At 48.6% G+C, this 222,660-nt stretch overlaps 8 protein-coding genes and 2 long non-coding RNA genes across 18 annotated transcripts; 5 read left to right on the top strand and 5 right to left on the bottom strand.

The window, feature by feature from the left end:
- Positions 1-10,226: 10,226 nt before the first annotated feature.
- Positions 10,227-14,282, bottom strand: LOC147203183 (uncharacterized). 2 transcript variants are annotated; one of them, XR_015101488.1, is made up of 3 exons: positions 14,164-14,282; positions 12,435-13,456; positions 10,227-12,348 (listed from the first exon to the last, which is right to left on the bottom strand). It is a non-coding gene; the product is annotated as an uncharacterized LOC147203183 (long non-coding RNA). The 2 variants fall into 2 exon arrangements; XR_015101487.1 differs by having other exon boundaries at positions 10,227-13,456.
- Positions 14,283-14,380: 98 nt separating this feature from the next.
- On the top strand, positions 14,381-21,380 carry b3galt2 (UDP-Gal:betaGlcNAc beta 1,3-galactosyltransferase, polypeptide 2). 2 transcript variants are annotated; one of them, XM_086115575.1, is made up of 3 exons: positions 15,904-15,987; positions 16,137-16,238; positions 19,294-21,380. In XM_086115575.1, exon 3 carries the CDS (start codon positions 19,576-19,578, stop codon positions 20,875-20,877), a length of 1,302 nt encoding a protein of 433 aa, XP_085971701.1. In that variant the 5' UTR covers positions 15,904-15,987; positions 16,137-16,238; positions 19,294-19,575; the 3' UTR covers positions 20,878-21,380. The 2 variants fall into 2 exon arrangements, with proteins under 2 accessions (XP_085971700.1, XP_085971701.1); XM_086115574.1 differs by lacking the exon at positions 16,137-16,238 and having other exon boundaries at positions 14,381-15,987.
- A 1,911-nt stretch (positions 21,381-23,291) lies between these two features.
- On the top strand, positions 23,292-29,180 carry glrx2 (glutaredoxin 2). Of its 5 annotated transcripts, none has more exons than XM_086115580.1 (4): positions 23,292-23,528; positions 26,879-26,945; positions 27,794-27,970; positions 28,253-29,180. In XM_086115580.1, exons 2-4 carry the CDS (start codon positions 26,880-26,882, stop codon positions 28,412-28,414), a joined length of 405 nt encoding a protein of 134 aa, XP_085971706.1. In that variant the 5' UTR covers positions 23,292-23,528; position 26,879; the 3' UTR covers positions 28,415-29,180. The 5 variants fall into 5 exon arrangements, with proteins under 5 accessions (XP_085971706.1, XP_085971705.1, XP_085971703.1 ...); XM_086115579.1 differs by lacking the exon at positions 23,292-23,528 and adding an exon at positions 26,105-26,180; XM_086115577.1 differs by lacking the exon at positions 23,292-23,528 and adding an exon at positions 26,146-26,377.
- Positions 29,181-29,633: 453 nt separating this feature from the next.
- On the top strand, positions 29,634-33,643 carry uchl5 (ubiquitin carboxyl-terminal hydrolase L5). Its single transcript, XM_086116508.1, has 11 exons — positions 29,634-29,935; positions 30,333-30,396; positions 30,466-30,571; positions 30,692-30,817; positions 31,002-31,063; positions 31,166-31,296; positions 31,392-31,455; positions 31,614-31,716; positions 32,787-32,900; positions 33,122-33,220; positions 33,315-33,643. The coding sequence occupies exons 1-11, from the start codon at positions 29,860-29,862 to the stop codon at positions 33,357-33,359; spliced, it is 990 nt and encodes a 329-aa protein (XP_085972634.1). The 5' UTR covers positions 29,634-29,859; the 3' UTR covers positions 33,360-33,643.
- A 2,841-nt stretch (positions 33,644-36,484) lies between these two features.
- Positions 36,485-38,360, bottom strand: LOC147203179 (regulator of G protein signaling 2-like). The gene is made up of 5 exons (XM_086116682.1): positions 38,231-38,360; positions 38,053-38,142; positions 37,471-37,532; positions 37,131-37,297; positions 36,485-37,059 (listed from the first exon to the last, which is right to left on the bottom strand). Exons 1-5 carry the CDS (start codon positions 38,293-38,295, stop codon positions 36,877-36,879), a joined length of 567 nt encoding a protein of 188 aa, XP_085972808.1. The 5' UTR covers positions 38,296-38,360; the 3' UTR covers positions 36,485-36,876.
- Positions 38,361-43,014: 4,654 nt separating this feature from the next.
- LOC147203178 (regulator of G protein signaling 21-like) lies at positions 43,015-45,874 on the bottom strand. 2 transcript variants are annotated; one of them, XM_086116479.1, is made up of 5 exons: positions 45,565-45,874; positions 45,245-45,304; positions 44,513-44,577; positions 44,226-44,392; positions 43,015-44,021 (listed from the first exon to the last, which is right to left on the bottom strand). In XM_086116479.1, exons 1-5 carry the CDS (start codon positions 45,630-45,632, stop codon positions 43,833-43,835), a joined length of 549 nt encoding a protein of 182 aa, XP_085972605.1. In that variant the 5' UTR covers positions 45,633-45,874; the 3' UTR covers positions 43,015-43,832. The 2 variants fall into 2 exon arrangements, with proteins under 2 accessions (XP_085972605.1, XP_085972604.1); XM_086116478.1 differs by having other exon boundaries at positions 45,245-45,874.
- A 7,425-nt stretch (positions 45,875-53,299) lies between these two features.
- LOC147203177 (regulator of G protein signaling 21-like) lies at positions 53,300-96,287 on the bottom strand. The gene is made up of 7 exons (XM_086115219.1): positions 96,266-96,287; positions 74,480-74,595; positions 64,942-64,973; positions 64,311-64,383; positions 53,963-54,063; positions 53,697-53,863; positions 53,300-53,584 (listed from the first exon to the last, which is right to left on the bottom strand). Exons 5-7 carry the CDS (start codon positions 54,045-54,047, stop codon positions 53,399-53,401), a joined length of 438 nt encoding a protein of 145 aa, XP_085971345.1. The 5' UTR covers positions 54,048-54,063; positions 64,311-64,383; positions 64,942-64,973; positions 74,480-74,595; positions 96,266-96,287; the 3' UTR covers positions 53,300-53,398.
- A 9,727-nt stretch (positions 96,288-106,014) lies between these two features.
- On the top strand, positions 106,015-130,303 carry LOC147203176 (BMP/retinoic acid-inducible neural-specific protein 3-like). 2 transcript variants are annotated; one of them, XM_086115217.1, is made up of 9 exons: positions 106,015-106,153; positions 114,348-114,724; positions 117,210-117,400; positions 119,784-119,974; positions 124,299-124,404; positions 125,069-125,305; positions 126,568-126,790; positions 127,987-128,329; positions 129,051-130,303. In XM_086115217.1, the coding sequence occupies exons 2-9, from the start codon at positions 114,510-114,512 to the stop codon at positions 129,819-129,821; spliced, it is 2,277 nt and encodes a 758-aa protein (XP_085971343.1). In that variant the 5' UTR covers positions 106,015-106,153; positions 114,348-114,509; the 3' UTR covers positions 129,822-130,303. The 2 variants fall into 2 exon arrangements, with proteins under 2 accessions (XP_085971343.1, XP_085971344.1); XM_086115218.1 differs by lacking the exon at positions 106,015-106,153 and adding an exon at positions 113,594-114,006.
- On the bottom strand, positions 128,730-155,905 carry LOC147203175 (uncharacterized). Its single transcript, XR_015101345.1, has 9 exons — positions 155,859-155,905; positions 154,363-154,499; positions 148,455-148,668; positions 146,455-146,516; positions 145,952-146,079; positions 134,751-134,828; positions 131,980-132,101; positions 129,233-130,753; positions 128,730-129,131 (listed from the first exon to the last, which is right to left on the bottom strand). It is a non-coding gene; the product is annotated as an uncharacterized LOC147203175 (long non-coding RNA).
- A 41,004-nt stretch (positions 155,906-196,909) lies between these two features.
- Positions 196,910-222,251, top strand: LOC147203174 (BMP/retinoic acid-inducible neural-specific protein 3-like). Its single transcript, XM_086116189.1, has 8 exons — positions 196,910-197,648; positions 198,108-198,415; positions 205,376-205,566; positions 208,286-208,470; positions 216,323-216,428; positions 216,800-217,036; positions 218,214-218,436; positions 220,526-222,251. The coding sequence occupies exons 2-8, from the start codon at positions 198,162-198,164 to the stop codon at positions 221,640-221,642; spliced, it is 2,313 nt and encodes a 770-aa protein (XP_085972315.1). The 5' UTR covers positions 196,910-197,648; positions 198,108-198,161; the 3' UTR covers positions 221,643-222,251.
- Positions 222,252-222,660: the final 409 nt, after the last annotated feature.

The raw sequence follows: 222,660 nt of genomic DNA, 5'->3' as shown, positions 1-222,660 counted from the left end.
TGCCGAGACGCTCCTCGTCTCGATTTTTCATTTTTGCACACCAGCAACTCACACAGACGACATCTCGTTTCTGTCCTTGCAAAAGCCTTTGTCCTGCATCCCCTCTCCTTGGTTGAGACATTAGCTCTCCTCCTACCAGATGCGTGACTCAAACTAAAAGAAAATGTACACTTTTACTCTGCAAAACGGTAAACATTGATTGGACTTCACTGGAGATGAAGCGACCTATCAAGCAGATCGTCATCATTTCCAGCCTCTCCATATTTCTGCATCGGTGATCACATGATCTCATATTTCTACTTTTGACTACGAGCAGGACTCCAAAATGATCTTTGATGGACTTACAAACAGAACTGTTGAAGCCGGATGAAGATCCTCGCAGCGAATTTGAATCCCGACATGCGGCAGCTTTCAAAATCGGGCAGCATCCTGCAAACCGCGCGCCAATGTGACGTTCCGGGCCGACAGTTGATGACTCGCCGATGAAACGTCTTACCTGGCGAGGCCAATCTCATTTGCCGAACGTCAAGTCGATCTGTTTGGGAATCGACGGACCGATGCCCGCGCTCTGCGCGATATGACAGCTTTAGTCTTGCGCTTTGTGAAAGTCGAGCTAATTGGACAGGAAAAAAAAAGGAACATGGGAATTGTAAATGGGAGGCATTTGGCAGCGAGCGAAACACTGGATGACATTGAAGGGAAAATGATGAGCCAACTCCCAACAGAAAGAAAGAAAACATTCGTATTCTATTCGTATGAGTCTGCAAAGAACGGAGCATCCCTGATTTTTTTTTTTATAGATGTATGTCATTTGGAAAGGGTGGCTCCCACAAATGATGAAGTAAAAAATGGTCCCCAGAAAACATAAAAACGCGAATGTGTGTGTGTGTGTGTGTGTGTGTGTGTGTGTGTGTGTGTGTGTGTGTGAGAGAGAGAGAGAGAGAGAGAGAGAGATAAGTCTGCAAAGAACAGAGATCAGGAAGGGGGCAAATCCTTTTTTTTCCACAACACTGTATATGGGTCATGATTGGGATTTTCGCAAGCCACGACATGGCAGCTACACCGTGCATCGAAGCCCACTCCTTTTGTCCCCTTCATGTTGGACATTGCTTTATCTTTGACAAGTCAGCTTTGATTTGCATAGCCTCCGAATCCTGGCCTTTCCGGCAAGCAAAGGCCAGCGTCGGCTGACAGCTCCTTCATATCACTCCGCCACCGGAAGCAAGAACATCAACGGCCGGTCAACCAATCGGAGCTTGGCGGCGGCAGCGACACTGATTTCTGCCTGTGAACAAAGCACCGGCGCACGGACTGGTAGCGCGATTGAGTCGAAACGGAAAAGCGTGCGGCTGAGGGAGCGCTGTCTGCGGCTTGAAAAAAACCAAAGTCATCCTGACTCGGAAGGTGACAAAAACACTCCTTGGGCGCTCCGACGTCAGGCAGCCTTGATTCTTTGATTGCACTTGATACTATGAGTGGAGTGAAGGCGGCGCTTCCAGAGCGTTAGAAGTCGACCCGAGCGCTTCCCTCAGCGTGACGGGCTCCCCGATAGCGCTCTAATGATGAGAAATGTGTTTACTCGGACCGGCTCGATACCCCCAGCTGTCTTGCGTACATCGTCGTTTGGCAATCATTCAATATTCGCACAGCTCGTACGCAGACGGAGAAATAAGTCCCGAGTGTCCACGTTCCGCAAGTTACACACACACACACACTGTATCTCTATTCCTCGTGTATTTCGTTCCCTCTTTGACTGCCACTAGCACAGAAATCAATTGGGTCCACTTGAAAAGGCTCGTTGGTGTTCGGTCCAAATGATGAGCCACCCCGAACTCCGTTTCCCCCTCGACGCAGTTTCCATCTTATTGACGGATGGATTTCAAGGGCTCACGCAGAAAGTGAGGGCGGGATCAAGCTTATCTTCGCGAGTCCTCAACAGCTTGTAAAACGATGGCGGAACAAGTGCAATCTCGGCCGTGATGGATTACGGCCGCGGTGTTAGATCAGCATTCGCGCCAGCCGGGCCGGCCCGTGAGATTCCTCTCGGGCGCATCAAAGATACCTCACGCGGAGAGCAACAAATTCCAAAACCTGCAGAAATTGGAGCGGGACGATTGACTAAAATGCCAACTAGCGGGCGGAAGCGGGCGATTGGGTGCGAAGGTTGCGGATGGAGAGCGCAAGCGAGCGCACCGCGAGGGTGGAAGTGATGGAATGGAAAAGTGGACGCGGGAGCCGGAAAGCGGCGCTTGGGCGCTGGTCAAAAGCCAGGCGTCCGCTCGCCCTGTCATCCCCTGGCTCCAAGGAGGCCCATGTTAGCACCGGCACGGCCAAACTGAGTTATCCATCTGCGCCTGTACCAGCAATTATGATTGGATGAGTCAGATGGGGGGTAGAAACGAACCAAATGGCAAATAAGGTGCGGTAGCAACTCCTCGATTTGAACTGCTAACCCCCCCCCCCCCGGGTGGAGCTCCGTAACAATGTCAACATTTTCCCTTTCGTCAACCTGTTTGTTTTTCACTTTCCTCGGGGTCGATCGGTTGGCTTGTGCCATATCCAGTTGCATGAATTCATTTGGGGGGTGGGGGGCGGGGGGGGGGGGGGGGCGGGCAGCATTAAACGATTTGAGCTGCCTGAGAGGATCAGATAAATCCCCGTGTTCAATAAAGCAAAGCGCCTTTCCTCAACGCAATCATTCTTAACGGGCGTACGAGCGCGGATCCTAAGCCGGAATATTTGCCGTGCCTAAAGCTCCAAACTCCAAAGCCAGCCAGGCGGGATGGTTTTGAAAAAGAAATAAAAATGGGCCCGCAACCTTTGAATTTCAACGACGGATTCAGCGCACGGCCCGTTCCGTCACACAACTTCCGTATTTGTGTATTCTCACGTGCCTGCCTAGTCGGACTAGACCTCACCGTGCTGGGGACTCTTTCACCAAGTGTTGAATTTTCTGAATTGCGGGCGTTCCCTCACGAGTCGCACCTGTCTGAAATCTGGCCTTGTTATCTCTCGACATGAAAAGCCAGGCCACGCCGACAACTGGTCACGACTCGGTCAGCAAGTGTTCGTTTCGACGGCTCTTGCTCTTGTTACGTATACTCTCGCCACGTTTTTGCATTTAGCTTTGGAAGTAGTCTTTTGTTGTCTCATCATGGTCTCGGTTTGTATTGTACACCTTTTGGGTTTTCTTGTCTTTTCACAGCAAGCAAGTTCCGTTGATATTGTTTTGGTTTGCCTGGTTTACCTGGTTAATGGAACAAGCGCCATTTGTCGTATTTAGGGGCTCTTGTGCATTTTTTTTTTTGTATTTAAAAAAAAATCAATTTGTCAAATTCTGATCCGAGTCCAACATTTGGCGAGTCCTATTCTGTTTCGGATCCGTTATCCATTTGATGAAGAATATGCCACCGTAACTATCAGATGCTGTCGAAAATTATCTGATGAGATCCCACAAATTACCGTCAATGCGTTAAAGTCGACCGAATCACTCACCAGCGTATCGACGGGGTGACATCTGATGATTCAGATAGCTCTTGGAGCTAAGAAATTGGGTGATACATGCAGTCAAACATCGATAATATAATGAGACAGACGCCCCCCCCCCCCCAAAAAAAATTTCATTTGGGAGTGACTGAAAATTGGCCGCATTTTTAGGAGTGAATGAGCGAAAAGAGCCTTCTTCAGCTTTGTGTCTTGCCATTGCTTTCACTCTCTCAAAGGGGGCCCACAATCCGCTTTTGGGAAGATGAGCAACATGCACTGGGCCTTTTCCTTCGGTAAGAACATTTTCAAATTGAATTTTAAATCCGATTATCCATATTTGCACTCCAGATAAAGTGCATTTGAGCATGAGGGGTGGGGGGGAACATGCCATTCATAAAAAACCCCACACCAAACCCCCCCCCCCATGAGCTAATGAAGCGTTCAATCATGAAGCAATTCACATCTGCCCTAGTAATTACCTCCAAGAGGAGTCTTACCATCATGTTGTAGTGGAAAGGGAGTTTACAGTATAATTACTTATCTGGTTGAATGTAATTACTACATCTCATCTCCTCCACAATAAGCCCAATTTCCCCTTTCCAAGTATAGCACGGACCGAATTTTGAATGAATGGATGCTATTACAAAAGTCCGTCATCATTTTGTGTGGTGTGTGCAATTTTTAGCCTGCAAACTCCATCAGGGGCGTCACGCCGCTTTAGTGTCTCATCCTCGCTCTCTCTCCTGAGCCCTTGAAAACGGCCACTGCCGGGTCCCAAAATCTTTTGAAATCGGCGTTGTGGAGAAGCCACTAAAAGCCGAATAAAATGAAAAAAAACCAAAAACAAAACGTCTTGCACGACAACGGCGGTATTTAACTTTCGAGGTAGGTAACGTCGTCGCCGGCTGCGGAAGAAATCCGAAATTCAGAATGTGAACGTGGATCCAAAGAGAGATGAAGAGCCCACACGCTCATCTTGCGAGTAGCCTTCTTTCTCCCTCAACTGCACGACAACAAGTGTGCTCCCTTTTTTTACCTTTTTCAAGTCACTCTCCAGGTCAGATTTGACTTATTGTACAGCCTCGGCATCGCTTCAAGTCGAATCAGATTTTCCTTTTTCCTTTTGTGAGAAAATGGGATCTTTGCCATGATGCGCACGCCAAGGAACTCCGAAGAAGGAGCGCGCAGGTGAACTGTAATGGTGGCCGTGCCAAAAGAAAAACCAAGCAAAGGACACGCAGCGCAGCAATCGCGGTGCGGCCGGGGGCGGCAAAGTGCAAATCTGATTACGTCCCGATGGCAGTGCATCAAATTGACGCGCGAGCCTTTCATAATGGGAAATGCCCTGCAGGGGAGTGATTAGATGATGCTCTTTTGGACATTTAGCAGGCACACTCTTGTCCCTTGATGAAATGGACTGCGGGGGATTGGGGGGGGGGGGGCGTGATCGCGGGGCGGTGGGGATGTTGTGTGTTGGTGCCTGGATATACGGGCACTTTCCCACCGCGCTTGCGCTCGTTCCGGGCCAGTGCCCGGGTTGGCGCCCGTTCATTCTTTTGCCACCGCCAAAATGAGCTCCAGCTCTGGTGCTTAAACTGGCTCCAATTATTTTTTGGGGGCCAACTCCGGTTCTGATGATGTCGAGGAATGAGGATACGCGGAGCTTTTGCGGAAACTGTCGAGCGGTGAGCGATTGCGTCGCACCGGCAAAGCCATGGCAGGCGTGCCCGGCTAGCGTGAGATCTCCGACTCGCGGCTAGCGTGAGATCTCCGACTCGCGGCTAGCGTGAGATCTCCGACTCGCGGCTAGTGTGAGATCTCCGACTCGCGGCTAGCGTGAGATCTCCGAGTCGCGGCTAGCGTGAGATCTCCGAGTCGCGGCTAGCGTGAGATCTCCGACTCGCGGCTAGCGTGAGATCTCCGAGTCGCGGCTAGCGTGAGATCTCCGAGTCGCGGCTAGCGTGAGATCTCCGACTCGCGGCTAGCGTGAGATCTCCGAGTCGCGGCTAGCGTGAGATCTCCGAGTCGCGGCTAGCGTGAGATCTCCGACTCGCGGCTAGCGTGAGATCTCCGACTCGCGGCTAGCGTGAGATCTCCGAGTCGCGGCTAGCGTGAGATCTCCGAGTCGCGGCTAGCGTGAGATCTCCGACTCGCGGCTAGCGTGAGATCTCCGAGTCGCGGCTATCGTGAGATCTCTGAGTCGCGGCTAGTGTGAGATCTCCGACTCGCGGCTAGCGTGAGATCTCCGAGTGGCGGCTAGCGTGAGATCTCCGACTCGCGGCTAGCGTGAGATCTCCGAGTGGCGGCCAGCCTCGGGATCACCTTTGATGATTAAGAAAGATCGCAAGCGGTTGCCGATTGCGTGTCCCTGACTGTAATGGACTCCGTCCAAGTATCATGGATGCTATGCTAAATTGCCCCAGCGGATGCTAACGGCGCATTGTTATATGAATAGCGCAGGCGCGAGCTAGGCCGTTTACGTTTGGAGCTCCTACGTCAAGCCGTTCTTCGTCACAACTTGTTCAGCAGCAACTGAGCACAGCGCTCTTGCGTGGCGCCCAACGAGCACCAAGTTTTTGGAGCGGCGGTTTTCATCAGCTAAGTTTGCGCAAAGGCAAACCGTACGTGTCCGTTTCCCTCCGTTGAAGCAAGCGTCGCCCAGAGTCACAATTGCATTCGAGAGCCCTGAAAGGACGCTCACGTTATTTCGTGATGCGCTTCTATTTATTGCATTCCCAAATGAAAGGCAATCGAAGCAAGCGTCTGACCGAGTACTCGAAGGTTTCGTCGCCGTCAACCTCTTTCCTCATTAATTTGGGATTTATAAAAAAAAAAAAGGGACATCCCGCTTGGTGCTCGGAGCAGGGCCGGGGGCGCGTCGGCGAGCTTCATCATCTTGACAGCGAGTGACAACACAGGCCCGCACCAAGCCACCAGCTTGACGGAAGCCTCCCCGGGTGCGCAATTATGTGGGAATAGCCGGCGTTGTGTCATTCCTTTCGGTTTTTATTCATACCCCTCTTCCTATTCGCCGAACGTTCGGGGAGGGGGAGGGGGGGGCACCAGAGCAATTGCGTCCGTCATCCACTGCCCGAGCATGCAATTTTAATTGGCCGAGTCTTCCAAGAAAAAGGATGAGTTGCCTTCGGTGCTTCCCATTTCCTATTTTGGTTTGGACAGAATAGGACTCTTCCAACATTGGACTAAGATAAGAATTTGACAAAAAGATGCACAGGAACAACAACGTACGGCAAATGACGCTTGTTACAAGAACCGGGAAATGGAGACAAACCAAGATCATACATAGAAACGCAAATTGCTTGTCGTGAAAAGACAAGAAAACCAACAGCGGATAATCCGAACCGAAAGTGCGATGGGGCAACAAAAGGCTCCTTCCAAAGAAGGTGGCACCGTTTTATTGATTTTTTTTTTCACTCGTGAAGGGTTTGGTGAATGCGCATATTAACTGGTTGCGTTCGGTCCCTCGAAGAGCGGGGGGGGGGGGGGGGTCGGGGGTCAAAATCATTTCCTGAATCAGGTGCGTTGCAACGGGGAGACTCGGAAAACAGCGGCCCTCCAGGACCCGAGTCTGGACCCCCCCCTGCTCTCAGAAGGTTAAGAAGCGCTGGTATAACACCTACGGGAGGGGTGTCCAAACTTTTTCGTTGGAGCGCCGCATCCGTAAAAAGGCAAGGACGAAAGGGGAGCTTTGAAATTCGGCAATCTTTGGAAAATCGCTCGAGTCGGTCGAGAAAGCAATTCCGGATTTGTTTGGATCGGATTCTAAAAGGTGGAGAGTATATCAACAGACGTACGAGTCGTTAAGTGCAAGTGAGCCTTTGGCACGCGATACTCAAATGTTGAAAAATGATTGCTGCGATCCTCCAAGGCAAATGAATGCAGGGGTGGGGGTCTGGAAAAAGCAAACTTCACTTGCCCAATGTCAGTCAAAACGCGCTCGGCGGGCTTGCGCGCGTCTCGCTTTGAGAGGATCTCGTCGGCCTGACGGAGATGAAGATGGAAACGAGACCCCTTTTGCTTTTGTTCCCTTCTCTCTTCCGGAAGCTAAGTGCGCTTTGGTCTGTTCCGAGCTCAAGTCTATTTTCAGCCCTCTTTGACTCCGTCTACTCAATCGATGACATGGCCGATAAGAATGCAGATTGACTTGCATGAGGGATTTTTTTTTCTTTTTTGCCTTGCGCTGTCTTTTGACGAAATCTTCACAAAGGATCACAAATGGCCAATTCCTCCAACTCAATCGGGGCGCCGCGTAACGTTGGCGTGTCCAAACGTTTTTGTTTGAGGGCCGCATACGTGAAAATGGAAGGACGCCAAAGTCAGTCAAGAAAGCGATTCGAGATGGTTTGGATGGTCGATTGGCTTTCTGCGCAAGGTGTGAAAGCAAAAAGTGGAGCCGTAGTTTGGACACCCCTCGTGTCAGCCATCATCAATCACTGCGTTTGATCAGAAACAAACATCCAACTACTAATCTGTTTTCAGGGCCCTGCATTTCGGGTTTCTGGCTTTTGTTAGTTTTCCAGAACCAAATTGATCATCTCCTTTTTTTTTTTTTTCAATGAATTCCCTCGGTCTGTCGCCTCAGCGAGATGGTTTTAATGACGCCACAAACGGAAACCAAACTTGTTCCGTCACGTTGCATTAAGTTCACGTTGTTTTGCGAAGGTCTTCAGCGGAATAATTGAAAGTGTTGCCCCGGCTCGGCTCTCTCATTCATCTTGCCGCGCAATTACAATGAATGGACTAAAGACGCCAATTTAACTTGCGAAGGAACCCCCCCGTCCCCCCACCCCCTTCTGATTAGCAAAAATGGAAGTCTGATTTTTTTTTTTTCTCTCTTGTCTATCTGGAAGAAAATGGACATCATCAGTTCACCTAACCAGAAACGGGGGAGGCGTTCAGCCTTTGACCTGAGAAGGTTGGGAAGCCTCGCGTCAAGTCGCCAACGTGGATCGCGGTCGGGAGCCGAAGGTCGGCGTCGCTTCCGCTCCCTTTTGGCGAGGCTCCCCAAGCACGGTGTTGAAACGCGAGCGCATCAATTTCGAAGCAGATGCCGAGAGCTCCATTTGCAGCCGGAGAAGTGGAGAAAATGTCTGGCGCGTCCGTGCCGGCGAGGAGGCCGAGGGAGGGAGGGAGGGAGGCGGAGCAGCGGAAAGAAGGCATCTGCTCCATCCATCAGCCCAGCCCCCCCGATGGCCCCCGCCTTCCGCGGCATGGGCTCAAGTGCTCGGCTACGGCGCTCTTTCTCGACGGGCCGCTCGAAGAAATGACGGCTCATTTATGCAACGGAACGAACGCCCGTGAAAGCTCGACCACCGACGGCCGCCGGACGCTCGAATCCTATCGGGCTGATTTCGGCGCGGCCTCCGGATCCTTTTTATGGCTCGCCGCGAGCCGCGGCGCTCTTCGCAAGATCGCCGCTTTTAGCTAATGCGGAGAAGACACGCCCCCCCCGTATTTATTTCATCTTTTTCCTTCAGACCGACACATCATTGTTATTCACACTTGCGCAAAGCCAACAGCGATTTCGGTTTGGGACGTGGCCCTCGTTCAGGTTGTTTTTTTTTTTTTTGGACTCTATTGCTGGTACCCGACGGCCTCTTCTTGGTCCCCTCCCGTTTCAGTCCAGAGATGTGAAACCTTTCATGGCCGCGCCTCCCTCAAATCTTTTGTCAGACGTATCAAATTTCAGAGCGCCGATGGACTCCCCCCCCTCCCCTTTTATCTTTAATACTTTTGGCATCGTCGGTGACGCTGGCTTGAAGTGGAGCTGAAAAGCCCCCCCGCCGCTTTCAGGAGGGAAAGCGCTCGTTGATTGCGCGCGTTGTGGCCTGCCGATAAGAGAGGAGCCCGCTTTTTTTTCCCCCTCCGTCAGCATCATTTCCTTCCCGATGTGTTTTCCATCAGGATTAAAGGCCGCGCAAACGTGAACCATCCTTGAGGAAGCAGAAATGCTCCGATTCCTTTATGCGCCCCTTTAAGCGGGCAATCGGCGTTGAAAAAGAGCCGAGGAACAACGGCGCCGTTGGCTTTTATGAGCCAATGAAAGTTAAATTTCATCCCTACTTTGGGGGCGGGGGGGGGGGGGGGGGGAGCAGCCGACGCAGTTTAATAGGCGAGCGGGCGTCTGTCTCTGTGCTGTGGGGGCTCGTAGAGGGAAACGATGAGGCCGTTGTATACTTTCAACGGTCTCGCCGTCCCTGGAGTCCTTTCGCCGAAGCTGCTCGGCGTCCCCCCCCCCGAGTCGTCGGAGGTCAAGCACAGCGGCGGGACGCGAGCCGACGGCGACAGGTGGGACGCGCAAATGAGCGTCTTCTGGTCCTGCCGGGGTGCTGCCGAGCCCCCCCCCCCGAGATCAGAGGGCGTCGCTCTGATGAGGCCTTGTCATTTCCTCAACCTGAGCTGCATAGCCTTTAAAAAAAAAAATACATAAATAACTTGCGGCATTCAGTGAAGCCGCCAGGTCGGAATTCATCCCCTCCCCAGTGACAAAAATGCTTTGAAGGAAGTCACAGAACGTTAGCGAGAGGTTGGACAAGCGGGTACGGTGTACGGCGACGCCCCGCGCCGTCATTCTCTCGGTGACGCCTCGGGCCCGATGTTCCCGAAATGTTGGATTGCGAAGCAACGGGGATGACGAACGGTTGATTTGAAACGGCAAAGCCTGCCCGCGGGCTACTTTGGCAGGATCGCATTGGAGGAAAAAAAACAAAAACAAAAACCAGATTTATCCTTTTCTGCGTCAGTCAGAGAAAGCAAGACACGCACATGCCGCGCCGTCTCTTTTGTCTCTTTTGAGTTCGACGAGGCCAAGCGGGGAAATCAAATGAACAAATGTTTGATTCTCCTCCCGACGGCGTTGACGGGTTGGAGCCAAGCTCAGTCGTCGGAACGACAAAAAGCGGAGGGCAAAAGATGCTCGTGGAGGCGCGACCGCTGGTTGAAGTGTCATCCTTGTGGTCTGGGGCGGGGCACGGGGTGGGGGGGGGGGCAGCAGTCCGTTGAAGAGAAAAAGCCCGGCCGGCTTTGCGTTGATTCATGACTCGATTCGACGTTGCGATGGGGATAAGGACCAGCGTGCTTGAAAGTAATCGCTGACCTCTGCGTTTTAGCCATCGCGGTGCCGCGCGGGCCGTGCGGCGTTCACGCTTCATTTCCTGCTTCCTCATACACCTCGACGCGCGTGAAAAGCCCGGAGAAGAACACGGACGGAGAGCGGGCGGGCGCCCTCGGAACTGCTGACCCAATCTCGCTGCGAGACGCGCGCGTGGCTGGTCAATTTTTCGACCGCCGGAACAAAGCATTCCGGTCAAACGGAATTCAGTAAAGCATGATTTCGTTCAATAAAATTTGTTCGGTTGACAACGGAGTCGAGGTCGGGCAGCGCGACGGGAGCGCGCGTCACCTTTTTGTGCTGCCCACAGACTCAAACGGCTCGAGACGGATCGCCTTTCCCTCGCGCGCGCATATGAGCGGGTTCGCTCCGAAATATTCAACGCGTTTCAGATTTCAGATTGCCGGCCCAACAGACAATAAAATGAATAAAATACATACCTGTCAACTCATACGGTTTAGCCACAGTTCACACGGATTTCGTGGTGAATCTTGCGTATATGGCCGTATCGCACAAATCATACGGATTCTGAAAATTTCTGGGTTTTTTTTCCCCCCCTAACAGGTAGTTCCGTTTGCTTTTGCCCAGAATGGTGCTCGTCTACTCGAATGCTTTCATTTCCGGTAACTTTCCAGTAAATCACGTGGTTCCTAGTTGAAAACAGCAAAGTATTCATCGCATACTTCGGTAGGGTACAAGCAAGTTCAAGGTTTTTTTTCTGCCGTTATTTTGACATATAAAATGCTTCGGTATGTTATAAGGATTTTTTTTGGTAGTTTATGCAGGTTGGCGCTCCCAGAAGTTGACGGGTATGAAAAAAAGACATCGGAAAGCATAAAAACAGTCCAACGATACAAGCCAAGTCTCATGCGGAGTCAAAAGGCAAAGAATCAAAATGCCGAGTTTGAAAGGTGGGCAGCGAGGGGGGGGGGGCTTGCCGAATGTCCAGCGGGAGGTCAGTCCAAAGAGGGGGGGGGGAGCGGCGACGGAAAAGGCTCCATCCCCTCGGAGCCTCCGCTTAGTTCTCGGTGCCCCAAACAGCGTCTGGGCCGCAGACGTGGAGAGGCGGACTCGCTCGCAGAGATCAGGTGGGGCCAGGCCGTTGCAAGAAAATCAATCATAGAATTTTCCAAATGTAGCCAGTGAAGAGAAGCCAGAGTAGGAGTCACGCGCCCCCTCTTACGAGTAGCAGTCGAGAGGCCAGCGGCAGCGTTCGGGACCAACTGGAGACGCTTGATGGAGGATCGGCGGACCCCAAAGTCAAGTGCGTTCGGGTCCTTCGAAGGCAAGCAGGACTGTAACTCCAAGTGTTGGGAGAAAAAAAAAAAGGAAAGGAGAGGCTTGACTCGAGCCAGCTGCCTCACACACCTCAGACGTAAAGATCATCTCCAAATAGTGCGGCATTTAACGTCCTCGGTAGGGAAAGTTGCAAAACGGGGCACAAAAACAGACGATTGTCTTGACGCGTAGTTTTTAATGCAGTCGGACATGCCGGGTGAGATGCGGATTTGTGGAGAAACTCGGCTAAAACGAAACAACGCTTGAGCCCAACAAAGTAGCGAGAGTGCTTGTCTTGACTTTGGCCTCTCGCGTGATCGAATGAAACGTTTGAGATGTGATGCGAGGGGGGGTTCAGGAAATGTTTTGTCTTCCCCTCATTGTGCGCAGTCGGCAGCGTACGGGCGGTTCGCCGTCACCGCAGGAAGACGGCTCGGCTCGCAGTCGGTTTGCTGGGGAAATCAAATCGTATTTCACTCCGGAGAACGGGGAAGGTAGATTTGCTTGTTGTTGTTGTTGCGGCGGCGGCGTCACTCACGCGTGTCATCGAAGCAGGGCTGAACGCTCGGCAACCGGTGTTTATTTTGACCCAACCGGACAATCTAAACACAATGAGGACTGGCGAGTGGCCGGAAAGGAACACGCTTTTGTTGAAATGATATTTGACGAAAGGAAGGTGGAAGACGGAGGGCAGACTTCTTGTTTTTCTCCCCCCGCGAGATGAGAGGATGGGGAAGGGCGAGAGGGAAGGGCCTCGCGAAAACGGCACACGCGTGACGTCCGTTCTCTCCTTCACCAGTGAGTTGCCATAGCAACGTAAGGAGCACAGGCTGCACTCCTCGTGCACTCCGGATGCGGCCGCAAACACGGGACCGGCGCTCGCTACTTTTATGGCTAGAGGAAGCGTCATCTCTTTTCCCGCGCTGTCAAGAGAAAGTCGCGCTCTCGGTTGCTATGACGGCCTGACTTTTGCGCTTTTAGTCTTCAAGTGATGATGTAACGTCACATATTCAAACGCGCTTGACCGTGTTCGATTTGGAAGAGAAAACGGGCCCGTCTTCGACTCGTCTTATATTCGGGGTCTAGACGTTGTACCCATTCGCGACGCTAGATGGCGCCAGATATCATTGAAGCGAATGCTGAACTTTCTGATTCCCCAGGCCAGAGTGAACCCCCGTCACCAAGAATAAAAATAAAAAGCTGCGGAGAAGTTATGATGTAAAAAAAAACAGAAGCCATTCGTTTACGAATGTGATTGCACTTTGTTTACATATTTAAATGTTCAGATATTAAGATTCGAATGAGGCCAAATAACATGCTTTTCTCTCCAATATATCGATATAATCATTTGTTTCAGATGTACTGTCATTATTTTCTGTATAAAAATTAATTTGGTGTCCAAAAAATCTCTTTTTTCCAAACTTGAGTCTTGAAAAAGAGGGAGTCGTCTTATAATCACGGCCGTCTTATATTCGAGCCAATACGGTACCGCCAACAAACGCGTCCAGCCCAACCGCGTCGCCGACATGGGGGAGGTGCCGCTCACTTTCGACGTCCGCACTGTCGAGAAGAAGGCAAAAAAATGGCAAAAAAAAAAAATAATAATAATAATAATGTGAGTACATTGACAAACACTTCAATAAAGTACCACCGAACTGAGTTTTGCTCCCGTTGCCTTTTTCAAAACATGCGGCCGTATTTTTGGAAGGCAGCATACAGTACGTTTGGCCAATAATACAATGCGCCTTGTGTACGTGTTCAATACGGACGGCGCGCCTTTTAATATGCTGGGCCGTATGGCCGGGAAAATACGCTACGCTATTTCCAAAGAACTTCTTGATTTCAGAAATAAGTAGGAAGCTTTTCCTCGATTAAAGAGGGCGATTTTCAATTTGTATACTCATGGGAGGCCCGGGATGACAAGATGAGGAAGTCGCGGATGCCGTATGATATTAATGTCGAGGCACGCTGCTTTTAACCCGGCAGCCACGGGGTATCAATCACTCGCCCGACAGTCCTTTGGTCTGACAAATACGCTCTCATTGGCGAGCTCACGGCCTCCAAAGTCTACCTGTCAAAGATGCACTTCCTATTAATTATTCAGTCCCGTGCGCGCCTATGATACCTGCCGCTATTCTCACTGCCGCTCAAGGCCCAAAGTCCGTCTCCGACCGCTTACACGAGCTTCGCGTGAGAGGGGCTTTGCGTGCATTCTCGACGGACATGAATTTCTCGAAATGAACGAGCGCCAACATCATCAAAGTTACCATTTGGCACGCTCGTCGAAGCAATGGCGTCCGCCTTTAATTGTCCAATTGTCTCAGCGGTGTGGAACAAAGAGCGCAGAGCCGCTTAATCCGCTGTTACCAGACAACCGCTGGCCACCGTGCTTTCACACAGTTAATTCCTCTTTTTTTCAATCCCATGACAGGGGAGGGAGGAGGAGGGGGGGGGGTCGAGTGACTTGGGAGGAAACAGGCAGGAAAGGAAAAGGGGAAGGATACACGATGCATTTAATGGATGTGGGAAAAATGGTAGTTGTGAAACTAGTTGGGGGAAAAAAAATAAAAAAAATCAGTTTCCAGCATCAGAATGGAAATATCAAATATCAAGTAGCAAGTACAACTTGCTTGTCAAATGTGCTTTATGTGCAACATACAGCACAGATGAAATTTTCAACATGGCGTCGGTTCAAACTTGCCACAAAATGTGTCATTCTCGAGCCAACCGCACAGACCAGTTAGCTCCCAACGCGCCAGACATCTGGAGGACGGTTTTGATGGAAATACCGTCGCGTCCAATTATGGAATACAAATTTGCATTTGGGAATTGATTTACGTTTCGGGTCTACATGAAGTCAAGGAAGCTTTGATGTAAAACTCGACTGTTTCATGTTTTCAATTATGCGTGCTGTTGTGTGATTTGATGAGATTTTTTTCCCCTCGGTGTTAGAATACTAAGCATGACGCAGCAGATATATTTGTTGATGCTTTAGACTGCGTCGTCAGGATTGTTACTTGTATCCCTTCAATTTTTTGTAGGTGTTTTTTTTATAAGTCCTGAACGTGCTTCTACTTCACCTGCTCCTGTGATGTATTTTTGTCTGTTTTTTTTTTTATCTGGGGTGAACTTTTGTTGAAGAACGTATTAACCGCGAACCTCCTAATTTTATATGAACTAGTAATTCCTACTTTGAATGGCCTTAACAGCAAGACGAGGGGGAACGGATCAAATTTGTGGCGGCGCGTTCGTGACTCGGCTATCAGCGCAGATGGTAAAAGAACGTCGACTGCAAAATGGCAGCGGCGTCAAGTGGAAATTGGCGCAATCGGGCAATTGCAAGCTTTCGGCTTGTGGCGACCGCAACGTCAACCATTTGAAGGTTTGACGGCGTTTCGTTTGTCCCACCCTCCTTGAATACAGCACGAGCGGCCCGCGAGGTCACGTGAGATGCCGGCCTCAAAAACGCGGTGACGCGCTCGAGTTCCGTCACCGCGGCCGTGTCTGACATCCAGCCCGGTCTCGGACTCCCGTCAGCTGCGAGTAAAGCCCACCGCGGTCGCTGCGAGGCGGACAAGATGAACGGAACGCGGCGCGAGGGCGGGGGGGGCGGAGGTTTTGGGATGAGACCCGCTGGATTCCATTGTTAAGGGGGACCGTTCAAGCCTTTTCGCCCCCGTCGCTCTCTCTGCGCGCGGCTGCCGGGCGAGAGCCTTCTCGCCGCTCATCCCGCTACGTCTCTCGTCTACGTTTTGGCAAAAGCAACTCGGTAAACAAGGGCGAGCGTCCGAGCGGCTCGCTTCGGGAGGCGGCGGTGTTTTGCCGGAGACCAGGAGAGGGAGGCGTTGCAGCAGGGGGGAGGGGTGTCGGGGAGGGGTGGGGGGGTGGTGCTTGAAAACCCCGCAGGCTTGAAGACTGTTGAGATGGCCGTGAACGAGGACCTGACGCGCCGGTGCGGCTAGCGGTGGAAAGAACGCCTTTTCGGACCCCCCCCCCCCCCCCCCCCCCCCCCGAGATGTGGTCGACTCGAGGCTCGCGGCGGGGCCGATTGCAGCCGTCGACAGAAGCGGCAACGACGCGAGGAACAGCAGGTACGCTGCGCCGCACATCTCCAAGAGTCCTTCCACATCCTCATCATTTATTTAGCCGTCCCCACCCACTTTCTCTCCCCGCTGACTGTCGCGCTCGGCCATCGCGCCTGCCCGCCTGTCCGCCTGTCCGCTTGCTTGCCCGCCTGTAGGCGCTTGAGCTGTGGGAGTCGTTCGCCCGTTTGACGTGCATCCGATTCCTCCCAGCGAGCGTTGACTGCTTGCAAAGGTTGCCCGGGCAGGTGTTCAAGCAGGTGAGCGCAGCGGCCGGCCGGCCGGCCGGCTCTTTCTTCGGCCGCGCAACTTCTGCAGTACCCGAGACAAAAGCGCAGAATTGTTTGAGTTCGGGCCGAATTGGGAAGTGCCTTTGTGTATTCGCTATTCATTTGCAAATGATCAAGTTAAAAATTTTTTTTTAAAAAAAGGAAACGGGCTTGCCCCTGCCAAGAGGGAAGGCCGGGGAGTTTCCGATGCTCTCCGAGGCATTTGGCAACAAATCCGGGAATCGCTGCCAACAGCCGAGCCAGACTATAAAAAATACATTAAAAAAAGACTTCAATGGATTCGACACACCAAAAAACAAAAAAACAAAACGGGCCTTTCAAATGTCTCTCCGCCCGTCAAGAGTCAAATTACAGCAGAGTAATTATCAGCGATGCCAGAAAAATCTGTCGTTGAGCTGTTCGACTGATCGTGACGTCACGGTCAAAGTCATTTAGGGTGGTGCCGCCATCTGACCTTTCAAGGTTACAAAAGCCCTTCGCGTCACGCGAAGGAACGCTGGATGACAGCCGGTCTTGTTCAGCTTTAGGGCCTAGGGCTGTTTTTCATACTTTTGGTCCCGTGTAAGCGTAGCTTGGTGTTCACGCGAAGAATAGAGCCCCCCCCCCCCCCCGCCCCCCTCATGAGAAATGAAGCCAGGTTAAGCCATAAAGTCGGAGCTAAGTGTGGACGGGATTTTTTTTGGTTCCTTTCCCTCGTCTTTTGGTAATATCGCCTCACTTCATTTTTTGTAATTAATTTTTTTTGGGGGGGGGGGGGGGAGTCACTTTATGACCTTTAAAAATTCAGAAAATGTCAATATGCCATCTTTTTGAGCTCCCCAAAATGTCAAAGGCACTTCCAGTGTAGGATGTTTTTCCTCCCTTGGCAAGCCAGCGCGCAGCTCCTTGCTTTTCCAAGTATTGATCTGGAAACGGTGCCGGTGGCATCAATTGTCTCCACTCTGAGGCCAACTTCAGAGTCGTCACCTTATCCAATTTATTGAGACTCACGCTCCTCGTTTTTGTTCTTGCCATGGTAACAGGGGCCAAGGTACTGTATGTCTAGGGGTGGGGGCCCAAGTCCGGTCCTCGAGGGGGGGGGCCCTCCTCCGACACGCCGAATTCAAATGATCAGCTTGGCAGCAAGCTGGGAATGGTCCCGATCATTTCGATCGGGTGTCTCGGAGGTGGGGGGGGGGGGGGGGACGGAGAGAGGGGGGGGGGCATCTAAATCAGGCTGGATAGGGGCTCCCCAAGACCTCACGCTCCTGGCCTGTATTTTTATCTTTCAACACGCAAGTGCAAACATTTGCATGTCTTTTTGGGAGGGAAGCGTTTCAATTTACACCGAAAGGATCAAAATGTGATGTCAAAGTTATCATCTGGTCAAATTTCTCATGACAGAGAAGGAATGCTGTCAGGAGAAAGTGCCAAGATCACCCTCACCTTGACTTTATTCTCTTTTTTTTTTTTTTTTGTGGGGGGGAGTACTACCTGTCCAAAAGTTGTTTACTTTAAGAGCCCAGTGAGGGGAGCCTTGGGAGATTTGTTTTATGACAAGCCCAATCAGGATGCCCTTGAGCTAAAAAAAAAAAAAAAAAAAAAAGGCCATTCTTAAAAGCCTTCTCGAGCCGTGGCTCAGCGCAAGGATAAGCAACTCATTGCTCTCGCCAGATTCCGTGTAGAACGCGGGGTGGGGTGGGGTGGGGGGGGGGCGAGCGAGCCCGGTCCTTGAGAGCTCCCTGCTCAGCGCGCTCAAATGCTCTGACCGGCAACCATTTGGTCATGATGCGCGTTGGAGGAGGGAGACGTCCAAAAAAACGGGCTCGGGCACCCCCCCGCCACGTCGTCCGTGTCTTGACAACAACTCGTCGCTCCCCGTCGCTTCGATTGAGTTTGCTTCCCTTTTGCACACGTTTCCTTGAGTCATCCCATGACTAGAATTGCTCAAGCCTCCTTCGGTTACAAAGCGCCAAAGACGGCGAACGGCAAATTTCTAAACGTGCGTATCGGGCCCACGTGGCCGAGCCCTCGCTCGCAAATGGAAAAAATGTGCGGGTGCGAGATAGCGAGACGACAAACGTCATTATACCGCCCCTCTCCGCTTCATTTTTCCATGAATTCCAAAAACGAGGGCCACAACTTGACCGACGCGTCGGAGTAAAGAGCGGCGTTCTTGCGAGGCGGCCTATTTCAAGTGATCCCGTTACAGTCTCGCGTTGTGAGCATATTCCTTTCGCACACTCGCATGCTGTCGGAGTGTCGGTATTCGCGAACCGATTCATCTTGAACCCGTTTACTTTTTTCTTATTTTGATTCGGGAAAAAAAGAAAATGGTTCCGTTTCCCGATTTCGGCTGGTGTGAAATCCACTTTTCAGCCAAAGTGGATTTCACCTTAATGCCTTGCGTGTCACTCACGCTGTTACATGTATTAGCTAGTGGCCGATCGGTGCTTTTTATTCCTGCTGCTGGAAGTACTTGAGGTCACCATTCCCGTCCCGTGTCTTTTCTTGACCTTTGTAGATTTTTGTTTTCATGAGCAGGATGCACCCAATGCACAAGTTTGTCCTCATGAAAGTGCGACGAGCGTTCCGCTTCCCTCGTGACCAAAGATGCGATCTCCGATGTCTCTCGTCAGTACGGGCGTATCTACGTGTGGGGTTTGTGCCGGGGATGATACATTCCTGCCCGCGCTGGCGATCCGGGCGGTCTCATTTCGACGGCGACGCGGCGTTGATGAGCTTAAGGTGACTGCCGGGAAAAGATCGTCATCGCCGCGGGCCATTTTTACCAATTTGTAATCGGGCTTCTTTCGAGTTCTTCTCCGATTTGGTCTGAAAACGCCGCGCGCGCCTTTCTGCCTCCCCACCGCAGTGCAGAAATCTCTCCCTTGGCGTTTTTCGGCCCCCTCTCCAATAGCCCCGCTTCCTCTCCGCGAGCACAATTCCACAATTTACATGCAAGTTGATGCGAGCGAAAAGAACGCGAGTCCGATGCGCTGATCTCTCCTTTTTTTTTTTTTTTTTTCTCTTTCTTTCTTTTCAGATTTCAGCTCGGAGGAAGCGAAGCCGGTCATATCCTGACGGAGGCGAGGCGCGCGACGTGACTTTGTCATCACCGGTTTCAAAGAGAAATCCCGAAGGTCTCCAGGAGAAATCGTTGCCTCGCCGGTGCCGCCGGGCCCACGTTTGAGCTTCGCCGCGCCAACGTCCAAAGACTTTGTACCCGATCCCGCGACTCCGAGCGCACTGACTTTTTTGGCAAGCACATGTTGGAGGCCACCCCGCGCGACCGTCGCCGGCCATTCTCGCGCAGCGGCCCCGCAGCATGCAGTGGAGACGGCGCCATTGCTGTCCCGTCAAGATGACGTGGAGCGCCAAGCGCTCGCTATTTCGGACCCACGTGGCGGGCCTCCTCTCGCTGGCGCTGCTCTTTACCCTCTTTTCGTTTTTGGGCCGCCAGGACTGGCTGGCCGGCCGCGCCGGGCCGCGGGAAAACCCGCTGGCCTACACCGTCGGGGGTTTCCGCGGTCCCGGGGGGGCGGAGGCCAACCGGAGCGGCTCCCTTCGGGGCCTTTGGCGGGAGGCGGCTTTCGCGGCGGCGAGGCCTCCGCTCGATCTTAGCTCCCGGCCGGCCGGAGAGGCGCTCGGCGGCGTCCGAACGGCCGCGACGGGACCGGGAGACTCGGCGAGCGCCAACAAGACTTTGCAGAAGGAGATGGACGCGGGAGGGAAGCTCAGCGCTCAGCCCTACCGCTACATCCTCAACCAACCCTTCAAGTGCGGCGACGGCGCGCCCTTCCTCGTCCTGCTCATCGCCGCCGAGCCGGGCCAGGCCGACGCCCGTCGCGCCATCCGCCGCACGTGGGGCAACGACAGCGTGGCCGCCGGCCTGGGCTTCGTACGGCTCTTCCTGCTCGGCGTCGGAAAGAATTCCGACGCCTCCCTCCAGAGCGCCATCGAGGAGGAGAGCCGCGTTTACCGAGACATCATCCAGCAGGACTATCGGGACACGTATCGCAACCTGACCATCAAAACTTTAATGGCCATGAACTGGGTGGCCACGTATTGCCCGCGCGCCTCCTACGTGATGAAGACGGACAGCGACATGTTTGTCAATACGGAGTATCTCATTCAGAAGCTGCTGAAGCCCGAGCTGCCTCCCAAGCGGAGGTACTTCACGGGCTATCTGATGAGAGGCTACGCGCCCAACCGAAATAAGGACAGCAAGTGGTACATGCCGCCGGAGCTGTACCCCAGCGAGCGCTACCCCACCTTCTGCTCCGGCACGGGGTACGTCTTCTCGGGGGACATGGCGCAACTCATCTACCAGGCCTCCCTGGGCATACGCAGGCTTCACCTGGAGGACGTGTACGTGGGAATATGCCTGGCAAAGTTGCGCGTGGACCCCACTCCGCCCCCCAACGAATTCCTCTTCAACCACTGGCGGGTGTCTTATTCCAGTTGCAAGTACAGCCACCTCATCACCTCGCATCAGTTCCACCCAAACGAACTGATCAAGTACTGGAACCACTTGCAGAGTAACAAGCACAACGCCTGCATCAACACGGCAAAGGAAAAGAACGGCAGGTACAGGCAACGGAGGTTCCACGGCGAGCGGCCCCCGTGATCGCGCGGCCGACGGAGGACGGGGTTTTTTTGACCTCGGCACGAGTCGCCGCGTAGGAAAAGCACATTTGTTTCATTGGTATTGTGTACAGTCGATGCCTCGAACCGTTTCGCTTTCATTTTGGGAGAGAAATGTCAAGTCTTGTATCCGTACGTACGTCCGCGAGGCGCGAGGACCGACGGACGCATCGGTGACGTGGAGCGTGGGCCCCCGACGGTGCTCGCTGAAAGTTGACGGAGTATTCCGCACGGATGCGTCGAAAAAAAAAAAAAGCTTCAAAAGTCACCGCCGACGTGTTTACACAGACAAAGGGAAATGTATATGTCTTTTGTTGAAAGTTATACTACCTAAATAGCCATGAAAATATCTTTGGTGTTGACCACTTTTCCTGACCTCTTTCTGTGTTTCTGTCAGTTTACGTTCCGGTTCCGATTCCAAAGCTTTATCTGCCATATCCTGTATTTTATCCAAAAAAAAAAAGAAATAAACGTGAAAGCACACAACGATGATTGTGCTTGCGTTTCTGCCCAGCTAACGATAAAATGGACCGAGTTCATCCATCCATCCGTTGACATTCTGTGAAACGCAGCACGGGGGAGCTTGAGCTCATTCCAGCTGATTTTGGGTGAGAGGCGGGCTCCGCTCTGGGACCGGGTGCCGGTGAGTCGCAGGGCACGTATCGAGACGGGCAACCGTTTGGTGGCAACTGCACCCCCCCCCCACAGCAGAGGTGAACAGAGCAGCCGGCATCGATGTTAATTCCATGATCACATCGCACGAGCTTCATTTGAATGCTTCAATCCGGTTCTAGAATGCATAATGGGGGGGGGGGGGGATACAAACTCAAGGCAATGAATTAAGCATGAAGGTCATTGCTCTGGGGCATATATGACATTCTGCTGAAAAACATATTTTTGGATTTCTAATTAAAGGATGAAAGGCTGTCAGTGGGACTTGTGCAACAAAACAAAAGAACCGGCACACAGTGACTGGAATAGCCCGATTGATGGCATTGACTTTCGTCTTGTTTTGAAAATGCGCTCTTGATGTGCGGGCTGGCGACAGAAATAACACACGAAACGCAAGCAGTGGCACCTCTTCAGCAAGTCCAGTAGCGTAGGCCGTCTTCTTCACGGAGTTTCTACCTAGCTATCTTGCTATCTAGCTAGCTAGCTTGTTTATCGATCTCGTTAGCTAGCCTGTCTATCTTCCTAGCTATCTTGTATAGCTATCTAGCTAGCTAGCCATGTAGAGTTAGTTAGCTAGCCATCGGTAATGTATTCTGGGATCTGACAATACCTGTGAAAATAACATTGGTTTGGATTTTTTTTTAAAGTTTTTCTAGATATGACCCACCCATCCCCACCCCCACCCAAGAGATTGCCGTGGATATGAACCATTCTGCAATTCAAGTGAGTTTTGAATATCCAAAGTATTTGTGATTACCGTATATCCAAGAATCTATGTCGAGGCCACTGAAATTCTCAAGTTGGAGGAGACTCGCAAACAGACTTCATGATTTCAGAGGCACATCGGGCGTCTTTACAAAAGAAAGAGGAAGTGGAAACAGATGAGTCTGAGATGCATGTCATCCTATCGCCAGATATCATCGGAAGCGCAAAATATTGCATAAAAACAGTGTGAAAGATTTGTGCCGAGCGGGAACCCGACCGTCACTCCGATATCAAGTCCACTCAAGTTAGCGCTGAATTTTCAAATGCTACTTTGAGTGTTTCCGAAAGTCCTCGATAGCCTTTCAAAGAACAGAGCAATTGTCAAGGGAATAACAACTACCGGTACCTTTCTCCAATCTGATTGGATTCTGAATGGTACAATTCTGGCGTACTCGACCCCGCCGCCATTTGTAATGATTCAAGTCATGGCTAAAAATGAGAGGCGATGGGGAACGAGACTAGGTCTCATTCATGCGTGTCCTCTTGCAATCAGACCGCTCGATGACTTGCATCCGGCTGCACTCCGCCTTTCTGCGAATAATGAAAATGGGTGAGGCAAAAAAAAAAAAAGTGAATAAGAAAGGAGAGAAACTGAAGTAAAATCACAAATTACAATCAAAACAAAATCTTTGGAGTTTCGATGCATTCGTGTGGAACTCTGCAAAAAATGGTGAGGTGGAGGTCTCCACAGAGGCCAGATGGTCAACTCGTATTTTCCCCGGGATGCGTCATTGTCATAATCCTCCTTTATTGAAGCCTTGCAAAGAGGCTTCGCTTGTTTTGTTTTTCTCAAATCAAGTCTGATGATGCGTCACTCCGTTGCCGTCCAGGTTTTATTATCTCTGTGACGGATCCTCTTGGATCCCGGCGCTCTGTTTATCTCACGCATGCTTGCATGGAGCTTCTGAATTTTGGACGCTCCAGCCTCCTCCTCCTCCTCTCTTCTTCTCATTGTCATGCAAAGAAACCTGCCCGCCATGTACGACGTGGGCTGCGGTTCGCCAGGGCCGCCCCGCAGAGCAAATCGAGTCGGCTGCGCGGAAAACGGGAGCGCTTGTCACTCGCAGGAGAGACACAGTGCGGCGTCTGAAAAGTATCCGCAGCAGCTCGCGCTTTTCCTCTGTTGTCGTTGTTCCAAAAAGGGAATACCACCCCCATCCACCTCTTCTCACACAGCAACGCTGCAGCTCTGACAAGGTGAGATCCCTTCGCCAAGATCATTTCATTGAGATGGGCGGCCATTTTTTTTTTAATCTGGATGTACAGCAGCGGTGTCACTATTTGGCAGGGCAAAAGCCCCCTGAGAATATTGGGAGCCCCCGCCCCTCCCAAAAAAAGTTGCACATGATTAAAATGTGTTAGGACAGGGGTGTCCAAACTGCGGGACCGGGAACTGTTCTGTCACTACACGTCGCCGGCGTGGATAGATCAACAAGGATTTATTTCTAAAGGACAGCTGAAATCAGTCGTCGGCATGCCGTGAAGATGTTTTCTCTTTGCGTGGCCTCGAATATTTACCGAGTGTCGTAGCTTTGTTCAATTTGTGGAAGAGCAAATTCTTCCTCTTTTATTTTGCCGTTGGTGACATTGGTGCTCGCGTGCCACATTCACTCATATCCTGCGCATCTCCAGGGGACCGGCCCGCCCCCGTCCATAAAACCCGCCGACGCCCCTGATGCACAGTCTGAGATGAATCCGTGCAAACGGGAGGGGGGGGGGGGGGGAACGGTGCGGCGGTTGACGGCATTTCAACAGGGCGGCCGTCAAAGTCGCACTGAATAGATTTGCGGTCTTTTTCAGCATGTGAACTGCTGCACAGTCCATGCGCAGGAGAAGCCATAGCAACGCACGTTACGGTACCTGCATGGCTGATTTCATTTCCATGGCAACCGGGGATTGATCCCTCGAGTTATGCGGCGAGAGAAACAATATTAATGACTGAGAGGCAGCAGTGGAGGATGCCAAGCGACGACATGGTCGGGGGGCTACGTGCGCGGGTGGAGTCGCACCCGCGCCGATAACGGCGCGCTCAATCATTTGTGGCGTCGCCCGCATGTCTACCGCTAGTTTTTAAATGACCGTTCCCCTGATCTCCGCTCATCGCCGGCCGCTGAAAAAATGGATGGTGGACACCCTCCATTTAGCTCAAGCACATGTCGTTCAAGAGTCCGGAAATTCCTCACGTGCAAAAATAAGCGGCGAGCTGATGCGGCAACTTGAAAGTATTTCTTTTCCAATCGTCACGTTGCTGAAGTCACAATCCGTCCACCCTCTGCATTCTTTTACCTGAGCGGAAATGCGCTTGACATCATTTGTCACTCGCGTTTCTTTCTTTGGAAGCGGTTTTGAATGCAACCGTTTGTTCTAATCCAGAGCGAGTGTATCTCTCCGAGATCCGTTATTGCGTCAACATCATTATCTGCCTTTGGGCCAAAAAGCAAGCAATTAAACTTATTGTGGTGTGCCGGTCGGCGTGCGCTCCCCAAAAGATGATCGGGCCTCTGATAAAATGTTTACTGGAGCACGGGTTCCTGCTGTAGTTTTAAAAAATAAATCCCATTGAACACTTTGCAGTTTGCTCCGGGGCCTCCGAGGAGCTGATAAAATGACACTGGGGGAATGAATTGCTCAAGAAAAACGAGTTGGGTGCAAGGCGGATGGGGGACTTCCTCAGCCAACAGGGCAGCATCAACGATTGCTGCAGGCCTTCCACACACCAACGGCGGCAGTTTGCTTATTTACCTTGGCCCGCGACGCCTCGAGGGTGGGGACGCGCACCACGCGCAGCTGCGCCAGACATAAACCGTCTTTTTTTTCCCCTTTCCCCTATTTTGAACGCAAATTCAGACGGACTAGCGCTCGTGATTCGCTGAATTAAATTGAATGCCACGCTGAAAAAGACACGTACAATTTATAGACTTTTGGCACAGCAGATTCATTACAGTAGTTTTTTATAAATGATCCTCTATTGCGATATGCTGTGGCTGCATCTTAATTGGGGCACAGCACAACGAAGCAACCGTGCCCTCTTGTGGATAAAAGGGATATAGCACACATCATCAGACTTGCTTTGACTCACGACTGTTGAATGAGATGGCTAAGTTAATGTCATCTCCGGAGGGGAGGGAGGGCAAAATGAACGACTATTTTCGTGGTCCCGAGTTTTTCCTATAATAAACGATGCGCGCTTTCACATCGGAATCTCCAATAATCTTAGATTTGTCGATAATCGCTAGGGGCGTCTGAAAACTCGCTAAATATAGCTAGAAAGTCGCTAAATTGGCAACATTGCTCGCGTCTGTAACAATACGTAATACATATTGTAATCAAGTCTTCAGATAACAACCGCCGCTAGGGGACAATCTAGGGATTCTGTGTGTGTTTGTGACAGAGAATGCTTCGCTTCTTTTGTTTATAATTTTATCTGTGGTTTTATTATTTGCTCTTGGTTGTAAAGTGTCCTTGAGTGTTGTGAAAGGCGTTTACAAATAAAATGTATTATTATTATTATTGTTATTGTGTATAATAATATGGATTGATGATTAATTAATAATAAAATGAAAGTTTAAATAAAATAATAAAATTAATAATAAATGAATTATTATTATGTTTTTATCTTTCTTGTTATCGACAAATTTGAGAAATTCAATGCAACAACCCATATAAATCCCAAAACACCTTAAAACATGGCGTAAACTTCAAATATTTGGCTGTGCGATTATGACATTTCCAAAACAAAATAAAAAAGTGCGACAATATTGCAATCCCCATCACCGTCACGTGGGAGTTGTGACGTAAATTAGCTGCGTCAAGAAGACGTTCGGTTACTACTTCCGGTGTTGGTGAAAGGTAGGATCAAGTGAACGAAAACAAACATGTGACGACATGTACCAGTGCTATACAATCAGGGAGTATCTTTTTACACTAGCCGCATGTTTAACCCGTTGAAGTTATAAGACTTTTTGGGGCCTTTTGTAGTTTTTTTTTTCGTCGATGTTTTCTCGAGCTGGATGGTGTTTTCGAGCGGCATGGACCCGATGTCGCAGGTTATTCATTGCCAAATTCACTCATTTGCTGTATCATACATTACACGCGTTACATTTCTCCCCTTGAGACAGCCGGGATTGAATTACACAGCGCCGAACATTCGATTTGGAACAGATTAGCTCCTCTGCGGCGCCCTATCAAATGAGTCGGCGCTCCATCGTGAGGTGCTACTCAAAAATGTGAAGGCGTTCCCTACATCACCCACTTCGGTTTCTAATCCTGGATTAACCACATGCATGACGCTTGTGCAAAGCAGTTGCTCACGACATCGAAACGAGTGAAGCAAAGCATCACCCAAACGCGTCAGCTACATGACCACTCGCCATGGACCTATGGAAGTTACGATCAACAACTCCGTACTTGTATTTCATACTTACTTTCACCCATTCTTGTGATCTAGTGCCATGTTCAAGGTTATAAGAAGCACTTTCTATGCGAGTCGTAATCGTCAGTGTTGTGAACCCTTTTGTTTCAAGTTCCCGCTTTTCGTCTCCTTTCAGAATGGGGAATTTTGCATCTTCCACAACCGGAGGATCAACCAGTACAGCTTGTATGAAGTTTGTTCATGTAAGTAGACCCTAATGCCTTACTACACGTATTAAGAAGTCGTCTATGTATACACACAGTACGCACAAAAAGTTTGGGATATTTGGCTTTCGGGTGAAATTTCAGGACGAGCCTAAAATGCATTCAAACCTTTACAGGTGAACTTCATGTGATCTTCTCCAAGCTTTTGGGTTCCCATGTCCATTGTCCAACTGTCCAGTGTTTCTGTACTTTTTGCACAATTGCTGTTCTCTAACAAGCAGCTCAACAGCAAAGCTCACAACAGGCGTTTGTTTGATCCGACCTATAATTGTTCCGGTTCAATTGTCATTGTGGCCCTTCACTAAAAACACGGGCCTAATTTCATCTTCACGGACAACAACGCTCCATCTTAACGAGGTCGCAATATCAGGCAACGGCTGTGGGAAACTGGAGTACCTCCAATGGAGTGGCCTGCACTTTCTCCGGACCCGAATCCTGTTGAAAACCCGTGGGATCAGCCGAGGCTCGAAATTCTGCACCCAGGAACCTCCGTGACCCGAGGGCTGCTGTCAATAGACAATACGGCGACCCGAGAGCAGCATGAGACGTCGTCGTCGTCAGGCCGGAATGGAGGCTCAGGGGCACATGACGAGTGATTGAGACATCGGGGGCACTTTTGGTTGTGGCGTACCCACCATCGTTGCTAACTTTTCTTTCAGTGAATGGTTTGAGATGAGGAAATCAGCAGTGCACCCTTCTACTTAAATGTCCCACTTTCATCATCATATGATAGCGTGAAGTTTTTCTGTAAATGTAAGCCAAATATCCCAAACCTTTGTGTATGTATGGAAAAGTAATGCAGTCCACATTTTTTTCAAACCTTTCAGGAATTGGTGTCACAGAATTGCGTTGTGATATTTTCCAAGACCACATGTCCATACTGCAAAATGGCAAAAAACGTGTTCAATGAAATAGGCGCCACGTACAAAGTCATTGAACTTGATGAACACGATGATGGGAGGAGATTACAGGAGGCCTTAGCTCAGATGACCGGTGCCAGAACGGTAAGAACCTCATTAGCTTTTGTTTGTGGATTTCTTTCCTTAAAAAAAAAAGGAATAAAATCCCGTTTGTCACCTTAATCGTGCAATATCATGGATCTGTATACTTCATTATGTCGTACGTTTTTCTGTATGACGCATAACTTTGTTTTACTCTACATGGAGATGTAGTATGATTCGGTCAGGATAAAGGTTGAGAGCGGGCGGTCAAAGACAACAAAAAGAGCTGAGAAAAAAATGACTGATATCTATCAACACACCTGCGGGCAAAATGTGTGTGTTCAGGTGCCAAGAGTCTTCATTAACGGAAACTGTATAGGGGGCGGCTCCGATACCAAACAGCTCCACCAGCAGGGCAAGTTAGTGCCCCTGATCAATCAGTGCGCTCCCTGCTGCGCTCCAGACTCCGAAGGCTCAGGAAGCGGACAGTTCGGATCTGCAAAATGACTAACCGTTCTTTGGATCTCTTTCAATGCTCTATTTATAAACGCCGGCTAAATCTTGCGCTACAAGCTGTATGTTGTTGTTCTTATTTATCCGAGTACACTTAAGACTTAATCATGCAACACATTTTTCCTCCAAGAGTTGACAATATTCAGCTTTCACACGTTTGTTGAAGCGTCCAGCAATGTCGCAGTTGTTGTTTTAGTCGTCACCCAAAACTCCTCGGTGATCGCGTTTTACTTTCGGACGCGGTCTGTATCATGTAACAAATGAAACGATGCCTCTCCTATGTGATATTTCGCGGGGATCATCTTCACAAATAAAATGGGATTGCAAAACGCAATGACTGCGTGGCGATGTGGTTTACTTTTGACTGGCGTTCGACGGCGGCGTCGAAGGACTTGAAGCAGCTCTTTTGGCTCCGAACGCATTCACGTCAAGTGGGACATGTTTGACAGTTGCAGCTCCGACGTCCAATAACTCCTGTTCTAATGATGCATCTTTCTTGTTTATGAAAGCCTTTCTTTTCTGCACCAACTGCGCAACTGTTCTTGTCTTGTATTCTACCACTGATCACTTTAACTCTGCTTGATACTTTGCACATTGTCCACAGTTGTCATTGGGTGGTACCACCGCACAACGGGTCACTTACATTATGGAATGTCCTTGTTTATGATGATACTCGTGCAAGCGTGTACTACCGGAGACAAATTCCTGTGTGTTCTACATACTTGGTCAATAAAGATGATTCTGATTCTAACATTTGAAACTGTCGTAGAGTCCTGCACATCTCTCTCTCTCTCTGCCATCATATGATGTATCGGTGGACTTTTGTATGAAGTAGGATAAGTACGGCATTATTTCCAAAAACTATTCTAGTTATTTGTTGAAAACGTTTTGTTTGTTTGTTTTTTGTAAGTGGGCCTGAAAAAGGTTTTGGGTTATATATATATATAGTTAAGTATTGTATAATAACTGTACTTCACAGTGCAGAGGTACCGGATGGATGGATAATAACTGTAAAAACAAAAATAAAGTTCACTACTTCACGGATTTCATTTATCACTGGTTCTTTTCGGAACGTAACCCCCGCGATAAACGAGGGATTACTGTAATTAAAAAAAAGGTTTATCAAATGGAACAACCGTGATTGGCATGAATGACTTACGCTTGTTGGCGACACGAAACGTCCCGAGTGAGAAGAAGGGCACCGAAAATTTCGTGATTCCGAACGCGCACGAAACCCGGCGAAGAGGAAGACGAGTCAAGCGCCGTTGGAATTCGCCGCCGCCGCGCGACAAAACGAGCGCACCCCTGCCTCCCGGTGAACGCACGGTGGCGGTCTCCATCCTGCGGGGCAGCCCGAGTGACATTAGCTTGACTGCGAGCAGTTAGCTTTGCATCCAGTCCATGTGCCCTGTTATCTTGAGCCAATAACGCCGTCGATCATGGCCGCGAGCGCGGGTGAGTGGTGCCTCATGGAGAGCGACCCCGGGGTGTTCACGGAGCTGATCAAGGGTTTCGGTGAGTCGATTTTCCGCTCGAGCCGCGCGTTCGGCGCCGCCGATCGGCGCGGCTAACCATTGTAGCCCGCCGCGCTCGAGCTACGGCGCCGCCGCGCTCTTCGTTTTGGCAACGCGTCTGCGCAAATGAAATAAAGCAAGGCCGTCTCCGAAGCAGCGCCGTCCGGTCACGTCGCATGCCGGCGGCGTGGCGTATTTTGCTCCCGCGCGGAAGGTTTTTCCGCGCGACGCCACTGACGACGATCCAGCAGCGACGCTAATTGGTTAGCATTACTCAGCGTTCAAACGTACGGCGCGTGGAAATCAGCCCTCGCCGGACGTTCATCAAATGCTGCGGCCGCGTCTCAATGGCGACTGTACCGAGAGGAGTTCTTCGAATTGCTTTTGTGTCACTCTAGGCTGCAAAGGTGCACAGGTCGAAGAGATCTGGAGTATGGATCCGGAGAACTTTGACAACTTGAAGTAAGGATCGGTCACGGCGCCGAGCTCGCTCGCATGCCAAAGACGTGCGTTTTTCATTTCTCTTGGCAGGCCCGTCCATGGATTGATCTTCCTCTTTAAGTGGCAAGCGGGCGAAGAGCCGGCGGGATCCATCGTACAGGATTCAAGACTCGACCGTATCTTCTTTGCCAAACAGGTGCGCCGGTGTACGCCTCGACCCTCTCCTCGCTTTCTCGATTTGTCATCAGCTCAACGACGATGATGGATCAATCCAGTCTCACTTTGGTCGCCATCTGCCTGACGCGTGTGGTTTCAGGTCATCAACAACGCTTGCGCCACGCAGGCCATCGTCAGCGTCCTGCTCAACTGCTCCCACCCCGACATGCTGCTCGGAGAGACGCTCACCGAGTTCCGAGAGTTTTCGCAGAGTTTTGATGCCGCGGTATGCTCATTTGCATTTTCGATTTCGTGATAAAATGGCAGGCGAAATTTCTCTTCTTTGGTCAGCGCTTTAGGACTCCGACTTGGATATTTTTTTTTTTGGCTGCGGCCCTCCACGACGACGCTTTAAATGTAAATGTCGGGAACTGTCAGTGGGATAACTCCGCTTCCGCTTTGGTCCTCAGATGAAAGGTTTGGCTCTGAGCAACTCTGAAGTTATCCGACAGGTGCACAACGGCTTTGCCAGGTAACCGCGTCGCTTGCGTTTTAGCCGCGACGGATTCTTTGGCGTTGATTAAAATCGGCGGTTGTCATCTTATGTGGAACGCGTCGTCGTCGTCATTTCCAGGCAGCAAATGTTTGAGTTTGACGCCAAATCATCGGCCAAGGACGAGGACGCCTTTCACTTTGTGAGTTATGTTCCCGTCAACGGTCGACTTTACGAGTTGGATGGACTTCGAGAAGGACCCATCGACCTCGGTGAGCGTGCGCGGGAGGACGATCCAAGTCGTCAACGGCGAAAGGCTGTCGCCGGAGAGGGCCGCCGAAACGACACCTTTGTGTTTTTCTACCAGGTGCCTGCAACCAGGACGACTGGATCGGCGCCGTCCGTCCGGTCATCGAAAAAAGGATCCAAAAGTGAGCATCTCCACAAACGCACGCTTTCACGTTACGCGCACGTTGTCGCGGAAACGCACCCGGCAATGAGATCCGCCGCGGCAAGCGCTCGAACGATTCCCGTCACTTTTTTTGTCGTCTTTGTGCTTTTCACGCGACACAATTTCATTTGGTCTCAGGTACAGCGAAGGCGAAATCCGTTTCAATCTGATGGCCATCGTGTCCGACCGCAAGATGATATACGAGAGGAAGATTGCCGAGCTTCAGACTCAGCTTACTGAGGTGAGGAGAAAAAAAGTTGGTGTTGGCTCCCGCGCCGCTCGCAACTTCGCTTTGACTCGGCCGCAAACGTTTTTTTTTTTGGGGGGGGGGGCTTCAAATCACAATTCCCGTCCGTTACCGTGGCAACCAAGCCACGCTGCCATTTTGGGGACGTTGTTTTGCACGATGCAGCGACCGGGCGGGGGGGGGGGCCTGGGGGGGGTTCCTCGAGCGCGCCCTCTTCCCACCCATCAGTCCGTCATGCGGACGCCTCACCCAAGTGACGGGGCAACAGATTTTGGAACGCGGTCCACAGATCAGGCGCCGCGTCCATTTTGGAGAACATCGAAGAGTTTGAAGTGCGCCTTTTTTGGGACGTGAAAATCCGATTAACGCGGCATGCTCACCAAACAACCGCAGTCGTCAGGGATGGCAATTTTCCGTGCATACGCGGAAATCCGCCGTTTTATTTCTTAAATTGATCTTTTTTGTGAATCGTCTAAATCCGTTGAGAAAATTTTAGGGGGTGGGGTCAGGTACCTTATCGTCGAGTTTTCACGAGCTCTCCCGATCAGTCTTTCCATCTTCCGATTGTAAACAGCCCTGCGATTGGACGTGTATGATGTCTTACTTGTTGTGATTGGTCGCCCCGTCCAGGCCACGCCCCTTTCCGCTTTTTTTTTTCCATCACCAGCCATTGCCATCCCCGGGTCATGAATATTGACCGTTGTTGTTGCTCACCCCAAGCCTCAATTTGTCGTCTCGTGGACTTTGTCCTCGTCTTGGTCTCGGATTAGGCAATTCATCGCGGCGCCAGTCGCGCGCGCGCTTTTTTTTTTTTCCCCATGCCAAACGTCATCTTGCACAGTCATTCTGACAACGCGCGCGGGGTCGAAAGCCCAAAGCACCGAAGGGCAGCGGCGACGCTTCCGTCGTTGCTTCGCGCGGACGCTTCCGAGACGACGGCGCCGCCCGCGGAAATGACGGCCCCTCCGCCATTTCATTTTCGACGAGGGGTCCGATCGCGCAAGCCGTCAAAGCGGATGGCGCCGCCGCCCGAGCCAATGCCCTCTTCTGTGGCTCGTTTCCAGGATGAGCCCATGGACACGGACCAGAGCAGCACCTTTCTCAGCTCCATTCAGTCCGAGATTGCAAAGTATCACCTCCTTATCGACGAGGAAAATCAGAAACTGAAAAGATACAAGGTCGGTGCCGACTCGGCGCTTTTGCCGGAATGTCTTTTTCTTTATTGTCATTCGTCACGCTCGACGCCGGCATTTGATTTTGGCACGCACGTGTCTCTGGAATGGTCATAAACGCCGGCTGCCGATTGTCTTTGTTTTTTGTTTTTTTTCCCCTCCGAGACTATTTTTGGCCACGTCTTTCTTTTCCATTCCTCTCCTTTGTGTTTACCGAATTGTTCCAGGTTGAAAATATCCGACGGAAGCACAACTACCTTCCATTCATTATGGAGTTATTGAAGACATTGGCCGAGCACCAGCAGTTGATACCTTTGGTGGAGAAGGTGACTTGCGTTTGTTTTTCGTTTTTGTGGTTCGAGTCACACTCGATGAAAGACGGATTGTTTTGTTGACTTGCTGCCGTTTCTCCTTCACCAGGCAAAAGAGAAACAGAGTGCCAAAAAAGCCCAGGAGGCCAAGTAATCGTACTCGTCGCCATCGCCGCGCACGCATGCAGGCCTCCCTCCAGTCTTTTTTTTTTTGCCTGTGAGCCACCGACGGATTCTCCGCATCCGCCGCATTCGCGCCCGTGGCCACGGGTGTCCCGTAGCATGTTCTTCCTGCCATTTGTCTGCGTCCAGACTTCAGAAATGCGGTGCGGGAGAAGAGACTCTCCGTGTGTTCATCAGATGATGTGCGCGATCGAAGGAAACGTGCGCAAATTGTCTTATTTTCATAATAAAAATGTCAAGAAGTTTGTAAACTGGTGCGGTCGTGTCACGGCAGCTCTCTCGTAAACTGGATCTTCATTTTCATCTTGGGCCTTGTTTACAAACACGTCTGTGAAGAGCGTCGGTTGAATGTCACCTACTGGTAAAGGACAGGAATTACAATGAATGGAAACCGTCTCGCTCCGAGCCCCCCCCCCCCCCCCCTTACATGAATCGCCCTCATTTGTGCTCAATGCAACCGTTTGGTTTCAATTGGATCTATTTCGCAGATGGCTAATTCAGTCAAAAAGAAACATCGCAGGTGAGAGACGTCCACAATTGTCATTTCAGGCATCCGGAATGTCATTTTTGCCTCCATCAGATGATGTCACTTCCTGTTCATGTGTTTGCTTGGAAATCTTCAACTTCCTTTGCGATTATCAAAACTTTTTGAGACATTTCAAGACGCCTGCGAGGAGCCACAAGTCGCGAATAACTCGACGCTCGTGTTGAAGGCCAATTCATCATTCGAACGTTGCCGTCGGATGGGGGGGGGGGGGGTGCGAAAACGGAGTCCTAAAACGGGCAATTTAAAAGGGAACCGAGTTTGACACCTATGAGTCTCAAACCGGTCCGTGACAGCTGGCGCAGTTCATCGGATCTAATGACGATGGTTGGCCGCCGGTGTAACGAGGCAGGGACACTCCGTCTGTTGGGCAGTCGCGGGGTGAGGGGGGGGGGGGGGTGCGCGAGCGCCACTAGCCAGGTGTGTGTGCCGCAACTCGAGCGCGAGTGGCTCGTTAACGCGCAACGTGATGATTCACCTTCACGGTCCACCGGACCCTCTGCGGCCTCTGGAGCGCGCCGGATGAAAAGTGCTCCGATCCACGGGAGAATGCGCCGCAGCAAACTTTAGACTCGCCCCCCCCACCCCGGAGTTGCACCAGGGTGCATAAATGACAGATCGGAGTGGACGGGAGAATGCTCACAGCCAGGATCCGTCACGCAAATGAATGGAAGAATGGAGTCAAGACGCATGAACGGTGCGCATGGAACCCTCCGACTCATTGTAGAAATCGTATTTGTTGCATTTATTTATCCAAACGCGGCGTACGTGTTTGGAGTCTGTGACACGGCTGCGTAGTAGAACGTGTCCTGAGGCTATTTGTGGCACAAGTGTTTCCGTCCCCGCACGTGCACCGCAACGCCCCCTCGGACGCGCCGGTCCAACGTCAAGATAACTCGCGGCGAAAAATGAAAACCTGCAGGTTTTGCGACAAGCTGTCTTGACAGGCCACTCGGTTCCATTATCACTTTTGACGTCAGTCACGCTGACAGCAAAAAAAAAAAAAAAAAAAAATGCAGTCATGGTGACTGTTTCAGCATTCCGCAGGCCTTATTTTTACAACAAGGCGTTGTGAAATCGCGCATCCCAAAAGCATTCCTCAATGCTTCACACTTTCTACGTTGTGACTTCAAACCTTATTCCACAATGGAATACATGAATCGTGCTGAGTGGGCAGAGCAGTGAAAGCCAACGTACCTTATGGAGTTGTTGTTTAAAAAAAAAAAAAAAAAAAATAGCAGAGGTTTGGATGTTGTCATTTTGGTGTATCGTTTGTTCCATTTTAGAAGGAAAGGTGTTACATGGCCTCGTTGGCAATTCTACTTGTCAAGAACAGACACGGAGAGCCCCGGCCTCAAATCTGTTGAATTGACTTGAGCAGCGTGCATCAAGGCCAGCCCACATTTTCAGATTGTTATCACTGATGAGCATTGAAAACTTGCAAAGAACCTTGAAATGAACTCCAAAGTGTGAATTGGGGTGGTGCGCTCCCTCTTCTGGGAGGTGAGCAGCAGAACTTTGGACAAGGGAGGACTGACTGGCTGTCATGATTGGGTTTGGGACCACCAGGTGGCACTGTAGGGCTCCCCCCCTGCAGTTGCACACCTGTTGGTCATTAGGTAATTATTAGTTGTATAAAAGGACTCCTGCCCCAACACTCGGTGTCGGGGTCATTGTTGCTGTTTGCTCTTGGCTTCTGTCATGTTTGTTTGTCACTTTGGATTCGTTTTTGTTTTCATGACTTTGTTTTAGATTTAGTTTTCGGTGTTTTCTCAATAGACTTCTTCAAGCCCCTCCCTCGTGCCTGCTTTTTGGGGTCCACCACCACCACCACGCAACGTGACACTGGCTGACTCCAAAATGAAGCGCCTGACATTCATCCATCGGAGATGCAACCAAGGTACAGAATACCCTTTCGAAATGCTGTTGTGAAAGGGGAGAATCCAGTAACTTGAGCCATCTGATTGTGATAAAAATAAACGGAACCGTAAACCCCGAACCCTAACCCCAACCCTAGCCTTAACCCCCGAACCCAAACCCATTCAATAAAAGACGATTTGTATCGCAATATTTTCTGTTTTCAAGCGGAACAATTTGGTTCAATTTGATGCGTATTTTAAAGAAAAAAAAGAAACATTTTTAGATTCAGACTTTTTGTGAAACCCCATCTAGCTATCCATCGGTGTGTGTGTGTCAAAAATCCAACCCAAATCCCTGCTGCAGTGTGTGCAAACCTGGTGAAGAACCAGCCAAAACGTCTGTTGTCAAATTGCAAACAAAGCTTTTGGTAGCAAATATTGAGCGCTGTTTGTCTGATGTATCAAAGGCTTGCAATTGCATGCAAACGAATTTTTGTTTGACATTAGCTTCCGTCCCTCATAGTTGAAGAGTACATTTGATGCAAATGACATCCCTCGACCTACTTTGGAAAGTCAGCAGGGGATCAAATACTTGTTCTCCCCCCCACTGTGTGTTTGGAGGGATTTATATACATCTCTCGCCGCCCCCCCGTAAAAAAGTTACATTCAGAAACATTGCAACACTGAAAAAACTCAATTGGAAAAAGAGATTTTAGTTGTACAGCGCTTTCGCCATTGTAGTGCAATATCAAAGAACAAAATCCATACAACAATTCCAAGTAGAAATACAAGTACTCCTTGCATCTGCAATGCTGCTAACGAATGCAGCGAGTACACCCAAAAAAATAAATAATCATAAAAATCACATTGTCTGTTGTCATAGTATCGGAGTGAAGTGAATAGAAACAGGAAATCAACGTGAATCGTATCCGGTCGTAACATCATGATATGAATGTCATTTGTTTAAAAAAAAAAAAAAAAAAGAATGAAGGGAAGCTTAAAACGGCTTCGGTTGTGTTTTCCACTCTTGTCGCGAGTGTTGATTTCAGTTTGGTGGGTCCGTTCACCAAGTTTCGAGTCGACTTTCAGCGCCGTCGCCGTCTCGCAGCCGCCAACAGTTGACCGTAGAGCTCCGAGCGGATGAACCTCGGGTAGGAGTTGTTCTCCATCAGGCTGTAGACTTTTCGCTGGGCCGCTAGAAAGCTGGCCACGTTGGGCTCCTTGAGATTTTGGCTGATTTTGTTTTTGGTGTAAAAGTCCAGGTTGACCTGCGACGGAAGAGAAATTCCAGTTTTGCCAAGCTCGCCCGAGAGAAAAGGGACTCCGTGAAGCCCGTTACCTCTTTGGGAGCTTCGTTTTTAATGAACTCCTCGTAAATGCTGTTGGCCTTGGACGTCAGCTCTTGATGCGACGAGAGCGTCCTGAGGTCCTCGCAGGCGTTCCAAAACTCGATGTTCTCCTCGCAGAACTCGCTCTTCATGAAGACGCAAAAGGCCGTCTTTCCGTCTGCGGCGGGCCCACAAACGCAAGAGACGTCATCCTCCCGCGCTAGCCGACGACGGCGCGGGCTCGAAGTAGCGGCCATGAAAGCCGTCTGCGCCGAGCCCGCGCGAACCGTCTGACCTTTGAGACTCGCCCATGCAACGGCGGGCCGCGTGCGCGTGTCCAGCGATGCTTACATTTATGAGCGAGGAGGTTGTCGAGCGACTGCGCCCACTGCGTCACGTCATCCGCGGTCGGCCTGAGGGCAAAGAAAGCGCCGTTTGGTGGGCGGGTCGCAAGCGACGAGAAGTGCCGCGGAGGTGACGGATATGCGCGACCAAGCTGCTAAAGTGACGTGAAGGGACCGCTAGCGCTAGCTTCTTCACTTGCGCAAGCTAGCTCCTTGCCAACTGGAGTTTCTTTTCAAGCTGCTTCCGGTCCCGTGAGACAACCGCAGCAGAAGAGGCCGTCCCCGATTGCCCCCCCCCCCCCCCCCCCATCCGGCCCGTTTTCGACATCTCCCTCCTCCGACACCCGCGTTTTAAACCATCGGCTCCGCAGCAGCCTGCTAACCGTCCCGACCTTTTGAATCGGGCGCGTTGGAGACGTTGAAAACGGGCTGGAAAGCGGCGCTCCAGGAATAGATTTGGGCACGCAGCCCTTCTATGTGCTATGTCCCCCCGCCCCCCGCCCCCCACCCCCCATCCTTAAATTAGATTCCAATTCAGTCGGTTGGTTATCGTGTTGCAAATTGCGCAGATTTGAATGAAAGAAGGTACCTGTGCGATTTGGTCTTCATTCGGTTTGAGATTGAAGGGGCTGGGTTTGTCTTCAAGAGTAGTCCGATTCTGTTTTTCCAGTTTCTCCCCCTGGGAAAAAAAAAATCAAAAATCAAAGGAAATCTTGAGTTTGATGTCAGCGCAGGTCAGGCGTGACGGTATCGCGGCTTTGACTTACATGTTTTTTTCCTCTTTGGACGGATGAGCGGCTTTGGCGCTCCAGTTGGCTAAGTCGTCCTTCATGCTTGTGCGTCTCCTTCTGCCTCTGCTTTGACTGGAGGCCTCGCGCCTGCCTTTATAGTTTCCCCTGCGGCAGCTGACGACGAGGAGGAGGCGGGCCCGGCTCGACAGGTCTTCCACACGTTTGGCTGTCGTGTTTAGACATCGAGATGAGCCGGCGTTCCCAGGGAGTGACGCTTATTGCACAATACGTTCCAACCTTGCAGGGAGCTTCATTGCGCTTGTGATTGTTTTTTTTTTTTTTTTTTTTTGGGTGCTGCTGTCTATTGTTGGCGCACAGGTGCTGCTCGCGAACGGAGCGGCGCCACGCCCTTTGCCACCTAACAACCGGCGGCGCGCTCCGGTAACTGAGGAGTTGCCCTCCTAGCCGACAGTGGCCTGAAGCACAAACGATGACTCAGTGACTTCTTGGAGCACAATGTGCACTCTTCCCCCCCCCCCCCCCCTCGCCAATTCACACCTCACGCACGCGTCGCCAAGAATGATGAATCACGTCGAGGTTTGACGTTTGGTCGGATGTCACACGTCCTCGCAGATGTTCCTTGGCATCGTGCCGCAATAAACGTCGTCCGATGATTTCGTCGCGCGGCAAAATGTTGCCAAGCGCCTTTTGCGCTGCGACGTTTTTTTGTGTTGCGTACGGCGCGGCGGTCACCGAGGGTTGCGGGGACGCACGGAAGGCGACATTCGCCGGGCACGCTCGAACAGTTGCTTTTCGCCTCTGATGAGCTCGAGTCAATCGAACAAAGAGCCGGCGTTCCAATTTCACGTCCGATGTTTGACAGCATCTTACTGATGTGGCGGCGCGGCGCGGCCGTATTCGAAGCCGCTTTGACCCCGAAACCACCCGGCTCCTCCCCAGGCGCTCGCACCTCTCGACACACTTAAGCAGGGGTGGGCAATTATTTTTTGCATAGGGCCACATGAGAACCAGAAAATATTATGGAGGGCCGGATCAAAAGGGTGAACTAAATTCGACATAATATTAATTGGATTTCTTTATTTAAAAAGCAGTATTTTGCATTTTTTGGCACGTTTTTCAGACTTTAAGAGTACATTATTCCGTCGTATCGAACGGGATTTGCTTGACTTGGCGCTACCGCGGGCTTCCGTATCGTCTCCCCCTTCCTCCCTATGCTCTGCAACTTCAAGTAACTGTGCCACCTGGCGTTGAAATGCCTGTCATTACAAGTCCAAATGAAATGAATGCAGTCGTTGACATCGAACCTTAATTGTGTACCAAACTTCGGCGGGCCGGATTAAAAAGACCAACGGGCCGGATTTGGCCCGCGGGCCGTAGTTTGCACACCTCTGGCTTGGGGGATGTCCGAACCAAATCAGTGAGGCTTCAAATGTGAAAGTTCTTTGAGGAAGCGAGCCGACTGATGAGTCATCAGAGTTCACCCCCCCCCCCCCCCCCCCACCCCCCGACCAACACACACAAACACGCTTGTTGAAGTCAAAACGCTTCCAAAGCCGATGAGGATATGAAGTTTTATTTATTTTTTTTTTTTTTTGGGAGGGGGTTGTGGGTTGGGGAGGAATTTTCAGATCATCTTGTGTCAAAATGTAACATGAAAGCCATCGAGCCAGTGGAATATCTCCCCGCCGTCATATCTCGGAGGGGGTCAAAGGGAGAGCAAAGTGCTCTGGTCACCATCCCGCACCATGTGAAGGTGCGCATCTCCTGCGGCGTCGCACCGCTTGCGGCTCCCCAGAGGGAAAAGGCGGCGCCGACCTCGTCTGTTTATTATGATGTGCCGGACTCGGCGTAAACGCCGGTATGTTTAGAAGTGGATGCTGAGCAGAGCCAAGTTTCCACCGAGGGACGAGCGGCGAGGTCTGACGAAGAAGGAAAGGTGATTCCCAGCAACGGCCGCTCGAGACTGCGAACGATGCGTTCGGACGCGCTTTTTGTTTTCGTTCCTTCGGAAAAGTCGATTTCAAGGCCGCGTGCGTAAAAGACTGAACAGGAATGACGTGAAGCAGAGATGCACGCTGTGATTCCACACGGCACACGCCAGCGCGCTCTGTAAATAGGCTCATTCAAAACCAGAACCGAAAGTCGTTAAGCTGCGGTAAAAAGTTGAACAACCTCTTTTTGAGAGCGAAACACAAGCTCGGGTGGAATTGAGCAGCGACGCAAAGTGCCAAAGGAGTGTGCCCTTGCGCTTGGCCGAGCTCTCCCGACGAGGTCCATTCTCAAGGCTGCCTTGAGAATGGATTTTGAGCAAGGGCCGACGTCACGAGGTGCTCAGCCAATCGGAGGACGGGAAAATGCCGCCGTAGCTCTCGATCCGAGTCGCGTCGTCAAGGGCCCTTCGTTTATCGCGGGTTCAGTGCATCGCGGATTTTTTCAAACATACAAAAAAATATGTACTGTATATATATAATTTTTAAATTTTAAAAAAATATATGCATGGAGTACAGTAGTGTATATGTTGCTCTATGTGACTCGCTGTTGTTTTGCAGCTTCTCGCGGACCGTTTGCGGACTTAAAAAAAAATATATATATATATAGTATATTTTTTACCCGTTTATGTTAATTGGACGCCACTTTGCAGATTTTCGTTTATCGCGGGTGGTTTTGCAGCAAAGACCTCGCCGGCCCGGCCTCGCACCGGCGCCGCGACACGATTTTCCAGTGCTTTTGCGCGTCTGCAAAATGGGTTGGGACCGTGCGGCAAAAATCCAAAAGGGAGACGTTGAAGCCCTCGCTTCCAGAGTCATCGTTTCTGATGAGCTTTGCGTTCGTTAGTCGTCGGTTGCCGCCAAACAAGATTATGTCACGTAGTGGAATGCCACCACTGCTCTACTTTCAGTGCGATGACTGTCAGCGTGACCTCAACACACTGTGGCCCAAATGAGTCATGATCAGTATGTCCTGTTTTGGTTCAGCGTCCAAAATAGGCAAAGCCATTCAAAAGCAAACATCCTTTTTTGGTCACCGGCATTTATTGCTCCCATTTTGGCGGCGCAGGATTTATTCTTTTGGGGCAGCATTTATTTCTTGATTTTTGGGGCTGCAAAATGAGTCACACATGCACATTGGTGAAACGTGAAGGCAGCTTCACACGTTCCCTACGCGGCGAATGTCGGCACCGTGCATTTTTCTTCCCGTTATTTTATGCGTGAGAGAGTCGGCACGTTGACGTGTGACGATGATTAATCTAAAATTTTTTTCGGCAGTAGGACCAAATGCTCAAGAGTTCGCCTAGCTTGCCCAACATATCTTGCAGGGGTCGTCGTGACACATTTAGGCGCCTGCCATGTCACTGTCCGCCCCCCCCCCCCCCCCCCCCACACGAACACACACGGCACGAGCCAAATGAAAACCGCACCCATTTGAAAGCATCTGGCTAAAAGATTGAACGCGACTGTCGCACGACTGGTTTGTCTACCCCATCAAAGCACGAAGCGTCCAACCTTGCCGCCTCGCAAGTACGAGTGAATGAGAGAACTGAATGTGCGCAATCTTATTGAAGACACTCATCAAAAACAAATGTTGAAATTGATACTCGCATCATGCATGCACGCCTCACATTGCTTATTGATGATCAAGATTTTTTTTTCTCCCCTTGACTGTGACCAGCAGATTATTTGTAGGGGTGTGCATCTGTCCCCTGCGCCCCCCCCCCCACCCCTCCTCCTCCAAAACAGGACAATGAAACGTATACGTACAGGTAATCATGCTCATCTGTTTATTACTTTTGACAATTTTTTGTTTTCTACCGTTAAAATCCAATTCTTGCCATGCTTTATTTTTATATTGTGTTTTTTTTTCCCGCTACGTGCTTTTATTTTGGCGGTAGTTTAGGAAGTGCCGATCCACACGCGATCGAGGAAAAAAAAAGTGGACGAGTTAATGTGGTTTTGATTGAAAGGTACGTCGTCGCTGCAAGGGAGAGCTTTTTGTAGTGCCTGTGTGTGGGGGGGGGGGGGGGGGGACAAAAAAAAAAAAAAAAGATGGCCTACCGAGTGTCGCTAGCAACTGTTCCACAACAGTTGATGTGGCGTTAATTGAGATCACTACTCATGAGAAGGGTGTCTCCACCCTTTGCGGGGCGTGGGAAAGTCGCAGCTCACGCACACGCGCACGCTCCTGGCAACAATCAATGACAACAGACAAACAACAAAAGGTTTTTTTGTATGATGGACTTCATTCGGATGGATTGAAATTACGCAATCTACTTTGGACTCGTAATCACCAACACTTACAAAAAAAGGCACTTCAACAACAGCAACACGCTAAATGACGGTGAGGGTTCCAAATAAATAATACCACGTTGAACTTAAAATGACCTTATACATTTCCATCAACGGCATGCTTTGAAGTCTGTGTGCGCGTGCGTGCAGATTTGGAGTGGAGCAATGAAACATGTGACACGGTATCAAGCATTGACGTTTGCGTGCTTCAAAGAGGAATCGTACACTTCTAGTCTGGCCAGTAGTCAGCATTTAGGATCGACGCTATTAAAAATAAAAATAAAAAGAAGTCTCTGTCTCGGTTGCTGCAGTGCAACATTTCAATCCGATTCTACTCAAAAGCGAGCTCAGGTTTCACCTCGATGGCACAGTTTGGCCTCGGTTTTCAGGAGTGCAAAATGACCAACTGGCTCGACTTGGACCAAAGTTCCAAAGTGGAACGGTTACCATAGACCGGGAACTAAAACACCTCGATTTAGTTTTCGTAGAGCGCTTGCGCGATGACGACTTACGAACCGGCACGTTCGCCAGCCCCGGCCGCTCTCGCCGCGGCGCGGCCGAGGTCGCTTCGCGGAACTCGCTCTCCCCTCGGTCGCCGCGCCGATCGGAGGCGGGAAACTCGGCGCTGCGGTCACCAACGCTTTTGTTGGAAGACGGCCCGAGCCGTTTGTTGTCGCCAGGTGACGTTTGGAGCCGCCGTCCGGCGACGGATCAAAGCTAATGTTGCTAACGTCGGTGAGCGCGCAACCTATTTCGAGTGGTTCTCGCTCTCGGGCCCTGGACGGTTTGGTGAATTGGAACGGCGGCAAAACAACCCCCCCCCCCCCCCCAATTGTCAAGAAAGGGGGGATTTGTCTCTTCAAACATTTTACGGAGCAAAAGCATTTTGCCAAACACACGTCATCACATGAGTGTGATTCCTACCTTGCACACTTTTGCCTTCGCGCCAAAAGAAAAGAAAAAAAAGATGGCGGAGGTGCGCAAGTGCGTTATTCACTGATCAGTGTCCGTCACTCAGAGGTTCTGTTTTTTTGTCTTTAAACCAAAAGCAACGATGACTCATTTTCTTTGGGACTGGCGGGCACGCCGTGGTCGTTTTGCTCGTCTGCTTTCATATTAGGCGGGTGGGCAGTGTGGGAATCCTTGTCACGGGGGAACATCAAGTCCAGGGCGGAGTCGAGGGTCCGGTGAGGACTTTGAGCGAGGCTTTTCCCGCTTTAGTCTCGGCGGCGTGCTTTCGGAACCCTCTTCCCTCGAACAAGACCGACACTCCCCGCCGAATGGAATCCCGCATTCCAGTCACGAGTCGTACGTCCGCCGGCGTCCTCTCGCTCTCAACCCTTGGTGGCGTCGGCCGAAAGGTTTTCCAGGAGAGTTCTGTAAACGTCCGAGCGTAGGAAGCGCGGGTACGAGTCTCGTTCCATCAGCCCGTAAACCATTTTCTGAGCGTCGTCGAAACAGTGGACGGTGGGACTCTTGACGCTTCTTTTGATCTGCTCTCGAGTGTGATAGTCGATGTTGATCTGGAATGAGGCAGACGGGGGGGGGGGGGGGGGGGCGGGTGACGACACGCGTGTCGACACACGTGTCGACGCGAACAAGCGTAAGTTCCAGGAGCGGCGTCACAAAAGTTTGAAATGGCAACTTCTGTGACACGGCAACTGTGAGCACGCGTGTCGGCCTTGCGTTCGGAGATCAAAGCCACGTTTGCGCTTCGACCAACGTACCTCTTTCGGAGATTCAGCTTTGACAAATTGCTCGTAGATTTTCTTGGCTTTGGACGCCATTCGGAACGAAGACTTGATCTTCTTGTAGTCCTCGCAGGTGAGCCAAAACTCGATGTTCTCGTCGCTGTATTCGGATTTCAGAAAGTTGCGAAATGCCGCTAATCCGTCTGAGGGTGACCACAATCAACTCAGAGCCGACCCCAACGACATTTGGCTTCATGGTGCTAACACACACACACACACACACACAAATCCCTGCGACGGTTTTGGAATTTCCCCCAACGTACATTTTGAATCCAGCAGCCGCTCCAAAGACTGCGACCATTGTTGGGTATCTTCTAGAGTGAGCCTGCTGAGAGACGACGCACATCGTATAAGGCACCCACAATAAGTATTGCACGGGATACCACGGGTGTCAAACTCAAGGCCCGGGGGCCAGATCCGGCCCTCCACGTCATTTTATGTGGCCCGCGAAAGCGAATCCTGCGTGTCAAACGTCCACGATCGTTGCTCGAATCCGGACCGAAATGTCAAATTGTCACGTGTGATCAATAACGTTGAGACTTACACCGGTTTACACTCGATTGGACAATAATTGCGCAAAGGTCAAACAGACAGTTGACTGATTTCAAAAACTAGTAACCCATCAATCTGATTTGTTGTGCCCAAGTAATAATCCGATGTGATGATTCAACATGGATTCAGTTTCACCGTCGTAGTGGCCCTCCGATGGAAGGCGGAAGTCCAAAGTGGCCCGCGACATCAACGAGTTTGACACCCCTGCCGTAAGACAAAGTCATGTCGCATTTTGGATTGATTTCCGTTTTTTTGTTGTTGTCTCATCTCAACACGTTGTGGGCGCGCATCGTGCGCCAAAGCAAGCAAGCAAGCAAGCATGCCGTGCCGCGTCGTGCGTTTGTATCCTTTCCTAACGACCATAGATGGGAAGGAAAGGAGCAAGCCAGCTAGTGTATTTTCAAAAGCGAAATCCCCGCAAAACACCCCATCGCTCTCCTTACCTCTCAGAACTCGACGAGTGTGAGAACATGCACTGCAGTCGGCACATGAAGTTCTTTCCGCTGCGCAGATAGAAGGCAAAAGCATCGGTTATCAATCTATCCCTGGATTTCTGGTGAACCTGTCCAAGAATGTCGGGCATGTTATGATAAGCGCGCGGCATCCAGTCCAGACTGGAAAGCGCGACCGACTCGACTTCTTTTCAGGCGCGGGGCTGGCCTGGAGACTCCAGCGGGTGGATGGCGGCGGACGCCGGAAGGCCGGACGAGGGCGAGCGAATGGCGGACGGCGCGACGGCTGCGCGACGGCGCTCTCGACTCACATGTTCTTGTTTCGCTTCCTGTCATCTCGGTCCATGATGAAGTGCGGTCGGACGATGAGCCTTGGCATTGTTTTGTCAAGCGGGCGCTCCGGGCTTCCCGGTCGGGGTCATGCCGCGGCCGAGAAAGCCTTTGGAGGCTCCCCCCCCCCCGAGCCGGTCGCTTTTTATACCGAGGTCTGCCGATACTGTCGGCGGGGGCCGCTGGCTGGGAGACATCAGCGGCTCAGCCCAGACTGAAGAGGAAGCACCCCTTCCCTTCCTCCTCCTCCCACCTCACGCTTGGAAAGAAGCCAACACTGGCACCGTACTCTCTTCCTTCCTCGTCTTGATGTCGGACTCCCTGGTACAGGATGTCTTTTTGTCCTTTCGCGAGCCGAGTGCTGCGCTGGCATGATTTGCGCTCCGCCGAACGGATTCAAACGAGGGAAACGCTGACCGCGATGGGCAAACGGTGACTTTCATCGGGGTTGAGCTATGACGGCTCGTTTTGAAGGGAAGCGGCGCCTCTCTTCTCGCCGCGTCCCTTCCCCTCAAAGTAGTTGACCGCCCAGTCAGCAAAAATCGGTCTGGCCCAGCTCTGGGGCAGACACGGCACGTACACTCGGCCCACATACCTCAATGAATGACGGTCCTGCAGTGGCCCACGTCTGGCATCCATGATGTGGGCCGCATTCGGCCCAGATCTGAGCCGCGTTGTAAAACCATATCTGGCCCTACTCGGGTTCCTGATATCAGCCTGAATTCAACCTCAACTAAGCCACATCTTTCATGAGCCATATTTGACCCACATTAAAAAAAAAGTCTCAAAAACGACTGTTATAAAAATATGTTTATTGTCATAATTTGTGAACCTCACATATAACTCCACATACACTGGAAAAATGCACTTTTCTTGATTTAACAGTGAACACAAAGTCCAAATTGGGATGCAGCTTACTCTTGAACAGTATTTTTCTGTCCATCAAATTGTTGCGCTCTCCATGTCCTCTTTTCTTCTCATGCTCTCCTTCCTGTCACCATCCCGATCGGGAGCCAGATGTAGCCATCTTTTGATTGTGACATCAATTTCCTGGTCTGAGGCCCAAGATGTTAAGCTGTTAGGTCTCACAGCGGCTGTAAGACCTGTTTTAACAAAAAACAAAAACAAAAAAACAACCATGTATAGTAAGACGTTTTTCGACGAAAAAAATGACCATGTATAGAAAGGCGTTTTTAGCAGAAAAAAAAGACCATGTCTAGTAAGGCGTTTTTAACCGAAAAAAACGACCATGTATAGTAAGGCGTTTTTAGCCGAAAAAAACGACCATGTAGAGTAAGGCGTTTTTAGCCGGAAAAAACGACCATGTATAGTTAGGCGTTTTTAGCTGCGAAAAAAACGACCATGTATAGTAAGGCATTTTTGGACAAAATTTTTAGCCGAAAAAAACGACCATGTATAGTAAGCCGTTTTTTGACGAAAAAAATGACCATGTATAGAAAGGCGTTTTTAGCTGGAAAAAAACGACCATGTATAGTAAGGCGCTTTTAGCCGAAAAAAAAACGACCATGTATAGTAAGGCGTTTTTAGCAGAAAAAAACGACCATGTATAGTAAGGCGCTTTTAGCCGAAAAAAAAACGACCATGTATAGTAAGGCGTTTTTAGCAGAAAAAAACGACCATGTATAGTAAGGCGTTTTTAGCTGGAAAAAAACGACCATTTATAGAAGGCGTTTTTAGACGAAAAAAGACGACCATGTATAGTCAGGCGTTTTTAGCCGACAAAAAACGACCATGAATAGTAAGGCGTTTTTAGCCCAAAAAACGACCATGTATAGTAAGGCGTTTTTGGATGAAAAAAACGACCATGTATAGTAAGGCGTTTTTGGCCGAAAGTTTTAGCCGAAAAAAAACGACCATGTATAGTAAGGAATTTTTGAATGAAAAAAACGACCATGTATAGTAAGAGATTTTTGGACGAAATTTTTAGCCGAAAAAAACGACCATATATAGGAAGGCATTTTTAGCTGCGAAAAAAACGACCATGTATAGTAAGCCGTTTTTGGACAAAAGTTTTAGCCGAAAAAAACGACCATGTATAGTAAGCCGTTTTTGGACGAACGTTTTAGCCGAAAAAAAACCGACCATGTATAGTAAGGCGTTTTTTGACGAAAAAAATGACCATGTATAGAAAGGTGTTTTTAGCTGGAAAAAAACGACCATGTATAGTAAGGCGCTTTTAGCCGAAAAAAAACGACCATGTATAGTCAGGTGTTTTTAGCAGAAAAAAACGACCATGAATAGTAAGGCGTTTTTAGCCGAAAAAAACGACCATGTATTATAGTAAGGCGTTTTTAGCCCCAAAAAAACGACCATGTATAGTAGAGCATTTTTGGATAAATATTTTACCCGAAAAAAACGACCATGTATAGTAAGGCGTTTTTTGCTAAAAAAAAAAAGACCATGTATCGTAAGGTGTTTTTTGCTGAAAAAAAAACGACCATGTAAAGTAAGGCGTTTTTGGACAAATATTTTAGCCGAAAAAAACGACCATGTATAGTAAAGCGTTTTTAGCCGAAAAAAACGACCATGTATATATAGTAAGGCGTTTTTTGCAAAAAAAAAAAAAGACCATGTATCGTAAGATGTTTTTTGCTGAAAAAAAAAAAACGACCATGTAAGGCGTTTTTGGATGAAAAAAACATCCATGTATAGTAAAGCATTTTTGGACAAATATTTTAGCCGAAAAAAAACGACCATGTATAGTAAGGCGTTTTTAGCCGAAAAAAACGACCATGTATAGTAAGGCGTTTTTGGACGAAATTTTTAGCCGAAAAAAACGACCATATATAGTAAGGCGTTTTTCGCCGAAAAAAACGACCATGTATAAGTAAGGCATTTTTTTGACGAAATTTTTAGCCGAAAAAGACCGACCATATACAGTAAGGCAGTTTTAGCCGAAAAAAACGACCATGTTTTAGTAAGGCGCTTTTGGACGAAATTTTTAGCCGAAAAAAAAATTTTTTCAGCTAAAAACGCCTTACTATACATGGTCGTTTTTTTTGGGCTAAAAAAGCCTTACTATACATGGTCGGTTTTTTTTCAGAAAAAAACGCCTTACTATACATGGTCGTTTATTTCAGCAAAAAACGCCTTACTATACATGGTCATTTTCTTCGGCAAAAAACGCCTTACTATACATGGTCATTTTTTTCGGCTAAAAACGCCTTACTATACATGGTCGTTTTTTTCGGCTAAAAAGCCTTACTATACATGGTCGTTTTTTTTCCAGCAAAAAACGCCTTACTATACATGGTCGTTTTTTTTCCAGAAAAAACGCCTTACTATACATGGTCGTTTATTTCAGCAAAAAACGCCTTACTATACATGGTCATTTTTTTCGGCAAAAAACGCCTTACTATACATGGTCGTTTTTTTCGGTTAAAAACGCCATACTATACATGGTAATTCTTTTCGGCAAAAAACGCCTTACTATACATGGTCGTTTTTTTTCGGCTAAAAACGCCTTACTATATATACATGGTCGTTTTTTTCGGCTAAAAACGCCTTACTATTCATGGTCGTTTTTTTCCAGCAAAAAACACCTTACTATACATGGTCGTTTTTTTCGGCTAAAAGCGCCTTACTATACATGGTCGTTTTTTTCCAGCTAAAAACGCCTTACTATACATGGTCGTTTTTTGGGCTAAAAACGCCTTACTATTCATGGTCGTTTTTTGTCGGCTAAAAACGCCTGACTATACATGGTCGTCTTTTTTCGTCTAAAAACGCCTTCTATAAATGGTCGTTTTTTTTCAGCTAAAAACGCCTTACTATACATGGTCGGTTTTTTTTCAGAAAAAAACGCCTTACTATACATGGTCGTTTATTTCAGCAAAAAACGCCTTACTATACATGGTCATTTTCTTCGGCAAAAAACGCCTTACTATACATGGTCATTTTTTTCGGCTAAAAACGCCTTACTATACATGGTCGTTTTTTTCGGCTAAAAAGCCTTACTATACATGGTCGTTTTTTTTCCAGCAAAAAACGCCTTACTATACATGGTCGTTTTTTTTCCAGAAAAAACGCCTTACTATACATGGTCGTTTATTTCAGCAAAAAACGCCTTACTATGCATGGTCGTTTTTTTCGGTTAAAAACGCCTTACTATACATGGTCGTTTTTTTTTCGGCTAAAAACGCCTTACTATATATACATGGTCGTTTTTTTCGGCTAAAAACGCCTTACTATTCATGGTCGTTTTTTTCCAGCAAAAAACACCTTACTATACATGGTCGTTTTTTTCGGCTAAAAGCGCCTTACTATACATGGTCGTTTTTTTCCAGCTAAAAACGCCTTACTATACATGGTCGTTTTTTGGGCTAAAAACGCCTTACTATTCATGGTCGTTTTTTGTCGGCTAAAAACGCCTGACTATACATGGTCGTCTTTTTTCGTCTAAAAACGCCTTCTATAAATGGTCGTTTTTTTTCAGCTAAAAACGCCTTACTATACATGGTCGTTTTTTTCGGCTAAAAACGCCTTACTGTACATGGTCGTTTTTTTTCGGCTAAAACGCCTTACTATACATGGTCTTTTTTTTCGGCTAAAAAGGCCTTACTATACATGGTCGTTTTTTTTCGGCTAAAAACGCCTTACTATACATGGTCGTTTTTTTCGGCTAAAAACGGCTTACTATACATGGTCGTTTTTTTCGGCTAAAAACGCCTTACTATGCATGGTCGTTTTTTTTGGCTAAAAACGGCTTACTATACATGGTCGTTTTTTTAGGCTGAAAACGCCTTCCTATACATGGTCGTTTTTTTTCAGCAAAAAAAGCCTTACTATACATGGTCGTTTTTTTTTTTCTCAGAAAAAAACCCTTACTATACATGGTCATTTTTTTCGGCTAAAAACGCCTTACTATATATACATGGTCGTTTTTTTTCGGTTAAAAACGCCTTTCTATACATGGTCATTTTTTTCGTCAAAAAACGCTTTACTATACATGGTCGTTTTTTGGGCTAAAAACGCCTTACTATTCATGTTCGTTTTTTTCGGCAAAAAACGCCTTACTATACATGGTCGTTTTTTTCAGCTAAAAACGCCTTACTATATACATGGTCGTTTTTTTCGGCTAAAAACGCCTTACTATAAATGGTCGTTTTTTTTCGGCTAAAAACGCCTTACTATAAATGGTCGTTTTTTCGGCTGAAAACGCCTTACTATACATGGTCATTTTTTTCAGCTAAAAACGCACTACTATCAATGGTTGTTTTTTTCGGCTAAAAACGGCTTACTGTACATGGTCGTTTTTTTCGGCTAAAAACGCCTTACTATACATGGTCGTTTTCCAGCTAAAAACTTGAATAAGCCTTATTTATCATGTTGGTCAAAGAAAGAAGGGATATGGTTGCAACCTCTGGGGATTGAACACCCAACCGCTAGTTTGGGACATGTTTTTCTACCCCTGAGCCACATCACCACATTACTTCTTGTTTGTTTTGTGTTGTCTTCAATAAAGCTGCAAATGGTGTTTAAAGAAAGATGTGACCTTGGTGCAAACACTGGGAATCGAACACCCAACTGCTGGATTTGGGACTTCAGCTTTCTACCACTGAGCTAACCCACCACAATGAACCCTTGGGGTTTTTTGTGTTTTTCCTGAAAAAGTTGTACATGGTGGTTAAAGAGTAGACATTGTTGCAACAACCAGGGATTGAACACTCAACCTCTGGTGTGGCACTCCATCACGCTACCACTGAGCCAAAGCACCACATAGAGCAGTGGAGTTGTGTCTTTTGATTAATCATGGTCGTTTCTTCTAAAAACGGCTTACTATATACATGGTCGTTTTCTTTCTCGGCTAAAAACACCTTACTATCCATGGTCGTTTTTTTCGGCTAAAAACGCCTTACTATACATCACTGGTGTCAAACTCGTTTCACATGGTGGGCCACATACGGCCTCGGTAGATGTCAAGTGGGCCGGACCATTAAAATGATACCATACTTTGCTATAAACAACCAAAACGTCTCCTGCGTTCCTTTTCTGATGGACATGAGAATAGAAGGACTTGGAGTTGCCTTCAACTGTCCATTTAGGACTGGGCAAGACAGAGGAAACTGGAAATGGCCAAGCGGGGTTCACTGCCCCGCCCGCAGGTACAACAGACAGTAAGTAACAATGCTAAATTTGACGTTAGCCATTTCTTAGCGCCAGTATGGGTGGTCCCCCTGTGCCCCATTTTGTTTGATGACATCATTTCTTCGGGTGGCCGGTGGTGATGCGCTACACTTGCCCGACTCGCGTGGGATCGGTTCGCACGCGGTGACGATGCCGGCCGTGAATGGTCGTTTGTCTTATACGTGCCCCGCGACCGACCGGCGACCCGTTCGGGGCGTCGTCCGCCTTTCGGCCGACGTCGGCCGCCCCGCTCGAGAAAAGCGGCCTTGGAAAACGGATGGCCGTTATTTCTGAGGACATCTTTCACAAGCCGACCTGACTGGAGAATCCTCAATCGGTCCAAACCTTTCCACAAAAACAAACTTTGACTCGGTCGACGATACAATTCTTCACTTCCAATGAAAAAGGAGCGTTTGATCGATTCAACTCCGCTATAATTCTTAAACGGGGTCTTCTCATCTTTACAAATAAGTCAAGCACGTTAAGATTTGATCCGACTGCAGACTTAACACGATGTAGCATTAGCGCAATGAACTCTCACACGGGGAGGTACGCAGATTTGCGAGGTGACAACACGGAAAAGATTTGGCCGCTCCGCGAGAGCTCCCGGCGGCACGCGGCGGAAAAAAAAGAGCCGTGAAATCCGTCCTGGTTGGAGCCCGGCCGCCATTGCCCCCCGCGCCCAAATCTGACCTATGGCTCGGCCTCGCTCCTTTTGCCCAAACACGGTCAGAGGAGCTCAGGCGTGACCGACAGACAGCCAACATTCAAGCTGATCTGTTCCGCATCAGGTTGTCCGATGGCTGCGGCGCTGTCGTTTAAGCCCCCCCCCCCCCCCCCCCGAGTTATTCTTAGCTTGCCTCGCTACTCCTTTTTAAGGCACATTTTTTCGGAATAAGGCCGTTTGCAGAGCAGAGGAGGATCAAGGGTTGCCGAGGGGGTCACCTTTTTCCACTTTGCTCAACGCTCTTGCCGGTGTGCTTTGTCCAATTGGAGCATTTATCAGACACGCGACTAAAAACAGAATCTCCTTGGCCGCCGAGCGGTGGAAACTTGCTCTCTTCTGACTCATGCCCGTCAGCGTGCCTCCACTTAGTCAGTCAGGAAGATAAAATATTCTGGATTGTCTCAAAGCTGGCACGACACCAAACGCCCGAGTCGTCCTTCGTGCGGACGGAGCGCGTCAAGTCCGCACCGGCCTGTTCAAACGACTTTGTTTTGAGGCCATGAAAAATGTGGACTTTCCAAACTTTTCCCACCGTCAGCGCGACCGACAATACGATACGAGTCCGGCGTTTTATGTTGTACTTTTTCGGTGGCGTCACCCTATTTTGAAAATCAACACATTTTTTTTATATCTCGGACTTCTTTTGGTCTGCGTTCGTGGAATCCGCTCCAGTTCGGGACTAGTCCGCAAGCCAAACAGGACCAGGATTTAGCTCAGGTCTGGTGTTCAGCATTACTCTCCGTTCCACACCAACGGTCGTGTCTCCCATTCCTATTTGACAAACAAAACATAGTATGGCATATTTTTTTTTCGGTCCCACAGACAACCAAGCGATGAACGAATGAATGCTGGCTCGCTCTTTTTTATTTCTTCTTCTTTTCAAGCAGCTCACAAGAAGAGGCCACAAAATCTTGGCTTTTCTTTCCTTTGTCCCCCCCAGTCTAAAAGTACCACAAGGTCCTGGATTTCTGCTTGAGGCTCAGGTAAGCATCTGACTGCAGGAATCGCGGACAGGAGTCTCTTTCCATGAGCAGATAAACATGTTTCTGGGCCTCGTCGAAGCATCGCGGATCGGGTTGATCCAAGGATTTCTTGATCTCTTCTCGAATGCGTTGGTCCACATTGATCTGTGGGGGAGAAAAAGATACTTTCATGCGGTCTTTTCCCCAATCGGTGACCGAGTAAAGCCCCCTAGACCCCCCCCCGTTCACATCAGCGCAACGACGGTAACGAGCGCACCTCTTTGGAGGCCGCGGGCCGGACGAACTCCTCGTAGATCCCTCTGGCTTTCCACGAAAGGTTCTCCCGTGAGGCGCTTGCCCGGAACTTCTCGCAGGTGAGCCAGAACTCAATGTTTTCTTCGCTGAACTCGGATCGCAGATGGGAGCGGAAAGCCGCCAAATACGCTGTCGCCAAAGAAAGAACCGTTTGGCGACGACGAACCAAACATCGGAAGGCAAATGTCTCATTTTTGGGGAAGGGGGAGGCGGCGAGCCGCGCCGTACCTCCATCCTGCAGTAAGTCTCCGAGCCTCGGCTGGAGTTTGCGGTCATCGGGCGGGCTGGCAAAAAAAGGTCGTTCCCGAGACATGTTGGGGATAGGCCCGCTGAAAAATAGGAGTCAGACATGTCATTCTTCTACTGCCCCGCGACTGACGGAGCCATTGCTAAACAGTGAAGAAGAAAAGCGATTCCATTTCAACGAGAAGCAACCGGGAAGGGCGAGCCATCTCGGATGTGCCGTCCAGTCAGGAAGCGAAACCGCTCGCCGGTCACAAGGCATTCAGTCTCCATCGCGCTCGTGACATTTTCCCGACTTACCTTCTGGACCGTTTCGGGAGCTCTTTTATCCGGTAGAGACCAAATGTGGGGGAAAAAGGATTTGGCAATTGTCGCAGCATTCCCGCCTTATCCGCGGCCGTCGCCGTGTTCAAGAAGCGCCGAGGACTCCCGTGCTTGCCTTTAAGCTCACAGAAAAGCTACGGCGCCGGCGGGAAGGTGCGGCACCGCTGACGCGAAGGGCGCAAGCCTCAACGTGCCTTACGATCGGCAGCGGCTGAACGGACGACGCTCGCTCGCTCGCGGTTGTAAAAATTCCAGTGCGCTCAATGTGCGGCGGTCATTTCGCCTGCACGCACCCGGTCTTGGCCCAACGGGGATCAAAAAGTATCCATCCATGGGGTTGTGTGGAGCCCTAACTCGAATCCTAAACCCTTATCCTGAAGGCGAACCCAAAGCCGACCCCAAGCCAAACCCAAACTCAGCCGAGCCTTTACTCGAAGCCGAGCGCTACCCGGAACCCTGAACCTACCCTAGCACAAACCCGAATCTCACCTAACCCTAAATTTGAGCCCGAACCCCAAACCCAGTCCTTCTCAAATAGTATTAGCTCGATGGCGTAGGTTTTTTTTGCACCTAGCGGGCGATATGAAGTGCAGTAAACAAAGCCTCAGGGACAACATGAGTTTAACTTAACCCTAATTTGACCTAAAGCTTGAGTTCAAAACCCGAATCCTGCCTCGAAACCTTAAGCCAAGTTTAATTTTAAATCGCTCGTATCTGAAAAGACTAAGCGCCCTAAGATAAGACAAGCTAAGAAATCCTTAATGAGTCTCACAATGGAGAAAACTAAACTTAACCCTGGGTGAAAACACAATTTTCAATCGGTTTAACACCCAACTTTGCCACCGATGAAGGTTCAATGTGGTTTTCTGCCCCTCTAGTCTGGAGACGTTGTTTTTCCAGCCATGTTTCGAAGCGCTCACTTCAAGGTTGGTTTGAGAACACAACTTTTGGCGCCATCTCTTGGCCGCCATTGCACACTGAAGCACATTCGGCCTATGATCTTGTCACCCGTTCCATCTCGAGAGACGGCGGCGGCCAGCCCGAAGCGCTGGCGGCCTGTGCCGGCGCCGCTCGGCCGCCTCCGAGCGCTCCCTCGGTTGGCCGCCGTCCATCTCTGCTTCGCTCGCTTCTCTCCTTCTCCCGCCTCAATTTCCAATCTGGCTTCATTTACGTCTTGCCATGCCTCTCTCCCATAATATCGTCACCTTCCTCACCCATCATCGCTTGCCATCTCACTGTGCCCCCCCCCCCCCCCCCCGAGCCCTTCCAACGACCGTTTCCTTGCATTCCGCATCTGCTTCCCGCTTTTGGACCTTCTTCTTATGAAAGCGGCCTGTCCACATCGCCTCCACGGAAGCCAATGGCCACGACGCCTCCAGCGGGCAGACTTCATTTTCTGCAGGGACCTTTTTACATCATCATTCTGTGCGGCAACACGCACACACGCGCACACGCACGCACACTATCTGCACTGCCAAAGACAAGTTGAATTTTGACAACTAATTGAATTACTTGCAGAAACATGTTATCGTTTGAGATTGCCCAACTTGTCTATTATTTTATCTGTGTTTTACTATTGCTCTTGGTTGTACAGTGTCCTTGAGTGTTCTGAAAGGCGCTTGCAAATGTGATGTATTATTATTATTATCAACTTGATATTTGCATGCATTTTACGCAGGAATCGATTGAAAACACAACGGGCCAGACATTTTATGATCCTATTACAAAAAAAATTAAATAAATGTCAACGGAAACACACGAGCTTGTAGCCACTGGCAACAAATAAACAACAACAACAAAAGAATTGGCGAGTGAGACAAAGAGCAAGATTAAGAGGCGGCCCGCTGCCCCGTGGACCCGTGGCCCATATATGACTGTCAGAACGGCGTTGACGCTTTATCATCCCGCGAGATGTCCACGCATATTTTGAATGTCATCAAAATGCCACGACGCGAGACAATTCATCATTTAGAGGACGCGCCACGTCGGTCAGGGGCAACAGACTGAAATATTACAGCGCCACTAAATTGATTTAAGGCCTGTAATGAGAAATGGGGACGAGTGCAGAGAGGAAAAAAAAACAAAAAAAAAAACCGAATATGGAGCCAAGCGCTCCCGTCAGTCGCCGTCAAACGCGGGGCCCGCAATACGCTCAGGTGGAAGCCGTCAGCTTTTCAAGTGAAGAAGAGCCGGATGGAATCGTCCTACCGCATCTTTGCCGGGGCGACTCAGATTAGAACTCTCACGGCTGCCGCCGTCACACCGCTCGACTATCTCCTCCAAATGGATTTGATAAAGCAGACGGCAAAATGGATCCCAAATCCTCCCCCGAGCGTTGTCCGGGAGAACAAGTGACTGAAATCGCAAGTGCGCTTACAATAGGAGAAAAGAATTCAAGTGAAATTAAGACAAATGATCATTAACCGGAGAGTGGGGGGGGGGGGGGGGGGTGAGTCAAAATGGTCACAAATGGCTGCCAGCGGGCGCTCCAAATTTGAGAAAAAAAAAACAAAAAACAAAAACATTTGGCCTGAAATCAGAAGTTTGATGTTTGTCATTCAAACGAACGCAGAAAATGATTCAAGAAAACATGAAAGCGCTTACGAGTTGACACGGCTACGAGGCACACGAGGCTACGCCGTAATGGGGGAGCTCTGGCGTTGTTGGTTTTTTTTTTTTGGTATTGCGTCATGTTGAAAGAAAACACAGCTCAAAGGAGTCTCTCACATCTATTTGATCTTTTTTTTTTTTTGCGTCTATTGTCGCGGAGGGGGCGATGAAGGAAGGGAAATACAGCTGGAGGCAAACGCAGAACGCAGAGGGAGAAACTTTCAAGAACAACTTCACAGATCAGAGCAGAAGCGCTCAAAGAGACAACCATCCACAAAACACACCCTACTTTTTTTTTTAGCGACGGACATTCCAGTTGGGCAAAAAGTCAGCGCCATTCCAAACAAGGAGCCAGACCGGTGGAGAAGTCTGACATTTCAATCAGATAGCTAAACGGGATTGACGCTGCAGCTTTCAGTGGGAGTATTAAAAAATAAAATAAAATAAAAAATAAAAATGCCCGTTTTAAAGCACCTGTATGAAGAATAAAGATCGCTATTGCGTAATTCCACATTTTCTTATTATCCAGCAAGGCCGTATTGTGTGTCGGACACGACGGCACATCGCCTTTTTGATTACGATCCCTATTTTGTCATCGTGACGGTTGGCTTGAGTTCAACCTTTGTCGCGCCGTCCGATTGCGATCCGTGTTTCGACACATTCTGGACATGAGTGACGGAGCGGGGGGGACCACGTGACGCACTTCGTGAATAACCGGCGGCGTCCAAGTCTCCGTAGGCAGACCAGATGCTCAATTAGCAGTCAGAGGTGTGTGTGTGGGGGGGGGGGGGGGGCTGCGTCGGCATCCGACAAACAGAGAAAAGGCAAAGAGGGAGGAGGCCATGACAATGAGTGATGGGCGCGCAAATGGCGGCTCTGCGAGGGGAAGGGGCGAGCAAAAGGAAGCCAGGGACGGGACGGGGGGGGGGGGGCGCTTACCTCCCTCCCCAGCTATCTCTCCGGTTCTGGCTTGTCTGGGCCGCCGGGGAAAAAACAAAAACAAAACAAGAGCAGGTGTCGACAAGCGCTGCCGCGATGGGGATTTGCTGGTGTGACGACCCCGACTGGACGTCAGCCTGTCGGCCGAATGCAAGCTCGGAGCGCCGTTCAACCGCAGCGCGACATTGCAAACTTCCGATGGAACGTGACCTTGATGTCTGCCGACGATGGCGGCAGACCCCCCCATTCTTTGTAATTGGGACACCGAGGCTTGGTGAAGCTCTTTCCATGAAAGTCTTGATCCAAATAAATCCTGATCCCAATCCATCCCTTGCGGGTGATTTTATGAGCTTCAACTTGGCCGAGGCAAATGCGAAGGGATGAGCGGCGTCCACCCCCCCCGACATGCGCTTGGCATGAAAGGTTGAAAACTTCCCGGGCACTCTGGTCAACGAAGCCTCCGTTGACTCGCCCCCCCCCCATGAAGATTTGGAGATCAGCTTTTGTACTTTGCGATGGCTCTTCAAGTACATTCCACCCCCCCGCCCCCCTAATTAGTAGGAAGCAGGAAGCATGGAATTGGTCTATAAAAGCAACCAATCGAGGTCTTCAATAATTGACGAGACGCCGCCTGGACAACATCAATTGCAACCGTTGCATCACGAACGACCCCAGGCTCCAAAATAGCGCTCCCGCGAGGCTGCTTCCGACTGTTCCAATACTTTTGAAGGGGAGCGCGTTTGAATATGCTGCTGAACATTTACTATTGAGGAAGGCAGAGCGCGGGGTGGGGGGGGGCGTGGGGGTGGGGGCATGAGAATTCAATGAAAAATGTCAATCTAATGACTGGAAAGAGCGTAATTAACTTGGATTAGAAAGACAGTAATTGATTTGGAATCTTAAACTTATTCTTAATCAATTCAAGTCCCCCCCCCCCCCCGCGTCCTGCCCGCCACCGGATACTTTCAAAGGCTGTCTGCTGTCTTATTTTTCTCTCATTTTGTTTTGCGTCTGAGGGCACACGGGGCGGGCGTGCCCGCTTCGATGCTGACTTTGAATGCGCCGCCCTCGGCCTGAAGGGATTTGCTTTGACAAGCCGAGTCTGAAAAACATCAAGTTCAAGAAGCACGCAAAAACGCTCTTTTGCTCGATCATAGCGAGCATGAGAACGGGTTCAATATTCAAACGGAGGAACGGCCCACATTTGCAGTGAAAAACAGCGATAAAATATTGTGCCGTAAATTGAGATGTGAGAATGCCCCCCCCCCCCCCCCCCCCCCCCCACTACATTGTGTTGGCTGTGCAAGGCAACTCCACTGTGGGGAGCTGTGCCTCTGCGACTGCCTGCTCCTTGTTGTCATCCTTCTTGCCCGTTTTTACCTTTCGTTCTGTCTGCCCCTTTTTTTTTTTTTTGCTTTCTTTCCTTCACATGCCGCGGCCGTGCTTCGTTTGTGCTAAAAGCTCCAGAATGCTCCGTGACCTTCGCGTTCGTTTTACAGCTCCGGAGCCGAGACGCGGCTAATAAGTGGAGAGGGAGCGACCGGGAAGGCGCGCGGGCGGCCGCGCGCTTGCGCTTTTGTTCATTTGGAACATTCAATCCCGCCACATGCAGCCATCGTCTCATTGAAGCGAGGACGTATGAGCCGGAGAGCGACACGCGGAAAGTACCTTTCAAAAAAAAAAATAAAATCAAAAAAAAAACAGGACACGCGCACGCGTGTAACGGAGTGCTAAGTGAGCTTCATTCAATGGCGGCACGCGGTGCGGTACCCGCTTCCCGCCGTAGCGTCAGTCAGCGCAAAGAGGAAGGCGCATTCATACGGAGCCATCGCGCGCCGCCATTTGCTTTTCTTGCAAAGGTAAGAAAAAACATTTTGTTGGTCTTCAGAGAGACGAGAAAAAATGCACATTGATAGTCGTCCGGGACTGAATGCAGCTTCAGCATTGCATCTGCCATACCTGATATAAAATAGAAATAATCTGCCATTTGGCTGGCAACCGGTTCAGGGTGTCCCAAAACGGCTGGGATAGGCTCCAGCACCGCCCCCCCCCCCTAATTTATTTCCCTAGTTGTTGAAAAAGTGACATTCATCAGGATTTCGCAAGGGGAACGACTTCAAGACTTGACTTCTTGGAAAATGGCCGATGCGAATACAGCAGGAGAGCAGCCTGAGACACGTTTGGGCCGGAGCAGACTCCAGCCCGCCCGTTTCGAAAGGGCTCAGGTTTGGTGAGTTTGCTGTCCGATCGGGCCTCATTGTTATGCAAGCGCTTTTTTTGGTTTTGTTTTTTGGCAGTGGGGGGGGGGGGGGGCGCTTCATGAAATGAAAAAGTCAGAAATAAGACAACTTTTTTTTTTTCCTGCTTCATTCTGATATGCCAGTTCTGGCGTCTTTAGCTCCGGAGCGTCTCGACACACAACTCGATTCCATGGCTACATCTACGCCGCCAAAAGGGCCGAATGTGTTTTGCTTGGCAATCTTGCGTTTTTCTTTTTTCCATGTCGATTCTACTCTTTTTCGACCGCGCTTCTCTTTCACTCAACTTTGTACGGTGCCCTAAGAGTGCGGCCGGCGTCTTTTGTTGTGCTCGCCTTCCTTGTGGAGGCTGCCAACGAGTGTCTTCTGGCCAACAGTCAAGTCAGCAGCCTCGCGCACGATCGCGCCGCTCTTCCTCTCGACTTCGAGGCCGTTTAAAGGCTCAGGAAGGCTTTGCAGGTGTTTCAACTAATTAAGTGATTAGTGTGCTGTACCAGCAGATTACAAGATGGAGCCCCCCCCCCCCCCCCCCCCGCCCCCCTCACATTATGAGTGTTTTTCTTTTTTGCCCCACCTCACTGTAGTCATTAACACTGCAGGCTTTTGTGCATCTGGCTTGAGATACGGCATATTCCCAATTAATGTGCCATAATAATATCCGGGGTGTAAATCCACCTTCTACGTGGCTGGAAAAATTCACATAAAATGGTTGCATAGTTGTGCACACTCGGGCAAACAAATACTTTGTTGAACTGCACTTTACTCCTTTGTTGGAAACATGACATGAAAAAAAAAAAAAAAAAGAAGGCGAAGGTGGGCAGAGTGAAATGAATTGTAGATCTTTTTCTCAATTCAAAGATACAAATGAACCATTCGTGATTCAAAGAATACATTTTTTCTTCAATATATTGCGGTGAATAAATATAATTCAATTTTAGAGGCACAAAGAGTTTCTGCCACGGATTTATGAAGACGCCACATGAATGATCCTCAAGTAACCGTTGAAGAAACGCTCACCTTACGACAGTTTGTTCTTTTTTTTTTTGGGAGATCTGGCTGCTGCTCAGTGCAGAGCCGGATCTATTCTGCGAGACGGAGGGCTCTTGGCCACCCCGAAACACTTGAACTGAAAGCTGATGAACAATACAAACAATCTCGAATTGCCCTCTTGACTGACTTTAGCGTGTTTCAAAAAGTTGCCCAATTTTCAAGTGGCCCTTTCACCCTTCCATTTTTCGGTACCCCCCCAACGAAAACGTTTGGACACCCCTGGTTCAAAAGCATTCCTATTGCGTGACAGTGTCAAGGCATCTTCAAGTCTACCCATCGAATTTTTCATTTGACCTTCATTTGCACGTGGACCTCATGTGAATTTAGGTCGCAGCGGTCCGCATTGATTTGTGAATGACACGTCAGCGGCGAGGGTCCGATGAGACATCGAACTCTCGGAAAGGTCGATCTGCTTTTCAAGAACGAATGCTCTCTTAATTCTCGATGTTTGACGGATTGCCTATTTGCAACCCCCGCCGGATGTTCTGGAGGCGTTAAGAACGCGCTCTCCATCCGGCTGCCTCTTCTCCTCAGAGCCGTCGCAATGGAGTCGCATTTATCTCAAATTGCCGGCGTGTCCTTCCCGGAGCGCAGGACTCCAGGTTAGACCTTATTTCTACTTTTTACTTTTGGAACCGAGCCACACGCTCACGGCGGAATGTGGCAAATAGAACCTTAATGGCACGGCGGCAACACACCGGCAGACTTAATTGCCTTCTACCGAGCTTCGCTATCAAGTTGGCTGTCTCGCCTGACACGACAGACCGCAATCGTTCTTAAGGATCGGTGTGGTATGGGGACAACCCCCAAACAATTCCGTTTTGTGAGATCGAACGTGGACTGGCTGGTTTTGCTTGACAGCGCAAACAAAAGACACACACACACAATGCAAGCCTTATCCTGGTCGTGAGCTTGCTGCACACATCAGGGGGAAAAAACCCCACCGAGATGTCGGCTGAGGCAGGGACTCTCGTTCACGAGTAGGCTGGCTTGATGTGCGCTCATTGTTTTCTTGGCGGAAATTGCTGTGAAAATACCCGCATGTATTCAGCAACATCTGTCATTTTGGTCATAACACAGAAGAAAAAAAAAAAGGAAAGGCTCAGCATATATAATCGCTTCGGAGAACGGTGCGCGCGTGATTGACAGAGCTTGTCGGGGGGGCTCTTATTTTTCCAATCAGCAAAGTAATTAAAAATGGGCCTCATGGGCTCCCCCGTGTAATCTGGTCGCAGCGGTGAGATTTGTTGAACCCCCCCCCCCCCCCCTCCCAAGAAACGTTGGCCGTTTCTGTCTGCGTTCATAAAAATATCCCACCTGGGTTACGGTTCAACTATTTCTCCAGTTGCTCGGTTTTCAAAAATCGGCAACGCAAATCAATTGGCAATAGTGTGTCAGAATACAGTCTTTATTATCTTGGGGGGGGGGGGGGTCCTAAAGGGACTGTTGCTGTCAGATTTGAGAGGGTGGAGGGGTGTCAAGGTGGCATAGGGGGACAGACCGCTGCAATTTGACGATGCTCAGAGACTGATTGAAAGAAAAGAGGGATCGAAATAAATACAAAAAAAAAAAAAGAGGAGCAGGGCTGGCAAAAAAAAAAAACCAAAACAGTTGGAGGCAAAGCACACAGGGGAGTCAATGACTTAGGGAAACACATCGAGTCAAAATAAATCTAAGAAACTAAAATTGTCCGGACCAAAGTCATTCTGGACTTCGACAAGAAAGACAGGAGCCCAATTGGGGTCAGTCCGGTGGGGGCGGGGGGTGGGGGGTGTCTACGACCTCGGACAAAGTGGCTCGGCCAAGCCGGGCAGCGAGACGGTCGGGATGCCAAGCGTACCGGAAGCGTCGAGGCAGTTCAGGCGGACGGCTCCGAGGCCGGGCCCCAGGAAGTCGGGCCGGATGTCAAGTTTTAGCCGGCCACGGCTGTGCACTGCCAGAGCAGGGAGGGGGTTGACCCCTTTGCAGCAGCCGGTACCTCATCCTGCAGAGGAGATGCTAGGCGGCCGTGGCCTCCAGCTGTATCAGTCTGATCGGCCTGCCGCCCCAGAAATGGCAAGAGGACAGAAACAGGGACTGGGGGGGGGGGGGGGGGGGGTTGGCAGAGGCTAAAGGAGGAAAGACTGGCAGACGGACTTGCTCCGTCGGAGGCTTAAGTGACGGCCACGCAGCGATGTCAAGAAACAGATGCAGCGATGTGATTTCCACACTGATGGAGGATGAAGTGACAAGAGGGAGATACAATCTCTGAGCGACATGCGCTGAAAAACTGGCCCAGAATGAGGAGAGGAAGAGACGAGGAGATGACAAAACGGGGTCAACGGAACGACAAATGCCATACGGTACAAATGGCCTAGTCGGGGGAGACAGAGGAGGCAACTGGCAGCGTCCCCGTGGATGGCCCCTTATTAGCCCTTACGGACTCGTAGGGGGCGGCCCCGGCGTATGTCTGATATCGGTCCATATCAACGACAATCGCACCCCCCCCGGAGTCACATCATGGCACATCCGGATTGGTCAATCTCCCTCTTAGCACTTCTTTGCTGAGGGTCGCTTAAAAAAACTGTCCTTGGGTAGTTACTGCTTTTGATCATTTGTTGAAGCCCCCCCCCCGTAGCTAACATGAGCAGACCAAACAAGCGTGTGCCTTCCAATTTTCTATTGTTGGCTGTTCTATTTAAGTGTCAACAAAAAGCCACGTTTTGTTGACGCCATCTAGAACAGCGGAGAACCAACCGCGGAGATCTGTCACGGGCTAAGACGCCTTCCAACATTCCTCTCCCCCGTATCTTTCGTGGAAACAACAAATCACCATAAAAGAAGCCCACAAAGCAAAAAGACGTTTTTGGTCCCGCCCCACTTGGTGCGTGTTTTACACCGAGCCTATCAATATGGGCTTTTTTTTTTTTTTCTTCCCAGGTGTGGAGCGGGGATGGCAAACACGTTTTCATCTCGGTCCGCACTCAGATGATGAAACGACATCCGATGCGCAATGGCTCGGAGTACAAGAGGACACCAAAAATCTCGGTTTGGTACAGTAAGGGAACAAACTTGCTTCTCTTTCGAATTTTCTGTTTAGTGAGAGAGTACTGCTACTGGATAAGGATTGTTCGCTCAAATGTTACAATGCGCTCTGGAATTATTGTCAGTACCTTGAATGTGGCAATGTGGGTTGCAGTGGACACGCGTTGCGCCGCCGAGTTCTGCGGAAAGCTGAAGCAAAGTCTGCATAGAAATGCACGAAAAGGCAAAAAAAAAATTAAACATCAGACTCATCAGATTATTGTTTGCAGTTTGATGAAAGTCACACGATAATGACGTGACGGCAAGCTGCTTAATGTGAATTAAAATGCTCGACCGAGGGACGGCACGGTGGCGCATTAATTAGCAGAGCCGCCTCACAGCGAGACTGCTCGCGTTGGTATTTGCAGCGGGTTGACTCGGGCTTCTCCCACAGCGAGGTTAATTGGACATTGGAAATTGCCCATAGGTGTGAATGCCAGGACATTGTAAATGTGAACGGTTTTCTGTCTTCGGTGCCACCCCTGTGATTAATCGCTCACCGGGCTGGCGTGGATTTCGCTTCCTGCCCGAAGGGCATCTTCAATTTTTCAAAAGGTTCACACAGGCGTCGTCAAAACAACATTTGCGGACCGGAAAACGTCTGACATTATTTTGGGAATGGCTTTATGCGTTGTCATCCCCCCCGGTAGCAGTCCGGGGGGAGGCAAAGTATATATATATATATATATACTGTATATATATGTGTGTGTGTGTGTGTACCTGTAAAGTCAGCAGGCGTGGGGTACGAGTTTCTGTGAGAGAAAGCAGGCAGAGCACACAGAGAATTATTTGTTGTTCTTCACGAAACGTTCAGCTAACTGCCATCAAATGTTCCTATCAGTGTCCATGGCTGCGGTTTTACGCTTCAAACACATTCCTGTCCGCCAAAACGTAATCATCTCGCTTGGTTGAACACATTTCAATGTAAAATGAAGCCGACATGTTGACCTTTTTAAAACATCGACCTTTATCATCAAATGAATTCGTTTCAAATCTCTTCTACACGAACATTGGTCCTAACCTGTTTAAATATTCAACTTTTTAACAATAGAGAAAGGAGACAGGCAAAAAAAAAAAAAAAAAGAAAAAGCCCCCAACAAATAACGCAAAAGCAAGTTACGCCGATAGTTGTTTGTTGCCAAACGTGAAACACGAACGTCGTGTGGAGATTTCCACTGACAGCTTTTGGCAGCGTGAATAGAAGCGGTTCTATCTGACAATGCAAATCTTCAAACGGCCGCAGCCCACACACAGCTATCTGTCGAAACAGCATTCGGCTTGAAAAGTCGCTGGCAAGAACAAGCGAGCCGGGCGGCGCCTTCCGTATTTGAAGAAGACGATGGCCCCGAGCTACTTTTTAATGATCAAATGATCATGCGGGATCTACATTGCAAGGGTGGCACCCTAACGAGTCCCTTTTACTTTTACCAACTGCAGTTATTATCTCCGTGTTGCTTTGCGATCCTCAACTTTCTATAAAACTATTACAAATCGAAGCTGTTCAATGACATCCTTCAGGAGTGGAAAAGGTCAAATGAATGATCGCCACGAGAGTTGCGATCGCTCTTTGGCAAATGTACGTGTCGGGCGACTTTCCACCGTCACGGCACCCAAAGCGGCACTCCAAGGTTGCCTCGTCCACTCTGGAGTGAACGGCGGATGCGGCAAAGTGGAAACCATTTGACGAAAACGGCATGTGAAAGCCATCCGACCGCAGTTCGCTATTCAGCCTGCGTTTGAGATCATTCGTGCCCCAAACGACTCGGTACCCGGCGACGGCTTTTCGTTATTTTTGTTGGTTTAATCGGGTGAAGGTCAAGCAATATGTTGGGCAAACAACGAATGGGCATTGAACAACTGCGCCTTCACATCAGTCAGTTGGCCTCTCTCACAGCCATCCAGTGATGATTCCACAAGTGACATTCCGCATGATCCAGGAGCTTCATGTCCCTTGGTAACTGCCCTCGGGTCATCATGTTTACAACCACATTGCTATCCGTTGAGACAGATAGCATATGCTTGCTTTGCTGATTAAAAACAAAACATCTCAGTGACAAGAGCCATCTGCCTTCATTTGGTAGCAGTTGTCAGCTCTCTTAAAATACCGAGTGAAATGAAAAACAAATCTCTCCAGCGTCTGTTACCATGGCGTTACCTCTTCCGCTGGAATTGTTCATTCCCACTACGAGCAAGATTGTCAATGACCGCAGTGAAAAATGAATCTGTCAATGTTTCAACTGCAAGGCCGGCCGTCGGGAAGCGCCACGGGCCAGGCGTGTCGCCATCGGCGCGAGTCTTGCTGTCGCTGATCAATCGGCGGGCATTTCGATGTGATCAAAGCGCGCATTGTGACGTTCCACCTTCATGGGGCGCCGAACTGACAACAGCTTCCGGAGGGCAAAAGAAGAAAAGTGCTTCAGTCCACGGGGAGAATGCACGACACTCATATTTTCGGGTTGACAAAGGGGCCGGAAGGATGCGCACAAACGGGAGGTTGCGCCCGGAAGTACCTTCAAAGCACCGCCGTACTCAGTTTTGCTCCTGGTGGCCATGCATGTGCCGTTTAAGCTAGCGTACCTTTTACCGCAGCCGTGTCCGATAATACAATGCTCCTTGTGTATGCCTTCAATACAAAAATAGCAGCTGCGACTGACAAGACGCCGCATGGTCGTGAAAATACGGTCGCCGTTCACGGTTGTGAGACTAAATCTGAACCTAAAGCCATATCGCAGATTCAAAGGATATTTACATGATCGTTTCAAGTCGTCTCTTTTGCTGCTATAATGGAACCATCTGTTTTGGAGAGGGCTAACATGTAGCGTAAACTTTCTTGCCTGCCCCCCTGGAACTTTAATGAGGTCCTCCGGTGACTATTTTGCACCCTATTAACCAGAATGACCCAGAAACCACGCGGGGGAGCGCGTATTCATCTCACTGTTTTCACTCTGAGCTCGCTGAAAACTCGGAGAGAAAAACAAACAAACAAACAGACCCCCCCCCCCCCTCCTGTTATTAAAGATCCTCCCCGGGACATACAGTTTGTAAATTCCTATTGGCCATCAGCGTGGAGGATAAAACATTTTGTCATTTTATTTCTGCAGAGTAGCAAAGCAAAAGGCAATTTTAGGACCCGAGTAATTGTTACAAAAACCGATGAACCTTTTCAATCTTCGTGCATCCTGAAGAGATATAAACTGGAGTCCAAGGGGAAGAGACCAGAGTCCCATGCAGAGGTTCGAGGCCGTCCGGTTGGTAAAGCCCCGCCGTTGCCGGCCCTCCATCACGCAAACACAGGCCTGTGGGAATTGCTGAACGCCGAGACGTCTTGGATGAAATACGATCTGAATGCCTTTGCCGAAATGGGAAATATCACATTATGGCTGTACGGGTGCCCTGAAGACAGAAGGGGTTCATTACGCAGCAGCTTTGATGTATCCGAAAGAATTTCAATGTTTAGCATGTTTTCAGTCTCTTCCTTCATCATGACATGTGCATTAACGTCGCACAATTTTATTATTCCCGCTCTGCACTCGATGACATAAAAGCGGATGTCAAGACGAGAGGACGACTGGCTATGGTCATGGTAAACCGGGAAGTCTCTTTCCTGGGTTTGTTGGGTTATGGGGCCAATTTAAATACATTAAAATAGAAAAGAATCACAAGGAATTTATTCAATGTTGTTGTCGAGGTCATTAGCCGATGAGAAGGAGGTGTTACTTTGAACACAGAGCAGATTCGGAACATAGGAGCACGCAACTCCCTCAAAAGACATTCAACTGCCGAGTGAGTTACATGACAATAGCATTCCATCTGGAATCCCAACGACTTATCTCATCGTGATTATTTGCGGCAAGGCAGCAACCTTCAGACACGCAAGGACTTACGGGAAGCCCGTTTTAAAGTAATAAGACCGATTCCACCGTTCACCTTCGAAAAGCGCCTTGGAGATATTGCACACTCCCAACAGCTGTGGAATCTGAAACGCACACCGTTGGATATGAAACCCAACAGTTGGCCACTGCGTCCATTTTCCAGTTATAACTGACATAAAATGGGGAAAGTCCTTCCGAAAGATTTTTCTTGGCAGGCACGGTAGAACCGATGCTCAGTCCGATAGTTTGTGCAGCTATGCTTTACAAAAGCATCCTGAAGCAATCTCACATTCATAACTCAAGACCCGGATGACACTGAATTTCTTGAATTTCACCGAAATGATGGCGTTTGGTCCCAGTGGCCCTCGTACCTCCCATCCTGTGGACTTGGGACCCCTGGCTCCTTATTTTAAGCCAACAGTCTCCAACTTGGATCTTAAACTCAACTGTATTTATAAAGCCCTTTAAACTGGACAGTGATTTGAAACGGCACCGGCAAATCGCTTCTTTCACCTTATGCGGCCTCTCCTTTCTACCGGCGAGCACTTTGAAACAGTCATCCATGCCTTCGTCACATCTTCACCGGAACGCACTTAACCCTGGAGTCAGCCAATCCTCCATCAAGCGTCTCCAGTTGGTCCAGAATGCTGCTGCTCGCCTCTTGACGGGTACTCGCAAAGAGGTGCACGTGACTCCTACTCTGGCATCCCTTCACTGGCTCCTGACACGTGTTGAGATTCTGCTTATTTGTTTTCAAATCTTGAAATGGCCTCGCCCCACCGGACTTCTCCGAGTTCCTCCACACCTGCCCGCTGCCTGAGATCTGCGATCCAGACACAATTAGAGGTAGCGAGAACTAAGCGGAGGCTCCGAGGGGATGGAACCTTTTCCGTTGCCGCTCCCTCACTTTGGAATGACCTCCCGCAGTTCATTCTGTCATGATCCTGTTTTGCTTTGTTTCCTAAGTCCCCAGCTGGAGAGCGGGCGTTCCCCTCACGAGCGTCCGCGGACACCCGCGTTTTATACATCAACATTTTTGTTCACAATCTTATCGTTGTCTGCGTTTGTGGGATCCACTCCGAACCAGATTACTCCGGAGACTTTACTCCCACGACGACAACTTACAGGGTATGGAAAAGACTGACCGATGAATAGAATATGCAAGACTTTCCAGAGGCAGTCGAAGAGAGCACACCGGGCGTGTCGACAAGCCCGGTGGCTGTGATGAAGTCTGCCGGTGGAGCGATAACTCAGACTGCCCCGCAGTCTACTGATCCACTGCCCGCATTAGCCATTTGTCAGAGCCGACTGGAAACTCCCAGCAGCCGTCGCAGGCTGCCATGCAACACTTTCCACATGAAATCATTACGGATATGCTAGCGGCAGTCTACGGCATCGTATGGTAATGTGTTGGTAACTCTCCCTGGACCCGGGGAGAGTCTTTTCATAAACCCCGAGACCGTTTGGATGCAGAAAGGGAGAGTAACAAAAGATTAGCGAGCGTTCAGCTCGACATCTTTTGAACGGCATACGAAACCGTCCTGTTGTCTTCGGGTCGCAGGAAACCCTTGCTTGTTTCAATTGGAAAGTTACTAAAGTCACTCCAAGGTATTAAAAAAATAGCAATAATAATAATAATAATAATAACAATAATAATCAGTGAGAGACCACAACAAGCAAAAACAACACAGACACACATCTTCGGATGGAAGAAAACATCCCTGTGCCGATGTAATTACTTTTCAGTGACCCCCAAAGACAAGTTTCAGTAGACAAAGTTGAAATCATTTCGAACCCAACTAATTAAAAGATTGCTTTCCAGCACTGCGACGTTGAGCGTCTCTAAACACGTTGCAGACAGACAGCGCCCTCGGTTCTCTCTGAGGCCGTTGGCGCACGATTCCCAACCGAACAGACTGAAGAGCAGATTATTATCAGATAGATTGGAGTGGATGGGTGAGCGCGTCTCTGAAGAAGATGTGGTGCAAGCCAAAGCAGGATGCGGCTTGTTCCGTAACCTTTCAGCTGTTTTCGCAGCTAACGCCAACTGCAAACAAAACGCTGCGGAGATGACAAATTTGGAGGGTGTCCAAAACCCCGAAGACGGTCGGAAAGCCGTGGACAGCATAAAACAAAAAACGGTCGCATCTTCATTTTCGTGCCGGCGCAGTTGTCTAGTTCAGCATGTTTGTAAATTTGGAAGACGCCTCACTGGGCGGTACTGCCGCGCCCCCGGCGCATCTTGCAATTTGGTGACAAAAAGTCAGGTATTTTTGCATCGGGCTCGTCTGGAAAGGACCTTCGACTGGCCACGGAAATGTTTCATTCGGGATCAGCTGTGTCCGTCATGCAGTCAAAAGCCCCGGCCAGGATCATCCCTCTTTGTGCTTCCAATAGTTCCCTGAGAGTGTGAGAAAAGCAGGGAATTCTCTTGTCGTGAACACAAATCTTCCAAGTATACCTTTTGATGTTTTCACATTTGAAACAAAGATATCATTTATGTAGGTGGGGGGGAGGAAGGGGCAAATGTCATGAGCACACATGGTTTCAAACATTGTCCTTCACTTCCAAGAAGTACTCTTCGCCATAATTATACTGGAAGCAAAATGATTTTGAATGACGTGGCGCTTTTGTCTTCCACCTAACCTCAGAGTTGACCCTGTAATTGCGATGACAACAGCCGGGAGCAGCAGACAGCACAGACCAAAAAGCTAATTGCTTTTTTTTTTTTGCTTCACCATTATCTTTTAAATAGCAATGGCGATTGCATGTTGTTGTTTTTTTTTTTAAATCCGGGATCCAATGTCCCTCCATCGGTACTGTTAACCCCGGGAGAAGTCATTGAGAAATCTACTAGGCTCGGGTCAATTTGATTGCTCTATCTCGAGGACACATCTGAACAACTTCAACGTGTTGAGTTTGCTTAATTTCCCGCTTTGTGCAAACACTTCGGAGAGAGCAACTGGCTTCAAGCGTTTTATAAATTGACTGTTAAATGAGTGCAGCCGGAGCAGCCAAAAACAATATTATCTAACAGCGCTAATGATAATTTTATTTCAATTCCTACTTTGTCGAAAATAACTCCCACAATTCACTCCTCAGCACTGCAAATGCGAGGTGAGAGGCCACGGCTGCACACAAACCTCAAACATGGTGGAGAGTGACTCGGACAAGAAAAATCCAGCACGTTTGACTTTTGAGAAGATGCCATATATAATAACTAGTGCTGTCAAATGATTGAAATATTTAATCGCGATCAAATTTCATAGTTAACTCAGAATGTGCCGTAATTAATCACCGATTTTTATCTATTCTGAATTTCCTTTGATTTCCTTTTCTCCTATTTTCCCCATTTTTATGCTCCCATCAACATGGAATCGTGGATCAGTTTTGTTTGTTGAAAATGCAAATATTTACTGAAACAACAAGTGCGATTTTCAATTTTACATGAACCTTTTCACTTGCAGCAGTTATTCAAACTTGGAGCCCATTTTATTATTTTAGAGCCAAGTAACATCCGCTGTGATGTGGTGCCGCATTAATCTCACGATAAAAAAAATTAATCGAGTAAAATTGTTTCAAATTAATGCCGATAATAATGCGTTAAACTGACAGCACTAATAATCAGAATCAGCACTAATTATGGCGTCGTTAGCTATCGACGCCATAAAATCACCTTCATGTCCTGAGAATGAATCGTGACTCCGTGTACCAATAGTCAAAGGATGGCAACTCTGTGAGCTCTAAGAACAAAAAAACGTGCCTGCCTGCTATTGCACTTTCCACTTCAATAAGTGCGGTTTGGCAAAAAGTGATTGTGCAGTTTCAAGCTCTTTTTGGTACCCACCATATGATGTCGATACAGTGCTGTACTCCCTTTACATGTAATCAAATTCAATTTGTCATCTGTTGGACTATCACAGCCCCCCCACCCGTCCCTGTAAAATCGATTTGAAGATCACTCGCTGACAACACGAACGGTGAGTGGAGATTTGCCGTGGGAGCTCTAATAGATTGTTTCCTACCCATGGACGGCCATAGCATCCAATTGCGCAATGTTTATTGTGCGAGATGTTCCAAGTCGTGCTTCATTTGAGCATGATGATTTCGAGCACAGTTAACTATCGACACCATAAAACCACAATTTCTTCACACAGAGGTCAAGGAAGAAGAAATTGACGGGCGGTCTGCCCGCTGAAGTATCAGAAGCCGACGGAATCAAGATTTGCACAAATCGATGTTTGCAACCATATTTGGGGATCTCAGTTCAGTTTGAGTTGTTCGCGGTGTGCCATACACGCGTCGTACGACACACTTTCCTTTCACCACCATGACCCAATGGCACACCTCTCTCTGTTTTCTGTTGATTTTCCCCTGCATTCTTTTGTATTCTTTCTTTGGCAACTTTTTCCAAATTAATTTTTCGACTTTTTTCCAACAAAAGTACAAGTAAAAGCCTCTAGGAATACTTTTATTTATTTTATTTTTTTCGAGCCGGTAGTCCCTTCAAAGTCAAACCGTAATCATGACAACGGTAAACGACAGACGCAACGATTGGGATCCATCAACCTAAACTCTCGGCACGTGATCAATTTAGGACACGACTCAAAGCAGGTTTGCTTGGCTCATAAAATGTTGAAAGTGCCTCTAAATTAAACACAAGCAAAGGGAGCAAGACTGTATAATTACAATGCAGCCTCTTGCAGAGGTGCCTTCCTCTTCGCTTTAGGCCATTCATGAGCCGACTTGTGCAAAAAACAAAACAAAACAAAACACATTTGAGTTTTCTCCAAATAGCTTATTGAACCTGCAGGGCAAACATGCATAATCGGAATGTAATTCCAACCAACGTGAAGCCTGACAATATTCGGAGTCATAATGGCATTTATTATTTGTACTTTCGCAGCATATTCATTGACAAGGCCAGCGAAGAAGAAACGGGTCAAATCGAGGTATGCGGAATTGAAAAGACCCCTGAATGTAGGACGTATTGACTGGCTCATCTTAATCCCGGGCTTGGAGAGAACGCCCATCACAGCGTTGTGAATAGCTGCATCATAAGCGGGCTACGCGCACATTTCTCAAGCTGCATTACTCATCGGGGCGAAACACGGAATCGTCCTTGAATTGGCAATTCAAGGACACGATTTGTGCCGAGTTTTCCTCATTGTCCCGTGCGTCAGTCACACACAAACGCCAACGCCGAATGTAACAATAATGAAGAAAATAAAAGGCTGGAAACACGCAAGACGGCAACGCGGGGGACCCGCCGGCGCGTCTGTCCGCCCGCGTGCGTTTCATGAAATCACCCGTTGACACCTCCCCTTTTGCGAGCCGCAATCATGGCTCCGAGCACATTTTATTTTGGGAGGAGGAATTTATTGTTTTGCACCACTTGCAGTTCCAAAAGAAGGATGAGTCGCGGCTGGAAAAACAAACTGCGGTCAGAGAAGAAATGGAGTTTCTAAGTACGGCGGTAACTCAGCGTGCCTCCCAGCGCCACGGGAGAACATATTTCGGCGTCAGGTAAAACGAGGCCAAATGCGAGCCATGCGACCCCGCCTCAAGTTGAAAGATCGCGAAGCAAGTCAGGCTGTTCAAGGACATGCCCGGCCGGCCGTCTCTCTGGAGCAGTTTGAGAGTTGACTGACAGCGCTGACGCTATCCTTGCCTAAGCTTTAAATAAGATGTCCCGGTAACGTTTTTTTTTTTTTTTTTTTAAGGTCGCTTTCCTGTTCTTGCCCAGCAGCCATTTACCAATGGCCGAGCTTAAGTCATCCGAGTGAAATCGGGCCTGCGAGGTCTGAACATTTCCTTATACTGTAATCTTAATCAATATTTTAGACTTGAAGGAATTTGTGACACACAATCATTCTGATCAAGTCGACTTTTGGAGCCGCGGCGTTCCTCAAACAACATATTTACTTCTTGTCTTGTCAGAATGTAGCATGTAGCCGGTGGCTCCGATCGTCGTGTACCACCGTGAGGACCCCGGTTGAAACCGTCCGCCCCCAACGCCCACCCGGACACGCGGCTCCGGTGTCTTCAAACAAGACACCGATACTTTGTGTGCGTGTTTGGAGAGGACACCTAAAAATGAGTCCACGCCATAACAGCAACGCAACTTCTGATGGACGATGTCGAAAGGTGATTTATGGCTCATACTGCAAGATTTATTTCACCGCTAGCAGACAAAGCCACGTCAGAGCGCAACACCGCGCTTCACGGCTTGAGCTTGTAACCCTGTTTTGAAGGCCACCGGAGCCCCCCACCGATGACCTCGATTGATTGTTGAATGTTCTTCACTGAATAGCATTCGCTAAAGTGTCAACTAAGAAAATGGAAGGCAACCAATTGCATCAAATGATGAAGGAGATGCATCTCACATTTTCCGCGGGAGAGGTCTGGACTGCGGGGGCCGCCTTGAGCGCGAAGCAACACTGATGTAACAAGTGCAGAATGTGGCTTGGACATTGTCTTGCTGAAATCGGCAGGGGTGTGCCTGGAAAAAAAAAAGAAGAGAAATATCGTCTGAATAGCAGCATATGTCGGCCATCATGGTGCCAGATATGCGAGTTCCCTCTGTCACCGCCATGAACCCCCCCCCCCCCCCCCCCCCCAGCATCACGGACTCATGCGGACTCATCAGACCACAGCACTTTTTTTTTTCACTTTCTGTCAGTCCGGCTTGGGTGAGGATGAGCTATTCAAAGAGAAAGCAGACGTACGCACTTTCACACATACGAACCAAATTATATTCTCAACTCAAGTGGATTTCTGGAGCACTTTAAAACAACCCCCGCTGTACATAGAGCAAAAATAATTCATACAGCAAACACTAAATTCATGACGCAGACAGAAGAAAGCACAAAATACCGTGCAACTTAAGTCTCAAGTCTCAGGCGGCGTCAAAGCCAAAGAATAAAAATGACATGCGGAGGGGGGCTGCAGCATTGTGGACCAACTGGAGACGCTCGATGGAGGATTGGCATGACAGTAATCCAGCTAGGACAACGTCGCTTCTCACCAGAGCAGAGCAAAGCTTTTCTTTGACCGCTAGTAAGCTGTGCGGACTTTGCGGGGATCGTAATCATGCCCGTGTCGTAACTTCCCGACTATCGCAACGTGAGTTGATTGATATTGAGCGAGACCGGAGATATTTGTAAAATGTCAATGCGCTCACGCTTCTAATGAGAGTAACGACCGGAAATACGAGGATGCTAAATCTCCGCGCACGTCAAACAGCGCTATTTATTATCGGCCGCGCTCGGATGACGGATGCGGCTCGGCAAAGTGACACCTCTGTCGAGTAAAAGAAGAGCTGAGAATGTGAAATGCGGATGGAGTCGAATAGAAGAAGGTCAATGTCAATCATTAGAGCCTTGGAGATTTGCCCGATCAAATCCCGACGATCTACGCTGCGGCACATTCTGTCCGTGATGAAAATAAGATTGTAAAGAGAGGAGGAAAAGAAAATGCGCTCGGGCGCCGTGACTGGAAAAAAAAATGCAAATGTGAATTTCAAATACTGTAAGGAAAGGCGCAACATAATGATGTGGGCTGACGGGGGGGGGGGGGAAGTGCGATTGGCTGTCTTTGAGCGGCCCGAGCTACTTTGCATTCAGTGACAAACAGATGACTGAAGTCTCCTTGAACCCGGACTGACTCGCTTATGCGCTGATAAATGCTCAGATTGATCTTGAGTTCATTTCCTTGCAGTCATCAACCTTCTATAGATGGCTGTAATTGCTCCAGGTATATGGATTCATATTTGGACAGCCTCCAGCCAGTGTGTGTGTGTGTGTGTGTGTCTGTATTTGTTGAACTTTCGCACGAGGCGCGTTTGTTTTTAATCGATGAACAGATTGCATTCATCGATTCAGGAGAAAGTCATGATGGAATGTCAGATGGCATTTCGAAAAGACTTTGGTGCTAATTATGCGGTCGTCGACACAAATAGCAGATGATTCAAATCGACGCGATCCACCATTGAAAGTTTCCATCGCCGCTCATCGCTAAGCGGACGGACTCGACGTTACTCGGCGCTCTGTTTGCCGTGCCGCGTGAAGCTTTGAGCGAGAGAAAGCGTTCAAAAGGACAAACCGGGTGACAAGAAGGCCTGCCTTTCTCCCAACCTGTTAAGACGAGGCACAGCCAGTCAACTTGATTTCTATCACGCGTTTCATACGCAAGGGACCTCAACGTGCCTGACACAGTTCAAAGTACAACACTGAAAAGCACTTACAGACAGATGAGCGGAAGACTTTTCAAAGCAAAATCACGTCATAAAAAGTAGCAGACGCTCATCGTAGGTACTGGGAAGGGAGCGCGGTTTTGAACGCGTGTTGAAAAGCGGTGACTCTTGGGGCCCGACTTCACTTCTGTCGCCAACTTATTCCGGGGGCTGCGCAGCAACACGGCTAAATGCCGCTTCACCGTGTTTGCTTTGAACTGCGGCTCCACGAATGGACTGACGTCCGCAGACCTCGGAGCCCGACTCGCTTTATCTTCCGCCCCAGTTATAGGCGAGTAACGGAATTTAAAATTCCATTCCATTCTTACTACTACTACTAATAATACAATCCAACGGCGCTTGTGCGAAACATTTGAAATTGGAGCGCCTGCTCCTAAAATGACTTCAGGTCGGGTGAGCGGCCTCTCGCAGCAGAAAACGTTGACTAGCGCTCCATTGTATCGCTTCACCGAAAGCGTAAATCCGGATCGCCACCGGGGACCCGTAATGATTGCTCCGCTAAGTATCATAAAGCACGAATGAGAGCGTCTTCATGCATTTGACATTACCCGTTCGGGTCCTGACTGAATTATCAGCTTCCCCACGGGTACAATAAAATACAAAATCAAATATAAGGAAATGAAACGCACGTTGTTTCCTCGCGAAAACGGGCAGAAAAACTGAGACGCCCACACGACGGGAACTCCTAAATGCTGCATAATAGAAATCATTGATTGCCATAATATCAATTAAAAAAAAAAAAAATCAGCGCTTAAGACACGCTGCCAAAGTGCGTCTCATGCCACCTTAGTTCTCGACTAAGGTGGGCGGTGATTTCCTTTTCTCCAGCTCACAAACTCTTTTATCGACTTGATTTTTCTCTTTCGTTCGCGTACGAGGCCGTTGTGGCTGTCGCCCATCGTGGCGTGCCTGCGTGTGTGTATATGCGCGCACGTGCGGTGACGGGTCGATTGCGGGCGCTTGCTTGCTTGAAAAGTAGATCTTCGGTCAAAAGAAAAGAAAAACAAAATAGAGGTTGGGCACCGCTGGTCTTAAAATTGACTAGGAATTGGATTGTAAGCAGAATACATTGATTTCTTGAAAACGGCATTTAAAACCGGCAAGGGTGCGCGTTCTGTCTGCAGACAGTCCTTCGCACATTTCGATGCGACGGATGAAATCCCGACAAATGCGGAGAGCCATTTGCATACAATACATCATATCGAAAAGCTCGGGGACAAAAACGCCAAAGTGTCGCTTGAGAAAGGAACAGCGCTGGCTGTTCCGGTGCTCTTTCAAAACACCATCGATCCAATAGAAATATCGATTTTCACCCGCGTTCTGAATGTCATGTACATGCATTCTGATATTTTTGACAGAGTCATTTTTCTCTTCCCGCGCTTCTTATGAATCTCAAAAATGAATCGGATGTCACGTGAGCGACACCGTATCACGGACTTGACGAAGAGCTCGGACTTGATTTTGCAATCTCCCAGCCAGATCCCCCCCACGGCCGCCGCGCAATGTCGGTCGAACGGAGCCCGCGTCTCGAAGGGATTTGGATGTTAATGAGCGCCTGCGTCTCTTTTGGTCCAAATGAAGGCGCGCACTGAAAAGAGAAGCATATTGCTTGAATGGCCGTGACGCGTCTGGGGGGGGGGCTTCAGATCACCCACAAAGCTCATGAGGATGAGGCGCCATCGACATAAAATGCCGGTGTGCCTTTTTTGAAGCATTTGCATTGAGCGACATGAGTTCATCTGTTGCGGCTTTGGCGCCGCGTGGTGACTGTTCACGTCCCGCTATGCGAAAATGAAAACAACAACAAAAAAAAAATGGCGACCGTTTCTCGCCTCTTGACTAGGTACTCGTGAGAGGCAGCGCATAACTCGGAAAACTAAAACTGATCAACCATTTTCATGAGTGGATTGAAATCATAAACGCTTTTCAGAAAATGAAAAGTAACCTAAACTAAAGCTTACATTTATCAAATCAGCCAAAATGAAGAAGAGTTCCAGTGAGAATGTCTTGTTTTCATCTCTAGCAATTAAGATCAAACATGAGCTTTCGGGTGGGGGGGGGGGGGGGGTGGTCAATGTTTATATTTGGATATCGCTGTACGGGCGAGATGTGTAATTTGCTTCACTACATATTACGCAATACTTTGCGTAATAATAATAAATGTAAAATAATACGTAAAATAATACTCATGCGCTCGACAAATGCTCCAACGACTCACAGAAAACAAACTCATTCAAAAAGGAATAAAAATGAAACGATGACCAAGCTTCCTGAAAAAAAAAAAAAGCTGCTCTAAAAGCAAACTGACTAAAAAAAAAAAAAGTCAAAGCAAAATAAAAAGCAAGCTATGATGAAGGCCCCCAAACTATTGGCGGCAAAAATGTTGCCGCGCTTCGTATTTGCGCACGCGACTCCAAACTGGTGCATGCATTTGTGCGCATTTCTTTTCCCTCTTCAACGGCAGCGATGATTATTCATTCATTCAAAACAGAAAGGTACTTACGTACCGCAAATGATGAAAGAACAAAAGAGGAACACGGATAAAAGAATGACCTTTGAAAAAAAAAAAGAGAAGAAAAGAAAATCAAGGTAACCTTAGAAGTCGCGATCAAAGCGTCCCTTGTTCCCTGACTTAGGAGGCAACAAAATGACTGCCTTTGGCATAATTACCATAGCGCCCCCCCCCAAGTGAGATTCACACGGAAAATGTGTCTGGCGCCTTGTCAAGCAACGCGGCCTCCCACGCTGAAATAATCAAACAATTGATAAAGGTCATTTGGGAGTGTTTAGTCAGTCGTGAGCAGCTCGAGGGGAGCCGGGATAGAGAGCTGTCTCGCGGGGGCACGCCAGTGTGGGGGGGGGAGCGCGCCGGCACTCGAGGGGAGCTCGGCCGAGACGAGCCCCGAGTGGATCCTCCACCTGATGTCCGCATCCCTTTCGTTCGACTGATTTCCGGACCCGCCGGTCTGCGTTGACGGAAGAAGAAAAAAAAGGGCTTCCACTTGCGCAATCGGAGCCAAATGGCAATGGCGTGCGGGACTTATCGCCAGAGTCAACGTTTGTGCCTTTTACTGGCGTCGCGATTGGCCACAAAAACGCTGCGGCTGCAATGACAACGGCAGATGAGGCGCAGCCGCAAAACAAATTGGAGGGCCTCCTGGGTGGAAACTAGGAAAGCTTGGCCAATTGTTGTGCACCCGCTCAAGCCGACGTTCCATTTCTCACCTCGTGACAGATTGCGTTCCTATTGCTAAATGTCACATGGCTTGTCACCTCAAAACAAACCAAAAAAAAAAAAAGAAGAAATGTCAGGAATATGGTTTCACCGGCGAGAGAGTGAATGTAAATTCGAAATTGTCCCCCCCTCCAGCAATTCAGCCAGCTGCGACGCGTTTCCATCGGCGACAGCATTTGCTAAAACAATGGGAAGAAAAAGCCGAGATTGCCGCAAAGTGGGTGCGGGGAAGCGCAGCGCCGGCCGTGTTGAGGTTTTGTTAATTCCTCCTCGTCGGAGCCGATTGGCCTTCAATGGAGTCGCGCGCCAAGACGGCAAACACCAACGGAATCACGAAAAGCGTCCACGATGTCACGTTTGGACTTCGTCCGAGGCGGCGGAAGGCCAACCATGACTGACGTCCAAAAGTTCCTTCACAGCAATGTTTTAGTCCCGTTTGTTTGGTCCTTTCGTATGGAGCACAAGTCAGAGAATACAAAAAAAAAAAAAGGTTGAAAATGATGCTTGTTTACTGTTTATCATTGCTAAATATAAACGGACGTCATGGCAACAGTGGTCTGATGACATTTCTTGGCTCGTCTGACGGACGGAGTGTGAACTTTTGGCGGATTCGACACCGCGGATCAAAGTGCAACGTCATCGGTGCTGTCGTAAATTTCACAGGTCCACGTGAGCAGGAAGTCTTGACGTCAACATCCATTTCGGCGAGCCTCCGTGGCGGTTTCGTTTGGATTCCGAGGCGACGGCTTATAAGACCGTCGTGTCGCATCGCCGCGGGGGGGCGGGGGGGGGGCAGTTAAATGTGACGTGCCGTTGAGTGGGCCGAGAGACGGACGGAGTGACTTCTGCCGATGAACTCTGAGCGCGCAGACGCTCTTGCGGATGACTCCGTTGAAATATTCCAAACGGGAGAGCGACTCCGTTCGGTTGAATGACAGCATACGTCTGTGTCACATTTACCGGCAATGCCCCCCCGCTTGCCCCATATCCTCAACTAACGAGCGCTATTTTCACGTCAGACTGATCTGCACCGACTTGGGGCATCTCAACCCACTGGTGACATTTTGGCCTCGTCTTTTGAAGCAAAGGACGCTTCAGGACAACATGTCAAAGCCCCGAGAGCGATGAAGACACGTTGGCTCAATCTTGCTTCCTCCTTCTTATTCATCAGAATAGCGCGTGGAGTCGACGGGGGCCGCTCGGCATCTATTTTGAGCAAAGGCGCCTTTCCGCCTCGAGTTCCCGATTGAAAGGACCCGGTCACAACAGTTTGGATTGTGACGCGCAAAGGTCGGCGAGAGGCGCTTTTCCCGAGTGAAAGTGATGGGGTAGGGCGGGGGGGCGGATTTGGAGCAAACGGCTTTTTGCAAATTGGTCGCGTCCCTACAAAGGCGAATTGCCGCTTCCGCCGCAATCCGTCAATTAAAAACACATTCCGCTCTAACGACCTAAAGTGACCGATTGCTTGTTTTGCGGCCGATTCCCCCCCCCCCCCCCCCGTTCTTCTTCTTGCGACGCAGTAAGCCGGAGGCCGACAGAACCGAAAGCCCCGTTAGCAAAGCGTGCAAATTCACGAGTCGGGGCTCCCGCAAGCGCTGACGGACGTGACGGCTTTTCTTCCTCTTCATCTTATTTGTTTGGCGCGTATGCTGTCCTCATTCATATCCGGCGCGTGACAGCTTGTCGAGCGCGTGCGATAAGTTCTCTGACGTAAAAAGCGAAGCGGGCCGACGTGACAGCTTGTCGCAAGGATACATTTTAGGAAGAGCGAGTCTCTCTTCGGGGGGGGGGGGGGCGGCCCGCTTGGCTCGCTGATAGCCAATGTCATAAGGGGGGGGGGGGGGGAAGCAACATTCAGGAGACTCGGAAAAGAGATTGCGATTTGATCTCCAACGTACACGACAGTATTGATTGAGCGATTACGTTTTCGGTTCACATCAGGTGTGCCCGCGTTTGTGAGGTTGCTTTCCTCGCTTCGATTTTGTCGAAACCGTCTCCCTGCTTCGGGCCACGTGGACAACGCGCGCGTCAGCAGGGGGGGCGCACGCGGACGCGGCACCGGGCCGACGGAACGAAGCGGCCAATTTGCACTCGGCGCGATGGGCTTTGCTCTTGCGCGGGACATGATTTATTCCCCTTTGAAATGGATTCATTCACATTTCTGGGACTAAATATAATTGCGGCGCTGCCCATATTTCACGTTTGTGTTGGGTGTGTATAAAAGTAATTTCATTTGGTCACTGAGTGTTCTATTGAATGGGGAAATCATTCATCCTGAGGGTGCTTGAGAATTGAATTAGAGTGGAGGGGGCGGGGGTGGATAAATATTTGTCCGAGGATCATTTGCATGCCATTTTGGGGAGGCGACATTTAGTTGACTAATTAGGCTTCAACCTCTGATGGATATCGACATTGGAAAAGCAAAACATCAAATTCCACCGACCCAAAGTCACCGAAACAGTCGGAGCACATCAAGCGCAGCGCTTCATCGATTCGGCTCTGTCGTCAAATGTCAATAAGGTACTGTAGAAGCCGAGCGTCTCTTCCCGCTCGGGCGTTGTTATGACAATGTTTCAATGCCTTCCTCTCCCTTCGGGCTGAGCGGAAAAAAAAAGAAACGCGATTCCATAATATTCGAAACGGACGGAGAGCGGGGACGACGAAACTTGGACTGTCCTCGTTGTAATTATCAGGCCCTAAAAAATATGAGCGAGCGCAAGTGAAGAGAGTGAATCGGAGAGGAAGGAGAGAGGCGCGCACGACGAGCGGGGAAACATAACACAGAGGGAAGGGGGGCGGGGGCGGGGGGGCGTTGTGGATTTGGAAGAGGAATAAAAAGTGTGCTTATTCATTTGAGAAAGATTGATGGGCTGATGCAGATGTGGCTGTGAAGCTTTTAGTGCGCCGTCTCGCTCAGAATGCGCCCGTTGCGACATTCGCTCACTCTGCAGTCCCGCAATCAACATCCTGTCTCCATGTAAACGGGCCTAATAGCTCCCAAAACAACACAATCGATGGCCCGGCACGCACACCCTCACGTTGAGGTTCAAATATGCTCGCCGCGTGCCACTAAATCGGCAACGCGCGTGACTGCCGAGCCGGTGACGGACGTTTCAATAACGACACGATCAGTCCAAAATTGCAGTCGATTCTTTTTCCTTTTTCCCCCGAGCACATCAACGCTCCGGTTAAGCTAAATCCACCGATTGGCGGTCGCGAGAAGAGCTGATTAGGACCGCACTCTCCTACAGCTACGCGGCGACGTGCCTGTGCCGTCGCTACTGAGGGGCGAGGGCGGCTCCCGATCGCTCGCCGCGATCGACAGCTGCGAACAGAAAGCGAGCGGAGTAGGAAGGGAGACCAGACATGCCGGCTTATCATAAATTCATCTTTGTCTTTTGTTGACATACGATCGTATTTATTTCAGACTTTTGATTTTTTAAGAGAGCAAAAACTTGGACGCGGCAGAGACGAAGCGAGGTCAAGTTTTGGATTTCGCGCCCATCAATGGGTTCAAAACAACCGTCGGACGTAAATCGACACAAATTGCGTTCTCTGTCGAATACTAATTTGACTACAAACGGGAACGGCGAGCCACGTCTTCTCCGTAGATTGGCCCGTCTTTGCCGACGAAGGCAAACGCAAGGTCTACGCGACGTCGACAGCGAAACACTTTGGCTTTGAGACCAAGTAAGCGCGAGAGGCCTTCCCCCGGAATCAGCGCAATGTTAGCAGGCAGGCTCGGGAATGAGCGTTTGTATTCATTCGGGCTCTTGACAGAACAGGGCCGGTGTTATTTTGCACGGAGTCAGCTTTACGTATGAAGGCGCCGGTGCGGATATATTGATGAAGAGCAACCTCACAAAAAGCCGGACAAAAATCACTCCCTGACAGTTGCTTCCAACTTGTCCCAATGACGATTTGTCGAAGCAGAATAAACAAACGAACGATTCTTCAAATGACACGACGGTGACTCGACTTAACTCATTCACTCCCAAAGACGTTTTTAAACGTCTTTTCAGACTTGGTCTAGAATTGGCTGGTACTGAATGAGTTAATAATGATGATTTTTAAGAAGGGCGGTACGGCGGTCGACTGGTTAGCAGGTGGGCGACCGGGCAGCGAAGAGGTGCGGCTTTCGGTTCTGGCTCCCTGGCCTTCCCGTGTGGAGTTTGCATGTCCTCCCCCGTGCCTGCGTGGCTTTTCGCCGGGCACTCCGCTTTCCTCCCACGTTCCAAAAACATGCGCGGCAGGCTGACTGAACACCCCAAATTGTCCCGAGGTGCGAGTGTGAGCGCGGATGGTCGCCCTGCGATTGGCTGGCAACGGGTCCGGGGTGTCCCCCGCCTACTGCCCGAGGGCGACTGGGAGAGGCTCGGGCACGCCCGCGACCCTCCTGGCGATAAAGCGGATTAGAAAATGGATGGCTGGATGATTACGGTGAACTTTGACAGGTGGCTTCACCCCCATTTGTCGACAATGCTGACCAACGTTTTTCTGAATTCAATAGCGGTGTCTGCTGCGCAGACCTGAGGCGCCGGCCAGGTGTGTCTCCGAGCGGAGAAGCTCAGAGAGGTAAGGTGGCGCGAGGCCATTTCAAGATTTGAAAACAAATCACAGGATCCTCCAAAGAACTCTAAAGTGTAAAGGGATGCCAGAATAGGAGTGACGTACTCCCTCTTTACGAGTGTACCTGTCAAGAGGCGAGCAGCAGCATTCTGGACCAACTGGAGACGCTTCATGGAGGATCGGCTGACTCCAAAGTCAAGTGCATTACAGCAATCCAGCCGGGATGTGACGAAGGCGTGAAGAACTGTATCTCCGGGAGAGGCTCGACTTTCGCCAGCTGCCTAAGATGAAAGAAGCCGGATTTAACAATGGCACCAATTTGCCGGTCCAGTTTAAAATCACTGTCCACTTTAAGACCCAAGTTCGACACTGTTGACTTAAGATAAGGAGCCAGGGGGCCCCAAGTCTACAGGATGGGATGCACAAGGGCCACTGGCACCAAACACTGGCACTTCTGTCTTCTTTTCATTGGAATTCAATGTTCTGCTGGAGCGGGACTGTCCGGCACTTTGTGTGCAGCCGCGGTTGTTTTCAAAGTGCTTTAGAAATCAACGGGAGTTGATTTTTCAGTTGAAAAACAGAACAGCGGCGTTTTGCGTCCCTCTAAAAATGTTGACATCTCAGCCCAAAGGACCCGCACTTGAATATCTTACAAGAGGCCGTCGAATAAAACCAGCCGCTGAGCCGCAGCGTGCGAATGCAAAGTGCCGTTTGTCCGGCGAAATCGGACTGAGTTGGATCTTTCGGTGCGTCACTTTAAAAAGAGTTGCGCTCCGGTTGTACTCTCGCCACTTCTGTGCCTGATCCGAGTTGCCCGTTCTTGGAAAAAAAAATGTCCATTTCTCTCTCTGCCCGCTGCATGAAATGCATGAAGCAAATGTTATGTACATCTGGCGGGACTCCAGGGTGTTTGGCTTCAACTCGAGCGCCACACGCTCTCCGCCGAGCACAAATGAGGCAGGCAAACTGAGAGGACGGATCACCCGCACGCGCCAGATCACGGTCCGCGAACAACCCGCATCGATTATAGCCGCAACATCTGTTTGATGTAAGGTGGACTGCGGGAAAGAAGACAGACTGTTGTCAAGACTCCCGACCTTCTCCCAAGATGGGTTGGTCTAGAAAATCACGTCACCGAATCCAAATTCGATTGTCATAAAAAGACGAGGGAATCCAATTGCGGGGAGGATGCGAAAGAGCACGATGAGTCGAGTCCCAAAAAACACAACTTACACACCGAGGCAAACTACGGCGAGAAATCGAATGGACAAAATGTGAGCGTCTCAAGAATTGGCACTTGAGACGAGAGTCGTGAGCAAGGCGAATAATCCGACAGCGCCGACGACGAGGCCGATTAGCGACGGGTGCGGCTCGGGCGGGAACGCCCTCCACTCCCACCAGACACTGAACAAAACAAACAAGACGGGATCATGACAGACGAGGGGCGGCAAGCTGCGTGCAAGCAGGGCAGATCCTCAGGTTAAAACAAGCGAATTTTCTTGCGGAATGGCTGGCTTCCTCCTGCGTTCCAAAAAGATTTTATTTTTTTTTGCCACATAACGATGTATGGATGCCGATTAGACATCCGGGCTCTCGCAAGGTGGAGCGTATTCGTCTGTTTGAGCTGACCCAGGAGTATCCGCTACTTTGCACTTAAGTGTCAGTGGTGGCCCCTCAAATTGTCAAGTATCATCTTGAAATGTGCAAATTCACTCTCATGTCCGCTTTCAAAGGTTTCAAGGAGGAAAGGGAGAATGCTATTAGCATCCCCGTCTCGGGAAAAGTGCCAATGGTTGACCCGCGGTTTGGTGCAGTTCATGAATAATGATGTAATTGCGGATCTCAACGCAATCTGATGCAGGAAAGGGTTGAGGATGCTCACCGGGAGACGACCTTGCTTGAGTTCCAGACAGAATCGGGGGCTATGTACGGCAAGAGAGTTTGAATCTGTGGGTGTGGACTTTGGCTGGTGTCCATTTCTGTGGCTGGTTGGGATTGTCCAGGCGAGGTCAAACCGAGCGGTGCCCGCAATCCAACTGTCCGGGGTCTTCTCCGCCGCAGCTCTGTGAATTTACGAGTAGAGGCGAAATGTTACATCGAGCAAAATGTGAACATGAAGCGCTGGGGTTGGGACTGCAAGTGGTCGTTCATCAATAATTCCATCCAGATCTTCGTCTTGTAACTGGAACGCACACTTGCTCGCTGTCATCGACATATGAAAGCAAGCGAACCAAAGATTGCGCTCTCCTCTTAGTTCTTCCTTATTTCTGTATTTTCCATTCTCAACGCCACGTTGGAAACGGTACGTGACGTCAGGTTGTCGACTGGGCCGTTCCTTGGACCCACCAGTCGCTACTCAGTGATTGCCCCCTTGTCGATGTCAATCGGTCTTTGATATTCTTTTTCCTCGCTGGGTGACCCAATAAGCCATCGGAGGCCATTTTGAAGTCAAAATAACAAAATAACGGATGAAACGCGATCAGCGTCAGAGATAAGCTCCCGCCCTCGCACGCGGCGGCTGAATATTTATGATGCGCTGCCACACCAAGCCTGTTCGTACACAGAGTCAGCAAAACAGACGTCGTCGTCCGGTTGACGGACCCTCTGCCAGTATGGACTGCGGCGTTTGTGAGAGTCATCAGGATATGACCAAGAAAAATGCCGCATCGATTTGGGGAGACGGCCCGCCCGAAATGGCTTTCAAAGTCGCTCCGTTATGGATCGGCGTCTTGCCGGCGAGTATGGCTGCCGTTTCCACAAACGGGTCCCGTCGGCTATTATAAGCTTGCTTGAATCCAACTTGGAGAACCAACCATGCCTCTCTCTCTCTCTCTCTCTCTCTCTCTCGATCTTTCCCTCTGACCACCACAGGTACACTTGCACAGTGTTTTGGACAACGTAAACGGCATCCCTCTTCAAGTCAGGTCCCTCAAGACATCGTTCAGAGTCAAACGAGACCCGATAAAATCCGGCCTCAGAACGTGGGGGTGAGAATAAGCAGTGAAGAGGGTGAGCGGTCACGCTGCACCGATACTCTGCGCCGAGACCCTTCTCTGGTCGAAGCAATCAGCAGCAGTGTTGCTTTAGAAGAAAAAACACCACCAACTACCAGAGATGGGATGGGACGGACGCCCATTTTTGGAACGGAGGACAACCTTTTTTTTTTTTTTTTTTGAAGGACGTATTAAGCACGGCCGGAAGTGGGTTTTCGCCTGTCCCTTTATTCCCCTCTCAGGTGTCGAGAGAGGCAAAATAATAAGGCCAGAATGTAGCCACAAACGGTCTTTTCATCTCAACAGCATTTTTATAGCAACACTGCCGCCTCACTAAAGTGCCCGCCCGCTCGCCCGTCTCCGCTAATCACTTTGAACGCGAAATATTTGAAAAGACGCGTTGGGCGAAGGAAATTTGAATTTGGATTCTTAGAAAGTGCAGTAAATATGATGTTGAGCAACAAACACGTTTGGCTCCTGTTTTATTTCCATTCCAGACAATCACAGGTGGGGGGGGGGGGGGGAACATGACCTCCGCGCTTTCAATATAATGAAATGCAAAATGTTCTTCTGTACTTCCACAACGGTCACATTTATTTATAAATTTTTTTGGAGTTCCTTTTATGACATTCATCGCGGGAGCCCTGAATTCATTAGAGCTCCATTTTGCATAACTGCCACAGCCTCCAGTCACTCCATCTGTGAAACTTGCGCAGAACAAAAGAAGCAAAGGGCGTCGGGTAGGGAGAAGAGAAAGCGATTTGAAATCAACTGGAAGAGAGGACGGCGAGCGACAAAAAAAAAATAGAGAAGAGCGATGGGGGGCGGGGGGGAATGAAGGCAAAGGGCGCATTTCAGCACGATAACCTTGGACTCAAACGCAATCATTTAGCGCCGCTATTTGTTTACAAAAGAGCACTCGAGCGGAACTGCGTTTTTGGCCCGCCGCGTTAACTGGGCTGGCTGTTGTACGTAACCGGGAGTGTGTCAGAGCGCGCGCACGCCTGGCTGGTCACATGTAATTGAATTCGCCTTGAAATCTCTGCCAACAAATCGTCACTGACAGTGCACTGCTGAAAGTTGAGAGTGACCTCGTTCCATTCCTGTGATGCCTCACGACTGTCAATGCTCCGGCGGCGTCGGGGGCAGCACCGCTGATGGCGGTTCGCGCCTTTAATCATCTTTTAATGAGAGTGCGGACGATGTGCGGCGGGGATCGTTGCCTGGCACGCACGGGGGGGGGGGGGGGGGGGGGGGGGAAGGCCGCTATGGCAGACCGCAGGGGGAAATACACGGAAACGTACCAGACGAGCGCAACGGCACCTCAACCAAATAAAGGGGGTTTGAATAATTAACCGTGCCTGTATTATTTACTTGAAATATCTGTCCTAATTATGCCCCCCTCCGGGCGATCTATAACTTCCTTGATTGTACCTTTGGGCTACATGCCTCTGCACCAGGTCTAATATAAAGAGAGCTTTGTGAGAGCTCTTTGCCAACCACATTATTATCTTTCTTTCGCTGCAACCCGTCAAAAAAAAAAAAAAAAGAAAGAACGATGAAAACACACAATTCAGGTCATGGGAAGAAGTGTCTCCTGTCTGCATTGGTTGAACGAAATTTAGATTTGAAGTCATTACAGTATTGACAACTACATCTCAGTGAGAAGACGAAGCTGATTAGCTCAAGAAATGATTTGGTAGAGCCTATTTTTATGAGTGGGGTGTCTAGACTGGCAGTACTGCACCTGTAAAATGACTGACGATGTGGTCCGTTTCCACGTAAAATGTCATGTTTTCTATCGAGCTATCCAGATAGACAATTAGATACACACACAATCTATCGATGTGTCACGGAACTAACTCGACACAGAGTTAGTTACACAATCGATAGCTATCGATCTTGTTAGCGAGCTAAATACAACACCATATGGAGCTAGCCAGCAAGCTAGATAGCTAGCAAAAAACGATTTTCCTCTTCAAACCATGTTTTGTTTCACTCGAGCGAGCAAGATCAATCGGAATATGTTTTGAAGAGAAACATTGATTTCAAAGATGCACGGGCGTGAAACGGAACCGGACCACTTTGAAATATATCGAGATACGCATCAAATCGTCTTTTATTATGCTAGAAGGAAACGGGCATCTCATGGTACGTAGTTACTTAGTTCCGATTTGTTTAAAATGACAACAAACCCCCCCCCCCCGCATTTGTATACTCTGTCGAATGGAGTCGTGCAGCATCGAATCGAATCGTAATCCTTCTTAGTCGAACCGAATCATTTTCCAATCCTTCGATTCAAACAGAATGAATCGTTTCGCATCGTACGTCCGAAAAACCGTATCGAACCTTCTTGTGCCGAGAGATGCGCACCCCAATATAAACAAACATACACAGCGACTCAATTCCAGCTGATGATTCTATTGAGGAGCGTCAATCGAGTGGAACGGATGCGAAATTCCGTTTGGGTTTCGCATTGAATGCGGCAGCGGTTGCCGCATGATCCGCAAGTCGGAATGGGAACGGCGATGCCCAGCAAGCGCATCGGCGTCCGCATCCATCACTCGCCACCCGAGACTTGGAAGCCAAAGCCGAGGCCGGCGCGATATGGTCCTCTTTAATGGCAAAATGCTTCCCTTTGAATTTGGCTGATAAATCATCCTACGGCCACTAATCGCGCGGCTCTCCGCGAGAAGGAGTCCCCTCTGCCTCTTTCAAGTGAATCGGCATGTTTTCGCTCTGCTTATCGCTGATGAAGGAGGTGCAGTCTTTTTTGCCAGGAATCGCCAGAAATGTGCTTCGGCCATATTTGGGGGATGATCGCATTTGCATTTTCCGAACAAGTGCGTCACATTCCGTTCCGATGCAACGTTGTGAAAATTGCTTTCAGGCAATCTGGATCTATTTGTGTCGCACCATTCTTTATTTTTGATTTTTTTAAGCCGAGGCGTCTCTGATTCTTTCCTCAGCGAGATCACCTTGCTTTGTCTTGACTTTCTTGAGACGAGGCCTCAATTTATCCGACGGACACGTGAAATCTTTCTCCATTGCCGAGACCACCTGCAATTGTGGGAATCATTTCAAGGTTGTGTGCCTAATTTCACAGCACAGCGAACTCGAGTCAGAGCCAAGTGGACCCATAGGTCTAGTTAGGTGGAACCAAATGTCACCTGAAGAGGCAGGAGGGCCTCCATCCGGCATTCCTTTCATATTTGGGGGGGGGGGAGGGGGGGAATGCGCAGTCCACTCTGGTCAAACATGTTATTTCACCGAAGCTCCATTTTTTTCTCTGTCTTTTTTGGTTACTTCACACAAATTCTTCTTAAATATCAGTAACATTTGCGAAACGGAATTTTCGGCGCTCATCAAATCGAGTGAATTTATGCGAAAGCGCTAATCACTTCATTTAGCTGCGAAGATGTGAGCTCGCAAGATGACCACCGCCACGACAAAGAAACCGTCAACCTATTTCAACTTTGAAGAAGACAAGGCGAGCGTCACAGCGCTACGCCGTCAGCACCTGCGGCGGAAGAGTCTCGAGTGAACCGAAAGCCGACGATTCAAGTGAGAGCCGCCTTCCATGCCCCCCCCCCCCCCCCAACGCGAGCCTCTCCTCCTCCAATCTTGAGGAATGTTAAAGATTGAAAGACACGTGCTGTTGTCATCTTTGTCTCATATATGTAAGGTATAAATCCTCTTTGCATATTTTCACCATGCTGGTCCTCACGTACACATGCACAAAAATTCCCTGGGGGGGGGGGGGGGCGGCAAATCCTACCTCGCGGTTTTCACCTTTTGCGGGGGTTTCTGGTCCCCAGTAACTGCAAAAAACAAGGCATGACTGTGCTTCTAAGGACCAAAAGACATATCTGAGTCTAACCTTGGCAACGAATGGAAAACTCTCAGCTCGCGGAGAGTTGCACGGCGAGGCGGGGTGCCGATGCGCCCCTTGTGTTCTTCACTCTTGGAACGGCGGGAAAGGGCCGAGCATATGGCGGCGGGCCTCGGGCTTCAACTGGTGATTTATGTCGACAGCGTGGGGGGGGGGGGGGGGGGGGCGGAGCCTGGGAATCGCGCTGTTTTCCACCACCGCTTAGATTTTCTTCCCGTGAAAGAACTTTGTCAGTGGTGGTTCGGAAAGGGCTGAGTCCCGTGAGCCAGATGACACGAACAACGTGTTTTGCGCGCTCGCAACCGCCAGTAACACCCAAAGAGGACGAGGCCGATAAGTCTGCACCGAGCAGCTTTCGGCCCGGATCGCCGCAAGTATCCGTTTGTTCAGATCTTCAGCGGCTCTCTGGAAGTATCCTGTTTGTTAAGCGGAACGTGTCGCCAAAAGGAAAAGGCAAAGCGCGAGATCTGCGCGAACGTCGCCCGACAACAGACGGCAACGAGGCTTATTGATTGCGACAATAAACGACGCGAGTGTTGCTCCGGAAGCCTTCTCCGTTTTCTGTCTCTCCGGCGTCAAAGGTTTTTATGACGGTCGGAGTTTGGGCCTCAAGCATCCTATGTTATTGCAAAATCAATAGCTTCAAAACTGCGTTTGCACTTTGAGTTGCGATCGCGCCGCATGTCAAACAGGGACGGTGTGCAAAGCGTGCGCGGGAGCTTTGCGCTCGTCACGAGCTTTCTTGCGGTCAACGAGTCAATCGCCGTCGTCGTGACGTCATCACAACCGGATGATGTGCGAACGGAGTTGGAAAAGAGTTCCATTCGGTCACGTTTTCATCACAGTCTACTTGAGAGGAAGAAGAGAAATAAGCTCCAGCCTTGTCACGCGGTCGCAGCCATCGCTTGCGTGACACGGCGTGCCCGGATAGTCATCGCGGTGCCATTTCCGCGGGCTCCTAACGCCAAACCAACAAATATTTTTTAGGATAGCACATCGATGCAAATAGTTACGTCGCGATGACGCTCGACCATTTCAGTTCCGATAAAGTGAAAATAAAACCGCCTCCAAATTTGGCACATCAAAGAGGAGCGCCGTTCAGCAACCGCGCCAAATTTGAACGCATGTAAAGAAAAAAAGTGCGCCGAATGAAACGAAGGCGCTTAATTGGCACACTTAAGCCGGTGGGGGAAATCAAAGTGCGCCTCTTGTGACGCAAGCGTCCGGGAGCGCACGGCCCTTCGTGTTTTGGAGCCCGACAACGAGTCTCGTTGAAGGCCACCGAAATCCCAGGGCCTGCCCTGCCGCTAGTCACCGGCTAGCCGGCCAGCTCAAGTGCTTGCGGGGCTCCTCTTGGCGGGCGGGTGGGGAGCCGGCTCGTGCGCGGCATCGCCTCCTTGCTTGGGAATTGGGGGTGGCGGGGGGATAATAATAATAACTGCTCTGTCAATTATGGCATCCGGAGAAGATCTACTTTGGTGGTGTCGGCATAGCGAGCTACCATGTGTAACTAACGACACGCCATCGTGGTCGATATGGGCCTCGTCATAATTCTAAGAACTAAAGAACTCCCCGGTCTTGCCGGAAAGGAATCTAGAATCTCCCCTTTGACTCCAAAGTTCATGGAGGAGAAGGTCAAATACTCAACGCGGATTCAAATTGTTGATGTACTGCACCGCACTGCGTTCTCATCGCCCAAAGTACAGGAAACGCTGAAGATTATTCACATATTTGCTCAAAGTACCGAGAACGGCGGTTGCCGCGACCTTTTGCGCTGCCGTGCTTAGTGCGCGCGCTAGATGAAAATCGGCCTATTTTGCTGACACTCCAAATTCTCACCCGCTTGGGTCGGCGGTGATCATAATGTGTTCTCTGAAAGGTACTTTATTGTGCCGACGTGCGCAGCGAGTCCATAAAAGCGCGCGGCCTTTTCCTGGGCCAAAACAAAAGCGCATTGTCACGCCAGCCCGTACCTGTACATTATTCAGAGGAACACCAAACGCCGCTGCGCATAACGTTCTTATCAAACCAGACGAGGTTCGTTATGTTCCGGATCAGAAACTACCCACGAGTGCAGAATATTTGATCCTCTGCACTTCCGCCCGCACAGATCAAACGAAGCAAAATAAAACAAAAGCGTCTCAGCACGTTTCACTTGCGCCCCGGGCATTAATATGCTAATAAAACAAACGGCACTCCACAATGGGACGTGTATCGCAACGTACCATTTCCAGTACAAAATTGAAGGAGTCCTTCAAGCCTTCGTCAAGTCTGGGCTGGATCGCCGTACTTGACTTTGGAGGCAGCCAATCCTCCATCAAGCGTCTCCGGTTGCTCCGGAGTTCTTTTGAAGACCCAATTCTTTGTTTTCAAATCTTGAAATGGCCCGGCCCCGCCTCGCATCGTTTTGGAACGTGGGAGGAAAGCAGAGTACCCGGAGAAAAGCCACCCAGGCACAGGGACAACATGCAAACTACGCACGGGAAGACCGGAGTCGGAACCGAACCCCGCGCGCCTCTGCGCTGTGGGGTCCACGTGCTAACCGGTCCACCGCCGTGCCGCCCGCCTTTCAATCCGACTGTCGGAATCGTCGCCGAGGGTGCATCTGAATCTGATGCGGTGCAACGCTTCAGCTTCACCCATTGAGGTTTCATTAATTCTGTTTTTGAAAAGGAAGATCAACTTAATTTGCCCCCAAAGGAATGACCTCTCTGTTCGTTAAAAGGAACATCAGAGAGACCAATTAATCAGCGTTCATTTAATCACACAGGTAATGGAAGGCTTGTCAGGTCTGCTTTTTTTTAATGATGCTTTGAATTGACCAAACGTTCTCAAATGAAAAATGCCATGAACCATTTGCAGATTCCTCCGTTGAACCTCTCTGGCCTCAAAAGGGGTTCAACCAGCTTTTTCTGGACAATAGTCATGAAAGTTCCCATCTGCTTTCGGGCATTCCTCCATTTTTTTATACGTCTCAGTCTGTTGTGAATAGTCTTCTTTTCTCAAACCTCAACAGATTAAGAGGATTGTGCACTTGCACGAGTCGGGTTAATCCTCGGGTGCCGCGTTCATCGGTGAAAACAATGATATGCAATTAAGCGTCAACACCACGGCAACGTCCAGCCGTCCGACCGCTCGGGAAGGAAGGGAGACGGCTTCTGCGCTACGGTCCGTCCATCCGTGCATTTTCTGACCGGCTTTTCCTCAGGAGGTTCGCGGGCATGCCGGGGCCTCTCCCGGCCGTCTGCGGGTAGGAGGCGGGGGAACACCCCGAACCGGTGGCCAGCCCATCGCCGGGAACACATCGAGGAAAAACCATTGCCGCTCACAATAACACCTCGGGACAATTTCGAGTGCATGTTTTTGGAATGTGGGAGGAAATCGGAGTACCCGGAGAAAAGCCACGCGGGCACGGGGGAGAACATGCAAACTCCACACAGGAAGGACAGAGCCCAGAATGAGCTGCGCCCTGTGAGGCGGACACGCTAACCAGTCAACCACCGGGTCGCACATCTCCACGGAGCAACGACGAGGGCGCCAGGATGCTGAAATCGTATTCTCGCCATCGTAGCGTGCACGATAGCTTTTGCGTTGGCTGCTTTGAACGCAAACACCAAAGTTAACCAACGCTCCATTCATCATGCCGACCAAAGCATCATTTCATGGAAATAAAATGTTAATGCGGTCATAAATGCAATTCGTAACGTTTATTTTTTGCAGATAACCACATTCATAGAAGTCCCCCCCCCGCCCCACCTCCCCCGACCGACGTCTGCAATTACTGGGTGTCTTGTATGTTTAATGCTCCAGGCGCTAACAGACTAAAGACATTTCTGAGCTACTCCTGATCAGAGGTGACTACATCGCATATTCCTTAATGGGCTACCAAAAGCTAATTATGCTAAACAAAAGGGGACGGGAAAATTCCTTGCTTTTAAGTGATCTTCTGTCGCTGTTTTAATAACCGAGCGGTGCATTGAACACATTTTTATGAAGATTTCCACTTGGACTTGAATCCCCAGAAAGTATCTTTGTGCCGGGTCGAGGTCAGATTGATCTGATTTCCATTCACTCCAGTCCAACCGCATTACAGATAGAACCAATCTGTCCGTTATAAAAGGTCGCTCGTTGGAACCGTTTCCAATCAAATGGCCACCGACTCCCATTTGTAATCCAGTAATACAGCGTGAACACGTCAATTCCAAATACGTCGATATGAGGGGAAAAAAAAGATTTTACAAGACATGAAACAAGCAAGTGGAGCGTTCCTACTTCATCTCTGAAAACCTTCAGTCAGCGACTGAAAAGGGCCTCTTTTCCAGTTCAGGTTGTGCTGCGCGCCGAAGCAGTTTACACAATTATCTTTCCATCGGTCGGCCTCAAACTCTGCCATGTTTTTGTCGCCATTACGGATGACGGTCAAAACGGTTGACGTGGCATATTCGTCTGAGCTCGGTCTCTAAAATTGCAGCCTTCGCGGACAGCTCGAGACTGACAAGTTGCGCCGATCTCGTATCTAAAACGGAGCATCGCTGCCATCTACTGGTGGTTGTGTGTCGGGAAAGTTGTTCCACATTCCGGAGCAGCATTTTTATGCTTTGGCTTTTTGAGCCAGCAAGAGACTTGAGACTTGAACTGGACTGTTTTTGTGCTTTCTACCGTCCTCATTATCAATTTCACGTTGGTTTGTATTTGTTTTCAAGTGCTGGAGAACTACGCTTGAGTTGAGTTGAAATGTTTTTGGACCGACTGCAATCGGTCAGGGATTAGCGCCACCCGCATAAGGCATCGGGTGACTTCCTGGCGAAATGAAGAGGGCCGGGGAATCTTCATTAGTTTCAAGCCGCGGGAGAGAACACGAGCTCGACTTCCGATACGCTTCACCGCCGTTGAGCGTCATACGGGAAGGTTCGCGAGTCTTTTCCGCCGAAGCGGCGATTGAATGACTCCTTTGAGTCAGGTTATCTCGGCGGCCGTGACACTAGCATAGCTCGCGTCATTGCCTTTGTGGCTTTTTGTCAACAAGGCATACCACGGGATGTTTTTATTTTCCATTAGGAAACAGCGCACGAAGGACGCGAAGGGAGGCGCAGCCCTCCTACATTGCCGGCAACTATTTTGATTAACCTCAAGAACCCCTCGGCTGATAAAATGGCCCTTAGGTGTTTCCCCCCCATCAGTGCGGCATTTTAAACCACGAAATCATGAAGAGAAAAACCACGGACTCACCGCCTGCCCGGTGATTTGGATGAAGATTCAGAAGAGAATTGCAGTCGTGCGTCGGCGGGAGGCCTCTGCCGTCATGTCCCGGCACTTGAAATTTCAAGCCGACGTCTCTTCCGTCACCTTAACCTCGCTCTTCTCAGCTGGAAGGCTGAATGCATTTCCCCTGAAAACATTGACCACAACTTTTCTTCAAGCTCAAACAATCTTCAATTTAAAAAAACAAAACAAAACAAAATCTGCGTCGACTAACCGTATGATACGTTCAAGTACATGAGGTGCAAAGGATGTAGTTACTTATTCAAATATTCTTGAGTTGACTTTTGACAAAAATAAATGAATAAATAAATCAATAAATCATGTGGTTGTTTTGTGATCTTAAGACGCTAACGGTCTCAAAGTAGGGTCCCTGTATTGGACAGTGATTTGAAATTGGACCGGCAAATCACTGCCATTGTCAAATTCAGCTTTTTTCGTCTTTGGCGCCGCCCCCTACTGGGTTAAAAAAAAAACACAGTTTTTTATAAAAACTGTGTGTTTTTTTTTTAACCCACCTTGGTGACTTCAAGCCAGAAAAAAAAATGTATTTGACTGACACATTTCTCAATTGGATCCTTTCATCCTCACGCAGCTGTGTATTATTTCCAAAGTGCAATCGGCCCGTGCGGTTTGCATTCACCTGTCCGGAAATCTTCCCGTCAAAGCAATTTTAAAATACGCCAAAGTTATTTGTTTTTCAATTTGCTTTCGACCAGAAAAAGATACGCGTTCATTAGGACATGACACATGACGGAAATATCAGTCAACTTGAGGAAATGAAATGGGAGTTCGACTCCCGTGTGATCTGATATACTGGAAAAAGTCATTTTCGTTTTAATGAAGCACGGATGGCGCCACTTTTGAGGGCGACACTTTGCACCGTTGCCTTGCACTCTGAGAGCGTGCGATGTAGGTCAACAAAAACGCTTGGCGTTTGTAAATCGATGACCCTGAAAGGGAAGCAAGACGGAGGCCAACTAAAAATGTTCGCACAAAACTCGTTCGGTCGGCGATTAAAAAGGATTGGACTGAAATATCACCTGTTTGGATTCCTTTTTTCAGGAGCAGCCGAGGCACCCGATTCGGGAGGCTTCCTCCGCCCGAATCGCCTCATTAAAGCGGCCGTAAAGCTGTTTGACACTCACGGGATGCCAATCTATCACGGCGAGGCTAACGTCTGATGGGGGCGCGCCTCCAGGGAAGGCGGGCTTGCGAGAGCGGCTCGCCGAGGCGGCGGCGGCGCCGCCGGGGGAAATCCGTGTCATACTGAGATGTCGTCTGCTAAAGCGAGATGCCGACACTCCTGGGGCGGCGGAGTTGGATCCCGATCCGGTCGCAGACTAAAATGTTCCACAGGCTCGTGCGCGAGGCAATTAGCAGGAGCCCCCGTGGATACACTGCTCCTTTCACAACGCTTAGCTCCACTCTGCCTCATTTCCTTCCTTCCTTTTTTTTTTTTTTTTTTGTCCAATTGAGGACGCAATTTGCAGCCTTCAAAACTTGGAACGAAAACATCGACGACGACTGAGATCAAATTTGAACAATTCACAGCCTGAAACTTGGTTTGCTAAAAGGTGGCTTCGGACGGAGGCTGTTGTTATGCTAGCCCAGTGGTGGGCAAACTATGGCCCGCGGGCCGAATCCGGCCCGTTGGTCTTTTTAATCCGGCCCGTCGAAGGTCGGTCCACAATTAAGGTTCGATGTGAATGATTGCATTCATTTCAATTGGACTTGTAATGACAGGCATTTCACCGCTAGGTGGCGCATTGACTTGAAGTTGCAGAACACGGGGGGGCGCGGCAATCTTTTCGACCACCTAGTACCTCTGTATCGCTCTACTTCTACTGGTCTGATCACAACCCATCTGCAGCGATGCACAGGCTAAAATAGGTCATCAACAACACTTTTGTCATTTAAAAAAAGTATATTAATACCGTACTTTCATGCTTTTGTTCTGTTGATGTTTGATATGGACTGTCAACAAATGCAGTTTTTTTTTTTTAATGTACCATAGCTCGTGCTGACCTGGCCCTTCTGTCAAATTTTAAAAGTCGATGCGGCCCCCCAGCCAAAACGTTTGCCCACCCCTGCGCTAGCCACTTGACAAAGGTTTGAGTTAACTCAAAGAGGCCCAATTCATGGCGAGAACGACGCGACACCCTGACGCCTGTCCACCAAAACGTGGCCCTCGCTCGCTCTTTGGCAACTTCCTTTGTTCAGCAAATGCAGTCGAGCGAGGGGGAGGCGGTTTGCTGCGATGCGCCGGTGGGGCAAAAAGACAACAACGGCACATGATCAACAGAGACGCGGCGTGTCACAAACGTAGCCAGCGGTCGCCTGCGGCGAGCTCTCTTTCCGACTCCCGCCGGCGGTTCTCGAGAGTTGTGTCGTTTGTCGTGAGTGACATTTGTCGATGATCGGGCTCTTAGCGGGAGACCATGTTAATGACGCCCCCCGACGAAGGAAGACGCCGCCGGCCTTAGACTCCTTCCCGGGCTGTGGAGTTCACCTCTTCGAATTTTAAGGCCGAGGCCTGTTTCGAATCTGTGGGACCGGCGTGCCCATGAGCAATGCTGCCGCGGCCGTCGTGAGCCTTTTGCTCATCGAATTCCTTCATTCAATACAGCGGCAGTCCCAACCCTTTCACTTGCTTCGTTGTAGATTCCGTCGCCATATTTCAACACGGAAGCGGGTGTGCTGATGTTTTCCAATGAATATTCGATGGCGGCCCCGCGGGAAGAGCCTCGACGTCTGCGGAGTAATCGGACAACGGCCGCATGTTGAGCCAACAACGCCTGTATGAAGACAAAGGGACCTTGGACATCAACGTCGGCATCCTTTTTAAATATTGGTTTTCCGCCGCCGTCGCCGCCGCGCGCTTTCTTTGAAGCGCAGCATTTGCGAGCGGCATTTGCTCAGGCCTGTGAGGAGAGTCCACTTGCAAATCAATCTTTGTTTTAATCTGTTTGCAGTACATGATGGCGGCGATTCACTGCACCCGAGCAATTAAGACGGCGTCGGCGATGCCCGGGGGCCGTCAGTCAACGAGAAATACGATGCATTGATTTTCAAATACACCCCCCCCCCCCCCGTCAAAAAATGAGCTGGCAGCTTTCAAAAATGAAGTGCGCAAATGGGCACGAAACGCGGGGGTATTGCTCATAAATGAGAGTTCCCGTCTGCGGTTGGTGAGGGGGGGGGGGGGGGCATCGAGGGAGACCCGAGCGTGGCGAATGTCGGCGAGGAGGTCGTAATAAAGCGTCAGGATTGATCATCTGGGCTCAAGGGCACTTGGGACGTGGATGCGATGGCCCCGCCCACTCGACCAAAAAGCGTCTCGAGGCAAGGCGGCTGATTTCCACGTTGCCTTTTCCAGTTCCTGCCCCAAGACGGCCGGGAGCGGCTCGAGTGCGCCCGCGACCCTCCCCAGGAGAAAGCGGCTCCGGTCACGCGCGGGCGGGATACGATTCGCGTCAGATGGCACGACGTGGAAAATGGCCGGGCTTGGAGGAGCGGCACATCGGCTCCTAACACGAAACGTACGCACGCGGGACAAACAAAAAGTGTGAGTAGAAAGAGCCGCTGGATTTTGATGCCGTCCCCGTTTTGCCTCTCTTGATTGATGGCTCTCGCTACTCGCCGTGACACTGAAGTTATCGTCGTAATTGATGTCACCTGAAAGGAATCAATAATGCGGAGAAAGCGCCTCCATATTTCAAGGTATTGAACGGAGCGCAGTGGACATAGCGCGGGCGCTGTTCAACTTGAGCCGTCTCTTCTTTTCGGGAGCGAGGCGAAACATCAAAAAAAGAAATAGTCGGCCGCGTAATCGCAGCGGCCGTAATTACCGCTTCTGCTCGACGCTGAAAGCGTGCGGCCGGAGCGGCGGGGCATAGCGCCGGGTTTTCTTTCGCTTTTGGACAAAAGAGCGTTGGGAATAACATGGGCTGAATGGCCGCCATCTTTGCCCAAATGAAAGCGTTGGCGCACGACTGACGTCACCTTGAGAGTTCAACAACGGGGATCAATTTGCAAGTCTCAAATCGCACATGCAAAGTCAAGTCAACGGCATGATTGGTTGACACTGTGTTTTTATGCGGGGGGGGGGGGGGGGTCCATTTGGGCTTGCATTCCCTCCACGCCAGTTACAAATACACAGAAGAACCATTTTTCTCCAGTTCCGATTTCAATCACAAAACGAATGATCGATCATAAAATACACAAAGCTACAATTTGGTTTGTTTCCTTCAAGATCTTGTCCGACCCCCACCTTTTAATTTCCGACACTTCCCATGAAAAAGACAAGACGCCAGCCTATCGCTACCTCCAAACAAACCGCGAAAATTGCCTCTCACCTCCAGCCGAGTGCGGCGACGAATCATTCGCAGCCTGCGCTCGGAGACATCGGCGGAAGGTGGCGCAGGCGGGGGGACGAAAGGCGTCGTCGTCATTAAAAAGGGATGGGACTGCCGTCCCATCTCAATCGCCGAAGTTGGAGTGCGCTCGTCAACGTTCGGCCAACTTTGGCAACGACGGTCCGTGGAGGGTCGGAGGTCACCAGCCTGCGGTAAGGAGCAAAAAAAAAATTTTTTTAAATGTCATCGACATCATTTCACATTGAGCGCATCCAGCGTGCGCCGAAAGTCATTCTTGAGTGAATTTGGCGAAATGACAAGCGCCCAATGCTGACCTTTGCGCCATCAAACGGCCTTTGAATGAGCGCCGGTCGAAATCGTGAGCCAGGCCCTCTCAACCAACATCACTCGGCGCCCGACCTCAAAAATGATCCTCGCCGGAAGACAAAAAATAAATAAAAATCCGTCGATGCTCTAGCGGAGAGACGGAGCAATTGTAGCAGCAAAGGGGAGGCCCCGGCGCCATTTTTCACTTCCTGTTGGGTTCAGTTGAATAACTTGTGACCAGTAGGTGTTACTCCGGAATCGCAAATGGTTCCGCTGCTACTTACGATTCTAAAAACAGTCCAACGGCAACAAAGCGCGACGCAATGAAGCTTAGCCGCGAAAAAAAAATAAAATGTTTCAACCGTCTTTTAAAAGAGTCGTGATTTTTATTGAAAGAGGAAGATGAAAAGCAGAGTCGAGGAAGAGACCAAGACGGCCGACCCGTGGCAATAAATGAACTGCGGGCAGCGCGGCGCCAAAAGCCATCGGCGCGTCGACGGCGTCGCGTCCAAGTAGCCGTATGAAAATGATTCAGCGCTCCCGAGACGTGGAGTGTCCATTTGTAATGTCCTCCAAACACAGAACCACCTCCACTCACAGCAGCCGAGCGTACAGAGTTGTCTGAAAGCGGCTGTAAATCTTCTTTTAATGGCGCCGCGCGTTTCGCTGACTCATGCGCCCCCCCCCCCCCCCCCGTTCCACACCGTTGTCACAAAACCTTCCTTCTCTCAGTCTCTTATTATCGCTGTCAGTTGGAGGGGCGGCGCATCTATCAGGCCCAGCTGAGAAATACAGCTTGTGACAGCGCTAATGTGGACCGGGTCACTTCACGTGCCTGGACTTGCCCCGCCACCCCCCCCCCAACCCCCATTTTCCGGCGCACAATCCTTGACAAAACCACGGCTGGAGAATTCACGCGGCTTTTCTTTCATTTGCAATACTTTCAATTCTGGCTTGTTTGGGTGGCTGTTTTCCACTTAAGGAATTTCTTCCAGAACCAATTTCGTAAGTCGAGGTGTATATACACATATATATATATATATATAAATATACAGTATATATATATAAAGAGAGAGAGAGAGAGAGAGAGAGAGATTTATATGCAAAGAAATTTCTTTGCATATAAATTCTTTACAAGAATCGGAAAAAAAAAATAGGATAGATCGCGTGTGACATCATAGGATAGGATTGATCGGAATGATGGCTAAAGAGCGAACTACATTTCCACGTTATTAATTGCGTGGAGGGGGGGGATGAGATGATGATTAAGGAGCGTAATGGCCCGCGAAACGAAACTCTTGTCAGCGTAGTGGCGCTCGACTGACGTGCTGCCCTGAGGGACGCCGTGTGAAGACAACGATCTGTTTTTGCGTGCATGGAACTGGCGGGCAGTCGCTCCGCTCCGACTCTGGAACAGTTGCAGAGGATTTTGGTTGGTCTAGTAAGCTTTCTTAGTTTTCTCACAAAGTCCCGCGCTGGCTCTGGAGAACTTATTGCGGTCAGCAGTTTTGAGAAAGGGGGAAAGTTTTCCAACCGGTCGCCCCCGTCTGATGTGCAGCCACGTGCGCGGCGTCCTTCTCTCCCTCGGACAGGTCGCGCCTCTCCGGGAAGACATCAGTCAGTTCAGATAAGCCTCTCCCGGGGATGGCGTCTGGGCCTGCCTGACGGACCGACCTCGGCTGACCCCCCCCCCCCGACCGTCGCTCGTCCTCCGTGGCCGGTGTGACCAAAAACGAGCATCGAGCTGAAGAAAATAGGGCGATGAATAGCATGCACTGACAGGGGTGGGGGGTGGTTGCGGCGCACTGGCGAAAGGAAGATGAGTAAACAAGGCAGCGCAGGAGAATCGTAGCAAATCTATTCTATAAAGTAAACACAAGTTACGGCATGCGGGATCAATCTGCAAAAAAAAAAAACGAAGCTACTAAATGAAGCCCACCTCCAGCGCCACCCGCTTAGTTTTCGGCTGCGCTGTCTCTGCGGCGGACAGAGCGGCTCTGGAAGCGGATGACGGAACCCGGCGGGTTGCTCTTGCGTCAAAATCAGAGCACGGCCCTCCCTGATGTGAGCTTAGAACACATCCTGCCTCCGATGATTTTCAGATGGGGGTTTTTTTTGGTTTTTATTTAATTTTTTTTTTAAGAGTTTGAAATGCTCTTGAAGTGTGAAGGGGATCAAGGTTCGTGGGTTCAACTAATCATTTCAGACTCTTAGGCGAGGGTTGGTGACGACTTGGAACATCCGAGGAAAGAAAGTGAAACTCTTTGTTCAGGACCACGGAGAGCGCACGAAGCACGACAAGCGCTCGCTCACAATTTAGGATGGATTGAAAATCAATTTCAGATTTCAATGCGTCGTTTTTTGTTTTTTTTTATGCTAAAAGAAGCCAAAATATATCATCGGCAATATTTGCTTCTCGCTATATAAAAAGGAAGGCAAGCACTTTGCTCAAATGTAGGTTGGGGCGGGAAAAGAAAAGCCGGAGGTTTGTCAGAGACAAGCGCGCTTTCATGGTTCCGTCCCAATCGGACACAAATTACGAGCGCCAAAGCGGCGGCGCAGCTGAGAGAAGCAAATGAATGGCTTCAATTGTGACGCCGACGCAAAGGCGGCATATTTTCCTCACTTAAAAGGACGAATTGGACCTTCATTACCGAAGCGCAACGGAATATTTTCCTCCACAGCAAGGGCAGTGGGGTTTTGTTGTTGTTGTTGTTTTGGGCTTTTTTTTGCCATCCAACTTCCAGCCGACATCCTCGGTCCGTCCGGCCCTTGTTCAGACGTCATTTGAATCAAGACAAAGTGCCGTTGAGGTGACGTGACTGTCACATCAATGATGTTGACGCTTGACCCGTCCGCGTTGCGAGTCTTGTCGGAAGGGTTCTGTTGGCTTCACCCAAAGAAAGAAAATAAAGAACTAATGACAGTTTTACGAATAAGCCGTTGCATTTTGCAAGACCTGAAATGAGTGACACAAAAAAAAAAACAAGCGCAAGATCAATAGGACTCATTAGTAGCAATATTTAGTAAACACGGAACTAAGAGAGCAAAAAACGACGATAAACGAGATCCCGAGGTGGAAGAAAACAACGCTTGAGCATCAACACCAAGCAAGGGCAATAATGGGACGGCACGCGAGTTCTTCGCCGCAACGCTCGATGACGACGGGTCAAAGGTGCGCCGGCCGGAGGGAAACGAAAAAACCAGCGGCCGTTTCACGTGGAATTTGACAGAAGCCCCGACGATTTCGTAGCCAGACAACCGCAGCACCAAGCGGCATACTAAATGGCCGCGGTTCAGCTAGGAGCGGGTTCATTAGCAAGCCATCCAGGCGGATGCGCCTGCAGAATTCACAAACGCCCTGCTCTTTTTTGACAGATTAAAAAAAACGGTGTCTTCGGGAGAAATTTGTTTGGACGCGGCGCATGATGTTTCCTCAGAGAGTCGAACTGAGGCGAGAGTATCAGCTACATGGCGGGCCACTGCGGCGGAAGCGTCATTCATCTCGAATGGGAGAAGGCCTCTTCCCGACCAATTCAAATGTACCTCACGCGGCATCGGCATTTGGATTCACGCATCCTGAAATAAAACGGGGCTCACGGCACGGTTTTGTCGCCGTGGTCTTGACCTGTTTGCGTTTTGTTTTCTGCACGGGCTGGAGTGGAGGGCGTTCCCTCCAGAGTCGCCGCTGTCACGCGCAGCCGTCTCTCGCGGTAACGCGGTTCGCCTTTTACGGCGCTGTTGTTTCACACATTTTGTTTGATGGGGATTACGGGATTGGAACCAACGTCAGTGACTACTTAACTCATTCAGTAGCAGCCAATTCTGGACCAAGTCTGAAAAGACGTTTAAAAACGTCTTTGGGATTGAACGAGTTAAGGATCGCCATGCCGACAACCCAATGTCAGATGAGTCGCCTTGCTCGCGACACACGTGCCAAGCGCAGTTCCCTCAACACTCGTGAGCTTGTTCTCCCTTTTTGTCAGTCTTAGTTTGTTTTTGTTGTCGCTGTAGTTCAGCTTCCTAGTCGTTGCGTTATTTAGTTTGTATTTTTCTCGCAACTGGATTTCCTTGTCCTTTTGTCAAGATAATGGCGCAATCCCTCGCTTTGTGCGTGCGCTTTTCAATATTCACGCTTATCCTGGCCCTGTGTACCAGTGATCTCATTTGTACTTTGTTGTTCTTGCGCCCTTTCTTTTTGTCCAAAAAGATTTGATCCTTGTATCGGTTTGTGGGATCCCACCCCCGTTCTGGATGATAAGAGCGGCGATATCGGGGGGGCATACATTGGATGACGAGCGAGTCATTTGACTTTTTTTGCGCGCCGGCGCTTCGATTATGGAGAAGGAAGGCGGCGTGGGAGACGACGGACAAAACGCCGGCTTGCTATCATTCGTGCCGCGTCGCCCGCATTCGAGTCCCCTCCGGCGCCTCTTTACAGAAGGCTACTTTGTGTGTGACAAACGTGTGACTTGAGTGAGCGAGCGAGAGAGAGAGATAGAGGGGCCAGCAGGGGGAGGGAGGTGGGGGGGGGGGCGATACAGGAGGCGAGCCTGCGATGTGCAACCCGGCCACTTTTCTGCACACTCTGCCCGGCTGGTGAGCCTTTTCCCACCGGCGTGCGTGGAGCAGGCGGATCATAGTTGCGAGAAACGACGGCGGCTTGGAATTGCATTGGAATTCGCTCGTGCACGGGAACGCGGCGGCGACGGCGCCGCCGTCGGATTCTACCACATCTGCGGGCGAACTGCGTCTCCCCCCTCCTCCTCCTCCTCTTTGCTGTGCTCTTGACGACGTCGCCTGGCGGATGATATCATTCCGTCAAGTCATTCTCGAAAAAGGTCAAGGCTTGTGCTTTTCGGAAGTGGGAACGAGACGACTTGCTCCCGTCGGGCGGCGGCTTTCTCAAAGTTTCTCACCGGTGTAGAACCGCGCGGCGGATTAGTCGGAGACGTCAGCGTTTGTGGTCTTCCCGCCACCTGGATTGCCGAGCGCTCACCAGTCAGATTTGGGAGTTCTTCAACACCCCCCGCCCCCCACCCCCATTCCTCTCCGCGGTCATAGCACTGAACCAAGGGCGGGTGAAATGAGTTTGCATGCTTGAAAGGGACCGACATCTGCCGCCGCCTCTTCCGATCGGAAGCATGAACTTTACCTGATGCTGCTGACTGCGGTGAGTATTGTGTAACCGGCACTTGTCGAATTGGCGTCTATCACGAATGCTAGAAACTAAGAACAACAACAAACAATCAAAAAAAAAAAAAAAAAAAAAAAGCTCCGGCATGCATTCAGAACGTCCGCTCGTGGATCGAAGTGAGAACACAGACGGCAAATACTTGAGCCGGTGCGGCGTGTCTGTTTTTCGAAGGTGCGCGTACGCGAGGTGGGCAGAATTTGTCACAGGGCCACCCCCAAGCCGCGGCCCACGCGCACGTTCCCGCACGAAACAACAACAACAACAAGATTCACAGCATTTCTCGACACCGCCGACACATTTCTCAGCATGCCAGCGTGTCTGCGGTGTTACGTTTCGGTTTCTCCTTCAAGTCCCATTTAGCTGCCATTTTTCCATTTTGCCCCGAGGCTCCTTTGTGAAAGGCGCCCCCGACTTGCGGAAAGGTTGAAGCATGACTCCGCTAATGAGCCGAGCCATCCCTATTTCAACGACGAGTCTCCTGGCTAGGCTGGAGCCTAATTGCAAATGGGCGCAATTGAACTTTGCGTGAAAGCAGCGTACGGAGGGCGAAGCGAGCCGTTGGAGAACGCGATTGTCCCATGGAAGACAGCTGTTCATTTTCACCGCCGCTTTCCCTGTTTTTGGCCCAAGTGCCCGAGCGTCGGACTGTTTTATTGGGCCACGGCGGTTGCCGCTGTTCAGCTGCGCCCTCATCTATCGCGGGAGACCGGTGAACCCGAGCGTGTCCGAGTCCGAGAGAGGCGCACTCTCTCGCCTTATGAAGTGATGGATTTCTCGCTTCCGGCCCCGCGCAAAGAGAAAACCTGTCCCGTCGTCATGTATCCGCGTCGCTGTTGATGTGACAACTAGCTTGTATGCGCGGATGTACTGCAGGGCTGGACAAACTTTTTCTTTGTGGGCGGGGGGGGGGGGGGGGGGGGGGGCGCATCACAGAAAAAATGGAAGGACGAAAGGGCCGCTTGACAATTCTTTTCACGTTGAAGCAATTCTATAGTGTTTGTATTGTCGCATTCGTTTCATCAGCTTTCCGTTAGACAAGTCACATTGATTTGCGTCGCCCTTCACCACAAAAAGAGTCTCGAAGGGCTCCACCTGCCCACAGTTGACAAATATGAACAAGATCCTCTGACCTGAACCCCCAGAAGGGCAATAAAAGACATTTGGGGAAGAATGAGGAAGGGGCCGCAGACTGTTGAATCCCCCTGACGGGATGACCAGGTTGCAATGGATGCCGAGTGACGCAATAATGGACGATGATATCAAAGTCCAATGAACCAGATGAAAACGCTGCATGAGAGACGCCTTCGGAGAGGTCTTCAAGGTGTTAATGAACTCCTTCATTCCATAAGACGTACTTGTACGTCTTTTTAGAATTAGGCCCCGCCTACCAAGGACGTACTTGTACGTCTCTTTTTTTTTTTTTGCGTCATAGAGAGGAGGAAGGTCTGATGCAATCCGTGAATGAGAATAAGACGTTTGCGTTGTAAATCATGTAAAAAAGCGACCAGTAGGTGGCAGTGGTGCCTCACGTGCTTGAAATGCATGCTTTTAAAAAAGCTCCTTTTCTTCGTTTTTTGCCCAGGAATCGCCATTTTCATGAAACTGAGCCATTTTGTAATGCCGATTGCTGAAGAATGAAAAAAGACAGAAACAATTTTTTTTCTGCTGGAAGAAGAGAGTCCAAATTTTATTTTGGGAGGCTCCATATTTATATAGCATTAAAACCAAATATTCTGCGGGCCTTGCAAGATCAATCAAAATCCAGTCAAACGCTGGGATGGAGGGGGGTGAGGGGGGTTGCTCCAGTGAAAATGGCTGGGATTGAATGAGTTGAGGCAAATAGTTGAGGATTAATTTTTCCGGGGTGGCCAACGGCCCTCGAGCTCACAGCTCGAGCCGGCTCTGCACTTCGCAGCAGCCGATTCCTTTCTGCACATTCAGAACCAAACAAAGAACAAGCTGTACTTAAGCGACCCTTTTTCAAACAGTTTACTTGAGGATCATCAACGTGATGTCTTTCGAAATCAGCCATCAAGTGCAAAGTGGTTGGAAGGATCTTGAAATTGATATTGAAACCGTGCAAACTGGGCCGATGGCATGCCGTAGAGGGCTCGCTCCTTCTCACCCTTTGCCGCTGCGTGTCTGGCGCATGGCCGAAGAGAGACGAACAAAAGCGGTCGGGAACAAAACAAATCGCTGCCACCCTCCACCCACAGCTCCTTGAATAACAGTGCCGGGAAAAAGCCAAGCGAGAACATATGTGGAGGTGTGTCTCCCCCGCCAGCCCGACCCCGGACATGATGCGTTGATCTCTTTTGAGGCTCATCGGTTGTCGAGGTGGCGGCGCACAGCGAGCGTTTGACGCCAATAGCGGCTCCAGGGCTGACGTCGCCAAACATCTTTGATTTCATCCAACCCCTCGGATCCAACAGTTGGACCTCAAGTAACGAATTCAGCAGGCGTGCGGAAGATCCCGCTCGGTGCCACCAAATTTGCAGCTTACTGAATTTCCACATATGCAGAGGAAAGATCCGTAAACAAACTTTGATGTGTAAAATGAAGCGCGCGCTGTGAGAGATAGCGACGCGCAAGACTGTAAAGTCATTTACCGAGGACGTGGGAGTTGTAATAAGCCTGACATGGGAAGATAAAGAAAGGCAAAAAAATAAATAAAATGTGCCGTTTCACTCTTCTGCTCATTATCCGCAGCCCAATATATGATGATCAGGAGCAAAAGGAAAAGTTTTGTCTCCAATCGATAAAAGGTTTGGGAGCGAAAAGACCGACAATGGGGGGGGGGGGGGTGTATGAGAAGAACGGAAATGTGGAAACTAAAATATGCCATTTGGGGATTTGCAATTTACTTGGCCATTCAAATGGCGTCTCTTAGATGAAGGCAGAGTGGGGAATTAAACTGAAATCTCTCTCTTTTGGGTGACTAGTAATTGAATGTTGGGTCTGACTGTAGTCGGTAAAAGCGCAGATGCTGAAGAAGCTGCTGTCACTCACCAAAATGGAGCACACTTCATTTTCAGCACTGCGAAAGAATGTCAGACCATCAGACAGAAAACATGCCTGAACACAACGCCCGGCGACAGCAATCGCAGCGACCAACCTGATTTGAGATCGACCTCATCTCACCGTTCCAAACTTGGGGCGCCACTCAAGGTCGCGGTGCTCATTTGAACTCGAGATTCAATCGAAAGCAACGGTGGCTAACGGGCATTTGATGACGAGCAAAAAACAAGTCTCGGCTTCATGTGAAGCACCGCCATGTAGACGGTGCTACGCCCACGTGCGACATCCCGGTTAAACCACACCGGAGAGAAGGCGACCGGCGATATGCACGGCGGGGCGCATCAAGTCGGCTCTTCCTGTTGTGCTTGGTTGCCATGGTAATAGACAGAAAGGGCCAAAGCCAAGTGGCGAGCGGCGTGCGAGCGATGGCGAACAACCGCTCCGCTAAGCGCCGGAGGCAGACGCTCGGGCTAACGCGTCCGCTTGCACCGTTGGTGGAGCTTTCGCAAAATCCGACGTCATTTCTGAGGTCCCCCCCCCCCCTTCCTTTTCCTTTTTTTTTGGAAAAAGTGAAAGAAATAAATGCATGAAAAAGAAAATGAGATCATGGGAAGGAGTTTCAGGCAGGATCCCCCATTGCATGCAAACAAAGCATGTTTGTCAGCTCAAAGCTCGATGATGAGTCGACACTGGCGAACGTCGATCACGCGGCTCAATCAAAAATGTTTCTTTTCCGCCAGGCGACGATGATAAACAAACACATCAGGAACATGGAGTCAAGCTGAATCTATTTTTAAGTGGCGATATTGACGAGGCCCTCGCTCGGCGCTCGTCAGGCATCGCCGCACTTCAGGGACCACCGCTCCCTCCAGCTAGCGCTAGCCCACCAAATAGCAGCATCATTAATCAACGGCAATATGCTGTCGAGTTGCAACGGTAGTGGAGGAGTACACGTTGCGAATTTTCATGAGAAAGATGGGAGTCGCGGGCAGTGCCGCAAGAGCGCATCAGCGAGCCCGGGCTCACCCCCCCCGGAAAAGCGTGCCGAACAAATCGTGCCGGCCACGTGTGATGGGAGAAGAAGGTAGAGTACAACTCGATGGATGAAACGCCAGTCGAGACAAAGCAACCGACTTTCCGAGCAACATTTGTTCTTGTTTGTTCAAGGCCACGCGGCACAAGGATTTTCCTCGGAGGAATTGGCGCACGGTTGCGCGTCTGCGGCATTCATTGCTATCGCACTTTCGCGTACATATTTGCTGCAATTCTTTTTGAGGATCGAAAATGATAAACCGAGTCCCCCCCCGACACGTACGTATGAAACCGCTGATAAAAGATCGGCGGCTGAGATCTTGGTTGAAACGCGCTCAATAATTCATCTGCAATTGGTGCCCTCATTGGGCGAGTATTATTTTATTGCTTGTTGTCGCGCGACTTCTTTTAGCTGCGCGTGCGGCACTTGCTATCCGGCGGTGGTTGTTTACAAGCGCTCGACAACGGGACTTGACTTGAGTATCTGCGGCATACAAAGGCTACGGCTTCCTCATCTACTGATGTTCAACCTTCAACGTAACGCACTTTGCTCCGGATGTGGCCGCTTTGTAAAGCGCTTGCATCGAGGAAGTTGTGCCAAGTCTACGTCTCCGCGCAGAACACGTTAGCCGCCTGCGAAATGGGAGAAGGAAGCTTTGTTGCTCCTTGGATAACCGGAGCCATCGGAAAGGGAGCGCGTCACGCACGGCAACTAGACGTCATTCCGGCAGACAGCGACTGTAAAATTTGCTGCTCGTCGCAAACTATGCGAGGTCTTTAGCTGGCAACCGCAAGTTAGCCTGAAGGCCAATGTGCCCACTGAGACAATTCGTTGTCCACTTTCAAGGATAAAATCCATGTCCCGCCACATCCAAATTGCTATCCACATCTTTGTTTGTTTGGTTGGGGGTTTTTTTTTTTTTTTTTTTTTTGGAATGCTATTTGTGGCTCATCTGATCTTTCCATGTTTATTCACGAACACGAAGACACAGTGACACAGTTATCTTTGATGTCTTCCTCCCCCGACACCGCCGGAGCACTCTCTTTGTATCTGTTTACGGGAGAGCCGGATGAATGCGAGCGGCAGCCGTATTGGAGCTCAACAAAGGCTGTTTTACCCCGGGCGCCGGTATTGAAGGGATCGTCAACGGTTGTTGCCGGAAAGATAACTGGGTTAATTAGGACCCCGACCAAAAAAAACTCTTTTGTCAGCACAGAGGGGAAGATGTAAAGTTTGTCAGTTTCTGTTTTCCTTTCTTTTTCTTTTTTTTTTTTAAACAATGCTTTTGGGGTTTGCTCGCAGTCATCTTACAAAGTGGATCCTGTTGAAAGAATGTGAATGAAATGTTTTGATCGTGTCTAATCTCCCAAAGGCTGTACAACTTTGATCGTTTTCTTCACATACATTGATGGTGGCGCTAAGTGAACTCTTAAGGCCGTAGAAAACAAGAAAGTGGCTGCGGTGACTTTTATTTGATGATGCAAACTGTCGGAACACACTCATCATCTCACTCGACCTGACCTGAGACGCACTGAGCTCGGTGCGTCTCGGAGTCGGTGACGTCATGCTAGCTTGCCCACGTTGGACGCGGTTTGCTGGGCATCTGCACAGGAAGTAGCCTGCTGCCCCTCCCTCGTTTGGAGGTAAAATAGGCCGCAGCCGGACAGCGTGTGTTTGTCTCTTAACTCATTCAGTACCAGCCAATTCTAGACCAAGTCTGAAAAGACGTTTAAAAACGTCTTTGGGAGTGAATGAGTTAACTGCTTGCAATAAGGACGAGGATGCGAGTGAAGCGTGTGCGGCGATGCTACGCGGCGGACCGCAGCATATATGCTCGCCGTTCGGCACCTTTTGATTGATTTTCTTTTCCTATTTTAGTTCTTTGGGGGGGAGCCAACCCCAATTTGCATGGAAAATACATCTTGGGGGTTTATCGGGCTTTGTGAAGCTTTGGCCACACGGCACTTTGAGCAGGAACAGACCCAATGAACGGTTTTGTCAACGCCACACGATAGTCCGAGATTTCTTTCGGCCTCTGACAATCATTGTCCATACATCCTCCGATGTATGGAACAGATGTCGACAAGATTGAATGTTTTGGTTTGTCATCGTCTGCAAACGAACGGCCGCCGTAATTCTGGAGAAAGATCAGGCCAGTGAATTCTTGTGTCTCATCAACGCGCGGTGTCCTCAAAGAGGCGAGAGTGGAGCTCTCAAAACAGCTGGCGACCAAACCGCTGCAGGAAACTTGACATTTGAGGAGTGAGACAACAACAAAATTCAGGAACCGCCGCAAGAAATGAAGAAAGTTTACGGTGCTCGATGGTTCGAATTCATCACAAGCCAACACATTTCATCAGCTGTTCATCTTCCCTTCTTGGTCCGCCGCTATTAATAGGCGAAAGGCGACTTTTGAGTGGATTCAATGGAGCCCCGGACCTGATTTTCTGACTTCTCGAATTGAAAATACTTCATTTGCTGTTTCAGAATGGCGTGAACGTTTGAGATACCGTTTGAGGCAAAGCGCTTTCGGCACGCAATTGGAATTGTGACATATTGCGCGGCCTCGCAAACGGAGACTGTTGCGCATCTGATATCATTCAGGCATCTGACGACAAAGGCTCCGCCGACGGCTTTTGTCGGGAGATAACGCGATTATGAAGCTGGCGCCGACCTGTCCGAGGATGATGAATGCTTGCAGACGGGGCCGCCGCAGAGATTGCATAGAAAACATGCAGGAGGGGATTTGGAGATATTCCCGAACGCCGAGGAGGAAGCAAGTGGGTGGTTTGACGAGGGATGAGCCGGGGAAAAAAAACAAAAAAAGGACGACGGAGGTGTCGGCAAGGGGGAAGGAAAGCGGAGCAACATCGAGCAACGATTGGTCTGCGTCCACAATCGCTGACATCGGACGGCTGCCTGCCGGATGAAAGGATAAACCCATGTTCCGTTCCGTCGTTAGCATACCACACGCCGCGCGCCAAAACGGCTTCCTCTTGACAGCGCACGAGCCACGCGCGGCCGCAATCCCATTCAAAGCCATCCCCCAAAGCTTCCATTCAAAGGAATTCATTGTCAACGGCGGGAGCCGCCACGTTTTCCAAAAGTGCCGAACGGAGCCGATAAGAAACGCGCGATGCTTGAGCTTAAGCCGTCTCCCGAGACTCCAGATGGGAGTCAACTCTTGAACGCTGACAAAATGAGCGCGGCGCTCGCCAAAAGACGTCCAGGCCGGCAAATGCGGAAACCGGTCGCGCTTGATTTTCAGGTTGCTCTTCTGTCTTTGATCACGTGCTATTCCCGTTCCTTTTTTCATTGCGATCAGCGTGAGCGGAAGGGACGGCTTGGGGCGGAAGCGCTGCGCAAGTCGTAGCGCGTCTCCGTTTCCAAAAGCTCGCCGCTGAGCCACCACCTCCCTCGTTTCCTGCCGACTTGGTTTCCTGCCACCAAAATGGCCGCCAGCTGCGATGTATGACAGGGGATGAACATTTACAGATGTTTCATGTTTTTCCGATCGCAATCCACTCGCATCGCGCGACTGCCACACGATTTGGCTGCTCTATCGACCCCGTGCCACAACTTTCCGCTGTCTTTCCACGTTGCCTGTTTTTGTTTTGTTTTGTTCCTTTTCTGAGGCGAGGGACGTTTGGCAGTCACATGCCTGAGTTCACTTGATAGATTGTGAGCGGAATGCGACAATATAATGGGACCGAACGTCTCACTGCAACTCGCACGTTGCGGCGCTGCCACGTGCCGGTGAAGGAGAAACGCCTCGAAGGTTGGTTAAGCTGGCGGGGTGGAATACACGGTCTGAAAATCGCGCATGAACATTCTCAAAATCACGGGCTCGCGCATGAACATTCTCAAGAAATCACAGGCTCGCGCATGAACGTTCTCAAAATCGCGGGCTCGCGCATGAACATTCTCAAAATCACAGGCTCGCGCATGAACATTCTCTCGCATTTTCTCTTGGCGAACGCATTTTCGACCCACCCTGACCAAACCCATCCGATAAATAGCGTTGACGCCCGAGTCAATGAAAGCACGGCGTCATGACATCTGCACGTCAGCGGTTCATCCCAATTCCTCAGAGTGGCGTATTTTTTTTTTTGTATTCAGGTGCTTGTGGGCTTTTGAGGCGATGCAGGACTTTCTGCTGGACCAGCGGAGGAGCCAACTCGCAAAAAGAGACTCTGGCCATTGAATGTTTCCCCCAGCGCCATCTCCTGGACTACCAGCAGCACCCCGGCCCCTCAGCGGCGGCAGCGCCTTTCATCTCCGATGGCTCGATGGCCCGCGTTCGGCCTCGGCTTCCTCTGCTGGCTTTGTTTACGGTCGGCGGGAGCAGCGGCGACGGCGACGTTGCCAAACGACAAGCCCGGCGGCCCTTTGGACTGGCTGTTATCCGACAAGGGGCCTTTCCACCACTCTCCCGAGTACGTCGACTTTGTGGAGAAGAACAGACAAGGCTTCTCGACCAGATACAAGATATACAGGTGAGTGCTTGTCAATATCGCACGTGTAAAACTAGCCGCCGCCTAATCTGGATTTTGCCCATCAGAAGGCACAAAAGTGTCGTTTCCGAAGGGCAGTGGTGCCTCGACTTCCAAAATTAATTGGTTCTGGAAGGAATTTCTGAACTAGAAAATGTAAGTAGAGACGCATTTTCCATGTAAATGCCCTAATCCGTTCCAAGCTGCCCCCTAACGCAGACATAAATGTTTTCTGAAGCATAAAAATGCATCCAAATATGTAACAAATACAGGTTACAATGAGATTATGGCGCAACAAGTGAGAGTTGTGCAAAATGTCAAAAACAAAGAATTGTCAATCAGGGGCCGCACTGGAGCTGCTTAACGTTTCCCTCGCCGGCAAAAGGTAGTTGTCGGCCAGAGCCGAGCGGCACGGGCGGCAAGATTAATCGTTTTATCATGTGGGCGAGTGATTAGAGATCTCTTCGTACTTATTACTTCACATTATCACGGAATCCCCTGAGAGGATTCTGTCAGCTGCAAGGTTGTGTTTGAGGCCCTGTAGATTACCTCAACGCGGCAGTGATTAATAGCGATGACGTTATGAAGAAAAATGGACTTCAAATGTAAATAGACTGCGATGGTTGCCAAATTAAAACGACTCACAATCTGTCCCGCTCCATTTCAGCGACGGCGCCGACAAAACAGGCTCGAGATGCGCTGTTGAAGCGAGACCCGCCTTGTGTATCAGAGGCTCTTAAGCGAAGTGAACGTTCTTACTTTAGGGAACGCAAAGGAAAAGTTGCAATGGCTCAGGAAGGGAACGAAATGGATAAGGAAGCCAGTGAGTCTACCTCTCAGCAGGGTGCACTCACACATTAGTGGACTAGTTTTAATTTTAATTTTAATGTTCGAATGAGGCGGCATGCCGGTCGACTGGTTTGTGCGTCGGCTTCGCAGTACAGAGGTGCTGCAGGGTTCGATTCTGCGTCTGGTCGCTCCCGCCCTGCGTGGAGTTTGCACGTTCTCCCCGAGCCCGCGTGGCTTTTCTCCGGGTACTCCGCTTTCCTCCCACATTCCAAAAAACCAACGCGGTGAGGATAAGCGGATGACAAATTGGACGGATGGATGGATATCTCAGACAATAGAGGGTAGCGTGTTACCGTGGCCTTTCAAAAACCGTTGAAGGGCCGTTCGAAAAATCGATTGCAGTATGTGAACGCGCCATCCGATTTGGCACAGTTCAAAGCGTGTCCGACAATTCGGGTTATATGTCTTCAATGTTGGTATGATCTGATTTCCTCAAGCAAAGCCCGAGGGACCCTCCCCGTCATGAAGTTGTTACGGAATCAACCCGAGGCTCTTTGCTCAATAAACCGGCTCGTAAAGTACGACGAGCGTCGGCGCGTTAGCGAAAGCGCAGGGGAGCACGCAGGTGCGCTGAAAAGGCTTTCATGAGCCCCGTTCCTCAGGTGCCGCTTCTCAAGTCTATGAATATTTTTATTGATGCTCGCCGTCGTTTGCGGCCTCTGAATCTTTCCGCAGAGCAACTCTAAGAAGCTCCACATCTTCAATAGCCTGCTGAGAGCAGTGTAATTAGTTTTTCAACAAGTGACATTTCAGGGCAGAAAAAAAAAAAAAAAAAAAAAAAAAAAAAAGAGCTGTATGCTAGAAAGTGATTGGATTCACTGCACATCCATTATGAAATATGAACATCACATTGGATGGCTGCCAACTTCTCTTGTTGGAGCCAGTCGGGAAGAGGAGGGAGAAAACATTCTTTCCTTTCAAAAAAATGAAATAAATAAAAAGCCATTGTTTACAAGCTCACATGCAAAGCTCATTTGTTGCCGTCACTTTGTTCTGCCCATTGGAACACCCGATCGTGTTCATCCAGATTGCAGACAAAATGCAAAAGTGCTTTTGATCAAATGGCTGTGGTTTTTTGTTGTTGTTGTTTTTTTTTCACACAAGTGGATTCATTGTGAGACTATGGGGAAAAAAAAGTTACCGTAATAGAAAGTTCATACGTATATTCCAACCCCTACAAAAGACGTTCACAAACAACGGCAAAGGAATATATATATATATATATATATACACACACACTCATACACACACACACACACACACACACACACACACACACACACATAAATAAATAAAGTGTGTTGCCATTGCAAACAAAGTTTGCCAAGTCAGAAGAATGCATTTCATTGAGGTGCTCATGGTGGGCCGCTGAAAAATGGATGGCGGGCGACAAATGGCCCCGGGTCGTAGTTCGGACACCTCTACTGGAGTGTCGAATAGGTGGACAGAATGCACGTCTCAACCTGACCAGACCGCTCAGTAAGACATGCTCACTCCTTTATAGTTATGGATTTTCTGTTGTTGTTGTTGTTGTCTGTTAACGGAGAAAAAAAAATGTGGCTAAAAAGTGACGCGCAAGCTTCTTCGGTGTCTCGACTTTGCGTTTTGATTTTTCTATTTAAAGTCTTCTGTCTTCCAGGGAGTTCGGAAGATGGAAGGTGAACAATTTGGCATCAGAAAGAAGAGAGCTCTCGCAATCGCCGTTACCTTTGACGCCCGAGTTCATCAGGAACACTCGCCTGCTTGGCCGCAGGCCCAGCACCCAGATGATCACCGAGAACCTGATCAAGAAATATGGCACTCACTTCCTGTTGTCCGCTACACTTGGAGGTAAACGGATCAACTGATTTGGAAAGTATGCTGGTCATTTTTTAATTGTTTTTTTTTTGTGGTACACGTCAAATACCCGAAGGCCGTTGCTCTTCAATGAAGCCGGCGGCGTAACCGCAGCTCGTGGGCTTGGCCAAGCCACACATTTGATTTTTTTTTCATGTTAGGGTGAGTTGATGCTAATGTATTATTTTTTTTGGAACATCAATTCAAAAATGTGAATTTGGCGAGCGCGACAGATCAGAACAATTTACGAGCATTTGGTTTTGCCAAGGCGCGTTCCATTTTGGGTGAGCATTCGTAGTCCTCCAGAATCAATCCAGTCATTCCGGTGAACATTTTACTCAAGTTTAAATGTGAAATCTAGTCGAAAAATCTCGACACAGAGGTTCGCAGGAAAGCTAATATTAGAATGCGGGGGTGTGGGGGAGGGACCCTAAGAGAAGTTCAAAAATGAGACCCGAGGCCAAATATTGAAATAAAACAAGACCTGATTCAGGCAAGGCACAAAGGAAGCGCAAAACGACCGAACGAACCCCGGGAACTAAATACGAGCAAACTGTGGAGACACGAGTGGCCGAGGGAGCGGATTGGACGAGCGCAGGTGGCAACAACTCGCAAGACGTGGCATGTTTTGACTAATGGAGTTCAAATGAGACATAAGATTGGCTGATGGCGAGATTGCTGGCGCGTGCACCACAGGCACTGATTGGCACACGAATGAACAATCTAAACAAAGCTTTTCCCGTCGAAGGGGGTTCTTGGCCGCACTTCCCATTCGTTCATTTTCGGAAGGAAAGAAATTGTCTTGTTTTTTCAATCATTTCTTTCTTTGAATAGAGCGAAAAGTTCTAAAGTCCAGCCTCCCTTCTCAATCTGCCCACCTTCACCTTTTTTGACTCGGCTTGCGGCCCCGCGTTATTTATTGATGAATTTGTATTCGGTCATGTCGAGGGCGCTGAAAAATGGATGACGGTCCGCAAACGGCCCCCGGGCCGTAGTCTGCGCAACCATTGCGATTTTGGGTCTGGACTTTGCCCGGGCCATTACATGAATATTCTTTTTGCATGGTAACGCCGAGTGACTTGTTGTTTCGGTCATTTGCTTGCATAAAAAATCCAGTGAGGTTTGTGAGGTGTCCAAAAAGGGTTTGAATACATTTTCAAGCCGCTGTGAATGAGGACAAAGGGTGCTTGTCCTGAGGCGAATGCTGGTAGAAGATGCCACAGAGTGCCAAAGAAAATGTGCAACGTCGCTTCGGTTTGCAGAGGAATAACTTTGGACATGACTCTTGGCTTTAAGGTGGTTACTATTGTTCGTGGACGTTTCTACAATGCCGCTCGACAGGCCGCCCGAGCTCCTTTGGATGGCGGCCAGTACTTTGTGCGATGAAAAGAGGATGCTTGCCAGATAGCTGCCTGCGTGGCTCCAAATGGGAAAACAAAAAAAAAAAAAATAAAGAAAGAGATGAAAAAAAAAACTGATGGACCAATGAAATTCATAAATAGACAAATTAAGAGGGTGCCCTTCAGCAGCTCAGACAGGAATGCTGAGGGAAGAAGCATAACACTTCAGCATGAACACTGCATTATGAAGAGAAAAAAACATGATGTGTGTGGGGGGGGGGGGGGGGGGGGGGGGTTGAAGGGCACTCAAAAATCAACCCAGTACGGCAAGTAGTGCATTCTGTGATCAGCACTTAGCGGATAAATGGCAACTCGAGGGATCTGAAACTAGGTTGAATATACCAACGGGGGACCTCGCACCCCATCGCTCTTGTCAACAAGCTTTGCTGTGCAATTACTGTCCTGCTAACGATAACAATGAAGCCGCTTTGATTTTTCATACCGGTGAACTCCTTTGGGCGAGGCACACGCTGTTCCAACAAATCCAATTGACTGCAGCGTCAACAAAATAATTCAGTATGAACGGTCAACGACTTCCTGACGAAACACATGCTGCAGCCCGCCGCGTGCATCGGCCCGTTATCCGAGCCGCTTTATCCTCAAACTGTTTGGGTCGGACATCAACATGAGACAAGAGCCGCACATTTTAGCTTTCAATGCTAGTGGGTCCTCGCGCGACACAAAACGCGGATTGGCCACCGCCGGAAAGTGAATTCCAAGGCCCTCAGTCGATAACATTTAAACGCTTCGGCGTGAATGCCAACATCGCTTGGGGTGTGGCTCCGGCCGATCGGAGCGCCCTTTGACGGGCAACTTGCCCCGCGCAATATGGCCAGCTGGACGGTTTGGCTTTTTTATTTCAATGTTGTTATTTTGACACTTTCAGAGGACTTTGAAAGCTTTGAGTTGCGTTGCGAGAGACGTTGTGCGCTGTGCTTTAAAAATGACAACAACAACAACTTCTTATTTTTGTGCAGGGGAGGAAGCCTTGACGATATTTGTGGACAAGCGGAAACTCAGTCGGAAAGGAGACGCGAGCGATTACGCGACGAATTCGTCGACGGTCAATCTGGAAGCTCTGCACCAGCTGGCCGCATCCTACTTCATTGACAGGGAGAGCACGCTGCGCAAGCTGCATCACATCCAGATCGCCTCCACTGCCATCAAGGTAAAATGAGCACCTCCTTTGCTTTTGGGGTTCTCCAACTTTTCTCACCACCAAGAAAAAAAAAAAAAGTACCACCATGATCATGTTAGTGTGAACCCTAACTTTACTCTCAATGTGTGGTTCTCAAACTTTTTCTAAGAATAAGTGTACTTAAAAATGATGACTAATATCGATTTTTTTTTTTAGCATTTCAATATGCCGAGTATGCTCCCTGGCTCGTTAGCTCGCAGGCTAACAGTTAAGTTTCCATTTCCATGTCCGGAGTGCGAAGCTAGTTGGCCCGGTACCGAAGCCGGCGTGCTAATGGCGGCGAAGAGCAACTTGCCACAGGCGGCCTAGCGGGGGCCGCGAGGGAGGGCCCCCAGAGACGCGCTCGCCCAAATCACGCAAAACACCTCGCAGTTCAGGGAAGGCGGATTATTTCAGGGTGAGCTTCATGCTAACCGAACGGTGCCAGGGCAGAAATGCAAGTGGGTGGCCACGGATGGAAAGCGAGGAGCAGTGAAGTCAAGATGCTGGCATGTGGAATTAGCTTTGCTCTTAACAATTCATTTGCTCGCCGCTGTAAAAAGAAAGACGGCAAGGAGATGACACTCTGTGGTCAGTGCGCTCGTGAAAGGATTTAATCTCCGGCGGCGCATTGAGTCAGCAGGAAACACTGACGAGCGCATCTGGTGAGGGGGAAGATAAATGAATCTTGTGAAGCCGCGCCAGTGACAGGTTGCTGCCACCGGTTGTCACCTTCAGGTAGCGCGCGGCAATTATGGTGACAGGGGGGAGGGCGAACCCTCTTCCTGTCTTTTTTTTTTTTTTTTGTACCACAGCTACAGCCGATGTGGAACCTGAATTAGCCCACCTACATGAGCCTTTCTCTGGGCGTCACAGAGCCGTGTCTGCGAAGAGATAAATGCTCGCTTCATTTTCGAAGCTACAGACGGGAAGCGCCGAAGAAAGAGTGTTTGCTTTGGTTTGGAGGGTTTTTTTTTTTCCAGTTATCTTGCGTAGCTGACAGGCGAGAAGTGCAAAGAGCCAGAGTGGGAGATTCACCTCCATCACTTTTAAAAAGGAGTCAAAGGAGAATAATTCCCCCCGCTCCGTGTATCATTTCCACGGGGCGGTGACCCACACGGGAGCGGAACGGATCCCTCTGGGCGCTCTCTGCATGATTTGAAATCAAACAAGTTGAGGAGGGGAAAAAAGGAAAGAGGCAAAGCCTGCCGTGGGCATGCAAAGGTGAAATGGAAGCTCGTTTTGAAGGAAAAGCGGCGGGCTCAAGAAGGAACGAATGGAAAGATCTCGGCTACTTACGAACGGCTCTTCGTACGAAACGTTCTCGCTACGAAACGCCTCAACAGGAAAATAGTGCCTCTTTGTTACGAAAGCTACGAAAGGTAAAAATAGGATATGGGCCGCTCCTCGCAGCTCCGACTTTCCTGAAGGCAACGTACTTCAAGCTGTTCTGCGAGTGGCTTTTACCTGGCACGCCATTGGCTAAGAGTGACCTCGACCGAATGCGTGTCGACAGATAGATACGTGTTGATGCAGCGTCCTCGGGGCATGGGGGCGAATGACGTTTGACGTAAATGTGAATCGGCCAAAAAAGGGTTTTCACCAGTCGGGCCATCGCTCACGATGCTCATGTTCGCCTTGGACATTGGAGTTTTCTTATCTTCGTAACACTGTCAGCAGGTTCCACCTCGGGCGTCTGCCGCGGGCTGAAACATCTTCAGCGGGCTAAAAATTAAACTTTGGTGATGTTTCGGCGAAGGGTAGCCATCATTAAACCCGCTCCCAAAAAAAGCTTTCGGTTGGCCCGTAATGGTCAGTCAATCGGCTGACCTTTAGTGCGCTAAACGTAACGGAGGTGCTCTTTTGGCTGGATCCATAGCCCTGGAACAAACTTTGCCTTCGTTTCAGCGAATCACCACCGCAACACGAAACGTGTGCAACCCCCCCAAAAAAACGGAACTTTGATTATTTGTGTTAAGATCGCATTTCGCTGGCGCACTGCTCCCACGGCTCACTTTTATTTTCGCGGAATGTGCCGACTCCTTTACGCACGTTGGCACTCGGGTAAGAACGGAGCACAGACTGAGGCAATTTCCCACAGCGCCGATCCCTCCAAGCAGCCCCGCGTTTCGATACATTGGGCCAATAATGTTCGAGTTAGTATTTCTGATATAATAAGCAGCTGCCATGAAAACCGGAAATTGAATGCTCTGCTCGTCACTCCAATTTTTTTTACCCCCTTTGGGGGAGGGGGACCATATGCTATATCACATGGCTTATCAAATAATACCTTATATCCTTTCAATAATTCATGGCCTCTGAATGCCAACGCTGTATCTCATTTCCTCACATTGATGTGAGCAATAAAATTCATCATGAAAGAAGCAGGCCATTTATGATACGATAGAAATAGTGGAGGAGAATTGAGTCAACTGACGTTTGTTCTTGTTTTTTTGGGATGCCTCCCCCTTTGCTTTCCCTCAAGAACGCCTTTCTGTGTACTGCACTTGCCTCTGATTGCGTGCGGCGTACCCGTCGTGCGGCCCGCGGTGACTCATTTGAGTTTGAAAGGTCCCTCTGCAATTTGGGATTGTGACCGATCGGCCCGACTCTCTTCGGCCGGACCTCCTCCATCGGTCATATTACGGCAAGTGGCAAATGACAAGCGTGATTAGGACAAGTGGCTCAACAAAGTGCGATGTCTCGGCGCGCAGAGAGAGAAAAATGGGGAGCACTTTGACGCGCTGCATCATGTAATATAAGTCATCAGCTATCCGCTCGCTAATGAAGCCAAAGAGGATGCCGCGCCCGAGCCGCTTTATTCCGAAAGGCCACGTGAAACATCCGCAATCAAACACGAGTACGAACAGGAATGTGGCCTCGCGTCTTTACCTCCGTTTTACAGAGTCTTCGACATACTTTTCCTTCCGCGCGTTCACGGGGCAAACTGACGAGACGCAGCCATGTCTAATACGCCGCCCGCCTCAAAACGAAGTTGTTTTTCCACACGAGCCGGGTATAATACGGGACCCTGATTTGCCGGTAGCCACAATTATCATCCGGACCGATTATGCGTGTTTTCAATGCTCCCGTAAATAGCGTCTCACGATGTAACCCGATGGCTGAAAGTTGCCCTCTTTTGAATTGCTTTCGCCAATCTTGGTGGCGACAGGTTGCCCTCGTTTTCACTGTTTTGGTCAAGCTCGCCCACTTGCACCTCTCCTATTTTGAAGAGAGCGCCGGGAGGGTGTGCGGGGACAGGAAAAAAAAAATTCCTTTGGATTTGAGCATATACGTCACTTGCGCCTGGTTAAACGGTGTTAAGCTAACATGTTGGCTGTAAAAAAAGTGTGACAAACTGCTTTGCATTTTATTGTTGCGTGTTGCCGTTGAGGGTTTGTTATAAGCGTGCCAAGCTAAGTACTGCAATGTACGAGCTCGTAAACGAGCTCGCACATCACGCTCACAGTAGCGATTTTGCCGGCGGAAACGGCACATTTGAGTAAGCTCGGGTAGTTAAAACACGATCGGTCGGAACGGCAAGTGTGTCAGGCTGTCGGTACGCAGTCATTTTCGTCTCATAAACGGCCATTGAAAAGTAACCTGACAACTCCGCCCCCCAGTGCCGGTGGCCCCTAGCGCGGCCGCTGCCAGACGACAGCAGCAGGTGCCGCAGAATCTTTTTTTTTTAAAGAACCTTACGTCGTTGGAAAGTAGCAACAGTTTGTGGCGACTGGAGTCTGGAAAACAAGTCGAGCCAGCCGCGACAATCCGCCGGAAACAACTTCAAAATAAAAGCTTGCCGAGGCATTGATCGGTTACGGTTTATTTTGAAGTTGGCCTACTCACGCTAAGCATGAACTATTGGAGGTACTGTCAAGGCATTGGTAATTGTCGAAACAAGGTAAAAATGTCTTGTGTCGCATTCACACACGTGTACAATACGCCCAATACGGGATTGTTTTGGGGGGGACAAAATGCGTATTACGCACGGGATTTTACGGTACGTCTTCACTTCGACGCGGCATGCGAGGTGAAACAACACAATACAATCCGTCCTCATTTAGATGGCGCTCGCACAGCTGCAGCTGTCACGAGGAGGTCAAAAAGGCCCAGGCGTCCCCATTTATTGCCGTTTGATGTTATTGATCTGTACTTGATGGAAGAGTGACAGTGGAACGTATTCGTGCAAGATTTGTGATGGAAAAAACCAAGTACCATTAATAGCCTACAAAATGACCCACATCATCAAACTAACTTGGTTGTTCAGAGAAGGCTGGGCTAATGTTTTTTCCTTCCCTTTCTTGTTGCCCAGGTGACCGAAACTCGCACTGGTCCCCTTGGATGCAGTAACTATGACAACCTTGACTCCGTTAGCTCAGTACTGGTCCAGAGCCCTGAAAACAAGGTCCAGCTGCAAGGTCTGTTTTCTTTCGACACATTTCTCATGATTATATTTGTAGATTCATTTTCTTCCCCTAGAGGAAATAATTGTTGTACTCCGCTGGATATTTTGTATGCGTGCGTGACGGAACACAAAGGAACACATCGGCTCCCGGGCGAGATGCAAGCACGGGAGAGATCTCACCGCCGCGACGCCACATTAGCATAGTGGAGCCTCCGAAGTTGAACGTCATTAACGTCGAGGACGCTCTTCAAACTTTGATGCGTTGTGATTTGCAAACCCTTTTCCCGTGGGAGCAACGGAAATAGAAACACAGTCCCCTCATGGAACGCATACTTTTTTGGGGTGGCCTCCAAAATGTTGATCACGTGAGGCCTTAATTGAGCCGCAGATTTTACTGCTTGAATGTACCTCTACTTACTTCATTTCACTTTCCGGTGTAAATAAATCAATCAATAAATAAATGGGGGAAAATAGAATAGACACAATGATCCTATCGTGCGCGCAGAAAAATCAAGCCGCATCCCGCACGTAAAGTTTAAGAGTCTGCCAAGTTGTTTATCGACGAGTGGCCCACCACTCCTGCACGAATCCATTCATCCGGCAATCAACCATCTCCGCGTCACACTGTAGCTCGCTAACTCGCAAAACCTCGAGCGACTTTCCGCTTGGCGGCGCAGGTTTGCAAATCCTCCTTCCCGACTACTTGCGAGAAGGCTTCGTGCGGGCGGCTCTCAGCTACATCGCCTGCGACGGGGAAGGCGACTTTGTCTGCAAGGACGACGACTGCCGGTGCGGCTGCGACGCCAAGTTCCCGCAATGCAACTGCCCGTACGCGGACATCCAAGCCACGGAGGAGAGCCTGGAGAGGATCACGCAGACCTGGGCGCGCCTTTACAAAGATTTTGAAGAATCAGGTGAGAAGGAGAATCAATTCATCGGTTCCACGCGCAACGGAGCCTCGGTATTCATGGACACGTTGCAGATATCAATGATTCAGATGGAAAAAGGGGACGGAATATGAATTGCTAAGTGTTGCACCGTCCGCGTCAGATTTCCCATCCTTTGTTAGAGTCCTTGATCCTGCAACTCAAAGGGGACCGACAAGGAATTGCTGCAATGTCTGCATGGGACGCATTCAAAACGCATCCCAGGCAAGCATTGAGACTTGGCTTTGCCTCGAGTAGCTCACCGTAGGTCAGGAGGAGATTAACTCATTCAGTACCAGCCAATTCTAGAGCAAGTCTGAAAAGACGTTTAAAAACGTCTTTGGGAGCGAATGAGTTAATCAGCAATACAAAGCCATTCATTTCGACTTTGGACTTTGAAATGACAGCAAAGAAATGCTCGAATGGAGGCTCTCAGCGTCACGTTCGGCGAGCATCGCCGCGCTCGGCAAAATCAAACGGATAGGCCGTTTTGGTTTTTGGTCACCTCTCACCGGAAATATCCCCGAGCGCAATCTCTTTCAAAGTTGATGCTTTCATAGCCAGATGGAAAGGGAGTGCGGGGCGCATGCCCGGAATCCAAACGTTCAAGGTGTCATTGTGTCCTTCGGCAGAGGATCTCGCTCATTTCCATAACGCCACAGCTTATCAGCACGAGGCCAGTCCGCAGCGATAGCGGGTATCGCCGCTAATATCAGCGGCAAAAATGTGAACGGGCAAATGCTGAACGATTGTTTTCGCAACTTCATGTTGTGAAAGATGAAGCGATATCGTCATCGTTCCTGTGAAGTGTCCCATGTGGAACTCCGATAAGGATCATTCCGCGTTTCTTTTTTCCTCTCTTCAGTCAGCAAGTGAAAAGTGCCTCCTCTCCTGTTCGGGATGCGCCGCGCGCCGAAGCCGTTGACGACCGTCTTAAATCGGTCAGCCTCAAACCCTGCCGTGATTTTCTTGCCATTACGGACGATTGTCGAAATCGTCAACTCGGCCAATTCGTAGTCTCGGCCGAGCTTCGTCTGGGAGGCGCGGGGGACCGCGACGCGAGGGCACAGTCTCGCGCCCCAAACGGTCGGAGAAATAGAAAACGGGATCGCCGAGTGCGGCGATGGAAGCGGGACGAAGCGGTCTTGACGCAAGGCTCGATGGGTTGCATTCAATTAGCCGAAGGGAGGCGTCTCCGTGAGGCCTTATCGCAACGGTGTGCCTCAATGTGCCCTTTTCTGTGGTTGCAGACGAATTCAAAGCCTTCCACGCTACGCTGCCCCAAAAGCATTTCCTGAACGTATCCGCCATCCGACACCTGTGGTCCCTCGACGCTTTGCTCCACGGGCGCTACGAGCAGTTGGAGAGCAGCGCGCGCGCCGTCGCCAAGCGTGCGGAGAGAGTCGTCTCCAAGCTTTTCGGTTTAAGTAAAAGATGTCGCCGGCAGCCGCAGGTTCGCTTGCCGAGAGAGAGGTGAGCAAAATTGTCAAAAGATGCCCCCCCCCCGATATCTTATACTGTACGTACAGCAGATAAAACGGGGCTCCAGACCAGCTTAGCCCAAGTTAAAATTCTTCGTCTGCATTATAGGAGGCATTTTTTTTTTGGTTCTCTTCATATTTTCACATTCACGTTCAATTCCCGCTGCTGCACAAGAGTGGCTTAGGAGGAGCGACGCCTCGCATCCCGCAAACATCTGAGGATTAACATACATTTTATTCCACAACAAAGTCCCATCTTATCTTCAAAGTGAAACAAATGTGAAAGGAAGAGATTTAAAAAAAAAAAAAACCAGCAGTTGCCATGCGTTTCCCCCCCTCTGTAGGAAGCAACGAGGATCCGAGGCACAAAGGAATCCGTCAAGCAAGACGTAATAAGCCAGAGACAGCGCGCGAAAGAGCACATGCCTGGAGCATTCTCCGGTCACAAATCCCCCCCCAGAAATGCTTTCATTCCCTTTCATTTTTGCGCACTAATTATTAAGCGCGTAGCAAACGGTATCATGAACCACCACAATCAATATGAGTAGAACAACACGATGATCGTTCCGCAGTTAGCAAAGGCCAACAACTGCAAATTCATTTCACTGAATAATGCAATTATTTGTTTGTTTGAAAGTACGTGCTTGACCTTCGAGCATTTGACCTTGTAAATCTTTTAAGATACGTTTGGGTGATTTTCATGTTGTACAATTATTTTTAGAAAAAATTTCAAAAACGGGCGTCACAGCGCTCAACTGGTTAGCACGTCGGCGTGCCGGTGCAGAGGTTGGATTCGAGCTGCGGCCTTCCCGTGTGGAGTTTGCATGTTGTCGCCGTGGTTTAAATGAGCGGGACTTGAAGGCTCCCTTGCTAACCTTTGGTCCACGTCCTCAAGCGGCCATGTCATATGGGTGGTATGGCAAAAAAAGACATGCCATGGGATCTTCGGGCTTGCTTGTTTTTCAACTGTCAAATGAAGCTGTTGAAATACGACGCGATCTGGGCCACGGGTCTTTGAAAAGGATCTTTGTTTTCCTTTTTCATCGATGGGGCTCGCCACGAAAGCGGTGCCATTCTGCGCTTTGGCTCCAAGCCGTCGAATACGTTCACGCGCCTCGCATGTCACGACGGCAAAAGCGGAAGGATAACGTGCGTCCTTTGTCTCTTTCCTTGCATTCCCTCCCGCAGGTCTCAGTCCTACTGGCTGAGCCATTTGCAGTCTCTCCTGTATTGTTCCGAGAACAACCAGCTGGGCGCGTTCTCCGAGGAGCTCCGCGGCTGCAGCTGTCGATACCGGCACGTCCCCTGTCAGCTCCCTCCGCCCTGCGTCGTCGGCGAAGGCTCCGCTTGCGCAGAGTGCGCGCCGGACAACAACACCCGATGCGGGGGCTGCAACCACGGCTTCGCCCTCGTACAGGGCGCCTGTAAGCCGGCGGTGGCAGATTCCACCGAAAACTACCTGGGCTTTGAGACGGACCTCCAAGATTTGGAACTGGGCTACCTTCTACAGAGAGCCGATCGTCGGCTGGAGGTATTTGGCCAAAATCCAAAACTGGGCCGCCCAACCTTCTTTCGACCGAAGATCTGTTTTGCCTCAAACAAAATGACACTTGACCTATTTTGATGATCTCATGCCTCCTTCTCCACACTTGTTTGGTGCAGCCATATCCAAGTGAAGGGAATTTGTCAGTTCGGCGCTGGAGCGCGACGCCCCCTCGAGATTTGTGCCTATCTAGACCCCGGTGTTTTTCAAACTTTTTTGAGCCAAGGCACACTTCTTTCATTGAAAAATCTCACGGCACACCACCACCTGAAAACGTGAAAAAGAACCCCCGCTTATTTGAACAATTCATGTGTTATATTGTTACTTTAACCGTTTTTTACATTGAAGAATGATGTTATGACAGCTTGAATTGGAATCAAATGAACACAAAGACAAAAGCATTTTATCATCATTCATATTTATCGTTTCGCCGTCGTCCCGCATTCATGCGGCACAAATTCGCTTGCCTCTGGTGGTCGAAGCAAAAGGCAACCGGCTAGCTGTTGCTGCTCCCTGGTGGTATGCGAGGGTACTGCATGATTACTTTCTGGGCGATAGACCGCACGGGCATACAAATTGGATATTTTCGTGTGCGGCGGCACAGGGTTTGGAAAAACGCTGATCTAGCCTCGGCCTCGGTAGACCATCCGCAAATGAACGTGAAAGCATTGGTGCGCCATTTTGCTCATGTGTTGATTTCCCTTCTCAGGTCCACGCGATTTTCATCAGCAACGACATGCGTCTTAATAGCTGGTTTGACCCGTCGTGGAGGAAGAGGATGCTGCTGACCCTGAAGAGTAACAAGTACAAATCCAACATGGTGCACATGCTGCTGGGAATCTCTCTTCAGGTTTGCCTGACCAAGAACAGCACCTTGGAGCCCGCTCTTACCCTCTACGTCAATCCCTTTGGCGGGAGCCATTCGGAGAGCTGGTCCGTTCCCGCCAACGAGAACCACTTTCCCGACTGGCGGGCCACAAAGCTGGACCTGCCCTTCGAGTGCTACAACTGGACTCTGACGCTTGGGAACAAGTGGAAGACGTTCTTCGAAACCATCCACGTCTACCTGCGGAGCAGAATAACCACGCCCAACGGAGCCAACGACACGGTGTATTACGAGCCGCCGGAGATGACGGATCCCGGACGCAATCTGGGCTACATGAAAATCAACAGCATCCAAGTCTTTGGTTACAGTATGCACTTTGACCCGGAGGCTATCCGGGACTTGATCCTGCAACTGGACTACCCTTACACCCAAGGTTCCCAGGACACGGCGACGCTGCAGCTCTTGGAAATACGCGATCGGGTCAACCGGCTCTCGCCGCGCGGTCAACCCAGGTTGGACTTGTTCGCCTGCCTTCTCCGACACCGACTGAAACTGACCGCCAGCGAGGTCGCTCGCATCCACGCCTCCTTGGAGGCCTTCGGCGCCCGTCTGCCCAATCCCGTGGACTACGAAACGGCGAAGCTTTGCAGTTAACAGCCGCTTGGAGCCTCGCTCTCACGTTGAAGCGTGACGATGAAGCCGACTTTCCCGCACGCACCGTCCGCGGTGTTGTTTCTTGACTGGCGTTGTCCTCTTTGAACAGATGATGACCATGTGGCGCGTGGCCTTCGAAAACTCCACTCTGGAGACTCCCGTCACGAAAATATCAAAGGAATCGTGTGAATTGGCGACAGGACGCATCGAGCACGGTACCGTACAACCGCAGTCGGAATTCTGATTGGAGAAATCAAGAGGCAAACCGAAGCGCTCTCTCAGAGACCGCTCAGTTTGACTGTCAGCACCAAGACCAGTGAATGGACAGAAACGGATTCCTGATAAAATGTCGCAATCTGTTTGTTTGTCATTTTTTTGATGTGTCCCTTTGCTTCGGTCACAGTGCCCTCGCCATGAACCCCAGAATGCAGAGGTGTCCATATTTTGGAGATCGATTGATATTAAAACACACGTAACAGAAAGCGGCCGGTGGACTGATTTTTCCCAAACTGCTTATCTCGTTGTCATCATCCGATTTTAAACGTCACTCAAAAACGCATGTGTACGGAGTTCTGTTTGTTTATCGGGACCGGTCGCAGCTGCGCTCAACGTTACTCTCGATATCATACCGCACGCACGGTTTTGAGAAAAGCACCGCATGACATATGCTCAGTTTTATCTTTGACAAAAATGGAATGAGGAACACACTAAATTGTCCCGAGATGTGTTTGTGAGCCCTGCGATTGGCCGGCAATCAGTTCAGGGTGCACCCCGCCCACTAACCCCAAGACAGCTGGGATAAGCTCCAGCACGCCCGCATACCTCATGACTCATGACATGACTTTAGGGACGAAGACACTCTCTTTGCAGGAGCAGCTAGCCGTGATTCATCGCTTTTTGAGGCGCCGCTCCACGCGGCATCCATTCTTGTTCTGTAAGTGAAAGGCAAAAAGCACCGTTTAATGAGAGGAGCTCTGCCCTTTAAAAGTCTGCCAATAAAAGGTTTTGAGGACTGAAAATAACACTCCATTTGCCACAAATCAACTTGATATTCTGCTTGGACTCTACCTGTAATGTGGCTTTGAATTTTTTCTTTGAATCATTTCAAGAGTTTTTTTTTGGGGGGGGGGGGGGGGGGACAGTAAGAGTGACACCGTTGTAGCATGTCGATAAAAACCAATGCAAATAATAACGTCCAGTGAATAACACTCAGTACGGAATCTTATACGGCCATTTGATCTGCAAGACATCCATAAAGAGACTGAACGATTGTGGCCCATTTCATTGGCTTGCCACCTCTGCCCCCCATTGTCAATTGCTATCTCCACGACGTCTTGCAGCCTAAGTTCTCGGATCTCGCGCCTCAATTGGAGCCGGGGTTCGTATCCCGTTTCTCCCGAGAACGGTTCACATTTGAAAAGTTTGGCTCCCCGTTCCGTTGCCCTCGGGGCAGCAGATTTACAATACATAGACATCTCTATTGAAATGGCGCTTTCACAACAGCCGCCGCCATAACAAAGCACTTTACAGAACAGTTAACATAAGACAGCAGAAATAATTGAACAGAATAAAGCATAAAACATGGCCAGCCATACAATCATAACCACTATTCCTGCACACGCCTCGCTGTTTCAAGCGGTTCTAGATGAAAGAGGAGAGAATAAAATTCTCCTTTCACCATGCTCAAAACGGAGAGATTGGTTCACTTTTCCTGGCCCATCTTGTTGAACACTTACTTCTTTGACGACACTTTCACCGCTCGAGCTTTCGGGAAAAGCGTCCACAGCTTCATTCAAAAATTGAGCATATGAAAATAAAACTGGCCGTGGCATTCAACAGTTTTCTGTGACAAAAAAAAAAAAAAAAAAAGACCAGAAAATAAGCGTGCCTGAAAACATCTTCTCACGGTCTTAGTGAATGAAGTTCAGCGGACATGGGCATTTTCTTCTGTTCCCACCTTCATACTCTCCTACTACTCGACGGGGGGGGGGTTGACTGCTAGCATTAGCCCGGTTAGCATCTACCTGACGCTCGTGTTCACACCCTTTCACCTAAAAACGACCTCGATCGCCATTCGTGCGAATATCACGTGCTCGGTACTCATTTTTCAACAACGTTGACGACAGATTTTGAGGACTTTGTTATGCATTTTACTCACGCGAGGCAAGAACAGGAGACACAGGTGGAGCCGTTGTCATCACAGAGGGAGAAGGTCTTCTTCCTCGGTGCTCAAACGCTATACTCGATGCCACCAGTGGCACTCCGCCTCCTTGTGGACAGCTGTGGAATAGGTACATGGAAATGGGGAAACTGCTGAGAAAATAAGCATAAATAAACGAAAAAAATGAGAAGGATCTCTCTTATTATCTGCTGTGTGCTCCGAATTCAGCTTGTTACTAAAACATTTTAAGAGATCCGACTTAAACTCTCTACACGATCAATACTTGATTGTAATGACACACGTCATCTGGATGTGCATCAAGCAATGGCATCGTCAAAAGCTTGCACGAAAGCAAACTTTTTTTTTCAAGGTGTCAGGGGTCCAGGTAGCAGAACAAAACAGACGAGGAGGAGGCAAAGGGGTACGCGTCGCCCACCAATAAATCAATAGGCTTCTTTATTACTTCAGGGAACAAAAGGACCTGCACTGAGATCAATATCAGCACTGAGGATCTCCGATTTTTTTTTTTAAAAAAGGGAAAAAAATCATTCTCCGAGCAAATCTTTGTGATCATAACTATTCCTAATAATTTTTGACTGCTGGTTATGTGCGCACAAATCAATCCTGATTTTATAAGCTGCTATGATGAACTATAAAGTAACAGAGATGGATTCCATTCAATGCAGCATCAGCTTGTCGATGTGTAAACTGAAAGACATATTGAACCAGTTTTTTAGCGTTGTCTTTTTTTTCTTTTCTTTTTTTTTTGCATCAACATCGATGTCTCCAAGACGACCTCCTCTTCTTTTTCTCGAATCTCCAGCATCACAGATCGCTTGATTGGCGCTGGCTCTCAGTCCCTCCAATAGCCTTCCTTTGCTACACTTCAAGTGCCTTGAAAGAGGATTCATCCTCTTGGCTTTTCTTTCTTTTCTTTTTTGACATATTATGTTTCATTAAAACCTCTAATTTAAATATTTTTAATCAGAATATTATTTGAATGATCTGCACAAAACAGCCCAAGTTTTTGAAGTGAACTAAGAAATATACCGCCGCAATAAAAGTTCACACTGCAATGCGGTGTTACAATCTGCAATAATAATAAACAAGAATACAATTGTTTGACAACAACAATAAAAAAGAATTCCAAAAAGGCGCCGAACAAATGAGATCGTTGGTACTCAGAGCCAGCAAAAAACGTGAATAACGAAAAAGCACTGGCAAACAGAACAACGTAAATAGCTTGTCGGACAACGGCGGTTGAAAATAAAAGTCTACCATACGTTGATCACGACTCTTGAAATTTGTTGCCAGAGACAAGAATGAACTTCTAATATAGGTCATAAGAACCGCCTGGACATTTACAAAGCGATGCGACAACGACGTGCCTGAGCACAAATCCGCGCGACAAGTAAATCGGTCACATGCATAAACATACGGTATATCCGCCGCATTTGCATCGAGCAAATCAGAAAACGGAGGGGGGGGGGGGGATGAGGAGAAAGAAATGTAATTACTTTTACATATTCATATCCTTTTAATTATAGATAGCATTCAATATTTAACAAGAGCAGGCAGGCAGACTTGACTCGCGTTTGATGTCGCACGGGCGCTAAATGCTAGTGACTGTCAATCATCACCACTCGAAGTGAGGCCAGTTCAAAGTGATCGAAACTTCTCGATGGGACGAGTATTGAGAGCGGAGAAACGTATGGAAGCCAAAGCGCACCCAAATCCAATCAGGCTTAATAGGATAACTGAATGTGAAACTGGCATTCCAACCGGATGAAGGTGAGGCTTTACAGCTACAATGGGAAAAAAACAACAACAAGAGCCACAAAAAAAAAACCTAATCAGCCGGGCCCTGGAGACTGGTTTTAGGCAGCAACATCAATTACCAAAGAATTGTGTTAAGGGGGTTGGGGGGTCCTCGAGCTCGGCGTTCCGATGTTCGCCGGCAATATTTTGCCGTGCGACACGAGGGGAAATAAAAGCAAACATTACTCATGAATTATTCGGTCGTCAAATCACAAATCACCTTTTCGTTATCAACGGTGAGTGTTTCTCGGCCAGGTTTGCATCAATTTAGCCATTCGGACACACGATTTGCACCCGCTAATGAATAAAGGGAATGGTTTAGTTGTTTGTAGGGTTAAAATAAAACAAACGGTCCTTAAATTAGCACAATTGTTCCTGAAGGCCATGTCGATGAATAGAAACATCCGTTCTGTGCAGATTGAATGAAATCAAGTTTGCGTGTTTCATTTGTGCGCTGTCGATTTCATGGAAAGAGCGTTTCCGGGAAAAGATTGGAAAGACAAATGACGACAGGACCTGCTGCGATCTTTTGGCGCAACCCCTCGATGAAAGAAAACGTAAAAGTAACGCGTGACTAATCACAATAACAATAATAATAAATAGAAATGATACATGACGTTTAGAAGTGCCTTCAAGAACATTTGATAACTTTTGTATGCCTTTGTGACGTAAAAGATGTTTCCAAATCAAACTTTGGATGCAGCGTCGGCCTGCTTTGCCCTGACGACGGGGCCTTCAAATGAAATATGTCGGAGCGCAGGCGGCGGCGTGTATATCAGTCGCCGCACTCCTACACGGGCGGGCCTTATCACGCACATGCACAGGAACAAACAATAAAAGGCAGCCCGTTGAATTGAAAGCTTTTAATGCTCTTGTAACACTGCATTTGTTTTTTTGAAGGGCTTTTTTTTCAGGGGGGGGGGGGGGTGCAAGGTCAATTTTTCACTTACGGATAATAACGAGGGCGGTTGACCGCTTCGCGCTTGCTGCCCGGAGACCGCTGGGATGGGCTTCAACATCCCTGCGACCTTTGTGAGATAAGATAAGATGAGATAAGGAAAGAAAACCTTTATTAGTCTCACAATGGAGAAATTCCCAATTCACAGCAGCAAAGTTACGAAAGGAAGAAGTAGCGGAACAAAATATCGCAGCTGCTATAAAAAGAGGAGAAGCCAATTGGAAAAATGGATGGATGATCGTGACGGGGGGGCCAAAATGCAAATTCCGCTGTCGGACAGCTGTCAAATGCAGAACGAGGCCATTTTGTCGGAGCTCGGACAATTCTTCGCTTTGATGATGAGAAAATACTCTTGATGGCAAAAAACATCCCATCTCACGTATCCGCCGCCTCACAAACTGTCGCGCGGGGGCAGCATTATCATTCGGGGCATCGGGGGGAGGGGGGGGGGGCACTCGAGACACGGCCGTCCAACTCGTCATGTACGGCATGCGGCGCTTCGCCAATCAAAGGGAGACGACGCATACCAAAAGAGCGTTCTTCATGAAGCGGAACCAACAAATTGGTCTGATTGGTGGTCGTCGGCTTCATCATCGTTCCGACCGCGCCTACCTAATACGAGCAAATAGGGAGCCCTTGAGGCAGTCATGTAGCCCCGCCCCCTTTCATCCAGATGATTTTGCATCATATTATTCTGCTGCGAGTTTCATGATGAATACATACACGAGACGGCGAGGCAACAATTGACCAAACAAGACATCCAATTTGCATTTTCCTGTTACTATTCATCTCTTTGCTTTGGAAGAATGATCACGCCTTCATATTGGAACGTGAGCGGTAAACAAGAGTCAAAATCCATCCGCGTTGCTTTTGGGGGGACGTTGGATGGATTGGAGGCAAAGATTAGAAACGAATGACCCGCACGTCCGAGATTAAATAATCCATTTGTGTTCTAATCGATTTCCCAATGCGGCTGCTGTGCGAGAGTTGCCGAGATCCGCGTTTGTGCTCTTCATTATTCAAGCTTTCGGGGCCATCGCTCCCAGTGAGGTCGTGCGGAGACCGCGCCGTCTCCAAAAGCTCATGTCTGTTCAAACTTGCAATTGTTTTGTGTTCATTCAAAGTCAAGAAGCCAAACGGATGGTTGAAGATTTCTTGTTTGCCAGACAATTAATTGGCTTTTATTTGGTGACGAGGAAAAACTCGAACATGGCTGACCGTTTCGGCGGTCGCTTCAGCCTTCATGGGAGCTGTCAGCACTCCCATGAAGGCTGAAGCCAAAACCGTCAGCCAGGTCAAGTCACGCTGATTTGTGTCACCCTTCACCACAAAAAGACTTTCCAAGGGGTTCGCACTTGCTCACAGTTGAGAAATATGAACCACATCCCCTGACCTGAGCCCCCGAGAGGGTGAGGAAAAACTCCAAAAACCTCATCTGGGTTGGGGGGGGGGGGGGGGGGGGGAAGAGAAACCTTGAGAAGGGGCCGCAGACGGGGGATCGCCGATGCCAGGATGAGCAGGCGGGCAAACATTTGACACAAGCTCGTACGCAACAATGTTCGAACGATATCAAAGTCCATTGAACAAGATGAAAACGCCCCCCCCCCCCCCCCCGCCCCCCGCCTGAACACCGGCCCGGTCGGTCGATGGAGAAATCCTCATTGCGGCGCCTCCGAGCGGGGCCGCCCAGTTCCTGTCCAGCTCGACCGGTGCAAATCATGACCACGTGTCCTCTGATTACATCGTCGAGCCCTCCCTCTCGACTCTTCTTTGCGGTGACAGTCGGAAGGTGTTTGTGAGTGGCAGCTTTGGCGCACGCAGCCATAACTTGCGTACCGTAGGGACGGAAACAACCTCCCGTGAGACGCACAAATGACATCGTGAAACCGAATGGAATGGACGGGCTTTATGCTAACATCTCAATAGGCGTGGAAATAGCAAAGCTGTTTTCATGACCACAATCGCACACACACACACACACACACACGAGTGACAAATGGTGACGAATGCTCCAAGGAACTGAACTGAAGACAAATCATTTGCATGTATTGCTATTCACATTTTTGGCAAATGGCTCCAAAACGAATCTCAAGTGTATGTCATGAAATTGCTCCTGGAACGCAGTCAATGAATTGGACAGAATGACATCGTTGGTATCCAGCAAAAAAAAAATTAAAAGAAGAAAAAAGTGTGTGTGTGTGTGTGTATATATCTCAAGAAATCCCCCAAATCAATCCTCAACGGTGACATTCATCAGAGACAGCAGTTTCTCTCGTGGAATTGGAAAATAAATGCACACGTCAAGTGAAAAAATGCCGTTCTCCTTTGAGATGTGAAATTGTATTTTTCCAAGATGCATTGCGGGGAACTTTGGAATGACGCGGTTGTAAAATGTATCGGGGGAGTTCCGTCATTTCAAAGAGGAGCGCTCTCTTGCTTACACTTCACTCGCGCCGGGTAAATTGTTCAATGGGCCGAATCCCATCACGCCAAGTACTCGGTGAGTAATCGTCTCACCCGCTCATTTGCCGCATCCGGCCCGCAACCGACGGTGACTTCGGCTTTGCTTTCAAGTCAAGGTCTCCCTCAAGTATTCAGTGTTTAACTTTTAAAGTGCACCAAGAAGCGATTTTTTTTGGACACGCGGGCGGCGTACTAGATGGCTACAAATTACCTGACAAATACCCCGTCGGCTGGAAAGGAAGCCGGGGGGGGGGGGGTGGCTATTGCGCAAGCAATGACGACCGACGGCAATCGAATCTAAACGGGGCCGTTATCAACATCGTTATTTACGCCGAGTCTCATCTTCGCCGGCACAATCGATGCGTCATCCGCAAGCATTAAATCGTGATCAAAGATTCTCTTTGACCCCCCCCCGAGCATCTGCGAGTCAGCTCGAGCACCTGGCTCCTGCTATTCATTTCATCAGCTATTCAGATCACAAATTCCTCTTGGCCTTTGTTGAAGAAATGTAGCCATTCAATTCATCTTCAAGAAAAATAATCTTCAACAACAAGCTATCGAGCTAATCACCGCAATTGCACTGTAAGTCCGAACGTTTTCGCGAACAGGACGTTGACATGAAAAGAATCGCCACCCTAAAGATCTTTTGATGTGCAGAAACAATGCAAAACTCGAGAGTCAATCTCATACGATCCGCAAATGCACTTTAGAGAACCCCAAATAATTCCGCCGAAGCTCAAATGAAGACGACGGGCAAAAGGTATTTAGGAAGGCAAGATTCAATCGTTTGAAAAGACAAATGCTCGTTTTCAAACAGCAATTCACAGAAGCAATCGAACGTGATTAGCACCATTAGACGACATGAAATACGCATTTGCCAGAGGAGCTGCCGGCGGCGTGTCGAGCCTCCTAAAACGTCGGAAAGCTTGGAGAATTGTGAGCGCTTTTGAAACGACCGACCCAAGTGAAGCCCGATCAAAGTTAATTGCCCCCCCCCATCGGGCGATGACCGAGCATGACAGATCGAATTGCGACATACATTCTCATTCCCGGCCGCAAAGCGGGAATGGATCTCCGCGGGTGAAAGAGGGCTTGCCGAGGAAGGCAACGCGATCCATCGCGTTAAGAACGCGATATTTTTGAGAGCCATTGATCAGGACTGATGATCAACTGCTGGGGTGTCACGTTGCGAGGTGGTGGTGGACCCCAAAAGGCAGGCAGGGAGGAGGAACGGGTTGTACTTGGCGAATTATATTGATAAAAACACAGAAAACGAAATCCAAAACAAAGTCCTGAAAACAAAACCGATCCAAATTAGCTGTAGCTAAAAACTAACAGTCACCTAAAACATGACCCGAGAACAAACCAACAATGACGCCACACTGAGTGGACGTGCCGCAGTCCTTTTAGAGCAATAATTACATCACGACCAACGGGTGTGCAGCTGCAGGGAGAGCCCAACAGTGCCACCTGTCGGTCACAAACCAAAACATGACATGAGGAAGAAAAAAAAATCGCAACAAACACAAACAAAACACAAAAATCACATCAGTCCTATTCCCTGGCACGGCTGGCGCTAATCCGAAATGTATATTAGCTTTTTTTCTGAATAATATTGTTCAGTGAGCGCGAGAGAAACCATAAGACCGCCTGTCACACGTCTGTGTTTCTAACAAAGCCCAGATATCACAAGATATCACATTCACACCTGTTGTGTCCAGACCGCATGCCTCCCCAGTTATTGTCGCATCGACAGAGTCAAGTAAATAGCAGAAGTGCGGCCGGGACCAGAAGAGGAAAAAGACAATGTGGGAGGGCGACAGCCCAGCAGCCGAAGAGGCGCAAGAAGGAACGGGATGTGATATGTCCTACTTTTTGAACGCAACTCACGTGTGAGAGGAACTGAGGCGGCTTTCCATCCGAAGCTTATTTAAAAAGTGAGCCTGACTGCGAATTATCGTTCCTGTTGAGGGCGAGTGTGCATATGTTTGGAATCATGCGTGTGTGAAGGTTTCAGTATTCAGCACCCAGCTTTTCGGTGTCTACATGTGAGAGAAAACGCCCGCCCGACATGCTCGGTGCGACTGAAGTGTCATGTCCCCCCCGCCTGATAACCCCCCCCCCCCCAACTTCCACATGCGCAAGTGTTTCAGTCATTATTTGTTGCGTCTTCTATTCATGTGGCCTTAAGGGAGCACAGTTTGCGGCGTTTGGTCCCCCCCCCCCCCCCCCCCCCCCCTCCCTGTTCCTTGTGTTTTTCCTTTTCATCTAGAAAATGGGGTCAGGCTTCCCTTTCTTTCTCCTTGGGTTGGTCATGCCGTGACCCGGATCAAACCAGTGAGCCTTCGCTCGTTTGATCCGGGTCAGGGCACCAACTGGATGAACTTACACCGGTCCTTTTATCTTGAACGCTTGCAACATTAAAGCGTCATTCACGGCCCGAAGACCCCGCGTTCTCAGTTGAACTATTTTATGGACGCCAGAAAAAAAAGATCAAGACGCCTCCGTGGAGCTCTTTTCTATCAGGTGCGGGAGAAGGTCTAATCCTGCACACGGGAGGGTGGCGCCGCGCCGCGCCGCCTCGCCCGCGCGACACCGCCTGACCCTGAACCGGATTCAACCGGTAAGGGTGCAGAGAGGAAGATGCCGAGCCGGACGAAAAAGGGTCACGGCGACACAACGGCCACGCTGAAGTCATCGAGCAACTTAATGTTTGGCCTAATCTAAATGTTCGGGTGTCTCTTGCTTAGGTCGCAACGATTACATTTGGCCGTGCTCGGGAGAGGCGCAATGGCAGCGAATTCGATTGCATTTCATTTCCCTAATCCTGCATTGACATAGAAGCTAATGAGAATTCTGTTGATCTTAGCACTGACTAATATCGCCCGCGATTGGACCTTAAAAGAAGAATCGAAATGTTTCTCCGAGGCAGCAGGGGTTCTTGCGCGCCACGCGTAACCTTGACGTGTCCCGCGGCTTTGAGATAGAATCACTATCCAAGCTCCTGGGAGTCTCCTCTGTTGATGACCCTGAGCTCTGAATAGGTTGACTTTCCCTCCAAGGAATGTGCGAGACTCCCTCGCTTACGCAGTCGCAATCGTTTTGCCTTCTAAATTGATTCGTGCGATTGTCAGGCAACTGAAGACAACGTTTGGCCCATGCGACTGTTTCTCTCCCGAGGACTCTGACCTTCCTCGGCAAACGAGGGAGTCGAGCGCACTCCTGTGTGGAGTTTGCATGCTGTCCCACCGTGCCCGCGTGGGTTTTCTCAGGGTATTCCGCTTTCCTCCCATGTTCCAAAAACACGGCATGGCAGGTTAATGGAACACAAAAAAAAAAAAAAAAAGATGTTTGCCCTGCGATGGGCTGGCACCCAGGTCAGGGTGTGTCCCCCGCCTACCGCCCGAAGACAGCCGGGATCGGCCTCGGCCGCCCGCGACTCTCCTGGGGTGAAAAAAGCGGTTTCACAAAACGGATGGATCTCCGCACGGTATTTATGAAGCACTCAGTTTTTTTTTTTTTAATCAATGCGACAAGACTTGAAGATGAGAATTCAATTTCAGTATAGACAATAAACAAATAAATAAAAGCGAGAGGGAGCTGCTGCGGCCACAGCAAAACAAGGAAGGTCGATCATTCGAGTGGAACAGCAATGAGCCACAAAGATGCGACTGGGCATCGCACTCATGTCAAATGGCGCAAATACTGCGAGAGGAAACAAAAAGGAACAAACTGAGAGGAGTCTTAATGTGCGCGGTGCACCGACGGCATCCGGTCGAACCGAGTCCGCACATGCAGCGTGGGCATTATGCGGGTGCACCTGCGAAAAGAAAAGGGGAAACAAAAAACCGGGAAGTGACCCGAGGGCCCACATGCGGTTGCAAGTAATGAGCGCAACAACATTCCTTGAGACGTCCTAATTGCCGGTTTGATGAGGCTTTTATTCAAGTGCTGCACCCGCTTATCAAAGCAGGCCTTATGTTACGGCAGCAGCGGTCATGTGGAAAAAGCCCATCTGGCTGCGTTTTCAACAACAGGAAAGGGAGGCGGATTCATTGACATGTCGAAAAACGGAAGGACCGGAACATTCAAATCAAAACAACTTGATTCACTTTAATGACTCCTTTTCCAAATATGCTCAACGGACAAAAGAAATGATCAATCTTCACACTCTAAAATTACGTTACATACGCATTGTTTCGAAATGCCGCGGCAAGCCAGAGCACCCGCAATTCCAATCCAAAAAAAAAAAAACCTGCTCACCACTTCAATAACTTCATCCTGTGAATAAAATGAGATTTGTTCGCATCAGAAAGTTTTTCAAACCTGACCATTTTTTTGGGGTGTGAAATTGGGTTTAGTGTGCTGATCTGCCTGTTGCTAGCATGCTACACGCCCCCCCCCCCCCCCCCCCCGGGCTCATGTGATACAACATTGTTGATCACCGACGATAGGACATTGTCACAAAGCCATCAATCGAAATGCGCAACCACATCGAAACTAGTTGCAGAATCGCACACACTTGCACGACAGACGGACACGGGTGGCGATCTTTGCCGTGTGACCTCGACAGCTTGCATCCAAAAATGACCTTGACGTCTACTGGCCGGCTTTCAGAAAGCTAATTAATCCCCGATGACCTGAAGTTCGTCGGTCCGTTTGAAAAGCATTGCGAGTCTGCGGGTAGGAAGCCGCTGCAGGTTGGCTCCCAATGTCCATTATTTTATTTTTTGGAATCTGCTATGAAATGTTTCAGAGGGCAGGCCAGTGTCCAGTGGTTAGCACATCGACCTCACAGTGCAGAGGTACCGGGTTCGATTCCGGCTCCGGCCTCCCTGTGTGGAGTTTGCATGTTCTTCCCGGGCCCGCGTGGGTTTTCTGCGGGTACTCCCGTTTCCTCTCACATTCCAAAAACATGCACGGCAGGCTTCTTGAGCACGCGAAATTGTCCCTAAGTGTGAGTGTGAGCACGAATGGTTGTTTGTGTCTGTGTGCCATGCGATGGGTTGGCAACCGGTTCAGGGTGTCCCCCGCCTACTCCCCGAAGACTGCTGGGAAAAGGCTCCAGCACCCCCCCCCCCCCCCCCGCGACCCTTGCGAGATCGGAAAATGGATGGATGGATGGATGGATCCAACGATCTGAGTGGTCTTATTTAGCTTTTTCCTGACATGTCCTTCGTAACATCCAAACATTTTTTTTTCTCTCCGTATTTTGAGCCCCTATCAGAGCAAGGTGTCATCAAAGTAACACGAGCATGTGTTTCGGTTCAATTGTTTCATTTGAAGAGCGACAGGAAGTGGAGATCAATCCCTGGCAGGTTGTTAATTTCCTTGGCAAGCTATGAAATGAAAATGTGAGTGTGTGAGCGTGAGAGAGACATTAAGGAAGGAGGCTCTCGCCTATAAATGCGTATGATAGATGTCCAGGTCCCGGGAAAAGACACGTATCATTCGCAGCATCCGACACATCAGCGGAGGCGTTGCGATGATCAGACTTGCACTTGACAGCAGACACAAGTGGCAACGAGTCCATCTTAATAGAATCTGGAAAATGTTGGCCGCCACTTCATTTTAGCCTCATGCATAAGCAACGCAAGAATAAACAGCTGCGGACTGTCCAAAAAAAAAAAAAAAAAAAGAGGCTGGTCTTTTATGTAACGCGGCCTGAAAAAACAGGAAGCTTGGGGGACTGGAAAGTGGCCCGTTGGAGCCCAATATTTGCTGAGAAACCCCCCCCCCCACCCCCCCCCCCCACCCGCAACAACAACACGGACCTAGCATGGAACAAGTCCTCAGCTCGCTGGAACAACCCAAACTCAGGTCAGTTCCGTTCATTGTTAGTGTCTAGCAAGAGCGATGGCGTCGGTGTCTTGCTCGCCTTTAGGTGAGCCGCCCGGCCGGCAAATTGAGATTGGGAAAAAAAAAATCTCACCTTTTTTTTTTTAAGTGTCATAAAAGCCGCCCAGGTGGATTCAAGCCTGAAATGAAAGACATTTATACTCGTCTCGATCCGAAATGCTAGCGGCGAATCGGTGGCGATGTCGAATTCGGCTTCTTTGGTCTTCGGCAGCTGGCTCGAGTCAAGAACGGAGAACGGAGAGGTCCGTTCTCAGGTCTGCACGGCGGACATCAATAGAGGTAGCGAGAACTGAGCGGCGTTGCCGCTGCCTCCGTTTGGAATGAACGTTGGTCAAACCCCCTCGTCGCCCATTTTTCAAACTCCTCATTTTTGGTCTTTGGCTTTGGACTCAGCATGAGACTTGATTTTTTTTTTTTTGTTGCGCGGTTTTGTTTTCTTTGTTGTTGTCTGAATCCTTTTCGCTCCATGCACAGCACTTTGGATACACGCAGCGGCAGTCCCCCAAACTCTGGCTTTCATGTTATTTTGGTTGTACTCCAACGTGCTCACGCCGTCCAAACGCAGTCGCTCGCATTGATGTCGATTTGAATAACGCAGACCATCAGGGCGTGGTTGCCGAGGGGGGTGTGGGCGGCGGCGGGGGGGGGGGGGGGGAGTGGTCCTTTGTGTCGGAACCTCAAGACCAAATATCGATCGGGATCAACTTGAGTGGTTCGGCCATCTGAAATCCACGTCGGCAAGCGTGCGGCTTGTCTCCCAGACAAGCCGCAGAAGTCTTGCGAATTGGACTCGCACAAAAGCGGCTGCGAACGATTGGCCAACAGTCACGTTATCTCGCCGCGCAAGGCTGCAAGTCCTCACAAAGAAGCGCAGTGAGTCCAAGCTCACTCGACTCGCGTTTTCCTTTCTTTCACCCTTGGAAAAAAATAAAAAATAAAAATGGTCTCAATGTTATCAGAAAATTATGCGCTACAGAATGTAAGCCCCTAATATCTCCATATGTTGAAAGCCACTTTTCTTCCCAAGTCCGGAGCATTTGACTGATTCCTCTTGGCCAATTAGCCATCCTTCAGCCTTTGTACATGTCGGACAAAAAGAAAAGATGAATGTTAAATGGACTGATTAGTTTGCAGTAATTATAGTATGTTAAAAAAAAAAAAGAATTAATTCCCTCTCAGCACATCACTGCTTTTTTTTTTTAACCCAAGTCGAATAACTGTATTTGGTTTAAATGGTCCCTGAACCAACATTTAGTCGGAACAAAATTATGATTGTTTTTTTTTTAATTCCAGGCCACCGATTGTACAACGTAGTCTTGAAAATATATGATCTGACGTTTCAACCTTCTCTTTTTTTCTGCTTGAACTTGCGACCTCAGACTTCCTTGCAGTTTGGAAAACGGCATCGATAAAGAGGCTTCAAGATGTTTAATACCACTCCCGCAACTGAATTGGACCGTCAAACTAAACATCAGACGAAGAGAATGAGACCTTTTGTTTTTGAAACTGCCTCAAGGAAGGCCCAGCTAGCTTAATGCCAATTTAAATTAGCATCCGCGTTGTGCTGTTTTTCCTCATTAACATTTATGTTCATTTCAAAGCACTTTGCGATCGCCCGACTATTTTATGAATGGTCGAAACACACACGCATATTCTCAAGGTCACTTTTTGCTGTCCTCTTACTCAGCGTGGATGGAGGCTAACGTGTGCAGAGGGGACCGCCTGGCTGAGCTGACTCGAACTGTCAGTGTGTGTGCGAGTGCGTGTGTGTTTTCTTTTCTTTTGTTTCTGTTGGAAACGGTGAAGTTTGACCAATAAAAAAACAAGCACAATACAATTAGACTAGAATTTATAGCTCGGACGTTTCTGAAGAAAAAAAAAATAATCCACCTGTTTGCCAAACTTAACCCTGAAGCTAATGCGGTAGAGGAAACTCGTGGGGTTCAGTGCCAAAAAAAACCAAAAAAGAAATAAATCCAGAAAAGTTGACTCGGATCTCTGATCCAAGACATTTTTAAAAGAGTGTCTGCTGAGCGGCGTTATTGAAGGTCAAAAGATGGAGGAGCCCCGAGTGCCCGGACCAAACTGCCAACAGAAAGTTGCATAATCCATCTCATAGAATACTTTTTCTGGGAGCTAAATTCATTTCACGGACGTGTAATGCGCAGAGGCGCCTTCCTAAAGACGCCGTTTCATCCATCAACTGACGGACAATCTTGGCAAGGTCACCGAGCGATGCCTGTCAGAATACGAGACGAAGAAAAAAAGTCATTACTTGCACAACGGAGCGCTCGTGATGGGGATCCATTTCGCTTCTGGCCTCTGACGGCAATTGCACGCCGGCCACATCGCGGCCGACGAGGACTCCGACAGGGGGGCCGAGGGGCTCCTTGCGCAGCTTCGACCGGCAGGCGCGTCGCACGTTTGTTGCACGAGTTGCTTCTGATCTTTAGCGCCGGCGGTAATTGAACACCCCGTCCGGCGGAACGCAAACGCGTCCAAATCGTCGGCGGCTTTTTACTTGCCGAGTTTGCACCTCTCTGCAAAATCGCTCAGATGCCTTCCGTTCCATAGGCGAGGAGCGCAAAGATCAGAATTCGTGCGGTTGTCACGTCTGGCCTCGTCGATGATAACATGCTGCTTTCCGGTCAACCCGCGTCTCGAACTAAAAGCCGTAACGCTGCAGCAACATGGCTCCTGACAAAGAAAGTTTCGTCCTATTGGCCCGAGCCTGGCCAACTTGTTTCAATCAATCTCGTCTTCATCTTCATTTTTTTATACTCTTGAATTTAAATCAACAGCGCGAGGGGCCTGTTTTACTACCGCTTCTCCTCCCGCGCGCCCCCTCCTCCTCCCCTGCTCGGTGCTCACCGACCAAGAATGAATCTGAAGCGGATGACGCTGCGGTACGGATTCTTCTCACTCCGACCGGGACAAGATGTGAGGTGAAGGCGTTGCTACGAGATCGATCGAGAAGGCGACCTTACTTCGGATCAGGTCTGGGGGAACAATTTTGCAATCTTGAATGAAAGGCAAGCGCTGCAATTAAGATGTAAACGTCACGGTTCCGACACGCGGCGCCGTGCTCAAAGCAACAGTCTGTGTCTCAACGTGAAAAGATTTCTTCCCGACACGACGTGAAAATGCGGAACCGCCGCTTGCTGAAATAAGCAAGTTGAAATTTGGACTCTGATGATTTGAAGGAAAAAAAAAAATAGAAAAGATATTTTTGCAAAGATTATTGCATTGGAATAAAAATTTGACAGTGAAAGAAATCGCCTTTCACAAACAACGTCGGCACGGTGGCGATTGACGGCACAGATACGGGCAGTCGCTTGTTAAGAACAGGCAACAGGAGGGAGAAGTTCACTCACGTGGGTGAAATTGAAGATCGCGGGCTGCCGCTCGATCGCCATCGACGTATCGGGCACCACCCCTGCTTGAAGCGGAGAAGAGCAGACCGTGATTCAAAGCAGTTCTGATGGAATCGGTGGCCAACGGCTGCGCGGGGGGGGGGGGGGGGGGGGGGGACGGACTGCGCGCGGGTCTCCAGAGATCTGCGCCGATGGTGAACAGCCGCTGAGAGGAGTAGTGGCCGCTCGCGACGCCGTCGCGGCGGGGAGGTGGCGGCCAGCGATCTCTCGTGCTGTCGTGATCGCTCTTTAGTTCGCGGCTGATCACTTTGCTGCGGCGCCGCGCGAGGACGCTTTAAATGGCAGCTCGGTAAAAGGTCAGCAGCAGTTAACCCTTTCGATTGTTCTCCCTCGGTACTCTCAAGAAATGCAAATGCCGACTTGCCATTTTCCTAATCGGGCAGGCGACGGCAGTCCAGGTGAAGTCGGGAGTTGTCCAAATCTCAACGTGGCGGCCCTTGCCGTCCAAACACTCCCACCGTGTTTGCCATCTGACGTGTCTTGCCTTCAATCGTGGTTTTTTTTTTTCCTCCACTGTGGCTTTTTCCTCCCGTCATTCCGGTCAATGGTGAGAATAGGTCACGTCATTCTAGAACAGGGGTGGGCAATTATTTTCCCGGGGGGGCCAAATGAGAAGCAGAAAATATTGTGGAGGGCCGGGCCAAAAGTTAGAAATAGAAATAGAAAATAAAGAAGATAGCGCAATGTCTTCGTATGCCGGTAATAATGTAACATTCTCCTCCATCATCACACTCAGCACCGGTTCTCCTCAAGGTTATGTACTGAGCCCCCTGTTGTTCACGCTCTACACATTTGACTGCTCTCCGACTCTTATTAGCGGTCCAGTTTGCCGAAAGTTTTTAACATGATAACAATCAAACCATTCTAGGCGGGCCGGATTAAAAAGACCAACGGGCCGGATCCGGCCCGCGGGCCGTAGTTTGCCCACCGCTGTTCTAGAACATCGGCAAAAGCCGGTCGAGACTTTCTGAAGGCACATTTTGGAATCGTTTTCAAGGGCCTGAGTCAGTAGCCTGGTCTGGACCTCACGGAGCATGCTTCTCACTTGACCGACATCGACGGCGGAGGCCTTGCAAAGGATCCGCTTGGAAAAACTCGGGACTGGTGATTTTGTTTCCAGTTGAATTTCCAGCTCTGTCCCGACGCCCACTCGTGTTCTGCTCGCCCACAGTCGAGGACATGCAACTTCTCGATCGTGGAACCTAAATCTCCGCTTTGCTCTTTTGTCGTTTTTCTGGACTTTTTCTCTCTGCCGTGTGGACCCGGTGAAGATGAAATCACCTCATGACAACAATGAGACTTTTTCTTACAAGACTCTTGAACCGCGGGAAGATTTACCCAAACAGTACCCCGGAAAGAACCCGCACCCGCACTCCGGAATGGTCAGTGCCGCAATTGGAACGGCAGCTTGACCCAAATCCTTTTTTTTATTTTTGCAAGCAGCACCACCGCGCTGTCCCACTTCAGTTCTGCACAGCCCAAAATACTCGAGCCGCTCGGCCTCCCGCTACAAATGCTGCTTTCAATCACTGCTTGTGGTGCGCGGCCAAGGGAGGCTGACCCATTTGCAGGAAAGCAGCACATGCTGAAGAATTACCGCCCCCCACAAAAAATAATAACAACAGGGCAGGCGAAACTAACCAGAGCAGATGGGACAGACTAAGGAAATGACACCCTGGCATCCATCAAAGGAAGAATGACTTTGTTCCATTCAACGGGGGGGGGGGGGGGGGGGGGTGAAAAAAAACAAGCAGCATTTTTCCCGATTGCCGGTCCAACCCAAGCTCGAGGTAAATATTCGGCTGTATGCTGAGCAGAAAGAATAGATGACATCAAATAGCCTGATGAGACAACGGGGTCGAACGAGCCTCCCGATGCAAAACTGTCAACAGGACCCCCCCTCCCCCACCCAAACAGAAGCAAGGTCGTCGGCATTTTACCTTGGTGGTGTGGACGGCAACGGCTTTTCCATCAGGCCTAGCGGGACGCTAACAACATCGGGCCTATCAGACTTCGATGCAACGTGACAGGCTGAAGTGGGGCGGAGGGTGTGGGGGGGGGGGGGGGGGGGGATCAAAGAGCGACCCAGCTTGATGTCTCGCACGAATTCTCCAACTCACCGAGACAGAATTGTGACAGATGCTTGATGGAGAGCTGCAAAAAAAAAAAATGGAGTCTTATCAGCTGGCTGCACGGAGCTCTCGGCATTTGTTCCTCCCGATTCTCCCGACGACGAACGTCCGTGATGTTGACGCGTAGGAAGGCCTGAGGAATTTCCTTCGCTTATCTTTTCAAGAGGGGGGGGGGGGGCAGCCGTAAAATAAAACCTCCAGTGCTCACTTGGCTCACCGTGAAGCGACGTCTGGCCCGTGGTTACAGTGAACGCTCGGCTCGGTTTTATTTCCGTCCTGAAATTTTTGCGGCTTCGGAAATCGTCTGGCTTTTAAATGCAGAAGAATCGAACGCAAGATTTATTTGTATCAGACCGACACAAAGGTCCCTCGGTGCTCCTTCATAATCAGCTTCTCTCTTTTTTTATCTATCTGCCCCCCCCCCCCCCCCTGCCAAATGCAACCAGCTGCAACATTTTATTCGGCCCACCGGAGCGCTTATGAGAAGAAATGAATATGGATTCCAGCACTTATCATTTGCCTTCCTGCCCCGAGAAGGAGGACCCCCCCCCCCCCCCCTCGCCTCGTTAGATTTATTGACGACATAGTATCTATCTGTAACACTGCGATCCCCCCCCCCCCAAGGTCCGGCTGCGTACCGGGCGGCTGATTAATTGACGGGTCAACCGTTCCGGCGTGCCGCTTGTCCGATTGATTGCTTGCGGAGATCTTTGGACGCAAGTGGCGAGAGAGCTGCTGAGAGGGAGATTTCTCTCGCGCGGCGATCCGGCAAGAGAGTCACCCAGGGAGGAATTCCACCTCTGTCGCCGTCTTGCCATTGCCATGAGCATCAAGCGGGCGCGTGTCACACAAACGTCACACGCCGTTTGCAATTCGGCGTTTCAAGGTTTTTTTACGCGATGTGCAAGATAGGAGCACCCGCCGATTTGAAGCTTGGATTCATCCGACTTTCCAAGGTCGGAAGGACCGTCCGAGAGAAGCCGTAACGATGACGCTGCCCGCAAAATAAATAAATAAATAGTTGGACACGTTATCCGATCATCAAGTCAAACTCAACACGACGATTGTTTATGGAGCCCCCTCCGTGCCCTTTGGTGGGGGCTTTTCTTCATTCCAAGTATGTCTTTGGAGCCGAAATGACCTTGGGATGCAATTCTATCTGCAATTCAATCTCTTCTCCCTATCTCGAGTCTCAATTAGACTTCAGGCACAAAAGGACAAAGTAAAAGCGACTTGCTCCGGAGCGCGCACAAACAAAGCAAAAAAAAAAAAAAGAAGAATCTCATTAAAGCGGGTCGCTGACCCCCCCCCCCCCCAAAAACCCGCCCCCCACCCCATTTGGCGGCTTTCGTTTGCAATGCGCCTTCGTCAGTCAAGTCATCCGTCGTATTGGGCGGATCAATCCCAAAACCTGTCCGACAGCGGAAGCCACTCCCGCAACCGCAACCGAAGTCGTTGACCAACTTTGGTTTGTAAAACGTGCGAAACGTGTCGTGCAGACGGCGGTTGAAAGTCAAGGCATCACCGGAGATCATTTGAAGAACCGCGCGGCCTCCTTCCACTTTCGGTGGGGAACCGGTAAGCTAAAGTAAGAATCTAATGGGACTGACATTTCGATGACAGGAATGACTTCTCCTGCTCGCCTATCAATGTCATGTGCAAAATTCAATGTTTTTCTTCACATTGTTTTGTTTTTGGGAATCAATTTCCGGCCGAGGAAGTGTCAGCCGCTCCTTAAAGGGCATCTGAACACAAGAAAGGCGCAGATCTTCCGCGTGCCTGCTGGTGACTTCAATCTATGAGGCATTTCTGACAACAAAAAAAAAAATGTTATCAAATACTGCGTTAATGTGACACGTCCAGTTTCGGCTCAACAAATCATTTTGTAAATTCTGCCATTGAACGGAGAGGCGACTGCCTTGATGCAATAAGAAATGGAGCATTCCCGTCACATCGTCTCTGTCTTTTTTTTTTTCGAAAAGGTGACGGAGCTTTCCAGTTTCAGCGACCTTTGGTTTCAGCCCGGAGCCGCTTCCTCTCCTCTCTTGTCGGCAGCTCAACTCACTTTTGCTACCGTGCGATTGTTGTCGACCGTTTTTATCATGCCGGCGACTGTACAATCGTAAACTCAAAGTTGTTGTTTTTTTTTTTTGCAGCGGGTTTGCTTTTCTTTCTTTCAACTCGATTAAGTTCTGACGAAGTGGGCTCCTTGTGAAGATGGCATTACGATGAAGACGTGACCGCTTTGCTCAGTCGTGCGGCGGCGGTGCTTTTAACGACATCATCTCTGCGGGTGACCCGTTGTTTTTTTTTTTAAACACGCGTTCCAAGTTGGGAAAGGCCAAATAAGCAAAGCGGCGCTATTTGAATCGGTGTGGCGGGACGCGCTGTGCCACGCGTGATGAAGATGAAGATGAGCGGGAAATGAAGCTCATCTCTCACTCTGATTAATCTCTACCGAGTGTAATTAAAGACTTGAGTTAATTCCCCCGTCTTTTCGCCTCGCCATCCATTTTTAATCATTTCCTCCTGTTGGCTTTTTATAATTGAATGTCTCCATTATACGGACGTGAGCGTCTTCCATTTTAGAAGTAGGAGAGAGAAAGAAAGGCAAAAAAAAAAAAAGTGTAAAGGCGCACGTGGGGTCAGGTCAGTCGGCGCTTGATATCGCTTTGTTGAAGTGATTGAAGACATCCGTGAAACGTTGCGCATGACGCTTCCCGCTGCTGGTGCCCAAAATCCCTTGAAGGAAAGGCCCGAGTACGTCGCGGACAAAACGAGCCATTGAGCCTCGATTCGACGTTTGTCATTAGCTTTTTCTGGCGATCGCGATGCCAATGGCGTTCATTGTCATTGGTTTCGAGAGAGATGCCACCGTCCCAAAAAAAGTGCATTTTCCAGCCCTTCGAGAGCTCCGCAACATTTGACTGTCGCGACATGACAAATAACAATGACATTCCTCCAGGATCTCGTTGAAAAAAAAAAAACGGACGCATGCATCTGGCGAACGACTGAATCGCAGGGCACACCGAGAACAACAATCATCCGCGCGTGTTTTTGGAATGTGGGAGGAGACCCGAGTACCCGGAGAAAAGCCACCCAGGAACGGGGAGAACATGCAAACTCCGCACCGGAAGGCCGGAGCCGGAATCGAACCCGGAAGCCGTTGTGAATTGCTGATGTGATTGCGGCCTATTATTTTGGGTAAAGCCGTCGCTCCGGCTGACGTGAGAGGAAATAACAGGCGAAGGGAATCGGTGGCGTCGCATTTGCAATGCTTCACTCGGAAAGCGACGGAGCCCTGGAGAAATCCTTCATCGCGCTCGAAATACAGACCCGGACACATGATGGCTCATTAAAGGAGACGACTTATCGGCAGGCACACGCGGAGATAAATCAACGCGCTCGCGCAAAGACCCGGCGCGTATTATGCTGCTGTTGGTTCTGTATTCCATTTTTTTTTTTTTTTTGCGTGAGAAATAACAGCATTGGGAATCGGCAAAAGGGCTCCGTTTGCCCGGAGCATCCAAGACTGGCTCTTCGGCGCCATCAGGTGAGAAGAATCCACCTCGTTTCTACTCTGCAACTCTGGCACCATCTTAAAAATGAACCGTTTTCAAATGTTTGGTCTCTTTTTGGTCAAATAAAAGGCGAGATTGGGCGCTTTAGTTGCTGCTGTTCAGAATGCTCATGTAGGTCACACACATTATCGTATGCCTGCGCCGCAACTTTTTTGCTCGTTTGCCGTTCGACACACGTGCACATTACAAGCGGTACGTGACAAACGTTCCTTTTCTACGACCGGGTACTCGCTTAAAGTGCACCTCCGGCGGCCCATTTCCAAGGATTCATGGAGATGGGGAGCAATAGTGTCACGTTTGATGAATATCGTTTTTGCGACCGGCCTTAAATTTTCCCAAATCTTCCCCCTCGGCGAATGTTACTGCGCAGAGCCACGTCGGGAACCGATGCGACGTCAAGTCGTTGATCCGGCTCTCCCTTTCCACCCGCCGGAATGCCAAATCGGCAATCGGATTTCATGACCTTACCATCGACTGCAATTGCTCAGCTTTCTACGGCACCAAAAAAATTTTGGTGTGTTGAATTTACTCCATTTTTGGTTGAAGGTTTTTTTTTTTTTTTTCCCAGACAATTGTCTTTTTTGGGCGAGGTGGGGAGAGGAAAAACTCTAATCTGGCTAAGACACGCCCCCAGGAAGTATTGACAGCTCTGATGAAGGCTAAAGTGACAGCCGAAACTGCCAGCCAGATCAGAGTTTTTCTCCCTTCACCAAAAACAAAAAAATTGTCTGGACTTGGACCAATTTCACCGTTTTATTTTGTCAAGTAGTTTAACAAAAAAAAACAAACAAACATCTGGATCTAGATACATTTTTTAGTACATGTGTAATCTCTCTCGATATATATGCACGCGTATTGTGATGAAATAAAACGGAGTACATTCAACATCTTTCAGGGTATAAATTGGAAAATCAGTAAAAGGCTATCTACCTTGTACATCAGACAATGATGCAGAGGTTTAAAAAATAAAAAAAAAACAACAGGAAATTGAAGCTGTTCCGAGTGGAGCCTAACTGTGGGTTTTTTTTTTTTTTTCATAAAGGAGAAGATAATTATCCCCAGTAGCTCTAGTGCAAACACACTACATTATAAGCCCAGCAGGGTAAAATCCAATAAACCCCAACTGGATTGAGGAAGAAAGCGGCGGCAGAGGAGAGTTCATCTTCCCTCTTCCGCGATTTTAGGTCACTGAATCGAGGGCGAGGCACTTTCACGTGTCATGATTTATGGCAAAGTAAAAGCCTTGTTAAAGTAACTCCAATTACCAGAAAATCTTTACCCGGTCGGGCTCATCGCTTCCTCGCAGAAAACGCCTCCGAAAAAGCCATTTAGGTCAGACAACAAAGCGTGGCTGCAAACGTGACTCTATTTGGCCAAGGCTCGCTTCCGACGACATCTCGCACTCAACAAACGACGGTGAAAAAGGGTCGTCGCCGTATGCTGTGATGTTTTTTTTAAATTTTTTTTTATTGGGACACATTACGATGGCAAATCGAGTTAGTGGAGTTCACGGGGTTGTTTTCTGGAAAATGAGTTTCCTCAAAAATGATGCGTTTATCCCCTCTCAGATGAATTGCACGCTTTATTGTGGAAGAACTAAGCCAATTTGTAATTAACACTTGAACCTTTTGCTCCTCACCTTCCTGTGTAACAGTTAATCCAGGCAAGCTTGTTCCGTTTTGACCCCATTAACCCCTCCGTGTATCCAAACGGAGGTACAAATGCAGGATCGCAGCACCGGTAATCAAGGATTACATTCTCCAACCGTTTTATTCAATGAGTCGGAGAGAGCGAGTCAAGAGTGCATTTCGTCCGACGGTAGTTTTGCTCTTCTTGGCTAACATTGCGGATAACTCCAGCCATTGGGTTATTTTAAAAAAAATATTTTGTCCAGGTCTATTGTCTTGTACGGTGGAAACAATGCGCTGATCGTTTGCAACTAAGCACTTTGTGTCGCGTGTCGGGTGGCCCGGACTGGTCAGCACGTCCGCCTCGCAGGGCAGAAGTCGGGGGTTCGATTCGAGTCGGGTTTCCATGCCTGCGTGGCTTTTCTCCGGGTACTCTGGTTTCCTCCCACATTCCATTTGATATGTTGTCATTTTTTGAAGTCGACCGCAGTTAGAACGTAACGTCACCTCCACAGCCGCCGCCAGGGCAAACGGACAAATCAGCTGTGACGGACGGAGGCCGCGGGCTGTTAATGAACTCATAAATGGACTCGCAGTTTCGCCGACATTGTCCGCACAGCCATCATCCTTGTCAGGTACAGCTGCTAATGAGAAGGAGAAAGTCAGAGAAGAAGGTGTCCTTGTGTGTGTGTGTGTGTGTGTGTATTTCAGAATAATACATGACTCTTGGATTCATCTTACCCCAGACCCTCACACAATGCTTCAATGCTCTAACATCTTTCTACGTGTTGGAGGGGGGGAGGGCGAGAGAGAGAGAGAAAGAAAACAAAACGCTTGAAGAATTGCTTGACATTCCCGTGTCCTGTTAATACGCAAGCCAATGTTTTTCAGTGCATGCCATTTATTAAATGCAGGACGCACAGACTGAATGATGTATGCCGTGTCAACATCTGGCCGCATCTCGCCCTGTAATTAATCTGGACTGAGACGAAGGGGCGTGGCCGCTCACGTCAACAGGCGAGCAAACAAATTACCCCGACGCTGAAGGAGTCGACACATTGAAACAACGTTCAACAATTCATTAACAGCCGGCAAACGGGCGTTTGTTGACACACAAGAGAGTACCGAAGACTTTGGCACTCCTCCGCAAGCGACACGCACTGTGGCTAGTCCAAAAGCCAGCTCGCAGACAAACGCCGACGTTCATGAACGCCGAGGCACGCGCCATCACTCGAGTGTTGCGAGAAGACCATTTCAACATGCGGTCGTGGCCGCGTGGACGACACGGCGTGCGCTGACGAGCTACGTTTGTCATCCACATAACAGGCGGTCGTGCCACAGACCCGGCGCCGTCCGTGTCTTTGTGGCCTGCTTGCAATTAGCCACCTCGCGGGGGAACGAGTCTTCATGTATGAAGTGGGCTGCCGATATGATCACAATCGAGTCCGATGAGCTGCGGCTCCACGAAAGGCAAAGTCGGAGGTGAAATGTTTGTTCAGCCCGGACTCGCTTCTCCTCATCTGTTCTCGTTGTCATGGCGCTGATGTTTGCAAAACAAACACTGAAGTCATAATCAAAACTAATTTCTAAAAAAAAGGGGGGGGGGAGCAAGCACTCTGAAGCTCACCATCCGTCTTCAAACTGGGCTGCCCTTGAACGACGTGCATGGAGTCCAAGCTGCATGTGTGTTTATTATTATTATTTGTATATGTTGTATGTGTTTATATTTATTATTATTATCCGATGGAGAAGGGAATTAAGAGGAAGACGCTTCAGGTCCATCAGGTGAAAGGGAAATATATATATATATATATATATATATATACACAGTATATATAAAAGCCTAGGTGGCGAGTGGTTAGCATCCACATGACGCTCGTGTTCACACACTTTCACCTAAAAACGATTTCAATCGCCACTCGTGCGAATAGCAAGTTCTGGCTACTCATCTTTCAAAAACGCTAACGACAGATTTTGAGGACTTTGTAGTGCATTTTACTCACGTGTGGCAAGAGCAGGCGAGACACACGTCAAGCCTTTGTTGTCATCTCAGAAGGGGAGCGTCTTCTTCCTCGTTGCTCAAAGGCTTTACGCTATGCCACCGGTGCCAGTGCGCCTCCTGGTGGATAGCTGTGGAATAGCCACGTGGAAATGGAAACTCCTGAAAGAAAAACATCAGTGAAAAAGTCCTAAAATGATCGGCGTCTCTGTTACTATCTGCTTTCGTCTCCTTATTGAAGGCATTTATTTCAGACATCCGATTTCAACGCTCGACAGGAGCTGCCAGACAGACACTTGATGAATCACACTCCAGTTTGCCTCTTTCAGATATTTTTCCCTCATGCACTCATCATGAATTCTAACAATCTCAGCGAAGGACTGCAGTCAACTTTGGCCAAAGAGAAGCCTCCTATAGAAAGGACCGTAAAAACACAGGAGAACAAAACCTTCCGCTTTTCATTCAGGTCTGGCAGCCAAGCACCGAGACAGCACAGAATGAAGAGGCGTGAGCTTCAATGCTTTGTGCATCGGCGGCTCGAGCGCTGAACCAAGATAGAGAAGGAAGGTGCTTCTGTGATATCTCAATGAACTGCTACAGGGCCACTTGGACTTGACCAGTGGACTGAGTTTTTTCAAACGCTTTAAACGCAGTGGCGTTCCGTCAGGGCCAGCAAGGCCTTCCCTGCTGGCCCAAACATTCTCGAAATTTAATAAATTTACTTTTCGGAGAATAACATAAATTTAATTGATGTTATTTTATTTTCATAAAGATGTAAACAACATTATTCTCTGTATTCTTTATGTCATATAATTTCCACTTAGTCGAGTGGCTTTCAATGTTATTTTAAATAACATTGAAAGCCACTCGATAAATAACTGATTTATTATGGTAGAGATTTTAACCAATCATATTTCAGAGAGCTTGTGTTGCCAGGTAAACTAAACTTGCTCGGGGCCTTCAGATTAAACAGAGCAGTCCCCTGTGCGCTGTAAATGAACGTGCACAGTCAGCTTGCAATAGCCAATCAGATCACGAGTCTGCGTACCAGGGCCAGCTAGGGAGGGCTTATTACGTCGACACTGGACGTGCGCGTTCGGTGATTGGATTAGCGCCTGCTAGTGGGAGCTGCTGCTGCAGTTTGACCCAAAATGGCCGAAGGAGAAGACGTTGATCTGGTTGCAGGACTACTTTCCACACAATTTTCAAGACGGACCTTCCACTGGATTTACCAATTTAAGTTGTTTTACCAAGGCAGCAAGGAAACATCAGAGCACGGCTGGCCACTTACAAGCTACGGTGCGTTTAAAAACGTTTGGGGACACTCGCGTAGATCTGCAGCTCGGTGAACAGGCACTGCATTGGTGAGTAAATGAATTTTATTTTACATTTCTTCTTATTTTATTTCGTTCGTATTAATGGTAACGAAATAAAATGACAAAGATACAAAAATGTATCAAATAAATCAGCTCACCTGCAATTTATAATGGCGCATTGTAGTCAGCTTCGTGCACTAAAATTCGTTCAATCTCAGCTGCTCAACATTTTCAGTTATTTGCTGTTGTATAGCCTATTGTCAAAATGCAAATGATCTGTTCATTTTATTTTCAAAGAATAGTTTGTTTTGTTATTGTGTGGTTGGTGTCTTATATGAAACTGCGACATTGCACAATTTATTGGACAGACTTGTTTATGATCACACAGCGTCATTTGGGTGGCATTTTATTTAGTATTTTTTTAAATCTTTTTATTTTGGACAATACCTGTCAATTTAGTTTCCTGCTCTTAATTGTGAATGCATACTTGATGGTTTTAAATGCTCCTGAAATTAAGTGCTGCCTGACGAGCCTATATTGTGTTCATGTATGTGACGTCACTGAAGGCCAAAGGTTGAACTGTTTAAACTGTTTAAACGGCACCGCTACAGATTCCAACAACAACAACATTTGCTTTCAACATTGGAATAACTCTCCCACGGACGCTTTTGCAGCCATCGTAAAAGAGTCCATTCAATGACGACGTGAATGCGGGTGAATCGGTCGCAATGCTCATCAACGGAGCTGTGCATTTTGTTTGGAAGCAGTTGGCTTCATGAAGGCCTTGTCCCTATCCTGTGGGGAAAATCCGCTCGATAGAATGACGTTTACGCGATTCAAGCGTTGGTCGTACGCCATATCGGCAAATGGAAAATGAATGACGTGAAAAGTTTGAAATGGGAACGCCATAGGGATGGAAACGTCGAAAAGAGGTTCAACTGTATCTGGGTGACAGTGTACGGCAACTTTGTTGGCATGTGGAACAGACTCTTTCAAATTGGTCCGAGCTGCGCAACTGCTGACAGAGAACGGAGTGAGGCGCCTTCCAACCTGAGCTGTCACGAGTCAGGCCAGGAGACGTCACGGGCAAAAAAAAGAAGTCTTGAGTGACAGCGAGGGCAGGAGGACGTGTTCAAAGTTGGATGCCCGAGGGAATTTTGCCACATCGAAGGCAGGAAGAGATACGGACAGAGAAGCGCCTCTTGGTCAACTCTTTCCAATTGTCTGACCAGAATTCAGGAGAAAAATACAAAAAAAAAAAATCTAAAGTATGATCCAAATGATCCAATCCCAACAATTTATTACAAATTTCAAACACGTTGGAGTTATTTCATTGTTCGATGGTGTTCCAGATGCGGTGTGCGGCCGCGCAGTCACCCCCGTGGCGAGCATGTGTGGCTCGCAGATCTGGGGTTCGAATCGCTGCTCCGACCTTCCCGTGTGGAATTTGGTGCTTTCCCGTCCTCCCACATCAGGATAAGCGGCAGCGCTGTCATCTTTCTTGGCATTTCAAAATGCTTTAAGGTCAGCTGCAGCCTTATATTTGATGCAATGCTGCGAATGTGTGTGAAGTTCAAGTATTTATTTGTACGTGTGTGAGGGACACACGGAGAGAAAGAGACTGAGGTGACCAAAAAAAAAGCACCGTCTTAATGGACGAGAGACATTGAGAGATAGCCGGTGAGAGAGTGAGCGAGAGAGTTCAAATTTTCATCAAATCTGCCCATCCCGCCTGACTTCTGGGAGGTGAACATTGTCTGCTGAACAAACAAACAAACAAAAACACTTCAGTGAGCTAAAATCAAGTTGACATCACTTAAAGATCTTTTGGCATTTTTTTTGCCACGCCGGAAGAATAATACACGTATCAATAATAATGTTTAAAAAAAACGTGAGGAAAAAGATATATGAAAGGATGAGGTAAAACTTGGATTGTTTGCATTGACGTTGATGTGGTCTTTGTGCCGTGTGGCCATTCCACCGAAAGGTGGCAGTGTTGGTTCACTACTGAGGCTCGCAGCCAACCTTCGTCTCACGCTGAAGCTTCCACAATAAAAGTGTCCAATACAAGACAAGAAATATTCGAAACACCAAATATCCTGTAAAAGAAATAAGGCATATTCACGAATATGTTTGTCCCTCATCCGGCTTGGCCTTGTTTCGCGGGGCCTTTAAAACAACGTGTAATTGATTCTTTTTACAAGGAGGAAGCTGGCATTCTTCTCACTTGACGTTGCTATTCACAACTGTTGCCCTCTGCCTTCCACCCATCGCTGCAGTAAACACAGCAAGGAGGGGCAGTGGGCAACTTTTGCACCCGGGTAGCAAACAGTTGAGCGTTTGTCGTGCTCTTGCTTTCAAGGCCCCAAAACCATGGCAAACGCCCAATGTTCAGAACAGAGGGTAGATGCGGATTATCCATCGCATCGTCAATATCTTTCCCTAATCTATAAATCAGGATGTACAGTATTGTATTGTATTGTAATCCAGAGAGCAATTGTCAAGAGCGGAAATACGTCAAAGATCTTCTATTAACAACAGATGCGCCTACATTCACACTTTCATTTCTAACAATCAAGATCAATTCAAATCACTTTCACACCGTAGCGAGCAAACAAATGGCTGACACAAAATCGCCACCCCACTCGAAAACTTCCTGGCTCCGCTGCAGAGTCACTATTCAACACAAATAAACAGAGTTCCTCATTTCTCGTCAAAAAGACATTCTCGCCCGGAAAAAGACATCCCGTTTATTATTTTTCGGTTCCCAAATTGAATCAGAATTTTGACGCCAGGAATGTGATGTGACGGCAAACTCTCGACTAAAGCTCCAGTACGGAGCGACGTTTTTGCAGCGCTCCGTGGAACCCATAGTTACACGACAGTCCAATTAAACGCCCGTTTTGACATCGCGCCCGAGTAAAATGACCGAACTAACTTGGATGTGAAAGACTCAAATAGATGTCGCATGAATATTGCAAGTGCGACACTAAAAGCCGCGCAGCCCGTCTGCCAGGATGACACGTGGGCAGCCATGGGACAAAGTCGGCTCTCGTATTGTATGCGTGCGTGGCTTCCGTCTATTTTGGGGGGGTTTTGTTTTGCCTTTTGTAATGTTAATCAAATAGTCACTCTGGAGGGAAAGTGACACATTTTGAAAAGTGACATTTCAAAGCGTTGGGTCAGGGCAGCTGCAACGGGTGCGATAGAAACTCTTTTGCTTTGTCTCCTCTCTTTGCCCACCGCGTCGCACTCCCTTCTGCTCATCAGCCGTCAACCGAGCAGAGCCGCCATTGCCTCCGCGCTCCTTGAGGTCGCCAGCTCTCATGGCCCCGCCCCGCCCCTTTTTCCTCTTTGATCTACGCTCCAGAAAGGTGCCTTCATTCCGTGCAAGGGAGCGGTGCTGTGACAGGGGGTCCGCCTCCCCACCTCCATTTTGATTAATTTGCAGCTCCAAAACAGTCCCTTCCTCTGACGCTAATTTCCGATGTTACGTGACGTCTTTGCAGCTGGAGGCCAGAAAAAGTCCGGGGATGCTCGAATGCCAAATTCTTTCCTGTAATAAATCATGAGGCGGCGGAGTCCTTTTGCGCCTTAACTGACTCCTACAAATGAACTTGTCGGCTTGAATAAGACCTCCCATTACCTGAACATGTGCTGTTTGAAAGCCGAGGAAATGTGAAAAAGGGAAAGCGGCGCAGCGCTACTTCCAGATTTCCGAGTATGGACATAAAAAAAAAAAAAAAGTTTGATCGTGAAAGAAATGTTCTTTGGGAAAACTGTCGTGGCTCTTTGCTTGTTTTACGGTCGGCCTCAGCATTTTCACACGAGGTCGAAAAGTGGTCAGTGAAACGACGGTACTGAAGGGACATCGTGGCGGCAGGGCAAACATTATCACCAAATATCTTAATAGCGAAAGGAGAGCGCCTGGAAGGATGTCAGGACACGAGTGTGGGCAGATCATGCTCTCCGGTTTTCCTAAACAAAAAAAAAATATATAATATATAATACATATACAGTGTATATTGTTTTTTGACGACAAAATGGCGCCGCCTGAGTGGCTGCTGCCTCTCCAGCAGCTCCTATATTTTGTTGTTCTACTTCTTCCTTTCATAACTTTGCTGCTGTGAATCAGGAATTTCTCTACTGAGAGACTTATTAAGATAAGATAAGGGTTTCTTATCTTATCTTATCTTATATACACAGTATATATGTGATGAAACTGTGGATCAAATGTCTTGTTTTGATCGAGGAAATGTGATTTACCGTTGTTAACTACCCTATCCACCATCTGCGGCTATACCGTTTCCTTAAAATGTTCACAATATTGCAAAGAAATGGACAATATTTTACTTTATTTTAACTGTTTTGTTAAGCGCTTTGTTACAGCTGCAGCTGTTGTGAAAGCGCTATATAAATCCGCATGTATTGTATTGTGTGTATATATATATATATATATATATATATAAAAGGAAAAGTGTAGAATGGAACACCCTCGTCCCTATTTTATACACGGTGATGGTGAATGATATTTTTGTACAGTTCCATTTGATAAGGGAAGGTCTTTGTTTGTTGCTGATGGGACACTTTAGAAACAAGCAAGTTAACATCGGAAAGGCTATCAAAAGAAGTGCAGGAGGGGGTTCGGCAGGTTGTGGAACGGGCTACAAAATGACGCTTTAAATTCTCAGTGCATAAACAGAAGTTGACAGTGAGGTGAAACAGTACTGGAGGAACCTTGAGAGTGCAGAGTTTCGTGTTTAGATATCGACGGAACGGCGCAATGGACTGACGCGCCCACCTCTGCAAACGCCATCATCAAGTCTGCAGATGACACCGCCGGCGGGCGACGGGATGACGAGATCAGGGCGGATGAGGGAAGATACATTTCCCTCGTCATTTAAGTATATTTTACCTGCGATGTTTTGCACTGAACGACGGATTCATTGTGATTGGACTCGGGTAATATTCTACCAGGTGATTCGAACTTGTTCCGTTTCGTGTGCAAGACGAAAAACTGCGTGAAATGAAGACAAACTCGAAATTCCCTCGTGACAAGTCGGGAGCATTTGATTGAAATACGATGATTGGCCGTCGGATAGAAACGATCAGCCCTCGAATGACCGAGAGTGGACTCTTGTTCTTTTCCACTTCTCCGTGAATACATCCGAGCAGAAATTGGTCGACAAAGGGCTGCTGCTGGGAGAAAGACGACGGTGACCCTGTGGGAAGGGTGATTGCTCAGTCCCAATTCTCACCCATGGTCGCTTTCAGGCTTATTACGCGGTAATCTCCGGAAGTTTCCTCCAGCTGGGGAATAGCCTTGCCAGCATGACATACCATAAAAGAAGCCGCGATCGGCGAAACCCGCGAAGAAGCCAGTGTAACCGCCCCGAAGGATTCTCTTGCGAGTTTAGAACGACTCGGCGCGTCGACCGAGTACTGTAACTCTGAATCAACTCGATGCGACCCTCGAATGTCACAGCCGACGGGGAACAAGAACCCAAATAGTCTTCAGCAAATAACATCCATTGGCATTTTATCCACATGTAGAAAGGTGCATTATTTGAACTTGGAATCATGACGGTGGCAGTCAGCTTTATTATTATGATCATTTTTTTTTTGCAATTATAATACAATACTGTCGTGAACTATGGAATGCAACCAAAGATCAAAACCTGTTTTGGTTGCAAATATAAATTTGGCCAAAGACGAGGCGCCGAGACTGTTGACATCGGTCCGCAGTCCCTCAGCCAATCAGGATGCAGAACACAATGCACAAAAAATAAAAAGAGAACATCCGCGAAACGGCAAAGGTATGAAAGGTGATGCTCGTTCTCGCGAGGGGTCACTGTATGCGTTGCGAGTGTGTGATGAGTTCTTCTCGGAGAGCAAAATACTCCATGCCTCCAGCATCACGGATCGCCGGCTGGTGACGGCAAATCATTCTTCACAATGAATGCCCGCTGACATATTATAGTTTGAATAAGTATGACTTCTTTGCAGAAGAAAGGAAACAACAAATGTGATGATATTTCAGATTGATTCTACCATTCTAAAAACAGCAAAGGAGAATTTATTTTCTGTTTTCAACAGAATGGGAGAAAAAAAGATACTGGGCATTTTGTTCTTTCTTTTTTTTTTTTTTTTTCTCCTTTGTCTTGACGAGAACACTACCCGAAGTAGCGACAACACATATCCATGCATTTATAAATACACGTCATGGATTCATTTGTGTCTAACTGTAGGGAGCGCTGAATGAACTACCACCTTGTCAGTTTATTCATGCATTTTGCTGGCTTGCTGATGACTGCCACGAGTACATAATGGGATGCTTACAATTGCTTTGCGGTGTATCTGCAGCGACAAACAAACTACCAGGAAGCAAAAATCTCTCTTTGGTCATGAAGGTCCCAACGCAAGAGAGAAAACTGTCAACCTTGAGCTACCCATCTTCACGACCACTTCTTTTTACAAGTGGAATTGTATTGATTACTATTTGAGTTGAAGGTTGCGCCCACACCTACCTACACACCAACACACAAAACCAAAGTTTGACAAGGGAGCAAACAAAAGCAGGCTTTGACAAAAGACACATGAGAGATACAGTGTGTGTATATTAGTGCTGTCAGTTGAACGCGTTATTATCTGCATTCATTTAAAACAATTTTAACTTGATAATTTTTTTTAACACGAGATTAATGCGGCACCACGTCACAGCGGATGTTACGTCGCCCTAAAATAATAAAATGTGCTCCAAGTGAAAAATGTTCATGTAAAATTGAAAATCGAAATTGTTTTTTGAGTAAATATTTGAATTTTGCACGAAGAAAACTGATCCACAATTCCGTGTTGATGAGGGCATTAAAATGGGAAAAATAGAAGAAAAAGAAATCAAAGGAAATTTAGAATGGATAAAAATCTGTGATTAATTACGGCTAATTCTGAGTTAACTGTGAAATTATAAATTTGATCGCGATTAAATATTTTAATCATTTGACGGCACTAATATATATATATATATATATATATATATATATATATATATATACACACACACACTAAAAATGACATTTGACATGGGCAACAATGTCAGTTAAAAAAGGTGTAGGTGGGCAGAGTGAGTGGAGAGGGTGTCAGAAAAATCATAAAATAATGCCATTAGTTTGAATCAATGTATTGAATAAAAAGAATGAATTAAAAAATGAATAAAAGAGAGAGAGAGATGTTTACTAAATCCCCAAATAACCCGAGAGTTTGATGCATAACTTGACAATTAAACGACTTTGCATACGGGAATGATGGAGCCTAATTTCTTATGTAAAGTCTCTCACTGGACATTGGTGAGGTACTACTTGCCTATTTGCAAAATGTTTCGGAACCATCACAGTACACGCCAACGTCACACAACGCATCATAGAGTTGCAAGACACGCATACCGTGCAGAGATCGGATGAAGCCAAAAAGCTGTAAGACATCGAGGGAAGTCGTTTTTTTGGGGGGGGGGGGGGGGGTTTCTCAAGTTCCAACAAGAAAGACTGGTGTGAAAGAAAGGTGCAGAATGGAAGTCACCTTCAACATCACTCGTAACACGATAAAAGAGATTGTACAATGGTCCTGTCACACCGGTATGGCATTTGGCATTCTGTCGACGGCCCTCCGTCGCACGCAACGAGACCGCGATGGTTCCGATAGTGTCAGACTTTCAATGCGATGACACAAATAGAGGAAGGCTCGGCAAACTTTCAAAAGTGGCAGTTGATCGTCGGCAAAGGACGTCGGCACTGTTGAAGATTCCAGCATTTGCTGTTGTCCGCGATGCCAACGGCGCCGGTTGATGACCTGAAAACGTAGCCGTCACTCAAAACAAAAGGACCAAAATATTGTTTGGGTCGCTTGAACGCGGGCCTCTAATGCGCAATATTTGTTGACACGTCAACGCCAAAACTGAAATGCTCGCCGATACGCTCGTTCATGCGGGTCATTTCTTTCTCGGGGCACTTGATCGATCGCAAAACACGAATGTTCATGTAACGAGACTACGACGTACAAGTTTGGAAAATTGGAATGAAGGCACAGCTATTTTGCAAACCTCAGCTAAGGATTTGAAGTGTGTCCATTTTGAGAAATGATGGTGTCATTGCAATGATTTCAGAAGGAAACAAAGCGTTTTCCTCAAACTGTCCTGACTGCAGTTGTTGAGCCAAATGAATCTAATTGAAAGCAGCGATCCGCCTGGTGTTTCCAGGATGCTCTCATTGTCCCTGAACTATTGCCCTTTTCCTTCCCCGCAATGACATCCATCCCATTTGTCAGTGAAATTCCTGCGGACATGATGAAAATCAAACCGGTGCGAGCACGATGATCACTTCTTCCTGACAATAACGAGTCATATGCGAGCGATTCACAGAGGTCACTTTCAAGGCCTCTCCGCAGTTCTTGCCAGAGGTCGTACGGCATGCATGAATGCCGGCAAGCGCATCAACCGAGAGAGCAAATTATTAAATTTATATGGCGGGGTGAGCGAAATCACCTGAAAAACATGCTTTTGCTTTTAGCGTAATGCCTCGGGTTGCGAACTTTGCTGCCTGAGACTACTCGGAGCAAATTAGATAAAACGCCTATCAAGAGGAAGACGTGCGCAGTATAACATCACAAGTCCCTTATTTGAGTCCTCCCCATGCCCCATTTTACACATGAAAAGAAAACGGATGGGATTCAGGATCTCAGAGGATCATAACTGATCTAGGTCTAGGGCAGCCCGTCCGGGGCTTCTTAGCCAAAGCTTCCGAAAGAACTTTCTGACCACGGGCGACAATAATATTGTCTCAACTGAATCAAATTTTTAACGGCAGGAACTGGTGGACTAGTCGGCATTGAGGTCAAGACGAATATTGTGCGGACGCATCCTGGATGAGCACCTGCTCCGGAGTTCCCTTTGACCTCAAATGTAAGCGTTACAGTAGGACAACGACCCTGGACATCAAAGAAAAGCCTCGCGGACGACTCTCAATGTCCCGGAGTGGCACACTTCAATGTGACTGAACAGATCTGAAAATGTCTGGGCACCGACGCTTCTCACCCAGCATGAGAGGAGCTTGAAAGAGGAGCGGGTGAAACCGGCCGACGGCACACGTGTGCCGAGCTTGTGGCGTCATATTCAAAAAGGCTTTCGTCCGTCATTCTCGCCAAAGGTACAACCTAAAAAGTCATTTCCCCTGATGCACTTGATGATTCAACCTCTGCCCACTCTTGCTTTAAGAGACCTCACGCTTGAAATCCAGAAATCCAGCGTTCCAACGGAGTGTTCGTTTGCAAACAATAAAAGGCAGCACATGTGAGACCATCACAGGGAAGGCTACTGAAAGCTAACACGGCTAAATCGTACCCTGGAAAGAACAAGGAGCGGAGTGACTCCAAGGGCTCCATTATTGATTATACGCCGCTGCATTGTGAACACTTATGCTCATCTAATGAAGGTATGGATCCAAGGTGTGTTTTCAATGAGTGCCCATTAGCAAGGATTTACTCCTGTATGTGAAGGATTTGTGAGCACTTAGGACACTCTGTGTGGCGGCTGGGGCTCCCCCCCCCCTCCCCCCTTCTTGACAAAAGAAATACAAATTAGCGACAGGGCAAGGAAAGGTTACATTTTCCAGGAGGGAGGCTGCGAATGCAAGACGTCAATTTGCGGTCCTTGTCGATCGCAGTCAAATTACTGGACATGTTCTGTCTGCAATTTAAGTTCAAATGTTGCATTGAAGTTCCGCTAAAGTAACGTTGATTTGTTGAGAGACGTTTTTTATGCAACTTCACTTTATTGGTTTCGTTCTAAAGCCGCGTAGTTCGCAACCGGAGGTGACGTCGTCAAAGCGCAAGACGCGTACGCGGAAGCAGGAAGTAAAGCGATAGATCGTCAACAAGAGAGAAACGTGATGGTGGCTGAGTCTAATCCAGCACAATCCAGACACCTTTTACGCCTTTGGTAGCATCGTGGGTATGAACAAGTTTGTGTTGTTATCATGCTTAAAAAAAAAAAAAAAAAGTTAAGATTTATGCTAGCGCTTGCTAATTGCGTAAGCGCAATGATGTCTCGTTACTATAGCGGTTGCGGTAATGTTAGCTTGTTTTGTTAGTTGTGAATGAGCGGCAATTTTGCCTCGTACTGTACGTTACAGTTTCACGTTTTCCGCATGATTAAACCTGTGGACCAAGAGTAACGTCTTCAGAGTCGTGGTGTAGAGGATGAGTTTAGCTGACTGTGAAGCCACTTAAACTGACAGGCGTGATGGTTCTTTCGGTTCAACGTAACAAAGGCAACGGTAACTGAAAATCTACCATTTGAAACGTGTTCTTGCTGTTCGTACACGTCGTGTCTGCTTATCGTTGAAGAGTCACCCGGTGAAGTCGTCGCCGAAAAACCAGATTTTTTTTTTCAGTGATGACGTGTCATCAGGTGCAGGCGCAGGTGGGATTTGTCGATGCGGCTGACCGCCTACCCCGACACAAACGGGCGATAACGGACTTTTTGTCACGCGTACCTATGCGCATCTTTAACGAAGAATTTCCGTGAGACGATTGGCAAAGTTATGAGGAGGTGGCGCTGCTTGCCGCATTGTCTGTGCGCACTCGGCTCTGACCGGTACCAGCGGTGATGAAAGGGCAGCTGTCGCCAGTGTGATTTTTATCTTCACCAAACAGGTGTCGAGCAGAGCTGACAGCGGCAACACGAAGCCCTCACATGGGACGGGCTCCACCGCGACAAATTGAATTATGTCCGTCTCCCATTTTGTCGAGCGGAATCGACGTGGCTTTCTCTTACCCGCGGGGAGTGCGAGCGCGGCCTTTGCCGGAGATACAGTCAGCGGGCTTCTTATTCGCCTTTTTTCAATGAAACCTCTTCCTGGTGAGAGAAACTTATTGATATACCAATGAGGCAACTTGAACATTAATCAACACATCAGTGGACGATACTTTCAAGGATGAGGATGGTGATGATGATGATGAGTCTTCTGGGCCAATATTGCCATTTGAAATCGAAGTCGTGTGACAAATTGAATTGGTTTGTGTCCACAATTCCGTACCTCATCTTCTTTTAGTTACTATCATCGCTCTTTTGCTGCTCCGGAAGCAGGTGGAAAATAGACGACCGTTCACAGGAAGCGAGCTCCCGCAGATAAATAAGCTAGCGCTAGCCGGCTGGAAAAGACGTTTCTCATTAGGATGAGAAACGCATTTCTCCCCCCCCCCCCCCCCCCCCCCCCCTCCGGGTCATCACCGCACCTCTGTCATGGCTCAAATGCCATAACATATTGACGTTTTCTTGAATGCAATCAATAAGTCATCCAGTGGCGGTTCCCAGGAATGAAACGCCAACACAAATCCGTGTTGTTGTGCTTCCATATTCAGCAGCGCAAATTGAGAACCTGATTGCCGCACTCGCGGTTACGCGTTTAAAGAACCCAATCGACATGTTTGTGTCAACAGAGGCTTGTTAGAGGCAACTTTGGGATTCTCTGTCATCAAAAAAAAAAAAAAAAACGAGCTGTGGTAAAGGCTGCGGTTTGTGACGGTGGCAATCTTGAAGCGGGGCGAGCAGGATGTCATCGGTGGGTGGCTGGAAAGTAGTGCCAGAAGGGCGGCTTGGAAAACGTTATCCGGCAAAAGCCTTGGATGGAAAGGACGCGCCTGTGCAAGGAGCAGCTAAAAGCTTAACGAAGACAAGAGGCTGAGATGCTCTGCAGGCAAATTGGAGAGTATCTTGAGGAGCTCGAGAGTCGTGCCCGGAAGCCAGAGAGATGCGATTCACCAGTGGTGCCTTGTACGCTAGCTGCTGCGTTACGACAGTTACCGCAGGGCCAAATGCAAAATAACAATAGAGTTGTGATTACAAATGTTCCCCCCCCATCGGTCACGTATACGAAGAATGTCCCACCCACACATATAAATTGATCGAAACTATTTTTGCTGGACGACCAATTATATTGTAGTCGTGAACATTGCTTTTCTTTGCGCATTTGGAATTCTAATATGTATCCGCCTTTATATTTCCCTTCATATCTCCGACCACGTGCCTTTTAAATGCAGGTTTTTTCCCTGTGCTTTCTTAAGCAACATCAATGTTGGTGCGCGTGCGTGACGGCGCGCCAAACCTTTTTTCACTTCCTTCACGTTTGCGTCCTTTCACTCTGCTTATTCAGAAAGCCTCCATTTCCAGGTGTCATTTTTTTCCCCCCTTTACACGGAATTAAAAATGAGATGAAGACGACTTCTTTTGCCATTTTCCAAGTGAAGAGGGGCTTTGTCACCCTGAAATTAACCCAGCGCCCGTGCACCTTTCGTCGCTCCGCCAGATGGACTTGGGCATTATCTGAGGCGGAGAAACCCGAATCGAGAGCAGACTTCGCAACCCAGAAAAATGACTAACATGCATGAGAGAGATGGTCAAGACAACACATGAGCCGATCTCTTGTCCAGCGCGCAACAGACATTTTCAGGAGTTTGACTTTCTTTGAAAATCTCGGAATTTCAACCGATGCCCGGAAGACGCGGCGAGCGCCTCAAAATGTAAGCCTGCGGGCGCTACGTTCCTCCCACGCATGTCAGCCGCGGAAGCTGCTTGCGGATAAAAGAATGAAACGAGTAAATATTACATCAGAGCTGATGTCTTTCGGAAAATCGGTGTACGTTTCCGTACCCCCGGGGGGGGGGGGGGGGCGTTTCCATACGCACGTCGGTATTACGTGCGACCTTATGCGCACGCTTTTCAAAGCCGACTTCATCGTGCTTTGATGCGGGGATGATTAAGGAGGTGCAATTCGGGACCCTTTGCGTTACGGGAGGTGGAGCAGCCAGGGACAAAGTACATGCGCAACGGCACGGGAAGGAGTGCTGGGAAATGAAAAGGCAAACGTATTTGTGTGAAAGAATTGCTCATTTCATGCTCCGAAGGAAAAGCTAATCTCGCCTTTTGGTACCTTTTTGGAATTTTCAAAAAGGACGTAGTAAGGTGGTAAAGAGCTTCCGTGTCATCAAACCGGTGACGTCATTGTCATCGCTTCTCAAGAGAGTTATCGTCCCACTTTTGGACAAGTAATTAGCACGTCTGATGTTTCACGAACGCGCGGACGATGACGTTTCTGCCACGTCTCGTCATCGTCTGCAGTCGGTTGGAAAGTTTACAGTCACCAAAAGAAAACCCATCGAAGATGTTTTCCTCTTTGGGCTCGTGAAACGCGCGTCGCGGAAACTCTCCTATCATCTTGGCTCAGCCTAATCTATTGACGCAGGCAGGCGGTTTTGTATTCATCTGGCATTGACATTATGTGCCGGAAAGGCGCGCAGCGCTTTGTGGATTTATCTGCGACTCCCACGCAGTTCTTGGCTTCTAATTTTCTGATAACGCCTTAACACGAGTTTTCTCTGTAAAAAAACACAAGTTGAAATCCGAATATGCAATTATAGCGGAATGAAATCTTGGAGAACACGCATCTACAATACATGTAGAAGTACATATTTTGTCAGTTTCTGTATTTGCACTCGGAGGAAATAGATGTCGCGTTGATTCCCCAGATTTATTTCCACCCGCTGTTAGGGAGGAAACTCTTCACAGACGAACAGTGGATCAAATTCCAAATCCTCTAAACGCAGACTCCGTTTTTGCCCCGGCGAGCTCTTATCTTAGGATGCAGGCTGTTTCCAGCATCTGACAAAATCCAGGCAGATTAACTCAGACCAGAAGTTTGAGTCTCCACCCGAGCCTCAAACATTAATCGTGTGTTATCAGTGAGCAATGGATACTTTGAGAGCGCCGCGTACACAATTTTGGAAAGAGATCACACCAATTGAATTCGATTGGGCCGCGAAGAGGGAGGCGTACTGCTAAATGCGACATTCAATGCTTAGGTGGGCGCATCGGGAAACGATCACGAGTCATTTGCTAGCGGCCGCGCAGCCCGGTCGTCGTCGTGGCTTCCATTGCGATTTCAGGCTGAATTCAACCGCCGTTGTCGTTATTTTAACCGCGTGTCCGTCAGTGAGGGAGCGGTGGGCCTCGGCGCTGTTGTCTGATGAAAGTCAAATCGCGTCGAGTAGAAATGATGGCCGCCGGCCAAGTGGGAGACGTCAAGGCGAGCGCTACGCATCAGACGCGCGTGTCACCAGAGCAGCTTTGGGTGTTGGCGGTGTTCCGGCGCGGGCGGGTGCGTCCGGTCGCTACTCGAGTGCCCTACACTTGGTGACAAGCCCATCCAACCTGAAGAACGGGATTCGTCTCGCGATTGTGCCCCGACACGACCAACGCGGGCCGAATGTCGTCTGCGCTCATCGGGGAACGGCTGTTGGAAACCAATGGAGTGGCCCGCGTGCGCTCTCTCCAGACCCGAATGCGATTGCGGGATCGGCCGAGTCGCCGTGCCGACGCTCAAATGTCTGCGCCCCCGGAACCTCGATGACCCGGGGGCTGCCCATCAAGAAGAGCGGGATGCCGTGCCTCAGCTCCACTTGAGAGCAGCGCGCAAGCTGTCATGACATTTTTGGTTTTGGTGGACCCAACGTTGTTGTTCACTCTTCTTTCAATGAATGGTTGAAAATGAGCACATCTCACTAATGCACTCATGTGGACAAATGTCCTGCTTTCATGATATATGATCAACTTTTTACTTTCTCCATGAAGTTAAGCCAAATAGCCCTCACTTTTTGTGAGTTGTCAAATCAATGTTCTGGCCCGAAAGCAGCTTTGGCTTCATTCTATAACAAGAACAATTTATCTTTTTTTTTTTTTTTTTTTAATCTACAGAACCAGTGAAAAACAAAAGTGTATTTTTACACAACTCACAACGGTGATGATTCCATCTGTTTCCCACCACTTCACCTTTCAGGGGTGGGAAACGGCTCATTCAGGGTCAGAGGGGAGCTTCTGATGTCAGCTAACGGAACTGTCGCCAAGCGATCGCAAGTCACTTTGCTCAAATCCACGACAAAAGTAAAAGTAGGCGTTTTTTTTTGTTTTTTTTTTTTCCTACTGCTGTTGTGAAAGCAGGAGTAATTATGGAATTGAACTGATGTTGGTTGTCATGAGCAGTTTAATCCTGCATGATGCTCCTCATCTGCATCACACTGGATTATACAAAAGCAATGTGCTAAATGGAGACCGCTACATTATTCACAAGAAGGCCTGACAGTTATTCCTCACATACATGCAGTGAACGTGAGCCGTCGCTCACGACTCATTTATTAATGTACAGCCACGTTGAACAATTACGGTCCAAGAGTCCATTTGCAAGCAATATATTATTTCAGCCGCTCTGCCCAGTCGGGGGGGGGGGGGGGCTTTTGAATCACTCTTGAATGTGGTACAAGCCAAGGAAAGAGAACCAAGATGAAGATAATAACAAAAACAACAACAACAAAAGTGCGGCTTCAACCAAGCAACTGACACTCCGACATGGTGACGAGGGAAAACATGAATCATTACAATTTAAAAATGCCTTCAAGCCTGCGAGCCACTTTATCTTCTTGACATGCATATTTCCATCTCAATATATATATATAAAATCATCCTCATGATGATACAACGGCACAAGCGAGATAAGGAACATGGTGGCGTCTGAGAATTTCAGCGCAAATGATGATGATGATGTGTTGAATTAATTCTATAACTCATCTATAATTCGACAGGCTCGTATCCAGTCATCATAGCTGTGAAAAGACAGACGAGATCTCTGTGATTTATTGATGAGGAGGTCATCTTTTTGATTGCCCTCATTTGTGGCTCAGATGCAGTGGCCGCAGCAACCCTCCTCCTCATGAATGGATACTCGGTGCTATCTACATATATTTTTTGAAAAAGGTTTTGCATCCTTTTCCATTGAGCAAACCACTCACGGGGTGAAAGGCAAAACTATTTTCTTTTTGATTGTTTTGTGTTGCCATCATGGGCGTTTCATGAACGGAGCTCAGCCATTCGGTCTTCAGGCATTATACAAGACGGACGGATGGGTATTTTGTACGTTTGCTGAATTGGATCGTCCTTTTTGCTCAGTGATCAAAAGCAAAGTCCATCCAAAATCCAGCGACGCACCGCGGCGTTGTTGACGTCCTTTTTGGGCGGCGCTCGAAAAACACTTCGCGTTGGATTTCCAGAACACGGCTTCACGTGATCATCTTACAAGTGGGAGTTTGCAAAGGACATTTTTCAAAAGAGAAATCTGCCATATTAATAATTCACAACCTACCCATTTAAGTACAACAAACTTCAAGCCATCTGCGGTGTCAACATTGCTGGCACCGAGCAAGGAGACTAACCGCAACCCCATTTGCAATTCTAATGAGAGCTGCCTTTCGCTACAAATAATTTCAAATGGACCGTACCATCCACAATCATTCCGCACATTTCAAACCTCCGACTGAGGATATTCATTGAAAGGTGGACTTTTAATCAAGTCAACACGACACAAAACCGTTTTATTTTCAAAGACATGACAGAATAATCACCACCTGGGACACGTTGAGTCGGCTGTGATCGACTTGAAATCAAACCGATGCCTTTCAAAATTGATACCGTGGAAGTGCATGGGGAGGGGGGGGGGGGCTCGTCCGTACTCTCATTTTTTAGTGGACAGATTTAATCGGGTTTACTGCTGCACCGTTGCACCACATAATGAAGCGGTCAGTTCATCTGCTTGTTCCGTTTTCTTTTCGCATCGCCTCAAATGAACCATCGCAAACGATTCGGAGTACTTACGATAACAATAAATTTGGATTCATGGCTTGCTTGGTACAGGAGAAGAAATGTGCAGTTAGTCGAGTACGAACATGCTCGGGATGGCTAAATAAGTTCTCGTTCGCATGTGCCGACAGGTGAGACCTGTTTCCCCTTCATGTACTGTATGTCAATAGTCTCGAGCTCTTCCCGACCACTTTCTTGGAAAGGTAGTTGCGTCCCTCAACTGTCACACAGTGCACTTAGCATTCTTTATTATAAATGTGAGCAGATCTTTATTAAAAGCACAATTATATCTTTATGCCTGCAATGAAGAACGCCGATGCTTTTAATAATCGATTCATCTTAATCATATGCAAATGTATGAAAACTAAAAATCCTAATCAATTGAACAGCATTCTGTTTCGTCAAAGGAGTGATTGTGGGGCGGAGGGGGGGGGGGGGGGAGAACAAAAACACCAACAGATAATGTAATTGGAATCTGCCATGGTGAGAAAGATATGCCCGATATCCAGATGGAAAGTTTCAATCCGCTCAAATTGGTCTGTCACCATCTTGTTGGAGGATGGGCAAAACCAATTACCCATTACATTTCTTTTCAAAGCCCCTTTTCTTTCTTTTTTATTGGCTGTTAAAAAAAAAAAAGTGGGGTAGCAGCTGGGGTGGCAAACATTTTCATTGGTTGGCAGCAGCCATCGCAGTAAATCCACCCACAGTCATTTTATGAAGTCATCATGTGATAGGATCCCCGAGAGAACCGTCCCTTCCCCAACCCACTGCCGCCTCCCCCTCCCCACTGTCATCTCAAACCCACTTGTCAAAGCAACGCAGCCTCCAACCACACCTCCAAAATGGAATCTTTTTCTTTGTCTCCCTTTAACTGTTACCGCCTTGAAGCATTGTCTTGCTCATCAATGCGTCGGGATTTTATTTCATTTGGAATTTGCATCTGTATTATCATTTCCTGTTTGGCGCGGTTCGCAAAAAAAAAAAAGGTAAAAAAAAGGCACGATTACGGATACCCGTTGCTAAGGTGTGAACAACAATATTATTCTGCGTGACTGACACCTTGCAGCAGCAAATGCGTCGTGATTGGAAAAAATCTTCCAAATATGCAACGTAAAGAAACGGGTGCGAGTATAAAAACAAAAGGGTGAAAATTTGGACCGCGATAGGAAACAAACGTATGCTAGCTAACAGCGCCCTGGCACGCGGGGGATAGCTTGACAAGCGAGGGGAATGATCGGCGGCCATATCATAATTGCTTTTCATATTGGTTACTTGGCAGTCATCAGCTGGGAGGAAGAAATAGGTGAAAATAATGATGAAATATCAACCAGATGATGAAAAAGTAATCACTGCGCCACGGAAGCGCAGAGCTGAAAGGATTTAAGTGCCACCGTTGAGAAATCAATATGTCTGATCCAACGGGGGACAATTTACACACGGGCTCATCACTCATCGCTCCATTGTAAATTCTCTTTCCAGCCGGGAGAAACCACTTTTGCTGTTTAACAATAACCCAGCACGCCGTTCTTGCAGTCGATCATCCGTCTGCAACAATGCGGCCTTCTCGAAGAAGAAAATAAATACGTCAAGAAATAAGTAAAATACACTTCTGGCCAGATTGTGCACAGGCGTGAACGTAACGTGTTTGTGTGTCATCGGCACGCTCGGAGAGTGACAGCCAAACTGATTTTTTTGAGCCTCCGTAGTCCAATGTGGAGCCAATCAGAATCGGATTCAGATTCTGATCTGAAAGGGCCAAGGAGTCGATCACACACTTTGCGTCGAGTTCGCTCCGACGGCAGTTTCAAACCAATTTTAGGGGGCAGAATCCAAAATGGATGCAAATTCCCTCCGGACCTCTGCTAGGATTGAAGTCACAGTTGGCGTGTTTCAAATCCAACTTTAGTTTAATTTGCGACATTCATCAATGGGTCTCGTGGAAATTGCACCGTTTTGGGGATAAAACTGTTGAATTGGCCATTGAAGATGAACCAACCATGCCATGTCATGAACCAACCATTGGCTGATTGATGAGAGACAATGTCTTTATTGGTTCATGAAGCTTCACTTTGCCCATCAAAAAAACAAACAAACAAACAAACAAACAAAAACACAAATTCCTGGAAAGCACAACAAGCCAAGTAATAAACAAACACCGATGACAAAAGCGTAAAACAACGTGACAGCCCCACGATGATCCGACCAAGACTGACAGAACTCGGGGAACTAAATCCAAGCAAACCGACGAGACAACGAGGAACACGTTGACAAGACACAAAGGGGTGAGGGAGCTGATCGGCCGACACAAGGGACTCGCGTGAAAACCAAAAGAAAACCAAGTGATCAAGACAAAAGCACACAAGGCAACAAAACCAAATCGAATCGAAACAAAAACAGAATCATCATGTCCATTTGTTTGTGTTTGTCCAACAAATTCAACGTGACTGCACATCCACCAAGGAGAGGTTTTAGGATGGTGCCCCCCCCCCCCCCCCCCATGAATGCAGGGTCTTATTTTCTCTTGTGTTTTCTCCCTGCCGTTTGGATCTCGGTCATCCACGATACGCGCAATGTATAATGGCGCAGGACACACATCTTCTCTTTCTGCCGGGTTCCCAAATAAAGAGCAACACCGGTAACCGGGCTTGACAGGTATTCCTTTGTGGCCAGTTCAGAGAGTGGCCACGGAGCCCCCGAGCACCTGCTATCAAGCCGTTGCGTCACAGCCGTTGTCACCGGCAGTTGCATTCCCAAGTCGAAACCCAATCTTTGTGGGAAAGTGAAGCTGTTGTTTATCTATGCCTCCATTTTGGTATCCGCTTCTCCTTGCGAGGGTCGCGGCCATGCTGGAGCCTATCTCGCCTGGGATTTCTCCGGTTCCTCTGCTTTCTTCCCAAATTTACCAAACATGGGCATGAATTTAAGACTATAAACTGGCTATTCCTTAGCTAACATTATTTGACTTTCTCTCAATTTCTGAAAGGGAGACGCGGCACACGACTCGCATTCCAAGGATGCGGGGTTCGATTCCGGCTCCGGCCTTCCTGTGTGGAGTTTGTATGTCCTTCCCGTGCCCGCGTGGCTTTTCACCGGGTATTCCGCTTTCCTCCCATATTCCAAAAACATACACGAGAGGCTGATTGAACACTCCAAATTGTCCCGAAGTGTGATTGTGAGCGCGGATGGTCGTTGATGCATGCGTGCGCCCTGCGATGGGCTGGCGACCGGTTCAGGGTGTACCCTGCCTGCTGCCTGAAGACGGCAGGGGGTTGGCTCCGACACGCCTGTGACGCTCGTGGGGAGAAGCGGATTAAAAAAATGGATGAATGAACTTCTGAAAGTGCATCTGCAGCGGTTCAACGTCTCCGTACTTTTCGACACAAACTTGCTGTTATTTGGCAAGCAGCTGGCTGGCAAAATTCACAACTCCTGGCAAGTCCCCCTTACCTGCGATGCCAGAGCCAGGTGGCTCATATTTCTGCCAGGGGGCTGTCGTAGTTTAAGGCGCTCCCTTTTGGATGGGGCGATGCACATCTGCCACGTTGGAGAGGCTGACGGACAAGGTGTGCGGCATTCCCTCCCAGCGGTGGAACGAGAAGGAATCGAGCAGCGTGTGCGGCGTGGGCCATGGACAACTCGAGCCTATCCCACTTGACCCTTGGCCAGTCACGTGTCGGGCACCCTTAAATTCACACCCGCGGGTCATTTAACATTTTTATTGAAACAGGTGGACGTTTTTGGAAAGTGGGAAGAAACCGCAGTACCTGGATGAAATCCAGGCAAGCACGGGGAGAACAAACTCCCAGCCCAGATCTACTTAGCGTGAGGCAAACAAAAATCGATCAATCAACAAATAGTTTTGGGTGTTGAAAACTCTTGTGGCCCATATACAGGATTCTAAACAATTGGTCATCTCCGTCTGATTTAGATTGACGAGGTTTTCACAACTGGCTTTACTTCTTACTTTGTCCAAGTGCATTTGTGAGCCACTAAACAAAATAAATGACACGAGACAGTTCATTGATGCTATTATTTAGCTTTACTTGTGTGTGTGTGTATTTTACCTCCTTGAAAGAACCTCAATCACAAGATGAATTTAATACATTTGAAATCCTTGATGAGCAAGAGTGAATGAACTGGTGGTGGTGAAACAATCTGATAGCCACCGACAGGCCAGAGCAAGTTTTCTCAAATCGGTCATAAGACGGATGAGCTATTATATTGCCTGGGTCTCACTTTTGCACAAAGAATAAACCCTCTGAACCTTCCTCTCCTCTCTATGTATAAACTTTGTGAGCTCGGTCAGAGGGACCATTAAGTTCCTGGTTTTTGTGGCATTTGCCGTAATGGTCTGCCACAGTCGTCGCGCAGAACTGTCCCAGCTGTGGGGCAGTAAGTCTCATGTGGAGTCAAAAAGCCAAAGAATAAAGATGAGTTTGAAGACAAGTTTTCAAGATGGACAGCGAGGGGGCTTGCCGAACGTTCAAGGAGAGCCCCCCGCTTCCTTCTTGGTACCTGTAATTGTGTCTGGTCCGCAGACCTGAGGCACCGGCCGGGGCAGGCACGTCGGAGCTCCGAGAGGTAAGATGTGGCCAGGCCAGTTTAAGATTTGAAAAAAGAACTCTAAAATGTAGGCAGTGAAGGGATGCCAGAGAAGGAGTAACATGCTTCCCTCGGTCAAGAGGCAAGTGGCAGCATTTTGGACCAACTGGAGACGCTTCATGGAGGATTGGCTAATTCCAGGATGGCTATCAGGTTTCTGCAAAGCTTGCTGATGAACTGATCAGGTTTGTTGGAGGAGAGAAACATCCAACGCATGCAGGATAGGGCTCCTTTTCTAATTCCAGCAGTATTGCACTGCTGATGGGGTTGATGAGCGGAATGTCAGTGAAAGTGGGGAGTGTACGCTTTCGTCCGATCGCTGTTTTATCCTGCTTGGAGCAACAGCATTGATTCCCACTCATGTAAATGCCGCTCTGTTGCCTTGCCGCAGCATTAGCATCACCCTGCATCCTGCCAACGATGAGGCTGAACCCCACCCACCCCTAAATAAATAAATAGATAATGCGGTCAAGTGGCAATGTTCTAATTTTGGAAAAAAGTATTTCTGTCTTTGCGTTGCTAAAGAGAGCTGGCTGCAAGGCAGAAAAGATGGAGCTTGATAAAAGCAGGCAAATGCAGTGGGAGCGTGAAATCAAAAGATAGATTTTTCATTCTGTGCACACCGCGAGGGTGTCTGTCACTCTGCGTGATAAGGAGGAGGCCCGCTTTAGATTAATGACCTGCTTACAGTCAAGCACAAAATAAGCGCAGATGTTGTGCAGAAAGATGACTTTGCTGACAAGACAAGTGTCCTTTCTGTCAACGCCACAGACTCGTGACCCCTCGTATAAGCGCAACACCCGATGCGCTGATGAAAATCTTCCCTCTGAATATACCTCTGGTGTTTTCCACTCAAATCAATGCTTTAGTGGTCCTAACTCGAGTGTATTTCTCTAAACCAACCACAAAGTGCTGTATATGGAGCAAAAAAATCATTCATACAAACAATGAAACAACAAAAACCAATAGAAACCACAAAAACAGTCCAACTCAAAGCCAAGTCTCATGTGCAGTCAAAAGCCAAAGAGTATAAACTTCGTTTTAGAGATGGGCAGCGAGAAGGCTTGCCTGACGTTCAGCGGGAGATCATTCCAAAGAGAGGGACCGGAAATGGTAAACGGCTCCATTCCCCTTTCATCCTCCGCTTAGTTATCGGTACCTCTAAGTGTCTGGTCCATAGACCTGAGGCACCGGGCAGTGGGGGAGGATCTCAGAGGTGGGGCAAGGCCATTTCAAGATTTGAAAACAAATCATTGCATCTCCAAAAGAACGCTAAATTGTTGCGAGAGCCGTTGAAAGGATGCCAAAGTCGGAGTGATGCGCTCCCTTTTATGAGTCCCAGCCAAGAGGTGAGCAGCAGCATTCTGGACCAACTGGAACTGCTTGATGGAGGATTGGCCTATTTCCAGGATTGCTTCATGGTTGATTGGCTGACTCCAAAGTAAAAGTGCATGACCGTCATCCAGCCGGGATGTGACAAAGGCACGAAGGACTCTTTCAAAGTGCTCGTGAAAAAAGGAGAGGCTTGACTTGAGCCAACTGCCAAAGATAAAGCAAGCTGGATTTGACAACGGCACCAATTTCAAATCGCTGTCCAGTTTGTATTGCTGGACAGTGATAGGACCTTTTAGATGACAAAAACAGTCTTCACAACAAATCGCACTCCTTACTTGGTGCGGGGATCTTTCTCGGAAGGACAGTTTCCAAAGAGTATTCATTCATATCGTCGTGGAAACAGGGCGGCTGGCATGCCTTATTTCTACTTTATGAGGTCAGTCACCATAGCATCACAAATGTCAACTCCATACCACAATTAAACGAGTGGAAGAATATTCGTTTGGAATCATTTCAGCCACTGTCAACATTCAGAAAAAATTCAGAATAGTCAGCAGCCGTTTCAGAACTAGCTGGCATTGGCGGCAACTTGAGATGAAGCTAACTGGTATTTGGGTGACCAAGAGATTGAATTGCATCTGGCAGAGGCGAGAATTCCGTTTTGGTTTTGATGAAATGGCTGGACCGCCTGCTTCACACAGTTGGGTTGGCAGTACTTGTCCCTCGCTTACTGGCGCCTCTCCGGGGCAGCTCTTTCCTCTCCCATCTGGCATCACCAGCACTGCCAGTAAGCTTTTCACACCATTTTGTAGTCCCGCGTGAACTTTTCCTATGAAGTATTGCCTTGAAACAAAGTCAGACATACGGCATCCCATTTGAGGTTCTTCAAGTCTTTTGAAGTCTTCAAATGGACACGTGTCAAATTGGGACAAAAATATGTGACCGGCACTCGGGACGCAAAGCGAAAAACGCGACTGTCCCGGTGAAACCGGGGCGTCTGGTCACCAAAGCCATGATACAGGGCGCCACGCAGCTTTTCCGGTTACATCCCGGCCGATCCGGATTACTACTGGCGCCGATGCGTCAACTACAAGAGGAATTAGCGGGAAGCTACTGAAGCAGTTTTGGGAGGAAAATGAAGCTTCAAAAACACAAAATTTGAATATTCATGAATTGTCGCCGGTTTGGCACATCAATGTCGTCGGCCAACCTTGGCATGGATTTCAATTGGAAATACAACTTGCCAAGGTGGCCAATGGGAGTTTGCTGGCATTTGTTGGGGTGGCAAGTGACCAGCTCATGATTGAGCATAACACCATGGCAGCACCATCCGCCCAACTCGGGAACGAGCTCCAAGCGGTGTTGGGCGTGCCCTCGTCCTACGAACAGTTCCCAGTCAACAGCCGACAACTGGGTCTGCAGGTACCCGGGTCGCTGCGGCTTTAGGAGCCGCTTTGGGACCCGCTTGGAGGTTGCTCAACAACTACAACAACAACGGCACCATCCAAATAAGGAAGCAACACACCGTGTTTTTGTTTGTTTCTTGACAAAGGATGCGGAGAAGATACCGTCTGCATTTGATTGCATTTTCTCATCCCTTTTTCTGAGTAAGATGAGGTCTTGCTTTGCTACCTCGGCATCGGCATGACGTCTTTCACTCAACGTGTCCACGTGCCAAGCTGTTCGTCAGATACCCCTGACGCAACGCTGTCTTTTTTTGACGCCTCTACAAAAGTGCCCGCGCACCCCCTCCCGAGTGTGGAGACAACACTCTGCATCACCTCTCTTTATCTTCTTGTAAAGTGCTCTGGCTTTCGAATGCCCTCCACCAGTGTTCCCGCGATCCCTGCCCGCGTATTATCCGTGCATCTATCCATTCATCAGCAGCCATCCATCATCCGCTCCCTTCCCGTTGAAACTCATCCACGGCAGAGGACGGAGGCTCACGGCGAGATGATGTCTGCGTCTCTGGTATATGCCACCCGCTGTATCTTTACAGAGTTTTAGTTTCGAACCGATCACTCCGCCACGACCGAAAACAACAACAAAAAAAAAAAAGACACATACGCAAACTTTGGCATGATTGACACTCATCTCAAGTTGGGACATTTATGTGTATTTTTTGGGGGGGGTGAAAGGGGGGATTGATTTTGAAGTTTCGCTGACCTTGTTCCGTGCGTGGGCTAAGTATTTCCATTTGAAAGACGCACACTTGCTTTGGATTGGCCGAAAAGTCGCGATTTTATCGACGATGCCCCGGATGGTGTCGGGTCCGCAGACCTGAGGTACCGGGAGGGCGGGGGCGGAGGAGCTCGGAGAGATAAGGTGGAGCCGGGCCATTTTAAGGTTTGGAAACAAATCGTAAGATCTTCAACAGAACTCTAAAATGTAGCCAGAGTAGGCGTGAGGTGCTCCCTCTTCCAAGTCAAGAGGCGAGCGGCAGCATTCTGGACGCACTGGAGACGCCTCATGGAGGATTGGCTGACTTCAGGATGGCGATCAGCCTTCTGCGGAGCTTGATGATCATTTGAATCAGGGTGAGAAACATCCAAAGCATGCAGGATAGGGCCCCCCGGTGGCCCCTACTATAAACGATGTAAGAGGCTACGTTCAGTCTTACGAATGTATTTCCTTTCAATTCGATATGCATATTTACAACTGCGCCGTCATCCGGATTGAAAGAAAGCGCCTTTTGAGAAAGGAGAGAACGTGAACAAATACGTCAAATCCATGGAGGAAAAAGCCCTGGAAATGTTCTGTGCGGCCATTGACACCGCGCGGCTCGTGGCTCATATGTCCTTTTGAACACACCCCAGACTGACTTTTGAGTTGCTGATGGACTGGAAATGGTCCCCGTTGTCATTGCACAGCCCCGCTTTCACATGTGTTCTGCGGGCTTTTGCCACTTGCTTGTCCACAGAGACAATCTGCTGCAAACAGCGCCATCTGCTACGGACCAAATGGACACACGCGCAAAAAAAGAAAAAAAAAAAAAAAAAAGCAGAGCGCATTACTGAATAGATGTGACAGCACTTGAGAACTTGTCACATTTGATTTCCTTTGGACTATTCCACCAGTGTGACAGGCACAAACTCGCGCCCAAGCCGCCGACGTGCACGAGCCCACCTGCGAGGCATGTGATTCACGCAGCGAATTTCCGTGTCGGGTGCTGCTTTTCCTTTTTTCTTTTTGTATCTCCTCGCTGCCCTTTCTCATCAACCTTCATCGGCCCACCTGCAGGAAGAAGGCTTTACCACAGGGTAGAGATCAATGAACTCCTGCGCCGCGTTCAGCCGGATCTTCATTGAAAGGCCCCGGCAGGTGGGCTTAGGGTTCGCATGGCGCGGAGGGAGAACAGGCAAAGTCGGCGTCATTTCTTTGTTCCGACAGCGGCGGCCGGTCGTCCCATTTATTTATTCAAAGAGTCAAGGTCCGGGGGGTTAATTCTATAAAGGGGGTTAATATTGGGAGCGTAATTGGATTCCTGCACCGTGGGAGCTGGGCAGATAAGGGGTGTGTTTACAACACACTAAGCGCCGCCGCTTATAAAAGATCTATTTACACCGGCTGGTGTTTGCTGTTATCTGAGAAGAGGGTGGCCCGATAAAGCTTGTAAATCCACTTCCGTCTCATTAACGCACTCGCTCGTGGTGATCGTTTCCAACCTATTTTTCTCGACGGCGCGAGCGACGTCGCTCAAAAGCGGGCACGAGTTGTTCATGGAAGCGCTCCGTCTCTTTTGGCGATTCGATTTGGAAGCGACTGACGTTCATGCGATGGCAACTCAAGACTCTGAAAGGAGTGTTCGCTGGTCGATATGTGACGTTAGAAATGGTTGGTGACCGGTCCGGAGTCGAGCCCGCCTCCTGCCCACCTGCGAGCGGGATCGAAAATGGACAAATGGACTTTTGCCTTGTGAAATTTGTCATCCGGCCGAATGATGAACCCGCACGTTATTTTGGCGCTTTTGGGATATTGCAAAAAAAAAAAAAAAAAAATCGCCGAGAAGTTTTAGGACGCTAATTTAGGACCACAAGCAAAGTAGCGACGTTGCGCATCTGCGGCATTTCCCGTTCAAAGCGATCTCGGTCACATGACACGTCGGGGGACCCTTCGCTAAAATATACGATACCTTCATTATACCTGTTGACGCCTTGCTAGCGAATCCGGAACAAAGGCATAAAAGCAGCAAAAACCAGTCGGCGCAGCTCTTGCGCTCCAACTCTCTAAGGCTCGTGGCCACGCCTCTCTCGATTTGACCGTTGTATCAAAAGTCTCCGAAGAAGCTGCGCAGCGGGTGAGTCTGAAGAATTTGAAGCCGCACGATAAGCTTCCACTCAAGTCATTTTCGATTCATTGCTAGTTGGTCTCGGGACGTCTGTGAAAACGACACGCACGGTGCGAGCCCTGGCGATTGCTTTGGTCACGCAATTCGCAACAACGGGCAAAAAGACCAAAAATAGACACGGATATTTTCATCTACTTGTGCCCAGCAACAGCTGCGGGAGGTTTTGGACGCGAGAGGCGATCATTTCTTTCAGAAGCTAAGTAGGGAATCCCATTTCGATACGGTACCCGATGTCATTTTCAGCACAAATGAGGACTTTAGTCTGGGATGGGCAGGGCGGCTCTCAACAGTACGGAGCTCCAGATTGAAGACGAGCGACACGGCGGAGGCCGCGGCCACCCCGTAACCCGGCCGTCCTTCGGCAAATGGAGTTCAGCCGTCGCGCTGACGAGCGGAGCAGCCCGCTGTGGCCTTGCTGCAAATTGCATGTCGCGTATTTACTTGAGAGGATTAAGCAGAGGCCCGCAGATTGGAAAGTCGCTTTCTCTTTAATCCCCGCATTGCTGCGACAGTCTGGTTAACATGCCCGCCTTCTCTGCGGACGGCACACTTTTCCTTTCGGTGTGTGTTTACCGGCGATATGTGACATCATTGTCCTGGAGGAATAACAATCGTAATTGAAAAAAAATGACCACACTTTTGGAGTTCTGGAGCATTTCAGCTTCCCTCACACACACACACACACAATTTTTTTTTTGTAGCGGCTCTGGCTGAATGAATGTGACGAACATTAAGAGAAGTATTAAGAACTAAGCTGAGGCTCCGAGGGGATGGAGCCTTTTGCGCTGCTGGTCCCTCTCTTTGGAATGATCTCCCACTGAACATTCGGCAAGCTCCCTCACTGCCCATCTTTAAAACTCGTCTCAAAAAACTCATTTGTATTCTTTGGCATTTGACTCGGCATGACTCAGACTTGACCTTAGTTTCGCTGTTTTGTGCTCTCTACTGTCTTTGTTCTTAATTTCTTGTTTAATTGATGTATATGTGATATTTGCTCCATGTACAGCACTTTTATGGGCTGTTTTAAAGTGTTGAGAAATGGCGAGCATCCACCCTGGCTTGAAGTGACAAAACCCGGACAAATGGGTAAATATGCAACAAAAGCAACAAATTGAACAAAAAAAACTGCGCAAAGGCCCATTAGATGGCGGGGAAATCGTCTCCATTTGCCTCTAAGCTCCGTTACAACCTCTTACATCCTGCAAGGTTTGTTTGCGTTGACTTCATATCACTCTGTCTCACGAGGTTTCTCGTATTTTGAGACAGTTTGGAAATGTGAGGGTCATCCATCTCGTCTGCATTATCTTGCGTCCTTCCACTTTTGTCCTGAAATGTGATTTCCATGGTCGCTAGGAACGTCGCGTGATGAGGATAAGTGGTCTGGACGACGGACGTATGTTTCCATGTTCGGACCGCTCTACTTTGTGCTTTTCTTCTGTGTCTTATCAAAGCGCCGCGGAAATTAAGCTATGCAAAAATAGGCTATTGAAAGATGTCTACTGAAGTTATGAGAGAGATCGCTCTGCTCGATATGTGAGGGCCTTCAACAGCTGTTCTCAAAGTCATCAGTTATTTTACAGGCTCAGCCAAAGTCAATTAGGGTTTTTTTTTTTGAAAGGCTCAGGTGAAATGGACTGCGATCTTCATTTTGTGCTGCAGATATCCGCGTGCAGAATCCCTTTGCTCCTCCGAGGATGCGCTTGGCTTCAACCATCTCCTTGAAATGCCGATAAGAATGCGAGAAGGTCATCTGCATCTCCGCAGTCAACATTTGGTTGCGCTCGCTGTGAGCATGCAGCTACATTTTGGTCAGACACAGTAGCACATGGAGCAGGGGTGTCCAAAAGTACGGCTCGGGGGCCATTTGCGGCCCGCCATCCATTTTTCAGCGGCCTGCCACATGAAAAAATTGTGTGTGTGTGTGTGTGTGTGTGTGTGTGTGTGTGTGTGTGTGTGTGTGTGTGTGTGTGTGTGTGTGTGTGTGTGTGTGTGTGTGTGATGTGAGCGATTACAGCGGGGCCCGTTCCTCTGGACGGCCGCCGCCGTTTCTGCCGTGTAATGCGAAGAAGTGTTTGTTGCTGCAAGCCGGTGTCACCGGTCGCCGAGCCGAGTGCTTTCAAAGGCCATCGCCTCCCTTCGGATTTCGCCATTATCCACTCGGAAACCTGCTCGCTTTTCTTTCGCAGGGGAAGAATGAGATAGCCCCACGCCGCCTTTCTTTGCGAGCGAAACACAGATTAACTACCCCAAGCTGGGCTGTGACAGAGGAAGGGCTGGCCGCTAAAGCTTTTTAATATCGGCACAGTATTGCGCAAGAATTGAATCGCGTGTGTTTTCTAGTCCGGGCTTGGACAATTAGGAGGAATGAAAGCAATAAGAAAGCTCATCTCGGTCCACGGGAGCTTTTTCCGCCACAATAAGCCATTTCCGGCCACTGGACAAAAGCGAAGTTGTTGATTTCCTGTGGCGGCCAACTGATTCCCAAATACACACAGCAAGCAGTGGCGACCTTTTGGACTTCATCGATGGCCTTCTTGTCATTTTAATGAGCTCTTTAAACCCCCAGGCCGTCAGCTAATCGCCAAGCGGAGACGTCATCAATGCGGCTTGGAGCTGCTTTTTGGCTCATCTGCGAGAAAGCCTCGCTCGCTTACCTGTTGGCACCCTTAAAAATCGAGACGTGAACAATCAGGAGATTTCTGTGGACGCAATAAATATGGCGAGGAGCAAAAAGCGGACATGTGGCGCAACACGAATGAAAAAAGAAATGGCGATCTACATAAATACAACGGAAACAACAAAAAAGGCGAGTGTACTCAAACTTTCAAGGCAACAAACTTTGATCAGATTTTAAATTGGGGAAATTCAACCAAATATGTTGCCGTTGTGAAAATCGACGTTCCCTTATTCCGCGGCAAACAAAGGTTGACCCAACTCATGATTATTCAAGCTTTCAGTCAAAAAACAACGGAGCAGCTTGCTGGCTTTCTTGCGCTTGCTGACAATCATTTCGATTTCTGTTTTAGCCCCCAAAAACACAAGTCGTTTTTTTTTGGTTGTTTGTTTTTTTACAGTGCAGTTGTCAAGAACGAGGCACAGGTGGTTTGGACTCGAATGGATGACTCCGAGTTGGTGAGGGCAAGAGACGGGGAGCAGTCGTAGCACAGATCGTGCTACCGTACAGGCGCAGTACCACAGGAGACCCCCCCCCCCCCACAACCCCCCTTCAATCTCCATGGATTTCCGTGCATATGGTGGCATTAATAGCGTTCTATTTTAAATCGCTCGTTCGGAATACTTTCATCGTCGCTAAGACTTTTTCAGTCGTGCGGATGGAGTCCAGGGTGGAATCAAGTCTTCCGAGACATAACTTGGATTCTTCGCCTCGCAGTCCTCCCAGCCAGCAAACATCTTAAGATGTTGCCCGAGAAAAAGAAATTGTTTATCTTTATCTTCACCACGCGAGTGTGCGAAAGACCGCCGTCGTGACGTACGCGGCCGCCAATGCCGCCGTCGGCTGGGCGGCGCGAGCCAAACGCCGCCGGTTTTCCGTAGAGGTAATCTGCAGTGGCAGAGCCAGGCTGGATTATGGATGGGAGACGAGACCGCGGGCCGGCCGCGGGCGTCCCCGCGAGCTTTTGTCTGTCACGCCGTTTCACTCGTGTGTAAGGCATTGCTTTTGTGGGGGGCGGATGAGAGGATCTTGCGTGTCTGTCACCGAGCTCGCTCGGAGGATGAAATGGATTTGGCTGAAGATGGCAAGAAGGGAGAAACATTTAAAAAAATAAAATAAAATAACATTAAAATCCGCGCTAGCCTTGAATTGGGAAGCAGATGCCGCGAAAGATCATCGGGCTCCAAAAGGCGTCTCCGGAGAAGAGCGTGCGGCGGCCGCAAGGATCCGCATCGGCCGCCGCCGTAATTTGTATCGGGTGAGACGACTCAAGCGAGCCGTAGCCCGGACCTTCGCCCGTCTTTTTCAAATCATGCGGGCGATTCTGAAATGTTCGTGCTGCGGCCGGATGAAATCACGAAGAACACTTACGGAACATGACAAAAAATGGAGCAAATGAAATGATCCAAAAGGGAAATCATTTCCCGTCAAAAACTAGCAACTGAATACGATTGAAATATTATTTCGCACGCTATTTGGGGTTCATGGCATGCAAGTTTTTCTTTTTTTACATTTTGTTGACCTGCGATGATTTCACATGTACGGCGGAGGTCACGATTGACTGGCCAACACGATATCGATACGGTGTCAACGGTTTTTTGTCACGCGTCAACGCACTGCTTGAGCTAGCATCGACCCGTCACTACAACAGACACATTTCCATGAAAAATCTGTTTTGACAGACAAAAAAAGGTCAGAGGCTCAGAGGGGGCGGAGCCTTTTCCGTTGCCGCTCCTTCTCTGGAATGATTGGGCAAGCCCCATCGCCGCCCATCTTTCAAACTCACAAACTTTTATTCTTCGGCTTTTGACTCGGCTTGAGACTTGAGCTGCACATTTTTTGTGCTTTCTACTGTCTTTGATATTCCTTGATTGTGTGCATTATTTTGGCTCATTGTACAGCACTTTGTATCCAATTGATGGGAGTCCGTATTTTTTCTTCAAAATGATGACTGAGGGGCAATGAGAGTCAAAAAGAAAATTGCTCCTGCAATAACGACATTCGGTCCCGAAACAACCCTCAGCCGTATTAGTTGGGTTGTTCACAGGCTGTCATTTTCCACATCGCGTCCTGCGCAAACGACTTTTACGGGATGCGGAGGCTTAAAGTGAGTCGGCGCGTTCCATTTCATTTTCCTTCCTTCCTTCACTTTGCCAAAGCCCTCAAAGACAACCGAGTCGGCGTGCGCGGGGAGGGAGCCGCCGTCGCCCGATAGCGACGCTGATGGAAAACGTGCCGCGGCGCGTTGGCCGCTCGCCTGTTGTGCTCTGCCGGACAGCCATTTGCCAACAATTTCACGTGAGGCTTTTTGGTCATCAAGCAAGGACGTCCTGTTCAGGAAGAGGAGATTATTCGCCTAATGTCAAGGAGGGATTTTCTGTCCCTTGCCTACTTAGGGGGATGCTGAAAGCTCAGAGACAGCCATTTATTCCCCCCCCCCCCCCACATTGGCTTTTTTTTCCCCCCGCCAAATAACACTTGAGATAATGACATTAACGTTGGATGTAAAATGTCTCCACGCCAGCAAAGCTGGATTTAAAACTAAATGATGATCCAAGGTACATGGCGGCGCAAAGGATTCAACTGAAATGAAGCCTTCCAAATCGGGCCAGCTCGCCTTGTTTCCGCGGAAACTCCACTATTCTCACGTGCCCCCCCCCCCCCCCGTCCAAAAACAAAATCCAGTCCGTGCGCTGCAATGTCGATTGTAGAGGTGCATTTTCTGTTTGCGGAAGTCTGTATGAATGTTACGTTCGTTAGTAAACCAATTGTGGTATGGCCATGCTCAAGTTAGGGTGTGTGCGTGTGAGCGTGTGTGTGTGTGTGTGTGTTCCTCAAAGGATTGCGGTCTCCTGCCAAGTCGCCCAGCCAGTTGACTTAGTAGTCCGCTCACACTGAAAAAGCTTTCTTCGATGGACAAGTGCCGCAGTCTCCTCTGTGATGGATGTGGGGACTCTGTGCTCGCACCTTTTTTTTTTTTTTCAATTAAAACCCCAATTTCAATGAAGTTGGGACGTTGTAAAAAATGTCAATAAAAGCTAATATACATGATTTAGAAATCCTTGTCAACCAATTTCAACCCACTTCAAGGGCAAGATATTTCATGTTCAAACGGACCAACTATTAGTAATATCCATCCATTCATTCTCTAGCGCTTATCCGGGTTTGGGTTGCGGGGCCAACAGCTTTGGCAAGGATGCCTCGACTTCCCTCCCCCCAGCCACTTCTTCCAACTCTTCCTGAGTGATCCCAAGTGACATCGTCTGTCCGGCGTGTCCCGAGTCGTCCTGCCGGTAGGATATGCCCGGGACGCCTCACCTAAGGAGGCGTCCGGGAGGCATCATATCAGATGCCTGAGCCACCTCATCGGTCTCCTCTAGACGTGGAGGGGTAGCGGCTCGGCCCTTAGCCCCTCCCGGATGACCCAGCGTCTCGGCGTATCTCCAAAGTGGAGCTCAGGAACTCATTTCGGCCGCTCGTATCCGGGATCTTGTTCTTTCGGTCACGACCCACAGCTCGTGACCAGAGGTGAGCGTAGAAACGACCGGTGCCGTTTTCATCCCAACCGCTTCACGTTCGGCTGTGAACTGCTCCGAGGAAAGTTCGAGATTTCAATTTGCGGTTTGAAGAAGCCAACAGCTCCATATCATCGGCAAAAAAGCAGAAATGCGACGAAACCGGACCCCCTCGCCGCCTCGGCTGCGCCTAGAAATTCTGCTCATAAATATATATATTATTTTATGCGATGCCTGCAAAAAGCTGATACAATGGCTACCTTTCTCTAGGCCAGGGGCGCGAACGCTGAGCAGTCAGCACTGGACATCATATTAAGTGCGTGTGGTTGTAGCATCTTCATCTTCATCTTCATCTTCATCTTCATTGCAGTTAACTTGCTTTGATTCTTTTTGGACTCATTGACTTGACATTTTGGCGTCTTCTCAATTCACGCTCATCAATAATTGATTGTATTTTTGGCTAATGGAGCGCCAACTAAGAGGAGAAGACCTCGGGGCTGAGCTGCTGGAAGCTTCTTTCGGGAGAAGAGAGTCCAAGTGGCAGACAGCGATGAGTCTGAGCGCTACTGAGGGGTGTCAATATCGTCAAAGCGTCATTTGGGAAATCGTTACCTGCCACTTATGCAGTGGGGGATTTAGTTAATTAAGCCAACATCCCCTCAGCGAATGGCCTTCATTTCAAGGGTGACTAAATGCAATGGGCTGGCTCGGAAGGGGCATTCAGATCCAAGTGGATTCTCGAACCCAGTGCCTGAATTTTCGAGACGCTCCTCATTGCCGCGTTATTTGTATTTTTGACTGAAATCTCTTCTCGGTGGGTTTTCTTGTTAATATTTGGATTTCTCTTGTCCTTTTGTGGCAAGCTATTTGTATTTTCTTCCGTGCCTTTTGCTAGCGCTTTTGATTTGTCGCGTTTTTCCTGCTTCGTTGTTCACAGTGTCTTTTTTTTTTTTTAATCATTCCAATTTGACAGGTTAAAAAAATAACATCTCTGCGCTGTTTCAAATTTACAAGACATGTTTATTTTTTTTTCTTTACAGGGTGTTGAAAAAAAAACTCTGAACAGAAATTCTAGCGCTAAGCTGCCACTTTGACATCCCACGGGTGTAAATCCAGCGGGACCCAAACAGGACTAAAGCGAGGACGCAGCCGGAGGGATTTCTTGCTTTGACCTCTCCGATCTGCACCATCTGATATGATACCAAGGTACTGTACATTTACGGGAAGCTCGGCAATACAAAAGAAACTATGCTGAAACGGTGTCCACAAAGAAGGATTCTAATTAAAAGCGTTTTGGAAAAAGATGCATCGCTCATTGGTCGATTGCAAAATGAACACGGTAACCGCTGATTATTTTGACCGTGTCTGGGAATCTATATTATATATTTATATATCTGGATTCTTCTTCATGCTCATCGGGGGTGGGGGGGGCGGGGGGGGGGGGGGGCGCGGTTAACTTAATAGCTTTGAAGGTTCATTCGACTGGCTTAGTCCAAAATTGAATTCAACCTCTCCGCGTGGATGAGATTTGCATGCGGTTAGCACGTATCCCCATCGCAGTGGCGACTCATTAGATTTGCAATTTGGGATGCGATCCAGGCAAACGGCGAGCATAAAATTACAATACAATTATTCGCCCTCCCAACTCGTCAAATGTTGATCTAATTATTTTCTTTGCTTTAATTTGAGCCGTTGTTACCGGCTCCGATGCTTCCTTTTCCATTCAGGCCATGTTTTGGAATCATGCATAATCATCATCATCATCATCATCATCATAGAGACAATACTCGTTCCATCCGTCCCTCCATTTCTTATATGGATTATTCCTCATACGGTGACGCCAAAGAACTGGACAGAAAATGTTCCTTCACTCATTCCGGTGTGCCTCCTTCTTGAGAATCAATTTAAAAAGGGAAAAGATCCAATTACTCTGAGAGGAGGAAACATATGTGAAGCGTGCAGCTGTGGAATAAAGAAATAAATAGATACATGAAGTTTGGGCTGTTGGCCGTTGAATAAAATGCTACAACAACAACTGCAAATCCATTGTTGGCAGCATGCACATCGGTGGAACAGCAAGGCTGTCTTGTGGTCACTATGGCAACGCTTAAACTTGCACCAGGCACCGGCACCGGTTACTGCTATTGATAGAGAAAGAAACAATGCCTTTCGTGCCCTGCCACTTGGTCTCCGGAGGCGAGGATCCCACAAACGCGGACAAGGATAAGACCGTGAGGAAAAATATTTATGAACAGACCAAGTACAATGAAGGATGCGGGTAACAAATAGCCAGGGAAAAGTGAAACAAACCAAAAAAACCCTCGCAAAAGGCAAGGAACAAGATAAATGTCTATAGCTTGTCATGCAAATGACAAGCTAATCCAATACAGGAGAAGGGAAACCGAGAAATTGCAACAAGAAGTACTTCTGAGTGGAAAAACACAAACACGAAAAAAACCCAAGAAACAACCCCCCCCCCCCAAACCCATGACAGTAGCACAAAACAACGGGAGAGCAACAACGTGGCCGCCACTTTGAACAGAAACAGCGAATGGCACGATGAGCAACAGGTGCGACGCTGGAGGAGGAAGCTCTCCGATGCCACCTGTTGGTCACAAACGGAATACAACCATGACAGTCAACTACGAAAGGAAATCGAATCTAAAGCAAATAAAAACAGAATCGTGACCATTTCAGTTGCTCAAGTTGATGTTTTAGTTTTGACTGTGCTCGGTCACATTTGCAACGATCATTTCTTCTCCTCGAAATAAACTCAGCAGTCCGAGGAGTAGTCTCCAAAGTGTATATTAAGTTCAAAGCGATACAAGACTGGATCGTTTACACATAAATGATCCGTGTGTGTGTGTGCGCGTCCTACAGAATACACGCGTGTCAAAATCGTTCAGTGTGAAGGGAGCCAACATGCAGTGAAAAGCATCTTGCGACGAATATACCGAGCTGGTGCCTCTGTGAGGAGACGGCATTATTTCATGATTTATTTTTATTTTTTTCTATTTCAAGGTTAAGAATAGAAGTGCACCGTCGATACGGACTGCAGTGAAGGGTTCCTCATTGTGATTGATCCCCACGTGGTGTTGTTGGGGTTTTTTTTGGGCAGCCATTTTCAATTTAGTCCAAAAAGGCTTCTTCGTTTTAGTCGTTCTCAAAAATAAGACGAGAGAGCCCAAACGTTTGCTTTGGCAACTGCAAAATGAACGCTAACAACAAACAACAGAATGATGAGACGTGCCCGTTGTTGGGGCAGCTCGCTTTCTGCACATTTCGGACGTGTGCTTTTCACAGCTGTCTGATGAATGCGCCGTTTGTTTCTGCCTTGACTGGCAAGTGAGAAACACGCGTGCCGCTTTGTTCGCTGGATTTCTGAACGAACGTGATTGTCATCGTTTCCGACATTTGACACATACCCGCTCCAAAAACAAAAACAAAAAAACCTCACACAAACGTTTCCGATGAAGGTTTCATTTCAACATTTTGCCCATTGTTCTCGTTTTGTCATGATCGCTCTCACTAATGACGCCACCAAATGAGCGCCGCAAATGAACCAAAATCACGAGGGAAAGAAGAGGCATGAAGACGTTGCCGTTAATGCCGAGGCATTTGCGCGCACTTTTATTTTTACAAGGGAGATGCCCTCACGCCTCGTTGAATCCTCCTGCTCTTGATTTACAGCGAGGACATCGGAGCAACTGATTAACGCTTTGTTGGGCTCCTGGATTTTTAATCGCCACGTTACGCATGCCTCTAATCCAATATGTTGGCCATCCGCAAAGCGATTTTTCTGTCTGCGCTTTTGTTTTTTTTTTGTTGTTATTTTTTTAATTCCACCACTGATTGCAAGCGCTGTTTTTTTTTGTCTGTTTTGTTTAGTTTTATTATCTTGCACATACAACGGTAGTTAACTGGCATCAATAGGCCCAAAGTGCTTTTCATCGGAACAAAACCAAGGTCCTAAACGCATCTTGACGGTTGTAAGGCGAGGAGCGTAGATCACAAGAGGCGCCACCAACAAACAGGCTGACGGCTTTTCAAGCTAATTAAAAGCGCGAGCTTCAACACTCGGCTCCCTGATCACTCGGCACAAAGACCCACGAGTGGCATCAACGAGCGCGCGAGGGCTTAAGTGAATGTTGACTCCCTCTAATGACTGTCTGCCTCGGCGCCGAGTAAATGCAACTGCCAGAGTCCTCCCTGCCACTCGTTGACTCATCGCACTCTGACCGAGTCGCTCAGCCCGGGATCTGCCGCTCAATAAATTGCCGGCCGTTATTATTTGGCTGCTGTCTAATGATGACTTCGAGTGGAGGAGTTAATTAGAGAAAAGCCGTGTTTGTCAACCGAGGGTTGACGGCAAAGGGCGCTTCCGCACCTCGGTCCTCCTTCTTCGCAGCCACATCGTTTCGGACAGAAATATGTCTTGTGTTCTTGCTACTGCTGCCGTCTGGCGCCTCATCTCCATGTCTTTGTTCACGTGAATCTGCTATAGTGAGATATCTGGACAAATGAATCTGCTATACATCGATAAATATCTATTTCTGTAATGTGTATGTATGCATATATACAGGTATGTGTGTGTGTGTGTGTGTGTGTTAGTGCGCTCTGCTCAAGTGCAAAGCCCCTCGTGGGGCAATTTTTTTAAATACATATGTTAATTGGTCGCTACTTCGCGGATTTTCATTTATCGCGGGTGGTTTTGGTCCCCATTAACCTCGATAAACGAGGGATTACTATACACACATATATATATATATATACAGATATATATGTGTGTGTGTGTGTGTGTGTGTGTGTGTTAGTGCGCTCTGCTCAAGTGCAAAGGCCCACATGAGGCAATTATTTTTTATACATACGTTAATTGGTCGCTACTACGCGGATTTTCGTTTATTGCGGGTGGTCCCCATTAACCGCGATAAACGAGGGATTACTATACACACATATATACAGTATATATATCAACACCTCTGAAAATGGAGCTGACCAGTCATCCACTGCTAATCGAGAATTATGTTTTCAAAGATGAAGAAAACTTTTCCAGTGGAGATGTGCAATCTGTGTCCTGTTTTGCGCTGGCTAGTCAAAGTCGGCAGTAGTTTGCCCGTCCTTCACAAGTCATCGCGGATGCAGAGGGGCAAAAGAAAAGCCGCCCAATCCCAAGACACGCTGATGAAACTGTGACAAATCACCTCTTTCTCTCGCTCCCCTTTGGACGAGTGGCCGCGCCACGGGATTGCGGCTTCCCTTTGAGTTTGGGAGTCGACGAATCTCGCGGCTCAGCGGTGTTCATTTCTATAATCCGATCTCGGTATAAAACCGTCCTTTGAACGTCGACGGCAAGGCTGAACGACGGCACGTCTGGCCTCCTTTCTCTCGCCCTGATCCGCACGCGGCGTCCGAGGCGCGAGCCGGGATGAAGCAGATCTAATTAACTTCACTTACGGCGAGAGTGATGACGATTGCGTCGGAAGAATGAGTCGAGGGAAGAGGGCAAAGATGAAAAGTCAACGGACTTCATGGTTTGATGCGGTTGCCGATCACAGGCGCCGTCAGTGAGGCCGACCTTTGACAAATCATCCGACACGTTTGGGATTCATTGAGCCAAATGATATTACCCGCTGGAAACGGACATTATGAAGACGAAACCGCGACGGAGTCGGATGCACTTGCACAGAGAAAGACCGACCACCTTTGTTCTGCTGCGAGCCACTTTGCCACTTTCTACCCGTAAAGGTGAGAAGGTGAGAAGCTGGGCCATCCGGGAGCGGATCGAGCCGCTTCTTGGTCCACGTGGAGAGGAGCATGAGGTGGCTCGGGCATCTGATTAGGAGGCCTCCTGGATACCTACACGGAGAGGTGTTACGGGCACGTCCCAGCGGCAGGAAAATCCAGTACACGCCGGAGAACAGACGCTGAAAAATAGCAACAAGAACTACGACGACTACTAGAGTCGCGAGCAAGGCTGAATAGCGCCAGTTAGCAGCGTGGGCAGAGCTTCTGAAGGCGGCTGGATAAGGAGGATGATTAGCGACAGGTGCGACTCTCGGGGGAACGCCCTCCACTCCCGGCGGAAACTGAAAACACAAACGGGGACGAGATCATCACAGCCGCCTCCCGTTTGGAGGCAAACATTTTTTGCCTCGACCGATCTCATTTTGTTTTCCTCCCAGGCAGACAGATTGATAACATATTCGGTACTGCCAATAATTATAATCACAACTATAATTTGCAAATGTGTCATTTAATAAGTGTGTATCAAACTGGCAGCCCTTGACACGAATCAGCTGCCGAGCATTAGCTGTCACCCTCAAAAGGTTTGGTCCCCCCCCCCCCCACCACCACACACACACACTGCCCACACGCAAATACACAAATGTCGGCTCCACTGTCGTCCTGATCTCGTGTGGATTTGTTCTGGATCTGCAGATGTGTGTCTTGAAATCTGATCATGGAAGATGACCGCAAACAACAGAAAGTGCAAAATTGATTTCACGAGCCGCTTATTGAGTATCAGAAGTACGCCGAGGAAAAATTAGACTGCATGACTCCAGCGCTAAATGCTCACGCCTCCTCCCCTCCTCCGACCACCGCCTCCTTGTGAACCCCCCCCTCACTCTCACGCCTTCCGTCAGGCGTTTCAGCCAACGGGGAGTGCTCTCGCTGCTGGAATAAATTACAAAAAAAACGAGGCTGAGCGTTAAAGTCGCGAGGGAGAGGGCGCCGTTCATGCTCTCCACGCGCACGCACGCGCGCAAGCACGCTGTCAGTCGGCGCGCGGCCAGGTCGGCGTCGCGTTTGCGCCTCGAGCCGCCGTTGATCCGACTTGGTGCAACTTGCACTCGACATTTTAGCCGAAGCCAGCGAAAGAGTTGCACGAGACGCGGCGCGTCGAGCCGGAATGCGCTCTTGGATCGTGCGCGACTCCTTCCGTGGGATTGAATTGACGATGCCCATCGCCACATCATTTCAACCGGATTAAAAAGAAGGAGGAGGAGAGGGGAGTGGGAGTGGAGGGGGGGAGCGCAGCGGCAGAAGAAGGAGCGAAAATGGACCCACAAGGTCGGGTAGCCTTCGACTGAGCACTTTCGAAGGCGCGTTTGTTGAAATGTTGATGACAAAACGGCGCTAAAAAAAAAAAAAAAGTACTTTTCCTTTTCTGCCTTGTCCGTTCGTCTAACCATCCGCAACTTCGCTCGCCGATCGGAGGATTTAACGGGGACCCATTTCGGCAAGTTACGGACCGCAACGCTTCCCGACCAGGTAACGGATTTCAATTCAGATCAATCAATGGAAAATGTGTACCGTCCGATAGCATTATCGACCCAAATGATTTGTTTTTGCATTTCATTTCAAAGAGAACATAAGTTCCGCGTGGGCATTTTGTTGATCGTTATTTGTTGATTTCTTGCTGGACTGTGGAATCGACACATTTGATGTGATTTGGTCTGTTGGGGCACTCAAACGTGTCCCCGCGTTGTCCAAACCCCTGACCGGGGGACCAAATCCATTCTTACTCGTCATTTGTACATAAACACAACTAATTCAATGTATTATCTAAAAACCGCAGTTCTCAATCATAAGGTCGAAAATAATAATAATTTTTTAATTAAGGTGGGGGGGGGGGGGGGCAGCTGCAATCCTTTTATTTCCTTTGCAAAAGATTTTCCGCGTGTCTGTCGCGTCTGTCTCACCTCGCGCTCTCTTCTTGCTGATCTTGAGGACCGGACGGAATTGCGAGGAGAATGAGGAGTCACCGGGGACGGTGGAAGCAACATGAGTGGCCCCTGTATCCTCTTTAGACTGACGGCCCTCATGTTTCTATGGACGTGGCTGACACTAAGCCTGCCGGCGAGCCGGAGGTCGGCGGGGGTCGAGGCGGCCGAGCCCGCGCGAGCCGGCTTTGCCGGCTCGGCGGGGCCCCTGGGCTGGCTCCTGACAGCCAAGGGTCCTTTCCACCGCTCGCAGGAGTTTATCGATTTCACAGAGCGCTACCGGCAAGGATTCACCACCAAGTATAAAATTTACAGGTAAGACTTGGCAGCCCTCGTTGGTGGCAAATGGCGACATACTTCAAGATGAATGATCACCAATGTTTGAGTTTGCCCAAAATCCCGGCATCCTTTTTTTTCTTTTGCGCATGCATTTGATGATCGAAATAACTCTTCGAGTCATCTGAAAAAAAGTCTTGGGTTTATTACTTTCTGCAAATGAAAACGAGGCGCCTTGAGGTTTCTCTTGCGCTTTGGACGCATTGCTCCTTCTCCTTAATTTTCAGAATCATCTGCGGGTAGCAGGGATTTTATAAAACGTGAAGCCAGTCAAAAGTGAAAATGGCGCAGGCACGTTTGAGCAAGCCGATAGCCTGCTGAGCCAGCTCAAGGGTGACACGCTAGACTGAATGGCTTCAGAGGTGTGTGTGTGTGTGTGTGTGTGTGTGTTATGAAGCACAGTGGGTGAGTGCACAATTGACGCCACAGGCTATTGTTGGAAAGCTACCTTCCGCTACTTCTTCAGGATGAAGTGAAATAAATATCAGGACTCAAAATCAGCCTTTGCCAAAATACTTCTTACATCAGTGGTCTCCAAATTATGGCCTGGGGGCCATTTTCAGCGGCCTGCGACATGAGCCAAAAAATAAATTTTAATTTAATTTAATTTTTTAAAAATCTCAACTAAAAAGCATGTTTGACAGGGGCTGCAAGGTGAGTTGAAAAAGGTGAAGGTGGGCAGAGTGAGAAGGGAGGGCGGCAGAAAAACAGCTGTCGTGAAGAAAGACAATTCCATTGTCGAGGCCGCGCGCGCGTCCCTGCTAGTGGCTCGTTTCCACCCGTCAGAACAATTTGCAGAAAAGTTGTTCCACTGTGAGCTCATATGGACGGAATCCATTTCAGGTTCGGCCTTTCCTAAATAGCTCACCGTAAATCCACGAAATGTAAAATATGACATCCATCGGTCCCCCACCTGCCTCCCCCTCCCAAAATGCTGGTGAAAAAGGGAAGAATAGAAAGAGAAATGCAAGAGAGCCACGTAAAAAAAAATTTGCTCAGCTCTAATTTGCTGTCTGGAGACATAAATGGACTGCTTCAAGAGGCGGATATGAAACGCAGGTATGACAGCACGTGCGGGAAGCCATTTCACCGCGACGCGTGCAGAAAATGTCAGGCAATTAACGTCACTCCTTCAGTGACGATTCTTCCCTCTTACACTGACAGAATGAGTTTGACATTTTTTTGGGAGCATCAGAGGTGGCGATGCGGTGGAGACGTGTTGAAAGAGAGCTTCTCACACAGCGTACCAACATGAGTGTGTCAAAATGTCAGCTCTTCATTTATCCGCTCCATGGACCATCACTTGGACGATGAAGATCTCTTTTTTTTTTTTTTCGCGAAAATCCACTCACTCAAATTTTTTATAATATCGAGTGACTATGTACGTCATTCCGAATCCGCAACGAAAAGTTCAAGCCTACTCACAAACCCGGTGCAAGCATAGCTAAGCCGCGTGTGTGCCATCTAGTGGCCAATGCTGATATTACAAATTCAACTATCCAGTGAAATCTCACTATCCCTGAGGGAAACCAACTGGGCTTAGCCACGTGTAGCAAGAATGCTTTCAGGTCTTGCGATGTCGGTTGTGTGAAGCGCACTGAGTTGCCTTGTGCATGACACGTGCTACTTGAATTTAGCGTCTTGGTTTTCTGTCGAGAAATTTTAAGCGTGACGTCGTGTTTCGCCGTCTTATTGTCGCTACGTGCAGTCTTGAAGAAAATTGCACACTCGCTGATGTACTGCCCTTGTCCAAAGTTTGGAAATTGCAGGCTTTTTGTTTTGTTTTTTAATTGCTTGAGAAATATTGCCGAACACTGAAAGCGTTTGGCTACATTTGGCGCTAGCTTGATTCAGATTCCGATCGAGAGTATGTCTCCGACAAAACAAGTGGCCCAGATGATGAGATGCAAGAGCTTCCATTTTTGTTTTGTTTTTTTCACACCAGTTCGTATGTACACACAAATGCCCGTACGGCTTGTCCAGCGAGAACCAAGTCAGTCTGTATCTTCGGGGGGGACCAAGCTGAGCAAAGTCCTTCCCCTGATGACCAGCAGCGATAGCAATGACGAGGACGTCAGCCAGCGCGGAGCTTATGACTTGTGACAAGTGTGTGATGGAGGAATGATCCCAGCCAGAAGTTCTTCAAAGTAGACCCCCTCCCCCCCACCACCACAACCACCGGAAAACTATCGACTGTATCTGGATCCAGATGCTTTCATTTCGCGCTACCACTTGACGAAATCAAATTGAGTACAGTCAAACTTCATTACCACGCACCTCGAGGGGACATCACGAAAATCTGGACGCGATAACGGTCGGTCAACAAAATGGCCGCCACCTCCAACGCGGAAGACAGTACAAACATTTAGAGACATAAAAACACGAACATGCGCTTCAGTATCGACATGAGATTTGCTTCCGTTTAGCAGACGCGTTTTCAGACCATGTGCGGCGTGCCTCACGAAGTAGAACGACAATGTCCATCGGAGGCGTTGCGAAGCAACCAAGGGGAATCCTGTGCTGGACACTTTGTTCATAAGCAAAGTCGCGCTGGCAGTTCGCTTCCCGCGGTTCGTCGCAATTGAAGGCCTCTTCACCATTTGATGGGGAAAAAAATCCGGCCGCTATACTGAAGTTGAGGTTGGAAAGGCGCTCGTTGTCAGCAAAATCGGCAAATGGAAAATGAATGACGTGAACTCGGGACTCGTTATAAGGAGGGGGGGCATTAACGAGGTATGTTGAAAAGAGGTTCGATTTTTTTGTTTTTGTGCACAGCCACACAAGTGACCAACATTATCGATATTGTAGCTTAGTTGATCGTTTTAGCTTCAAATCGATACGGCATACGCCGTATCGTAACGTGGCGCAAGATGTTTTTGTCTTGCGGTCTTGCACATGACGTATCGAGTCATGTATCGACACGCGCGGGCGCTTGCCGATGTCTCGTATGAGTCACCGCATCACTCGTCAAAAGCGCGATGACAAATTGCAATCCGGGATGGATCAGCGGGTCGGCTGTCGGCGCGGCCTTGCGCAAATCTCGCTCTCTCGCCGACTCGTGTGGTTTGCTGTTGTCGGAGGCGCGGTGGCATTCACGGGAGCAACAAATCAATACTGCAATTTCCTTGCGTAATAAAACGCTCTCCCTGCACTTGTGCGGTATTGTCGCGCTACGCGGGATTTAAGCGTTTCGTCCGGCTTAATTGTCTTGTTAAAAGAGAGCGGCCGTGGATAAAACAAGGTCGCGGGATAAACCTCCTGACGTAGTCTTATTTTTGTCCGTCTTGAAAGCAATACGAATGCCACGGCACGGCTCGCACCGCTCAGATGCTTTTCACTAGTGGAGCCGCTGCCTTGCAGATCAGCCACACTATCGGGGGGGAGGTGACAAAACACAGTAAACAGGAAGGAAGGAATTCCTCTCCGGTCCTGCTATTTTGCCGCGTAACGTTTGGGCCCGTTCCTATTTGACGCGGTTCCAGGCAGCCCCCTGTGAGGTGAACGCGATCGCCCGAGCACTTAATCGCGGCGTTATGATGCGCTAGCCGTTTCAATCATCGGTTAGCTTAGCAATCGCTTAAAGCTTATTTGTCGTCCACCCGGGCAATGATTTTGGTCAAAGGAGCAAGGGCGCAAATATTTTTAGAGGACTGTTGACCTGCCGAGGATGGAAATGTTCATCACGGAACAAGGTTACAAGAAAGCGCGCGGCAAAACCCAACGGAAATGACCAATTATATTTGCTGCGCTTCTGTGTGACCTTTAAATAGTCCTGTGATGAGACGTTTTGGGAATAGATGGTGTAGGTCATGAACATGAGCATGTTTGAGAAGCAGGCAGCTTCACACTTGTCAATTGAATAGCTCCTGTTGACCTTGGGAACAAGCACCTTTCGGGTCTGCTCCATCGGGAAACGGGCATGTTTGGTTCCTTTGAGATCTCGTTTGTTTCTTCGCTTTCGGCCCTGCTATTGACTGGCGAATTGACTGTGTTGAGATCATCTGCGCCCACCGCACGAGCAAAACCGTTGTATGGCTGATTTCGTTATCATTGTGTGGTGTCTGCCAAAGTTTGAAAAATCCAGTTGGAAGATTCTAAAAATCCTTTAGTGCGCACCCCGGCCTTGGACTCCTGGAGGATTGCATTGTTGGACGCCTGTCCTGGAACTTTTCAGACACACCTCATACGCGATCCAATGAAAAGGGCGCTTTTGTTGTCAAACTGGGACTTGATGTTTTTTCAGTCACTATCAAGCTGTGGCTCGATCTTGTGCAGGCTTAAAAGGTTATTCGGACTCCTTGATGGCTGCAAGCGCCGAAATGCAAATCAAAGCTTCCGGGCTTCCGTCATTTCACGCTGTTGAAGTCCCTGGTGGGGTTTTTTTCACCTGGAGGTATTTCCACACCGAATGACGACAGTGAGGCTGATTCAAACAAGAATGCATGGAGGTCACTGCCAATGTCATTGTTCCTGCGTGCGCAAGCACAATCACCGTCGTTGCATTTGGCGTGGCGTGATCGAGCACAAAGACTAGGCGGGGGAATTAAAAACAAAACATCAGTCCACAAGAACAAGATGGCACGTCATGGCGCGCTTTAAAGGCCAACACTTTCAATTTTGGGGAGTTCTTTCTGTGTTTGTATTTGTATTTGTTCGTTTGGTCGGGTAAAGTAGGCTCTGAAAATGGATGGCACGAAATGAGTTCAAAATGGTGGCCGGTGTGCGCTGACTGACTCTCATTCAGCCTGACGCCGGATGTGATGAATTCCGAACAGAGGCACATCATGGAAAGCGTTTTCCATTTATTCTAGTTTTTTTCACGCCATAATAAAAAAAAAACTAGCATTCGAACAAAGGTTTGTCAACTTTTTACGTCGCCCGCATCCAATCAGGAAGCATTCTGTTTCCACTTTTCAGTGAGCTCCGCCGAGTTTTTATTCGCATTCGTGGGTTGCGCTCGGTGTATTTTTAGCGCGTCGGTGAAGTTGGCCTGCCCAATTTGCTGTGTTCAGCAAAGAGCTGCGCCCTCGGGCTGCCTGCCTTCATGCCGCGATGGATCCGAGGCACCTGGGCTCTGACGGACAGGTAACGGCTTACGACCTCTTCCGCCCATCACAGCCCTTGAGCTGTCTCCCGCCGATACCCGATGCTCCAGCTCGCCGCAAAAGGGCCGCCGACAGGTACGAGTGCATCCGGGCCTTTCGTTCAAGCTGCTGTCTTGGTGGGCGCTCGTCTTTGGTCATGAGAGCTAGTCGGGATCTCGCCGGGAAATCGGCCGGTATTTCGCAAAGCTCGGTGGGACTTTCTGTGAAGTTCCGCTTGAGGTCTTCCAGTCAACATTCTGCAGTTGCGGGCTCAGCTGGATGCGAGCCGCAAATCTGGCTCGAGTTCTTCCATTTCAAGTCGCTCCCCATGGACGCAAATATATAAAATGGCGGCCGGTCACGAGGACTGGGACGGACATGAAAGCGGGTTTGATGAGCTGTTTTCTGTTTGGTGTATTTATTTCCCAGGGGGGGTCACTGTTATTGGTGGGAAATTGATTGGCGGCAGGCCCGCACCCATGGGGGCTGAATGATATTCCGGGCAATCGAAAATTACTTTCAGCAAGGCTAGCGTTGTGTCACTGCTCGCTGCTGCGATACTGGAGACGACGTTTGTCTTTTGTTTTTGTTTTTTTGGTGTGTGCAAGGGGTGTCTTAAGCATTTGGAGGTTGTGGTTCATATCGTCACTCCTTCTCCACTTTACCTGTTTCGGCACAGCCAAAGTCTTTGTTATCCGGGATTCCAAGTGTGTGTGGTTTTGGAAATGTAAATGACATCATAACTTCTCCTCAGCTGCCGGTTAACCTGGCTGATCTTTGACCCACTTTTCTCCAGATTGTCGCTACATTACTCCATTTTCTGTTATCTCTTCAATTATTTTCTTCTCTTTTCTTTCTTACCGCTATTTTTTATTTTTCTCTTTCGTGACACGGGTTCACTTTGGCCTGGGGAGTCAAGTTCAGCATTCGCTTCAATTATATCTGGCGCCATCTAGCGTCGTGAGTGGGTATAATGTCTAGGCCCCGAATATTCTCGGCCCCGAATATAAGACGACCCCCACTTTTTCAATCTTATTTCAATGCAAGAAACACCGTCTTATATTCAGGCCGATACGGTGTGTGTGTGTGTATATATATATATATATATATATATAATATATATATATATATATATGTCTATATATATATGTCTATATATAATCAAGCAATGACTTCCAACTAGTATAGTATATTGGAGTATCGTTGGACCAAAAAAAAAAATGGATTGAACTTTCCGATATACAATAAAAGATGTTGAGTAGCGACCCGATTGCAAGGTGTTTCATTTTCTTTGATCCGCTCAAATACAGCGTCCGCAGTATTTGGGTCATATTCATCTACAGTATGTATCAAGCATCAGGTTCTGCACCCCGTAGATAAAGACAGCTTGGCATGCTCCAAGGACAGGCTGAATATCAAACGCTTTCAGACCAAGCTTGCACCAAAAGAGGTGCTTAGAGCAGCACGGGTCTTTCCAACAAATGAGGGGGGGTGGGGGAAGTGGGGGGTGGGAATCACTCGGTAAATGCAGATGAGATTGAGCAATGTTTTTGAATAATCCCCTACAGAGAAACATTGGGTTTCTCTGTAAAAAATATGTATCTCCTACAGAGAAACATTGGGTTTCTCTGTAGGAGATACATATTTTTCACTGTAGTGCAAAGCTATTGTCGCAGCCAGAAGTATCAAAATATGATCGTATGTGCAGCACACTTTTTTTTACGGGGGGTCGGGGGGGGGGCTCTCTTGATCTAAAACAATGATTAGATGACCTTGTGTAGCACATACTTGTTTTTTTTAAAGACATGTATACCTATGTCTGATTTGCGTTCTCTCCTTCTCTTTGTCTTTTCAGGGAGTTCGGACGATGGAAGGTGAACAGCCTCGTTTTGGAAAGGCAAGCGAACAATGGTTTGCCCTTTCCGCTGGACCCCGAGTTCCTCCAGGCCATTCGGCATCTGGGACGGCGGCCCAGTCTCAGCGCCATCACCGACAACATTATTCGGAAATACGGAACCCACTTCCTCGTCTCTGCCACGTTGGGAGGTAAATAAAGTCAACGGGACCTGGTTCGCTTGTCGTCTTCGGTATTGTCCTACTTTGAATCCGCTGCTGGATAAATGTGATCTTCAGAGCACGCCGTCTGGCAATCTGTGACATTTTGGTAAGTAGTCGTTGTAGTAGCGTGCATTTCATTTGAAAAATAGCAAAGAAATGTACAGGCTGGCAGCACCAAAAGATCCTGAGATAACAGGATGCCATGAAGGAAAGAAACACAAGGGACTCACCACCATAGATGGCAGACACGACACGCATGCTGAAGGACAATCACCCGAGATTGGAAGAGACCGGCGAGTTAACGAGGCACACGGACATGAGATGAGAAGTAGGAGAGAGCCGAATGGTCGACGCAAGGAGCAGCGCTGATGGGACAAAGTCATTGCAAGCAGACTAGGAAGACGACGCAACAAAACTAACGGCGTGCTGATTTTAAATTTCGACCTTTGACTTGTGCTCGTTATTTTCTCAAAACGACAAATTTCATGCCCGGCGTGAATCTAGCGCTTGACGCGGTCTCACGGTGCGCCTGGGTGGAGATTTTTCACTGGACTCGCGCAGATAGAAGAGGGCGCCGTTGTGGGAAGGAACGCAGGCCAGTCGGAGCGTCTCCCGGCTCATTCCCTTTTAACTCGGCTCAGAAAAAGGCGCGCACACCGGAAGGACTCGCGGAGATCAGGGCACACCAAGGGCATTTACAGTCAACTGCAAGATCTCCACTTGCGGATGATGTAGTTTTAGCCGCTATGGATGCACTCTTCTACTCCTGATCGTGCGTCCGTGCATGACAACACCCCCCCTTCCACCACCACTCCGGTGTGGGGGGGGGGGTTCTTGGTGGGGGCGCCTTGGTCCTTCTTTCTCGGACTCCGTAGGGGATCGAGAAATAGCCTTTTTTTTCTTGACGTCTTTTGACTTTCTCCTTGACTGCCCGTGTGAGAAGCAGCTCTATTCATGCTCTTCTCCGCTTTTTGAGCGATATCATGAATGCAACACTGTGAGTAAGCAACATCCAATCAATATAGTTAATTACAGAGTAAGGGGAAAAAAAATTAAAATGTATAAAAATGTCAAAGTCCAGCAAAATCAAAACTCAAAATATAAATGAAAGTTGTGAGTGCAGTCTCTTGAAATTGTTGGGCTCTGTCAACAGCTGAACGTCGCGCCAGAAGAGCACGGCAATATTATGACCTTGATTAATTAAATCTCCTGCATGCTCAGTGGGCCAGACATCTCTGGCGATTGTTTGTTGTGTTCTTTTAATCATCCAAAAGGTCACACACACACACACACACACACAGTTCAAGATCTTGTTTTGTAGTAAACCTCTTAATTATTCCTCAACTTGTCAGGCAGTGTGAGCTTATTTCTGCACCAGGGATGCATTTTGTGCACCTGAATAGAGCCCAAATTGACATTCTTCTGATTCGTATTTTTAAGCATATATGAAGTCATGTCTTTGCATTCCTTATTGTCATTTTTGATTTCAATGTAAAACGTGATGTCTTTGTTACCATTTTCCCATTGCTGGATGCATTTGACTCATGGTATAGCATTCATTTTCCCACTACAACGTGACGTAAAGATGATCAATTCGTCTCCACGAACTGACTGAAGCACAAAAAAAAAATGCCTGAAAATGAATCCGTGAGCTGGATCGTAATCTATCATCTTCCCCCTTGAACAAACTAATAAGAACAATACAACGTGACTGAGATTGTGTTAAAGGTGACATATTACGGATATGAAAATAACTTTTTAATTGCTTGTATAATAATGTTTGTCTCTGCGGAGTGCTTGCCCGCCCATCAAGAGCGGATTAACCTGCCAAGCCGAGATTGTATGTGAGCTGCTTATTTCCGTGTCCGTAAGCGAAGAATGATTGGTCGCGACATTTGGCAGATCCAAATACCCGCAGACTGTGTTTGTCCGCCCATGACTTAGTAGCTGGGCGGAGCAAAGATCCTCAATTGTCAATTAATGGATTCATTGTTGGACGTGCAGCTCACACGCTGAGCTGGTCGCGGCCCTCGCGCCACCGCCCTGAGATTCGATTTTTATATATTTTTTTTTCAGTGTAGAAGAGACTCAGATGAGTCTGTTCGCTGCGGGGTCTCAGGCAATGAAACGAGCACTGCACCCGCCATTAAAGCTCATTTTGTCTGGAGAATTTTTCGATTGCTAACTCTCATTGCATCTCAGAGTGCTGCGACGGCTGTAGATTTGCATTAAAACAGAAAAAAAAAATCCATTGGGCTCAAACAGCGATGATGTGAAGGTGGCTTGATACTCGTTTGTGTTTATTTGTCTTTCTTTTTGAATGAATGTCCTGAATGAAAATATCTCATTTTTCAAACCTAGCATTTCGACGACGCTTTTTGTTGAGCGTGTTCCTGCAGATTTTATTTATTTATTTTTTTTTTCAGTGTCCATCACCTTGGGTGCATGGTTACAAAATCGTCTCGTTTGAAATATATATATATTTTTTTTTTGGAGTTTTGTTTTCATCTTTTTTTTCTTTGTCCCTAAATTCGCTTCAGATTGTCCTTCAATCATGTCGCTGTTCCTCTGGGGCCACTGAAACATTATTTGGATGAACGATGCTTCCATGCGTAAATTACTCTCTGGTTGTTCTTGTTGTGAACATCTTTACTTGTGCTTAAATTGACTAATGATATGTTAATGTGTCTGTGTTTCAAATTGGCAGGAGAAGAGTCTTTAATGATCTTTGTGGACAAGCGCAAGTTGAGTGGATTGAGTGAGTTGAGTGACGCGAATGGCACAGCGGTGACTCTGGAGGCTCTGCACCAGCTGGCGGCCTCCTACTTCACTGACAGGGAGAGCACCCTGCACAAGCTGCACCACATCCAGATTGCCTCCCCTGTCATCAAGGTAAAATGCGGCCCGCTCCTCCGTATACGGACATGTGGAATGTGCAGAACGGTGCCTCCGGAGGCCATTTGCCAAAAGACGGCACCGACTTTTTGAAGTTTTGTCAGATCGACAGGGATATGGAAATATATATCCCCCTTTTCTGGGGGGGAAAAAAATTCAAGCGGGTGGGGGGCGGGGGGCATGACACAAGGGGCTTCATAGGAAACATTTTTCACATTGTTTAGACGTTGAATAGTATTTTCACAGGTTCAACTGGCGAGTTTTATACATCCCGATAATGTTTACGGTTTCTCTTTTTCCCCAAACAATGGTGGGGTTTTTTTTGGGGGGGGGGGGTGAAGAGAAAAACTGGTATCTGGCTGACAGTTTTGGCTGTCGCTTCAGCCTTCATCAGAGTTGTCACATCCTCCGACCCGGTCGAGGCTGCGCTCCAACCCCCCGTTGTTGTTGAAGCAATGTCCTTAAGGAGGCGCCGAGATGGCATTATCAACAGAGGCGAGGGGGCTGACCTACTCGGGCACACCTGCCACATTGCTTCAGTGGCGACAGGGGATTGGAGCGCAGCCTTGACCGCGTCGGGAACCTTATTTGGAAGGTTTTGGAGACTCGTCAGCAGGAAATGGTGACAGCTCCGATGAAGGCTCAACCGAGAGCCGAAATGAGCAGCCAGGTAAGAGTTTTTCTCATCACCTCCACCCCCCCCCCCAAAAAAGACAATTGTCTGGAAAAAAAAAGAAACTTGGTTAGCCCTTAACTCATTCACTCCCAAAGACGTTTTTAAACGTCTTTTCAGGCTTGGTCCAGAATTGGCTGGTACTGAATGAGTTTTAATTGTCGGAATGGGACAATGGGACGTGTTTGAGCTGCATTGAAAGGCATTTTATTGCCATGTTTTGAATCTTCATTCATGGTATTCAGTCTGATCATAAATGGGAAATCTTGCTTTTCACGGGTGATTTGGGGGGGAAGGCCGTATCATCCACGGCCGCGTGTTATTGTCGGGAGAGGCTGTCTCTTCAGCCCCTGATGGATCGGTGGTGCTGTTCAGGAGGCGGCGGGTCCTTGGAAGCAACAGGACGTGAAGCTCCCCTATCAGGAAGCGCGGAGGGCGGCCGATGATCTTTTGCGCTCCTCCTGACCACTCGCCGGAGCCGCTGTCGTTCCGCCTCGGTGCAGCCGAGTCAAAACGCTCTCCGTGGTCACGAGCGGCTTTCGGCAGATGTTGTTTTTCTCGAGCGGCCTCGGGGCGCGCAGACGCCGCCGCGCCGTCTTGATGACAGCCGAGGTCCAGGAGAGGTCGGAAGAGGTCACCTGAAACCTGAAGACGCGGCGCGGCGCGGCGTGTCTTGAATTTCTGCGTGTTACTGTCAGTTCTCAAGACAAACGAGTCGGTGTGGAGTCAAATGGCTTGCCTGGTGTCAGAAAGCACAAAGGCGAAGATAAAAACAAAACAAAAACATCAGTCTGTTCAGATGTGGCAACCATTTCAGCTCAGGCATTTGGAAAATAGTTCAAGAATTGGCATCGAGGAAATATATTGACGTTCTGCATCCTGCCTGAGAGGAGGAAGATTTTATTTTTTATTTTTAAGGTAAGGCAAGGTAGCAGCTAAATTGAGCCTGGATCGTTAGTGCATGTTGCGCATGTACTGGATTTGCCTCTTTTTTTCTCTCAATATTTTAAAAGTTTTTTTAGAAAAATCCCAGGGTTTCTTTTGGAAGATTTTTAGGGGGGCTCGTAAAAACAATTTTTTTTTTCTTCCCGCAATGCATTTCAACAGATTATCAATTATACGCGGCTAGTTAGCCGGCCCGATCCCCATTGCCCCCCCCCCTCCCAATTCACGGGGGTTGACTGTTTAGCATTTTAAACGGCAAAACGAAATACTTATTTTTTTCCAATTTAAATGTTTTTTTCCATAATTTGCGTCAGGCCGTGGTCCTCATCTCCACGCCCCCGTCAGCCGGGGATTATCGTCCCCACTGGAGCGGATGAAACCGTTTTGATGTACTTGAACAGTATCCGCCATAATGTCGTTCAAAACCATCACGCTGCTTTGGTCTCCGATGCCAAACGAGATGGGGAAACATTTTCCCAGCTCAGCTAACGGCCGATGATGTGATGTGTCATTGGAGTTGACATCCACAAAAGGAGAGAGAGAGAGAGCGGCGAAGCGAGCGGTGCTGTTTGCTCATCGCTCGTGTGCGCATTCGCCGGCTTGGAAGGCAAACAGCCAACTTTGCATATCAAGATATGCTTGTGTATGTAAATATCACGGTGCATCTTTCACCGCCGAATACCTTCAGGGTGTTTTCATTCATCACTCTGTCACTTCTTATCGTGCCCAATGAATTCAATTGGCTGAGTTCGCCCTTTGCACCGCATGCCCGATTGTCATTATGGTTCCTCACACTACAAACGCATCTCGCCGGCTGTGTAGCCACAGCAAATTTTTTCGAATTGACTTTTCGTTGACTTCCTGAGCGATGTTGTATTGTACATTGTGCCCAATACGCTGATCACAATCGACCGGTCCCAAGTTGATCGCGAGGGCTGTAGGGGGAAATTTTTGAGCATATCTGCTCATTTCACTTTCACCAAAAAAGTATTTCGAAAATAAAATAATAAAGCAGGTCCGTCGTTAGCGGTCCGTATGCGCGCACGTGCGGTAACGGGTCGATTGCGGGAAGCCGGTTGCTTGAAAAGTAGATCTTCGGTCCAAAAAGTTTGGGCACCCCATGATGAATCCAAACTTCCTTTCATCCATCCGTATTGCATCCCGCTTATTGCGCAATTGCGTCGCCTATTCCGACTTTGGTTTGCTGCAAAATTATCAGCCTTACTCCAAACTCTGGCCAACTTCCAGTCACCAATTCACCTGCCATGCACGATTATTGGAATGTCGGCGGAAATAAGCACGGCGAGAATGTGCAAGCTGCACTCAGGCAAGTCAAAGCCCGGATTTGAACCCACGTCCTCAAAAATGCGAGGCGGACGTGCCAAACACTCGTCCCCACCGCGCGGGAATCAAAAGTATCGTTTCTGTAACTGCCTTTGAGAGCCTCTTTCATTGGTCCAACATTTCGTACTTTGCGCTGAGGTTAGGTATGAAAGCGATTTGACGAGGGAGGAGATGAGCGCAAGCGTGTGCGATTCAGCAGGGCTTCAGCCCACCACGGAATGACATCGGCTACGCCGGAAAAGCCGCATCAATCAATGCTCATCCCTTTGATTTGCAGCCCAGCCTTCGCTGGATTGAAGATTCATTAAAGTCAAGTTGGGGGGGGGGGGGGTGGATTTCATCGATGGGGAGGAGAAGCGATAAAAAATGTCTGACCCAATTTGTTCGGCGTGCCTTGAGTGTTGAGTCCGTCGCGCGGTCGTCCGCATCAACCGTCGGAGCGGGGAAGGAACACGACTCGGACGGAACGTCAGAAATCAAATTGCGGCCGTTGAGGAACGGGCGCGGCTCGGTGGCCGTGAGCCAGCGCACATCTCCATTGCCGCCCGCTAGCGCCGCGGACCGTTGTCGACTTGAGACGGAGTGAGAAGTCGTGGGCGCCCAGAGAGGGAAGCCCCCCCCCCCTCACTAATATTCACCAGACTTGAAAAGTGCTTTGAGAGTTACTTTCTCATCTGCCAGTTGGCATTTGTCCGACAAAGAACGACTGGACTTGGCAACGGGTAAATTCTTTGCACTCCATTCTGGTATTTTGAAATCCGCTTTGTATATCGCCTGACGTGACAAGATCATCGTTGCCCATTTTGCTTCAGAAAGTGATGATGTCATCCCTCGTCTTCAACTCATTCAATGCCAAAACGTAAAATGACGTTGGCAAAAACCCTTTTCCTCGAGTGCCAAAATAACATTACGTTATTGCGGTTTTTTAATTCCAAAAATCTAATCAAGGCCTTAGCGCAGCTCTTAAGTCCGTATCAAAGCCTTGGGAATGATTTCGGTGTGATAAATCACCAACCACGATGCGGCAGGAGTGGCTTTGATCACATCCTGGTCCACACATACAGTACGCGTTGCAATAATTCTGTCCCGTGGCCTTCAAGGCCTTGACAATGTTGTGTCGTGAGATTTTGAAACGGTTGCATCCCCGTCCCCGTATTTGCGACGTGATGTCATCCACGTTCTTTCCATAAAAGACTTCCTTTGCTCCCGTGTGGCTTTGAGCTTTCCTTCATGGCCGTGGAGAACGCGCAATAATCTCATTCGCGTGCTACGCGGCCCGTTTTATTTGCGCGTGCCGTTGAAAAAGCTCATCTCTCCCCCGCTCGACATTAGACTGTAAGCCAGTGCTCTTAAAATTCCGAAAGACTGCATAAACAGGGCGCAATTGTCGCCGAGATGCAAATGTGGATTTGCGCGTCTCGCGTGCCCGAGTGATTAGGCAAATGACAGTTTGGGAAGGTGTTGAAATGAGGCAATTTTGAACCAAGCGGCGCTTTTCATGAACTATTAAAGCCTCTTCTACTTCTTCTTCTTCCGGTAAGCAAAACATACCGGCGGTAACAGAGCGCATTCGAGCTTTGTAAGTGACATTTTATGCAGTTTTTTTGGAATTATTCATGAGCGTTTCTTCGCGCAGCTAAATGTTCATCAGTAAAATACACAACACGTGTAACTGGTTCTCTAATAATTTGTCGGCTAATTCTTTTCCTTCTTAAATAATGGATGGGCCTCAGAGCAATCGGTCTCCGCGGACCATGTTAACAGTTTTTAAATACTGCCAAGGCGTGACTCAGAGGAGACGCTTCATCTGGGTATGGCGCAACACCCGGTAAGAAAAGAATTCTCTTACCTGCTCTGTATTTCTTGCGTTCGCAAAGCATTAACACGTGACGCGGAGGACTCGTTTCTGGGGCAGACGACGGGGGCAGAAATAAAAGTGGTACTCAACATTTTTAATCAGTAAAATCAATTATCCGAAGAGATAAGGGAACCGAAACTATGACCGTAAAAAGATTCAAGAAAAAAAAGAAATGAACGTGCAAAAACTCTTAGTAAGCTAAGTAAAAGCAAAAGCTCCCATCGCACAGGGTCTTTTTAGGGATGTTCGACACGCAGACCGATACCAGTTTGGATACTCAACACCGACGCCGATCCCACTAATAGTTTTCATACATTAACTCCCCCCCCCCCCCCCCCCGCCTAAACGTATCGACAGGTAACTTTAAAGACCTCTACATCTTCAAATTATATGAAGGCAATTTCCATTTCTAGACAGATATGAACAGAAACGGCATCTTAATGGCCATCTGTCAGACAAGTGTGCCTTTAGTGGCTGATCGTTAAATGGCTGCAAGAGGGGCGTCGACGCTGGCGTTTTTGTAAGTCTGACAAATGACATTGTGCCATCAAGCAAATGACATACTTGAGTGCAAGCTTCATCGCGAGGGAATTTGCGTCTATATTCCGTTGTCCGATGTTGACACTTTTGGATCCCAGGTGAACCACCCCGTCCAGACGCTATTTTATGGCCGTAGCCATCCCCCCCCCCCCCCGCCCCCCCAGTGTATGAATGGGGAACAAAAAAAACGCCCGTCCATCAAGTTAGTTTATTTAACAATCCGTGTTCTCCGGTGACCAAGTCGCGTCTGTTGAAGACGCTTTTCATCACGCGTACCTTTGGAGCGGTTGCCGCCGTGACGCAGTTTGAAATGCATTTCATCGTACATGCGTGAATGCACAGCACTCACAGGCGTCACCGACCGCGTGTTCTCAAACAGCCTCTAGGCTTAGTTAAATATTCCATTAAATGTAGTCGTTGGTTACTTTGCCGCCTCAATTATCTGGTCGTCAATTATGGCGCCTTAATAATCACTCTCTGCCGTTGCATGCATTCCATTGAAATTTCACCGTTAGGGACACTGTGTGTGTGGCATGGCATTGAGAGCGGCGGTGTCCAAACTACGGCACGGGGGCCATTTGCGGCCCGCCATTCGTTTTTCAGCGTCCCGCGACATGACCAAAAATAAGACGGAACAATCACGTTTGAAAAGAACAACATTGTATCTTCAAACCTCTGTGGTGAATCAAGATAAGTCCATTTTAAAGGCCAAAATAGTTTCTTCGACTTTGTGCTCTATGGCTGATTGACAAAGACGTCGCATTCATGATCCTCAAGGAACTGTTTGAAAAATGGTCACCTGACTCCATTCTTTTCTTCCTTTTTTGGTTCTGAATGTGGAGATGGGAGTCGGCTGCTGTCAAGTGCAGAGCTGGATCTATTCTGTGAGATAGAGGGCTGTTGGCCACCCCCAAAGAAAGCCTCAACTGTTTGCCCGAACACCTCAAACAGAAAGCTGATGAACGGAAACAAACAATCTCGAACTGCTTTCTTGATTCTTTATTGTGCTTCAAAGAGTTGAGGATTTTTAAAGTGCCCCTTTTGTCATTGCATTTTTCTCTATGCGACCCTCCAATGAAAAAGTTTGGTCACCCCTGATTTTGAGGAACAGCACACATCAAGACATTAAAAACAAGAAATGAAGTTCAGAATGTTTTTTGTTTGTTTGTTTGTTTGTGAGTTAGGTAATAGTAACCACACACACTGGTTGATTTTGCAATTGTTCTGCTAGCATGACTGCTTGGAAAACTGTTGAGGTCTGTTTTTAGTACAAAACCAACTGACACGTTTGTGTTACCTAACGCCACCGAGTAGAAATGGCATAAATGTATGCAAGCGCTCATTTACCCGCCAATGCCCTTGTCCGAACCATGGTATCATTTGCTGTATCGGTTGTCAGTCACGCTTTGAAGCACAATCACCGAGCAACGAACGCAATTAAGCAGATGGTTTTTTTATCCTCCATCCACAAATCTCTTCATCCAAGTCAAATATCAGGTCACAGCAGTCCAATAAAATGTTATGGTTTGAAATTAATCAGGTTCATCGTTGTGCTGAACAATTGCTTATTTCTCTCGTGACAAAAGCGGAGAGGCGGAATTTTTTTTTTTTTTGTGGATTCATCCAAGCATGGTAACACTCAAATATCTTCAGTTGAGCGGCGGCTGTATTGCCTGCAGCACGTGAGCGACAAAGGAAAAGGATCACCTTCTTCTGAGTTTTTGCCCACACGCTGTCTTCCCATCCTGTTCCTCTCTACCTGTATTCTTATCTTGATCAAAATATAAACGCAACACTTTTGATTTTGCTCCCTTGATTTGAGCTGAACTCAAAAATCAAAGGTGTTTTCTTTGTACTCAGAGGCCCATCTCTCAATTGTCTCACACAGATCATTTATACATGATATAGTAAAAACAATAAAGGTTCTAGCATAGACCCCATGGGGACACCGCAGTTTTTTGATCATTGATGATTTAAAAAAAATAAATAAATCATCTAAATCTTTTCAAGGAAATGCCTCTCTCTTATCGAGGTGAGAATCTGCGTGCAGTCCCGGTTTTTGCACGGCCTGTGTACTCAACAGACATGTCACCCAATGAGCAAGTTCGCGATGCTCTGGATTGGCGTTTCGTACGTGACCGTGCGCACAAGCAAATGGTGCTCCCAAAGTGGGACACTGGTTGCGGTCATGACAGCGCTGGTAATTTAGCCAAGCTGTCTCTAACACATTCCCAGACGCAAATATAAACGTTGTGCTGCGTTCTACATATTACTCCGACGAGACTAGGACGACACAACCAAAGTGACTTGAGATGCCCACCTCTGAAGTTGATCTGCCGCCCACAAATTATAGTTGAAGATTGCATAAAAGAAATGCATTTTACTTGAGGTCTCTCACTTGTTGAAACTTATGATACTCTGTCATTTTTTTTCCCCTTTTCAATCGAACCTAATTGTGATGCATTTCTGTTTCCCCCACGCCCCGTTAGGTGACTGAAACAAGGACAGGCCCTCTTGGATGCAGTAACTATGACAACCTCGACTCTGTCAGTTCCGTTTTGGTTCAGAGCCCTGAAAACAAGATTCACTTGCAAGGTTGGACATTCATAATTGAGCTCACATGATTTCTGATGGAAATGTCACACTGTCTCTTTTCTGGCAAACTCATAACTTTAGCACAATAGCGTCAGAATGAATCTAGCTTCAGTCACCCCCCCCCCCGGCCCCCTCCCCACAATCCTCGGAGGACTTTGTGTGCAAAGTGTAAACCAGGCGGTCATGACCGAGAAGAAAAGCAGCGGAAATGCGAAGCGTTCAATCAGCATATTGCATGTTATGCTCAGAATATGTCAAGTATGACAGAACGCATGCCGATATGAGTGTTTGGTCTTCAGTGCGACACATGGACCAGATTTGCTACCGTGGGTCATTATCTCGGTGACATAATGTTGTCTTGCATGACTCAGGCCTTCATGCCATACTGCCAGAATATCTGCGGGACAAGTTTGTGCAGGCGGCGCTGAGCTACATCGGATGTAATGAGGAGGGCCAATTGGTGTGCCGGAACAATGACTGCTGGTGTCAGTGCGCCGCAGACTACCCGCAGTGTAATTGCCCCCAGTTGGATTTGAGGTCCATGGAAGACAGTTTGCTGCAAATTCGAAATTCTTGGAACACGGCCAACCAAGACTTTGAGGAGTCAGGTCAGTGTTTTCACTTCTCTGACAGCGAGGGCGGGAGGGCGGGAAATTCGGGACGGCTCCCGAATGGCCAGTCTATTCCGGACCATTCTGGCCATCTTGTTTTTTGTATTGGCTCTATTAACAGATCACTTCACGTCATCCCCATCATCTAAACCTTAAGATGCAGTTTTTAATCTGATGGGATGGGCGTGCCCCATCACATATGGGGTCCCTCAAAGCTCAGTACTTGGACCCCTTTTTTGCAATATGCTACCCTTGAGTCAAATGATACTGTAACTGTGGTGTTGACAGTCATGGCTATGCAGATGACATGCGGTTTGATCAAGCAAATGACTACAGTTCAATTCTTCTTTGATTTGAAATACTTTTGACATGTTGTACTTTTCATCATGCAAAGCACCCACAGTTACTTACCTTGTGTATAAAATGTGCAGTCTAAATAAAGGAGCCTTGCCTTTGAATTGCAGAATCATCTTGCGTGTTATTTAAGTGAAGCTATCACTTGGGCAGACATTTTATTACATTATTAATCAAATGTTGCCTCTTTAAGCTCGTTTGACTGACGGCCACCAAAGCAGTCATTTCATCATCTGACTTTCAGATCAGTGAGAATAAATAAATTGTTGATGACCACCCATGGAAATCAATCTGTTCATCTTAAATGGTGTTTTTATTTGTTAGTCGCAACTCAGATAGTCTGTGGGCTCCTTCCTGTGCCTTGTGCTCCATGTCAAACCTATTTTCTCTCCCAAAAGAAATAAACTCTGGAAAAGCTTTTGGCTGTTCATGAGAAAATAGAAAGGAAAAAAAAAAGAAGAAAAAATACCCCAAGCCCTTATTTAGCTCTGCCGTTTTTCATTATCATATGCATCAAACAATTTCACTTCCAGTTAGCCTGGGAGCTGCCCGGGTGGCCTGCGTGAAGGGATTCTCTCATTTAGTCTGATTAAATTAGCCAAATATAGTTGGAGCAAAGCAGAGAAGGCTTGTGTGTGTGTGTGTGTGTGTGTGTGTGTGTGTGTGTGTGTGTGTGTGTGTGTGTGTGTGTGTGTGTGTGTGTGTGTGTGTGTGTGTGTGTGTGTGTGTGTGTGTGTGTGTGTGTGTGTGTGTGAGTGAGAGAGGGAGGGAGAGAGAGGGAAAAAAAAGAGTGCTCACGTTTTATTTTCCTGCTTTCCAGACGAGTTCCAGAACTTTGTTCGAAGGCTTCCCACATTTTATGCTTTGAACACATCTGCCGTGGAGTATTTCTGGAAAACGGAGCCGGAGATTCATCAACGCTACAAACAGCTGCAGCTCACCACCCAGCAGCTTCTGAGCAAATCCGGGCGCATCATCAACAAGCTCTTCACCCTGGGCAAGAGGTGCCACGCCAAGCCCAAAATCGTTCTGCTGAGAGAGAGGTGAGAAACGCTGCTCCCTGTTGTTGTCAAGTATTCTTGCTGACCTTGCTCTTGACACGCGTGTGCGCGCGCGCGCGCCGCCGCCGCCGCGTGAGGGGAATAAGCACAAATTCTCCAGCCTCCGGCCACACATCACACGTCCCGTTCAAGCCACGCAAAAATGGCACAGCTCATTTCTTTTCCTCCGAGAGCCTCTGTGCGCAGGCAGCACTTTTGCGACGGCCTGAACTCGGCGTTATGCTAATCCGACACACAATCTACTGGGCCTTTGATTTTTAAGGCACCGCCGATGTTGGCGATAGTCTCACACCTGAAATTGACTAGAAACTAAGACTGTACTCGTGATCTTTTTTTTCTTCACATTTCTATTTTAGGTGAGAACCCAAATAATCATTCACTGTGATTTTTAGCAGGTACAGTCGCTTTCTCGGTTTTGTTTTTCTTTCTCATTTGGGTAAAACATTTCATAACCATATTTGGATCGATGAAACAACCCAACATCTGTTCATCATGTACCGGTAGTTTATAAAAAAAAAGATCTGATAAAAACTCCGGGCCTCCTAATGTTGACATGACATGATTTTATAATAGCAAATGCTTTGAAATACGTCCCTCCGCACGAATCTCTCCCATTGTTGTTGAAGTGAATTTTGCCATTCACTTGCCAATCACTTTGTTTCACTGGAAACAAAAAAGGACAAATAAACGATTAAAAAGTATACACAATTGTTTTCCACAAACTGAAATTAGAGCAGCGATCTGTGTGACAGGAGCTGTAAGTGGAGACGAATAGTGAGGAGCTTTTCTCCTTTACTCACCGTTCAAACTGCGTCTCCGTGACAGTTTACATGTCCCGCTGACACGGTGTGCATCCGGATGGCGGAACAGCTTCCTCTCACCTGCTGTGCACAGCCGAGACTGCAAAGAGATGTGCGTGACAAGCGGATGGCTTTCACGGGAAACATTCAGCACACTGACTGACAACACAATCTGATTAATTGGAACGTGTCATGTTGTTCGCTTTTTAAATTTTTCTTTTCATTTAACACATCTAAAGTACAACGATGTCTGTCTAGCTCGCTCTCCGACTTGCTAGTTCTCTTGCTAGCTGTTTAGCTGGCTATCTATCTGACTAGCTAGCTAGCCGACTAGCTCCAGTTCCATCTCAAAATGACAAAGATATTCAATTGAAAAATGGGTCCAAATGACCAATTAGATGAACAGGACGACCCCCGAATGGTGGACCATGTTTGTAATATTGTTAGCAGTGAAATGAATTGTGGAGATGAATCAGATATCGATTCTCAAAGTGGGTCGGCGTTTGAAAATGACGCTGTAGCACACTTTCTGAGAACCACCCGGTACTGAACACATATCTTAAATCAGTTGATGTTTGGCTTGTTTATTTGGTGGGAGGTGGGGGGGGGGGGGGGGGGGGGCTGTATACTGAATTTATACTGTATGTGGTATGAATTCAGTATACATACTGTAAGTGGTCTGAGCGGTAAAACTCAACTTGTTTCCATGATTCGTGTTTTTGTTTGGTGTCATGTCTTGTTTTCTCGTTAGGGTGTTGTGTCCACTTTATCGTGTGTACAAATCAGCTTGCTCACCACTTGTGTCTCGTCAAGGGGTGTACTTTGTCGTCTTTTTAGTTGGCTCGTTTTGAGTCGCCTGCTTCGGTTTGGTCTTTGTTGGACGGTTGCATCGGTTTGTTTTTGCTCTCAGTCGCAGTCCAAGCGTCTTGTCCCATGTAACTTTGATTGTGGTTTTGGAAGTATTGGATTCCCCATGCTGGTTTACTTTCCTTTTTGAGGTCTTTTGAGGGAGAAAATTCCCCTTTTTGGAGCACGGGCCTTCCTCGCCTTCACTTGGGTCCTCAACCTCACATCCGACCCTTGTAACATAACACGTGGGTCGCCGCATCATACTGGCCGTGGCCTCCAGATTTCATATGCGCACGGTGCACACTACCAGCACTACCATGGACTTGATGAGCTGTGACAAGAGTTACGATGTACAACATTGAGTATGAATTTGTCGGCGTGGTCCTGAAAACTGAAGGGCGCTCCTCTTGTCTCTTTTCCAGACCCGTGACCTACTGGTTGAACTACATCCTCTCCATAATGTACTGCAGCGAAAACAACCACCTGGGCGCATATTTGGAGGAGACCCGCAGTTGCTCGTGTCCCTACGAGCGCCCGCCCTGCCAGAGTGCGATTCCCTGCACGGTGGGCGAAGGCACCTCCTGCGGCTCCTGTTCCTACGAGAACCGCTCCCGCTGCGCCACGTGCAACCAGGGTTACATGCTTAGTCAGGGCACGTGTCGCGACGAAGTTCCGGACTCCATCGACCATTACCTCGGCTTCGAGACGGACCTGCGGGATTTGGAGTTACGCTATCTTCTGCAAAAAGGGGACAACCGCATCAGCGTCCGCGGGATCTTTGTCAGCAATGACGTCAGGCTCAAGAGCTGGTTTGACCCGTCGTGGAGGAAGAGGATGCTGCTGACTCTGAAAAGCAACAAATACAAGTCCAACCACGTTCACATGCTTCTGGGGATTTCGCTTCAGATTTGCCTGACCAAAAACATCACGCTGGACCCGGTGCTGTCCGTCTACATCAATCCGTTTGGGGGAAGTCATTCGGAGAGTTGGATCATGCCCATTGACCAAAAGGACTACCCCGACTGGGAGAGGACTAAATTAGAGCTTCCCCACGACTGTTATAACTGGACCTTGACTTTGGGCAACAAGTGGAAAACCTTTTTTGAGACGGTCCACTTTTACTTGCGGAGTCGGATCAGGGGTCCTTCAAGTCTCGGAAACGGAACCGTATATTACGAGCCCTTGGAGTACCTGGAGCCAGGGCAAAATCTCGGCTACATGAAAATCAACAGCGTCCAGGTGTACGGCTACAGCATGCACTTTGACCCGGATGCCATCCAGGACTTAATCTTACAGCTGGACTACCCGTACACTCAGGGATCCCAAGACTCGGCCCTGCTGCAGCTGCTGGAGGTCCGGGATCGGGTAAACCGGCTCTCCCCGCCCGGAGCGCAGCCTTTGGACCTCTTCTCTTGTTTGCTGCGGCATCGGCTCAAACTGTCCGCCGCGGACGTCGCCCGCATCCAGGCCGCGCTGCAGACGTTCAGCGCCAAGCAGCCCAAGTCGATGGAATACGAAGCGACCAAATTATGTAGCTAATAAGAGGGCGGATGGAACGCGGTTCTCGCAAAGGCCCCCGATGACGGTGCAAAGGATGCTTGAGGGACATTCTCAATGTCATCGCGAATCTCGAGAGAGCACATTCAGCCTTCATCTACAACACGAGAATTTCATCACTATCTGGTTCATGAGGATTATTTTTCATGGACTGGCACGTCAACATCCGTACAGGCGCCATACAATCAGACAAGTTGACGACACGGGCGCACAAAGTTCTTTTCCTCATCGAGAAAAAAAAGGCCGAGCCTTTGTTAGCCTTCAAACAAAGTCACGCTCTCGCGTCTACTTGGGCCACCAGCATATTTGATATTTTTTGTTGTCATGTTTTGCAGCTTTTGCAGCTCAGACAAACATTATTTGTTGCCGATATATCCTTGACCTTTTAATTTTATCTTGTGACTTGATTGGCAGCTCACGGTTTTCAGAGTTTCGATTCCATTTTTTAAAAAAACGAGGGGAAAAGTCTTACGCATATTTGTATGAACGGAACATATACAAGAACGAACATGTACTCCACTAGAATTGTTCAAACTACATCATAATCACGATATGTTACATGTGTGTTTATTTTTATAATATAGTTGTTTGTTGGGGGACGGGGGGGGGGGTGTATAAAATTGTATTATCTAAAATGTGTTAATACACGAAATAAAAAGCTTTTTACACGTGATGTGTAGAAAGTGCATTTTGTGGGGGGCACGACAGTGATCCCTCGCTTCATTTATCGCGGCTTCAGTACGTCGCGTTTTTTTTTTTTTTTTCCAAAGTACTTTATTCAGAAAAAAAAATGCCCAATGACTCTGAGGTTTTGTACATGCCCGTACGCATGATTGGTTTATCCCATGAGCTGATTGCCGGGCACATATTCGATCCAAAAGCCATCTGGCCAGCTAAGGTTTAAGCTAACCTTTGCCTAGGCTAACCTCACAGCTTCCTCCGCCCTCTTCTCTCCCTTTAGCTCTATTGCTCTTTCTTTTTGTGCTGGCTGAACTTGACA

The sequence above is a fragment of the Hippocampus guttulatus genome, chromosome 7 (assembly GCF_054856545.1).
Source record: "Hippocampus guttulatus isolate MCC_2025c chromosome 7, RoL_Hgut_1.0, whole genome shotgun sequence".
NCBI classification, from domain to species: domain Eukaryota; kingdom Metazoa; phylum Chordata; class Actinopteri; order Syngnathiformes; family Syngnathidae; genus Hippocampus; species Hippocampus guttulatus.
The sequence above is the reverse complement of the archived record's forward strand: the minus strand, read 5'-3'. Positions and strand labels throughout refer to the sequence as shown.

Bases quoted from the DNA above. Each gene is read 5' to 3' on its own strand.
- b3galt2 (XM_086115574.1), top strand. From the start codon at position 19,576: ATGCAGTGGAGACGGCGCCATTGCTGTCCCGTCAAGATGACGTGGAGC.
- glrx2 (XM_086115576.1), top strand. From the start codon at position 26,703: ATGGACCTATGGAAGTTACGATCAACAACTCCGTACTTGTATTTCATA. The intron at 26,792-26,878 runs GTTATAAGAAGC...GTCTCCTTTCAG, and splicing joins GATCTAGTGCCATGTTCAAG to AATGGGGAATTTTGCATCTT. The intron at 27,971-28,252 runs GTAAGAACCTCA...GTGTGTGTTCAG, and splicing joins AGATGACCGGTGCCAGAACG to GTGCCAAGAGTCTTCATTAA.
- uchl5 (XM_086116508.1), top strand. From the start codon at position 29,860: ATGGCCGCGAGCGCGGGTGAGTGGTGCCTCATGGAGAGCGACCCCGGG. The intron at 30,818-31,001 runs GTATGCTCATTT...TTTGGTCCTCAG, and splicing joins CGCAGAGTTTTGATGCCGCG to ATGAAAGGTTTGGCTCTGAG. The intron at 31,297-31,391 runs GTGAGCGTGCGC...TTTTTCTACCAG, and splicing joins AGAAGGACCCATCGACCTCG to GTGCCTGCAACCAGGACGAC.
- LOC147203179 (XM_086116682.1), bottom strand. From the start codon at position 38,295: ATGAAGGACGACTTAGCCAACTGGAGCGCCAAAGCCGCTCATCCGTCC. The intron at 37,533-38,052 runs GTACCTTCTTTC...CTTTGCCCTCAG, and splicing joins ATGAAGACCAAATCGCACAG to GCCGACCGCGGATGACGTGA. The intron at 37,298-37,470 runs GTAAGCATCGCT...GGCCCGCCGCAG, and splicing joins CAACCTCCTCGCTCATAAAT to ACGGAAAGACGGCCTTTTGC.
- LOC147203178 (XM_086116478.1), bottom strand. From the start codon at position 45,405: ATGCCGCGCGCTTATCATAACATGCCCGACATTCTTGGACAGGTTCAC. The intron at 44,393-44,512 runs GTACGTTGGGGG...GGTCACCCTCAG, and splicing joins GCGGCTGCTGGATTCAAAAT to ACGGATTAGCGGCATTTCGC. The intron at 44,022-44,225 runs GTACGTTGGTCG...GCCTCATTCCAG, and splicing joins AAGCTGAATCTCCGAAAGAG to ATCAACATCGACTATCACAC.
- LOC147203177 (XM_086115219.1), bottom strand. From the start codon at position 54,047: ATGTCTCGGGAACGACCTTTTTTTGCCAGCCCGCCCGATGACCGCAAA. The intron at 53,864-53,962 runs GTACGGCGCGGC...CTTTGGCGACAG, and splicing joins AGACTTACTGCAGGATGGAG to CGTATTTGGCGGCTTTCCGC. The intron at 53,585-53,696 runs GTGCGCTCGTTA...TCTCCCCCACAG, and splicing joins GGCCCGCGGCCTCCAAAGAG to ATCAATGTGGACCAACGCAT.
- LOC147203176 (XM_086115217.1), top strand. From the start codon at position 114,510: ATGGCTCGATGGCCCGCGTTCGGCCTCGGCTTCCTCTGCTGGCTTTGT. The intron at 117,401-119,783 runs GTAAACGGATCA...ATTTTTGTGCAG, and splicing joins GTTGTCCGCTACACTTGGAG to GGGAGGAAGCCTTGACGATA. The intron at 124,405-125,068 runs GTCTGTTTTCTT...TTGGCGGCGCAG, and splicing joins AAACAAGGTCCAGCTGCAAG to GTTTGCAAATCCTCCTTCCC.
- LOC147203174 (XM_086116189.1), top strand. From the start codon at position 198,162: ATGAGTGGCCCCTGTATCCTCTTTAGACTGACGGCCCTCATGTTTCTA. The intron at 217,037-218,213 runs GTCAGTGTTTTC...CCTGCTTTCCAG, and splicing joins CCAAGACTTTGAGGAGTCAG to ACGAGTTCCAGAACTTTGTT. The intron at 218,437-220,525 runs GTGAGAAACGCT...TCTCTTTTCCAG, and splicing joins ATCGTTCTGCTGAGAGAGAG to ACCCGTGACCTACTGGTTGA.